The 288358-nt window shown below is 44.7% G+C and overlaps 1 protein-coding gene across 2 annotated transcripts; it reads right to left on the bottom strand.

Moving 5' to 3' along the window:
* Positions 1 to 76043: 76043 nt before the first annotated feature.
* Znf704 (zinc finger protein 704) lies at positions 76044 to 261781 on the bottom strand. 2 transcript variants are annotated; one of them, XM_040741390.1, is made up of 9 exons: positions 261296 to 261781; positions 210206 to 210444; positions 119623 to 119726; positions 115765 to 115991; positions 102835 to 102935; positions 98192 to 98459; positions 95314 to 95418; positions 88769 to 88866; positions 76044 to 87846 (listed from the first exon to the last, which is right to left on the bottom strand). In XM_040741390.1, exons 1-9 carry the CDS (start codon positions 261743 to 261745, stop codon positions 87735 to 87737), a joined length of 1704 nt encoding a protein of 567 aa, XP_040597324.1. In that variant the 5' UTR covers positions 261746 to 261781; the 3' UTR covers positions 76044 to 87734. The 2 variants fall into 2 exon arrangements, with proteins under 2 accessions (XP_040597324.1, XP_040597325.1); XM_040741391.1 differs by lacking the exon at positions 261296 to 261781 and adding an exon at positions 220273 to 220378.
* Positions 261782 to 288358: the final 26577 nt, after the last annotated feature.

Raw genomic sequence — 288358 nt, 5'->3', positions numbered from 1 at the left:
CTGAGCTGTAAAGTAAAGTTCTATCTCAAGCAACAACAACAACAATCTGGAAGGAAGGAAGGAAGGAAGGAAGGAAGGAAGGAAGGAAGAAAGGAAGGAAGGAAGGAAGGAAGGGGGGGGGATGGGGTGGCTCAGTCAGTAAAATGATTACCTTGCAAGCATGAGAGTCTAAATTTGATCACCTGGATGTAAAAATGCTAGGCATAGTGACATTATGTCATAATTCCAAAATCAGGGAGATGGAGACAGGACTCCTTGGACTCACCTACCAGACAGTTGACCCTAATTGGTGAGCTCCAGGCCAAGGTTAATGAGACACCCCATCTCAAAGGAGACGGGTGCTGTTCCTGAAGATGAACCTCAAAGTTGTCTTCCGGACTCCATATACACACATATAGGTACCTGTATGTGTACCGCACACACATGAACACACACATGTACATACAGACATGCACAGAGAATGCAAGGGAGCCTGAATGGAAGAAGACAAGTATCTCCAAGTACTTCAAGCCCTTGGGAAGCAAGGCAGGAGGATCAGAAGTTTGAGGCTGGCCTTGGTTATGTAGGGAGTTCAAGGCAGCCTGTGTGATAGGAGACCTCTCAAAAATAATGAGAGGGTAAGGGCAGGGAGGGACAATGGGAAAGAGAGAAGGTTTACTTTTAAACAGTCATTTGCTTGGAGTTATGTGGTGATTAATACTAATTAATTTTCCCATAGATGTTTAATGTTTTCATTCTAGAAGATGTTCATAGGGTTACCTTGGATTAGTAGAAGTCTAAGTCTATACCAATTAAACCAACCTTCATTGGGGCTAGGGAGGGGAATTCAGTTTTGTTCCTTTAAACTTCAGACCTAAAAAAAATCAGTCTGTGGGTATACAAAGAAAAAAAAAGACAAGGCATGCATAATATTACTGCAAAATGCTGTTTGTGAATTCAATTAAAAAGAACTTTTGTTGAGACAAAATCTGGAATCCTGTGAAAAATTCTTAGTCTTGCTCTCCTCCCCCTCCCCCACACCCCTTCATTCTTATTTTCTAATAAATCTTACTCAGACTGGAGATCTACTGGGAAATTTCACTTTTAGTTTTGGGAAAATGTCAGTTACCCGTGATGGGAATATCAGAATATTTAAGCAAAGAAAAAATAATCGCTCCTCTCTGGTACATGTTAAAAATAGCTGCAGGGTAATTTTTCCTTTAAATTCTGTAAAAGAGAAAAATTCACCTTTGGACCGAAGTTAATGGGGGTGTGTTTTCTTAATAGGAAAGCCTTTTTAGAAAATTAGAAGAAAGGAGATTGGAAACTGAGGCTGCCATCAGTCAGCAGAAGACTGTAGCCAGAAGGCCTCTGTCTGACCACCCCTCCCCCACCCCCAATACTGGGTCCCACTGGGCATGCTCGCAGGGCCATGGGGAAAAGCGGCTCTGACCGCGAACGAACATGCCTTTCTCCGTTCAGGTTGTTCAGGTTGTAGAGGCAGAGCGAGCAGAGAGGGTCCATAAGGCTTCCTGGCCTCTTGAGGCTGCTTACCCTGCCAGTCTCATGGGAGTCAACTGAAATTCAGACTCACCCAAAGCCCTCCCAGCCAGGTCTCAGGCTACAGGATGGGAGTTCTCAGCTTTGTCCCCATCTCTCGGCATCATGGGCTGAGTCTGTTAGCTCCGGAAACCTCTCTGGCAGTCAGGGAGAAGTTAGTCCTTTGTCTCTCTGCCCCGAGTGCTTCTTGTTTTGTTCCTTCCCCTTTCTTCTGCTGCTCCCTGCCACCTTGGTTCTTCCTGTAGTCGAGTCCAGGGGAGGAAGAACAGGTGTAGAGGGTGGATATTCTCATCATTTCCATAGCAAGTAGGGGGGAAATTCTGAACCCCCAAATGACTCTAATTGTGTACCTACAATCCAAACATCGCTGATGCCTAATCAAAGTTTAGAATCAGAACTTAAACCAAGGCTGCCTCGGTCTCCATGGTGAGATCCGGGTACCTTCAGAGGTCTGAAGAGGGTATTTGGAGCTCCTGGATCTGGAGTGGCCCGAGGGCTGTCCGATATGGGTGCAGAATGGAACCTGTGTCCATGCTCTTAGCTCTTTCCTCTCCCCTCCCCAAATTCAAAAGATTTCATTCATTTTTATGTGTGTGTTTTGCCGCCATGAATGTATGTGTATGGCATGTGTGCCTGGTGCCCTGGGAGCTTAGAAGAAGGCAATAGATCGCCTCGAACTGGAGTTACAGACAGCCAGGAGCTGCCATATGGGTGTTGAACCCAAATATTCTGAAAGAACAAGTGCTTTTAATCACCAAGCCGTCTCTGCATCCTCCTCTCCCCCAACTTTTAAAAGATGGTTTATGTCTCAATTCAGACTTTATATTTTCACACAGCATCTTAACCAAAAGGTCAAGAAGTGATCAGGACATGTATTTGTAAGTATTGCCTCAATTTCAAAGAGCAACGGGAGGCTACATGAACAATTGATATTTAGTCAGTTTAGGCAGGTGGGTCACTACTTCCTGTTTCTGAAGTCTGTGATGTTGTATAATCCACATCATTATTAATGTAGCAATACTGCTAGTGCAAGCAGGGTCTCAGGTCTTTACATAAAGACATTGTTACCACTTAAATTGTGTAAAACAAATGTAGTCTTGTCTTTGTTTGGCATTTGTGAGTGAGGAATGCCTTGTGCTCTCAAGATGGCCTTGGATTCATCAAGTAACCCAAGCTAGCCTCAGGTATCAGATTTCCTTCCACAGCCACCCAAGCGCTGGGATCCCAGGTGTGGACTGCCACCTCTCACTCTGTATCAGTCATTTTGCTACATCAAAGTCAATGCAATGATCATCTTTCAATGTCTTTCTATAATATCACCACTCCACCGTGGTTTACTGTATTGAAGGAAATTTAGATGGTAACCACCAAGGAATGCTTTTTTTTTAAAATAAGGGGAAAAAATAAAGAAAAGAAATTGCCAGCTTCCCAGCCTGGAGATAGGGAGAAAGTCTTAGGGTAGCAGGGATGATTGAAAACAAAGTGTATGACTCACATGTAAATATGAAGATGCCATGGTGAAACCCAATACTTTCTACTTAACCTACCTTTTACTTTTATTTCATTTGCATTGGTATTTTGCCTGCATGTATGTCTGTGTGAGGGTGTCAGATCTTAGAGTTACAGACTTTATGACATGCCATCTGGGTGCTGGGAATTGAACCCAGGTCCTCTGGAAGAACAGTCAGTGCTCTTAATCACTGGGCTGTCTCTCCAGCTCTTAACCTACTTTTAAAAAACTCGGTAAAAAGAAAGAGGAAAATAATTTTTCAATTTAGATATTTTAAAAACTATTATTTAGTTTGATGTGTGCATGATTGATGTGTCTGAGTAGGATTGTGAGTAGGGGATCAGAGACAACTTTGTAGAGTGTATTCTCTCCTGCAGCAAGTGCCTTTACCCACAGAGTCACCTCACCAGCCCACTGAATTTCAAAGTCTTTCTAATCCAGTCTAAAAACTGGACAACCATTGAGAAATCCAGTTAACTTTTAGGTATTTCCCCTGAGGTTCCATGTCGCCAGATGAGATGTATGTGATCTGCGCCTGTACAATGGGAGTCAAGGACTGTGCTGGCCAGTGACAGAAAGCTCGGGGTCTTTGTCCCACCTCTGCCGTTTGGTGATCTGAGAATCTGTGAATCTGGGTGGGCTTTCTCTATAAACTTCAATTTCATCATCTATAAAATGGGAGAATATTACTACCTGACTTCTCCATGTAAAGGATTGTGTATTGATGCCCACATTTTTTTTTCATCAGAAAAGGTCACATATCAACTGTTTGGGACTCAGTCTGCAGGTCCAACACTCTGCAGTACAAATGTACTCAATGTAGAGTTTTGTAAATACAAGTTTGCTTCTGTGTTCCCTCTTTTCTTTTTGGTCAAAGATGAAGTTGGAGCTAGATGAGCTATCTATCACGCACAAGCTTTCCTGGTGCTGCTACTGCGTGTGCACACTCGCCGGCGGCGGGGAGGGGGGAGTTGGGGGGCGACGAGTTTGGGATTACTGATCAGGAGAAACCAATGTCCTTCAGAGTAATACCTGAAAGCAAGGGTTATGCTTTTGGATTTTCAGAACAAACAATAATGCAAAAGTCTTGACCACATCCACAGAACGAGTTCTTTAAGGCTTCCAAGGAGTTTCTGACCTTTGCTTGATGAAACATGGATTTGATTGGTGGATTTTTATTTTTTTAAACAACCATGTTCCCTGCTTGAAAGCTAATCCTATTTATGGTGAGAGCTGTTTTTTCAATTAGGTTTATTTTCATTTTCCCATAGGCCATGTTAGCTGAGAACGTCCAAAAGTTTATTTTTCTTCCCTTTATGTATTAGGATGGTTTTAAAATAAAACGCAGCACTCATCTCTGAGGTTTCTTTTGAAATACTAGTGAATCCGAAATAAGTTTACTTGCCTTTTTTTTTCTTTTCACACTACAATACCGTATTGTAAGCGCTAAAATGCTTGTCAGAGTGCAATCATAGTCGTTTTCATAGCAAACTTAGAAATAGGATCACTTCTTCTTAGCTGGCTTTCTGAAACGTCGGTAACTTCGTGCTTAGCAGGTCGGACTTCAAAATGACTGGCTTTTCCTGAAAATTTTGCACTGAAAATTCGAAAACAGTTTTTCAGATCCCAAGCTTAAGATTAGTAGTATGCTCTCTACAGAAAGAGATCCCAGGTTTGGGAGGATGGGGTGGGAGATGAACTCATAAACAAAAGCCCACATCACCTTTCTAATAGTTCTGTAATGGGAAAATAGTCCCGGTGAAAGTCTCCCTTCTCCGCTCTGCCTGCTGCGGACAGGGACCGGGTGTCCTCACCCCAGGGAGATTGGGCTGCGCGGGCCTGGGGGATTCCTGGGGCTGGGAGGGCATGCACATCGCATAGGGGTTCTCTGGCTCCGGAGAAGGCAGAAGCGGGAGGAACCTGGGTTTGCTCCCTGGCGCTCTGAGAGTGCTAGGGTCCCTGGCGCCGAGCCGCGCATCTCGGAGCTATCGCCTGCTCATCCTCAGCCCGCAGTTGCGGCCAGGGTTCCAGTGGAGAACCGCACCCTGCTCCTCCCTCCAGTTACCCCCACTCCCCGCTCCTATTAGGTCTTAGCTCCCCTTCCACGCTTAGTCCCTTCTCCAGATCCGCCTCTCTCTTGCTAACCTCCCCCACTCCTCCCCTGCACCCCTTCCCATCTCTGGTTGCTCCTTCATCTTTTGCTCCTTTTCCCCTCTCCCGGTGCCCTCCCCTCATTTACTTCACCCCTATTCTTCTTTATTTGCTTCTTATCACCCACTGCCGGGCCCCTTCTCTCTCCTGCAGCCCTCCATCCTTTTTAGTCCCCTCTCCCTGCTATGCGCCCCTCTCCTGTTTCCCTCCAGCTTCCTCCCCTCCAGCTCTAGGTTTGTGGCTCTCCCACGCTGTTGCTATGGAGTCGCCCAAGGCTGTTGGCCGCCTGGCGCTGGCTGCCCTGAGGCCCCGGGAACAGAGCAGTGACTCTAGCCAAGACTGCGGCGCCGCACCCCTTCGGGGTCCAGGAACAAAGCGAGCCCCGCCCCGCCTCGCTGTGTGAGGCTTCCCAGGGACCTTCAGGCGCCCCAGGCCCCGAGGCTTAAAACCACCTATAATCTGAATGTCCCCAGCCTCTGTGGGCAGGACCCTGGAGCCAAGGTGACAGCTGCGTTCTCTCGTGCAACCTACCTTCCTGGTCCCCTGAAGATCACTTTCACACGCCTGGGCTCAGAGGTGTCACTGGGGCCGGCAGCCGGCCAGATGGCCCTATTTAATAGGACTGACCCCTTTTGTTGGGGGCCCTAGGAGCATCCAGGCCAATTTACATTGGAAAATGGGGTTTGCGTCCCCAATTCAGTGCAGTGCCCCGACAGCTGGTGGCCCAGTCTTTGTGTAAGGACCCCACAGCGTGTTGGTTAAAGTGCCTTTATGTGTGCAGATGTGTGAGTGTGAATAGAAATTCACCAGAAACCAGTAACTCCCAAGTCTTGCTCCCAGGTCCTATAGGAAATACATCAGTCTGGGTACTGATAAGATTCTAATACCTCCGATGCTCTTACAGACCCTATAGTTTATTGTTTAGGCTTGAGAAAGATTCCTGAAATCTTTGCTATTTGCAACCAGGTCCTTGCTTGGAAAAGTTGTAAGGCTGAACATAAGAAGACTTAAGGAAGACTACTTGGATTTTAAAACCGTTCTTGATGAGATATCTAATCTAATTGCTTGTCTTCGTGGACTCTGACTCAGCTCCTTTCTGTTCATGGATATATCCTGGAACAAGCTGAAAGCTATCATTTGTTTGGTTTGGAATCAGTAACTTAAACATGTGTACTTAAGTGGCAGAACAGGAGGTCAGAGAGAAACTTCTTATAAAACCAGCAAGGAACTTGAATCACAGAGGTAAAACAATTTCCCCAAGATCCCACAACTCTGCTTCCTACAAATCCGGTGTCCGAATCCATGAAAGGGGCTGAGCTGCTTGGGCATTCCTGTAGTCCCAGCCCCAGGAAGCTAAGGCTTGGTGACCACCGGTTCAAGACCAACCTGAACTACTGACTTTGTCTCAAAAACAAACGAATCCACAAACTCCAAACAAAGATGAAGGAAAGGGAAATTTATAAAGGCTCAGGACCCCGTGAAGCACCTCCATCAGTGGTCTCGAGTTTTCTACCAGTACACTGGAGCCACCAACAGGTAGCATTTTAGAAGGCTGGAATTCTAAGGACTTCCCCCTTCAGCCTTTGGACCTTCGTGGTGGCTTTCGCAATCTGGGTTGGAACCAGTTCAGCAACTACAATTTTCAAGAACCCTGTTCCAGGACCCGTTTCTGTCACACTGATCATTTGTGACAAAATAGCTGGGGGCTGTCTTTGTGCCCCTTTCTGGTGGAAAGATGAGCATAGTGATTCACTTGGAAAGATTCTAACAGCCCTACCTGCTTTGTAGGATTTAAAAGAATCTTGGAAAGATACTAGCCTTACACCAGGAACTGTGGTGAAAGAATTCTAATGGATAACCTTCCAGTAGGTTTCTATCAGCTAAACCCTCTGCCCGTAAGCCCTAAATGAGTAATTTAGGAAAGAATGCCTCCGGGAAGGAATTTAGTTCACTATAGTTCTAGTTCTGTACATTAAGAAGACAGGCTGAGGGGCTGGGGACACGGTAGTTAAAACTGGTCCTCTGCAGGACCAAGGAGACTGTTTTGCTTCCAGGGATGAGGAATTCATTATCTGCAGCTCCAGCTCTAATGGGTTTTACATCTTGGAGACTGTTCTGGAACTCTCTTTGAGAACCAGGCTGGCCTTGAACTCACAGAGATTTGCCTGGCCCTGCCTCTGTCTCCCAAGTGCTGGGATTAAAGGCGTGCTCACTGCCCAGCTACATAATCTTTCATTTAAAAAGGACTATGATATTTAAAATTAGGCATATATGTGTATGCCATGCACCTTTGGAGGTCAGAGAAGTCCTGGGTCCTAAGAGCTGGAGTCATATGTTAGCTGCATGATGTGGATGCTCGGAACTGAAGTCAGATCCTCTGTGAGAGCAGCATGAGCAATCAGAAAGTGAGCCCTCTCTTCAGCCCCACAGATAAAGCGAATATTGAAGAAAAGAACCCGTGTCCCCATACTACATTTTAAAGAGGAGAGCCAGCAAGGCCACATGGCTGGTTGGAGCTGGAGAAGCACATTAACTTCCGTTCCACTTTTCACAACAGAATAAGTTAGAATTTTTCTGTCTCCTATTTTTGGGGAGTCCATTTTAGTGCTGGGGAGAGTAGCAACTATGGGATAATGATGGCATACAGACTAGAGGAACCTCCCAATTCTTGGAAAGAAGGCTGCTTTAGGGGCATTAAGAATGCATTATACTCTTAAAAGGAACTATATCCAAGAAAGACATTTGAAATAGGATCCAGCAGGGCTAGGATCACACAGTGCTTCCATCCCATTGATCTATTTAGGCTACTATTCTGTTTGTATCCATTACCTACTAAAGTGTAACAGATTACTCCAAATACCCTGACCCCAAGAATGTGTCTGTGGGTCCACTGGAGGTCCAGAGACCCACAGAGTGTCTCTGATGATGCTGGTTGGGCTGTGGACACAGATGGGGTCTCCTAGACGCTCAGACTGGGTTTGGCTGAGGAAGCCTAGGTAAGGTAGTTCTATCCTACATCATTTATCCAGAATGTTCATCTCATGGTAATGCATGGTAGTGAGGAAGGCTTGTAATTATCAACTCTTCCCAGGTCTCTAGACTGTATCAGGGAGCTGCCACTTTGACCTCTATCTCAAAAGCTCTGCTCACAGCAGAGACTGTGACAAAGGGACTGGATAGAGGGAGGGGCCACTGCTCCAATAAAACCCGGAACTGATAGCACCAAGCACTTATATTTAGCTTCCGTTCCTTTCCCTCAGGTAGAATGTGTGCATCGGCAGGAATCTTTGTCTGCTTTGTCTATTGCTGTACATTCAGAACTGCTGCATGTGATAGTTGCTTTAAATGCTCAATCAACTAGGAAGTTCCATAGTTATTTCCACTTCGGAGTCAGATTAGAATTCCCAGAGATGAGAATGGAAGTCTGCTAGTCTGAAGTGGTGGGTCACTTTTTCCGATTGAGTCGGGTATGGTGCTCACACCAGCACTTAGGAGGCTAAGGCAAGAAGAGCTCCATGCATTCAAGGCCAACCTGGGCTACATAGAAAGTTCTAGGGCAGCCTGGGCTCCAGAGATGCTGTTTCAAAATTAAACAATCACAAAATCAACAAAAACCAAAGCTCTTTTGCTTAAAGAGCTCTTTCCACATTTTCAGAGTCTTGGGCTATTTCAAATCACACTCCTTATGCTTTCATTTTAAAAGCCTGAATTTCAAAAGGGTTGACATTTTTTTTCTAGAACACATGAACAGGTACTATGTAACAGCAGCTTTTGCTTGGGTGGCAATTAGAATCGGAGAAGAAAAAGATTTAGCTTGTCTTCTAGTGCATGCCTGACTTCACAAAGGCTTTCCTTTTCTTCTGTTTGTCTTGTTTTGAAGCAGGGTCTCACTGTGTAGGTCTGGCTGGCCTGGAACTCACAGAGATCCTCCTGCCTCTGCTTCCCCAGTACTGCACCACCACGACTGGCCACAAAAGGGATTTTCTTAAGATCCTGATTCTGAGGGGGAATTCCTATGCAATGTACTTTTTATTCCTTTGGAATTTGAATTTGTCCTGCCATTTTTGACTGTGACAAATGATGGGGTAGGAGATAAAGTGGGAGTTGGTGTTTAGTTATACAAAGGGGAGTTTTGCATAGATCTATACTTAGCTACGAGCTATTCTGGAACTCCTCTTACTTGTAACTCGAGTCTTGAACATGGGAGTGTGCGAAGTTGCATCTGCTGGTTGAGCAAGTCCTCAGATGGAGACCTGGAAACTGGGTTCCAGGTAGATGTTATTTTGGATAAGAAAGGAAACTAGAAATTTGGAGCCTAGAGATGACTTGGATCAGTCACAGTCTCTTTCTCTCATTATATATTTAGAATGTTCTGAATTTTCCTCAGACCTCATCTGCCAGTTTTTATGAACATTTTGGCTGATTATTAGTGACAATGTCCTACAAGGGGTACAATTAGTTTAGTTTTAACAGCAGTCTTTGGAGCTGAGTGTTTGGGAATTAGAGGACTGTCATTCTTAATTTTTAAAAATTTGTATACAGTGGTGTTTTACCTGCATGTATGTCTGGGTGAGAGTGTTGGGTCCCCTGGAACTGGAGTTCCAGACAGCTGTGAGCCGCCATGTGGGTGCTGGGAATTGAACCTGGATCTTCTGGAAGATCAGTCAGAGCTCTTAACCACTGAGCCATCTCTCCAGACCCCCTTTCTCTCCAGCCCGCTTTGTTCATTCTTTAGAGCCCTACTGGGCTTACTAAATGCACTCAGTCATAATCCTTGGCCCTAAGGTGCTCATAATCAGGGTGATGGGGAGAGGCAAGTCAAGGGACAAGGCAAGTCTGGGTAGGTGGGTGAGAGGTTCCCCCGGAAGAAGAGGAAGCAAAGGATGCTGATTAGCTTGTCTGTTGTGCAATGCCTTGCAATGTGTAGAAGTCCTGCATGCATCCTCTTACCCTGAGGCAGCCCTCCCTGCAGGCTAGGCCAGAGCCATTCCTGTCACCCCTATTATTCCTGTTAAAGGTCATGCTCTGTAGAGCACTGGGCCTGCTGACAGAGGGACTGGTTGGTCTTGGAGACAGTTGCCCCCAAGCTCCTGGAGGGGATGGGGGTGGAGGTGTGTGGGGTGTGGGGGCGGGGTGAAGAAAGTGCAGGCAGTTACCTGGTGTGATGGGGTGTGGTAGGGGAGCCAGAGGAGGTGCCTTAGGTCTGGAAAGAAAATTTCAGTCAGGAGACTTTTGGATTGGCTGGAAATTTTATTCTCTAGACAACAAAGAAACAAAAGAATTCTTTTAAGCAGTCAAAGAGACAAGAAAGCAAGACCAGGAGGCCAAAAGAGAAAGAAAACCAGTAGGGCTGCATGAAGGTCGTGTGCAGTAATAGTGAACCAAAGAACTAAAAAGACAAGTCTAATGAGGAAATCACTCACCTCCCGCACGCTTGATGGCAAAATGCAGCTCTCTTCCTTACTGAACAGGGATGAGGAGCTGAGGTTTTGTAATTAAAGACTGTGTGGTGGTGCTCAGTCATTGTGATCGCTCCTAACTGTAGGTCTGGCCGCTTCTGCACACCCAGTAAGAAAAAAAGAAAATAGCACCCTTCTTTCTCTGAAGTCAGTGCTAAGGGATCCCTCCTTCTTGGGGTTTGCAAATGAGGCTTTGAATATGGCAGCATTTCTCTCCCCGGTTACATGTGGGCTCTCTGGCTTTACAAAGCTATGCAGAGCCTGTACAATAGGCACCTACAAAATTAGAACAGCAGCTTGGATTTCCAAAGTAAGTAACTTCGCCGGTTCATGATTATAGCGAGGACTCTGGTGGAGTTTAACCAGAACCCATCTGGGTTCAGAGTCAGCCTTGTGTGCACAAGAGTGAACGATGGTTACGGTTTGGATCTGCAATGTCCCCCAAGGACTCGGGTTTTAAAGTGTGTTCCCTAGCTGGTGGTACTGTTCTGGAACCTTTAGGTCACTGGGGTGAGCCTTTGGAAGCTATCCTCTGCCCCACTTCAGCCTTGTTCTCTCCTGATCTGCAGTGTGCTCGTCAACCTCTGCCATGAACTAAGCTGTTCCGCCATCCTTTTCCAGCGATGGACTGGGACCCTTTGCAACTGTGAGCCCAGATCAATCTTCCCTCCTTTATGTTGTTTCCTTAGGGCATTGTGATCACAGCGACAGTCAAGTGATTGACACCCCTGATTTAAAAGGATTTATTTGATGGTCGTCAGACTGATGCGAGTGTTCTGATTCTCTTCCATGGGAATGGTAGCATTGCACCTTCCTAGAGGAGGCTGGGCCTGACATGGGGTTTTCTTTGGCTGATGAACGGTGTTTAGAAGTGCTTGTATCCGGGACTTAGGAGATTATGGCTCAGCCAGTGAAGTGCAAGCATGAGGACCTGAGGTTCAACTCCCTCCCCAGAGCCCACATAACAGGCCAGCTGTGGAGGCAAATGCTGTAATGCCAGCACTGAGAAGGCAGAGGCAGGAGGATCACTGAAGCCTGTTGGCTAAGCCAGTCTAGTATAACTGGTGAGCTCCAGGCCAATGGGAGACCCTGTCTCAAAGGAGATGGTAGCATTTCTGAGGTTGATACTCCTGCTCTTTACAGGTACACAAGTAACACACACACACACACACACACACACACACACACACACCATACACACACACACAGGCACACGTAAGTGTCCTGTTCACATCTAAGCTGGCTTTAGTAGTATGACAACAGTGACCATGGAAATATCTAGATCACCTTGGTTTCCCAGAAGCCCCAGACATCTTTCTTAACACATACCAGAAACACAAAAAATACACCTATTGTGCGTTGACACTGCTGGTCTTACATGCTGTTTCCATATAATATAGCTTACTCTAACTAATATATTTGATTTTCCAAAGGCAAATTCCTCCTCTGCCTCTTCCTCCTCCTCCTCTTCAATTAGAGAGAATTTTTATTTGTTTCTCTTGCTCTTTTGTTGAGGGAAAGGAGGATTCAAGGAAGGAGATGGCGCATACCTGTCCTTCATCTAGACCTCAGTCTAGTTTGAAACCTCACTAGGGAAAGAAGCAGAGCTTGGAATGGAAGGAACTCTCTCTCTGAATTTTAGGTGCTAAATGACAAGCACACACCCTGACCTTAGGAGTAGACGTACCCTCCATGTTTCTCTCTGACCCAGAACTGCAGTGGCATTTGGAGACGGAGGCTTTGGGGAGACCTGGGCTTGTCTGCCCTTTCACAGAGGCTGGTGTTTTCATCCAGGGGAGCAGAGGTGACATCCAGAAGTGACAGGAGGTCAGGTTTGTCACTAGGTATGGCTGAGATGTCACTTTGCAGTTCTCAGAAGGAACTGCGCGACTTTAAGGGATGGTAGTCCTCTGAGGTCCTGGTGTCTGCAGATGGTACTTGAGAGCCATGGCCGTTGTAAGATAATATTAGCATGACCTCCTGCTACACACAGGCTTATGAAGGGTGGCACTGGCGAGTCACACAAGTGCTCAGCTGCTTTGATTCCCTGTGGCCTGAAGAACGATTGCAAGGCTGTGCTGGTACCCATCATGCAAGGTTCTGATGGACACCAGCTTACCCTCTGTTCTTTTCCAGGCAGACACTGTCTAGTTTTCTAGAAGTCAAACTGACATATAAAGTACCAGTTTCTTGGAGAAAGTAAAAATGTGGTCATGTGTGGCGACCAGCACCTGTGATCACAGCATTTGGAAGGTAGAGGCAGGAGGATCAGGAATTCGAGGTTATCCTCTGCTAGTGAGTTCAGTGGCCAGCCAGGGATACATGAGACCCTGTCAAAGACAAACAACACAATTAAAAATGTTTAGTGTTCCCTCCCTACTAATTCTTTCTACCAGTTCTCTTCCTTCCTTCCTTCCCTCCCTCCCTTCCCCACTTCCTTCTTTCTCTCGGCCCTCTATCGCCTATATAGACCAGGCTGGCCTCAAATTTGCAGTAATCGTTCCTTTAATTCAGGAGCTCGTAGTAGAGCACAGGCCTTGCTTGTTGATGTTTCGTGTTATGGAATATCTTCATATTGAGAAGCCAGTCTGGAGAGTCTGGCTAGAGGTGCCAAACTACTCGGTTTACTTTGTATCTGAAGTAACTTTAAGAAGCTGCCTGACTCTCCCACCTGCAAATTCTACAACCAGCAGGAGAGTTTCAGAGGAAGGAATGTAGGAGCAGCTGCTACAAGGGCTGATATTATTTGGATGACACTAAGTGATGTGAGAACAACTAGAGACTATTTTTTTTTCGTTGTAATCAAAGTTGGGTTGGGATGAAGGTTTCCATTTTCACATCCAGTGACAAACACACAGATTCAGCCGTGTTGCCTCAGGCACATTATTTCCAGTTTCCACTTATCTTATGGTCTCCGGACTCCGCAGGGCCCTTGCAGCCTGTTCACCCACCCCACCCCCACCCTGGCTGCTATATCACCTTTGTTTCTCTTCGGGCAACAGCAGGGAGTTTCCTGGTCAGGTACAGTGTGACTCTGCGGTGAGAACCCTCAATTTGTCTCCATCTGCTTGGATCAATAGCTATAGCGTTGCTGGCCATCATGGCTTTGTGTACAAAATGCCCATCCATCTTTCTCATGAAATATGGTGTGGAAATATGGGGTGCATCGACAAGGGGGAGAAAAAGACAGTTCTTCTCACATTCAGGACCAAACTGTTTTTATTGATACCACACCTTTGCCAAATATTAGAAGTTAAAATTTACAAAAGCCTTTTTCAAACGAATGGGCCAATTTTCTCACTCCAACATCTTGAATGGATTCTAAATAAATTATTATCCTTGACTTACTGAAGAGGGAATTGAGCCTTGCTGTAAGGTCATGAGTTGCCATAGAAATGGGACTCCAATGCTGGAGAGATGGCTCGGGGCTTAAGAGCACTGGCTGCCCTTCCCAGCACCTGGGTTGCATTCACAGCACCCGCATGGCAGCTGAGGGCTGTCTCATGTCTCACACCATCTTCTGAACTCTCTGGGTACCAGGCACATATGTGTTATAGAGACACACAGGCAGGCAAAGCATCCGTGCAGATAAAATACAAGAAAAAGAAAAAATTTAAAGAAAGAAATAGGACTCGAACTCAGGATCTGGTGTTCCTTGGCCATTGACCACCTCCTTAATTCACAAGGCATTGTTAAACAATTAAAGGAAGCTATTTTATGCAATATTTAAAGCTGTAGTTTTGGAAATAATCAGAGAAAACAATGTCACTATGATGTAAAGAGGGTTAATTCCTGAATGGCCCATTTTCTCGAACTGACTGCAAAAGTCCCAGGCCTGGCTGCTAAGAACAACAAGGAAGCAGATATTCAAAACTGATCATTTGAAATAAGGTGGGGTTTTTGTTTTATTTTATTTTTTGTTTGATTGGTTTTTGAATCAAGGTCTCTCTATATAGCTGTCCTGGAACTCACCATGTAGACCAGGCTGAGCTCACACTCATAGAGATCCTCCTGTCTCGGCCTCCCGAGTGCTGGGATTAAAGGAGTGTGCCACCTAGCTTGGCCTAGGATAAAGAAGTTAATCAAAAGGAGAGCAGGGCTGAAGAGGTGAAGGCACTTGCGGCCACACCTATGGCAGTTTAATCCCCAGAACGACATGATGGAGGAGGAGCAGTGACCTACAACATAGTTGTTCTCCAATCATCACACATGTGGTCGTGTGTATGTCCACACACAGAAATAAATATTTGAAAACATTTTTCCTCTTTCCTTCCTTTTTCTTTTTTAAGGCAGGGTCTCTCTATATAGCCCTGCCTGCCCTGCCCTGGAGCTTGCTCTGTAGACCAGGTTGATCTTGAATTCAGCATGGTTTTTGTTTTGTTTTATTTTAAAGAAAGAAGAGTGACTATCTGGGTGTACTGTTACTCACGTGTAACCCCAGCATTGGGCAGGCTGAAGTGCGATAGTGAGTTCAGGACAGTCTGGGCTACATCATAAAAAACTGATTCAATAATGAGGCAGAACACAGACAAATGGTTGTTCATACGCTACTTAATCTAAATAATTCATTACAAATTTCCAAGAGTAGTAGTCAGGTATGCGATTTGCTAGGTGTCTAGTAAGGCATGATAGTCACCTGCCCTCACTTCATGCTCCCAATAGCCCCGTGATAGCAACCCTGTTTTGGCCCCATTTTACTGATGAGGAGTTGAGACTTACAGAGCTCCTGTGCCTCTTGCAGACTTTATAGCATCCAGGCAACAGAATATTATGGCAGTTGCGCCATTGAGATTATTCTCATACCCACAGAAATCTCATTTCATGAAACAATTCCCATGAATTAATGTTTTTTTTCCCCCAGCGCAGAAATGAATTGGAAAGGTACGAGGACCCATGCAGAAGCTTTAACCTCTGCTGGTTGGAATCTGTCTGCTGTGGAGACTGGCTAGTCCTGCCAATTTTTCTAGAACATTAATTTGCTTTTCGGCAGAGCCTTTGGATTGTGTGTCTTAAATGTTACAACTCAGCTAAACCCTGGAGCTAGGCACAGACTGTACCATTTAGGAGGGAAAAGCAGTAAATTAAGATAAACCAACATGAAACAGTTTTCATTTAAAGAAAAGCTACCCCTGTCATACATTATTTTTTTTCTAGCTACAAGGTCTTGACCCTTCAGGGATGTTGAAAGGAAAAGCAGATTGATTGAGGAAAGGGAAAACCAGCGACTTTAAAAAAGCTCGTGGCAGATTGGATGGCATTGGGATGCCTGGCCATGACTTCCTCCTGCAAAATGAGATTCATTAAAGAAAACTCTTAAGTTAATTAAGGCTCCTCATGGCAGCCTCCCCTCCAGATGCTAGAACCATGGGGGCCATTGGCCACGGGGCTGTGGGCAGCCAGTGGGAACAGTTCTGTGGAGCCGGGGACCAAAAGGCACAGGGAAACACGTCCCTGCTGATGGCCGGCTTCTGCCAGGAATGGCCATGCTCTGCTGATGGCCGGCTTCTACCAGGAATGGCCATGCTTTGCTGATGGCTGGCTTCTGCCAGGAATGGCCATGCTCTGCGAAGAGAGTTTAGGATTAGGTGGGCTGTCACTGTGACCATGAGGTATTATTTCCGGGCTTATATTTACAAAAACAGTTGTTGTAGAGGAAAGCACCCGGGAGGCCAGAGGTTGACAGGCCCATGGTTGGTATTGGTCTTTCCCGGGATCCAGAGCAGCCCCTCCCATGTGCAAGCTGGATTGTGAAAAAAATGGCAGAAACGAAATCATCCAGGTCAAATGAAAACAAACAGTTCACAGAATTAGAGACTGGGCCCTGGCCCTAAGAAGCTACCAGTGATCAAAAGTCCAGTTAAGCTGGGACACCTTTAATTCCAGCACTGGGGAGGCAGAGGCGGGTGGATCTTTGAGTTCCAGGACAGCCTGGTCTACAGAGCGTGTTCCAGGAGATCCAGGGCTACAGAGAAAGACCAGAACGAAACAAAACAACAGCAAACAAAATGAAACAACAACAAAAAAAAACCCCAAATAATACTGAAAACAGGAAAAGAAGGTAAGTTTGATGTGCTCGCACTGCGAAAAGAAACAGAGGCCCACCCGTCCCCAAACCCAAGTTAGTCTTCTGGGTTCAGGTTTAAATGGAGGACAACAGGGATTACTAACTGAGCAGCTGTAGTCAAGGTGTGGGCCCACCCGTTGTCTTGTCTCAGCTGCAGTCTCTCCTGCAAGGTGGTCTGACAGTTTGTCGTACCCATGTGACATCCCCTTCTCCCAGCCTGAGACCCCTGGGGAAATTCTAATTTCTTGAGGCGCATTGTCTGACAGCTGCCGGAGGGGCACAGGAACCTCTTTAACCTGTCAGTCTAGGCCTGCCAGACATCCATTCCTGCTGTTGGATTTTACCAGTGAGTTGTGGGCAGCCCTGGAATACACCATCTGCTTGTGGGGGCGCTCCAGTGACAAGAGTTGCCCTCCCGCCTCCCCCCCAACCCGCTGTGGAGGTGGGGCTTGTACCTGGAGGAGGGGCTTGTACCTGGAGGAAGTGGGCCTTAGGGGACATCTGTATTTTGCCTATTGAATGCCCCTCACTTGTATTCCAGGAAATAGAAACGTGGGTGTGGTCGATCAAAGGATATTTGTATGCTTGAATTTACTAGATCATTTAGCTCCTAAAAGGGCAGGGATTTGTTCTTACATTAAGAACAGCTAACTTAATGTTGAGTTCACCGATAGGGGTATTACTAATTAATATCTTAGAAGAATCAGGAGAAGGAATTTTAACTCAGTTTTAGAATGGAGGCCATCTCCCGATTTCCCACTGTCTGAGGAATCCGTAGACAGGTTGGGCAGGGGCTCCTGCTGGCAAGGCCCTCTCTTAAGAGATCAGGTGGTTTGCCAGGGTATCCACCAGGGAAGTGTTGTGCCCAAATTCTGAACCCCAAAATCACCAAGAGGCCCATTTTGATGCAAAAGCAGAGTCTTTTATTGTAGATGTTTAACGAGCTAGTGGCTGGAGAAAGACCCCAAGCAACCTCGAGGCAGGGATCTTAAAGGGCAGTGTAAGGGGAGTGTCTAGGGGTATAAAACAGTGTCAGGTTTGGGTGACCTGCCCTGTGTTGATTGGTCAACTGGTTGTTATGGCCCATAGGCCCTCCCAGGGCGGTTGCTATGCTCTGCAGGTACCGTTGTACACTGTCCATAAAGCACACCCAGAGCCGTAAAGCACAGCCCTGCCAGCTAACTTCTGATTGGCTCCTTGCCACGAGGAGGGCATCTGACCTTAGTGGCCAGGACAGGAGCGGCAAGGTCATGCAAGCACATGTTAGCCTGTCATGGCTGCTAAAACGGGGAGATTGGTCACTATAGAAGGAAGTGTATGGTGGGTTCCTTGGCTTTCGTTGCTCTAGGTCTTGGTGGGAGAAGTTCTGCTGGTTTTTAATTTGTCCTGAAGCTGATGAGAGAAAAGATCTGTCACATTACATCATCTACTCGTGTTTACTTCACCACAGGTCCTGAAACAGTGGAGCCGCATGTCCGTGGACTCAAACCTCTGAAGCTGAGAACCAAAAATAAACCTTCCCTCACCTCAGTTGTTCATGGAAGGTATCACTCAATACACAGCGGCAGAAAGTGTGCTAACATGGCCTGGCAGACTGAACGAGAACCTAAATGGTGCCGTTTCTGAAGGCATGAATGTAGAGGTTTTGAAACGTTTTCTTTATTTCTGTGTTTGACTGCATGTATGCACACTTACCACATGCATGCATGTTGTCCTCAGAAGCCAGAAAAGGGAACCAGATCCCATGAAACGGAGCTGCTGACTAATCATTGAGAGCCACCATGAGGGTCGTGGGAACTGACCCCTGGTCCTTTGCAAGAGCAGTGAGTGTTGTTGGCTGCTGAGTCACGTCTGTAGCCACATGGGTTGTGTTTTATTTTATTTTGAGACAAGGTGCCATGTAGCTCGGGCTACACATAATCATGGATGACCTTGGGAACGTCATACCCTCTATCCTTCACCTTCTGCTGAGTACAGGCGCTGGGGACTGAACCCAGGGCTTCAGGCATGCGAGGCAAGCCCGCTACCAACTGAGCTATAGTCTCAGCGGAAGAGCTGGGGGCTACAGCTCCAGTCGGTGGCTCTCAGGTCTTCCATGTGTCCGAATCGGTAGCGAAAACTAAAAATATAGCGAACATGATGTCATTTTCAGAGGTGGGGCTCAGGGGTCCTGGCTGGGTTCCTGTTTCTGTGTTGACTTCAGGACATGGACACTTTGCCCAGGAAAGGTTTCACCTTTCAGTGAACAATCTGGGCCTTGCTAAGTACATACTTCCTGGTCCTCCCTAAGTCTGCTGGGTGAGATTCTCTAAGAGAGAGGCTCAGGAAACCTATAGTTTAAAATACGCTTCCGGCCAGGTGTAGAGACACACACACATAGTTCCAGCTGTTCAAGAGCCTGAGGCAGAAAATTGAGCAATTGAGTCCAGGAGTTAGAGAAAAGCCTAGGAAATATTGCAAGACCTGGGACCCCCAAATGAAATCACTGCAGGTAACTGGGCATGGTCAGCAATAGCACTGTTCACCCTGAGGCCAGGAGTTTCTATGCCGCTTTGGAACTGGTTAGAAATATGCATGATCCCATTTCCTGAGTGTGGAGCCCAGAGATCTGTCACCTAACAAGCTTAGCGTCCAGCCTAGGAACACGGCTCTACCTCCCTGGTTTTCTTAAGTGTGTGTCTGGACCAACCTCATTGACCTAACCTGGGACCTTGCTAGAGATGCAGATTCACAGGGCAAGATGGGGCAAACCTGCAGTCCAAGCTACCCTAGAGACTGAGGCAGCAGGCTCACCCGTTAAGGCCATATAGTGCTACAACTCAAAACCCTGTCTCAAGGGCAGGGGAAATCTGATGCGAAACTTTAAGGCCTCACCCAGAACTGAGGAGTAAGAATTCTGTTGTTGTGGTCGTTATTGTTGTTTATTTGTTTGTTTGTTTGTCAAATGGTCTCACACTAAATAGCCAAGGCCGCCTTGGAATTTACTATGTGTTCCAGTCTGATCTCAAATTGTCTTAGCATTCCTTGTGCTGGCAGTGAGAAAGCACATGTTTAAATGATTCCTAAGCAATTTCAATGCACGTTAAACTTTGCAAAGCCCAACTTAGAAGCCAAATAAATATAGCTTTGCTGGGGAAATAGAAAAATGGAGGCCCCATTAATGAGAAGCCAAATACAAAATCAGTAATAAGTCTCCCTCCAAGAATAGAAGCAAATTTAATTATAGAAGAGCTACGAAGCAAGTCTCTTGGAAGCGTCCCACCCAAACCCCAGCTCTGTGCTATTAATTAAGTTGGAATGAAGAGTCAAGTAAAATTCAATGTAAAGTTCTAACCACACCCCCAGCACACTTTCTCTTTTCCCTAATTCAATATAGTGCCTGTCAAGTTCTTTTACTCCAGAATGTCTTTGAAATAGGAATTTGAACTACAGATGCCTTTGAGTTACACACACACACACACACACACACACACACACACACACACACACACAGTTTCACATGTTGCGTACTGGATTAGTCAGAGAACAGAAACAACAGTCTGTTTCAGCCCAGCAAGGGTCGAGACTGTAGTGTGAAGAACCACGCCCAGCTAGGAGCACTGCTCTCTAAACCTGGTGAAAGACCTCTGTCTGATATCCGAGGCCATTTTGTGTAGGAAAGACCTCGATGGTATTGTGGTTTTGCACAGCCCAAAGAGAGAGAAAAAAAGATTTATTTGTGAGAGATTGATTTACATGACTGTTGTGGTAACTTAGGGAATTGACTGGTGTGATCTTGGGGGCTGATGGGTTCAAAACACACATGGCAGGGCAGGAAGCAACAGCTGATGCCACAGTTTGGGTCTAAATACAGTTTCTTTTTCCTGCGAAACCTCTTCGTCTCCGCATTTAAGGCCTTAAACTGCTTAGATGAGGTCCAGCCACAGCAGGGAGGGTAGCTGTCTGATGCAAATCTACTGATTTAAAGGTCAGCCACTGGGCTGGTTCACTGGCAGAGTGCTCGTGCAGCATCTGTGAGGCTCGCGTACTAAAAGCAATGGTAGCAATTTCTTGTGTGCTCACGTGTGTAGATGCATGTGCTTCTGCATGTGCAGAGGGGTTAGAGGACAACCTTTGGAAGCTGTCTCTCACCTTCTCCCTTGTTTGAAGCAGAGCCTACCTTGTGTCTTGTCTCTGCTGCCGTTTGTGAGAGCTCTAGCTGGCCCGAGAGCTTCTGGATGATTCTCCTGTCTCTGTCTCCCATCTCTCCGTAGGAATGCTAGGATTACAGATGTGTTTTAATGTGGAACTCAGGTTATCAGAACCCACATAGCTAGCACCTTATCTGCCCAGCTACCCCCTGGGCCCTTGTGTTTGGTTTGCTGAGATAGGCACTCACTGTGCTGCTCAGGCTGCCTGAGACTTGTGGCAGCCTATCTGCCTCAGTTTACCAAGTGCTGAGAATGCGGAAATGAGCCACCCCACCTAGGTCGAAGCCACTCTTATTGACTGAGTTTAGAGACAGGGTCTCACCGTGTAACCCTGAAGATACTGTGCTATTGTATGGCCCCAAGTGAGGAACAGGAATACTAATTTACGGGTGTGTTGGTGTGTCCTCTGATAGTGCCCTGAGTTGTAACTTTGTCTGGTTGGTTGCTCTGTGCATGGGTCACCTTAGACAGCTACAATGGTGTACTGGCTACAGAAGTTTGTGAAACATTAGAAATGACAGTGATCTAGAGGAACACTGTCCTCTGCCTGTGTTTACACGAGTGATATATGGGGGACTTTCGGCTATGACTAAAATTCAGCTCAGCCTAGTTGGGGTAAGAGTGGAATAGGCCTGGTTGGGAGGTGTCACAGCTCTGAAGGCAAGCTCAAGGGTAGCTTCAGGCGCTTGGGGCTGGGCCCTGGATCCCAATGGGAGAGTGGGGTGCAGAGGTGACTACTAGCTGAGCTTAACTCAGGCTCAAAGAAGATGCAGACTGTCGGGGGGGGGGGCACATCAGAAGTCCCCTAAATGACCTTTGCTTGCTCTGAATTGAGTCACATGCTCATCTGCAGACAGGAAAGAGCCCTTGGTGGACAGGCCTGCCATGTTGCCTTCTTATGCAGGGCTGTGGAGGACTTTGTTGCCAGAAAAAGTAGGAATAGGGATGGGCTGGACAGATTTGAAAAACAAATGGCAAAACCTAATTTGATCAAAAAAATAGTTTCTTCATGGACTCTATTTCACCTTTAAATGTTTATCCATTGGCCTGTGTGTGCGAGGCAAGTGGACTGCAACATAAAGCCTTAGGTTTGATCCCCACCATCTCACTAAATCAAATGTAATGGTGCAAGCTGGTAACCCTACCACTTGGGAGGTAAAGAGTCAGGAGAATGACATCTGCCTGCCTGCCTGCCTGCCTGCCTGTCTATCTGTCTGTCTATCATCCTGGGGGTGAGGGGGAGAGAGACAGAATCTTACCCCAGGCTGCCCTCAAACTTGCCGTTGTAGCTTTTGATTATCCTGCCTCAGCCCTGTTGGCAGCCCCCCTTCTGTGAGTAAATTCTCTCTTTTCTGTAAGAGGTTTCAATTTCTTTCTTATCTTTTGCATGGGCCTGTACATATGGTGTGTACATATGTGTCTGTGTTGGTGCATGTCTATGTGTGTGTGGGAATGCCCGTGGAGAACCGCAGCTGACTTTGGGAATCTTTCTCTCATTCTCCACTTTAATCATTGGGTGGCAAAATCAGTGGTCACTAAAGTTTTGTATTCTCTCTACATTTTCAGCAACCCTTATAGAAAGATTCAAGTTATGCGACAAGTCTGCGAGAGTCTGTTGTTACTCCAGGGGCAGGACGATAAAGAGCCAGGATGCCGCCTGGTGGTGGCGGCTGAGGTGCGCACCTTTAATCCCCGCTCAGGGAGGTAGAGGCAGGAGGATCTCTGAGGTTGATTGAGGCCAGCCTGGGCTACAAAGCAAGCTCTAGGACAGCCATGGCGGTTACACAGAGAAATCACATTTTGAAAAAACAAACAAACAAGATCAGGATGCTGTGGGAATGGTGAGTGGTGGCCCACGCCCAGAATTTGAGCCCTTAAACAAGGCGATTAGCATGAACTCACCAGTAGCTAGAAATGCACAGCTGGGCTTTGGTGTGTGTGTGTGTGTGTGTGTGTGTGTGTGTGTGTGTGTGTGTGTGTGTGATAGGAGGACCCCTCCATCTCTCCCCTTCCCTGAGTCAGTGTGCTTCCTGTATCATTTCCCTGACTTCCTCAAGGCCAGGTGTTTGAGCTGGTGGGAGACAGCCAGCCAAGCTACACCAGACTGTGTGAGAAACAACGCTTTTCAGTTAAGGCACTGGTATTTTAGAGTTTGCCTTTTGGGGTAAAGCTGAATCATAGCCAAGACTATCCTGATAAATACAGATACACAACCAGAATTAGAAGCTTGCCCTTTGGCCATGGAATTGAACAAACTGAACAGACATAAACAGGAGATGGCCTCATTTTTTGTTTATTACTTATTTATTATTTATTTTTATGATACTGGCTAGTCCAGGGCCTCACACATACCAGACAAACACTTCTTTCCTGAGCTACATCTCCCAGTCCTGCTTGGTCTACTTGCTTCTCTTATTTTAAACTATCTATTAGCCAATTTGAAAGTGAACTAACTTCGCGTATGAGTTGATACATGCATGCTCTGTGGCACGTGTTTGGAGGATAAAGGTAGAAGTCAGTTTTCTCGTTCTGCCTGTGGGGCCCAGGGATTACATTTGAGTTGCCAGTCTTGGTGGTAAGAGCCTTACCCACCGAGCCAGCCGTCTTGGTGGTAAGAGCCTTACCCACCGAGCCAGCCGTCTTGGTGGTAAGAGCCTTACCCACCGAGCCAGCCGTCTTGGTGGTAAGAGCCTTACCCACCGAGCCGTCTTGCTGGCTCATGTTTTGTTTTTTGGCACAGTGTCTCATATAGCCCAGGCTGGCCTCAAACAATATATATATATATAATATATATGGATACCTTGACTCCTGGTCACTTGCTCCTGTCTTCTGAGTGCAAGGATTATAAATATATTCCACCACTTGTCCCCCCCCACCGGAGTCTGAGTCCCACTGTGTAACCCCAGCTGTCCTGGAACCCACTGTGTAGATCAGGCTGGACTTGAACTCATAGAGCTCCACCAGCCTCTGCCTCCAGAATGCTGGAGTTGAAGGGATTTGCCACCACACCTGGCTTTTTGTTTGTTTTTAAAGCAAAGATGGGGTTGACTGAAATAAAAGCATATAAAATTCAGAAAACGTTCTAAATACAAACCAGGTTTCTTTGTATGTAGTGTAGGTTTGAAATGGTCACTGTGGCATGCTACCTGTTTCCCTGGTGTGATTCCAGCCCACCATCAGCAGCTTAGTTTATCCTACCACCGTTCCCTCTTCTCCCCGTCCCTGCTTAGACCTCTGCACTCCTGCCATCCTGCATTCCACTGCCCCCTCCTTCCTTAAGGGACCCCCATATTAGCAGTGTCCTTCGAATTCTCTGGCTTCTGCAGGTACTCCAACTCAAACACACCAAACTGGGTCTGAAGCTAAGTTCCCGTAGAAAGGAAAACGCCTTTCTAGGCTTGGTTCTCCTTCCTCAGTATGATTTTTCTAGTTCTGTTCATTTACCATCAAATATCACTTTTTTATTTCCAGCTAAATAAAATTCCATTTTGTGTGTGTGTGTGTGTGTGTGTGTGTGTGTGTGTGTGTGTGTGTGTGTGTGTGTGGCTATACTAGAGTGGAATGTTTTGGGTATACGACCAGGAGGGGAATAGCTGTGTTCTATGGTAGTTTTCATTCTAGCTTCTGAATAATCCCACACCAATTTCTGTAGTGACTCCCCTTTTACAAATAAAGATTTGTTGTTTCCCATGGCCTCAACAGCATTTGTTGCTTTTTGATTTCTTGATGATGGACATTCTAAACAAACTGGGATGGACCCCAAGGTGGTTTGCGTTTCTTTGTTGGCTAATGGTAGTAAACAGTTCTAAAATTATTTATTAGTTATTTGTATTGCTTCTTTGGGAAACTGTTCAAATTCATGCCATTTTTAAAATTGAGTTGTTCATTTCTTGGTGCTTTTTTGAGTTCTTTGTGTATTCTAGATATTAATCCCCTGTCAGATGAATAGCTGGTGAAGATTTTCTTCCTTCTAATTTACTTGATTGACTATTTCCTTTGCTGTAAGAAGCTTCCTAATGTTATGACATTCTATTTGTCAGTTGTTAGCCTTCCTTTACTTCCTCCGTCCCTCCGTCCCTCCGTCCCTCCGTCCCTCCCTCCCTCCCTCCCTCCCTCCCTCCCTCCCTCCTCCTTCCTTCCTTTCTTCCTTCCTTCCAGATAAGGTCTCATTACATAGCCTGGGCTGTCCTGGAACTCACTCTGTAGATCTGCCTGTTTCTGCCTCCTGGGTGTTGGGATTAAAGGCATGCACCACCACCACCACATCTAGCTTTTAACCTGTGTTTTTATTTTATGTGTGGATATACTACAGTCGTGTTTATCTATACATTATGAGTATGCAGTACCCAATGGAGGCCACAAGAGGGCATTGCTCTCTTGGGTTGAGAGTTGCGCATGGCTGTGAGCTACCATGTGGGTGCTAGGTATAAACCAAGCCCCCAAAAAGAAAATCATAAAATTCACACAGAAGCACAAAAGCTTCCAGATAGCCAAAGCAACACTGAACAAAAAGAATAATGCTAGCAGGACCACCACACTTACCCTTATATGCTACACTACAGCGTCATAGGGACTAAAGCAGCATGGTGCTGGCAGGAAATCAGACACCTAGATCAATGAATAGGAGACCCAGACTTACGTCCAAACAACCACAGCCACCTGATTCTGACAAACGTGCCAAACAGACACAGGGGAAGAATGACAGCATATTCAACAAACAGTGCGGGGACAATTGCATGTCCATTATAAAAGAACGAAACTATACATCTTTCTCTCTCACCCTGCACACACACAAATCAATTCTAAATGTATCAAGGACAACAGTGTAAACCTAAAATTCTGAAACTGCTAGAAGAAAAGCTAGGACGCATGCTACAACATATAACATATAGGCACAGGTGAGGCCTTTCTATTCGTTCAGCAATTACAGTCAGGGACTGGAGAGATGGCTCAGTCGTTAAAAACACTGGCTGCTCTTCAAGATGTCCTGAGTTGAAGTCTCAACAACTACATGTTGACTCACAAAACTATCTGTAGTGGGATCTGATGACCTCCTCTGGCCTTCTGGCATGAAGGTGTACATGCAAATAGGGTCAATCAATCAATCAATCAATCAATCAACCAATCAATCAATCAATCAACCAATCTTATAAAGAAGAGTTTCTTCTCTGTTTTCTGTGAAGAATGTGGGATTGCCTTAGATCTGTAAATTGCCTTTGGTGGAATAGTCATGTTCACATTACCAATCCACGAGTATAGAAGTTATTTTATCTTGTGTCTTCAGAATTTTAAAGTTTTTTATTCACTTTTTTTTTTTGAGACAGGGTTTCTCTGTATTTTGGAGGCTGTCCTGGAACTTGCTCTGTAGACCAGACTGGCCTCGAACTCACAGAGATCCACCTGCCTCTGCCTCCCGAGTGCTGGAATTAGAGATGTTCGCCACCAACACCTGGCTTGTTTGTTTTTTGAGGCAGGGTTTCTCTGTGTAACAGCTCTGGCTGTTCTGGAACTCACTCTGTGGAACAGGCTAGCCTCGAATTCAGAGATCTGCCTGCCTCTGCCTCCTGAGTGCTGGGCACTGCTCAGATTAAAGTTTTAATTGTAGGAGTTTCCCACTTCCTTGGCTAGATTACCCTGAGGTGTTTAGGAAAAAGAATCTATTTATTTATTGTGTGTGTATGCATGTCTGCCATGCATCGAGTTTAGAGATTGAAGGACAGCTTGCATGAACCGGCTCTCTTTCTCCATCCTGTGGGTCCTGGAGATTGAATCTAGGCCGCCAGGCCTGGTAGCAAGGGCCCTGATCCATTGAGCACCTCCTGATCTAAGGGTTGGTGGTTGTTTTATTTTCAGGATTGCTATGCGACCCTGGTGTTTTCCTCACTGTGTTTTCTATTGGTGTGTAGAAAGGCTACTGATCTTTTCTAATTCTGTATCCCACCACTTTCCTGAAAACTTTGCTCAGTTGTAGGAGTTCTCTGGTAGTCTGGGGGTCTTATATACAATATCATATCATCTGCAAACAGGGGCAGTCTGACTTTTTCTTTTACTCATTGTACTCCTCTTATTTCCTTTTCTTGTTTTATCGTTCTAGCGATGACTTCAAGCGCTGTACTAAATAGGAGCTGAGACAGTGATGGCCCCGTCTTGCTTCTGATTTTAATGGGATTGCTTTGAGTCCTATTATATCTAGCACTGTTATCATGAAGGGATACTAGATTTTGTCAACGGCCCTTCCTGCTTCTATTCAGATGATCATGTGATTTTTATCTTTAAGTCCATTTCTGCAATTTATTGTATTTATTGATTTGTGTAGGCTGAACCATCCCTCTGTCACCGGAATAAAGCCAAATTGATTATGATGAATAATCTTTTTGATGTGCACCTGTATTCAGTTTGCAAGTGTTTTGTTGAGAATTTTTACATCTACGTCCCTCAGGGGTGTTGGTCTATAGCTGTCTTTTCCTTGTTGTGTCTTCACTAGGCTGGGATTAGCACACGCTGGCTTTTGTCACATGAGTGTGGAAGTATTCCTTCATTTCTATCTTGTGTAATAATTTGAGAAATATACATTTTAGCTCTTCTGTAAAGGTCTGTTAGATTTCTGCTGCAAATCCATCTGAACCTGAGCTTTTACAGTTGGGAGATTTGCATTTTATAGTTCAGTTTAACTCATTTCGCTTAACTCTGTGGTCAGATGTATCTAGAAATCCATCAGCTTTCTGTTTGCTTGTTTTTAGGCTTTACAACTTAGTGGTGTATAGGTTTTTAAAGGAGTCTCTTACAATTTTTTTGAATTTCTTTAGCATATTTTGTGATGTCTCCCCATTGGTCTCCGCTTTTATTAATCTGGATCTTATCACTTCTTCTTTTGGCTAATCCAGCTAAGTGTTTGTCAATCTTGTTCATCTTTTCAAGAAGCCAACTCTTCATTTCACCCATTCTTTGTGTTGGTTTTGCTTGTTTTCGTCTCATTAATTTCTTCCCTGGCTTTGGTTATTTATTTCTGAGCGCTTTTGGGTTTGGGCTGTTCTTGCTTTTCCAGATTCTCGAGAGTGCTCACTCAGTAAGCTCTTTGTGCCCTTGCTGTAAGCACACAGAGCTGTACATTTCCCTCCTGGACTGTGTGTCTCAGGGGTTGTAGTATATTGATTTTCATTTATTATTAATATTAAAGTGTTTTCATTTCTATCTTTATTTACCCAACGATACACTCATCTTTCAATAGTGTGTTATTTAATCTCAATGAGTTTGTATATTTTCTAATGATTCTTTTGCTATTGTTTTTGAACTTTATTCCATTTTGGTCACACAGGACATGAGGGGTTATTTCAATTTTTCTGTATTTGTTGAAATTTACTTTGTGTCCTGATATGTGGTCTATTTTAGAGGAACTTCCATGGGCTACCAAAAAATGTGTATTCTGTGTTGTTCAGGGTGAAATATCTCCTAGATATCTGTTAGGCCCATCTCGCTGATGATGTCATTCAATTCTGATGTTTCTGCTTACTTACTTATTTTTTGGTCAGGATGATGTCAGTTGGTGAAAGTGGGACATTGAAATAACTCACTACTGGTGAGTTGGTGGTCAGTCTGTGGCTTAATGCCCAATAGCTTTTGCTTTATGAAAATGTCTGCATGGAGGGTCGGGCATGGTGGTGCACACCTTTAAGCCCAGCACTCAGGAGGAAGAGGCAGGTGGATCTTTGAGTTTGTGGCCAGCCTGGTCTACAGAATGAGTGCCAGGACAGCCAGAGCTACACAGAGAAACCCCATCCCCCCAAAATAAATAATTTAACTAATTAATTTGATTAAATTAAAATTAGGAGTGTGTGCATGCCACTGAGTTTGGTGTGTATGTTTTTTTTTTAAGATTTATTTATTATGTATACAGTGTTCTGTCTACATGTATGCCTGCAGGCCAGAAGAGGGCGCCAGATCTCATTACAGATGGTTGTGAGCCACCATGTGGTTGCTGGGAATTGAACTCAGGACCTCTGGAAGAGCAGTCAGTGCTCTTAACCTCTGAGCCATCTCTTCAGCCCTGGTGTGTATGTTTAAGACGCGGTCCTCTTGATGGGTTGTTCCATTAAGCAGAACAAGGTGAGCCTCCTTGTTTCTTTTCGTTAGCTTTGTTTGAAGTTGACTTGGTTAGATATTAGGATATGGTGATACCTGGTCCCCTTTGCTTCCTGGTCCCATTTGCTTGGAATTTCCACTCCCCCCATCTCTTCACTCTAAGGTGCTTATTCAAACTGGTTAGCCTATATATACTCATCTGTTTTATTATGTGTGTGGGTATTTTGCCTGCATGTATGTCTGTGTTACACATGTTTGTCCCGGGCCCACGGAGATCACAAGGGGGCATCCGATGTCCTGGAACTGGAGTTTCAGATGACTGTGAGCCACCACGTGGGTGCTGGGAACCAAACCAGATCTCTGCAAGCGCAATAAGTACTCTTGACCACTCAGCTATCTCTGCAGCCCCTTGCCTGTGTCTTTTGTTGGATAGTTGAGGCCATAGTATTATTTACTATTATATCAAATATAATCCAAAAAGCTATTATTGGAAGACTACGCTGATAACTATCATTTTATTGCTTTTGTGTTGTTGGTTTCCTATTTCCACTTTGCATGCTAATTATCATAGCATCATGTGAGTAGCCTCTTGGCTTTGCTTCCTTCTTTTTAGTCAGAAGTACTCCAGTGTTCTCTGTATGGCTGGTTTGATGATGGACACCCATTTCTTTATCCTGTTTATACCTTTAAATGTTTCCTTTCTCCTTCAACTATGGCAGATAGTTTCGTCAGGTATGGTAGCTTGGGCCAGCATCTGTGATCTTTTAGGACATGAAATAGGTTACTCCATGCTCTTCTGGCTTTTAAAGTTTCCATCAAGAAACCAGCTATTATTCTGCCGGGTGTGTCTTTCTATGTGACTTTGGATTGTCTCATGCAGTTAAGAGCACTTGCTGTTCTTGCAGAGGACCCAGGTTCTAATTCTCAGCACTCACAGAGGCTCACAGAGGAATTGGGTCATTCAAACAAAGGGAAGGACGAGGTTTTGAAAACACATGAACAGAAAATGCAGAAACTTAGGGACATCATAAAAAGACCAAATGTATAAATGACAGGCCCGCAGGAGAATAAATCCAGGTCAGAGGCACAGAACGCATCAATAAAATCACAGAAGAAAGTCTCCCACAACAGAGGAAGGCGTAAGCCCCTGGCACAAGAGGCACAGACAGACAAGACCGAGAAAGAAACTCCCCGAGACCTGCTTCCTCTGTCTTGTTCTCAGGCCCTGAAAACCTCTCTTCTCTGTGACCCATTCTGTGTGTGAGACTCTTTACTGAGTTACTTCTTTTATTGTTTTGAGATTCATTTGCTTTTCATGTGTATGAGTGTTTGCCTGCATGTATGTCTGTGTGTGTCACATGCATTCAGTGCCCATAGAGGCCAGAAGGGGGGTCAGATCCCCTGGAACTGGAGTTACAGATGGGTGCCAGCCTTGCAGTGTTAAGAATGGATCTTCTGCAAAAAGCAACCCATGCTCTTAACTGCTAGTCATCTTTCCAACCCTCGATTGAGGCTTTTATTTGACTTACTGTATTCCCCCCCCCCCCGCTTCATGAGTATCCATCCTTATTTGTTTCTTTATTGAACTTACCTTTCGTGTCCTGAATTGTCTTATTTCAATCAGCCATTTGTATTTCCTGGATTTCAATCTGGAGTTTATTCCTGCCTTCTTTAAGTTCATTCTATTGTTTGTGTCAATCTTTGGATAATCATGTCTTGAGTTTTGTCTAAGTTTCTCTCTTTTTTCTCTTGATGTTATTTGTTTTTATTTTATGTGTGTCAATGTTTTGCCTGCATGTATGTCTGAGCACCACACCTGCAGTACCACTAGAGGCCAGAGGAGGGCACCATATCTCGTGGAATTGGAGTTACCAAGGCTTCAGAGTCATCACGTATGTGCTGGGAACCAAATCTGGGTCCTCTGCAAGAGAAACCAGTGCTCTTGACTCTTGAACCATCTCTCCAGCCCCATCTAGGTTATTCTTGTTGGTAGCTATTATGTTAGGATAGATAGTCTTTGTGGGGGATATACTGTTCGCTTTTTCATATTGCTTGTGCTTTTGTGATGGGATCTGGACATCTGGAGTTAGGTTTCTGACTATGCTTGTCTCTGATAAGTTTCTAGAACACTTATACTGAGTGAGAGTTTGGTTCTGCTTTTGCTGTTACCCAACCTGGCTAGCTTTGGATCAGGTACAGGCACTTACAGCTCGGTTTTTGGTCAGTCAGTCCTGCGATTCATGATTGGGAAGGTGAGGCCAATGGCTATGGGGGTGGGGTTACCAAGTTCTTACTGGATGCAAACGTGGCGGCCTGATAAGGCCCTGCAGCAGGTGCTGGTAGCACTTCGGGCTCCTACCACTGCTTGGCTGCTTGGGTGTGGTCTCAGACCATCTTGACGTTATTACCAATATTCATGTCTTAGTCACTGATTTTTCATGATGCTTTATGAGATTACGATAGAGTTTCAGAATTTAAAATTTGCAATTATCACTTGAGTTTCTTCTTGAAAGTCAGTAGAAGCCAAAGCTGACAGTGGTGTGTAGTTCGGGGAACTAGAAGGATACGACAGTCCATGCTGGCTTCTCGGCTTTCTGACCCTGGGGGACCGGGAAGAGAAGCTGAGACCCCACGAAAGCGAGCAGGATGAGGACAGCAGGTAGTCACTGGCAGAACGACGAAAGTCCCACAGTGAAGTGGGGGACATGACATGCGCAGATCGCCTGTGGGCAAATGAATCCGGCCAGGTCGGGCTTCCATGCCCACACTGTCTGAGGGCAGGGGTTCTTCACTCTCAGTGTGCTGGAGAATCACTGTTTGGCCTTGTAAACGCATCATCCAGCATGGAACAGCAAAACCAGATTTGAAGAGGAAGCCCTTGGCTTCAGATGTTTAAAATTTAACTGCTGAGCTTGTTATAAAACGGAGCTAGAGATGAAAGTCAATTTGAGGAGGAAGCTGACCTGAGAGGCCAGCAGAGCTGAGGGCGAGGGAGAGAGAAATTGAGCATGTCCTTGACTAACGGGCGTGGGGAGTGAGAGCCAGGCCTGGGTGCGGACCAGGTTTTTCATCACTTTCATGTAGGAGTGAACTCAACAAGGAAGACAGGGAACTGAGAGGGAGAGGAGGAGGGGGAGGGATAAAGTCCTTAAAATTGTTTTAGACGTGTTTATGTTATGAGTGTTTTGCCGGCATGTATGTATGTGTACCATGTATGTACCTGGTGCCCACAGGGGTCAAAAGAGGGAGTCAGATTCAGTAGAACTGGAGTTAACAATTAGTTGTGAGCCACTATGTGGGTGCTGGGAACTGGACCCAGGTCCTTTGCAAGAACAACAAATGTTCTTAATTGAAGAGCCATCTTTCTTAGGCTGGCCTTGAAATTGCTAAGTAGCCAAGAATGACTTGACCTTCTGATTGTTCTGCTTGTAGCTCTCAGCTTTGGGGTTATAGACATGCACTACTGTGTGTGTGTGTGTGTGTGTGTGTGCGCGTGTGCGTGTGCGTGTGTGTGTGTGTGTGTGTGTGTGTGTGTGTGTGTGTGTGTGTGTGAATCAAACCTAGAGTCTCATGCATTATAGTCAAGCATTCACTATACCACTGAGCTACATCCTCAGCCCTGGGAAGGCAAACATCTTTCTATAGTATTTCTTTTTATTTGTAATTGTATCTGCAGGGGGCAGTGTGCATGCATACAAAGAGTAGTTGCCCTTGGAGGACTAAAGAATGTTGGGTCCCCAGGAGCTGGAGTTACAGACAGTTGTGAGCTGCCAGACATCAGTGCCCAAACCGATCAGCCGAGCCATCTCCCCAGACCCCTAAACGGTGAACTCTTGATCATCTCATTTGAAATCTTCCAGAAGCTAACACTATTTCTGGAGAAGTCAGTTATCTTCCACATTTCTCTTCTTGCTTCAGCAAAGCTTGCATTTGACACTTTTGTGGAAAGACAGCTGAGGGCTAGCCTTCTCTCCCTTCTCTAACGCGCACGTCCTGAAAATGCATTTGCACTTTATGGTTTAGGTGAAGGACTTTCTGATTGCTTTGTCAGTCTGCTCATTCCAAATCTGTATCTCTTCTCTCTTTAATCCATGTGATATGGTGTGCGTGTGTGTGTGTTAGCTGAGTTCTATAGTGGAAAAAACGCTACATAAGATGGGTGTGGTGGCACATCCCTGCAATTTCAACAGATGGGAGGCTGAGGCAGGAGATGTCAGTGTGTAGTTGCTGTACAGAAACAGCTTGTCTCAAAAAGACTGCAATTCTCCACCTCCACTGAAGATGTATCATATGGCCAATAGGATACAGGCAGAAACATAATGAGACAGCGTCTGGCATCCTTAGGCAACAAGGGCAGGTGCTCTTTTCTGTCCTTCCTCCAGTGAGTATCTGAACGTAGGTGTGGCCATCTTTGGTCTTAGGAATGATGCAGTGGTGTTGGTGGAGCCCAGGAACAGGGCCATCACTTTGTCTCTGGCTTGGTCATAGTTCATTTATATGACTGGGAAATAAAATTCTGTCTTTCAAGCCAGTGCTATTTTGGGTTTTCTGTCACACAAAGCTGAATCTGATCTTCATTATTATGTCCCATTAAATCTCATCTTGATGAATTTGAACCGTCGCTTTGTGCCTCTGGGTCCTGATGTCGTCATTCAACATCTCTCCTCTCTCATCTAGCTTTGTCATCTGTTAATGAAATCAGTGTGCCGTCTGTGCTCCCATTCAAGCCGTTAATAGAAGCAGGGTCTGGAAGGCTACATACAGCAACCCCCAGCCTTCTCCAGGGAGCACTCACTCATTAGGAACTATCCACCTTGTTTTGGACCCAGCGGGGTGGCTGGAGAGAGCCCAAAGAGTGTTTTCTAGAGATCAACAATCAACAACAGACAGAGAAATATATCTCCACTAGAGACCAGCTACCCTACCATAGCAAGCTCTGAATATTCCAACAGAGTTGAAGCCCAAGAAAAAACTTAAAATCGACTATAGGACCATGAGAGTGGTCTTTAAAGAGGAAATGAATAAATCCCTTAAAGAAATCCAGGAGTGGAAAGAAATGAATATAACAGTTCAAGACCTGAAAATGAAAATAGAATAAAAAAGAAAACACAAACTGAGGGAATTCTGGAAATGAAAAATTTAGGAATTTGAACGGGAGCTGGAGAGGCAAGCTTCACCAGCAGAAAACAAGAGGCAGAAGACAGATCCTCAGGCATTAAAGATATGATAGAAGAAATAGATTCATTGGTCAAAGAAAATGTTAATTCTAAAGAACTCCTGACACAAAACATCTATGAAAAGATAACTCAGAATAGTAACAATGAAAATGGTCCCCGTAAGCCCACAGGGAGTAGCACTATTAGGAGGTGTGGCCTTGTTGGAGGAAGTGTGTCACTGGGGGTGGGCTTTGAGGTTTCAGAAGCTCAGGGTAGGCCCAAAGTCACTCTCTCTTCCAGATGTAGAACTCTCAGCCACCTCTCAAGTGCCACGTCTGCCTGTGCACTGACATGCTTCCCACCATGCTCCCTGCCATGATGACAATGGGCTAGACCTCTGCACTGTAAGCCTGCCCCAATTAAATGTTTCCCTTTATAAGAGCTGCTGTGGCCCTGGTGTCTCTTCACAGGAATAAAGCCCTAACTAAGACAGTATTGAATAATCAAAACACTAAATGTGCAGAACAAAGAAACAATATTAAAAGCTGCCAGGGAAAAAGAACAAGTAACATATAAGGGTAGACCTATTAGAATTACACATGACTTCTCAATGGAGACTTTAAAAGCTGCAAGATCCTGGACAGAGATATACTGCAGACTCTAACAGACCACAGATGCCAGGCCAGACTACTATATCCAAGTAAAGCATTCAATCACCAAAGATGGAGAAAATAAGATTATTCTATGATAAAACCAAATCTGAACAATATCTACCTACAACTTAGAGTATACTAGATGGAAAACTCCAACCCAAGATGGTTAACTATATCCATAATCTCAGACCAGAAAAGTCAAAAGAAGGGAAACACATATTCTTCCTTTCTCTCTCTCTCTCTCTCTCTCTCTCTCTCTCTCTCTCTCTCTCTCTCTCTCTCACACACACACACACACACCACCACCACTACCACCAATGACAACAATAACAACAACAACAAGAAAAGATTAGGAATCAACACCCATTGGTCACTGGTATCTCTCAATATCAGTGGTCTCAATTCTTCAATAAAAAGACACAGATTAACAGAATGGATGTGAAAACAGGATCCATCCTCATGATGTATCCAAGAAACATACTTCAATGTCAAAGACAGACATCACCTCAGAGTAAAGTGTTGGAAAAAAGTGATTCCAGACAAATGGACCCAAGAAGCAAGCTGGTGTAGCCATTTTAATACCTAACAAAAGAGACCTCAAACTAAAACCAATCAGAAGAGATGGAGAAAGACACTTCATACTCAGCAAAGGAAAAAAAATACAAGATGACATTACAGTTCTTAACATTGATACACCAGACATAAGGGCATCCACTTTTTTTTAAAAGACTTATTTGTTTATCACATATACAGTGTTCTGCCTACATGCCAGAAGAGGGCACCAGATTGAATTGTAGATGGTTGTGAGTCACCATGTGGTTGCTGGGAATTGAACTCAGGACCCCTGAAAGCACCCACCCACTTTTACAAAAGAAACATCTTCAGTCACATATTGACCCTCATGTGCAGATAGTGGGAGATTTCAATGCCCCAATCTCAGCAATGAACAGGTCATCCAGACAAAAACTAAGTAGAGAAATGTTGGAGCTAACAGACATTATAAACCAAATGGACCTAACAGATATTTACAGAACATTTTGCCCAACACCAAAGAATACACCTTATACTTTGCACCTCATGGAACTTTCTTCAAAACTGACCACATACTTGGACCAAAGCAAGTCTCAACAGATATAAAAAAAAATTGAAATAATCCCCATTGTCAGACCACGATGGATTAAATCTAGATATCAATATCAACAGAAATCATACAAACTTATGAAAACTGAACAGCTCTTTACTGAATGATAAATAGGTCAAGACAGAAAAAATAAAGAAATGAAATATTTTCTAGATTTCAGTTAAAATGAATACACAACAAAGTCAAACTTATGGGACACAATGAAAGGGGTTCTAAGAGGCAAGTTCATAGCACTAATTGCCTACATAAACATAACTGGAGAGATCACATGCTAGCAATGTAACAGCACACCTGAAAGCTCTAGAACAAAAGGAAGTAAACATACCCAAAAGGAGTAGATGGCAAGAAATAAACTGAGGCCTGAAATCAATAAAACAGAAGCAAAGAGAATATTATAAAGAATCAATAAAACACAAAGTTGGTTCTTTCAGGAAACCAATAAGATAGACAAAATCTTATCCAAAGTAAATAAAAGGCAGAGAGAAAATATCCAAATTAACGAAATCAGAAATGAAAAGGGGGATATAACAACAGACACCAAGGAAATCCAGAGAACCATAAGGACACACTTTTAAAAACCTGTACTCTACCAAATTGGAACATCTAAAAGAAATGGATAATCTTCTTGATAGCTACCATTTGCCAAAATTAAATCATCAGATTACAATTTAAACAGCCCCAATAACCCCTAGTGCTGTGGTTCTTGACCCCTTTGGGGGGTCAAGCAACCCTTTCACTTGGATTGCCTATGACCACTGGAAAACGCAGACATTTACATTACAATTTGTAACAATAGAAAATTTGCAGGTGTGAAAGAACAACAAAAAGAATTTTATGGTTGGGGGTCATCACAACATGAGGAACTGTATTAAAGGGTCTCAGCATGAGGAAGGTTGAGAGCCACTGCCCTAGAGATATAGTCATGAAAATTCTCCCAATCCTGCACCTTATGTGGCAGCACAATAAAGCCAACCCCATTGGTGGAGGTGTGGGTGAGCCAGCCCCAAAGTTGTGACCTTGGGATAGCTGTCCCTATTGCCCATCTGTCATGTGGCAGCCTGGGTGGGGGAGAGATGCCCCCCTCCCATCAACACCCGAGGCAGGTGGGAGACTTGGCCCTTCAGTCGTAAGAACAGGAGCGCTGTCCTGCCCCCATCAGCTACAGCACTCGGGAGAGCGGCCCCTATGCCACACCTGGGCAATACAGTAGAGCTGGCCCTGAATATGCAGGTTTGGAAGATCCAACCCTGGGGACACGAAAGCCGAGAACTGGCCTCGCCCCTGTCCATCTCTACAAGGGGTGAACCAGCCAGGACAATGTAGGAGAGTTCACTCTGGTGGTGAGGATAAGACAGAGCTGGCGGGCTGACTGACCAACCTTGCAACTACCCAGGCCCAGAACCAGGGTTATGGGTTGATCCACCCCAGCGTCCACCCCATCTGTGATCTGCTGGAGCATGTGAAGGACGGGTCTTGCAGACCCAAAGCCGCAGGATTTCCACAACACAGGACAACAGCAGGACAATCAAGAGGAATTCCAACGATGTCCCAGCATCGATAGTGTAGCAGAAACAAGGCTAGAGCCAGACCAACGACTCTTTGCAGTGAAAACTTGTAAGTAAAGGTAGATGGATAAAAAGGGTTACTGTGTGACTCACTGTATCATACTACAGCTTCCCTGGTGAGATTGATTTTTTTCCCTTTCTCTCTCTTTTCTCTTAAATTTTATTATGTTTTATTTTAGGGGGAAGGTTGCAAGGGCAGAGGGTGGATACAAAGGGACAGGGAAATGAATGGGATGAGATGCATGATGTGAAAGACACAAAGAATAAATAAAAAGAAAAAAAGTCTCCAAAAAATTTAGAAAAGCCCAGGGCTATATGGTTTTAGGGCAGAATTCTGCCAGACTCGCAAATAAAAGCTAATACTAATGTTCTCAAACTATTCCACAAAACAGAAACAGAAGGAACATTGCCCGATTCATTTACGAGGCCACAGTTACTCTGATACCCAAACCACATAAAAACCCAACAAAGAAAGAGAATTACAGATAAATTTCCTGATGGCCATAGATGCAAAAATAGTCAATAAAATACTTGCAAACCAAATCCAAGAACACATCAAGATATTATCTTCATCCCAGAGATGCATGATGACTCAACACACATAAATCAATAAAAGCAACCCACCATGTAAACAAACTGAAATTAACAAAACAAAACATGTGACCATCTCATTAGATGCAGAAAAGGTCTTTCACAAAATACAGCACCCCATCATTATAAAAGTCTAGAGAGATTAGAGATACAAGGGACATGCCTAAACCTAATAAAGGCAGTTTACATCAAGCCTATAGCCAACATCAAATTACATGAAGAGAAACTCAAAGAAATTCCACTAAAATCAGGAACAAGACAAGGCTGTCCACTTTCTTTATATCTATTCAATATAGTTCTTGAAGTCTTAGTTATAAGACAACTGAAGGAGACAGGGGGATTTAAATCGAAAAGGAAGAAGTTAAAAATACCTTTATTTGCAGATCATATGATAGTATACATAAATAACCCTAAAAATTCTACCAGGGAATGCCTACAGCTAAAAAAAAATCACTTTTACCAAAGTGGCTGGATATAAAATTAATTCACAAAAATCAGTAGCTCTCCTATATATAAATGACAAACAGATTGAAAAATAAGTCAAAGAAATAACAAATTTCAAAATAGCATCAAACAATATAAAATGTTTTGTGTCGGGGAAGGGGACGACTCTAACCAAGCGAGTGAAAGTTTGTGATAAAAATTTCAAGTCTTTGAAGAAAGAAATTGAAGAAGACATCAGAAGATGAAAAGATCTCCTACGTTCACGGATTCATAGGATCAACATAGAAAAAGTGGCCGTCTTACCAAAAGCAATCTACAGACTCACTGCAATCCCCATCACATTTCCAACACAATTCTTTACAGACCTTGAAAGGACAATTTTCATCTTCATATGGAGACACCAGAAAACTCAGGATAGTTAAAATAATACTGAATAATAAAAGAAATTTGGGAGATATCACTATCCTCAACCTCAAGCTGTACTATAGGGCTATAGCAATAAAAAGAAAAAGAACATGGTATTGGCATGAAAAAAGATACATTAGAATAGAACTGAAGACCCACATATACACCTATGGAAACCAGATTTTTTGTTGTTGTTGTTACAATGCTCTTGGCCAATGTCCAGGGCTTCTCATTGGCTAGTTCTGTTTTAAGTAGTAACACATGACTACTAATATATATATTTCTATAAGGATTTATCTTTCCGAGGATGGCATCCTGATGTGTCTCTTCCCCGGGGATCACATGGTGACTCCTCTCTTGACTACATTTCCCAGAATCCTCCTCAATTCCTAGTCCCACCTCTCTTGCTTCCCTATTGGCCAACAGTGTTTTATTATCAAACAATAAGAGAGACATATTGACAGAATGAAATCTCCCATCATCTCCTCTTTTCTGCCTAAATAAAAAGAAAGGTTTTAACTTTAACATAGTCAAATTATATATAACAGAACAATTAATCAAGTAAGAACAATAGTTAAAATACTTTTGGACACCTGATTTTTTTTTTTCGAGACAGGGTTTCTCTGTGGCTTTGGAGGTTGTCCTGGAACTCGCTCTGTAGACCAGGCTGGTCTCGAACTCACAAAGATCCACCTGCCTCTGCCTCCCGAGTGCTGGGATTAAAGGCGTGCGCCACCAAGGCCCGGCTTGGACACCTGATTTTTAATGGAAGGTCTCCTTCAGATCTGTCCCCTTAGAGCTCAGGGAACCCCACGGAAGAGGAGGCAGAAGGAGTGAAAGAGTCAGAGGGGATGGAGGACACCAGGAGAACACGACTCTGAATCAGCTGAGCAAGGCACATATGAGCTCACAGAGATGGAAGCAGCAAGCTTTAGTCTACACGAGTTTGCACCAGGTCTTCTGTGTATATATTATAACTATTAACTTGGTATTTTATGGAACTGCTGACCATGAGAACAAGGGGGTCCCTGACTCATTTGTCTGCTCTTGGGACTCTTCTCCTGTTGGGATGCTTTGCCTAACTTTGATATAAAAGTTTGCTTCATCTTACTATATTTTATTTTGTCATGTTTGGTTCTTGTCTCCTAGAAGCCTGTTCTTTTTAATGAGAGAGAAAAGGCGTGGATCTGGAGGGGAGGGGAAGTGGGGAGAAAACAAACAAAATAATTTGTGCAGCTTGGTGGCTGAGTACCTGACTGGCATATACAGTGCCTAAATTCCATCCCCAGCCCCCTTCCCACTGTTCCACAGGGAGACAGGATACAGTAGGCGGTTTTACTTTATTTTATAAATTCCATCCCTAGCCCCCTTCACACTGTTCCACAGGGAGACAGTATACAGTAGGTGGTTTTATTTTATTTGTTTTTGGTGCTGAAGGTTGAACCTAGGCCTTACCCAGGTTACACATATGCTCTACTAATGAGTGTGACTGAGTGTGTATATCACACACCTTTCGAGTATTAGTGTACCTAACAAAACACAAGACTGGAAGATGTGCTATTCAGAAAGTTGAGTCGCAATTTTCTTTCTCTTTGTTTCTTTTAGTTTTTTTGAGGCAGGGTCTCTCTGTGGAGCCCTGGCTGTCCTAGAACTTGCTCTGTGGACCAGGGTGGCCTTGAACTCACAGAGATCTGTCTCTACCTTTTAAGTGCTGGGGTTATAAGGGCACCTGCTATCACAGTCCAGCTTTTTATTATTGTTATTTGTTTTGTTTTTTCAAGACAGGGTTTCTCTGTGTAGCCCAGGTTGTGATGGGCCTTGCCCTGTAGACCAGACTGGACTCAAACTCAGAAATCCACTGCCTCTGTCTCCTGAGGGCTGGGATTAAAGGTGTGTGCCACCTCCTGACAGTTTTGTTTCTGAGTCAGGCTCCTTGAACTCCCAAACCTGCCTCAGCCTCAAATACAGATTGTGCCACCAGACCTGGCTTTGACTTGTCATTGCCATTCTGAGTGACAACATCAGGCAGAGCTCACTTTAGGGTGTTGGAGTATTGTCAAATAATCGCATGGCCCTGTACTTCGATGGAGGCCAGATCTGGCTGTTTGGCCTGAGTCATGACTTGAAACTGTAGTGATTTTTGGACAGAGGTACCCTCACATATGCACATTGTCAGAGAAGGAGGAACTGCACGGTGTAGGTGTCCACACACCATGTAGGGAGCTCTGGTTTTCTTTTGTGTGGCCTGACAAGAGACTGCTTTTAAAAAATCCTTTTTCTTCCTTTTCTCTCTTTCCCGCTCCTCTCTTTCACTGGCTTAAGCTAAACTTACGCAAGGCAATGCTTTATCTGTTTCAATTTTAAAAGGCCATACTCTATCACAAATGGTCTTAAAAAAATTTTTTTTTGGGAAAGAGATCTGTTCAAACACAGTCTTTTCAGCCGGGCGTTGGTGGCGCGCGCCTTTAATCCCAGCACTTGGGAGGCAGAGACAGGCGGATCTCTGTGAGTTCGAGGCCAGCCTGGTCTACAGAGCGAGTTCCAGGACAGCCTCCAAAGCCACAGAGAAACCCTGTCTCGAAAAACCAAACCAAACCAAACAAAACACAAAAAAAACCACAGTCTTTTCACCGTGGATTGTATTTCTTCTCTCACAAAGCATAAAAGAAGGGATAGAGTGTTGGCCACGCTCAAGGGAATGTGGCTGAGAAGGAGGCTTTCCAGCCAGCCGGGCAGCCGGGCAGCCAGGCAGCAGGGCAGCTGCAGCCCAGGTAATCAGCTCAGAACGACTCAGATCAAACCCTCAGAGAAGATGGAAGGTGCCCACTGTAGGTAAGTGAGATGTGACAATAACAGACACTGAGCAGAGTGACATCGCAGGATGGGTGGTGGCCTGGGCAGGGTCCACTGCAGTTTGATTTCTCTCTGAGCTACTCCTCCCTCCGTCCTGGAGTTAAAAGCGCGCTGTTGGAATGTCTTAATGAGAGCAGTTGGTGGCTCAGGCCTGTGATCCCAGCATTCCTGAGACTGAGAGGGGAGTCCCCCTATATGGAGTTCCAGGCTAGTCTGAACCACTAGATCCTGTGTCAAACAAAACCAACGGGAAGCCTTTCTGGGGTTGGTACTTAAGATTTGGTCATTTTAACTCTGGGAGGTGGGAGGTATAGAGCTGTGTTCTGAGCACAGGGAATACTCACTTTGAAGCATGAGACGGGATGCTGAGCTGGGCACAAGCTTGCCAAGGTCACCTTGGAAAGCTCTTAAGCTTAGTAGTGTCCTCACCCTGACTGTACCCTGCAAGGGGAAGACATATCCCCAGGGACCAGGAGGGCTTGCCTAGGGAGAGCGTGACCTGCTCTGGGAGACAAACTCCACTTCCTCACCCGCCAGGGACAGAAGTCTCCACCCAGGGAGCTTGTCACCAGCCACCTCAGCCAGTGTTCAGAGGCAGTCCCCTGTGGGGGCACTGTGTCCTAGGCAGGAAGGGTAGGGCCTGCTGAGAGTGGCCCCTCCCCCACCTTTGAAAGGTTATAATGTCAATACTGCGTATGTGGGACGAGGCAGTGGATGAGAGGTGAACTGAGGACAGATGGGTGCGGCGGGATTCCGGGTGCGGCGGGATTCCGGGTGGGGCGGGATTATGGGTGGGGCGGGATTACGGGTGGGGCGGGATTATGGGTGGGGCGGGATTACGGCTGCGGTGGGATTCCGGGTGCGGCGGGATTATGGGGCGGCGGGATTATGGGTGCGGCGGATTCTGGGTGCGGCGTTCCCTGTGTATTTACTTTCCCCATTCACAGGGCATAGGAAGACAGGGTTTGGAATTACCCTGTGAAGCTCAGAGTAGAACCTCCTGAGCTTCTTAGGTGGAGAGAACAAGTATACTGTAAATCCAAACGACCGCAGGGCTGGAAAGGATACTTTCATAGTTTAGAAAATTTAGCAGTATGTGCTCAGGGAGCACACCAGTTATGCTAAACCAAGTGATGAATGACTTTAAGGCAAAGAGGCACAAGCGACTTCCACCAGGGCTGCTAGGATGGCCAGAGAAGTTGTTCTCAACCTGTGGATCCCGACCCCGTTCGGGCTTGAACCACCCTTTCATAGGGGTTGCCTGCTTAAGACCATCAGGGAAACACAGATCTTTACATTATGATTCATAATTGTAGCAAAATTGCAGTTACAAAGTTGTCATGAAAACAGTTCTATGGTTGGGGGGTCACCATAACATCTGGAACTGTATTAAGGGGTCGCAGCATTAGGGGAGTTGAGAACCACTGGTCTAGAGTGAAGACCTGGAATCAGTCTTAACATTTCTTTGCTGCTAAAATGCCCGGATGTTGTAGGTTGCTGCATCCTGATTGGAGCTTCCTCTCCCTCCCTTCCTCCAATTCACCTCCACCCGCTCCCATCTCTCCATTTAAAATTTGGTGTTAATGTCATTAAAATCCAGGGCATGGTGAACTAGGAAATTATTTAGCTTTTAGAAAACATTTATTTCTCTATGTGTGAGTGGGAGGTGTCAGAGGACAACTTAGGTAGTGGGGTCTCTCATGCCACCACCTGGTCCTGGGGGTTAAAGTCAGGTCATCAGGCTTGGTGACAAGTTTCTCTCCCTGCTGATCCACCTCACCGGGACCTTTGAGACGATTTTAAATTGAATGTGCCTGTCAAGAGAGTTGTAGAAGAGACTTTTATGAAGTTTGAAAAAAATAATAGAGTGTTTATGAAGTCAACTCACTTGCTCTGCCAAGTGCTTTATACCTTTATATCGAGGCAACTTTTGTTTTCAAATATTGAAGGAAATGCTGACAATGTCACAATTTTATGTAAGAAGTGAACCAAAAGGCTTCTGCATGTTGAAATTTGATTTGAAAACTTATGTCTAGGTTTTTTTATTTTAAGACACAAGACTGAATTTTGTGATCTTGGCACGTTGACCAAACCCCAAGTCCCCCACCCCAGAGACAGGGTTTCTTTGCAGCCCCGGCTGTCCTGGAACTCACTCTGTAGACCAGGCTGGCTTCGAACTCAGAAATCCACCTGCCTCTGCCTCCTGACTACTGGCATCGAAGCCGTATTCCCCTACCACTTGGCTGGTATAACAACTCTTACGCTTTATTTTTGTCTTGTGTGTGTGCACATGCTTCATATGTGGGCCCTGGTGGAAGCCAGAAAAGCTGCAGAAGCCTCTGGAGCCTGGTGGGCTGTGAGCTGCCAAAGTGGGCACTGAGGTCCTCTGGGAGAGCAGTGCATGCCCTTGATCTCTGAGTCATCCCTCCAGCCTTTGACTCTTATGTTTAAAAAACATATTTTTGGGCCTGGGGATATGGCTCACTTGGTAGAGTGATTGCCTGGCATGCACGAAGCCTGGGGGTCAGTCCCCAGTGCCACATAAACATGGTGGCACACATCTGTAATATCAGCATTATGGAGGTGCAGGCAGGGCATCAGAAGCTCAAGGTCGCCTTTAGCTATGTACACAGAGACCAGCCTGAGGTAATTGAATCCTGCCTCAAAAACCATTTAAAAATTTTTTATCAGAAAATATAATTAAGTGGGCCACCAGAGGGCAGTATTTGATAAAAGTTTGATAACACATTATTCATAGAAATTATATACGCTTTATTTATTGCATTAACAATGATGTTAGTGGAGTGTTTCCCTCCACCCATATAGTTTCAGGGAGGTGACCTGGGCACGCTTTGTTCCTACAGGGCACAACCACTTCTTCAAGCAGCGCACCTTGAGCTGGAAAATGTGTTTGTTTTAGAGTTTTAAAGATGAAAGAGGCAAGCGAAGGAACTGCAAACTACTACCCCAGGCTATTACTCTACAGTCTGGATAGAGCCCATTGACTCACTGGAAAAGAGATGCCTTGTTCTAACTCAGCCTCCAAAGCATTGTTTGCCCTCCCTGGGAAACGTCCCAGTTTGGCTGCATTCCATATGCTAGAAAAAGACCAGAGGCAGAGCCAATTGTGGGATTGAGTGAGGCAGAGAACCAACCAGCAGCAAGAGGGGGCTCAGCTGTTCTCCAGGGGCCAGGGACATCACCGGCACACCCATGGGTAGTCCTGATTAGAGGTGGCAGGGCCGTTGGCTCAGATACTCAGTAAGTAAATGGCAGTTTCTTTTATCCGTGGGCCAAGGAACTACTTCCTGGTGGTGGGGCTTAATTTTTCTTTCTTGTATTTACAGTTAGAAAAAAAAGCAGCATGCAGGAAACAAACCATACAAGCTGACATGTAATTAACCTATCCTGGATTTGCCTCGAGGTGTAACAGCAGCCAAGATTTCTTTATGTTACTCAGAAATCCAGGCAGCAACCTGACCATATAGACACGTCTATCCTGTGTTGGTAGTCACATAAATGAACATCTGTGGACACTTGGGTGTGTGTGTATGTACACGTGCATACACGTGCAATAACACATCCTGGGAATCTTTCTGTCTCAGTGTTTACTTAGCTTTTTCTGTTTTATTATCTCAGAGAAACGTGTCTCCATTACAGGGCCCTGACTTTTCCCTGTTGGTTCCTAGTGTCAAGGGAGAGTGCTGTGAACACAAGTTTGATCAGCGCCCTGTGGGTATCTGTCTGCTCACACAAAGCAGGGAGGAAGGAGGACTATTGGTGTACTGGAGTTTTTTTCCTCCTGAAAAAAAAAATGAGAACGAAAACACATATGAGATCCCTGCTAGTATTTTTCTCAGCTTCAAATGCTTATGCTGACGGTTAATCTTTTTATTTGGTTTTATTTTGTTTTAATCTTGAGACAGGGTCTTTCCATGTACTCCTATGGGCATTGGAACTCATTATGTATACCAGGCTGGCCTTGAACTCAGAGAGATCTGCCTGCCTCTGCCTCCTGAGTGCTGAGATCAAAGGCCTGAGCTCCCATGCCTGGCTTGGTGGCTAATCTTGGTTGCCAGTCTGGTTGGACTGAAAGACACATTAGTAAAACTCACTTCCGTGTGTGTCTGTCACGGGGCCTGGCACTTGGGACACACCTTAAAATGGGGCGGTATCATCCTACAGGCTGTAGTCTGGGATGGAACAAAAGCCTAAGGGTCGGCTCCTTGGCTCCCCTGATAGGAACAGCTCTCCTCTACTGAGTCCTCCCGCCATGTTTTCAGCTTGTCACAGGCTGAGAAGCCGTGGGACCAGCTGGCCACAGGCTGATGAAGGATGTCACTTCTGCTGAGTAGATTTCCTCAGTCATCTGTCACAGCAATGGCTCTGTCTCTGTGCTCCTCTTACTGTCATTCTGTGGCAAACGGGTCAGTTCTTTATGATCTCATTACAAACAACTGGAGTCTCCGGGATGACAGGGCAGGAGGGACTCCTCGGAGAGCGGAGGGATTCGTATGGATCCAGCACCTTCTTATTGCATGGCTCTCTTCACTAAAACACCTGTGTAGTCTTTGGATCTGAGTTACCTGGCTGTGACATCTGTCACCTCCCTCATCAGGGGTTGATTTGACTGGCTAGCAGGAGTCCAACACTTCCCTCCATGTTCTCTTCTTCTGAAGCTGTGTGCTTGGCAGAAGAGGACAACTTCCCCCAACAGAGGTCTGTTCTTCAGTCAAGGGTGTATGAATAGAGATCGTCAAGGGGGCTTCAACCTCTGTGCTGCTTAGTTTTTGCTGACTTGACACAAATCTAGACACACCTGGGGAGAGGGAATCTCGGTTGAAACTCCATCGGATTAGGCTGTGGCCAAGTCTGTGAAGCATTTTCAGAATTTCTATTGATGTGGGAGGGCCCAGCCCACTGTGGTGGTGCCAGCCCTGGGCAGGTGGACCTGGACTGCAGGAGAAATGTGGCTGAGAGAGCCAGGGAGAGCAAGCCTGTAATCAGCATGCCTTTGGGGATTTGCTTCAGTTCCTGTCTACAGACTCTTCCTTGAGTCTTGACCTCACTTGGAGGACTGTAAGCTGTAACTGAAACACCCCCCTGCCACCCCCATGCTGGTTTTTGTCAGTGTTTCATCACAGAAACAGAAAACCAACTAGAACAATCTTCAAGCTAACGCTCAATTGTGGATTAATATTGTTGAAATTGCATATAAAAATCTTGTGATCTTGAAATTGTACAATAATAACATTTAAAAATTGGAAACATTATTGTAATTTTTACATGAAATTCTTTGGTTTAGCTTTTATAGTCTTGATTTGAGATTTTTTTTTTTGGTTCTTCCAAAATCCATGCATTCGTTACTTAGACAGTTCTGGCTGGAGCCTGGAAGGTGATTCAATCTGTCAAAGTCTTTTTGAGTCCGTTCACAGTTCCCACAGTGGGTTATTACCATTTCCCGCCGTGGGGAGGCAGTGCCTGAGGTTGGAACTAGATCACAGAGCATCTGCAATGTCCATTTCCTCCAAGTTCTAGTGCATCAGCAGATGCCGAGTTCCCCAGCACCCCTGCTTTTCTGCTCTGGAACTTTCTCTTTTGCTTCCCTCAGGGATTTATCAGTGTCTTGAGAGCTGTCCAGTGTGACCACTTGTGTTTCAGCTGGCCGACTTGGGGGTGTGCTGTCTAACTGTTGAGCTGGATGTCTCCGGCTCTGGAGAAACAGTTGGAATGTGGCAGCTCATGCTGTGGACACGGGGCAGCGTGTGCTTCAGCAGCACCCTTGACGGTGCCACAACACAAGATAGAGGCACCCACCAGTCAGTACTGGGTGTAATATGTAATTCTTCAGAAGGGACATCCGAGTTTTTTGTTTTGTTTTGAAGTTCTAGGCCTGTGGTTGGTTAGATACCACTATTGAAGGCTGTTCCGCCCTGAACAAACAATGATGAGTGATCGCGGGGCAGATGTGTTTAGAAGAGGTTGGAGGCGAACAGTGCTTCGTCTCTGACAATTGCCCAAGTGTCGTGCTCTACAGTTGGGGATAGAAAGCTGTGCAAAGATCCGTGACAATGACTGTGTTAACCAGGCAGGCGACACGTGGTGGTTGGGCAGGGAGTAAGCAGTCGGCTATGAAGGTCTCTTGGTACTGACTTTAGAATGTACCAGGGATATGCCAGGAAAAGGTGAACATAATGCTTCCTTCTCAAGGAAAATGAATGAAAAGATCTTGGGTTAATGTACTAGCCTGCTTGCCTGGAAACTGGATGGAAGCAGGTGTGTTACCAAGCAACACGGCTTCTGGTGAGAATGACCTACAATTGGTCAGCTTCATATGGACTGAAGGAGACCATGAAGGGACATAACTGATATGATACAGCTTTGAGCTTCCTCGGTGCAGTGACTTGTCAAAGGGCAAGTCCCTTGATGAGGCTTAGGAGTTCTGGCTGTGGGATCATTACTATAGAAACATTCCTGACATGAGGGGTCTGGGGGTCTTCTGCAGTGTCAGGATACTTTTAGTCCTCACTCTTGACCTTTGACATGGCTCTTAGAACTAGTTCCTAGTCTCTGGGACTTCTTCCTGCCATTTCCTCTACTTTTTCCAGTAGAGCCACAGCTGGGCAAGGTTGCTTGAATTCTGAAAGATCTTCCTAGCCGAGCCTAAGACTTCTAAGAGTAGACATTGCAGAAAAAAAATACTGGGATTGTTTATATATTATGGGCAAGAGACCAAACAAACAAACAAACAAAAAACCCACTGATTATTTCTTCATACTCCTTAAAGATAATGTTCTAGTATGGTATGACCAACTTTGTCCTTGGGTGACCCTTCCAGTAAGCCAGCATATGTCCTTAGCCTCTAGGACAGCCAGTGCTTGTCAGACTGCATATGATGCTTAGTCAAGAACTGCTGGACACTGATATCAACAAATACTCCATTACCTCATTTCAAGTACCATGAGTTATCTGTGTGAAAATAGATGTCAGTCCCTTCCCTCAAGCAATTCACATTTGATTGACAGAAAGCCCTTAGGATTTTGTCATTTTTGTATGGGAGGGAGGTGATCAATGGCAAAAGTGAACCTTCTGTCAGGACCACTTTATAACGTGTACATTTGTTACTCCCTAAGCTCATGTTCAATTGCTCCAATGTCCCATCTCCTGGCTAATCTCTATCACAATCATTATCACTTGAGTTATCATAGGACCGCTTTATAACGTGTACATTTGTTACTCCCTAAGCTCATGTTCAATTGCTCCAATTGCCCCATCTTCTGGCTAATCTCTATCACAATCACCATCACTTGAGTTATCATAGGACCGCTTTATAACGTGTACATTTGTTACTCCCTAAGCTCATGTTCAATTGCTCCAATGTCCCATCTCCTGGCTAATCTCTATCACAATCACCATCACTTGAGTTGTCATTGTGGTCAATGTCATCATAGTTCATACTATTTTCTGGGAACGGTCATAAACATTTCATTTAGATAATCTAACCAAATTACCAAAACAACCCCCTTTTACAGATGCAAACACCGAGTTTGTACACGTAGGATTCAAACCTTGGCGTCTGCTCTAGGGTACAGCTCCTTCACCATTCTGCTCCTTCCTGCCATCATATTGGTGACATTTAGGTTGATTAGGAGATGCTGTGTAGGTTTTTATATGCCTGGGCCATAAAATATATTCAACTGTATCTTGTATCTGCCTGGAAAGGAGGGTGGATTGTTCCTCAAATATTTCATACATGCCATGGACAGATGCTGTAAAAATGCCCGAGTCTCACTTACAGATGGTTTACATAGAAGTCACAAAGTGTTCCTCCCTGCACAGGGCTTTAAAAACACACTAAAAAACACGCTGCTAGCTCTCCATTTAAAAATTAATGTCTAATATGTTGCAGTTAAAATTCTGGTGATGGGTGCAAGTTCAATTTGACTCCATCATTTTGGAAGATCTTAGACAATTTTATTTTGAATTTTATGTTTTGAAGTAGAATGTTCTGCAGATTTTTAAAAACAGTGAATTTTATCAAGCACAGGGAAATGGAAAGCTATTTCATATGTCTAGTTTAGTTTGGAATTGTCTCAAGATTCCAGAAAAGCTCATTTCTGTTCTTGGATTTGTCCCTGGTTCTCTATAACTTACCCCGCCCCCTCCCCATACACTCCCTGCTTCAGTTTACTCGCTGCACTCAGCCTGCCTGCAGGTCACCTGCTTTGATGGTGACTTGTGGGAGCCGCTCTTCCATTCCCTCTGCAAAGAGGTGGTAGCGGGCAGCTGAGCTTCTCACCATGCTCCTGTCCCCAGCCTCACACACACCTTCAAAACAAGACAAGGTGCTTAAGCAGGCAGGCCATGAGCTGTTTTGTCCAGGAGACATTCTTGGGAGCAAAGCAGGGACTTGTAGTAATTATTTCAGGAGAGCTGGCAGAATGACAGCGTCAGCAAGCTGAGCTGATTCGGTCATGGAATGAGACATTTACTGGAAGTTAGAAGGGACCACAGACTTGACTGCAACTTAAAAGAATTTGTGTGTGTGTATGTGTGTTTGTGTGTGAGAGAGTGTAAGAGTGTGTGAGTATGTGTGTGTGAGTGTATGAGTGAGTGTTTGAGAATGTGTGTGTGTATGAGTGTGTGTGAGAGTATATGTGTGTGAGAATGTGTGAATGTGTGTGTGAGTGTGTGGGTGTGTATGCGTGTGAGTGCGAGAGTGTGTGAGTGTGTGAGTGAGTGTGTATGTGTGTGAGAGTTTGAGTGTGTCAGAATGTATGTGTAAGTGTGTGCATGTGCTCGAGTGCATACACATGTCCATGTATACTTTCACATGTATGTGTGGAGGACTTTGGGTATTGTCCATCTTTTGTTTTGCCTGGCAGGCTTTGCTGTGTAGCTCTGTTTGACCTGAAATGAAGCTCAATATGCAGACAAGTCTAGCTTTGACTCATAGAGATCTGCCTGCCTCTGCCTCCCAAGTCTGGGATTAAAGGCGTGCGCCATTATGCTTAGCTATTTAAAAATAAATATTTATTTTCATTTGTGGAAACATTTGCTTTGCAAATGTAACATTAGGATGTGTCCTATGGTGGTTAGTTCAGGCCATGAGGTGGAAACAGAAGCAGTCGATGTGCTGTTTTTCGGAGACAAGGTCTCACTGACTTGGAACTTGTCGAATAGGCTGAGCTGACTGGCTAGCATGCCCAGGAATCCTCCTGTCTCCACACTGGGATTACAAATGTGTACTTCCACATCTGGCTTTTGTTCACTTGAGTTCTAGTGATCAAATTCCGATCCTCACACTAGCAAGGCAAGCACTTCACCAACTGCGCCAGCTCCCCAGCCCTGCAATTGACCTCCATAGACTCTCAGTGTTCCTGCTTGGGAAGCTTTCCCTGTGGTGGTGATTCAGCTCTGGGAGTACGGGGTTGATGTCAAAGGTCTAATCTTTCTACACTGTCCAGTAGAGCAGCCACTAGCTACATGTGATTAAAGTAAAATGATTAAAATAAAAATTCAGTTTCTCAATCATCTCAGCCCCGTTTCAAGTACTCAGTAGCCACACATGGCTAGTGGTTGCTACACTAGTCAGTACGGGTGAAGAATGCTTCAGCTTTGTGGAAAGTTCTATGAGACGGCATTATAGCCTCTTCACATTTTCCTGCTTCCTCTCCTACTCCCTAGTCTCTTATACTGCTTCAAACACACACACACACACACACACACACACACACACACACACACACACACACACACACCAAATTCCATTAGTTTGTCATACAGAAAAACTCCAGGCAGCACCCAGCATCCCCATTCTTTCCATGAAAAGAGAACTGAAAACATCGTCTGATGTGTTTTCCTAAAAACCAAAAACCCATCTATCTTGAAGACTGTTCCCTTACTCCTTGAAGTCACAGTTTCTACCTTCTGTCCATGTTTCTCTAAAGTCACGACAGTAATTTCTGAATGTGGTCTGTGGACGCAGTTTTATGACCTCATCATCATGTCTTGGATAACAAAGTACAAGAAGTTCTGAGTCAAGTCTCTTGTTTATTTGGCTATAAAAAGCAAAGGGAAGAAAATTAAAGAGGAATTACAGTCCAGACTTAGGCTTAACATCAACTTTTAAATAGAAAACGTTTGACTTGTACTAAAGAACAGTCCATCTGCCCTGTGGCCACCCAAACAAGTGAACAGAGGCATACAGGACTGATTCATGGTTCCTTTACTGTAAAAAACAAATTACCCACATGGCTGGAGAGATGGTGCAGTGGTTAAGAGCACTGGCCACTCTTACAGAGAGGACCAGGGTTCTGTTCCCAGCATCCATATAGCCACTCACAACATCTGTGACTCTGTTGTCCTCTTCTGGCCTTCACAGGCACCAGGCATGTATGTATGTAAAATATCCACATACAAAGTAAAATAATAAAAACAAGACACTCCTTCATCTATCATTAAAAACAAATTACTATCATTAAAAACAAATTACTGCATGCTAAGTTTTGTGGCTTAACTCACACACATCTCTGTGTTATGAAGTATGCTAAAGCATAAGTGTATTCAGAAGGTGACAAATGTTTGCCTGCTAGATTATTTGTCATGTCCAAATAATGACAAGTTGATAATTCAGGGTTTCTGGTTGTTGGAAATCTGTGGCTGAAACCCTCACTCTCTGACATTTATTCCTGGGGTTGTCTCAATAACAAAAATGTTGAAAAAAAAAACAAAGAAGGGAAAACTTCTAGGAAGTTTCCAGAGGAAATGTCCTCTCTTTTGTACCCCCACTCCTGCCATGCCTCAGAGTTCATGTGACTGAAATGGTCTTTCACTTCCCAGTCTGTTCATTTGCTTTACAACTGTTGGTGAGGGGTGTCCTTCTGTATGCTGTGAATATGGTTGGTAAATAAATGCTGATTGGCCCAGTATCCAGGCAGAAAGTATCAGCAGGGCTACCAGACAAGGAATGCTGGGAAGAGGAAGACAGAGAGAGTCTCGAAGGAGAAGCCATGTAGCTGACGAAGGAGTAACATGTCAGAGCATTACAGGTAAGTCACAGCTTCATGGACATACATAATTTAATAGAAATGGGTTAATAACTAAGTGCGAGCTAGTCGATAAGAAGCCTGAGCCATTGGCCAAACAGTTTATAATTAACACAAGCCTCTGTGTGTTTATTTGGGACAAAATGGCTATGCGACTGAGCGGAACAGAAACTCTGTCAACAAACTGTCAAGCTCATGTTGACGGATGTGTTATTCTGGCTTTATGCTCTGAAAATTTGTTTGGAATGTATTACTTCTGTGCCTGTGATAAGCTAACTAGTGTATCGGTCACTTCCCTGCTGCTGTGACAAAATACCCAACTAGAGCAACTGAAGGGAGGAAGGTTATAGTTTGCTCACAGTTCAAGACCATCATTGTGGGGAAGTCATAGCGGCAGGAATTTGAGGCAAGGGGCACAGCAAGGTTTCTCAAAAGAAATGGGAACAGGAATCGTCCACTTGAGGGGTTTGGGTGGAAATGAGGAGGGGAAAGGACTAAGAATAGCAGAAGGTGCTTGCTTGAGTCAGGGCAGAAGTTTGATGGGAGACAAGATGCTGCTTGGACTGGAGGCAAGCAGACAGAGGTGGACCAGTTACATCATCCACAACCAGAGCAGTGTGGGCGGGACCTACAGAGGCAGGGTTTGGGATCTTATTCTAAACGCAGAGGGAATTTGCTGACACGCACAAAATAGAGAGCTACGGGATAAGATTTGTGTTCCAAATAGCGCTGAGGTTTCTCCATGAAAAGTGCATGGAAAAGGTTCAGAAGTAATTGTATACTATTTACACTGGCTCCTCTTGGGTGTTTTATTGGAGTTATAAATATAGCAAGCAGACGTTAAGCAGCAGGAAGCAGTCTCATGGCAAATAGGAGAGAAACCAGCATTGGTTGCTGGGGCCTCTGTGGGCCAGTTCTGACATTCTATCTCCCCCATCCCTTGGGGCCTCAGGACAGGGCTTTGCTGTTTCCCGCCCCCGGAGAGCAACTTTAGCCTCAGAAATCTGGGGAGTCCTACCAGTGCCACTGTACAAACACGATTTCCGCTTGCCAGGAGCACTGGGCAGAGAGTCTATTTCAGAGGTTTTTAGGGAGTAGAACCTGGTAGACATGCTATTGGATATGCTACTAGGCATGAAGGAGAGGTGTGGCGTCAAAGATGTCTCATCTTATACGGTTTGTGATCTTATAGTCAGGGTCTAGTTGGGAGATGGGGAGGAGGAAGAATTCTACAAATGTAGGAAGCAAAGCCAACCCACCCCTGTGGACTCACCAAGGTGTTAGCAGGCTTGGAAGTGGGAACCCCACACAAGCAAAGTAGCAGGGGCAAGCTTTTCAGCGTGCATACCAGAGTGGGGCCATCTTGGGTTCAGAGTGTCTCTGGCAGGCCCTGCGAATTCCCCTTAAGCTCTCATATGTGAGGTTTAAGGGAAAACGCTGGCACATCTGATCATATGAAGGTTTTGAAATTTGCAGGCAAATGTCTCAGGCTTAAAAGTGAAAATTAGGAAAGCAGTTACAGCAAACCAGACAGAAAGTCAAATCCTAACAGCATTATGGAACAAGTGTTAATTCACAGACAAGGAAAAGGCCCCAAAGGAGATCCAGGTAGAGGACGAGGACAGCCAGCGGCAAGTGTGGAGGGCTGACGGAGGGAAGTCACCACTAGAGTGTGTCAGAGATGAAACACTGAAAACTAGAAAGACACACTTCTGAACACTCACCACCTTACGGTGCATTGGGGAAATGATGTAGCCGTTTGCAGTTAAGTCTCCCTGCTACACAGGGAGCGGAAGTAGATGAGTCATAGCTTGTGACTAGCAGGTTAGCAATCTGTGATAGCAATATAAGGGGCATGGACTTGGGCCAACTGTGGTGCTCTGTGTGTGCCTTTAACCCCAGCACTTGGGAAGCAGAAGCAGAAGCAGAAGCAGGAGGATCTCAGTGAGTTTGAGGTCTGCTTGGTCTGTAAAGCGACTTCTAGGCCAGGCAGGATGGCATTGTGAAAACTATCTCAAAAGAAAAAAAAAGAGTGTAAACTTGGAAATCACATATTTATTCCACATAAAATATTTCCTTTTTTTGTTGTTGTTTTTGGAGACAGGGTTTCATTGTGTAGTCCTGGCTGTCCTGGAACTCACTCTGTAGACCGGGGTGCCTCTACTTCCTGAGTCCTGGGATTAAAGGCGTGTGCCACCACTGCCTGGCCCAAATGCAATATTTAAAGAAGCCAGTATATACATAGCATGTGTGTGTGCTGTACCATTACACAGCTGTTCACATGTTGGCATTGGGAAATAGTTAAAGATATAGGGAAATTCAAATGCTATCATTTGACTAAAAGCAATATGCTAAAATTATATATACAGTGTGATCACAGCTATGCAAATAAATATTCATGGGTATAGTTGAAAAATATGTCTATTATCACTGACTGTGTATGTTGTAATTATCAGTGACTTTGTTTCTGTTTCCTTTTTGGGGGGGGGTTCGAGACAGGGTTTCTCTGTGTAGCTTTGAAGCCTATCCTGGCACTTGTTCTGTAGACCAGCCTAGCCTCGAACTCACAGAGATCTGTCTGCCTCTGCCTCCCAAGTGCTGGGATTAAAGGCGTGCGCCACCAATGCACAGCCCATCTTTTTATTACTTCTCTAGTACAGAGTTGTGCCCATGCACAGAGACAGTCTCTATATGATGACCACACCTTGGTCATATGACGTACAACAGCTCTGAATGTTCGAGACAGAGTTGAAGAAGTTGGAAAGAGAGCTGAGTCGTTTACTAAAGTCATACAGGGCCCAAGAGATGCCACATGGGAGGATTTTAGTTAGTGTGTGATTCTAACAAGCTGCCTTGGCCCCGGGTGGTAGTGGGGCTGTGTGTGTTTGTCATTCTACCGACAGTCCCGTCTGCTTAGGACCTGGTTATCTGACTGGGTTTCCAGCACAGCTGAAGAGCTCATTTGCTGTCCTCTGCACGCTAGACCTCACAGTAGGTGTGATAGCATCTCAGTTAGATAACTTAAATGCAGTGCGTCTAATCGGATCTCGGAGTAGCAAGAGCCAGACAAGATGAGTGTTTCCTGCCATGGACAGGAGAGACAAAGCAGTAATCACAGAATCACAAGCCTTCCTTCAACCAACTTGAACCAGTTTACAAACCCAGAATCCCTCCAGTAAAGGGAAGGGCAGGTCTCCTTGAGGAAGAACCTCCCCAGCAGTTTTACTGGTAACCATTGTACCATCCTTCTCCAATGGAACCTGTGGTGGTTGGAATGAGAATGGTCCCCATAGGCTCATATATTTGAAAGTTTGGTTCACGGTTGATGGAATGTTTAGGAGAGATTAGTAGGTATGGCTTTGTTGAAGGAGGTGTCACTTGGGGTGAGCTTTTCAGAAGCATGCCAGCAGCACTCCTGTCCCCCCGCCCCCCAGCCTCTGGCTTGTGGTTAAGATGTAAGCTCTCAGCTACTGCACCAGTACCTGTTCATCTACTACAGTGCTCCCTGCCATGAAGGTCGTGGACGCACCCTCCGAAACTGTAAGCAAGCCCCCAATTAAATGTTTCATTTTATAAGGGGCCTTGGTCATGGAGTCTCTTGACAGCAATAGAAAAGAAACTAAGATATAACTTGTCACTTTTTTTTTAACCAGAGTAACCGTACATTGGAAAAAAAGGAAATAGTCAGATGTTTGGGGCCTAGTAGATACTAGCTCTGAATTCACATGAATTCCAGGAGACCATAAATTCATGTGCAGCCCTCTGGCAAACTAGAAACTTATGGCAGTCAGGTGATCAATGGAGTTGTAGCAAAAATCTGTGTCAGAGTGCATCCTGAAGTGTCCCTTGTCTGATTTCTCTAGTTCAGGAACTCATAATTGCAATAGGTGTGTGTAGAAGCTGGGAGACTTTCTATGTTGGCTCCCTGACCTATGGAGAGAAGCCTATTATGGTTGGATGGGACAAGTAGGAGCCACCAGAGTTGTCTCCCCCAGGGTTCCCTGGTGAGCCAAAAGAAACAAAGCTTGACTGGAGGGGCCTAGAGAGCTTACCTTTAAGGCCTTGAAAGATATAGGGGTTATGGTTCCTATTATATCTCCTTGTCACCTTCCTATTGGTCCTGTGCAGAAGACAGATGGATCTTAGAGAACAACAACTAATTTTGTAAAATGTGTGACAATTTAGTTCGTTTTCAGAACTGAAGAAATAATTAAAACACATAATTTCATCTCTCTCTCTCATCCCTCCACTTCTACCATGCCCCTCCCCCAAATTCACACCCTCTTTTAAAAAATTATTGTTGTTATATATTATATATGTATATATAAATCAATAAACATATAAATATTCCAGGAACTTTACCTGACAGGGGTGCCAAGGAAATGAAGAAAAGACTCACACACACACACACACACACACACACACACACACACACACACACACAGAAAAGTCTGGGATTCTGGTGGTCTGGGCTCTGATGGAGAAACTTCAGCACCCCGGAAGCTCAGTGTGTTCGTTCACTTGATACAGTTGACCAGAGCAGCAGGGCTATTGCATACAGCTACAAGGAGACAGGTTGTTACATAAGGATAATAAGATAAATAAGGAGGGAGGGTTTACGGCATACAGCTGGAGCAAGCAGACAGGATTAGCTAATTTGGGCAAGAGCAGTCTGTAGGGGAGCAGTCTTCACGCTGTAAATATCTGGGGGGACAAAGCTACGGTGGTCACTTTCTTCACACTCCGTCAACATCTCCACATGGATCTGAGGAAGGCTTTGCTCTCTCACCGTGGGGATGGAGTGAGGAACCTGGCATTTTCCCATAGGACTGAGGCTAGGATCCTTGACATGGCTGCATCCATCTTGACAGCACATGTTCACCCAGAGTCTCCTTTCTCCACTTCTCAAACCAGCACTATGTTCCGAGGACTGGCCACTCAGCGTTAAACAGCCAACTAGGGGACTCGGTCCTCGGAAAGACTAATTCTTTCTCTTCTCTTTCACTGGGTGCTATTTGCTTGTAGCTCTTCATCTAGAGGTGGGGCCCTGTGACCCCCTACTCCCTTTACATTGGGGTGTCAACTGTCGCAGGCCTTGTTTAACCAGTCTGCTGAGATTTCACAATCGTAGCTTCCCTGTCATAACTAGAAGGCACAATCTCCCAGCAGGCTCTCTGGCCCTCTGGTTGTTAAAACTGTTCTGCCCTATCTTCGTTGATGTTACCTGAGCCCTGGGTCTGCACCCAACGTCATGGATGAATATTTTGCACCCCGTGTTAGTTGTTCTTTGCATTTTGTGGATTTCTGTAATGGTCCAATTCTGCTGCTGCTGCTGCAAAAAAAAAAAAAAAAAAAAAAAGCTTCTGTTGAGGGGTGAGAGCTACACTTACCTGAGGGTATAAGGGTAAGTATTTATCGTGCAGTTAGGAATCATACTGGTTTAGGCAAGAGGCAGTAGTAGGCTCTCCTGTAAGATCCATGGCCTCACTAGCCACATAGGTTTACCAGGCATGGTTTTCCTTCTGCTACGTGGGCCTTGAGCCCAATCACAGTTGTTGGTCACCACCATGATATAAATGCCGCTATTGCACAAGTGAGGATATCTTGCCATGCTGGCCATTGTTGGGGTTCACAGGCATCGCTGCTGGGTAGGACTGGTGACTGCTGTCCTCTGTTAGCTCTTTGCATAATCCCTTCTGGTACTAGAAAAGCCAGTCCTCAGGGAGAAGGCTTTCAGGTCAGTTCCAGCTCAGATTCTCCAAGGCCAATGTCCAAAGCGTGTGGTATTTTCAACAATAAGGACTTACTTTCAATTTTTGGGAGGCAAGCAAGGGCAATAGCAATATGCTATATTGTTTTGGGAATCTCTTTGGACTTTCCTGACCAACAACTCAAAAGGATGTTTTTCGTGGTTGGTGCTGGGATTTTTGTTAGTCTATGGCTCTTGGGGGGGGTAGTAGTAACACCTCAAGTGATGCAATGTCATTTAAACCACACATGCACCCTCACAATTTAGATGTAATTTTAGGTAAATATAAAACAATGACTCCCCATGTCTTTTCCAAGCATCCTTAGCATTTTTGATACGTCCTTCTTCTCTTCCCTCCTGTATTGCCCTCTCTTCCTTTCTGGTTAAGGCCCCATCCATACTTCCCCCATATACTCCTCTTCTTGTCATCTGTATCCTGCTATTGCCCTCTGGTACTTCTATTTTTCTTTCTAGCCTTCTGCAGTTCCTATAGGTTATATTCTCATGTCTGAAGATTTGGAGCTAGGAACCACTGTTGAGAGAGAACACACGGTGTTTGCATTTCTGGGTCTGGGTTATCTCACTCAGATCAATCTTTTCTATTTCCATCAATTTACCTACAAATTTCATTATTATTTGCAACTGAATAAATAATATTCCTTTGTGTATATGTACCACATTTTCATTATTCATTCATGAGTTGAAGGATATTTAACTTGTTTCCATTTCCTAGTTACTATACATAGAACAGTGATGAACATCACTGAGCAAGTATTTGGAGAGGGATGCTGAGTTCTTTGGGAATATACCAATAAGGGGTATAACTCGGTCATATGGCAGACTTATTTTAAATTTTTGAGAATCATCCATACTGATTTCCAGGATATCTGAACCAACAATCCTACTAACAGTGAATGAAGGTTCTCCTTTTTCCACATCTGTGGTACTCATAGCGAGTGGCACTATTAGGTGGTGTGGTTTTGTTGGAGTAGGCATGGCCTTGTTGGAGGAAGTGTGTCATTGTTGGGATGGGCTTTGAGGTTTTCTATGCTTAAGATGATGCCTGGTGTCACAGACCATTTTCTGTTGCCTCCAAGATATAGGACTCTCAGCACTTCTCCAGCACCATGAAGATAATGGACTGAACCTCTGAAATTGTAAGTGAGTCACCCAATTAAAGGTTTTCCTTTGTAAAAGTTGCTGTGGTCATGGTGTCTCTCACAGTATAGAAACCCGGACTAAGACAACATCCTTTTCATCATTTACTGTCAGTTATATTCTTGACCTTAGCCATTCTGACTGGGGTGAAGTGACCTTAAAGTTGTTTTAATTTGCATTTCCCTAATTGCTTAGAAGGTGAACCATTCTTGAGATGTTTACCATTTTTATTTCTTCTTTTGAGAACTCTCTGTTTAGAACCACAGATCTTTTTCTTTATTCAATATTAGGTTGTTTGTTTTCTTGACTATTTGTTCTTTTGAGTTCTTTATATATTCTGGATATTAATCCTTTGTCTGATGTATAGTGGGCAAATATTCTCTCCATCTCTGTGCATTTTCTCTTGATCTGTTTCTTTGGCTATATGGAAAATTTTTTAGTTTTACAAGGTCCCACTTGTCAGTTGTTGGCTTTGATTCCTGGGTAAATGGAATTTTATTCTGAAAGTCCTATTTTACACCTATATCTTGTAGGCTACTAGTAGCCTATATTTCCCTAGCAGCTTCAGTGTTTCAGATTTCACACTAATGTCTTTGGTCCATTTGGAATTGAATTTTGTATAGAGTGATAGACACAAGTCTAGTTTATTTCTCCTACATGTAGAGATCCAGGTTTCCCAGCACCATTCACGGAAGATGCTGTCTTTTCTCTAGAGTGTTTTTGGCATCTTTGCCAAATATAAAGAGGCTGTAGTCATGCATACTCATGTTTGAGTACTCTATTTTGTTTTATAGGTGTATAAGTATGTTTCTGTGCCAGTGTCATACTGGTTTTATTACTATAGTTCTATAGTATATCTTGAAATCTGGCATAATTCCTATGGCTCAGGATTTTCCTCTTTGGCTATCTGGAGTTTTTTGGGGTTCCATATGAATTTTAGTAATTTTTCTATCTGTGTGAAGAGTGTTGTGAAGATTTTGATTACTACTTCATTGGATTTGTAAATTCCTTTAGGTAGATTAGGCATTTTCACAATATTAATTCTACCAACTCATGAGCATAGGAGGTCTTTCCAATATTCCAGTGTTTTCTCAATCTCTTTCTTCAGAGATTTGAATTTTCATTGTGGACATGTTTTACCTCCATGACTAGGTTTCTTCCAAGATATTTTATTTTCTTTGAGGCTATTGTAAATGAGATTTACATGTTGTAATGAGATGTATGTAAATGTGTAAATGAGATGTCCATGACCTCTTTCTCAGTGTGCTTGTTGGTGTAGAGAAAGGCTACTGGTTTTTGTAATTTGATTTTGTATCCTGCTAGTTTGCAGAAATTGTCAATCATTTCCAGAAGTTTTCTGGTGAAGTTTTTTGTATAAGAACATATCACCTATAAATAGGGATAATATGACTTCTTTTTCTATTTGTATTCCTTTAATTTCTTTTGTTTTATTTTTGTTCCACCTAGTGCTTCTAACCCTGTATTGAAAAGGAGTGGGGGTAATGGGTAACCCTTTCTCATCTCCGATCTAAAGGGGACTTTTTTGAGTTTTTCTCAGTTTAGAATAATGCCTTTTAGTCATATATAGCCTTTATTAGGTTGAGGTGGGTTCCTTCCAGTCCTACCTCCTCTAGGACTTTTATAATGAAGGCATGTTGGATTTTGTCAAAGGCTTTGTCTGCATTTATTGAGATGATAATATAATTTTTGTCTTTAACTGCATTTACATGGTTTGTTACATTTATTGACTTACATGTTCAGCAATCCTTGTGTTTCTGGGATAAAGTCAACTTGATCATGGTGGATGATATTGATGGTGCCCATATTTGGTTTACAAAGTTTTTATGGGGGGGACTTTGAAATAGGGTTTTTGCGTGTAGTCCTGGCTGTCCAGGAACTCTATGAGTTCAAGGACAGTCTTGAGTTCTGGGATTAATGGTATGAGGCACGCACATTTTTTTCATTGAAGATTTTTATATCTATGTCTATTGGGGATATTGATTTGTAGTTTATGTCTACCTGGTATTCGAGCAATAGTGGCTTTAGAGAAGGATCTGGGAGTCTTCCCTCTGGTTCTTTTTGTTACTGGTGTTATTTGTTAGGAGTTTAAAAAGGATTGGCTGGACATCTTTGAAAGGCTGATAAAATGTTGTTGTTAATCCATCTGGATCTGGATTTTGTTTTTGTTCTTAGTTGGAAGGCTTCTTATTACAGTTTTAATTATTTCCTTATTTGTTATGGGTCTGTTTAGGTTACTGATTTCTTGGTTTAACTTTGGTAGTTTATATGGATCTGGAAATGCATCAATTTCTTTTAGATTTCCAACTTAATGAAGTGCACATTTTAAAAATATCCCTTTATAATGTTCTGAATTTCTTTCGTGTCTGTTGTAGTATTTCCTTGCTCATTCACAATTCTGTAGTATGGTGTCATCTTTTTCTTTTGCTTATTTGGGCCAAGGATCCATCACTCTTGTTTATATTCTCAAAGAAACAGCTATAAGATTTGTTGGTTCTTTGTATTGCTTTTGATGGTCCTACCATTAATTTCTGCTCTGATTTTTACTAGTTCTTGCCATCTACTGGATTTGTTTGGTTTGTTCTTGTTTTTCCAAATTCCTTAGTTGCATTATTAAGTCATTTATTTGTTCTCTTTCTGATTTTGTTTTTAATGTAGGCACTTGGAACTATAAATTTCCCTCATTGGACTGCTTTTTAATGTGTTCCAGGGGTTTTATTATGTTGTATTATCATGTTCATTTAGTCTCAGCAATGTTTTTGACTTCTTTGACCATTCACCACTCATTACTGAGTTTAATTTCCGTGAGCGTGTATTTACTAGAGATTTGTTTGCTGTCAATTTTAAATTTGTTGCATCATATACATGGCCAAATGGGACACTTAGAATTCTTTTTTACTATTTTTTTTTTGAGACGGGGTTTCTCTGTGTAGCCTTGGATGACCTGGAATTCACTCTGTATAGCAGGCTGACCTCTAACTCACAGAGATCCACATGCCTCTGCCTACCAAGTAATGGTATTAAAAGCATGCATTACCACCACCTCGTACCTTATTATTATTATTAAAGGAAATTTTCTTTTTATTCTGTTTCCTTTTGTCGAAAATAGATTTTTTCCCTCACATATCCTGATTGTGGTTGCTCCTCATTTTCCTCCTCCCAGATTCTCCTCTCCTCCCCTCCTATACAGATTTATCACCATTCTATCTCTCATTAAAAAACAAACAGGATTCTAGGGAATAATAACAAAACAAAATGATAAGATAAACAAAAACTAGCACATCAAAATAGGACTAAAGAGACAAATAGAAGGAAGAGAGTTCAAGAATAGATACAGAGGCAGAGACCCACTTGGTACCTTCCGTAATTCCATAAAAACACTAAAGTGGTGTAGAGAACATTCCTATACCAAAGACAAGCACACGGGGGTGCTCTGTGTGAGCACCAGTTAGATTTCCCCATATTCAATGAGTTGTGTAGGTGCTGTTTCCAAGTAGATGTCTTGTGGAGAATATCCTGTTGTCTTAGCAACAGCCTAGGTTATTTGGCGGTTCTCCATGGGACCAATTTGTTAGATGTAACCCAGTCCTTGTATTGGAAGCTTCATTGGTGACAAGAGATGTCCAGCTGGGACTCTGTCTTATCCATTATTTGGCCATCACCCCTCTTTTTCCTTCTTTGTCCCTTCTTGAACCTGCCATTCTGCTTCTGCCCATAACTATCCATTCTGTTTCCTTTTCCTAGGGATATCTGTTCCCTAATCCCTTACTCTATACTAAATACAAAATCACATTTCTCTTTCTGGGTCTGGTTTACCTCACTGAGGATGATTTTTTTTCTAATTTCATCCCTCTACCTGTGAATTTTATTTTATTTTCAATAGCTGGGTACTACTCCGTTGGGTAAATGTATCACATTTCTTTATCTAGTCTTCTGTTGAGGAACATCTAGGTTGTTTCCAGGTTCTGGCTTTTATGAGTAAAGCTACAATGGGCATGGTAGAGCTGGTTTATCTGTCCTAAGATGAAGCGTCCTTTGGGTATATACCCATGAGTAGTATAGATGGAGCCTGAGGTAGATCAATTCCCATCTTCCTGAGGAGTTGCTACCCTGATTTCCATAGTATTTGTACAACTTTGCATTCCCACCAGCAATGGAGGAGTGCCCCCATCCTCACATCTTTCCAGCATGAACTGTCACTTGTGTTTTCGATCTTAGCCATTAGGCAGGTATAAGATACAAGCTCAGAGGCTTTTTGATTTGCATTTCCCTGGGTCCTAAGTGTGTTGAACGTTTCTTTAAGTGTTTCTCAGCCATTTGAGTTTCCTGTATTGAGAATCCTCTGTTTAGTTCTCTACCTCATTTTAAAATTGTTACTTGTTCTCCTGATAGCTAGGGTTTAAAAACTTTATTGTTTTAGGTCTTTATATATTTTGGATATTAGCCCTCTATTTGACATGGAGTTGGCAAAATTCTTTTTCTACTCTGCAGGCATTTGCTTTGTCCAAATGATGGTATTCTTTGCTGTGCAGAAGCTTTTTGATTTCATGAGGTCCCTTTTATTAATTATCGATCTTAATGCCTGTGCTAAAGGTGTTCTGTTTAGAGAGTCTTGTCCTGTGCCAATAAGTTTGAGGCTATTCTCACTCTGTTCTATCAGGTTCAGTGTATCTGGCTTCATGTTGAGGTCTCTGATCTGTTTTGAGTAGAGGTTTGTGCAGGGTGATAAGTATGGATCGGTTTACATTTTTCTATATGCAGACCAGCACCATTTGTTGAAGATGCTGTCTTTTTTCCACTGTGTATTTTTGACCTCTTTATAAAAATCAGGTGTCCATAGGTGTGTGGATTTATGTCTGGGTCCTCAAGTGTATTCCATTAATTAATGAATCTGTTTTCATGCCAATACCATGTTTTTTTTATTACTATAGTTCTATAGAATAACTTGATTTTGGGGATAGTGATATCACCCAAATTTCTTTTACTAATCAGGATTGTTTTAGCTATCCTGAGTTCTCTGTGTTTCCATATGAAGATGAAAATTGTCCTTTCAAGGTCCGTGAAGAATTGTGTTGAATTTTGATGGGGATTGCAGTGAATCTGTAGACTGCTTTTTGGTAAGATGACCATTTTTAATATGTTGATCCTACGACTTCATGAACATGGGGGATCTTTCCATTTTATGATATCTTCTTCCATTTCTTTCTTCAAAGACTTGACATTTTTATCACACAGGTCTTTCACTTGCTTGGTTAGAGTTACCTCCCCACCCCACACAATATTTTATATTATTTGAAGCCATTTTGAAAGATGTTGCCCTGATTTCTTTCTCAGTCTGCTTGTTATTTGTATATAGGAGAGCTACAGACTTCTGTGAGTCAATTTTCTATCCAGATTCTTTACTGAAAGTATTTACCAGTTGTAGGAATTTCCTGGTGGGATTTTTACTATCACTTATGAATACTATCATATCATCTGCAAGTAAAAATACTTTGACTTCTTCCTTTCCAACGTGAGTCCCATTGATCTCCTTCAGCTGTCTAATTGCACTAAGACTTCAAGCACTATATTGAACAGGTACAGAGAGAGTGGGACAACCTTGTCTTGTTCTTGATTTTGGTGAAATTCTTTGAATTCTCTCCATTTAATTTGATGTTGGCTATATAGACTTGATGCAAACTGCCTGACTTATGTTTAGGTATATCCTTGTATCTTTAATCTCCCCAGGATTTTATCATGAAGGCGTTTTAGATATTGTCAAAGGCTTTTTCTGTGTCTATTCAGATGATCATGTGGGTTTTTTGTCTTTCAGTTTGTTTATATGGTGAATTATATTTATGATTTTTGAATCTCTAAGATGAAACTTACTTCATCACAGCGGATGATATTTTTTATGTGTTCTTGGATTTGGTTTGCAAATATTTAATTGAGGATTTTTGCATTTCTATTCATAAGGGAAATCTGTAATTTTCTTTACTGGGTCTTTATGTGGTTAGTATCAGGGTAAATGTAGCCTTGTAAAATTAACTGAGCAATGTTCCTTCTTTCTATTATGCAGAATAATTTGAGGAATTAGCTCTTCTTTGAGAGTCCAGTAGGATTCTGCACTAAATCCTTTTGCCTCTGGTTTTTGTTGCTGTTGCTTCTATTTCTCTAGGGGTTAAGTTTAATTTGCTTAATTGATGTTGATTTAATTTTGGTAAGTGGTGTGTACTGAGAAAATTATCCATTTCTTTAGATTTTCCAATTTGGTGGAGCACAGGGTTTTTTAAAATCATGTCCTTATGATTCTCTGGATTTTCTGGGTGTCTGTTGTTATGTCCTCTTTATTCATTTCTAATTTTGTTAATTTGGATCATCTCTCTCTGATTAGTTTTGGTCTGAAGTCTATTTTGTCAGATATTAAAATGGCTATACCAGCTTTCTTCTTAGGTCCATTTTTTTTTTTTTTGGGGTTTTACGAGACAGGGTTTCTCTGTATTGTTTTGGAGGCTGTGGGTCCAGCCTGGCCTCGAACTCACAGAGATCCGCCTGCCTCTGCCTCCTGAGTGCTGGGATTAAAGGTGTGCGCCACCACCACCCGGCAGGTCCATTTGTTTAGGATATTTTTTCCACTTTTTTACCCTGAGGTGATGTATATCCTTGATGTGTTTGAATGGATCCTGTTTTTACATCCATTCTATTAGTCTATGTCTTTTTATTGGGTAATTGAGACCATTGCTTTGAGAGATAGTAATGAGTGGTGTTTGTTGACTCCTGTTATTTTGTTGTGTTATGTGTTTCTCCTCTTTTGATTTCCTGGTCTGCGATTACTTATTCCTCGGGTCTTCTTGGATGTGGATAATCTCTTTTGGCTGGAATTTTGCTTTTAGTGCCTTCAGGAGGCTAGATTTGTAAACAGTATTGCTTAAATTTGGTTTATCATGAATATCTTATTTTATCCATCTATTGTGGTTAGAAATTTTGCTGGATATAGTAGTCTGGGCTGGCATCTGTTTTAGAGTTTGTAGAGTATCTGTCCAGGTCCTTCTGGCTTTTGGAGTCTCCATTGAGAAGTTGGGTGCAATTCTAATAGGTCTGCCTGTATATGTTACTTGCTCTTTTTCCTTTGCAGATTTTAATATTCTTTATTCTGTACATTTAGTGTTTTGATTATTATGTGGTGAGGGAACTGGTCCAGTCCATTTGGTGTTCTGTATACTTCTTTTACCTGGATAGGCATCTCTTTCTTTATGTTTGGAAACTTTTCTTCTGTGATTTTGTTGAAAATATTTTCTGTGCCTTTTACCTGGTTCCTTTCCCTTCTTATTCCTATTATTCTTAGGATTTGTCTTTTCATAGTGTTGTGGAATTTTTTTAGATTTAATATTTTCTTTCCAGGGTAATCATTTCTCCTACTGTGTCTTCCATGTCTGAGACATCTCTTGTCTCTTGATAAGGCTTGCCTCTGAGGTTCCTGTTCAAGTTCTTAAAATATTTATTTCTGGATTTTCCCCAGTTTATATTTTCATTATTGAATGTCTTTCTACTTCCAGGTCTTGAACTATTTTATTCATTTTCTTCCACTGTTTGTGTTTTCATAGATTCCTTTAAGGGATTTATTCATTTTCTCTTTAAGGGCCCCTGCCATATTTGTAAATGCTGTTTTAAGGTCTTTGTTTTGTGCTTCAGCTATTTTGCAGCTCTCAGGTTTGACTATGGTAGGCTTGCTCAGTTCTGGTGGAGACATACTGTCTTGGCTGTTATTGATGGCATTTTTACACTGGTGTCTAGCCATCTGGGTTAGGAAGATGGTAATTCTAGGTGATGATGTCTGGTCTTGTCTTTTTTGGATAGGTGTTTTGTTTCTTGGTTTCTGTTGCCCTCTATACTTCTTAGGAGGGTGTGGTGTCTATGTGTTGCCTGGTAGGGAATTCTGGGAATCTGATAGGTGTAGCCACTGGGGAGTGTGGGTAAAATATGTTTCTAGGTATTGGGAGCTGACATTAGGAATGGGGATGGGCTGGGAGGTGGAGCTAATGAAGGGCTCAGAGGAGGGAGGGAAGCACATTTTCCCACCAAGATCTACTTAGTGCCTTGAGAGTGGGAAGAGGCCAGAACAGGTGGTCTGGTACTTAGAGCTGGGGATGAATGTGGAGATTGGATTTAGAGGGGAGGAGGAGGAAGTGAAAAGCCAAAGTTAGGCTACCTGCTTTCCTGGCTCAGGTAGCCCATGAGTTCCCAAGGATAGTGATGAGTGGGAGGAAGTAAGTTTGATGAGGAAGAGCTGTGTGATCAGGTGGAATTACTAAAGTTTTTCTGAATTTGCTAAGATTTGTTTTTTGTCTCAGGATGTCTTCTATTTTAGAGATTTTTCCACATGCTGTTGGTAGAATCTATATTTTTTTGGTGTTTGGGTAGAATATTCTGTAGATATCGGTTCGGTTCATACATTTTATGTATGATGTCATTCTGTTTATTTTTTGTCCAAACAATGTGTCTGTTGGAGAAAGTGGGCTACTGAAATCGTTTTCTATTATTGGATCAGTGGAAGTCTGTGTCTTTTATGCTTTTTATAAAATTGGGTGTGTGTATGTATGCATGTATTCTAGGATTGTAATGTCTTCTTGGTTAATCGTTCCCTTGATTAGAATGAAGTGTCCTTATCTCTTCTGATTAGTTTTAATTTGAGTGTGTTTTATCACAGTTAGTGTAACAATGCCTGCTTGCTTCCTGTTCCCATTGCTCGGAAGACTTTTTTTCATTTTTTTTATTTGAGAGGTTACCAATCTTTAAAGCTGAGTAGTTTCTTGTAGACAGCAGTAAGATAAACTTAACCCATTTATCTAGCCTGCGTCTTTGGGTTGGACATCTGAGGCCTTTACTGTTTAAAGTTATTACTCAGAAGTGTGAGCTGATTGTACACACTTGTCACTGTTGTTTGTGTTCAACAGCACCACTTATTTTCTTTCTGTAGCTTCTTGCTTCTGCTTCTAATATTCTCTGTAGGGCAGGCTTGGTGGACATGGATTCTTTTAGCCTGTTAGTATCACAAAAAGTTTTACTTTCCCCTTCAGCGATGCCTGATAGTTGGGCTGGGTAAAGTAGTCTAGGTTCGTATCCTTGGTCTTTTAGGATTTTGAGTGCTTTGTGCCAGGCTCTTCTGGTGTTCAAAGCTTTCATTGAGAAACTAGCTGCTATTCTGATGGGTTTAGCTGCTATTCTGATGGGTTTATGTGGGCCTTGCTTTTTCCTCTTGCAGGTGTCAGCCCTCTTTCTGCCGATTTAGTGTTTTAATTATGATATGCCACGGGGGAGACTCTTTGGTCTTTCCTATTTGGTGTTCTAGGTACTTCTTGTATCTATATACACATGCTTTTCCTTAGTTTGGGCGAGGTATCTTCTACGATCTTGTTGAAGATCTGGTCTGTGCCATTGGCCTAGAATTCTTCTCCCTTATCTATGCCCATAATTCAAAGGTTTGAAATTTTCACAGTGTCCTACGGCTCTGGCATGTTTCTGTTCTGCGTTAGTTTTTTTCATATTCTCTGTTTGCATGGTCTAATTGCTCTACTTTATCTTCGAGACCTGATATTTCTATCTTCTACTTGCTCCATTATATTTGAAAGGCTTCCCCTGAATTTTTAAATTAGGTTGCTGGGTTTTTCAATTTCTGTCTCCAGTTCTCTCCAGTGCTCCTATTTCTTTATTTAATTCATTCTCTTTTTAAATTGTGGATTGCCTCAAAGATTCCCTTCAGCTTATGTTTTCATATGCTTTTGTTTTCTTGGGCATCACTAATTCATTCAGGTTCATTCTCTTTAAGTTTGTTGAGCTGTTTGTAGCCTTATTTCCTTAAAGTCCTTTTTTTTTTTCTGAGACAGGGGTTCTCTGTGTAGCCCTGACTGTCCTGGAACTCACTCTGTAGACCAAGTTGGCCTTGAACTCATAGAGATCCATCTGCCTTTGCCTCTTGAGTGCTGGGATTAAAGGTGTACACCACCCCTGCCTAGCAAGTGTTTGAATTCTTCAATGAAGTTTACAATTGAGCTTTTAAGTTCTGTGCCCTGGGGTCTGTCTAGATGGTTCTTCAGGGCTCACAGAGGTCATTTCTATAGACTGGTGGTTTTGTGTGTAGGGAATACTATTTTGACCATTCACATTGTGTTTTTGAAGTGAGACCTGGGCATGTGGACTTTTTGTTGTTGGTGGTTGTGTATCTGATACAGACACGGCAGTCTGGGTTGAGGCACAGGACATGCATCCTGGCCCAAGCCTGGGGTTTGGGAAACTACAGGCAAGGAGCTTTAGACAGGTCCAGAGCAGTGGGTGTGGGAGCCAGGCTCCATCTGAGGATTTGAGTGAGAGCAGGAGGCTAACGGTTAAGAGGCAGGACCCACCAGGCTGGTCCGGAGCATAGAATGTGCTGGCCAGGCTGTGCCTGGAGGATGGATATGATGTGCAAACGAGTTAAGGTCCGGAGGACAAAGAATGCTAGGCAGGCACGGGACATCCATCCTGGCCCACGCCTGGAGCTAGGCATGTGTGGGGAGAGGCCCTCAGATGGTACTGGAGCACTTGGGAACTGGGCTCCATCTAGATAGTTGTTGTAAGTTTAATCAAAAGCTGACTCTAGCTGTAACTACTATGTCATTCGTGGTTTCCTTACTTGAATAGAATAAAATATCTTAATGGCTAGTCTACAGCTACTGATCTTACAAATGCTTTTTCTTTATACATGTCTATATGGCTCACCAGAATTTACTGTCCTCTGGAAAAGCCAGCAATATTACTTTACTGTCTCACCTAAGCTATGTATCATTTCGCTATGTATTAGTTCTCAGGGATCTTGAGCTTCTTCCACAAGTTTTAATACTGGTCTATTATATTGATGATGTTATGTTGATTGGATCAAATAAGCAGGAGGTAGAACCACTCTGGACCTCTTGGTAAAGCATTTGTATCTGAGAAAAGGAAATAAATTACTTCTACACACCAAGGCCGGCAAGGCTATGACTGTTGTTGAGTGCCAGATCTGCCATCAGCAGACACCAACACAGAGCTCCTAATACATTATCACCTTGAAGTCACCAGCCAGTGACCTCATAACAAGCCAAATACATTGAGAAGGGCAATGTTTTGTCCTTACTGGAACACTTATTCTGGTTATGGATTTGCCTTTCCGACACAATGCTTCAGCTAGAACTGCCATTGCTGGGCTCATAAAATGTCTTACCCGTTGCTATGTTAAACAACATGGCATTGCTTCTGACTGAGTAACTCACTTCATAGCCAAATAAATACAGCGGTGAGCTCATGCTCCTGGAATTCACTACTTGTATCATGTTCTCACCATCATGTGGCAGCTGGTCTGACAGGACAGTGGAATGACCTTTATATAATGTAGTTTCTAAGCCAACAAGGTGACAATAGCCTGGGGGCAGATTGGGCAGGGCTCTGTAGAAGGCTGTATAGGCTCTGAATCAATGTCCAAATAAATATGATTTTTCCTGAAGCCAGGATTCACAGGTTTTGAAACCACAAGGTGGAAATGAGAATGGTACCACTCATTATCAAAATAATTGTTGTTATTATTATTAGTAGTAATAGTAGTAGTAGTAGTAGCAGCAGCAGCATTGACTTTCAAGACAGGCTTTTCTTGTGTAGCTCTTAGAACTCTCAATGTAGATGAGGCTGACCTCAAACTCAAGAGATCCTCCTGTCTCTCCCTTCAATATTAAAGACACCACCAGCCTGGCTCATATTAGCACCCTTTTTGCTTCCTGTCCCCTGGCCTTTGTGCCCTGCTGGCTTAGAGGTTGACTCAGAGAGTGTTTATGGCAAGAGACACAGCAAACATCCCACTAAAGTGGAATCCAAGATTCATTCTTGCCACCTTGGGTTTTGGGAGGAGTTACAGTGCTTACAAGGGCAACTGGTCCTGATTACCTGGCGGGGGGTGGGGGGCGGGGGGTGGGGTTTAGATTGCTCCTCCAGAAAACATGAAGGAGGGCATTTGGAGTACAGGAGATTTTTAGGGTGTCCTGACCTGAAGCCCCACAAGGCTGACAGAAGACAGCACTGAAAACTTGTTTCCCAAGGCTTTCTCACCCCCGGCAACAGACATATGGCCTGGTAATACTGTCTAACTTTGGTTTCTCCAAAGACATTCTTCATCCTTCTGGTCACCTCCCTAGTTGAGTGCGCTCCATCGTATCTGTGTGGGATTATTCCTTTTTAGCAGTTACATAGGTGCAGGTGACTCCCCGTGTCTCTAGCTACAATATCTGACTTGGGATATTTTCCTGTGATACTCTTGGCATGACAGTGCAGTCAGCCAAAGAAAGGAACGGACCATACACCAAGAGGCTCTGTGGTGGCATTAAAAGGGACAGTGACAGACCTGCTGACTGTGGGCGGTGTGAAGGTTTTGACCTGGGGTTTGCGGCTAGTGTGCAGGTTTTACTTGGTGATGAGAACGGTTGGTTGTTTTTAGGTTTTCCAGGGTGTTTTCCTTTGGGGGAACAGATGCAGGGGTCGGCCATTAGGGCTGTGTCTTGACGCCCGCAGAGCTATCTGTGCTGCTTAGAGCAGCAGTGTCACTCCTCTCACAGAGGTCACTGTGATCAACTCTGCTTGTCCCCATGTGCTCCTGTCCTTGATACTGTTGGTTTCCCGGGTGCTACTTTCTGTTGGCTAGGCAATACTTATCCAGAATTAAAGGATAAAACCAGAAGAGCATCCACTGCCATACCAAGACCCCACTCTTGAAAGTGTTATACCTTAATGGTAGCCTAGCCTCTCTCCTGTGTTAATGGCCCAAATTCTCTCATGACCTCAATTCACTTACTGTGGGTTTTTAATAGCACAGACCTATGCTGCAATTTGTTTCACTTGGAAGCATTACGTTTTTCCATTTATTTATGTATTGAGTTCTTGCTATGTGTAAGGCATTTCTACATATAAATGGTGCATGTAATTCTACATTTTTGTCTCGTGTTGGGTAATTGTTATGTAATCGATACAGTCATTTGGGGTTGGCAAATCTGAGAATGCATTTATTCGGAAGAGCATTCAAAGTATACTAGCTGTCTGTGTCAGTCTTCAAAATGTCTGATTCTTTGATTGTGGCTTGGGCCAGGCAATGATAGGTTGAAAGCAGAGAGTGTTTCTCTCTGAACAGCTTGCTTATTCATTTAAAAATGTGTTGATCACTTAGTAATGGACCACATGATGGCCACCCCAAGCAGGAGTTAGCCTGCACCCCTGAGAAAGTTCTTGGGTGGGACCTTTTGAGGTTCTGGAGCTTTCCATTTTGTATCAGAGGGATTTGCTCCCTTCCCCAGATGTTTCCCAAAGTACCCTTGGGACAGCAAATGTCTGATATGAACTTGTTCAACAAGCACAATTGTTCCTCTGAATTGGTGGGAGGCTGGCTCTAGGACCCTCTTGGATACCCAGATCTTTATACCCTAGTCCCTTCTAAGAACAGTGTAGATTTGCGTATGACTTACACACATCTCCTGGAACACTTCTAAACATCTCAAGATTATTTAATATCTAACATAGATGTGATCTGAATAGTTGTTATTCTTGAGACTAATAATAAGAAAAAAAATCTGTACATTCTCAGAACCAAAAATATTCCCTGCTCCAGATATTTACAACCTGTGGTTAGCTGAATTCTTGTGCAGAACCCCTGGATAAGGGCTAGTTTTATATGATTTCATACTGTGCTGTAGGGTAATATTTGTGGCCTGAGACTCCCCTAGCTTTTCCTGCTTCCTCACACATTAAGGCTTCCCAGCCTCCTATAGCTGCTGTCTGTCCAGGAGAGTATCCTTGGAGCCCCAGGAGGTCCCTGAAGGATACACATAGGCAGTTTGAGCACTGTTCACTGATATTCTTGTCCACGCTCTGTGGCTAAAGAACAGGCACCAAGTCATACGTCCAGGAACCACTCTTTAGGAACATGGAGGCCAGAGGATGACAACATTGTCAAAGGAGAGCTGGGATCACATCTGGGCCTGGCAGATGTGTTATGGGTTAGAACAAAGAAGTCTCTAGTTGTCTGCTATGAATGCAGCACCAAGCTTTTCTGGCAGTGGTTCCGGGTGTGTGTGTGCGCGCGTGTGTGTGTGTGTGTGTGTGTGTGTGTGTGTGTGTGTGTGTAACGGGAGACGGGAAAGATGAGTATGAACAACTAGAAAGGTGGAAGGACATGGTGAAGATGGGAATTGAGAATGGGGTGCAGCAAGTGCTCTTAACCACGGAGCTACCGCTCCAGCCCCTCTCGGAGTATCTCCTGGTACCAGCCTCCTCCTCATGATGTGGGGTGACAAATTGCTTACACCAGATGGAAGTGAATGCCACAGGCCCTGCCACACAGTGTTAGGCTACTATCGACCTCACAATTATTTTAAGGACCATCATGAAGCCACGGCAATGCTAGTTGACCTCCATTAACTGAAATCATAGCAAAGCTCCAGATGAGAGGTCCCACAATGGTTCTATAGAGCTCTGTTTCCTGGCAACAGCAAGAAGGAAGCAACCTCAGTCGCATCTCCTGCACCTGGCAGGGAAAGATTATCATGTCTAAAGTCCCCTGTGCTGAAGACAAAGCATTCATGGGGGTTCTCTGAATAGGAGTTGACTTAGCTGGGGCAAGCAAGAGGTATCTAGTTTTGTGTGTCAACTTGACACAAGCTAGAGTCATTAGAGAGGAAGGAGCCTCAGTTGAGGAAATGTCTCCATGAGATCCAGCTGTAAGGCATTTTCCCAATTAGTGATCCATAGGAGAGGGACTAGACCATGGTGGGTGGTTCTATCCCTGGGCTGGTAATCCTGGGTTCTGTAAGAAAGCAGGCTGAGCAAGCCATAGGAAGTAAGCAGCCCCCCTCCATGGCCTCTGCATCAGCTCCTACCTCCAGGTTCCTGCTCTGCTTGAGTTCCTGTGCTGACCTTTTAGTGATGAATGGCAATATGGAAGTGTAAGCTGAAGAAACCCTTTCCTCCTCAACTTTCTTTGTTTTGTCAAAGCAATAGAAACCCTAAGACAGTATCCAATGGTGCCCACTAGTCCTGCCTTCAATAGGGTAGACATGAAACCTAGTCACATAGCCCATTCTATTAAGAGACATAAATTCTAACTGCCACACCCTAATGTGCACATGCTATCTAACTAGGCAGGACATCTTTAGTTTAGAAGGAACTACATGAAGTTGAAATGAGAAGATTCCGGGGCTTGAAGCAAGCCATCCTGAGTCTGAGAGGGCTCTGCATGGCTGAGCATTTTGGCTTCCATCTGAGGGTGCGTACCTGGACCTGCAGTTTTTCAGGACATCCTCTTTTTGCCCATTCCTCTAAGTCAGCTGTCCAGGAACAGTTGTGTAAGAACTGTCCTCAGCCCCAGAGTAGGTTAGGAGTCAAATTCCTCACTCACTTAGGCTGACTGAACTACAAAGAGATAATGCTTAGGCCAGGCCCACCAACTTTATGATCATCATAATACTTGAAAATTTAAGTATTAAATAGTCCAATAGTTCATCTAGCCATAGGCAAAACTCACATCTCTGGGCAGATTGGCCTGCAAAGCCCATTACATTGCTGAACACATGTGCATCTGGCTTTCAGAGGTGGACACAGTCAGCTCTAGTGGACAAGAAACCTGTCCAGTGGAAGGCTGTCTGACTTAGCACCAGTGTGGACACTGCACATAGTTTTCTTAGCACAGCGTCAGAAACATAGGCGAGCTGTTGTCAGTCTGGGCTGTGGTTCAAGGTGTAGGCAGCAGGGCCGAGCATGGGAACAGCCTTGATGGAAAACGGTACTTACAATGAAGGCATGCCTTTGCTTTTTAAACAGTTTTTACAACTCTAGGCTAAATCCCAAACCTTCTATTGAGTTTGGATGTGCTTCACAGGCTCACATGTTTATACACTGGGTCCTTAGCTGGTGACCGTTTTGAGAAGCTAGATTTGGGAAGGAGATTGGGTCTAGTTGGAGGCAGTGGGTCTCTGCTTTAGGAGACTGGCACTGCTTCTGACTGAAGGATCTGACTTCTGGTTTACCAAGATGTAACTAGCTGTGCTGTATGTTTTGTTTGCATGGGCACCAAACTGCAGCTTCCCTGTTCCCCTACCATGACGGATTACAGCCCCATAAACCACGAACCAAAAAACCCTTCCTCTCTCCTGTTGTTTCAAACCTTCTACCGCAGCATCAAACCAGTAACCAGTACACGGACAACTCTGGATATATAAGCCTTACATAAATAAAAATGGCTCCCAAATAGAGAAGCAGATACACAAAAGTTTTTATTAAGTGGAAGTTAGACTTACTTCATGGTAGTTAACCAGTTACAAGTGCATCTAAATTCATGTGTGTGGACACCAGAGAAATCAGAAGGGTCTCACTGAAAGACCCGTGTTCTGGCTTGGTGTGTACCAGTGCAAACCAAGGGTAGAACCATACAGAGAGTCAGTACAGGTTGACGATGACGTCAGACGAGATTGGCAACACCATATTCATTGTTACAGCTAAGCATTACAGAACACGAAAGTCCAAAGACCAGAGACTATTTCTAAAGGGTTCTCACTCTCTACCTTTCTGTCGATTGCATGCTTTGAGGACCACCCAGCAAACCCTCCTCTCTGGGGGGATGGGCTCCTCGCTGTGCGACACATAAGTGGGCCATCAATACTGTAAACATCTGCTGGTCCTCTTGAGGCCCATCCTAAGTGGACAGCAGCCATCCCCCTGGGAAAGTGCAGTTTAACTGGTGTGAATATTTTCTCTTGTAAATATTGAAACTGAAAATTTTTCTTATTTTCCAATTAGCACCAGTTGATTTTAAAATATTTTTTTCCTGGTGTTAAATCTTAGGAAACATTGTGTAAAACTAACACAAAGTCCAGAACAACAAAGGAAAAAAAAAACCAAAAAAAGTGTTAGAGAACAGCATTTAGAAAAACAACATCATTGAAACATTTGACAAGTCTATGTACAGTGTGCCAAAAGCTGGCAGGGAGCACGGCTGAGGAACAGTCTCAGAAAAGGTCACTCCGCCTGACTCTGCAGGCGGTATTTACAGTCAGAAAAGTATCAGAAATGGAGTACCAGAACATCTGGAGTTGGCTAAAAACCATATAAAAAGACACATTGCCCCCTCCCACGAATGTCTACTTAGGTAGCAAACGTGTCCAGTATGACCCTAAGTACCGGGGTTAGACGCGTGTTTTCCTGTATTTTACAAACAGCCTAGACTCCTCAACAGACACAGAAGAGAACCGGAAAGCAGAGAAGTTGAGCGCACTTCCCCATCGTCAGCTGGAGGAAGGATGCTGTGGGGTGGAGTAAGCACTGAAGGAGAGACCACTTTTCATGGGAAAGGTTTCATGAACACGCCTATCAGCAGGAGGCTGAGGAAATTCGGGTATATTCTACAACGATTTTTCAAAATATCATCTCCATGTAATTTTGGGAAAAAATCAACTATTTGTCATGTCAGATAGTATTTTTATGTTTTGTTCGTTGAAACTGTAACCTAAACTCTTTAAAGAGCACTCCTCATCCCTTGGGTGGATGGAGAATTAACCACGACAGACAAACCTGGGCCATCTTTTGCCGAGGCAATGTTAACTTTCCAAGTTTTGATTGTTTGCCTGCTTCTTGATATTATTATTTCCCAGTGCTGGGGACTGAACCCAGGCCCTTACATGTGCCAGGTGAGTGCTCTACCTCTGAGCCACATCACTGGTCCTTATTTACCTGATCTAGTGTTGACTAAAGCACCCTTCTCTAAAAACTGGGGACAGTTAGTGAGCGCTCCCCTCAGGCAGAAGCTGTACCCTCATCCACGGCACTGCTGGTTTTTTTCTTTCTTTCTTTCTTTCTTTCTTTCTTTCTTTCTTTCTTTCTTCCTTTCTAAGATGAAAGTCTGGATACATTGTCTTGAAACCATCGGACAGAAAAAACAAAGGCACCCCACACCCTTACGAGGATTTGTATTCTCATTTATTTTGAATCATCTGTAGTTGTGATAAGTCTTTATGAAAAAAGTACTTGGATTTGATATAAAATACATGTTTCTCTTTGAAAATGCATAGTATATAATTTTATACATTCAGTCATTATTAAAGACTTTGTAAGGAAGTACTTACCCCTGAAATGATGGCAAGATTGTACCTCAAAAGACCTCTCCATATGCTGGATAGCATTGCCGAAATGCCTTCAATCAGTGCCTGTCCACGCTTGAGGCTGCCATCCTAATGCCAGTGGCCGCCAGAGGACCACGCCCTGGGCTTCAGTGTGGCTTTTGTTGTTTTTATCAGACACTACGAGCAAAGCTTCCTACAGACAGCATCTCCACTAACTACCCCACTTTATTCGGTAACTTTCTTTTTCTCATATTTTAGATTTGGTGTATGAAAGAATGTAAAAGATGGCTTACCACCAGGTGGTGGTGGCGCACGCCTTTAATCCCAGCTCTCGGGAGGCAGAGGCAGGCAGATCTCTATGAGTTCGAGACCAGCCTGGTCTACAAGAGCTAGTTCCAGGACAGGCTCCAAAAACTACACAGAGAAACCCTGTCACGAAACACAAAAACAAAAACAAACAAAGATGGCTTACCTTTAAGAGCACAGTCTGTGTAAGCCCCACCACTAAGGACAACGGAGGACCTACAGCTAATATTCCCCTCTCCCAGTGCCCTCATTTGTAAGCAATGGCCGCAGGCCTCCTGGCATTTACTTTTGGTGATAGTCTTGAACCCTTTGGGACCTAGCAGTATTTTCTTACCCTGAGTTCTTCCATGCATACAGGACTTTGATATGGAATATTTTGGAAACTATACTAGGGTATATCAGTTAATCCATAGAGTGTTAAGTGGCTGACCACAGTCTAACCATTACAAAAATAGGAATTTTAAGGTGCACTGTAGGAAAATATGGAGTGTAGTATGAGCCATGGGCCTGACTCATTTTTACACCTGGGGTATTTTTAGTTCTGAAGTCAGGTAAGTGGGGTGCTTAGGGAGGTGCCATGTGCTTGTGGGGCCGTCTGAAGTTTCCTCCCCATGATCAGTTTCTCCAGCTGAAACCCTGGGGTTGATCATGCCATGTTCCAGCCACAGACTTCCACTAAGAATATCAAGAAAGGGCCTACAAACTAATCCCTCACATTGTAGTCTGCCAAGTTGGACATCTTTTCCCCATTTGGGGATGGATCCCCAAGGGGGTAACTCAAAACCAAGAACAGCAGCAAGCCCTTTTCTTTTCTGTCTTGATGCCTATGCCCAAAACAAGGGATGGGGCTATCCTGGGGTGAGGAATGAAGGTTTGACAAGGGGGACAGACCGAAGTAGGTTTTGCTTTCCAGAAATACAAAACAGGAACACGTATACACCGAAGGTACTCCTTCGTCACACAAGGAAGGCCAATGCTTGCACTCTGCAAGCGTCAGGCAGAAAAGCCAGAGTCTGGAAGGATTCAGAATGAAGCCCTCCTGGTTGGCTGTAGCACTCCATGGTAACACAGATGCCAGCACCCTCTGTCCTCCTTACTCTCAGCTCGGCGCAGGTAGCTGGAAGGAATGCTCCAAGGCACAGGGAAGGGAGTAGCAGCTACCTCTCTCAGGGAGGCAGAAATTGACCTTTGGGCTGGTGTGGCATGAAGGTGCTAAGGAAGACTCTCTCTACAACCAGGAGACTGCACATGCTCAGACAGGTGCCTGGCCCTTTCCCTGCAGGATGGGGGTAGCCACTCACTGAGCAAATGAACAAGACAGGATAAGCATCTATGCAGTGGGGGCAGACTTCAGAGAAACATCCAGTAAGCAACCAATGAACAAGAATGGCTCATCCCTGGCTTTGGAAAGGAACCAGGACAACTCCCTGTCCTCTGGGTTGGGGAGATGATGACCTTAAGAGAGCAAGTGTCCACCAGACAACCTGGGTACTGCTGTCAAGATGGTTGAAAATGATGGGGACTCTTCTCTCAGACTCAAAGAAAAAGGGAGGTGCTTTTGTTTCCCCCCTTTAATGACAGATTTCTTGTGATTTTCAGGGGTTGCCATGCTCCATTTTGGCTATTTTTTTAAAATTAAAATTTGGGGGGAATTGATCCCACTAAGGAAGTGTCATAGCCTCAAGGATCGATTTCCAGGGGTCTTGTAGCATAAAAGGGGAGCTCTCCTTGAAGGCTCACAATTTTATGGACAGTGCCCGTTGAGAAAGAACATTAAAGAAAGAACCGATATTTAATTCTGAACCTTACTTCAAAATCTAGTTATTTGCTTTGTTCTTGTTCACAAACACTGGGCTCTTTCTATGGACCGCCAGTCAAAACTACACAACGCTGCTTTTCCATCTCAGTAGGGTAGGGCTAAGCCATTCTGCCTCCAGGCACTGAATTACCTAAAATACAATAAGAGCACTAATAATAACAAAAACAACCCTGCTAATTAACTAGTAACAGGCCAGCAGAGGTTTTTTTTTTTGTTCCTTCTAGTCCTATGACAAAATTCCTTGTGACTTCACTCTGAACTCGAATGCTCAGCCTGGCCCACTGAGAGCCTTGGATGAAGCACGTTCATATACTGGACAGTCTTTTAGTCATTCCCAGTGGATGCCATGTCAAAATTTGCCAGCCTTGTTTAAATTGCATTCAAATTTAAACTTATAGAGCCTGAAAGCTAGACACCAGCAGAAAAATAATTTTTCCCAAGGAGTCAAAATATTTACCTAGAATATTGCTTTAGCTAAGAAGTTCCTACACTTTAGCATTTGCTGGATGAAACTTGGGGACCAGCATGGTAGCTATGGTATGGGGACACATTTGGGGATAGTTAAATTTGCACTTAGTAACATGAGTGTGTTCTTTATATTTCTGGATGGAAGACATGGTGGCGCTTGAGTCACTGTGGAAGACAGCCAAACCTTCCTCCCTCTTTGCAGGTAATGACGGTGCTGACTCATGGGTTCAAGACTACTCTGGGCTGGCCTTGGATGTGGGACAGTGACCTCAGTTTCGACACTAGGTTCTTAACGAAGGTCAAAGGAAATAATGTCTGAATGAGATACCTTTACCATACAGAACTGTCCCTGTAACATCAGGAGTTCAATATAAGATAGACTTTAAAACAACATAGCTGTTCAGAACTATGAAATAGTTTACTCTGCTTCTTACCCCCCCCCCACCCCAACATAACAGTTATTCTTGTTTGGATACTGCCCTCAGACAAAGAAGCCAATGTTTTCTACAAGGAAAAACTTCCTTTAAAGTGCACACCCCAAAACACCTAAGGGCCTATTAGTTCTGAAGCAAGGATTTAGCCAGATTGGAGAGGAAATATTTTACTTTATATTTCATTTTTACAGTGGAACAAGGAGAATGGCCTGGGGAGCATGGAGAGGGCAGAGGGCTTTGGCACAAAAGGCGCCATGTGTCACCTAACTTCAGGGGCACCTGGCTGCCTTCTATGAAGGCACAAGGCTGCTTCTTGTTTTGTTTTCCCAGCCCTGCATCACAGTGGTCTCGGTAGCAGACACAGTAAGAGTCAGGGTTACAGCTACTCAGTACTTCGGGGCGTGGTCTGGGTATGTCAGGAGGCAGCTCTTGCCAGAGCTGGGCAACAATTCAGTACGCTCTGATAAGGGACAAGGCTAATAAGGGTCTGACATTTCTATTTTGTCGTCCGTGAGAATAATCTCTAGGGAGAAGCAGCTTCTCTTCTCATTTGAAATGTCTACTGCTCAGCTAGTGCCCACACGGGCATCTATGGTGATCATGGGGGAATGTGGAACTGGCTTCCACAGCTGGGACTGCGGCCACAGGATGCCCCCACCCCACACAGCTTTTCTTTGGTCTGTGGTATTGGCCGAGAATGTGTGTCGGTGGTCAATACTTAGTTGTCAGGTGATGTCATGTCGCCGATGGGATCTAGCAACCTGGCCTGATGTCCGTGGGTTCTGATTGTCAAAAGCTGAGGGGGGCTCTGTGTGGGTCTCCATTCTCGGAAGATGTCCTCTGCCTAGTCCAACACCATTTCCACCGTTCCCTGGTGCCTGTCCTTGTCCTGGCATGTGCTGGTCAGCATGACACGTGTGGTCATTTTGAAGCACCCAAATTTGCAGCCTCTGTAAAGAAGCCTCCATTCACAGGTGGAATGAGACACACACAGTTCAAAACTGCAGTGCTGGGTACTCAAATGCTATCAGCGGTGCAATTCTGAGGGAGGGAGTGGTGCTCCCTCAAACCATGCATGCATAATTCTCACTGAACAGACTCTGAGCCTTCTGATGGCTTGTTGAGTTACCCAACAGGCGCTCAGCTGTCCTATTGCAGCTCCTCTTTGATACTGTCTGCGCTCTTAGGGAAACTGTACTAGCTTTCTGATCGCTAAACGCTTGGGAAGAAAGGATGCTTTCTTTAACAGTGAGTGGGCTTGAGGACGTGGAACAGCTGGGAATAGTTTTGGCAAAACTCACAACTGTTTGTGTAGCTCCCCTGTTTGTTTCTTATGTCCTGTGGGAATGCTGTCACTTTCTGCTCACAACCTTGCGTGCCTGTGAGTTTTTCACAGTGAAAAACAAACAAAAGTCAAACAACGCAGTTGTTCTGATGAGGAAATTATTCAGTTGGTGGAGAGAATAGAAACATCTCAAACACTGCTGACGGTTAAAAGGGTCTTTGGATGTACATACTATGATTTTTAGCCATCCCCACCAAATGATGTTTGCTCACTAAATGCAGAATGTAGCTCCAATAGGCCAACAGGAAAACTCATGACCGAATTCATTTCACACTAAAGGGATACTTTCTTCCACGGCCTAGAAGTCTATCTGCTAACATCTTATGTTTAAAGTATAAAAAGTGAATCTTCATATGATCCCCCGCCCCATGCTTTGAAAACATGCTGGTCATGATGAGGGAGAAGTTGCTGCTACATCGATTCTCTTGCACATAACCTTTCTACCTGTTCTGCACTGCTACCCTTGCTCAGAGGGTTAATTGAAAAGACACGCATCAAAACACTTGTTTAAAAGAGGTGTAGCCCTTGGATTGGTGAACAGGAACTGTGTGCCGTATCAACACCTCCTGTCAGTTAAAATACTGCATTTTAAAAAATAAGCTACAATGTATAAAACCAAGGTCATTTCCCACAAAGTGTTCATGTTCTCTGTGATTATAAAACACTGTATCTTGTAAAATATTTCCAGTTCTGTTAAACTCGAGAAGTACTAATGCTTATTATAAAAGTGTCATGTCTCTTATAGACGCCTAAGCAGTATATTTCTTTCATTTGGAAATTTAAGTTGTAATTATTATTGTATTTAAGATTATATTTACTGTAACACATTACAATTGTGATTCTCAGACCCACACAACAAAAGTTATAAAACATGAGATTGTCTTCAGAAAAAAAGGAGCTATTTACAAACCAGGACAGGATATAAGATTCCCATTATGATTCCTGGCCCTGTGATAGGTATACCCCTTAAAGCATGTATAGCATTGGAAATGGACCATTCCAAAGCCAGTCATCAGAAGCAAGTCAGTCTTGAGAACATTTCATCCTTCCTTGCTCTGTTGGTGTGCGTTACTCAGGACAACTGGTACCTAAAAGTGCTAACCTCATTTTGTTTACTAACTTCCCATTTGGCTAAATTTCTACAATGCAGAAAAGACAGGATGAAATGGTTGCAACATGGAGGAATCCCCCAGGTAGGAGGACGAGGGGAGCCTGTGTGCTGCTGGTAGGTTTCTTACAGAAATAAACTTTCTGGTTGACTCATATGCCTAGCATGCCCTGAAAAATGACCCCCCACCCCCAATCATGTGTTTTACAGTGACAGGTCCCACTGGGGCCACTCGTTTGTACGTATTCACACAGGTCAATGCTGCGGCCCATGTGGATGGTGGAAATCCTACAGGGTGTGAGACTAAGGCAGCACCTGTCCATAAGAGTCCACGGCCGTGCTCCTAAGCATGCCACTGAAGAAAAGCACATGCCTCCAACAGCTTTCTTTCACTTAGCGAATGCTGTGTGTAGCCAATCATCAGTTGCCCAAACCAGGAGACCACAGCAAGGAACAGCAAGGCTTCCAGCTCACAATTACATTCAGAGAAAGCTTCACTGCATCCACGAACACCCAGCAGGCTCTGCGCCTGTGGCTCAAATATCAGTCAGCTTTAGGCCACCTACAGAGAGACAGTTATGCAGCAGGTGCATCTGCCATGCCTCACGGAAGTTGACACTGTCCAGTTGACACGGATTTGTCTTGAAATGATACTAAGTTTACATGAAAAAAATAACAACAACAAAAAATAACAAACTTGTTGTGACAAGAAACGACTTGAGACAGTAAAATTCCTCCCGGTCGTGGGGTTCTCCAGATCTGTCTTCTTGCGTACTTCCTGTTTCCCTGAGGAAATGAGTGCTATTTACAGTATTCTGCTGTGATGCTCAGCACATTATCTTGTATGGGTAGTTCTTGCCTCTTTTCCGAGAACCTTCTCCAGTGAGGGCCACCCTCCTCATGCAGTGCAGCTGAAGTGAGACACAAAACGGAGTCTTGCAAGGCTCACTGGGAGCCCAGGGCCTCTGGTGGAAGTGTGATGTAAGGGTACCAGAGATGGCAGACTTCAACTCATGTCATCTTGAATTGCAATGGGGGAAGAATTCAGTTTCAGAAATGTTTTGCAATGCACGTGTGAGCATCTCTGAATAGATATTTGGAAAGCCCAAGGGCTATCTGTTGCCAGTGCTGTTTTCTACCGATGACGTTTATCCGTAGCTTGGTCACAGGAGGCAGGGGATCATCTATCTCATAAGGGAATCTCTTGGACGTGGAGCCATCAACTGCACTATAAAGCCCACTCTGGTTCGGAAACCTTTGCTTTCTTCCTGACACTGGCTTTTGCTGCTCCATAGAGAAAATTCCTAGACATAAGGTGGCAGAAGGGTTAGCCTGTATGACAGGCCCTGTCTTGTTTAAGACAGCTACAATAGACATGAGGATCCCTGGCTGACCAGCCCCAAGAGGAGGAAGAGGAGGAGGCAGTGTGCTCAGGTTTCCTGCATGGCCTCCTTAGCATACTTGCTACCTGGGGGTTTTCTCCTTGTCTCACTGACTTCCACAAACTAAGTGTCCATACTCGGGGAAGGCTAAGAATGGAAACTATTGCCTGTTGCACACATTGCTTTTGCTTTGTGGCTGGCTAGACAATGTCCTGCCAGTCACTGTGAAATGCCTTCTCTGGGAGAAAGGAGAAACCTTTTTTTGTTTTTGAGGAAGGGACATTAAGGAAGGAAGAAAAAGAATCAGACATTTCCAATGGGCAAGAATTCATTGCATCACCATTCCTTTTGTAGACAGGGCTGCTATCCCTGGGGATTTGTACAACTTCAGGCTAGCAGCCACCTGGCCTGAGGTTCTTCTTCTCATCCTTCTTTCCCTTGTTTCTCCACAAAATACAGACACAAAAAGAACTTAGTTTCATGGAGATGGCATCAAATGAAAAGTCGAGCTTCATTTGGTCCCCCAAATACCGAAATAACTGCTTCACAATGTAACTTATAACAAAATGTAACTCATATAATCGGCAACTGTATGTTGCAATTCAGAGCTTTCTGGTCCCCTGGAGACTGCATCCTTCCTCTCAGGGAATGGGCATATGTGTCCAAAACTGTACTCTGGATTTGTCTGCACCTGGAAGCCTAGGGCTGGCCTGTGGACTGGAGCTGGAGATGCAGAAGAGCTGGCATGATGAAGGCGTTAGAGAAGATGAGGGATGCAGGTCAGGTGCATTCGGCGTCATGACTTTGCCGACGATGTGCACAGTTACGCAGAACCTCCCTTGGGCTGTCACTTGGGGAGACGGCCATGGCACCTTGCTGAAGGGTGACTGTCATTCAGAGAGCAGTCCTTCATCCCAAAGTTCAAGAGAGGATGGATGTCACTTCACATCACTGCAGTATTTTGATTAAAGTCTTCATCTCAGATTAAAAAAAAAAAACTTCAGGGAACTCTGCTGAGGGGGAAACCTCTAGCATAGGGTTCACCTGATCAAACAGCTGACCAGGACCATCTTCCTGTGGCTCAGAGTCTCTTGTATCAGCTGGGACTTTGTTTCACAGCAGTGAGGCTACAGGAGACAGGAGAGAGAGAGAGAGAGAGGACATGCCCAGGAAGAAAAAACAACTTAGCTCTGCATTAAAAAAAAAAGCTGTATTCTGGTTGCAGGTCAAAAGATCAAGGAGAGCCGGTGTGGCTGATGTCAACTATCAACCTATGGGGAATCATAGAAAGATCATTTTCTTTTGAAATCAGTAGGGTTTTTTTCCCTTTTAAATATCTGAAGCAAAGATCAGGTATTCTCTTAAGAAATAATCTTTTAAAAAGTCACATGAATTTAAAAAATAAAATTGCCAAGATACATGAATACACAAATTAAGGGTGTTGGGCTGCAGAACCTCCATATATACCCCTGACATAACAAGGTGTCTGATTACTCTGACTTCTTTTGACTCTGTAAAAAAAGCACTATGTACAATCTTGAAACATATATTAAGCTTTCTTGTGTGCAATTTCACTTAACATTCGTATGGCTGACACCACGGCCCCCATCCCTACCCAGTGCCTCCTATAAGGTGCTCTTGCTTTGCATAGGTACAGGACATCCAGCTCTTAAAGCAGGGCGGACAGAGAACAAGTGTTCCGTTCCAACGAGGCTCGGCGGCTGCTCACCACGCTCCACCCCTCCAGCACGCAAGTCCACCAATTCAGACATTCCAACAGCTGGAAGCCAGTACAAGCCTTGGCCCTACTAAATCGAGAGTGTCCTATACCAAGATGCTTTTTCCTTTGGACATCTTGTAAGTTAGTTTCTTAGCAAATTCTTAATTCATCGCTCCAATATTTTTTATAAGAGATGAAAAGGTTTAGCTCTCCATTATCCATACATGTCACTATGTCCCCTACCTCATCTCCTAGACACGGAATCTGCAAAAGTGCACGCAGAATGGAAGTCGGCTTGTTGCCCTAGTGGGACTTCCTCACAGACGGGGGTACGTCAGCCGTGTTCTGCTGAAAGCAAAGCTGCCCAGTCTGGAGATGTCTACCTGGGCAGGGTTTGGACAACCCATGATCCTGGCCATCGTCTTGACAAGACAAAGCAGGACACACCACCCAAGCTGCGGTTCCTGTGACAGCTTACCAGATGGCTCCTGGTGCCAGCTCTCACCTGAGCTGTGGCAGGCAGAGAAGTAGCTGTGCCACCAGACAGGATCCAAGGAAGACTCCCAGATGCTTTCTGCGGCGTCCCGGGCGTCCTAGCCTCAGCTTGCGGTTGAAGTCCACAGACGGTTCCCACTGCTAGTCACTTTGGGCCTTATGCTACCTGGGGCTCCAAGCTAACATCTTTCCGATGCTTCTGCTTGGGGTCCCTCTTGGAAATAAAACATACATAGAAAAGGATAGCCAGAGTGCAGCTCCTTCTTGAAATACATCATGATCTGGACTGCTTCAAGGAGTTGAATGGGAAACAGAAATGCCTATTCACAAGGTAGGTTATCCTTTGTATAAATGCTAGCTAATGTGTACTGTGTAGCTTATGGGCGTACTGTTTAAGTGTCAAAAACCTTTGAAAATACCACAATTCAGAAAGCTTATCAAAATCTTTCTACGTAAAATGGGCCTGGTTGGTTGAGTTGCTACAGAAGTCCAACTTTGAGACCAGACGGAGAGCAAATCAAGTTGACTTTTCTTTTGAAGGAAAAAGTCATTCTCGCTGCTCTCGCCTGGGCTCTCAGAGCAGTGCAGGTGCTGATTTTTTTGCTTTAATTCCACTAAGGAATTACATTCCCAGAATTCCAGGAAAGGCTTTCCCTGGGCCTTGAATGGCTTCCTTTGGAAGGAGAGGCTTTTCCGTCACCTGCAGCGGAGGGCGGGGCGGGCGGGGCGGGAAGCCTGCTGCCGGGCTCAGTCGATGAAGCGCTGACACGCCTTCTTCCAGCGGCACGCGGTGCACCACATGTCCCGGTTCTCCATCCCGTAGACCTTGCGGCACTTTTTGCCTTCCCCTCTGGGCTTCCTGTAGGACAGACAGCACAGAACGTGTTCAGGGACTGGGGAGAGTTCAAGAGAAGAACAAAAACCTGCCCAGAATGGAGTAGGAGCTTTCTGTATTTTCCTGGCCACTGTACTTAAGCTGTTTCTAAGTGTCATTCACGGAAATGTTCGTCTGGCCATTTTTAGTAAACACAAGAGTTAGAGACTGGAGAGATGGGTCTGGGGAAAGCATTTGCTGTTTAAACACGAGAGTTAGTTTGGACTCCCAGAAGTGATACAGAGCTGGATACGACAGACACACACACACACACACACACACACACACACACACACACACACACACACACACACACACACACGTACACACACACACACACACACACACACACAAGTTTGTGCCACCCAAATGCTCTGCCTTCTGTAAAACAAACAAACAAACAACAAAAATAAAACACGGAACAGTAGAGAACAACACGGCTCTTCCAAATTTTCAGTTTGTCTTTTTTTTCCTTTCCGTGTTCCAAAACCTGGCTGGAGGCTTCCCAGGGGACTCTCTTGGCTCTAGATGAAAACTGTAGCTGGGTGTTGGTGGCACACGCCTTTAATCCCAGCACTTGGGAGGCAGAGGCAGGCGGATCTCTGTGAGTTCGAGGCCAGCCTGGTCTACAAGGGCTAGTTCCCAGACAGCTTCCAAAGCCACAGAGAAACCCTGTCTCGAAAAACCAAAAAAAAAAAAAAAAAGAAAACTGTAAATTGTCGTTCATGTCATACAGCGGTTAATGCAGGACAGTGACTACCATTACTTATCCTATAAACTGTAAATGCCCTTTCCAGTTACTCTACAGGAAACCACGGGGACGACAGCAAACATGCTTCATGATGGGGAGAAAGTTTACAGAAGGTCACAGAACCAAAAGGTCTTGGCTCCTTTTAAGCAATCATACCTTAGGCTGACCGTCCCTCTGGGCGGAGAGGACAGGACTGTGTGGGCGTGCTGTCTCTGCTCTCCTGAGCCCACTGGGTGGTGATGTGTTGGAGACACCTGGTGAACACAAGGAAAATCAGGTTGAACGAGCAGACTCTCCCTCCCACGCATTCATTAGGCCTTGGTGGTGGGTGTGAGCAATGAATGTTAAACAGGCAAGGCCAGGAACTCTGGAGCTCACAGTAGGAGGGCTTGCAGCTGGCATGAGGCGCTCAGCTAAGCAGGTGAGGAGGACCCTGCCCATTAATGACGGCTGTCATTCACCTTGTCCCCCACCCCACACAGTGGGCATGAGCGCGCTCCTGCAGGCAGCCTTTCTCTCATTATCATTATTATCTTCTGAACGCCCACAGAAAAGCCTGTCAAGTTCGGAGCACACTGTGGCCTTTCCAGCTCCCCCTTCCAAACACTTCTGTACTCTTTCCTCAGCACCAACGGTCAGGACGGGTACCGCAGCAGCCCACTCTCTGCTGCCACCTTCATGTGGGTCCAGGGATAGAACTCAAGTTTGTCAGGCTTATGAGGCATCACTTATGCGGCAAGCGGTTTGCCCACTGAGGCATCACTCCAGCCAGGCTCTCGACATTTTAATCTCTGTTTCATATCTCAAATGTTCTCAAAAGTCTACCTCAAAGTACGTATAAAATATACCTTGTACTACTATGGATAGTACTACATACCATTATTTATAAATAAACACAATTATAGGCTATGTGACCACAGCATGCTTGCTGCGTAGCTGTGACTTCCAGTGAGTTTAAAGAACTCTAAATGATAGTTTTTGAAATCATGGCTAATATCTCCCAGGTAGTGAGGCTACTAGAGCTATATGGAGCACTTTTACACAGAAGTCTGACTTCATTGTTTCCCAGTAATAACAGCAGCACCAGCAAACATCCCACGTTAGCCTCATGCCAGGTACTGTGTCGAGCAACACAAGATTGCTTTAGAAAGGTCATGTGCCTGGCTTGAGGTCAGAGTTCATGGATGCTGGAGCCAGGGATTTTAACTGTGCCTCACATGGGAGCAATAATACAGATTTGTCATGCCCTTCTGAATATGTTTTAGAGAAATTTCTTTGTGATCCTCTCTCTTATATCGACTGGGATAGTATCTCAGTGGCATTTTAAACCCTGTTTCTAGGCAATAAAAAAACAAAGCCCAGGCATTTTCACTAGCTATTTTTCGTACGGCTGGGACAGAATACACGACAGAAACTACTCACAGGAACTACCTATCCTGGCCTACAGTTGGGGATGCCATCCGCCATGCTGGGAGAGGGCCTGGCGGGAGCTTGGGCACAGCCTGCTCAATTCCGGAGTTTGCGAAGTCAGTCAGGCAGGAAGCAGATATGAATTTTAAGAGTCACCTGCAGCAACCTGCTTCCTCCAGCTAGGCTCTACCTCCTAAAGGTTTCACAACATTTTAAATATCACCAGGTGGGGACCAAGCGATCTAACACATGAGCTGTGGGGGCATGTCACTTCATATCTGAACCCCAAATGAACCATGGTCTTCCTACTCACTTTCCCCCACTTTTGGGAACATGTACCTCAGACTATCCTCAGATCTACTATGTGGTTGAGTGTGGCCTTGAACTCTTGATCTCTGTGTCTTTACCTCTCAAGTGCTTACAATTTTATGTTGGAAATTTAAATTCTCAGTCTGGATGTGTTGAAAGATAAACCATTCAAGGAATTAAGGTTATATCAGGTCATAAGGGTAGGGCCCTGATCCAAAAGGATTAGTGTTGCTATAAGAAGAGATACCAAAACACACAAGCACGCACGCATGCACATGCGTGCTCCTCAACAAGACTAGAGACCAGGGCCTGGCATGCATGTGTACCTTCTCTCTGACCCCCTACTTCCTTCTCTCTCACTGTTGACACTACACACTGAGGAAAAGACAGCTGTGAAGACACAGCTCCAGTGGTGGACATCTCCAAACCAGGAGACAGCCCTCATCAAAAGTAAACAGTCAGTGCCTTGATGTTGGACTTGCAGTTTCCAGGAACTAAACAGCTGCTGATTGTGTCGCCCAGTCTATGCAATTTTGTTGTAGTGGCTCAAGAGGAAGGGGGCCGAGGGCTTTTAGTTTTCAGTCACAACAACAGAGGAAGGCATTTTGTAGATGGAGAAGCCACCAGGACGTGACAAGCAAGGAAAGCTGTTGTTAAATATGGCCTCTCTCCTGCACACTCCCCAGCTCAGACTAGAAAAGCCTGCTCGGAAGGGCAGTGGTGTCTGCAGATATGAGTCTTCATGGCCATGCTGTGGGAAGGGCTCTGATGCTGGGACTCAAAAGACATTCAGCACAAAGGTAAGAAGCAAAAGCCTGTAGACCAGGGACTGCTCTGAGGGGCTTCTCTAGAAGTGTCCCCAGGACTCTCTTCAACACAAGATCTCAAAGATAAGGGAGGAAAGACACCTGTAACTCAAGATGACAAACTCTGGGCATCTGTTTGGTAGCACAAAGACAGATTTTTATAATGCAGAAACTACTCTGTTTGGAAACTTTAGGCAGACTCATCCTAATATTCTTTATAATTTAAAGAGAGTTGCTATCTGAAGCTATCATACCAATTCAGAGTGGGAACTTCATGTTCTTAGGTTCTGCCTGGCTCCCTATGTCCTAGGGCTTAGGACGAGCCACTGCGGACATGCCAATCCTGAAGCTGGGGGATGGGCTGTTCTTGGAAAGCCCACCTCCAGGGGCCATAGGACAGCAGGTGCCCGACTGTTTTCTTTGAAAGCATGGACAGGGAGCTCAGAGCATAAGGGGTATTCTGTGTGCTTCATTCTTGTCTTTCTAGAGTCAAGCAAAGCTTTTAAAAATACACCCAGAACCAGAACCTTAAAATAGGAATGGCAAGTTTGACTGTTGAAGTGTTTATCTAAGTCTTGGCCAAAGCACATTACAAACCAGAGACTGGAAATAATCTGGTCTAAGAATAAATTAGAAATGGGAGGCAGAGACTGGGAGAGGCTCAGTTGTTGTTAAAGTGCCGGTGGCATCATCATGAGGACCTAAGCGTGGAAGGCAGCACCCATGTACAATGGACACAGTGACATGAAGCACATCTGTAACCTGGCGCTAGAGATGGGGCCAGGCAGACCCCTGGAGCTCACCAACCAGCCAGTTTAACTTATATGTGAGCCCCAGGCTCAGAGACCCTGCCTGAGGCAGGCGTGGGACAACCGAGGATGACAACCGTTGTCAACTTCTGAGACCAGAAGTTATGTGCACGCACACACACACACACACACACACACACACACACACACACACACACACACACACACACGCACGCACAAACACACGCACCAAAGTGAAAATAATAGATAAGAAACAGCCATAGGAGATAGAATCGCATCTATGTGCAGCTTCACTGCTGGAATGTCCCTGGAAACAAACACAGAAATAAAACATTTTTGCAAAAAAAAAAAAAAAAAAAAGGTGGGGGGATTGAGATTGAGGGAGAGACAGCTATAGTATTCATGGAAGAGTTCTAAGATTTCTTGTTGGAAAACAAACAATATAAGGAATCCTGGCTGGCATCCTACAGAGACATTTAGGAAATGAGAGGAAAGACAGCTGGTTGAAACCCACAATGATGTCTTTATGATGGTTTAATTAAAAAAAAAAAGAAAAGAAAAGCACAGCAGAAGCTAGGCATGGCGGAGCTAGGCATGGTCGAGTTAGTCAGGCATGGTGTAACTAGGCATGGCGGAGCTAGCTAGACATGGTGGAGCCTGAGGCAGTATAGCGAGTTCAATTCTTGCCCGAGCTGTAGTGTGAACACTAAGTCAGACATGTGCCAGATAACAGTGGGAGAGGGATGTGGCTTCACAGTGGAGCATCTGCCTCGTACATGAGGCCTTACATTCACCAGACAGAGTGCAGTGGAAAACACAATACTTGGACTGGTCATGAGAACGATGAAGAAATCTGAAGTCTCTGTCTCACACTACCCTTACTGTTATACCAGATGATCAGAATGGCCTATGTGCTTGGAAAGTCTTCCTATGTTAAAGGCAGGGACTAAGAAACTATTAAAGTGTCAGCCTGAAGCTGGAATTCCAGCTTTCACTCTACGTGCGATGGTGGCTAATCTCGTTGTCAACCTGACAGGCTTTAGGATGACCTAGAATACACACCTCTGGGTATCTCTGGGATGGCTTTCCAGAAAGGTGTAAGGGAGGGGAAGACCTACCCTGAATGTGGGTGGTACCATCCTGTGACCTGGGCTCTGGATGAAAAATGATGGATGCAAGTAGAACACCAGCATCCATCTCCTTCTGCTTCGGACTGTGGACACAATGTGGCTGGTCACCCGCCACACCTACTACCACCACGGTGGACCGTGAGACCAAACAAACCGCTCCTTCCTTCCTTCCTTCCTTCCTTCCTTCCTTCCTTCCTTCCTTCCTTCCTTCCTTCCTTCCTTCCTTCCTTCCTGTTACTGTTGTCATGTATTTGGTCACAGCGATAGGGAAAGTAAACAGTAGGCTATCAAAGAAGGCATCTTTCCTGTTGCTGGGATGAAATTCTCCAGAAAGAGTTTATTATACTCTGGTCCACAGTTCAAGGGTACACCCCATCGTGTTGGGGAATTCAAGACAGTGGGAACTTGAAGCAGGGGACATACCGTGTCTACAATCAGGAAGCAGAGGGTGATGAATGCATGCTCTTCTCTCGTCTAGTTCCCTTTCTCCATTTAGACTGTCTAGATTCTCAGCCAGGAAATGGTACCAGCCATGATGTGGCCAGTCTCCCCATTTCTGCTAACACAAGATAATCTCCCGGTGGCACATCCAGAGACCTGTCTCCAAGGTAATTCTAGATGCTGTCAAACTGGCAACACTAGTCACCACAGATGGTTTAGTGGCAAATGGAAAGCAGCAAGCCACTCTGGGCGTTTTTATGTCTACCAAGGGAATACCCTCAGAGGAAATGGCTCATATCCAATGGTCACATGAGTGGATCAATGTTTGTGCCACCAACAAAGCTAACACAAGAATGTCCCAGGTCACTCCTTGAGTGTGGCTAGGGGCCACCAGTGTTCAGTGGTTCTAGTGATTATTCCATATTTATGGTAGTGTTTGAAATTCACAAGAGTGTTATCTGTGCGCCACGACCCCTGGTGCTGTCAGCAGGAGGCAATCCACCGTCAGCAACTTCTTTTTACCGGCTTTGGTAAACCTTCACAGGCAGAGTACAACACAGCTCGCCCAGTCACTCATCCGTATAAGCTGGGAACTCTGGAACTTGCCAAGGAGCTGCTTTTGTGGGGTGTCTGTGTAAGTGTGGGAGGGGTGGAATGGGGAAGAAAAATAAGGTTTTCACATCTGCTATTGGGAGCCCAGTTCTGAAGCTTATCAGGATTCATACCGCCGTGAGCACAGCTACTGTGCAGGGAGCTTTTTCTGTGGAAAACCATGTAAGACCCAGAATATTTTAAAATGAACTGCTAGGAGCCAAGCTAATCCACAGGAGCTTATCAGAATCATTTAATACTTAGCATTAATTTTTATTTACTACCTAAATATGGTTGCACTTTCAGCATTCATTAACTTTTTTTTTTTTTGGCTCAGGCTTTGAAAGAAAAAAGTGATTTCAATTTATCTAATTTTTGGATCTTCAAACAGCACAACTCCAGGACAATAACATCAAGCTAACAAAACTCATGAAGTAATTTGTGATGGTAAACATCAGCTTTACCGTACGAAGTGTGAACCACGCTGCTAATTCTACAGTCTTTTGGAAATATAACTATAGCATCAACACAAAATACATTTCCAACCTCAACAGCTAACACTCTCTTCTAGTTTTCTAAAATGTCAGTCAAAACATCTTTTCCCAGAGAAGCAGCACCTATCTGGATCACAAGACAACTTGCTGATGAGTCCTCAAATGTCACTTAGAACTATTACCTGGGGCTGGAGACATGGTTCATCCATCAAGAGCACCGGTTGCTCTTCCAGAGGGGACCTAGTTTGATTCCCAGCACCCAAATGGTGGCCCACATCCGTCACTCCAGTTCCAGGGGGTCTGATGCCCCCTTCTGGTCTCCACAGGCACTGCATGCATGTGGTACACAGAAATACAAGCAAGCAAAACACTCATACAGATAAAATAAAAAAAGAAAATCTTACAGAAAGAGAGAAAGAAGCACATGCCTTTGGAAACTAGATGTGATGGTGTCCTCCTGGAATACCAACATCTGAGAAGTAGAGGATCAAAGGCTATCCTTGACTATGCAGAGTTCATGGCTAACCTGGGCTACTTGGGATGGAGGATCAGCGGTTCAAAGGCCATCCTTGACTCTACAGAGTTCAAGGCTAACCTGGGCTACTTGAGACATACCACCTCAAAAAAGGAAAGAGAAGAAACAGGTAGTACTTTTCGGCACTGACTCCATCCTTTTCGTGTCTGATCCTATGACTTGTTCTTTTAAATGTGCATTTGGCTTGGTTCACCTTACCATGTTTTGGTACTTACAGGAATGCCGGTGAAAGTGACTGGAGGTGACTGCCAGGAAATGCTGAAACTGCTGCCATTGGGGGTGAACTTAGCGGATCCCGGAATAGTCACTGGGGGCGTGGCCTATGAGACAGGAAGCAGAGAAGGCTGTATGAAAGAGTAACTGTCCACAGTGTCTTACCAAAGCTGGGCTGCAGGGACAGGCAGGGCTGCTCTGGCAACGTACGCTAAAAGGCGGAGACTAAACAAGGTCAAAGAGAGTAGCCAGAAATAAGCCTTTCGTATACATATAAGCAGCCTACCTGAGATATAGGAAAAGGCCTTTGGCTGTCAGTTGCTGAAATTTAATCACATCTACCTATATTTGGACATATGCACGTAAATCTTGAGTATCAAATTAGGAAATAAATATCTGAACAATAAATTTGGAAATGGGTACATGTAAGCTATAAATGTTTTAGTGTAATTTAGTGATAATCACTAAAATTCTCATTGTTTTGCCCATCATACAGCTCACATCTAAGGGTTGGTTCTAAGAAAATGTATACAGTAATGTGCACCGCACAACCATGTACTATAACATGCTTAGAGACGTGGCCAGCGATATGGTTTAGCAGGTAAAGGTGCCTCCTGATAGGCCTGAAGACCTGAGTTCAATCCTCAGGGCCACAGAGTGGAAGGTCCTTTGATCTCTACATGTGCAATGTGTCAAATGTGTGTGCATATACATGTACATACATGCAAAATAAAAATTTAATAGAAAAATTAAAATTGAGCAAATAAATGTAACTGAGATGACAAAAATCAACTCTGTAAATTCAGGGACTGCAGTTTTCTTCTCCAGGCTTAGTTTTTTGTTTTTTTCCGTATTACAACTACTTCAGCTAGTTACAGTGGTTTTGAACCTGGCCCCACTGGGACATACTTTGGCAATACACAGAAATGCCCATAAACTCTTCATTCATGTTCCAGGTGATGTAATAATGACACTTCTGAGGATTAAAATGAAAGTTAAAAAAGACAGAGAATGTTCATATTAGTCTTCCTTTCTTGCTTTTCAACTTTTTTTTTAAAGACAGGGTCTCATGTGACCTAGACTAATCTCAAACTTGTTACATTGCCGAGGATGTCTCCATGCCCAGCTCCATTTGGTTACAAGCAGAAAACCACCGTAGACAGTCACATAAATGATCAGAATGATTAAAGTAACTATTTCAATTGAATTTAACTGGATAATATACAGTTATTTGGATTTTTTATGAAATAGGTAGGGGAATGTAACTTGAGAAACGCAAGGAAGATTTTTATGAAGTTGCCTGAGGTAGCTGCAATTGCTGGTGTAGCCTCAGTCTGCATTTCGAAGCCCTCAGCTTTTGGGGTCCCAGCTACAACCAGTAGGTTTGTGTGGGTAGTGCTCAAATAATTTCCATCTGGAACAACTTCTGGGAGTGCTGACATTGTTGAGTTAGGGAACATTGGCAGTCACCTGTACTCTGAGAGGGTTAGCTACCTACTTAGAAGCGGAAGATGCTGAGATCCCAGCTACGCAGTACATTGCTCCAAAGCTTGCCAAGCAAGGCTCGACTTTTCACTCAGTTTAATGTTTACCAAAATTTTTAAATTAGCTGGGCACAGTGGCATACACTGTTAGTCCCAGGACTTGGGAGGCACAGGTAGGCAGATCTCTGTGAGTTCAAGGCCTGCCTAGTCTAGTGAGTCGCAGGACAGCCAGGGATATTGAGGGACACTGTATCAAAAGACAAACAAACAAACATGTGTGGCATGTGGATGGCCAGAAGACAGTTTTCATAAGTTGGTTCTTTCCTTATACCATGTAGGTCCTAGGGATTGAATTCTTCCTTAGGTTTGGTGGTAAACCCTTATACACTGGCATCTTGCTAGCCCCTTGACTTCATCATTTTGAAACAGGATCTCGTTAAGTAGCCCTAGATGACCTAGAACTTAATATCAGGCTGGCATTGAACTCAAAGAGATCACTGCTTCTGCCTCCCAGATGCTGGAACTAAAGGTGCGTGCTGCCACTCTTGGCTTAATTTTCACGTATTGGACACTTGTCAGCTATGCCAGTAACTAATCTGAGGGCTTTACACTGCTAAGGATTTTTAATCCTTTTTTTTTTTTAAGATTTATTTTTTATGTATACAGTGTTCTGCCTGCATGTATCCCTTCAGGTCAGAAGAGGGCACCAGATCTCATTACAGATGGTTGTGAGCCACCATGTGGTTGCTGGGAATTAAACTCAGGACCTTTGAAAGAGCAGGCAATGCACTTAAGCGCTGAGCCATCTCTCCAGACCCTGATTCTTATCCTTTTAACAACTCCTAAGGGAATGGATCTTCAGCTGGCTCTGGGAACCCAAGAATAATCTGTAGGGTCCATTTGAATGAGATCATGACTTTTGCCCCTAGTGGTGCTGAAGACTAAACAAATGAGGCAAGCACTTTATGTCACTAAGCTGCATTCCAACCCCTTTGCTTTTCCTTTTATGGCAGGGTATCACCAAGTTGCCCAGGATGGCCACAGATGTGCTCTGTTGCCTCAGCAGGCTTCAAACTTGTGGTCCTCCTGCTAAGCCTCCTGAGTAACCAAGAGTACAGCCCTGGAACACCAGACCCTTTTTGTTGTTGTTTGGCTTTAGAGATCAGGTCTCAACTACGTAGGTTAGTTTGCCCTTAATCTCGGTAGGCCAGCTATAGCCTCAAATTCATGATCCTCCTGCCTCACCCACTTACGGCTTGAGATCATGAGTAAGAGGAAAAATAGAAAAAAAAAAACCCAGTTACTGGCTGCCATGCACGGTGCTATTCTTACTGAGTTATCTTGCAGTCCCAGGCCTGACGGCTACTGCTTCTGACCAAGGGCCCTGCCGAGTTACCTGGTAGGCATGGTCAGTGTGCACGAGGTAGAGGGTGGTGGGTGCTGAGCGGCTCAGCGGTGTCATCAGCTTGGTGTCTGTTTTGGCACAAGGAGTTTCTGTTCGGCTGGAGTCTGGGACAGGAAACGTAGGCGGTGAAGCCAGGGACTGGGAAGGCGAAAGTGGGGCCATGCTGCTCAGGCCCTCAGCCACCGAGTCCGTGTTGAGCTTGATCTCAGTGTAGTAGAAGTCCTCTTCTCCATCGCTGTAGTCAGACTCCCCAACTCGCCTAGGGAGGGGGAGAGCAAAGCTAAGTGATCTGTCCGCTTGCCTCCATCTCAAAGGAATACTTCCCCTCAACCTGGAATACGCTCCTCTCTGTCGGCCTTGCGGCTTATGTTTATCCTGTAACACTCAGCTATCTGGAGGTCCTCATTGGCTTCTGCTAGGATTTAACCATGGCCACCCCCCATAGGCTCCGTGCTTTCCTCCAAAGCCCCAGCATGCAAAGTCTGCTTGCCATCCTGTGTAAAGATCAGTACCCCCAACACCACTGACCTCAATTAAGGACTCTCAAATATTGCTTAATCTTTCTTACTGGGACTTAGCAAAGTCTCATATACTAAATGGCTGTTTGTTAGGGATTTCTTGTCTGCCTCTAAACTATAAAGGTTCCATCAAGTCTGGTGGTGGAGGCCAATTCCTTTAATTGCAGCACTCACTGGGGCGGCAGAGGCAGGCAGGTTTCTGAATTCGAGGCCAGTCTGGTATACAGAGTGAGTTCCAAGACAGCCAGGGCTATACAGAGACCCTGTCTCAAGAAAAATACAAAAACCAAACCAAAAACCAAACCAAACCAAACCAAACCCAAAACAAAAATTTCCATCAAGGCAGAGTCTATGTTAGGAGGTAGAATGTTTTATATGTAATACAGTCTCGATAATGATTCTCAGACTAGTAAATGGATGGATTGGTAGGTAGGTGGATGGATAGGTAGGTGGTAGGTGGATGGATGGGTAGATGGGTAGGTAGGTAGGTTGATGGATGGGTAGATGGATGGATAGGTAGGTGGTAGGTGGATGGATGGGTAGATGGATTGGTAGGTAGTAGGTAGATGGATGGGTAGGTAGGTAGTTTGGTAGGTTGATGGATGGGAGTGTGGTAGAAAGATTGCTCTAAGAAGTCTTACTCTATTTTCTGAGGTGTAATACCTGACGCCAAGTAAATGAAAGGAATGAAAGTTTATTTGGCTCATGGTCTGGATGCTGAATCTATGTCCATATGTAGACATCTGTTCAACATCTGGTGAGGGTTCCCTCACTATGTCTGAACCTGATACGGTCAGACAAACCACATCTATTAACTTGCTTTTCTCTTTCAGAGCCGCTCATGCCCCCACATCCTCTTGCCTCTCCTAATTCTGATTGCTTCCCAAAGACCCCCTTTCTAAACACCATTAACACAAGAGTTTGGAAATCACATTGCCCTCAGACAGTATTGGTGGTGGGCACGTTTAAATCACAGCAGAAGCCAATGAGGACCTCCAAATAGCTGACTGTTGCAGGATAAATACGATAAACACAAGACTGCAAGGCTCGCCTTGACCCATGTAAAGGAGGTGAATGGAATATATATTCCTTTAAAGACCTTCCTTCCTTCCTTCCTTCCTTCCTTCCTTCCTTCCTTCCTTCCTTCCTTCCTTCCTTCCTTCCTTCCTTCCTTCCTTCCTTCCTTCCTTCCTTCCTTCCTTCCTTCCTTCCTGGATACAGGGTCTCTTTATATAGTCCAGCTGTCTTGGAATTCACTATGTAGAGTGGGGCTGACCTCAAATGCTTAGAGATCTGCCTGCCTCTGCCTCCTGAGGGCTGGAATTAAAAGCTTGTTCCACCACATCTAGCCCTATAATGGAATAGTGTACTTTTCCTTCCCAGAATTCCTACATGAGTTCAGTCCATACAAGTCACCACGAGGGTCTGCAGGGTCTGCCCAACTTTCTGAATCCTGACGTTTCCTTATTTTTTTCCCCTCTCTCATTAGATGCAGAAACTAAGTGTGCCTTTCCGGTATATTGGGCTCCCTCACTCTTCCTCTAGAGCTCCCTCTTTTACTATGTGGCTGCCTGCACCCAGATGGCTGCCATCTATGCTGACTTACATGGCATGGCTTCTGTTTGTTTTCTAATCCCCCATTCACTTTCTCTAGGCAGCTGCTCAAGTTTACAACTTGCCTGTCCTGGGTCATTTTAAATTCTAATGAAATGGCCCTCAAGCTTCCCGTTTAGTCTGTTTTTGAATTATTTTAATAATGAAACTTAGAACCCAGAAGGGTACCTCCATTTCCTGGGTATCAGTGCATATTCAGAATACTCTTCACTGAGCCATCTCTCCAGCCCTGTTTTGGGCTCTGGAAACCTCTGTCTTCTCCCTATGACTCCAGCTCTCCAGGGCTGGCTTTTGTTGGTCTCTGTACCGCTCCATATACGATCAGCATATTTGGCACTGAGTAGGCACCTACCAAATGCAGCGTGAATGAGTGGTAAAGGCTGCTGTGGCGTGGTGGATGACACCATACTTTCTGGAATTGGATTTTTCAGGCTGACACACTGAATGTGATTCTGGTTCTGCACCTTGCCTTGGTATCTTAAGTTATAACTTGGGATCACAAGAACCCTTATTTATTGTATGATAGAGTAAGCATATGAATATGCATGGATACTTCTTTATTTATGATGGAGTAACTATAGAGAGGAACTAAGTTCCAGAGCGTCCCTCACCACTCCTACTAGAAGACTATTATCCCAGAGACTTTAAACTTCTTTAAGGGGAAGAAAATTGTGCTTGCTCACAGAAAGTTTTTAGCTAAGTAACTGCCGTGACTCAACATTTACCAGTCTTGCTAATTTCCAAAGAACTATGTACCCAGAACCCAACACTCTGGAATGGCTGAGAGCCAGAGGCATCCCTCAGTTGATGGGCACATGTGGCACTAGCCAGAGGTTGCTGACTGAAAACTTGTTTCCCCTTTAAGAATCCCTATATAGACCTACAATAAAGTGTTCTCCCTCAGCCTTTCGGCTTGGCCAGATGAGTGGCTTCTCACAGCCTCGCTCCATTTCCTCTAAGTTCCACAGTGCTGGCATCTGCAGAGCTGCCTCTGCACCATAGCAGGCCACATGGGGCTTGGCTTTCTGACAGGCATGCCATTGAGGACCCCAGGGAGCGGGATAAGCAATGAGTGCCTGTTCTATTCCTGTCCCTGCTTCCTTTCCAGTCACAGGCAGGCTGGCTGCTGCTGGTTGCCAAGTGCTACTAATAGTACCCAGACCTGAGGGAAATCATGAACTCTCCAGGGAGACAGATGAGGGTCAGTCCCTGAAGGCTAGGGCTGAGGAGAAAAACCGTGCATTTTTTAAGACTACGTGTGGTATGTCTGAAATTTCATCGGATGCGGGGCATGCTGTTTTGGGTGGGGTTGACATGCCTCCCCACCACTGCTTACTAACGAGGCCAGTGTCCAACAGTGTCATAACTGGGCTCATGGGATAATGTGAAGGCCCTACCTCCTCCCAGTCCCTGAGAAAGCACAGGCTCAGGGCTTGAGGTCCTATAGACTTTCAGGAGGTCCTTTCCCATGCAATGGCTGGCAGGATGGTGAACTGCGATTCACCAAGGTGACTGTAAGAGCTTGGTGACCTTATGGGCACCCTGCTTTACAGAGCTTTAGTGTATCCCAGACATCTGCCTGAAGACTTGGGGAGCCTCTTCTGTGCTCCTCTTCAGAGCCACTGACAGGGCACTGACTGCAGTCACCTTTGTTAGGATCTGCCTACCCCACCTTTAGAGTACACACTTCCTGAGTGTGCTCCCTTCTGCTAAGGTGACTTATTCCTCCACATTCATTTTGCTAAAGGAACCCTTCTGTGTTGAGCACACAGACCTACTGAGGTGTTGCCTTTGCACACTGGTGACAGCCTCCCTTCTAAACCTCAGATACCTGGACAAGACAGACTCAGGACCAAAGCATGGACAGTTGTCCCGCCACGCCCTGGCTGTGAGCTGGGCTGCATGCTCCTAACCTCGACCTTGTCTGTCTGCAGGAAGGTTCTTACAGCCTAAGAAGGAAACAGCTTATTTGAGCAACAGACTGAGCCTGTCCACCACATCTGGCTTTATCATCAAAGGTGTGATGATTTTTTTCCCCATCTGTCCTTGGGGGTGGGGACTTTCCTAGAGTGACAGTAGCTTTGGAGGTTCTAAGTCATGAACATCAGCCATTGCAAAAAGAATGCACCTCATTTTACAGACACTAGGGGCTCAAGGACCCTCTGATGCACGCTCCCAGGGGAGGAGCCCATGTGATGTGCTTTACACTTTGTGTCTTTTCTACACGTTTATATTCGACCCTCAGAGGCAATACTGACTTGACTGATGATTTTTAGGAGGACCTAGGGATCAGAGTGAGGACTTGCCTAAGGTGACTCAGAAAGCAGTTTAGGGAGGCTCTGCAGCCGGGTGACTTGGTGGCTGCCCCTCAGCAGAGTTCGCCTCTACCAGGGATCAGTAAGAGCCTGGGACACAGTGTAGTGTGCAGTATCTGGCAGCTGAGGTGCTGGGGCCAGGCTGGGGGGCTACCCCTGGCTCCAGGCGGAAGGTGGGCTACCTTACCCGAGGTGGATGGCCCGGATGTGCTTCTGAATGCCTGCTGCAGTGTTCAGCACCTTGCCACAGTTTTTCCAAAGGCATTTGAACATCACCTTCATGGAGTTCTACAGAGAGGGGAGGACAGCACATCACAATGCAAACAAACCCATCCGCGGTTACTTCCTTGTCACCCCTGCCCATTCGTGCCTTCATTAGAAAAGCCCCTCGTGCTCTTGACAACCGAATCCTCTATCCTGGGACTTTCCCGGCTGGTGAAGGGCTCTGCAAGGTCAGACCCTTTCCATTTCTTCATGAGAACTAAGCTTTGTTGCTTATTTTAATCACATTCACGGAGGTCCCCATGGGCACTGGGGTCACCCTGGCAGTGGTTAATATTAACTAAGTGCTTGGTAGGGTAAGGCACTATCCTAGGCAGGTATCTAATCCCCTAAGATGGATGTTGCTCATACTCTCCAAGTTACAGGAAGTTCCAGTGAATCGAGCTGGAAGCTGCTCCAGAAGCCAGCCTTCACCCCAGCACACGCGCAACCACACAGCACTCTCCAGTGAGGGCTTAGCATTTTCAAGAGCCTCCCAGCACAGTGACTGAGACCACCATGTGGACTTGCCCTGTCAACCACCGTGCTCTTGATCACGGAATACGAATAGTAATGGAACCCCTTACAGATGACCATGATGCCTTAGTGACGTCATGGGCAGGAGCCAGCAGACCCGAATCAGAGACAATCACTCATTACAGCAGGTGTCACAGAATTACTGGCATCACATGCCCCGAACTGCATCTTTAAATGTTTGCAGGGCTTGGGATGGGACTCAGGTGTGCTTGCACGTGCTAGGCAAGCGCTCCACCACTGCACTACCGTGGTAGATTCAAAGAACACAGCCCCATAGGTGCAAAGGGCCTGGCACGATGGGAGGTGTGGCCTTGTGGGAGTAGGCGTGGCTTTTTTGGAGGAGGTGCAGCTTTTTTGAAGGAAGTGTGTCACTGTGGGTGGGCTTTGATGCTGAAGAGGTTCAAGCCAAGACAGAGTCTCAGTCTCCATCTTGCAGAACTCCCAGCTCCTTCTCCAGGGCCGTTATCTTCCTGCATGCCACCATGCTTCCCACCATGATGGTAATGGACTGAACTTCTGAACTGTAAGCCAGCACCAAAAAACGTTTTCCTTTATAGGAGTTGTTGTGGTCACAGTAATAGAAACCCTAAGACAACTACATTCCCCAGTTCTCCTGGAATGAAGTTTTATTCAGTTCATATTTAAGAAGAATTAGGAGGTGGCCTTGTTAGAAGTGTGTCACTGAGAGCAGGATTTGAGTTTCAAAAGTACCCAGTCTCTCTGCCTCTCTCTGTCTATGGATCAAGTGTAGAACTTCAGCTCCTCTCCAACACCATGTCTGCCATGCTCCTGCCACGATGACACTGACTAGTCTCTGAAACTGTAAGCCAGCCCCAAATAAACGCTTTCTTTTATAAGAGTTTCATGGCCACAGTACCTCTTCACAGCAACAAAGCACTGACTAAGACAGAGGGTATGCCATGATGTACATGCGGAGGTCAGGGGTCTGCTTTTACCATGTGGGTCCCGGGAGTCAAACTCAGGTCCTTAGGTTCAGGTGGGCAACTGTCCTTACCTGCAGACCTAGCCCACTGCCTGGGGACAAAGTCTTAGTATAATCGATGCCCACTGGTTAACATGTAGCTCTTTGCTGCAGTCACGCAACATGCAGGGAAAGTTAATTTGGGATAAGTTAGCAATAGCAAAGAGTTTCTTTTTGGTGCGTGTGTTACTGTGTGGGGACATGCGTGTGTGCACATGAAGGCACATGTGTATAGAGGTCAGAAGACAACTCAGGTGCTGTTTCTCAGGCATCACCCACTTATCTTTTGATGCAAGGTCTCTAACTTAGAACTTAGACTAGGCAGGCTGGCCAGCAAGCTCGAGGAGCTCCCTCGGCACTGGGGTTACAAGTGAGCCACTGAGCCTAGCTTTTATACCTTCAGTTCCCTCTGGGGGTTCGAGCTAAAGTTCTTTCAAGCGCTTCGCCAACCGAGCTACCTTATCAGCCCAGTACACCGTTGCTGTATACACAATGACCAAAATTAATTCACTATCAAATGCACAATAATTCTGGGGTGTTTCTGGGGGCCCCAGCCCACGCTGCATGCCTAACTTTCCTGTAGACTTTGTGTAAACACACTCTGTGCATGCTGTCATTCCACCTAATGCTGCGCCCAGACTTGAGACCATTATGCTATGATGTTTACTGTATGTAGTTTGCTGCTGCTACAGAAACAGATGGCTCAATTATGTAAAATAAAGTGTTCCTATTCTCATCCTCATCATGTAAATATCAGATTACTTTATCTTTGGATTGTCTGCATTGAAGCATTTGATTATAGAAACTGATGCTTGCCCTCCAAGCTCCTATTCCTATATACACAGAGCAGTGCTGTTCTCAGGCCTCATCAGAGGAGCTTATTTGTGCAGCTGACGGCAGTCAGTATAGAAACTGATAACAGGTCAAAGTACAGAGAGTAAATGTCTGAGGTGTGCTCCGCCAAACGTGGGGCATCTATATCACACCCCTCCCCATGCCGCTCAGGACCATCTCTGAAGCAGGAGGGGAGAGACTGTTAAGAGCCAGAGGCTGGGGTGGAGGACCACAGCCACAGTGAAACAATGTCTTCCGGACACGACAAGACCGCTGCATTCATGGTGTCACAGCTGTTGTGTGCTGTGTAAGACTTGCACAAGTCAAGCCAGTCAACACTCCAACAGGGGTGGGCCCCCACCTCTTGCAGAGAAGCTACTGACAGCTGATGGCTGCCGGAGGAGGGAAGAGCCCGTCTTCTTTAAGTGTGTGGCTCTGACGTGGTCTAACCACACTATAGTGGATGGCCCCACACCCATGCAAAGTGGGGCAGCACTAATTAAACCCAATGGGTCATAAGACAGAAGAAAAAGAGGGAAAAGGCAAAGTCTTCCGAGTGACTGGATGTACCGACTGCAGACCAAGCCTTCAAGATAGGCGTGTGAGGAAGGGTGTGTGCAGAGAGGCTTCCTATTGCAACTATAGCATACACACAAAAGTATGTTATATGTCATACCAGCCTTTAGATTCATCTTGAGGTTGATAATGGGGATTAGTTAAATGAACCCCTGTGGTGGTAAGACTGCAAATGTCCCCCATAGGTCCAGATGTTTGAATGCAGGTCCCCCAACCTCCATTGATAGAGTTCTTAGATAGCTTGGGAGGCGTGGCCTTGCTGGAGGAAGTATGTCTCTGGGGGAGGGTCTTGAGTCTCGGAAGCCTGGTTCCATTCCAAGTGTGTTCTCTCTGTTTTATGCTTGTGGTTCAAGATGTGAGCCCTCAGCCTCTTTCTCCTGCCTTCACTTCAGTATCATGCACCCTAGCTCTCTGCAACCACAAGCCCAAATGTTGCCTTAGTCACAGTGTTTTAACACAGCCAACAGACAAGTAGTGGCTACCATTCCATGTGTACCAAGTATACCAAAAATGAAGCTATGCTTTTCATTCTCTAATTTCCTATTGAAAAGAACTTGTTTTTATTTATGCACGTGGGCTTGCTTGCCTGTGTGTACACTGGGGGTGTGCAGGTGTCCGACAACGCCAGAAAAATGCACTGGATCTTCTACAGCTGCACTCGAAGCAGCTGTGCACTGCCTGATGCAGGTGCGGCTTGGAACAGAACCCAGGGCTCAAGAGCAGCGAGTGCTCTAACCGCAGTCACCTCTCCAGCCCTGTACACTGTTTGCAAATCACATCTTATTTATTGTGTGGGACTGAGCAGGTGGACAGGGTGGACAGCCAGTGCCTTCAGACACTGAGCCAGCTCATCATGTCCATAGGCTCCCACCTCCTCAGGGAATTCCTGATCTGCCCTGTTTGACCCCACAGGCCATTTTGTTCTGTCCTCCACCCTGCTCAGTGCCCCAGAAGGCTGGCTCCATGCATAGAATCAACGGGCTTCTGCCCGTGGGTTTCTGGTTGGATGTGGCCAATGGGAGGTAATGGGAGGAGGCAGCAGGCAGGAGAAAATCCTGATTCCCCTGGCTCCCATTCTGGCAGGCCACAGCTGTGTGTGGTTACATTTCTCTTCCGAAGTGGCCATTCCTGCCAGGTGATCACTCTGCCAACTGAGATTCTAGAGTTCTGGTTATTCCTAGGTTCAGGTAGGCCCTCTAATCAGCTGCTTCTTCATGCTGCCATGGTAGTGGGGGTGGGATTGTCCCACAATCACTGTTCACTGCCCCAGCCCCATCTGTACTTTTGTTAGGGCATTTGAGTGTGCCGTGGGCTCTCTGCCAGAACTTGAACTATTAAAAGGAAATACAAGTTATATATATATATATATATATATATATATATATATATACACGAATAATGATTTGAGGGAAGAGAGGAAGTGATTATGTAATGATTTTAGTTACTTGTAAGATTTTTTTAAAACAATAAGAGTTTATAAATTAAAAACAAATACTGGGCCTTTAATCCCAGCATTTGGGAGGCCAGCCTAGTCTACACAGGGGGTTCAAAAACCAACCAACCACACATACAAACAAAAAATGGGAAGATTATATTTTTTATGTTAATTTCTAAATTTAAAAAATTATTTTATTTTTAAGTTTTTGTTGTTATGTTGGTTTTCCCTGGTGCTGAGTCCCAGGGCTCTGAGTGTGTTTGTAAGCAATCTGCAGTGAGATCCACAGCTACCTATTTTTAACTTTATTTATTTAAATTATTAAATTTTAACTTTTAATTATTTATTGTCTGGGCATCCTGACGCACATCTTTTAATTCTAGTCCTCAGAAGGCAGAGGTATATGGCTTTCTGTGAATTTGAAGCCAGGATGGTCTACACAGTGAGTTCCAGGCCAGCCAGGATTACACAGTGAGATCCTGCCTCAGAAAAACAAAACAAAACCAAACAAACAAAACCCTGACTTGACTAATGCTGCTTACCCAAATCTGGAGAAAAACAAACATGATGGAAGTGTTACCTCAGCTTCAATGGACTTGAGCAGCTAGCTTTGCTCTGCACCAGCCAAGGGTGTGCTCCCCTCAAGGCCAAAGCCACTTAATGGCAGTTTAATTCCTTTCAAGGTCCCCTCACTATATCCAGCTGAAATCAACCCTCTGTCCACAAACAGACTACTTGCTGTTATGCTGGAGCAGAAGCAAGCACAGGAGGAGGAGAATAGGAAAAAATAGCTAAATAAACAACGCCCAAATTGCTGCACGGTCCAAGCTGTCTGGAGGAAGCCAAACCAAGCAAAGCTGCTGGCCAAGCCAAGGCGGCCAAGTGTGCATGGCCCATCTGTGCTCAACCTTGGCCTCTCCCGGGGCTCCAACAGATGTGCTGCCCACAAATGCAGGGGCAACAGCTGAAAATTCACCCCCAGTGGCAAGCACTTTTGCTGAACATCAAAGTCAATGTCAGCTGAGCTGAGGTCTCACTAAAGGCCCTCTTCACAAAGGGCGCTGAAGGAGGGAGGAGGGAGGAGGGCAGGGGGAAGCCCATTAGCTGAGCTGACACCTCCCTGCCTCATCTAATATTACAATGCCCCCTGGAGGCCTGGCACTCCAGACCCCTGCAAACTCAGAACTTTAAAAATGCCCTATGTGGCAAGCTCTCTGGGTTACCTGCTTGGTGCTGCGTGTTGTAGAGAAATTCTAGATTCTTTGCCTGCACAGCCGGCTTGAAGACTAAGTGCCCTGGACAACTGGTTATAATCTTTGACCTCAGCTCTCAGTTTTTTTCCCCTTCTATTTATTTTTCTTTTTGAGTTGGTATTTTGCTGTGTAGTCCAGACTGGCCTTGAACTTAAGATCCTCCTGCCTCAGGCTCCTGAGTGTTGGGACTACAGAGATCTGGGCCACAAACTCCTGACCCACAATCCTACTTTTGTTCCCCAAGACAAAATTTCACTATGTAGCTCTGCCTGTTCTGATAGACCAGGCTAGCCTCAAACTCAGAGATCCATCTGCCTCTGCCTCCCCCCACCCCATGCCGCCATTAAAGGCCATTACATCTGGCCACAATCTTATTACACCTGGGTTAAATGGAGTGCCTTCCATATTTTCCTGGTAAAAATCTAGATTGGTACCCAGGACTGACAGGATGGTTGCCAGTGGTAGCCCTCCTTCCCTGGGATAGGAACAAGGCTTGATTTTGAAGTATGGTTGGACATGCTTAGGAATGCATTGGATTAAAGCAACAGTCTAGAAGTTTCATGAATACCACCAAACCACTGTAGCCTACGCAGTGTCATATTGGCTTTTCTGATGCACAGGAGACTCCCAGGGATGTATAATTATTTAATGTGGGGATGTGGGGCATATACAAGTATGTGGGCATGTGTGTGTATACGTCTGTGGAGGAAGGACACTTTATGTATGAATTTCTGAGTTGTGAATCAGGTCTCTGAGCAAAGGAGGTCAGGTAAGTGTGAAGACCGCATATCCTTCTCAGCTTGGCTCCTTCAGGGTCAAGAGGTCCACTGAGAGCTTATCAAGGGCCAAGAGCTAAAGAAATAGCTACTCTTAAAGGGTTCCAGCTATTTTTCTGAGACAGCAACCTTATACATGTGAGCTTATGTTTATGGGCTCCCTTCCTTTATTCATAAGATGAGTAGATTAAATGAAATTAGTAGGTATAGATGTTAATTCAAAGTAATGATGAATTCAAATATGCCAAGCACGGATGCATGGTTTGTTGCAGAGGCTGTGAGGAGTGTGTCAAAAGGGCGTGGCTCAGTTGGTGGTGCTTGCCTAGCATGTGCAAAGCCTTGGGCTCATCCCCAGCATAATGCGCACATCAGCACACATCTGTAATCCTACCACTTACGTCAGTCAGGTCATCCTTGGCTACATAATGAGTTCAAGGCTAACTTGGCCTTGAAGTGAGACTGTCTTAAAGACAACAACCAATCAAGGTCTCTGCAAGTGTACCAGAATGTATTCATTTGTGGCTTCTTTCCCCACGGCATGCCGACTTTGACACTAACCCACTATCCTGTATATTGGCGGCTTTTCCTCTTCCTTTGGTAGTGTGGTGTTGTGCTATATGAACATGCCAGAATTTCCTTTTCCATGTGCCTGCTGGCGGACATTTGTGTTGTTTCCGGTTTGGGGTGATAATGAATAAAGCTGCAATGAACATTTGTCTATAAGTCTTTTTGTGGACATGTGTTTTCTAATCTCTTAGGTAAATACATATGCAACAGTAGAGTAGCTGGGTCATATGGCTAGCATATATTTAACGTTGTAAGAAACTGCCAAACTGTTTTTCAAAGTAGTTGCACCGTTTTGCATTTCCACTGGCAGTGAGTGCGCGTTCCTGTTGCCAGGGCTTGGTACTTTGTATGCACACTACACGTCTTCACTTTCCCTCGCTTCTACCGTGGCCAGCACTGTATCAGCAGAAACGCACTGACGGTGGCCTGTCCGGGGAGAGGTAAACGTGCTGCCCGACACTCACAGTGGCCTTGGCCAGCTAGGTAGTGGTAACACGGGGAAAGACATCAATCAAAGTCACAGAACTGTGCATCAAAAGTGAGCTCACGCTATTTTTGTGAAATCTATACTTAAAGATGGATTTAAGATGCTTTCCCTAAGAAGCAGGTTCCTGAGCTAATAGAGATACCTGTCAAGTATCTTCTTAATCCATGGATTTTGGAAGTAAGTATCATCCTTGGGGTCGCCTGTTCACTCCTAGGTGAGATAGAAAGCTTCTCACATGTGGAAAGGTCGGGACGATAGCAGATGATGTCTGAGGTCCTCACTGGAGACCACTCGGCTGGCCAGTCCAGCATCCTGTTAGCCCAGATCTTCTGTTTGTACTTGATCCTCTCCTGGGCTAACCCTGGCGATCTGTGCCATTCCAGTGAAATGCATACAGACTGACCCCACCCAGGCTGGCCCCACCCACCCTCCCTTAGGGTCCTCATGCGGACTTTTGAGCAGCGCTCACTTCAGAGACCTCTTGCTCCTGGTAAGTAGGTGGGGAATGAATTCTGCACAGAGATGGGCACCACACTCATGTGTGAGGGCTTTATGGATTTGTTTGCTTTGGTCAGGGGCATCACTCCCAATAAAGGTGTCTGTTGGTTTTTTTTGTTCTGAGAGGTAAGAAATGCAGAGTGTGTCAGTGCTTAACTTGTAGCGTAAGACGACACGGCTGTCAGAATGCCTGTGCTAGTGCAGAGCTTCTCCCTGCACCCAGGGAAAACTGTCCGTGGTCATGACACCCATGAAGCAAAGAAAGGGATGGAAGCCAGAATCTTTAAGTGTCCCCGAGGTGCTGCTGCTGGTCCGGAATATGGAGTCCTGTATCAGGGTTCCTGGTGTGCTCCCAATTTCTGCCAGAGCTACTCTCCCTCCCTGCACTGCTGGGTTCCTCAACCTCAAAGGGGCAGGGCCGCACAGTTACCCTGAGCCACTTGGCACTGGCTCTATCGATACAGCATCAGGATGGAGGCAAGTGCTCTCTTCTCTCCATACCCAGGGCTCTCAGGCTCCCCATCCACTCAATATCCAAGGGTGAAACCACAGCCTGGTACTAGTGGCTGCATTTGTTGCTCTCCTCCTCTTTTTACATGCTCTGCACAATAGCCCATTAACAGGGTCCCTCCAGAGGCGACACCCCAACTTCAGAACGCACAGACTCTAGATCTGACGGGACGAGGAATCTGGCATTTTCCTTACTCATCAGCACTTTAGGTTTTGCAGGAGGTCTTGTGGAACTGACAGCTAATTCTTAGCCTTCTGCAGAATTGGATTTCTCCTAAGAACACCAGAGTGCCCATACTTTGGGTCATTGCATCACCTTGTGGTCATGACAGGAACTGCACCTTCTCAAAGTCACAATCACATTCTGTAGAAGTTGGAGGTTCCCTGAAGCCAGAGGGGAAAGTCCAATAGAATGCGCCCTCACAAAGCCGGCCACCTGACATGGAGCCAGGACAGCCTGGTGCCTCTCTCCCATTTTCATTGCCGTGGCTGAGGAATGGATGTTCCACGCAGGGAAAGGCCGTGTAGTGTTGGTCTAGTGGCGTCTGGCCATGCTGCCCACACACCATTCTCCTCTGTGGGCTGTGAGCGAGGGATCGTTGGATTCTCCAGCTCATTTGGTCTCAAGCACATCCTCTTTATTATCCCTGCTAAGCTCAGTGTACTTCTGCCCCAGCATGAGCAGCGCAACCTTGGGCAGTACACACAACTCAATGAGCTGCCTCTGAAAAATGGGAGTAAGGTTGTTCGGAGACTTGGGTCATGATTACAGGAAATGCTGCATTTAACTGTGACTACACATGTAAATATAGTGATTACCAGAAATACTTCTCATTAAGAGATAACGCTTGTCTATGCAATGCAACTCACACTTCAAACTTCTTTACATAAATGGATCCACAAGGGTTAGCAGTGAGTGCTGCTTCTGCTGTTTGTAGCTCATGCAAGGCATGTTAAAACAGTTCCATGTCCCATTACATGGGATCACATTTAACAACTTCACAACTGTCCTTCAAGAGGTGTGGTATCCACTCTGGCAGGCTTACAACAAGGCAAGGTGATGGCTGGAGACACAAAGTGGCTTTCCTAGGTTCTCAGCAGTAGTGCTGAGGCTGGATGTGGCTCTTTTGACTTGGGCACAGCACCTGGATTTACCATGCATCACATTACTGATTGTTAATATGGACCAGGTGCTTCCAAACTTTGTGATTAGCCATAAGAAGAAATGCACTCTCCAGCAAACACTCACATGTAAGTACACAGCTGAAAACCCAGCGCCGGCTGTACATCCAGCACACGCTCTCCTGTCTTGCTAAAGAGTGCTGCTCATCTTCACTAGACTGACTCACAGTCTACTCGTCATTCAAAACTCCCATGTTGTTAGAATCTTTCTAGAAATTTCTCAAACGACTTCCATTGGATATGTGACCACTGTAAACACTCGGGGTTCAAATGGATACTAAGACTCTAAGAGAATAGGTAGGGAAATAAGAAGAACTTAGGAAGCTCCATGAACAAGAACGGATGTGCTCAGGCAAAGTAAGTATTTCTTCCGGACTGGGGATAAGGACTCGGTAGTCAGTCCTTATCCCCAGTAGTTATATATTTGGACTTGGCAGGGGGACAGGCTGCTGAAGCACAGAGCATGACTCTTCATCCTCATTATGTTTTCTGGTTGTACACAGATATGCTATGGAATATTCCCTTTCCATTGTCCCAGATGACATTGCTGCGTTTGGCTATCAATGCACACACCTGGAGTTCCCGTTCTATGGCAAATTCTGAGATTTCTTTGATGTCCAAGTGGTATATTTTTGGAGCTCGCTCCCTGGATACATGTACATGTCACCATTTTGTTGATGACAGGACAGTTTTTTTTTTTTAAAGACAGTGTTTCTTTGTGTATCCCTGGCTGTCCTAGAACTAGCTCTGTAGACCAACCTGGCCTTGAACTCATAGAGATTTGTCTGCCTCTGCCCCCCAAGTGCTGGGATTAAAGGTATGCACCACCACCGCTGCCCACTAGAACAGCCCCCCCCTTTTTTTTTTGGTAGAAGCTATTCTGGCTAGCCATTCAGAAAGGATATGAGAGACTATGACAGAAAAAGTGGCATTGCAAGACGTTAAATTAATTCTGTAGAGACCTTTTGAAACATGGTTTGAAATATAAAAGAACTGAATGACAGTGCTTGCATCCTGCAACAACATTTGAAGGCAGCTTTTGTCTCTCAAAACCAGTCTGGACCTTTTACACATCAGTCTCTGCCCACCCGGCTCACAACCTCTGAGTGAAGCAGCTGTCCCTACATCCAGGAGGTTCAGAATTTCGCCTGATGGTGCTCAATAAATACCAGCTCATCAAGTGATGAAGAAGATGGATTGTAGCTGCCCCGTTTTCTTGCTACTTTTTACTACTTAAAAGTCACTTCAAGTACAAGAGGCCAAGGCAGTAAGACATCAGTGAGTATCAGTTTCCCTCAGCTCTGGGGAAGGCTGAGCCTGGAGGAAGCAAACACCAAGAAAGAAAAATATGCACAGCGCTAAATGACCCGTCCACGTCTAGCACCTAGCGCTCTGTGAAGGAAGCCTGTGCCCTTTAAACAAGTGTTACTCACTTGCGTGTGAGCACGCCATGGTGGAGGTCCGAGGACAACCTGGGTGCCAGCCTTTGCCCACCCAACCATCGTGCTTGAGACATCACGGCTCTTGTTTACTGCTGTCTACACCAGAGTAGCTAGCTGGTGAGGCTTTGGAGGTTCTCCTGTTTCCATCTCCCCTCTTGCTGTCAGAGCACTGGGATTATGGATGTACACGGCTGTGCCCATCTTCACGTCAGTCCTGAAGATCTGAGCTCTGGTCCACACGCTTGGACAGCAAGCACTTTACCCACTTTGTAATGAGGCTTTTCCCCCTTTCCCATCGGTGACTCAACTGTTTGCTAATTTTGCTGAAGCGTGTAACTGTCTACCTGAGCCAGACGGACACTGCCTACCCATGAGGTAAGACATTATAATGATATCTGTGATAGGTCTTCATTAGTGTACTTTGAAAGCACTGGAGAGCCTCTGTTCTCTGAGATCTTGTCACAATACTGTCCACGCTGATGAATCAGGGCTGCTTGCTCAGATACCCCGGGAACGGTAGGCTAAACAAGAGTTCAGTTCCAGACAGCCGTCAATCTTGTCTGCAGCTATCTATGGATCCAAGTACTAGCTCTCCTTGACGCATCAAGTGAGTCCCAGGGTCTCGTGGAGTGACCTTGCATCCTGAGGACACTTGCTCCAGGAAAGACAGGATGCAGCAGAAAGGCCTCTTCTCTGAGGAAAGATGGCCCTATTCCTTGGGGGAACACCCAGCGAGAACTATTGTACCATTCAACACTGCATGCTCTGAGTGATGCTGAGGGAGGCAGGGAGGGTGCTGGACCATTGCTTCCTCTTTGCTTTCCTCTCTGAACACATCCAGGGGAGGACGAGGTTGAGATTCGCTCTCAAGGCCTCCGTGTGTTTTGTGACGACACCCGTATAAAAATTTAAAACCAGCATAGAACGTCATGGTTCCGCATAATTTTCAAACATTGCTAAAGTGCTCTCTAGGTTTAATAGCAGTGTTGCTGTAGCCTATGAAATAAAAAATACTTGCATAAAGTGGAGGGTGAAGGGTCACCGAGGAGGGTTCAGCGGGTAAAGGCACTCAAATCTGAGTCCTATCCCCAGAACCCACACAGCAGAAGGGGAAGACTAATTCCCTCAAGTTGTGGTCTCACCGCTACATGCACACTCAAACACACACTTCATAAGCAAATATATGTGGAAAAAACCAAACCCTGAAAATGATGATGATAAAGATTCCTAAGGAGAATTTAAAGACTATGAGCTTGTATGGTGGCTGTGGTGGACTCTGGGCCCAATTAGTAAAAATCTCCCAGAACCTGACTTTCTATACAGCACCGCTGTGTGGACTAAAGAGCTGTAGAGTCAGTTACATTTTTGTTCAGTAAATATAATGTTCGGAATGGAAGCTGACACATGTATGTGTCAACTTTTACGTATCTAGTTGTGTAAAAATGAACAAACCCTTTTGGGCTGGCTGAAGCAGGAACGAGAAAAAAATACTGACCATAGTTTAAGGGCTTAACCACAGGCAGTCTCAGCCCAACACTTTATGAAGCTTCCAACAAGGTAAGGCTGTTTGACAGCGAATACACAGCATGGAACATGAATACTTATGGGGCACGGCCGTGGATTTGAGTCATTTTTGTCTTTAGTCAGGGAAACGGCAATGTCAGAGACCATGAAGGCAGAACATGGAACGCGGGTGGGGTGGGGTGGGGGGCGCTGCTCATTCTCACGAGTGACTAAGCACCGGTACCCGTGGGTGCAGACACGGCGCACAACCCACCTTTCTCTTCCTGGGAATGGGCTCGTCGAAGAGCAGGTTGCTGGCCTCCGCCTCGTCGATGCCATCATCAGGTGGTGCGGGGCTACGGAAGGGCTTGAAGCTGTCAGCGGACAATGGTGGTGAAGGTGTGGATGGGTTGGACTGGTCGCTGGGAGCACTCCAGCTCCAGTAGCCGCTGCTGCTGCTGCTGGATGGTGCACCCTCCTTCCAGGACCCGCTGAGGCCCTCTGCAAGCACAGGGGAGAGCAAGTGAGGGCCTCCGGGGAACGGGTCTGGGTTCTGTTCTCACCCCCATGTTGCACGCAGATAGCCGTACACCCCCCCCCCCCCCCCCCCACCCCGGTAGTTTCTAAGCAGTTTTAGCTTCAATGCAACAGGGCTGTCTGGGCTTTCTGATGTGTGTGTTTTATTACGCCGCACTCCTGCCTCAGGGAGTCCGATTAGACAGAAACAAGAAAATAACGGTTATTTCTTGTTCACCAGCCGTGGGGCCTCTGGGTTTGCCAGCTGCAGTGCTTCTGTGTGTGAAACTGCCTGTGGTATCCTCCTGGCCACCAAGCTGCCTGCCCCGGTTCCAATTCTCCCTATGGTTCTTGGGGTGTATGTCTAAGAAATCAGATTAAGATTTAAGACTCCCTCAGACATGGTAATCACTAGCTAGGCATCTAAAGCAACTTCCTACTGCTGATTAAAACAAATAACAACGTCTTACATTCTGACTGTTCTTACATCCTTAAACTTAATTTTCAAAGTTAGTGTATAAAATAAAGATGTATGGCATTTCCATACATCTGTGTCACTCGTTATACCTCGTTCTAATTCTTCCCCTTCCCTCTGGCCCCTCTTTCTAGTCTCCTCCTTCTGCGTTCACCCTCTGCACTCCAAGTCCGCCTACTTAATGGCGCTCATCTGCAGTTTCAAACACGGTTACGCCTGTCACTCAGAGTAAAGAGTACTCCCATTTGACAGAGGCACAGGAAGTTCATCTGCCTGCTAGTGGCCCTCCTCTATCTCTGTGGTTGACAGGATCACATCAGAACTTACTGGCCATACCTACTGATGGATTGGCGCTCAATTCAACTGTAGGGAGTCTGATGCAGAGATTTCTTCCTACAGTGTCGGAGGAGGGGGCTTTTAGTCACTGTAGAATTTACTCTTATCTTTCAAGAATCCCAACTCAATTAGCATTATATACATTCTGCTTTCCTTTTAGATAATCCTCTTCCATATTTATGTGCAGTGTGAATATATTAAAACTCTAATTACGAGGGGGAAGAAATCCCAAAATACTTCATTAAAAAATACCATTAATGTCTTTGTAATTACTAATGGAGCAAAGACGAATAGTAGACAAGTATTCATAGAGAAATCACTACCCTTACCTAGTTATAGATTTACAGCAAATTCCTCAACTACATCAAGCAAAAAGTTTAGTAAAAGTCATCAAGTTTTAAATGGACGTAGAAGTTGCCCATTTCATGAAGTGGTCTGTTTTGCATGCTTGCACCTTGCTTAGCATCTCAGAGCCGGGTTAGCATTTCTTCCCCTGCAGACTGATGCACACAGCGGACTGCAGTGACCTCCTATGACAAGAGAGCTTAGGCAGCACAGCGGTCCTTCAGCGTTGCTTCCTCACATACTCTATAGACTTGCATGGCTAGTGGCCCCCCTAAAATCAAGTTCAAAGTCAAGTTCACGGAGCTGCATGTGATGTCACGGTACGTCTCAGGAACTGAACTGCTTTTGAGAACTAGCTACTGTCACGGTGTGTTTGCTTACCAGTTTGTGAATACTCCTCCACTCTTTAGCCAGGGAGACTAGCTAATACAGACACAGCCTTTCAGGAACATGAGGATGGAGTCATCAAGTTTCCTGGGCTGCAGCATTTCCTTATCTTAAGCCAGTACCAGCCAAATGGAGCAGCCGGGTGCAGCTGGGCTCTTGCAAAGCTGCCTCCCAACAGAGAAATCCTTCTCAGTCACAGAAAAGGATCCTAACAGATTCCCAAAACTCATTGATACAGCGTAAAATTAATGGCTTCATCATTATAAATTGCTTCCCTTACTTAAAAATTTGCTTCATTTTGCAAAACAAATGAGACATCAAATTCAGTAGTTTTTAATTTTATTTATCTATTTATTTATTTTGAGGCAAGGTCTCTCTGTCTATGAGGCCAGGCTGGCCTCATTAATTCAGAGACCCATCTGCTTTTGCCTGTTGGCATTTGCCACAATCCACAATAACTAGCTAAGTAGGTATTTTTTTTAAACCACAAATGAACACTGACATAATCTATTGCTAACAGAAGTGCGTATTGAAGTATGAAAAGGTTTATCTTAATTTTAACCTTTAAATACAAAGGAACAATAGAAATGTTCTCAATTAAAAAAAGAATCATATAGTAAAAATAATGATTAATATAAAAATATCCTTTTCCCTCTAAGGATTCAAGTTCATTCCTAGAATATTTTTAGGGTACCCAGTTTTGCCAATAGCAATGCTTCCTAGCTGAGAAAGATAATCTGAGTATCCAGTTGCCAAGAGGCTCCCAAAGCCAGGTCACCAAACAAGAACAGTCACTTCATCTCAATGCATGTGCACATGTGGATATGTAAGCTCATCTATGTATACGTCTATATTTAAAAACACATACATACACACATACACACATGTATGCAGTCTGGTATCCTAATCCTAACTTTGCACTGTCTGGGTGGATTATTCCAGTGGTTCTCTCGGTCTCAGAAGAAGGATTTGTAGCAGGCACACATGACCAGGCACACATGACCAGGCACACATGACCAGGCATACATGACCAGGCATACATGACCAGGCATACATGACCTATCAGAACAAAGCTTCTACCCTCTGTCCAACTTCATCTCCCACTGTCTGCTTTCCTGATTTATCATAAAGATTAAATGGAGCAATATCATGCCATGTTAGGGAGGCAGATCTGGAATCAGGAAGACAAGAACTAGAAATGTAGTTCTACCATTTGTAAGTCAATTAATGCACACATGCCTTGGTTTACTTACCTGTAAAGTGGGGATAATAGCATCTCATACACTTGTTGGTAGAAATACAACGAGGTAAAGTAAGCAGAACAGTTAAGTCTGTGCTCAATGAACATGCTAGCTATTAATGAGGCCATGACTGGCAGGCCTTTTTTCCGAAAGAGACTGTGAAAGAGACTGTGTACTCTCTATGAGTACGGATACTATTTATATTCTTTTTCCGAAAGAGACTGTGTACTCTCTATGAGTATGGATACTATTTATATTCTTTTTCCGAAAGAGACTGTGTACTCTCTATGAGTACGGATACTATTTATACTCTTCCCCCCCCCCAAAGAGACTGTGTACTCTCTATGAGTACGGATACTATTTATATTCTTTTTTTCCGAAAGAGACTGTGTACTCTCTATGAGTACGGATACTATTTATATTCTGGAGATACATTCAAATCATCTAGGTGGTATCTGATATGCACTGAATTCATGAATGGAGTAAATAACTCTCTTTGGTTATGAAGTGTGGGATAATGCTTTTGCAAACTACTGGTGAGTTCACCGATCTAGCTACTTCTCAATAAAAAAGAAATTACGCTGGGGAAACAAGTTCATGAGACTACTCTCTATTTGCCTGGGAAAAAGGAACATTAAGTGCTGAACAGATGTATTCTGGATGACAGAACTCAGTATATGTGAGCTGCCTAGGTGAGTTCATGAGAATGCTGGGGTCTGAGGAGGAGGGAGGGGGGAGGCTGATGGCCCAGGGTCTCTAGTCCCCCTGATTCTAAACTACTTTCCCCTTGGTGCCAATGGGCACTTTCCCGAAGACCATACCCTAGGCTTACCATTGGGTCGCACAGGCGGGCTTCGGACCAAAGGGCTAGTTGACAAGCTGGTGAGTACCATTGCTGCAGTCACCTTGTCCATGTCCAGCTCCTCCGAAGACTTCCTGTAAGACAGGAAGAAGAGCTGTCTGTGTGTGCTCACTCTATCCACGGCCAAGCATAGCATCGCAGGCTGCCGCACTGACTTTCTTGTGTGTCCTCAGGAAAACCCAATGTTCTGCTAGCTGGTTTCTACACAAGAGGCCAAGTGACCCAACCAAAGCCGTATATACCAGGAAGAAAGGGGTACCTTCTTCATTGTTCGTCCAACAACCGTTACTGCGTGTGCTGGTGAGTCAGGCAGACACTGCTGCAGGCACCAGTGATGCATAAAGAGTAACACATCAACAGGCACGAAAGACTCTCTGACAGTGCCAAGTGCTATGAGGCGCATTAGCAGTGGACATAACTGCCTAACTGTCTGCGAGGACTGACTTCTGAGGTGACGTCTAGCTGAGGAGGACTCGGTGCTGGGAGTAGAGAAGTAGATCTCTTCCGCAGTGGCAGCCTGAGGAACATTAGATGAGGTCCCCAAAGAGAGAGAGGTGCAGAGCTGTTTCCACGGGGCCCTGTGCCAGCGGAACGCTTCGCCTTTATTCTACGTGGAGCTGAGAGTCACTGACACTCTCGACAGGCCCATGGACAGAATACCGTTGGCGCTCGCAGAAACAACAGCCGAGCTGGCATCGAAAGGCAGAACAGACAAGGGAGGGCTGTGAGGTAACTGACAGGAGCGCAGATGAAAGAAATTGGTGCCTGGAGCAGTGGCTGGTGACTCCGTGGGGTTGGTAGGTAGAACGGTGGCATCTGGATGGCTCCAGTCACAGCCTGCATATCCCCAAGAGCCTCCTCTGAGGTGAGAGCGACTAGATGAGAAAAGCTTTCAGGGTCCCCCCCCGTGTGTGTGTATGTGTGCCTGCGTGCGTGCGTGCGTGTGTGTGTGTGTGTGTGTGTGTGTGTGTGTGTGTGTGTGTGAGCGTGTCTATGTGGGTGGCAGGGAGGTGGAGGGGCTGTGTATGCCTGTGGAGCCTCCAGGTTGAGGTTGGCGACTTCCTGTACTGCTCTTCTACCTTGTTCATTGAGGCGCTAGTGTAGACAGCGGTACTGCTAGCCAGCCTGCTCGGGCGATCTCCCATCTACACCTTCTGAGGCTGGAATCACGGGTGAGCACCTGGCATGTAGCTGGGTTTCTGGGGATCTGAACTCTCATGCTTTCAACCACTGAGCAATCTCCTCAGCCCTCAACCTTTGGTTTTCATTTCATTCCCCACATCCTACTCAAGGAAGAATGGGGCGTGGGGACAGCTATGGTAATCACCGAGTGAGACAAAAAGGTTACTCCGGCTTAATTCTGGCCAGTCAAGCACGGATCTGTAAGGCAGCCACTATGGTGACTGGAGTCAGCTTGTGTGAGCTCATTTCCACAGAGAAGTCACAAGCGAGAGGCAAAAATTCATGTAGTACACTGACACAGAGTAAATGACACTACCTCCCGGGAGATGAACATTTTCCAACTAGGGCACAGTTGAGGAAGCACAACAGAGGATTAATAAGCCATATCTGGAGATGGATTGTCACCTTGACAAATGTGGCTTTCCTTCACAGGTGTGCTGTAGGATTTGTAAAAGCAGCGAACTCTAGACCTTGAAGCCTCACAGCACTGCTTCACAACTGAGTGAAAAAGAAATTCTTCCACTGGAGAAAAGCCAAACAGTTCTTTACTTGTGGGGGTTAGGCACTGCCTGAGATGGTGATCTCATCATCTTGATGGCATTTAGAATCACCACGGCAACAAACCTCCCGGCTTGTCTGTGGGGAACTTACTAGATTAGGTGACCTGAGGTAGAGGACCTATCTTAAATGTGGGCTGCAGCATTCTATGGCTTGGGGGCTGGACTTAATCAAAAGGAGAGCGCTAGCGGAGCATAACCATTTATCACTGTCGGCTTCTGACTTCAGATACAAGGAGACCGGTTGCTTCAAGCCCCTGCCTTCGGCTGGCTTCCCGGCAGTGGTGGGCTGTGCTCTCAAACTGTGAGCCAATACGAGCCCTCGCTTAGGTTGCTTCTGTCAGGTCTTTTGACATAGCAACAAGACAGGCAGCTAGTACACTGCTCAACCAATTTCACTATGATGTTACCGAAAATCAGTTTGACTTTCTGATACCCAACATAGTACTAAGTTATTCCAAGTTTATTGTTTCAATCCAAGGTTCCAGAGGATAGAAACCTTTGGCATTTTCCCATATAATTCTTCTCCAAATCCCCAAACTGTTCCATCGAAAGGTTAATTATTTGTTTCAGTGACTGGCAAATAAAAATACTTGTATAAGCAAGCAGGAGCAGGGACAAAGACATTGCTTCCATGGAAGCTTATGGGACAATGGCATGCACTTGGAAGCAGAAATCTCTTTGTACACACTCAACTGCCATGCAGGTTTTACATTCATCACAGTGTACAGGATCCCCACACCCAGGTAAAGGCGATGCTGTCTTCCTACAGAAATGGAGTCCCTTGACGTAGCCCCAGGGAAAGGGCGCAAAGCATCTTCATGCTCCCCTGGGTGCAGTGCTGGCTCAGTTTCCCCATGCAGCCATTATCACAGAGTGAAGCAATTAGGGAAAAGGAGCCACCGAAGCTTCAAGTAACACTGGTGGGGGCACATCTGGATAAACATTTGCACTTTCTTTTCCAAGACTGAATTACAGCCTCTCTTTGTGATGATTAACCTTCACTGTCGATTTGACTGGATTCCACATTCCCTGTGACACACGTATATGGGCATGTCTGTGAGGCTGTTTCCACAAGATTAACTGAGGGAACGTGCATCCTGAGTGCAGGTGACATCATCCCAGAGTATGGTCCTAGACTATGAGAAGGAGAAAGAGCTGAGTGGTCACATTCATCTTGCTCCCGATGGTGAACACCACGTGACCAAAGGTAACTTTCCTGCAATGATAGATGGCACCCTCAAAAGGACAGTCTGGAGGTCTTGCCTGGGTTAGTTTTCCCTGCCAGCTGAAGAATTAAAAGGCAGGAAAACCCCGAAGCACAAAAGGTAGCAACAGAAACTCACAACTGCAGACAGAACTAGCAGTTAAGAACAGGGTGAGAAAACGGGTTTGCAGCATACGCACAGAGAAAAAGGCCCACTATGAGGGAGGGAGGACTCAGGATGCCAAAACAAGCCGGTCTTTTCTCCAGGCCTGGGTTTTAAAGCCTCCGAAGTCACTTCCTCCCTACCTCAGGGCTGGTCAGTGTGTAGACAGGTAGGATGGCTGACTGGTACTCTACTGTTGTGTGTTGTGTCTTGAACAGGCCTTGAACTTGTTGAGTCAGTCCATCAGCAGGGGACTGCTGGGAGGAGACAAAGGCTGCCAGGATTCTGTCTTGGGTTAGGAGGCTGAGGAAGAAGCTGGCCATCTTGGAAATCTGCCACCTTTATACCTAGTCATGGCCCCTCTATCTGTCTGCCTACCAGGGAGTCTAGTTCTGAGTCACTCAAAACTGTGAGACAAAGGGAACTCTTGAGTGGCTTCTGTCAGGTAGCTGATGACAGCAATGATACACTGTCATTAACAAAAGTTCCAAAACCAGGCTAAGAAGAGCAGGCGCCCAATACACGGGAATGAGAAAGTGCCATGACTTTCCCCCAATTTCTAACAGGACTTAGACATCCTTCTACATTTCTACATCCATCTGGGTTTCAAAGGCCCTTTCTCCAGCAATTCTCCTTATATGATTTCTAAAGTTTTATTTAACACATAAGGCGAACCTTTTGTTTTGGAGATCTAACTAATAATCCAAAAACTGGTTTAATGGCTCTGATCGAAAGCCATGGAAATATCAAGCTATCCGCAAGTTGGAAGCTTCTCCCATTCTGTCTAGCCTCCAGAGTGCTGGGAGGTTCTAGAGAAGCTGCTGGGAGAATTGTCAACGTCTCATTCATGCTACATTACTGCTGGCCAGGCAGGATGTTCCTATAAGTCAGTACTGTTAAGTCTTATGAGGGCAATCAGTAACTTTCTGTCGGAACTGGGATCTTCTCTGCAGGAAGGAACTGACAGCTAATACTGAACCCCCAGCTAAAAGCCTGTGTCTGGGGAGGTCAGAGGCACTATGGGCAAGTGGCAGCTGCTGCTTCTGAGTGACTGTGCTGATGTCCCCAGACGAGTGCTCCTGCCAGCTTTGCTCAGAACAGCCTCTTTCTGGGGTGGACAGAGGAACTGCAGAGATCTAACCAGTGCAAGGGCTGGAGACAAGGGGTCACTGAATGTTCCGTCACGAATGGGACATCTCCATCCCTCTATGGCTCAGAGAATGCTGTGGAAAGAGGACAAGAAGAATGTGGGAGCTGCAGGATGGGTGAGGTGTTGCGGGGTGCTGTAATTAAAAGCAGCTGTGAGAACCCGCATCAGACCTGCTAGAAGAATGCAAGGGGCATGGATAATGATGTCCACCCCTCCCGAAGGATCTGCTGGCAGCTGGAAGAAGCCGACTTTCTTCCTAGTACGAAGCCACTGGTCAGGCTCTCACCCATGCCCCAGACATGGGTGACTGGCTCGTCTGAATAAACACACAGGCCAACTTTAAATAAGACACTAAAGTAGAAGTGGAGCGTGCTGGGAAGAAAGGACCAAGGAACGGGGATAGAGAAGGTAATGTAGTATAAACATGATCAAAATACACTACACACATGTATCAAGTATCACAATGAAACCGTTGTTCCATATAACTAGTAATTAATTATTAGCTATATAAAACATTGATATATTAAAACAGTAATAAACAAAAACCAAAGAGCTGGTTTATGTGGATTTTAAAATCAGAAACAACAGCGAATACACTATAAACTATGTATTTATTTTACGTAGCCCAAACTACCAGTACTTTTCAAAGAAATTACTGATTGTCATAAAACAGATTTCCAATGAAGAATAAAACGCATACAAATTAGTATAAGTGAACATTTTAATCTCACTATGTTTTCCTAGCCAGCTTGAAACTTACTGTACAGACCAGCTGGCCTTGAACATTGCAGCAATCCTCCTGCCTCTGCCTCCAGGGTGCAGGGATCAGGGAAGTGTGCTGCCACCCACAGCTAACCACAATGATTACTGGATTACCTTTAGGTTTTCCATTAGCACTGGAGGACATCGCCATTAACAAAATCAAAGAAATATATAGCTCACGATCACTTCACCCAGACCTCGTAGGAAGAAAATTTGGATCAAGTTATCAGATGCTATAGCCTTGTGCTGAGTGGTGTTTTTGTTTTTATCTTTGTTAATTTCTTTTGGTACAGTACTATCTAATTACTGATTAATTAGTGCTGCAGATTCAAATCCTTATAATTAACACTAAGAGATGATACACGAAGTAGAATCTGTGCACTTGGAGAAACTGCTGTAAAGCCTTCTGGTAGATTTGGAGCAGCTGGGAGGGGATGCTGGGGGCCAGGATGGATGTCCTCAATCCTACATTTACTAAAGACAGAGACCTCACTAAAATTAATCTCTCTCCCACACTTGAGTTTTATGGAACTTAGTAATACTTAGGATTATGGTTAAAGGGATAGGAATGTCCATTGCCATTGTATATGCCAGCTGGTGTCGAGCTGGCTTCCACTGGTGAACAGGACTTCAAGAAGGTGAGTCACAGCTAAGAAAGGACAGCAGGGACATCCTGGCTTGCCTAGGAGGCTCATGGTGAGAAGATGCTGGTAAATGGGAGGGCCTGGGTCAGTCCATGGGGCTGCGTGATCTCTTCATTCTTACAAGCCAAGAGAAGCCATCAACATACAAGAATATGGAGGAGGGAGAGAGGGGAAGGAGATCAATATTTTAGAAACAGAAAAAAAGGAAAGACATGGAAAGGAAAGATTCTAAAGACAGGATGCTCAGTCTCTGTGGATTTTCCTGGATTCCAGCAGAGCCAGACTCTGGACCTCTACGGAAGAGGCAGCAAAGTAACAGGGAAGCAAAGAGCAGAGCTGGGCTCTGTAACAAGTTAGCAGATGGCCGAGTCAGCCTGTCTCACTACCTGCCTGGCCCTGGGCAAGCTCTAAACTGTTTCTTCTTCTAGACAAGGGGTATGAATCAGCCTTCCGAGAGGGTTAAACGAGAGAATGTACATGAGCCCCCGAGGTCCTGCCCAAGTCCAAGCTCACCAGCTGGCACTGACATTCCAATCCATGAATACACACACCCCTGACGTGTCCCTAGGAAAGGGGACGGCAGCAGACACCTCTTGCTCCTTACTCAAACCCAGAAAATAGCAGCTGTCCTCTGTCTTTCCCTTTCTCTGATGCCCTCGTGTGTGTGTGTGTGTGTGTGTGTGTGTGTGTGTGTGTGTGTGTGATATGAATGACAAACTGCTCTAAGCTCCTCTGTGAGAGGCTTGTGGAGGCACAGCTGTGGGCTCCTTACTAGGACCACAGGTGGTGTTGTGACAAAGATACAACTTAACACACCAGGAGTCTCCACATAAAGCCAATGTGTAGCAAGCCCGAGCAGATTTTGTGAGTAAAGAGTCCATGCTATCCATACTCTAGGGGTGCTGTGTGCTGGAGGCTGCACCAGATTAGAGATTACTGTCTCCAGGGAAAACACCAATCCGCCCTCTGAGCTCTTGCCTAGTGGAGAAGCAGACCTCAATCTCTGCCTCTCCCCCTTTGCTTTCCCTCTCCCCACTCCTCCTGCTCTGAGGTTGAAGTCAGCCTGGGTGCCAGCAGCCTCAGGAAGGACAGGTTTCAGGGTGGTGAGTGAGGGAAGACAGACAGCCTAGTGTGCTGTGCGGCCTGGAATGGCTTCCAGCTTCTGTGAGGGTTTTCCTCCTCCTCATCATCAAGGTTCTAAGAGACACCAGTGGGGACAGGTTGAGACAGGTTCATGAGTGATCAGATTTATCCAACAGAAAGCTCCCTGGGGCAGCCTGTGGAAAAGGACTTCCTGGAGCTTAACAACAGGTCTGTGACAACAGGCTGATGGATGATGGCATCTGTGACTTGCAAAGATCTGGGAAGTGTGGGAAATCTCAGTGAACATAGGCCTCAGGTCCCGGGTTCTCAGCACAGCTGTGCACAGCAGGTGTGGCCCTGAGCAGTCAGCTGTGCAGGGCTTACATGCTTAGTCTACCTTTTCTTCTTTCGAGCTGCGTCCTGTCTTGGATCTCTCTGTTTGGAGGATGTCAACCAACACTGTCACCCCTGGTCACCTCCATCAGCCACGGGGAGGCATTTCACCCCAGGGCGTCATGGACACTGTTTAACTGCAATTAAGTTGTAAGAACTGGAAATAAAGATGAATAATACCTTTCTTAAATTAGTGCAAATCTAGTTCCCATGCATGACCAAAACCAGTCTAGACCAAAATCAGTCACTTCTTTTGCTTTCAGGGTTGGGCTCAAACCCAGGGCCCTGCATACATGAGGGGAGAGTTCAGCGGCTTCAGACTCTCATGACTGTCTGGAAACAAGATCTAGAAATGAGATCTCTTTTGGAGATGTGCAACACCCACTCTCAGCTTTGAAATCCAAGAAGGTTTTACTAAGAGTTTAACAAAAGATATTTGGTAACTATTCATGTGATTAGGCACACAAATCTTCTTTTTCTACAGGAATCTTGTAAGAAAAGTAATTGATGTTGTAGTAGTTTGAGTAAGAAGGGCCCCCAGAGACTCATATATTTGAATGCTTAGTCTTCAGGGAGAAGTACTTCTTGAGAAGGATTAGGAGATGTGGCTTTGTTGGAGAAAGTGTGTCATCACTGGGGTTTCAAAAGCCCAAGCCAAGTCCAGTGTTGCTTTCTCTTCCTGCTGTCTGTGGATCCACATGTAGAACTCTCAGTTACTTCTCCAGCACCGTGTCTGCCTGCATGCTGTATCCTGTCACCATGCCGATGACGGACTAAACCTCTGGAACTGTAAGCCACAATGAAATGCTTTCCTTTATAAGGTTATGGTGTTATAGACTAGACTGGATAGCCAGGAGCCCCAGAGATCTGCCTTTCTCTGCCTCCCCAGCACTGGGATTATAAGTGCTTGCCAACATGCTCGGCTTTTTACATGGATGCCAGGAATCATATTCCACGATTGCATGGGAAGCACTTAACTATCTTCCCATTCATACATTCGGCTGTTCAATCTTTTAAAATTACAAGGGAAACTTAAAAGAGCATTTTGTGGTTTTAATCAAACCACAGAAAAATTAAACACATCCCAACAAGGCAATATCAACTAAGACTTCTGAAAGTGCATTTAAAAATATTTCTCATGTATGATGAACTGATACTTTTATTAAATACAGAAAAAGAATGGCCCTTGGAAATCCCTGCAAATTTCTAAACCATTGGAAGATGGCAGGGGCAGAGATTAGGTGGTTGGAGCTGAATATAGAGGAGCAAAGATGAAGGATGCTGGAACACCAATGGCAGGGTGTGTATCCAGCAGCCACTGGATTCATCCAAGTGGTAACAGGCTGAGGACAGGACACTGTGGTCTTTGACAAAGGGAGTAAGACCAGAATGTCAGCAAGGAAGGAGATGGGAGGAGTTTCAAAGTAGCAGGCGTATCCAAGAGCACAGGAGCAGTAGCAACACTTGCATGTGCGTGCGCACGTGTGTGTGTGTGTGTGTGTGTGTGTGTGTGTGTGCGCGCGCGCGCGTGACACACACACAGAGGTTACTACTCTCTGGTTATCCACTCTTACATTGTCCTGTTGGACTTGGCTATTTCTTCACATCCTCTTGTGGAAAGCAAAAGAGGTTTTTAGCTTTTAAACAGATAACCGCTGTAAGTATATTTCTGCAGGCCCTAACAATAAATAAATAAACAGATCAAACAAGTATAAGAAATGCTAGCCTATCTAGGCAAAATTGTCTTTTCTCCAATGTCTGTGATAATTCCTCTCTATTCACAAAGTCTCATGGACCCATCGCTGAACTACAGAATGTCAGCAAGAACAACATTAAATCCTGTCTCAAACCCCCTGAAAACAATTCTGTGTGCTTAGCTGGACTTGATGTGAGCAAGCAGGCTCTCAGAGAAGGGCCTCCACCATTCCCCTCAGGGGCTCTTTCCCTTTGTAGGGCTGAAGCTTTGGATTGCAGCTCACATGGCTTTCCAGGAGTCACAGGCAGTCTTAAACTGTGTTCTCAGGGAACATGTGATCACAACCTGGGGCTGCTGTTGTGGGACATTTGATGGTACTGCGAAAACGGAGACTGCTAATAAAATCAACCTCGGATTGGGGGAGGAGCCAGCAATTAGTTGACAGGAAATTAGCCATTGAGAATATGGAGAAGCCAGGAAGATGGACAGAGAAACACACAGGAAGGAGTAGAGAGGGACTTAAGAGATTTGCTGTCTTTTTGGCTTGGGACAGCTGGAGAGACACTCTTTTGTTGTGTCTCCAGCCAAAAAGGGAAGGTCAGCTGGTTGCTTCTTGACCTCTTTGAGCTATCAAGTTTTTATTCAAACATTTGACTCCCTGGTTTACCCCAACATCTCTCTCTCTGGTAGAGATTTAGTTAAAAACTACATTTGGTGGCAGCAGCAGAGTCAGTGCTGGTGGGACCTGAAATCCCGCCCTGTGGTGGGGTGCTGACTCTGGGGTTACGGGGCAGTAGAAGGTAGTTAAAATATCGGTAGATTCAGGTGCAGTCACTAAGTCGATGGAGAACAATAGACTGACACTTACACCTCGTGAGATGAAAAAGATGACCAGAGAGAATGTGACCAATTGCTGAATTTCTTTTGGTAGCATGTACTTTGTTGGCTTCTGTGTACATGTTTCTGTGTCTACATGGGTTAGTGTAATGTGTTTTGCAGGGCTTGCATCTGAGTCATATCCATGTGTGTCTGGGCCCTATGTGTACGTGTGCGTGTGCGTGTGTGTGTGTGTGAGAGAGAGAGAGAGAGAGAGAGAGAGAGAGAGAGAGAGAGAGAGAGAGAGAGAGAGAGAGAGAGAGAGAGAGAGAGTTAGTGTCCTGTGTGGTTCTGTGTTGAGTATCTATGGATGTATATGTGTTTGAATCCTGTATGTATGTGGGTCTGTGCTTCGATCTCTGTTATACTGGAATGTGACTGTCCCTGTTTATGCCTCCTAGGAGCAGCCAGCATTCCTTCCTAGCTCTTTGGGATGAAGTACTTGTAGTATCGCTTCATGCCACTGAGGATGTACCTGCTATCTACCTCTGAAGCCCATGCAAGGCAACCACGCTCTCCAGGAACCTCTTGGCTGGGCTGCCTCTGGTCAAGCTGCTGTCTGTCTGGGCTGTCAGCCAGCTGTCCCACTGTACTGTCTCATCAGCAGGGCCTGCATGCATACAGGGACAGCATGGCCCACTCCAATGGGAGAGCAGAGCCCTGTGTCATTCAGGAAACCTGAACGGAGCAGTCTACTGAACAATGCCCCAGTTTTCCTTGAGGAGAAAGCTGTCATCAAAACTGCGGCTCTCACTCATGTTCATGGTGGGTCATCCTTGATGTAGTCTGGGGCTCATTATGTTATTGCCTGCAGGCCTCAAATCCATATATGCCCTGCTAATTAAAGAGCTGCTAGCCAGTTTATGGTGATAAGTATGTTATGCAGGAAGCTGGAGAAAACAAGTCCAGTGAAAGGTTTGCCAACGTGAAAACTGTGGATAAAGTCGCTGTCCCCAAGACAAAAAACAAGCAGCAACAACAAAATCCAACCAGATTTAGAAAGACAGTATTTCATATTTCTGCTGCCTTTCCTACTTGCAACAATATCTACTCTGCAGGCAATAACTGACCATGGCTCCCTGCCATTTATCTTTCTATCTACTGAAAGAGAGGAGTCCAATCATTTTTGCTAACCAAGCCACTCCCATAAACCTTCCATAGAAGAGGCAATTCTGCAGCCTTGGTTGCCCAGCTGTCAAGAAGGGACTGGGGATGCACTCCAAGGCTGAGGCCCCGCCCTTCAGAGTGACCACTTGACTTGGACAGAAATTGGCAGGCTCCACTCCTTCACATGCCCTGGGATGGGGTTGATGCTTACAAGTCCATGGTGTCCATACCTGATGCTGTCAAGAGGGTTGGTAAGTGATGTGCTGGAACCAATCCCTCCTAAGGCATATAACTTTCATGTCTGGCTCCACAAAGGAAATAATACCATCTTTAAAAATGTCTGTGTCTTCTTTGCAATCATAGACAGTATTAATTGTAAATCAAGGATTACAATTTCAATTGTCAATGTGCTGATGCCACTGCCACATTCTATTTAGAACCTTTTTTTTTTTTCCTTAGAGGAAACTCAGCCAGTTCAAGCAGTGACCCAATGGGATCTTCAGACACCACACTGGTGCTCCTTCCCTGGCTTTCTTTCTGTCTTTTTTTTTCTTTCTTATCTTGAGACAGGATCTCAACTATGTCCAAGGCTGGCTTGAACACTATGTAGACTAGGTGTTGGTTATGAACTCTGGTCTTCCTGTTTCTGCCTCCTGAGTACTAGAATTAAAGGCATGTATCATCATACTTTGCCCGTGACTTTGTTTTAAATTGGAAGCATACACAAAATTTTCTGTGAAATAGTCATGTGAACTAAAATGCAATTCATTTCCGATATCTTTAACTTTTTATTCAATTAAAATTATGTTATAATGAAAAGAATTTTTTATTTACATATAGATGGCTTTGTCTACACTAGTGACAATATAGTATATAAAGGCCGAAGTCAATAAATAGCTTAGACTACAGGCCAATTACCCATTATGAAGGTTTTCTTTTTGTCTTTCTTTTGAGACAAGCCCTTACTATGTAGCGTTGGTTGGCCTAGAACACTCTATGTAGATCAGACAGGCCTCAAACTCACAGATATCTCCCTGCCTCTACCTCCCAAGTGCTGGGATTAAAGATGGTAGCTACTTGGCATTCACTTTCTAAATGCCATTCAGTAGTCCCATGCTTAGCATGTTTTCATTCTTGGAAGGCACACTTCGTTTTAGGTACACCAACGCACTCTGCATTAAACAACACTGTGACAGAATGGCTTGATACGGCTTTAAACAGAGGGGGACAAAGGGGGGGAAGTTTCAAACTATAAAACCCTCCCACAAAACAAATTCCAACAATCCTCTTTTCCAAATGGGTCAGTGTAACAAATACATTCAGTGCCTGGTCCTGTCTGGTTCTTACTGCACTAATTGTCAGTGGAATGGAAAGAAAATCCAATTTTCACAATCTGCCTCAGAGGGATAACATGTGTGAACTGTCTGAGAATGCCAAGATGGTTCTTGCCACTTAAGTACCCAGAAAGAGGAATTCTCATACCCACCACAGTGGGGGTGGGGGCGGGGGGGGGGCAGGGACAACTTATGAAAGAGTGAAGCTAGAAAAGGTTAGCTTTATAACCGCGTTCATGATTCACGTCAGACTGCATGCTCTCCCTCATATTCCGATCCTGGTCTATTAGGTATACAGGCACACATGGAAAAGATAAGTACGGGAAAGTTTTAAAATTTAGGAGACCAAACGAAGGTCAAATTAGAGGAAGAATGGTGGTGTGTAAGCCAAAGGACACATAGACGGCATAACGCATGTTTTGAGCGATTAAACTTCAGCTCGCCTCCTGTATACTCACACTCCCGACCACTCCTACCTGATCTATGCTATGTGGTTGGACCATATGAAATTGCAAATATTTATTAATCTCCATCTATATAGATCTATGCCAATTTCATAAGGTTGAGCCTGATTATTTTCACGTGTTTTGCATGTGCAGGTACATGTCTGTGAGTGCACACATGAGTACTATATGTGCATTTGGAGGCTAGAGGACAACCTGGAGGGGTCATCCCTCAGGAGTCATACACCTTTTCCAAGGCAGAGCTCTGCTCTGGGGCTTCCTAGGCAGCTGCTAAGCTGAGGAACCACAGCATATGAAAGTTCAAGTGTCCCGCTGGGAACTTCAGGGCTTTATGCTATCTCCATGTGCCCAGCACTGGGCTTCCACGTGAACACTACTACACCTGGCATTTTTACTTGGGTTCTGGGAATCCAACCCAGGTCCTCAAGCTTACAGGGCAAGCTCTTTTCTGATGGAGCCTGAGTAGCTGTGTTCATTGACATGTTTATCTTTAGTCTGAGACCAGCGATAGTTTTAGGTCAACATGACAAGCTAGAGTCATTTGAAAGGAGGGAATCTCAATTGAGAAAAAAAGTGCCTTTACCAGACTGGTCTGTGGGCAAGCGTGTGTGGTATTTTCTTGATTGATGGCTGAGGTAGGAGGACGCAGCCCCAACCCTGGGCTGGTTGTCCTGGGTGCTACAAGAAAGCAGGCTGAGCAAGTCAGTAAACAGCACACACCATGACCCCTGCATCTTTTCCCGTCTCCTGGCTCCTGCCTTGAGTTCCTGGGCTGACTTCCCTCAATAATGCCCTGTGGCCTGTGAGCTGTAAGCTGAAATAAGCCCCTCCCCTCCAAGATGGCATTTTACCATAGCAATAGAAACCCTGGCTGAGGTAGAGCCATACACGGCTTCTCTTTTCTAAGGCTTGAATTATGAGCTTCTTTTGAAGGTCACCTCCTCTTAGTAAAACTCAAGGTCTCGGTCCTCCTGTACTGCTCATGTGCAAAGTGCTGCTTTGGTAGAGTCCTTGCCCCACAGTTGTCAACGTTCCTCATATGGCACTTGAATGTCCCCATCCAGGGAAGCGCCTGTTTGGCTCTGTGGGATCCTCATGCACTCTTATTACTGGATCTACTTTCTGTGTTTCTTGTTTAAATTTTAACCATGCTACAAACACATATTTACACTAATTCGTATAGCCATTTTTGACAGCCAATCAATTTGAACAGTAAACATATGTACCTTGTTACTACAAAATGGCATTTCTATCGCTCTTTACAGTTGATCAGAATAGCAACAATTGAGTATTACAAAATCACCCCTACCAAAGGCAGAACAATTACACATTTAGCTGTGCCTACCAAGTGTGACTTCCGCAGAGCAAACGGCAGAAGAATCTGATACCATCACAAACACAATGCAAAGGTTATGGCTGGACACAACAGTAGACCAGTAGCATGGTCGAGCGGCCCTCAGCCAGGAGGCCACAGGCCAGGCCATATCCAGTTCCCTGTAACAACAGGTGGCTGAATACAGGTAGTAATGCTAAAACGGCTTAGGCTAAAGCCAGGTTAAGACCACAGCCTAGGGAGAGCAACGCATCACATCACAGCTACTGTTTCCTGTTTCCTCTGAAAACAATGTATGTGGCTTGTAAGCTTAGGATGCCAGAGGTAATATTTAGTATAAAAGGCATTGCTATGAATAGCTGGATGGCTATCAGCTCCCACATTATTTCCACCTATGCTGACAGTTTCTCACTCATTTAAGTTGTTATGATATCGCAGTGGCGATATGTCACGATATCGCAATAGCAGTGGAGAACTCGCTACCATGGCACGTTGATTAAACTACACTGAGCTTGACTGCTCCGTGTATGTTTCAATTCTATGCTATTATAAAGTTCCAGGTATCTGAAATGCAAACAGGTCTCTACGACTATGAAGCTCAGTGTCTGCCTGTCTTCTTTTCCATTCTTGTCCTTATCAAGGCTTTCCACATACTTCCAGTATGCCTATGAGCTTATGATACAGCATTAAAGAGGGCAGAATCTGGCTATATTTAAAGTTTGATGGGAAAATGAGCTACCTCAAATGATCATTAATACATAGAGGAAAAACGCTTTTCAATGTGACCAATCGTGAACCCCATTAGCCTGCCCTTCTCTACTTGCTGTGCTATTTCTACGGAGGTTCATCTGCTCAGACAAGAGGTAGCCGCTTTTCTTTTGCAGATGGACAACATGGCTTAGAGTTCAGAGGGAGAATGTCAGTTTGATTTCTCTAAGAAGCAAACACCAAGATGGAGTCAGTTCTGTGAGAGACATACAGTGAGAAAAATGCACATGAAGGATGGAGGGGTGGGAGCAAAGGAAGCCATGGAAAGCCTGCAGCTCCCTTCCCAACAGGGAGAAGGGGAGCATCCTCTGAGGAGTTCCATGTGTCTCTGATTACACTGAGGGGGTGTCTGTGAACACACTGAGGGGGTATCTTTGAGTACACTGATGGGGTATCTTTGAGTACACTGAGGGGGTATCTGTGAACACACTGAGGGGGTATTTCTGAACACACTGATGGGGTATCTGTGAACACACTGAGGGGGTATCTGTGAACACACTGATGGGGTGTCTCTGAGCACACTGATGGGGTATTCAAGATGTACAAGTTAGCCCTATTTGGAGATGGTGTTTAGAAGTTCAGCAATTCGAGGTAAGGTCATGAGATTAAAGCCGTCTACATGGCCAGAAAAGGAAGAAAATGGGGGTCGGCTGTGATGGCCATTGGTAAGCCAGAAGAGGAACCAGCCAAGAACCTAGTTTGCCAGCACTTAGAGCTTGGACTGTGGCCTTCAGAACTATAGTGTGACATTCTACTGTTTAAGCTACCAACATGTTGCATTTTGTTACAATAGCACAAGGCTAACACAATGCTTCACCAATTTGCTAGGGAAGGAAGTCTGGCAAGTATTAGGTAGCATGTGCCTCCAGACATGGATGTGAGTGGCCCTTTAGCAGACAGCGACAGTACTTAACAGAGACTGGAACACACAAGATGGATGCTGGTGACACAGCCTAAGCAAGCTGGATCAAGGCGAGAAGCAAGAACGCATGCCTCCCACCCCTATGAGTTCAGAGAGCAGTATGGCAGTAAGACAGGTGTCCAGAGTCTTCAGCAGAGGCTGCCACACTCTGGCGTCACCCAGCCATGGTTCCTAGCACATTTTAGGCCTTCATTCACATTCATGAGCTGGTCCTGTACTAGTCTGCTAGTGTCAGATGACAGAGACCAAAGCTAAGAAGAGACAGGGAGGCTGGATGCTGATGACAATCCCGATGGATGGTTCTGATGATAGTGGCCAGCCACATCAGCAACAGTAGATCCGTTTGTTTGTGTTGTTGGAGAAGGGTGAGGCCTAGAGCATGGCATAAACTACATGACTTCTGCTAAAGCAAATGGGCTTGCTTCATGCCACCAAGCCGCCCCCCATCATGAAGATGGACGGAACCCCTGAAACTGTAATGCAAGCCCCCAACAGTCTCAGCACCACCTGTTGAAGGGCAGTGCCTCGTTGAAATGAACTGTGACCAGGGACCCATTTCTAGTAATGATAGCAGACATATGGTTCCTGAGCTGCTGACTCTGCTGAGTTTGGTGTCACCAAAGTCCCTTAAGGTTCTCACAGGTGTGGCTGTTAAACAGACTTCCATCCATTCTGCCCTTGTACAGATGGAAACTGGGGCGCAGTTAATAGATTTCATTCTCATTGCTATTAAATATCACCTTTTTGGTTCAGCTGGTCATTTCGGAAAGCTCCAGGTTCAGCAGTACCCCAAACTCCATCATCTGCATCCTCAGTTATTGTTCTCTGTCAAAATGTATTTCAACTTTGTATCAGATGAGCAAGATAGGAACTGGTGAATGAATAAGACTAGGTGCCTGCCATTGCTGGACGGACATGGAGATGACTGATAACACAGAAGTTAAGCAATAAGCAAGATGATTTCAAATTGTCAGGCATCACTTCGAAGAGTCCCATTTAAAAAATAAGTGTGATTCCCACAATAGCATTTATGTCTTCATGTCACCTTGGATGGTGGTCATGTCTACATATCATTGTTTACGACTTACTTCAGAGAGGGCTGCACTCCAGGTGCCTCCTTACTTAAATCCAGTACTGACATCAAGGAGGTCACTCCTTTCGTACTGCTGAAAGGGACATACTGTGCGATGACTGTGGGCCTCCCCCAATGGTTGTCTTGCTTTGGGTTTTAGAAGAAGAAATGATGTGGTAGTTTGAATAAGGATGCCACCCCCACAGGCTCATAGATTTGAATGCTTGGTCATCAGGGAGAGGCACTCTTGAGAAGGACTGGAGGAGGTGGGATCTTGTTGGAGGAAGTGTGTCACTGGGGGAGTACTTTGAGATTATGGCAGCCCAAGTCAGGCATTGGGGCTCTCCCTCTCTCTTCCTGCTGCCTGTGGATCCAGATGTAGAACTCTCAGCTACCTCTCCAGCACCATGTCTGCCTGCATGCCACCATGCTTCCCGCCATGACGACAATGGACTGAACCTGTAACTAGCCCCAATTAAATGCTTTCCTTTATAAGCATTAACCTGGTTATGGTGTCTCTTCATAGCAATAGAACATGGACTAAGACACATGACAAACTGCCAACTGACTATTTGTTACATTAATCAGATCTACCCCACGTGTTCATAGGCAGAATAAATTGGGTTCAATGAGTTTTTTGGTTTTTTTTTTTTGGCACCAAGGACAGGAAATAGGTTCTGGAAGGTGGGGGTTGATCTGGGAGAAGAAATGGATATGAATGTGATCATAATAGACTGCATGAAGTTCTCAAAGAATTAATAAAAATATAGATTAAAGGAAGGCTCTACTAACACTGCTGTGACTTTTCCTCCATGTAAATGCCAGCTTTTAAGAGTGTGGGTCCACTCTTTGAGAGCAGTGCCAGCTGTTGGGGTGTGGGACCACACTCTTTGAGTGCAGTCACCATTATAATCATCTTGTACTCCTTTTTAAAAACCGGTGTCTGAAGAAAGTTTGTTCAGCCAAGTGAGAATAATATTGGACTTAGGACAAAGTCCTATTTGAATTGTGGCAGAAGGAAATCCTTTTCTTGAACCTGTATCACCCGAGAAGAAAGTCCATCGATGTGGACAACAACAGTCAAGCTTCTAGAGCCAAAAACAGTGGCTGACAAGGAGGACCCGACAAGTATTTGTGGAATGAATGGGTGAATCAATGCAAAACCTGTCCTCTCCAAAGCTTTATTTCTCTTGAGGAGTATAGACTGAGTTTTTATTGCTGTTGTTTGATCTTACTTTAATTCTTTCATGATCGATGAACCACCGACTAAGCCTCTCAGGTGACATTAACACCTGCTAGGAAGCTGGGCAAACTTGACTCACGGCCACTCTAACGAACCCCTCTGGCTGCCCTACTGTGTGCCCATTTTGGGCTTTGCTTTTCTCCTCAGCTTCCTATATTCACATCTGCACTACTCTTCAAAAAATGATTCCTCCAAAATCTTAATTTTTCCTATTGACCATAATTTCCACTTGGTTGACAAACCTTACCTTGTGAGTGCAAGGGAAGCCACTGGGTCCATTGTAGGTCATATGGGGAAGTGGCAGAAGAAGGGGATAGTCCTGGACTGTGGTATTTAATACAAATATTTTGCTCACCAACAATAAAAATCTATTATAACTTCCTAGCCTGTCATTTTGTCTCAGATTTAATATTCATCAGTCAAACTGATTCCATGGAAATAATAGTGATTTCTAAGATGAAAAAGAATAATGGATGAAATTGGTTATATTTCTTGGCTTTAAAAAAAACCAAAATTCTGAGTCATCAAATTAAATTACTCATTAAGATCTAAGCTAAGTAACTTCTTGCTGTATTCAGGTACAGAAGGATAATTTACCCCCACTTCCCCACCCCCTGGGCAGAAAGAGCAGCTATATCTAGGACCACTAAATTTTTAAATTTTTCTTTTAAGTTTCTATATCTATTTATAGTGTGTGTGTGTGCGCGTGCGTGCGTGCGTGCGTGTGTGTGTGTGTGTGTGTGTGTGTGTGTGTCTATGGTTATATGTGTGCCAAGCCATACGTATGGAGGTCATGGTGTGTGTGTGTGTGTGTGTGTGTGTGTGTGTGTGTGTGTGTCTATGGGTATATGTGTGCCAAGCCATACGTATGGAGGTCATCACATATTGTGCAGGAGTCTATTTTCTCCTTCTACCATGTGGGTTCTGGGAATCACACTCAGATCATCAGTAAGTACCAAGTACCTTTATCTGCTGAATTACCTCACCCACCTTAGGATCACTATTAATGCCTTAAGGCTACACAAGGTGAGTATTGTTCTCTCCTTTGTTCTCAGTTATAGTATCTGGTGTGGATGTGTTTACCGTTCCCGAAAGTGAACATCTTATTCTTTTGATGGCACAAGCGCTGACTTCAGACAGGAGTGCTCTGCAGACCTCAGATAAGGCTATGGGCAGCTCTAAGATGTTTTGAAGCAGCATTTTTGGCAATGACTCTTTCCCAGGGTAACTTGCTATTTGCATCACAGTGCATGCTCCGAAACCCTCAGGACTACTTTTTCATCCCTGTTTTGATGATGAGGGGCCAATGGAGGGCGGTGAGGTCCACAAAGGTGTGCGGACAGATGGCCCCCGGGTCTACCTTCAGGGTCTGGCCTGTAGAATTTGTTGGTCCTACACTCTTCAAAGCTTTCTGCATGGCAAGACTCCCATCAGCAAAGCTCCACTGGAGACTTCTTAAGTTTGAGTCTTTGGGGGTAGGGCTAGGGCACTGATGTTTCAAAAGCTCCCCCAGGAGTCCTCTGACAAAAACCACACAGCTGGTTAAGTGAACCCAACATGATTAGAGACTGGAGCTTCTAGGAAGGGACTCTCCATCAAGTCCACTTTAGTGCTTCGTGACTGCCACTAGGGTGAGGAGCATTAAACCAAGTCATGTGACATGTAGGTACTGTAGGGTTAACTTTAAAGGTCCTGGTACTTTCCTGGCAAGGTTCTTTCAGGATTCTCTCCAACACCAACCGGAAAGAACAGTCTCTCCCCAAGCCTGCTCTCAAATGCATCTTTCTTGTTATGAGATTTCGAGGCATCAGGTCATTTGCAAAGAAATGAATAGTTCATGAAAGGAACCTTAGTCCCCTTAACTCTGGGTCATCCAAAGACACCCTCCCTGAGGTGCATACACTGCAGCCAACATCCAGGAAAGACTTCTCCTTTCCTAAAACTGACCCATGGGCGTCATGCTCAGGAAGCTACGGTGTCAGGTATAGACCACAGGCAGAGTGTTTGCATACACCTTAAACACATGCCCCAAAGATGTCTATTAAAGTGTTCCGAGTCATTAACTTATTTTATTCATAAGTTAGCAATTTCAAGCAAAACAACCAGATTTGAGGCACTTACTCTATTTTGTATCCTTAGGATTGCATACTTGTTCCCCAAATGTGAAGACAACAATGCAAGAATATGTTCATACTGGGATTATAGTGTTTATTAGCCTTAATGTACCAGAGTCACTTTTGATTAGATTCTACACAGAAGATGTGTGACAGCAGAAACTGTCCCCAAGTGCCGGCCAGTGAGATTTGTTACTCACTCTTCTCCATCAGCTGCTTCTGCTCATCTGGCTTGTCTGCCTCAGGGAAAACTAAGAAAGGCCAATTAGAATACGGCGTAAACTATACCACACTTGCAGTTCTGAATTGCAAGGGCACTCTGTGCTCTTAAAATAGCTCCAGTATTTAAAGACTTTCTGACATGTTCGCTAATGGAGACCCTTCTTGCTAGGGAAATGTATGTGTGGAATGTCTAGAGTTCAGTGGCATTCTACCCGTCATTCTGTAGTTGTTACTGTGACAGCAGGTCTAAGACTTACGGTCAGAACTGACTCAGTTCTGCAATCTCATAATACCACTAATGCACACAGCAGTGCTAGTCACCTAAATACTTCTCTAACTACGCGTCCATTCCTACTATGGACATGTTTCTACTAGGCACCGAGGACACAGTGGAAAACTGGGTCACACTTCTAAGGGTGCTCCTAAGGAGGGTGAGGACAACAGAGCATGTGTGGACAAAGATTTATGCTTTGCTACTTATTCTATAACTCAGTTTTATCAACTAGAACTGAAAATAGGCACACACACTTCCTTAGGGCACTATGACCTGACAAAGCACTCCAATCCCCTGTGCTCACCCCTTCCCCTTTGCCAACCAGGCCTGTCCTTCCCATCTTTTCCTGTCTTCTGTGGTCCCTTTGTGGTGTGGCTTCTTGCTGCAATGGGTGACACTGTCCCTCAATTTTTTTTTTTTACCTCTTAATCAACTCTTCTAGCTGTCTCCTATGAGATAGTGTTAAGATTTCATTTTCACCATTTCTCCATTTCTATATGAGAAATCATATATGGCTCCATATTACTCAAGAAATGAAGTCTCCTTGGTGTGACATTCAAGGCCATTCACATGCTGTTAGGTTGTTTCCTCTCATTTAGCAAACTTAATGTTTTTAGTTAGTTTGTTTGTTTATTTCTAAGACAGGGTTTCTTTGTGTAGCCCTGGCTGTCCTGGAACTAGCTCTGTAGACTCACAGAGATCCACCTGTCTCTGTCCCGGGTGCTGGGATTAAAGGTGTGCAACCCCCCCACGCCCACCAACGTTTACCGATGGAGTTTTGTCTACATATAAATGTTCAAGTGTGTACCTGTGCATTTTCCTAGGACAGTCTCAAAGCATCCAACAAACCCTCAAAGAAACTGCTTGCATGTACCTTCCTGGCCTTTGTTGCCATCTTCCAAAGATCCCTAGCTCAAGGCCTCAGTCACTCAAACCCTAAAAGGGGATCTTCTATTACCTCACGGAAGTATTGTTTGGGATTTTCTTTGTAGCATTTGCTCTATTGGAAAAAGCCCAGCTTGTCTTACTGAGGTCATTCAAGGTTATCTCAAATACCATGCTCTCCAGAGTCTAACAAATCCCCCCATAAGAATGAGTTAGTCTCTATATTACACCTCCCAACATTTTGAGCTTTGGTGACATCACTGCCCGAGTCTCCCTAGTGTCCTATTCTGTGTGCACGACCTCTGTGTGCACAGCTGGGATTGGAACAGTGTCTCGCTCTAGAAGTCGAGGATCATGCCCTCCATGCTGTGAATGCCTTTGACAGTGAAGATTCAACTAATCAGTGAAACTAGGCAGATGCAACAGGGTGGCTGCTGTCCTGGGTTCAGGCCGTGGAGAACAGCAGGTGTGTCTGTCTGTTGTGCATTTCAGTCCCATTATGAGGAGAACACGGACTGACTAGCTTGCTGATCTGAGCTCACATGCCGGGCACGTGACAGAAACCTGAACCCAGCTATAACACATGTGGGCTCAACCCTGCCAGGTCCAGTCGAGATCAGCTGACTTACAGCTAGCCTGAAAGAGAATGGGGCGGGGGTCACATAAATCTTGTTTTAATCCGCTAAGTTTGGGGTGGTCTGACACCTGGCACTACTGTGCCAATGGCTAACCAACAGAACCTCCATGAAGTTTCCCTTGTACATGACTGCTTTGCTTACACAAATGTAAACTTCTGGTGGGAAGAGACATGCTATCTTTATCTTTGTTCTGTAGTGACTTAGTCCATTTCTTGCATAGCATGAGCACACTATATATTTTTGCTGGTTGCAACTGGTAATAATTTACTGCAGTTTAAAATCCCCAGTAGAAATCATTAGTCAGTGATGGCATGATTATCCAAATCTACCTCCTGTGCTTCTTATGTGGGCATCAAAACAATCTGACAAGCTTCCTGATATGCTTCCAGGAAAAAATCAAAGTCACAATAGCCACCGAGTAGTGCCCAAGTAACTATTAGTGACTAGGCTGTGATAATGGCAGGTTACTCTTTTCAAATGTGACACAGGTCAATTAGCCAAAAGAGCTAGGACAAAAGCCCTAACATTCTCTTCTGGTAAACAGCAGATTTGGAGCTTGTCATGTACGCTCGGAAGGGATTTGTGTTCCTACCAATATTTCTGAGGAGGATTTTCTTCCTTGCCACCAAGGATTTCAGCTAATTCACGGATGTTTAACAGTGTTTATCACTGGGTTCTTAGGAAATGTGTTGGAAGGACACAGGTCTCAGCTGCAGCCACAGGAGGAAGTTACTAAGCAATGAGAAATGAATGTACTTCAGACAGCCATGAATTTGCTCTCCATCCTTGGCCTCGTTTCACGTAACCAACTGTGTAACCTCAGGACATCATTTAACTTGTCTGAAATGGAAAGAACTGAGATTGATGGAATGAAGTCTGATTCTCTACACATGTCTCATTCAGTTTTCATAGGGACATCACGAGAAAAGCCAAGAGCTGCAAAGATGTTAATTTGGCCAAGGTCACAGAGCTATTAAAGGGCAAAGCCAGGATTTAAATTCAGTGTCAGATCCATACATTTCTCTGGACACCACTGCCTCCTACTGGCGAGTCCTGCTGTGCCTTGAATACCAACTTTGGACCATGTGCCTTGTTCTGTGCTTTGCATTTCTGTGCCACACTCCATTGGAGGCCAGTTCTCATCTTTCCCCTTTCTACTGCTCTCCAAGGTCCACAGCCAAGGTCATGACTAATGTGCGAACTTCTGAACTTGGACTTCACGGGGCTTATAGAAGGGCAGTGTTAAAAAGACACGAGGAGACTGTTCATGCTAAGTGGTGCAGTAGTTTCTACCAAGTCCTTTCTGTAAGAACTGCTTGATGTATTAATCCAGAATGTTCTGAGTTGGTAACTCAGCACTGAGGAAGCAGAGTGCCCAGTAAGGAGGTCACTTCCCTTTCCTTTCCAAGCTGTAGCTGCAGCAGCAGCAGTTAGAACTGCCAAATGTCCCGGGAACAGAAAACCAACAGAAAGCTACTCTCATTCCCCATGAAGACAGAAGTAGGAAACACCAGGAAGAACTCTAGATTTCCCAGTCTCCACTTCTTCTTCTAGAGAGAAAAGATAGAATGCTGCCTGCAAGAAATGCTATGGCAACGGAGACACAGGCTTATGAGAATAACCGACCAGTTGGTTAAGGCCTAATTGCACAAGATGGACCCCATACCAAACACTGCTTGTGTAACTAAGTACCTGACACTAGATAGCCCAGGGACCGAGGCTAAGACAAAATACTACTGGCTTAAATAATAATAATTTTCACTATATATAAAACAACTAACTATGCTTTTATAACCAAAGCAAGCAAAGTTTGGAGATTAAAAGATACCCTACACATCATTTCTGCCTTACAGTCTCCAAAACTACCATTATTAAAATTCCACAGTCCAGTTACACATTTGCTTGGCTGGTTTAATTAGCTCAATAGCAGAGACTTTTAAAGGGGGAAATCATCAGAATGTCAGAATGCCAAGTAGGCTTTCTCTATTTTTTGTGTGTATGGAGGGATATGGGTCCACAGGTGCCAGTATATATATACATGTGTATATACATGTGTGCATTCGTGCATCCATCTGCTTTTTTTTTTTTTCCTGAGATGGTCCTTACACTGGGATCCAGGGCCGACTGATTCTGCCAGTCTAACTGCTAAGGAAGCACCAGAGATCTGCTGGTCTCCACACCCCCAGTGCTGACAAGTGCCTAGCTTTTTATGTGGATGCTAGGGAATCAAACCCAGGTCCTCGTGATTGTGCATCAAGCACTCTATCGAGTATCTTCCATACCGGCTTCATCTACCTTAAAGTTAAAATACGAATGCAACTGAAGGAAAGAACTACCTTTGAACATCAGGCTGCCATCAGTAGTTATCTGGTTATACTGGGATTTTTCTCAGTGTTCTTTCCCTACAACTCAAAAGCATTTTCTCTAGTACGTTCAACTAGTCTTTACTAAGTCCCCATGAAGTGAAAGGAGATGGTCAGACGGGGGCCGTGAGATAGTCACAGATGGTGTCCAGAAAGCCAACAAGCAGTCCTGCTTATGAAAACGTCCTGAGTAACAAGGTCGCTTTAGTGAGTCACTATTCTTTTTCTAAGTTGGTGCTTGGTTTTTAAAGACATTCAACTGCTTGTCTTTATCCCTTCTCCTCATGTATAAGATGACAGCATCCAGGGCCCTCTATACTTTTTATTCTCTACTCTTGGGTAGTTCCATCATTTGTTGTGGCTTTCACTCTGAATACTCTCTGATGACTGGTCCACCAACTCGCTCTGTTGCGCAGACCTTTTAAAAGCGCCATTAGTGGAAACCTTCATTCAACAGTTTCATAGAAGCCAGAGAAGCAGCCAAGGCTCCCTCCTCATCTTTACTCTGTACACACAGCCAATCCAAATCCCTATTGATTTTGTTTGAGAAATGAGCTAGTCTTTGTTGCACTGAGTTTTTTCGGCTCTGAAGGATACTTCCTCCTGCGGCCATAACCTCTTTGTTGGAGAAGTCCCCTTCCCCCCTACAGTCGTCTGCTGCACATACTACACCGCCCTGTGTGCATCCACCTCAGAAGCTAAAGGAAATCAAGGTCTCAGCAGTTTCCCTCTGTCCTGCTCGGTGTACCACTGATACATTTCTAAGCTCGGTTGGTAGAATACTCCCTTTCTGGCAGCTTTAAGAACACACCTTTACTCATGTGCAAACGGTAGCTCCCAGAGCTCTGGGATAAGATATGGTGTCTGTGTTACAAGATAACAGTGTAACATAATGGTCCATGCCGAATCTGGAACATATTTATAATCATGGTTTGTGTGAAATTCATATTTAACCCAGGGTGTGTGTGTGTGTGTGTGTGTGTGTGTGTGTGTGTGTGTGTGTGTGTGCGCGCGTTTTGAATTCCTGAACCTGCTCCCTCTACCTCCCAAGTACTGGGATTATATAAGCGTGCCACCGTGCCTGGCTACCTTCTGCATTTTTATTTACCAATTCATCAAAATCATTTTACATGTACAGAACAGCTTGAAAAGGAGCACAGAGACAACGAAGCGCGTAGGGCAGTGTGGCTGAAGTTGCAGTTGCACGGGTGGGGGGCGGTTACAGGAGACACTATGAGGAAAGTAGGGAGGGGGGTTAGCGGAGACATTGACAGGAAAGGGACCAGAAAGCTCCAGAGAGGCTGGGTTTGAGTGACCCTGATTTGTCACAGAAGAATATGACGTCATCCAAAAACTTACATTCGAGAATTAAAGAGGCAGTGTCATTTCTAGGATGCATGTATAAGTTTCCTATCCCTCACATCTGTCTCTCTGGGGACTTGCTGTTAATTCTGACTATAGGATTTGTGACTACATTTGGAGCCTTACAGAGGTGGCCCCTTGAGAAGAAAGAAATGTATTTTCTAAAAATCGAATGTTTACATTTAAAGATAATTATTGGCAATACTTAAACACTAAACATTTTTCTAGAAAAAGTTTCAATATAGTGATTTGCAAGAATTAAATCTGAGACAAAATATGCTAATAAATATAGCAAGGAACAAATAAATGGATTATCATCTTGTTCATATAAAATGTGTTGATTTAAGGGAGATTTTTAACTCATGTTCGGACAAAAGGAACATTAGAATACCAGCCATCTAAACTATACATATAAAACTACTAGTTAAAAAAATGGCCGGGCAGTGGTGGCGCACGCCTTTAATCCCAGCACTTGGGAGGCAGAGGCAGGCGGATCTCTGTGAGTTCGAGGCCAGGCTGGACTGACAGCCTCCAAAACAATACAGAGAAACCCTGTCTCGTAAAAAAACAAAACAAAACAAAAAATGAACATCCTTGTTAATTATTTATTATCTTAATGAAGCTTTTTGCTTTAAAACAATCAGGTAAACAATTACAAAAGAAAATTAGCAATTTTTAATAAACCTATTTTTAATCGGTTTGACATTCAGCTCTGAAAAAAGGAATTCAAATTATATATGTGCTTACAAATCACTTTTATAAAAGTTTAAGCATTGAGGAATGAAAAGTTATTAAAAGATACTTTTGGGCAACTGAGGAAGTCTGAAGATGGAATGGACAGTAGATGTAACTTGGACCCATTTCAGTGTGGCGAATCATCAGAAAATTCAGAGGACCCATTTCAATGCTGAGGGAAACATCGTAACAGTGGCTACGCTTAGATAAGCTTGTTTTCCTTTGGCAGAATATACTCAAGTATTATGGGAACAATGATATAATGTCTGGGATCTGCTCTTAAAATACTGCACTTAAAAAAGGGAAGTAGACGAAAAAAGCTGCCAGAAGTTGATAACTGTTACAATGGGTGATGGGTGTGGGGATTTAGTCTGTGAGCCTACTTCAGTGTATGTGTAAAATTTCCATGACATCTAAAACGAAACGGTCTTCTCAAGTGTAAATAATTTCCTTAGATGTATGCCACACGATACCTTTACTTTCTGCTTTCAGTTCCTACCCAACAGCTGAAAAAACAGGTATTTGATTAATGGTCCCACACTGCTTTCAGACAGTCTGTGAACTGTTGACTATGCTCAGTGACTGTTTAAGAACAGACTTTGGACTACACACTACACTCAGTGACTGTTTAGTGACAGTCTGTGGACTACACACTACACTTAGTGACTGTTTAAGGACAGTCTGTGGACTACACACTACACTCAGTGACTGTTTAGTGACAGTCTGTGGACTACACACTACACTTAGTGACTGTTTAAGGACAGTGTGTGAACCAGGCACTATGCTTAATGACTGCCATGCAATATTAATATTAATGCTTACAATCACTTCTTGATCTAGGCTTGGTTGCACTACCCCAGCTTATAAATAGAGAAGGTAAGGTCTGCACAGGTGACATAGTTTTCATGGTCACAGATAGCATGCTGGCTCCTGTAGTGACCTACACTACCAAGTACAATATAAACCAAGATCATCATAATATGTAACATAAAAAGTGTGGGAAACTGCGTGGCTAGGGTCTCTGCCACAGCCAGTGACTCTGGGTCAGATCTGTGTTGACTCAGTAGGAGAGGGCAGACCTGCTCCTAGACAGAGCAGAAGCAATGACAACCATCAGAAGTGTCCTCTCCCTGGCATCAGCCCTTCTACAGCTGTTTATTATTTTCCTTTAAACAATCTAAGACCAGGCAGTTCGCAGAGAGAGAGAGAGGGGGGGAGGGAGGGAGGGAGAGAGAGAGAGAGGGGGGGTAGGGAGGGAGGGAGGGAGGGAGGGAGGGAGGGAGGGAGGGAGAGAGAGAGAGAGAGAGAGAGAGAGAGAGAGAGAGAGAGAGAGAGAGAGAGAGAGAGAGAGAGAGAGAGAGAGAGAGAGTCTTCTGGAGACTGGTTATCTTTTGCAGGAGTAAACCTGGGGTCTTAAATAATTCATCCTGCAGGGCCTCTTGTTTGGCAGGCAGGGGGTAGGTACAGGGGAGGGAGGGAGGGAGGGAGGGAGGGAGGGAGGGAGGGGGGAGGGAGGGAGGGAGAGCAATCCTGTACGATGAACATCACACAAGCGAGGAGCTGGCACAGCTGCAGCCCCGAGAGACCCCGCCCGGATGAGCTCATCCCTTGGCAGTGCAGATTAGGATGACATCATGTTTCTGGAGAGCTCTCACCAGCCCACTGCAGCAGCAGCGCTCTGGCTTTTCCTGGGTGCAGGAAAAATTAGCATCAGTATTTCTAGCTGTTTCTAAGGAAATAACATTTTATTTCAGTGTGTTGTGGGATGCATAATACATTGCTTGCCTTACTATCAGCTCCCGGCTTATCAGTAAGCAAGTCACGACTGCTGTACTTACCAGGCTAAAAAGGTAAGACCCTCTTCAAAGCTACAGTCCAACTACAGTGCTTCTCTGTGTTCCTTCAAAGACTCCTGGTCCAAGAGTATAAAACTGACCACACCAATAGTATTACTGGCAATACAATGAATACTAGTCATTTATTTACATCTCCTTGTTTGGGTCTTGTGAACCCCAGGCTGACTTCATACTTTCTATGTGGCAGCAATGCCCTTGAAATCCTTTTCCTCCTGCCGCCCCCTGTGTAGGGTTGGGGATAGAAGCCAACCAAGCTACACCTTCAGCACTTATGTAGCTTTTGCTTTAACCTAGGAACTATGCTAATTTGATCCCATTCTAAGGCTAAGAAGCAGTACTGTCATCTCCACACACGACATACTTTTTCGACAGGACAGTAAGCCAGTGTCACCGGCTGGCAGCTCGTATCTTTGGATCATTATGCCACAGTGTTCTGTGAGCCACACAGCTCTAAGGGTGCATGGCATCGTTTAACCAACAATTCAAAGAAGCTAGACATAGTGGTACGTGTCGGTAATTCCACGGGGCATGCCTGTAATTCTAACACTGGGGGAGCTTGAGGCAGGAGCACTGCTTCTAGTTTGAGGCCATCCTGGCTACAGAATAAGTCCCCTTCTCAAAGGAAAGAAAATTAAAATTAAATTCAGAAACAAAGACTGCCTCAATCCTGAGAGCTGGACCAGCTTTGTGCCTGTTAATTCTCGCCTCGCCAGACCCTCAGGTGAGAATGGGTGAGGGCAACAGTTCCTAGGAGCTGACTATGAGCCAGATATTTCACATGGTGTGACCACTTAACACAATAAACGTCTCATGCTGTAGTTACCAATTATTCTAGTTTATAGACAAAAACAGCCAACTGCGCATGGTGGTGTGCACTTCTAATTCAAGTACCTGGGAGTCAGATTCAGTTCCTTTTGTTTTTCAGCAATGGGGATATAGTCCAGAGATCTCCATGTTAGGCAAGTGCTTTGTGACTGAGCTATATTCCCGCTCTTATTTTGTTTTCTTTTTAAAAATACTTTTGAGAATTTTTTAAGTTATGTGTTTTGTGTGTTTGAGAAGTTTGGGTCCCCAAGACACTGAAGCCCTATATCTGGAGTTGCAGGTGGTTTTGAGCCACCTTATATGGGTGCTGGGAAGTCAACTGAGGTCCTCTGCAAGGGCAGTTTGGGTTCTTCATGCTGTTTCTCTAGCCCTTCCTAACAGAGCCCAGTCATGAAGCTCAGGCTGCCCTTGAACTAGAGCGCTGGAATTGTAACATGCTACTACGTCCTGTTAAACAAACTGACAGGCAGCTTGATGTTAACTACACAAACACTAGGTATAAATTATACCAGTGGGCACATTATGGTGCTACCAAGGAAGGAATGCCAAAGTCCAGTCACATGGCAAGGAACTAGATTAAAAATTTTTGTGAAATGATTTCTTCTCTTATTGTTAAAGGCAGAAGCAAGCTAAGTATCCAGAGAATATTATTTGTATACCCCATGACTCTGCCTCATCTCATGCTGTTTTGGCTAGCAAATGACTATGGATTTAGCTAATTGTGATCTGAGGGGAGAACAGAGAAAACACCACCGACAATAACACATTTCTCCATTTTAAGAGGCTGAATCTTTGCAAGCAGCATTGACTGTGAGTCTTGTCTCAGCCCAGTAAATCACGGAGAGATATCTAAGGAAAGGAAATCACTCCAACAAATGAGTCATATTTGTTACAAATTGGGAAACAATGGACATGGCACGGACATCTCACATGCTCAAGTTTTGATTAAACTTTGAAGAAGCAGAAAGAATCACAATTGCATGACCAGAGGTGACTTTTGAGGAGGAACTTACTTAAAATATTTTCACGAGCGAGTCCAGTTAAAATGGCGAAGACCATCAGCTTACAAAGAGAAAACATGAATCCTGTCTCGGTATGGAAAGTTGCAGTTTACACCTGCTCAAACCTCATTACTCTGGGCCTGTGCTAAGGCAGCACCGGAATGCAAGTGTGTGACAGAGCAAACTGTTCTCTCATGAGCATGTCCCCAGTGACACAGGGACCTCCCTGTAGATCCTACCTCCAACTGAGAAATTCTACTACCTCCCAGTGGCACTGGAGATCAAGCCTTTAAGACATGGGCCAGACTCTATGGGGATGCTCAACATCCAAACTACAGGCCTGGCCTAAGAGATAATGGGTTTAGTCTGATTATGTACTTGCTTCCAAACTGACATGTGAACTACAACGGCCATTTCTTTCTCCCTGTTGAAGAGAAAAGACCACACTTACCTCTAAACAGACATACCCACTGTTTCACAATCCACACTAGTTTCTAGGGAGTTGTTCACCAGAACTCCTACTGGTAATTGCTATTATTTAAGATGTTTTCCATTTAAGGCCAGTAAGATGCCTCATCAGGTAAAGATGCTTGCCACCAAGTGTGACAGCCTGAGTTCAATCGCGAGGAGTCATATGACGGAAAGAGCTGACTCCTTTGTCTTCTGACCTTCTGATGGGCACCAAGGCACTCATGCCCACACACAAGCCAACAGAGAAACAAGCAAGCCAATAATAAAAGTATTTTCATTTAAAAAAACAGTAATGGCAAAGGTCTATGCTTTTAGAAACAAAAAGCCATTAGGTTCAGCTCCTGCTGACACAGCAAGTCCAAGCAGTAGAGTATGCAGCTATTCAAATACCAATGCTACTCACACAGTGTTTAAAGGTGTGGGCTACATAAGAGTTTATTTAACCCGAGGAGGTCATAAAGGTTCCGTGAACAGTAAAAGGGACTTGGGTGACTTCAACACCTCTGGACTGTTCTGGGCATTTCAGCCATCACTACTTTCCATACGCAGAGGAGTGCTCTGCAGTGACAGCAATAATTTGATACCGAATAGCTGGGTTAACATCATGTGAATTGGGATTTTAGTCTGCTGTAGTGTACATTTCTCATTCTACAGTGCTTCGAGCAGATCTGAATTATTAGCTGACAACGCCTAAAACAAGAATAAAGCACAATTACACCAAGGTGGGACTTTTCCAAATTTGCAAAAGTCAACAGCCCTGTGGAAATCAACATCTTCAAACAGAAGCTAAATACATCAAAGACTAATTACATGTGCGTTTAGAACAGGAGAAACTATGGTTGTATGCTGCTGTTTACTTGCTTGGGATCCATGGGGGGCGGGGGGATGTTCCTGAATCTGTGCCTTGCTGTCTTTCATCACCAAGACAACTAGAAGGTCCACTTTCTATCTCTTCAAATACTGACTCTGCATTAATTTCTCTTCTCTTTTCTGAAAACAAACTACATAGAGTGTATCTCCTCTTCTGAATTTTCCTCTCAGCTCTTTGTGTTGTTTCATTTACCAGTTCCCTTTCTTTCAATTCTGTCTTTTCTATGTCTGGTCTGTGGCTATACCCAGCACAGCAGAGCGCTACCGGGTGGCTGCAGTGACCCTTACCGTCCAGTGTCCACTCAGTAACTCAGCTCACTTGCAGCACCCGGGGACTATGGTGGAAGCTTTGTCAATTTTAACATTACCAAAACCCCTGGAGCTTCTGCTTTGTTTGAATGGACTTCTAGCTCCAAGGGAGGACTGTTACCATGCCACGAGGCCACTCGAGAAGCAGCCTGAGAAGCTGGCTTTGCCAGGAACCAGCTTGACATTCATGTGCGTGGGCCTCCTTTCGGTGACTCAAGATGTAGTAAAATCTTTAGGTGACTGTCCTCTGCTGAGCTATGACTGAAACCTCAGGAGAGACTGTCGCCAGCCAGAAGTAAACAAATCAAAGATCTGAATTCCTGACCTGCCAGATCATGGGGCACACGAGACAATTATGGCTTTTGAAGTCACTGTGATGTGTGGTCATTTGTTACAAGGGATAATGCAGTAATCTACCCACCTGGTAAGTTTTCACTTTTGTTCCTGAACTTCTCAGGTAGCTCATTTTGATAGCTGCCAATTCAACTGCAAAATTTCTAGTCTTTCGAAATATCTCATAGTACACACTAATTTTTAAAATGTCTGTCTGACAAATTATACGAAACTATTTTCTATTATAGAAACTCAGATTTCTATTATCTGTAATCCCCCCCCCAACACTTTTGTGCTGTCTCCTTGTGATCTTGATGATGATTAGCTAAGGTAGTAAGTAGATGGTGAGTGTGGAAATTTTTTAAATAATTAGGTTCACAGGCTTCACCCCTACACAAAGAATTTCAGGCAACTAAGGAATGCTGAGAGCGGAGAAATAGTCTTCCCCAGGGAAGAGCACACCAACTGGTCAACCCTGAAAAGAAACATACAAGTAACACATAGACCGTGTAGGTTTTATTTAGGAATATATGTATTCATACACATATATGCAAATAACAACAATTAATGAAAAAAAGAGGCCATGAATTTGAAAGAGAGCAAGGAGGACTATATGGGAGGATTTAGAAGTGGAAAGGGGATGGGAGAAATGAAGGAGTTATATTTTAATCTCAAAAAGAAAAGAAAAATTGGAACTCTTGATGACATGCTCCTTCTTGGGCAGGAGCTTGCTTTAAGGTTTAAGCTTCAAAACCCAGCACGCAGGGTCTCCTGATGCAATTTCAAGAGTTTGAAATGACTTGAAGCTGAGCTCCAGGCTGTCGCGGCCAGGCTACAGGGAGCTCATCTCATGCCAGTGGAAGAAGCCTTGCAGCATCTCATCCCACAATGCAGTGTTTCCTATCTTGTCCCTGACTTCATGTGTTTGCAGCTGGAAGTCGGTTTCTCCTAAGTCCCCAGGGCTGTCAAAAGCCCTGCCATGCTGCTTGGCCTGGGTTCTACAGGACCAGCACACACTGTGTCCAGACACACATGCTTGTATCCAGCCCCACACAATGTATTCATTCACACACACTGTGTCCAGTCACACACCCTGTGTCCAGCTACACACGCTTGTATCCAGCCACACACACTGTATCCAGTCACATACGCTTGTGTAGATTCACACACACACACACTGTGTCCAGAGAGTGCTTTTTACGCGCTTCAAAGTTATGTCTAAGGTGGAATAAAAGGCTTGCTGCACTGGCAGTGCTGGGTATGTTCAGCAAATTGGGGCTTCCATAAGGGCTCTGCCACTTGCTACCCATGTGACCTCAAGCTCAGTCTGCCTGCCCATTACACTCAAGTGCGACACAGAGAGGAAGAGGGCTGGCTTCATCCGGTCACTGTGTGAATTCAATGAGATCTCAGCAAATGCCACACACTTAGCACAGTGGATGGTCAGGAAGTGTGGCTTTTATAATCAAACTTCCCTGGCTGACCATCTAAAGCCTTTTTAAAGATCTTTAAAAAGATGCTTATGGAAAAGCCCAGTGCTTGACTTCCAGCCTGCCTCATGCAGAGATCTCTGTAGATTTGAACATGCGTCGTATAACTGAGATGTTCTGAAGGTGTCAAACACCAGACTCCAAAGACTTATTTTGAAAGGGAATATAAAGTAGATGACTAATATTTTAAAATATTGATCATTCTGAAGTGATATTTTTTAGAGATTAGTTAAATAAATTATATTTTTAAAATTAATATTCAGGGGCTGGGGATGTAGTTCAATGGTAGAGCATTTTCCTAGCATGCATGAGGCCCTGGGTTTAACTTCCAAGTACCACACACATACACACACACACACACACACACACACGCACACACACACAGAGACACACGGGAACTTAGCATTACCTATTTGTTTTCACTTTTTCAATTACAGCTACTTCAAAACATAGTTACACATGAGTCTCATAATACTTTAGACTTTACTATTGTAGACTGTTAGAATGGAAGACAATTCTGTCACTGAATTTCATCCATGGGCTCTAAAAGAGCTAATGTGTCTCCCCAAGGTGCTACTGAGTCCTCAATCACATGAGAACCTAGAGCAAAACATGTCATAGACTGCTAATCACATCGTTAAGGACAGTCTCCCTGGGCGCAGAGTGTAATCATTTATGAGAGTCAATTGCTCAGGGACTTCCGGTAAATTTCAAACACCCGTTCAAGGAATCTTCTCATCCCTGCCAAGTTTGCCATGATCTAATCCGGGTGCAATCTAAAATGCATGGTGTTTCTATCAAGAAAGCACTCAACCGGCACAAATACATGTATTTATTCACCGAGCTGGGGGAAAGGGTGGTCTCTGCTCACTAATGTGCTTAACTAATGGACTATTTCATTGGCCGGTGGTAAGGCCAGAGGTAATGAGAAAACACACTGGTCAATATTAAATATTCAAGCAGCTAATTACATGGTTTGTTTAAACTTGGACACACACAGGTGTTGCTGTAGTTTCTTCTAGTTTGCTGAGCTGAGTAGACTCTGAATTTTCATTTATCCCATGACAACAGTAAATTGCTATAGAAAAATCTAAATATTACATATATTTAGATGGCATGGCAGCACACACCTTTTATCCCAGCACTCAGGTGGATCTCTGTGAGTTTGAGGCCATCCTGGTCTACAAGGTAAGTTTTCCAGGACAGCTAAGGCTGTTTTATGGAGAAACCCTGCTTAGAAAAAAGACTAAAAAACAAACAAACAAACAAGTAAACAAAGACAGTTGAATGCACTAATAAACTTTATAACAGGGCACTTTTCTATTCCTGTCACATTCCTTTTTTCTCCTTTGTAATAAGTACAGCAAAATTCAATATGTATATATATACACACACACATATATATATATTCACAAGTTAGGAACTAAATTATTTTTATGCTTTTGGAACTTCTATGTAGTTCTGCTTTTTTAAATGTAATTTTAAACTTTATTACATACTTCTGGCTTTTTTCAGATGGGGGTCTTGCTATGTAACCCAGGCTGGATTTGAACTAATGATCTTACTGCCTTCTCCTGAGTGCTGTGTCCCATGGTGTTTTAATGCCATGACAAATTATGTTTTGATGACAATTCCTGTTACAGTATCTTCTACTTATAAAGATAGTCAATATGAGAGATAGAAAGACAGAGAGAGGACAGGAGAGAGTTTGAGTTTAATCTTAGAATTGCCAAGCATATGGAGAAATTTCTTAGTTTGTGTTGCTGGTGCTGGGCCCATCACATAGCCGGATCTAACTCTAGGAAGAACTCTGCTAGAAAGAGATTTAGTCATGTATGGGTGTGGCATCTTGCAGAAGTAATTTTAGAGGCTGATAACACCAGAATCAATAGACTGGCCACCTACTTCGGATAATGTTTTAAATAAAGCATGTACCTTAACACTATAAAAAATAAAACACATAAAATTCACAATCAATTTTGCCAGCAAGCATGCATATTACATCAGAACTGAATGAGAGTATGTCTACCAAAAATCCACTTTTCAACCTTTTTCTGTATCTTTGTATTTTTGTATCTGGATACAGGTAAATAGAATATACAAGAGCATGACCAAGCTCTAGTATCAAGACTGGAAACACACTGTACTTCAGAAGAGGTAGAGTAGCACTTCAGAGCCAAGCAGACTCTAAACACAGGGTATCCAGGACAGAACCAAGCCAGCCCTTCAGAAAAAAGCAGAAACATCAAAATCCCCTGGAGTACCCTTAGCTGATTAAGTATATTTCTGTCTAGGGGAAGCAGATTTAATTTCCCAGTGCAAACGTGGCTCTTTCATAACTTGGACTTGCTCAGGCCTTGGTGAGGATTGTAAACCAGTGCTGGAATACAGTTTGGCAACCTCTTATAAAATTATCCTCATATCTACCCTATGCTAGGTCTTTGCTCAGGAGAAATGTAACCTCACATAAGCATGTTCCCAGGATGGTTATGAGGGTTCAATAGGGTTGTGAAGATTCAATAGGATCATGAACACGAGAGTGGCTTGGAGGAGCTGTGCACGTGGGGAGATTTGGGGGTGGTACACGCGATCTCCGTTCGCGGTTAAGTAAAGCATGACAGAGCATGGGATTTCAAAAGTGCAGGCCTGGTTGGGGGGGGTGTAAACACAAATGCACAACTGTGCACGTCGAGCAGGCAGATGCTTGGCATTTTCCTCAACCACTCTCCGCCTCAGTTTTTGAGATAGAGTCTCTCACTGAACTGCTGCAGGATAATCTTTTTGTACACTTTCCCAAGGCACCTTCTGATTGGTTTAATAAAGAGCTAAATGGCCAATAGCTAGACAGGAGAGAATAGGTGGGACTTTGGGACAGAGAGGAACTTAGGGTTAGAATCTAGGCATGCCAAAGATCCCAGCAAGACACTGAGGAAGTAGGACTACACAATGGAGGGGAGGTAAAAAACCACATGGTAGGAGTAGGTTAATAGAAATGGTTAATTTAAGTTATCAGAGCGAGTTGGGAATCAGTCTAAGCTAACAGTCAAGCTTTCATAATAATAAGTCTCCATGTCATTATTTGGGGACTGGAGGTCAGAAGAGAGTCTGACAAGAAAGACCTGCTACACTGAGCCTAAGATTTACCACTTCTGCTAGACTGGCTGGCCAGCAAGCTCAGGGATCCTCCTCCGGTTTACTCCACAAGACACTGATCTGCCATGCCCAGCTTCTCTTACATGGGTTCTGCCATCCCGACTCAGCACAGCTGAGAGCACAGCCTGCAGACCTCGAAGGCCTTTGCGACACAAAGCAGTGCTTGCTTCCATTTTAAGGGCAAGTGTTTGAAGTTGGGAAACTGTTGTGAAATCCTGGATCTAGTTTACACTATTTGACAATATGTTGTCTTCCTAACACATATGCTTAATTTGGGCTTTCCACATCTGTTTCCTCGATGCTAGTGCTTCTAATGTTCTGCCTGAAGAAACTGGGTAATTGAATGAATTGTTTTTAATCACATGGGGCCAATGTTGGTTTCTAGTCAAGTTTTTGGGACTTGCTAAATCTAGTTTATGGCCTAATTCTGTGGTAGGCCACACTGGCCCCAGAGCATGAACCAGGCCTCCCAAAGCAACCAGATGCTTGCTATTCTGGAACATGCCAAAGCTTTCATAATATTTTCTTTTCAGTTTAATTGAAAAGTTCTGTGTGTGAGACTTAAATAGCGATTCTACCACAAATAGCAGGAGTATCAAGCAACTCGGTCTGCACTAGTTCTGAATTTGTTAAAAGATGTGTGTGTGTGTGTGTGTGGTATGTGTGTGTGTTTGCATGCACCACAACACAGATACCACAGCATGCGTGTGGAAATCAGGAGATAATTGTGGCTTGATTTTTTCTTTCTACCCTTACATAGACTCTAAGGCTCAAACTCAGGTTGTCAAGCAGGCATCCTGTTGGGGCCAAGCACCTTTTCTTGCTGAGCTGTACGGCTGGGCCTGCCATTTTATTTTACATGCCATAAAACTTCTGAAACAGTCCAAGTGAGGGGTAGAACTAGGGGCAAGAGGCTAAAAAAATGATTCTTCCCATATATGGCATTGAAATAGATGGAGCTAGGGGTGGCATCAACTGAGGCTGATGGAAAAACTTCCTGGTGACCTCCAGCAGTTAGTATAAGTGCTACTCCCACTATAGTGGATATTGTCCCATTTAAGAAGATTGGGGAGGGGGTTTAAAAACTTTCACTTCTTCTTAGGGGCTTGCTCAATAGATACCCCTGCACATTACAAAAGCTCAGGTGAGTGTCACTTTTATTTTTAGAAACATTCGCATTATATTAAGATGTCAGTGATGTTTCCTGGATTGCCAGAAAACAGCTATGATAGAGAGATGCCCCTCCCCCCCACCAAAAAAAAAAAACCACAGTGAGAGTGTACTCCAAACAAAGTCATTGCTATATAAAAGTGGGACCCCTTGCAAGGCAGAGGGGAAGCCCACCCCCAATTCAGCTGCAGTCCGGAGCTCTCTATGAACAGGAAAGTATGTGGTGCAAAGAGAATGACGAGTTTCTGTGTTGCTTGAACACCCAAATCAACAACAGGTGGCAGGTGCCCAAGGAACCAGTTATTTAACCCTGGCATCAATGCCTCAACCTTGTAGACAGTCAGCTACTTAACCTTGGGGTTTGACCTTTCTAGATGGCTTTCCCAAGGTTCCATGAATGCACACTAATTCACCAGCAACATCTGGAGCTGCTGTGTAAAGTCTACATCTTTAGAGGACTAGAAATGGCTGGAGAGTGGAGAGTGACCACAGGAAGCAGCAAGAGAGAAAGCAGCTTTGCTCGGCTGGGAAAAAGTTCCAAAGACTGGTTTTGAGGGTAACGTGTGTTAATTAGGAAAGCTCTGAAACTCTGGAAGGAGGAAAAGAGGGGGGAAAGAAGGGAGAGACTAGTTTGTAGACATCGTTTCCAGCTTCTAAGAATCCTCTGGAAGACACAATGAGGAACAGAAAGGAGCATAAGTACTGAGGCTATGCTGAGAGGCATGGAACGAACACTTCTTAGCACCCAACTCTCCGGCTACTCACAAACAGAAACTAAAGCACCAGCAATTTAGTATTTAGCCAACGCTGTGTACCTGAGGGTTCTGCATCAATGGAATTAACCAACCATGAGCGCGAAAGACTTGAAGAAACAACTGCATCCGTGCCTACCATGGGCAGACCTTTTCCTTGTCATTAGTCCCTAAGCAATTCAGCATAACAACTATTTACACAGCATTTATGCTGTCCTAGGTCTGTAAGTGCTCTAAGGATATTCAAGCACACAGAGGACATTCATAGGTACAATGCATATACTATTCCAGAAGGCTGAGTGTGTATGACTCTAACTCCCATCTTCTGACAAATGGCTTTCACCCCTCTGGTAGGTCAGGAACTATATTTATTTATTTTTTTAAATGCAAAGGAAGAACCTAGTGTCTGACCCATAGTTAGTATTTCATAAATACATACTTAGCATCTAGTAAACATGAGAAAAAATTGTCAATAAGTAGGCACCAGTGACCCATCCCTGAGGAATCAGTAACAGAACCAGGGGCAGACGTCCCCTGACCAAGAATGACTTCTGAGTCTGAACTCCATCAGGCTGGATCTAACGATCCATCTCTGTGAAGATCTTCCCTTGCCTAGTGTACGGACGGCTTTGGGAAGTGACTTTCCTGCTAGCAGAATCACTAACTTCTGGCTAGAATTCAGCACTATGCCCTGAAGCTTCTGCTCAACTGTGCTCCCAGGTGGACATGTGCACTCAGGCTAAGGTGCTGGACACCCTTTCCTAATGAGCTAAGGCCCCCAATAGAATCTTTCCTGGCACATCTCCCAGGCAGCTGGGACACAGAATGCAACTGGCCCAGAGAGTCTACACAAGGTCTGCTCAGAAGAGGGAGGGACTATCAGTAGTGCTGGCCCTACGTTGTTTCTCAGTCACTGACCCAGAAGGGTGGGATCCCAAGATCCTACCACAGTCCTGCCCAAGACAAACCACTCAAGCCATGCCACACTAAACCTTGCAAGCTCTAGCAGACACACTGAAGAAGAAAAGGGAAAGATTAGTAACTATAAGCCATCCATTTCACCGAGCAGAAGACAGGGAAGATACCACTTCAATGTGGAATCAATATAAAATTACTAACAATGTATTTTAGTTCACTCTCCCTACATTGTCACAAGCTATTTCATACCCTAAACTTATATCACACCCCTATTCAAAGAGCAAGTCTACACAGCTATGTATATGGGCTGGCTGTGTGCATGTATGCTACTGTAGGCCGCAGCATATCTCGGAGCATCTCACTGCAACCTCTAAGGACATTTCGAGTGCCTATGCTAAAATAAATCTGAAAATAATTCAAGAAATAAAAAAAGAATAACACTGGCAAATTCTCAACTAACAAATCCTACATAAAGAAATGTTTATGTTAGTATTCAGGCATCTGTACTGGCCTGTCTTTGGGGTTCTAACAGGATACGCCCTCATCAGCAGCCACTAAGAGCACCACCTGTGCACATTCAATATGTTCCCTTTTAAAAGGGCTCTGCCACCTCCCATCCTTCTCTCTCTCCTTCTGTCTGTTCCTCTCTCCTCCCCATCCCGTTCTCTCTCCCCTTATCACTCTCCTCTCTCCTGCTGCTCCTGTCTCTGGAAGCTGGTCTCCCCACTTACCTTTCCCCTTTTCGTGATCCCTTTCCCTGATTTAAAAAAGAAACCCTCTGCTTGAACCCTGTCACATGGCATCTTTCTCTCGGGGCTGCTTTTCTTAAATCACAACAGTTTACCTTTACAATGTATAACTCTATGAAAGGAAGTTCCACTTCTTTTAGTCCATAAGATCTTACTATCAGTGTACAGTCGAGGAAGGTGGGGCAGCAGGTGCTTTAAAACCTTTCCTTTGGTCTGCACAGTCGAAGCAGGTGGCTGGAGCACTGTGCCCTCTGCAGAGCGGCAGGCCCTGGGTCAGCCTGCCCCTGCTCGCTTGGCTTTTACCCACAGTGGCAGCACAAGAGCCCTTTGAAGAGTCGCAGAAGCAGCGTGTTGACTTCCAACATGTGAACCTGTCTGCCTGCCTACTTGGACACAAAAGTAAACTTCATCAGCTGAGAAGTTTACTTTTCCATAGGAACTCATTTACTGGCTCCTAATTATAAGGTGTTTTCAGGGACTGTAGTGAAATATTAAAACAAATACCAACAAAATCCAGAAGATCATTAGGAGATGTTTTTGAAAACAATACTAGAAAAATAATGCCAATAAATTTCTAGCATATGTGGCCTACCATAGTTGAGCCAAGAGGATATAAAACAACCTGAACTGAGAATTAAAATTGGAAAAGAAAACCCTAGATCCAGATAGATTCACTACTAGTCACTTGAAGGTATAGGAAGAGCTAACAACAATGGGCCTTGCTATCCTTTGCTTATCTGTTGCTGCGATGAACATCAAGACTGAAAGCAACTTGGGGGAGGAGACCGTTTACTTGGCTTGCATTTCCAGGCCACAAGCCATCACTGAGTGAGTCAGGGCAGGAACTAAAGCAGAGAACATGGAGGGACACTACTCACCTGCTCTCCTTCTGGCTTATGCTCAGCTGGCTTTTACCCAGGTCCACCTGCCTAGAACTGATGCTACCCACCATGAGTTACACTCTCCCACACTACACACTCCCACACCACTCACCAGTCAAGACAATCTCTCACAGACACTGCCACAGGACAATCTGAGTAATTCCTCAACTGAGGTTCACTCTACCCAGAAGACACTCTAGATTAATAACTATTAGATGCAGTTTTTAAAATGCTCTATTAAATAGGCAGGCTTCAAAGGGATTCTGCCAAACTCACTTTCCAAAGCCAGTATTACCCTAACACAAAGACTAGGAAAGGAAATTATAGTCCAGTTTCCTTGATGAACACAAATGCAAAAATTCTCAATAAAATATGGGCAAACTGAGGAACTGAGAGACTGACAAGACAGCTCAAGTTAAGGCGTTTACTATCAAGTATGATGGCTTGAGTTTGAGTCCCAAGAAACCCCTCTCTCTGTCTCTGTCTGTCTGTCTGTCTGTCTGTCTCTCACAACATACCAAACAAATCAATAAAAATACTTGCAAACTGATTTAAAGCATTAAAATATTATATGTCATAATCAAGTTGGATTCCTTCCAGGAATACAGGAGAACTTAGCACCTGCAAGTCAATATAAGTATATACATAGAGCCAAGAAACAAATAAAATAAGTCACACAATCATTTAGGATGGGGAAACAGCCTTTGGTGTATTTCTTTTGTTTTCCAAATATGGCTTGAAGATGATCTGGTAGAACAGGGTAAGATCCTGACATCAGAGCTCAAGTACACTGCTTGGTGCAGCACATAAAGGTTGGTTCTTGAAAGGAAGCTGCGCCTTCTACAGAACCTTCTGCAGTGCTGGCTAACTGACTACAAGTCCAGAGTCTAATTATCCTGGGCCATCTTTAACCCCTTAACCACTTACTGTTCTCCTCTATTTGTGAGCTAACACTGTCTTTACGACTGAGGATAAATCCTTAGGCTTCCTAACTGTGGTGGTTTGAATGAAAAATGGCCCCTATAAGCTCAAAAGGAGTGGTACTATTAGAGGGTGTGTCCTTGTTGAAGTAGGTGTGGCCTTGTTGGGATGGGCTTTGAAGTTTCAAAAGCCCAAGCCAGGCCCAGAGTCACTCTCTCTTCCTACTGCCTGTGAATCTGGATGTAGAACTGTCAGCTACCTCTCCATCACCATGGCTGCTGTGTGCCACCATGCTTCCTGCCGTGGGACGATAATAGACTAAACCTCTATGTCAGTTCCAATGAAATGTCTTCCTTTGTAAGAGATGTTGTGGTCATGTTGACTCTTAGAAGCAATGGAAACCCTAAGACCAACCAAAGTGCTAACAATGTCATCATCCAACATCTGATGCCTCCAGAAGATATTTCCATTTTGCTTTAACCTGCCCACCTAAAGTTTCTGCTAATGTCTATAAGAGGTGTCTTGATTTATGGTTGTCTTTGTTCCGTTGTTATGAAGGCTTCATAAAACTGCTTTCACATTAGGTCATTGCGGTAACCTAAATCCGTGTCCTCAGGTCATGGTCACTCATATTTGGCTCCAGAATAAACTCTTATGCCTTTGAGGTCAACAATCACATGTCACTGTTTCTGGAGCTAGCTGCCACATAATGCACTTTTACTGTCCTTGGAATGGCAGGGCTTGCTGTCAACAGGACCCTCCCAGATGATGCCACCCCAGTTTGTTATTGAGTTAATAGTCTCTTGTTATGAAGCCTGGAGCTTTAGGACCAACTACATGCTGAGTTTAATTGCGGAATGGTAATACATTCAGCACAGATGATTTCATTATAGAATGTGGACTGGCTACTTTGCAGTATTTCCCGAGGCATAATAAGCTTTTAACATAAAAACCAAACCAACATTAATCTGCAAAAGCTGTCACTTTGTATCCACTGCCAAGGAAAAAAAGATAGAAAGGAAAAAACAGAGGGAGATAAAGTAAACCTCTATCAAGAAACTAGACCAAAACAGTGATCAAGCCAGCTCTCTCCATCCCTTTGCAGCGATCTGACTTAGGAGCTGAGGTTTCAAAGTCTATTTTACTTAATTGCTGAAGGCAAGAGAACAGGAAGGGTTTTTGAACCTCAGTTCTTTGTGGTGTTCCCTCACTCTGTGTCTGGAGAAAGCAAGCTTTTAAAGTCAGCGATTTCAAACGGGTCTCATAATCCCCCAGTTCTCAACTGCAAGGAGGAGCAAACAGGTAAAGGAGCAAAAGTACTGCCTGCGAGAGCAGGTGAGAAGGTTCCAAGCTGGCTGGGAGACAAGCACTGCAGTCCTGTTCTTCACACCTGTATGAGCAATCTGTGTTTAAACCACGCTTCTCGCCCAGTCTCTAAAGCTGGCCATTGTTGTGTGTTTAATTACACTCCTAAACCTGAAAGAATCAAAACAGCCAGCAAGGTTGATCTGCATATTTTGGTGTGCAGAGCAAACCAGGCCGGGCTCATGTTTCCACACTCCTCAGTGCAGCCTGCAGCTCAGCCAAACTTCCTGCGGGGGGGGGAGAGCATGGAACACACACCAGTTGCCTGCATAAGGAAACAATCTTCCTCCCCACCCCACACTATATTTAGAGCCATCCCTCGGCAATGCAAACATGTTTCTGGGCTTAGTGCCACTCAGACAAAAAAAAAAAAAAAAAAAAAAAAAAGAACAAGAAAAACTGGTTTGGTTTGGTTCCAGTGCTGAATCCAAACAACAAAAGTTAAATGTGACTTTCCTCATTGATGCCTTTCCGTGTCAAACATCACTCTTTCTTCAAAAGCAGTGGGGACTGGATGTGGCTCTGAAGAATGCTTTTCTCTTCTCCCAACCCTAACGAGGAAACCGTGTCTCACTCTCTAAGGGGGCATTTACTAAACAACCAAGCAAACGAAGCAGAGGCCACAATGTTTTGGAATTTTAAGAAAATAGTACCGCTCATGCTAGGGCTGTCAACTTTCCCAGACACAGTAACCACCAAGAAAAGTTAAGCTGCAAACTAACTGCAGAGTTGATGGGAAAGGCAGGTCCTTGCTCTCTAGCATGATGTAGGTCCCCCACAATCTGCATTAGGGAGCATCAGGTCCCCCTAGCGGGAGGAGAAATGGCGCACAGAGGCGCAGAGTCTAAAGCAAACAGCTACAGGTGTCCCCTGCAGGTCCAAACACTGCAATGCCACACTGCATTGTCAGAAACATGCAAATTCTCCAGTCCATTCCTGACTTTTTACTTCCAGTGTTTGTGCTTATAATCCTATTTCCTCTTGTTTGCTAGCCTGCCATGGGCTAAGCTAACATGGCCAACACTGCCCATGAAGGTTGAGTCAAGCAGGGTGGGTATTTTGTGGTTTGGGGACTTCCTTCACATCAGCACACAGAGTCACCTGTAGCTAGTGAAAGAAATATATAAAAGGAAAGAACAAATGTGTCTACATCCCTGCTGTCATATATTCCATGTTAAAAACTGGTAACAAAAAAACCTGAGTAATTACTTCTTACAAAAATTCTTCACAAAACTTGAAAATACATGGTATGGATAAATGTGAAATAACTTCATCTGACATGAAATATGAACTCTGCAAGTTCCAGGATGGTTTTGTGTAATACTACTTCTGGCATTAGATTCCGTAAAATATAGAACCTGACAAAAATATCCTTAGTGCTTTAGTCTTGAAACAGCTCACAGGTCTCCTCCTTCACGGCCACTCTGATGTGAATGACTGTCCCTGGAAGATCCGTGCACAGAGGCCCACAGCCCTCAGGGTGATACAGGGAGGTGCTGTGGACACAGGGAGGGTCGTATGGGTGATCACAAGACCACTTCAGAGATGTGCCCTTGACAGGAATTATGACAAATTGGCCCCACCTTTCTGGGCTTTTCTCTTTTTGCTTCCTGGCTTTTCCGCTCTGCCCTACCCACCACCAAGTGATACCCCAAGTTCAAAGCAATGGAGCCAACTGACCCTACAGTGAGCCTTCCAAAACCATAAACCAAGAGAGACCCTTTTCCTTGGTAAATAAACCTGGGTTATTATGCTGGAGCAACAGAGACTGGAAGACGGGTCTAAGGTGGGACTGCCAACTGGGCTCTGCTAGAGATATTAATGACCAGATGGTGTGCATAGTACTCAGTATCTCTCACATTGTGATCTCAACGGACACAAAGCAAACGGCAGAAACACCTCTGCTGTTCAAGCACTGCAATGTGGGGGATGCTTTTCCCCTTAGCACACACAGTATAATCTGCACACAGTGAATGTTGGTTTTAAAAAGTCAGTAGATAATAGTTACCAAAACATCATTATGTCCACCAGTTCTGATAGCAAGAACAGCGGGCTGTTTCCCGGTGGCTCCACCCACTGCCGTCTAAGTTTGCACCCACTTGACTTCCACAGTTCCTCTCAGCACCACCTTGAAACTGAGCTCAAACAGAACAGTTCAGAAAATAAAAAGAAAGAAAGGAAGGAAGAAAGGAAGACCAAAACCAAACCAAAAAACAAACAAACAAACAAAAAACCAGAATAGGCTCAGCTAAGGAGGACAGACAAGACTGCGGAGAGCCCCAGTGGCTGCTAACTTCTCTAAGCCTGTTGTCCTCAACACTGAGCGTTCACACAGCCCAACCTTGAAGGTAGACTCCAGACCTCCACCTTCTTCCATGCCTCCCTCAGTGATGCAGGTGGGCAGGTCTGAGAAGCAGGTCTTCACATGATACCTTTCAAATCGCAGTCCCAGAACATAAAATCGTTTAGGCAAGAAAGAAATGCACACATAAGAGTGCCCTTAATCAGCAAAGCCATACAGCAAAACGTAGCAGAATAGCTATGGTACCCTGGAGGCTCCTTCAAGAACACACCCTGCTGGATCAGAAACTCATGTCTTTTAGGTACCAAGAGGGAAACGGTCATGGCCAACACACATCTCACTCCTAAGAGCAGCAAAGTCTTTGAGCACCTTGGTAGATGAGCACGTGAGCTTCTGCCCGATGGTGCTATGACCTCATCAGGCACAAGGGCAGCATGAGGCACTGCAAACACAGCTGCCTCTTGCCCTCACTCCAGTCCCACAAGCAAGCATCCCTGTCATTTCTACTGTACAGGCGAGGTAATTCAGACCTCGAGTGAAATGACTTGAGAAGTAAAGAAGTCCCACATTGTCTCCAAACGTGAAGCAGAATGGAGGGACGCCTGGCTTAGAACAACTTCCCTGTGTCTCTCCTAGAGTCACAACACCCACTCTGGAAATCAGTTTAGCCTCTTAGAAGAGCCCGCCTTAATTCATAGTTGACCACGGGGCTTTTTATGACAAGTGCAAAAAAGGTAATTGTTGTTTAAATGCTTCTAGAGTTTGGCAGCATTCTACACTTCCGAAGTTTAAACAGTATTCACCTAACTACTCGGTGAGGAGTTGGGATCTTCCCAAGCACTAGTTTCTGCGTACGCGAGGGGAGGAGGGCAGCTCAAGTCACAAGGTAGACAGACAACAACGCAGCAGTGAGGGTGAGCAATCACGGCATGGTGTTTTCAAGTCTCTCAGGTCTCCAAGGAGACTCGAGTGGCCAGCTGGCCTTCCTTACAGCTGAGGCACATTGGGTTTTGCAGCTATCCTTCCTGTCCAGATTTGGGCTTTCTACGGTGCTCTATTATAGCTGAGCTTTACAGCGACTGCATTAGTATCATGAAGCTTCAAATACATCTTCACTGCCCTTTGAAGTATTGCCAGCCTCATGAATAAAGGCCTTGCTTCAGTTTGCTGAAGAGCAATTGCTCAGCCAGTCACCAAATTACCGGTTATCACAGGCGCAGGCACGCTGAAGAGAGCGGCACTAAAAGTGCCTCTCAACCTGCCCCACTACTAAGCCTAATTCAGGCCTTTATTCTACCTTCGCTTAAGAGACGAAGAGCGGGAAGCCCACTTTCCACCAGAAGGCCTTTGTCAAGTGTCACACTCATTAAGCATTCCAGATAGAACTGCAGGTCATTTTGTATCATCTAGTTTCATACAGTCATTTTGCTTTATAAGAAAAAACAAAACAAAACAAAAAACAACAATAGCCTTGTAGATCCATTCAGTCAATTCAGCTTCAAATGTCATTTAAAAAAAGAAAACGTAATAGCTCATTTTAGGAACTTGCAAAATGACAACCACAATGGTCAATAATGGCTTGCTAGGTTCTTACCGAGGGAAAGGTGCTGTGTGCAGAGTCGTCTGTGAAGGCCATCTCACTTAGACTTTGTATAAAATCCATCTCAGGCAGGCCATCACAGATTCCATCCATTCCAAATCACACTGTGTGCATCCTTTGGCCTGTTTAACATCAGTGGCCATCTCATAACCAATCACTTTCTGCATGTTCCCTGGGTAGTTTTTCCTCTGTGAGTCACACAGAAAACAATGCTGTCTTAAATTTGATACTGCTCTAGCCTCGTCTTACAGATGACACAGTCTGGAGACTATGACTCAGTCCCAGCCTCCCAGTGAGTATGCGGTGTCAGGCGCGAAGATGGTCTGCCATACTGTTCCGCAGCACAGCCAGCCCTCATTCATTCACTACTTGACATCCATTATCAGTGAGTCACCATGCCAGGAATGCTGGGGCTATCAAAGTGGCAGAGAAAGCTTTTAAACCAGCTCATCAGGGACCTTGGGTACCTGATTAAGTAGAATGTTCAGCATTTTTTTTTACTTCCTTCAGTTTTTATTCATATATATTAATAGTACAAAGTAACTGTCGTTATCTTTTCTTACATGGAAGACATGTACTTTGATTGTATCTCCTCCTCCCCCACCCAAGCTGCCATTACTTTCTTGTCTCCTTCCTTCCCACGCGTTTCCTTCTTTTATCCCAAATACTTCCTTTTCCACTCAAGTGTCTTTTTCCCTTTAGACCTACACTTTGCTTTTTTTTTCCCCAAGACAGGGTCTCTCTGTGTAGCTTTGGAGCCTATGCTGGCACTCGCTCTGTAAACCAGCTGTCCTTGAACTCACAGGGATCCTCCTGCCTCTACCTCCCGAGTGCTGCAACTAAAGACATGCGCCACCACTGCCTTGCTTATGCCTAGATTTTTACATGAGAGGAAATATGGCATTTGTCTTTCCGAATTGGCTTATTTTGCTCAACATCATCTTCACTCCAGACCATTTTCCGGCAAATGTCCTGACTTTGTTCTCTTTTCTGGCCCAACAGTACTTGAATATAGACCTATACTAACTGGCATTACTGACTCCTCCACGGATAGATCCAAGGCTGACTCCACATAAGACACAGAAGGAAGGAGGGTGGTTCTTTCCCAGCAAGGCTGCTGCTTGGGAAGTCTCAGTGCATTCCTGAGGCACACCACTACAGGGCCACAGAAATCTTGCTGTGTCTTACTTTGGAATTGAACAAAGCAATATCTCCCCAGGTATCTCCAATCAAACAGATTCAATAACTCTTGACTGACATCGCTAATACCTTTAACTAATATGGGCCTCTAATTGTTGCCTAAAAAATATTTTAAAACAACTATACACAACTTATTGCTGAAATCCAGACCATAGAAGTGAGAAGGGCATTCAGGCCACTTGTGAGGTAGTTGTACCACAGAGAAAGACAGCCCATTCCGAGTGAGGTCTACCCAGAATTCCCTGAAACCTCTCCTTTCCATTATCCCAGTGGGCACTGTCACACACCAGTACTCTAAGAGGCCAGAAAGTCCCAGAGGCTTTGAGAATTTTACCTGTGTTTTAAGAATTTCTCACAAACCTGTTATTTCCCAAATACCTGAAATTGAACTTAGTTGACTCATTATAATTAAGCCCACTTAATTTAATTTCACCCATAGAAATGTCTGTCCATTGTCCATTCCCAAATAACCACATTAGAACACATGGTCACCATTGTTAGAATAATTTCAAATAAAGGGACTGTGTTTGTAGACACTCTTGCTCTGTGGTTTATTTAAGTTCTAGACTATATAGTATTTGCTACACACACACACACACACACACACACACACACACAAAAGATTAAATTATAAAACCAACAAAACGGTTTCATTGTCTTACTCATGTGTAACTTTTAATCTTAAGTGATAATACATATTGAAGAAGATATGGGGATACAGAGGAGCAGAAAGAACGATGGCTCATCTTTCAGTCTGACTTGGGAATAAGCAATGATTTTGAATTTGTAATCATTAGCCCACTTTTAGTATTACTGAGCAGCTAAAATTTAGTGTCCCAATGAAAACAACCCTTAGGAGGCTAACTAGTAGTATCCCATATATGCTCCTACTTTCATCCACTTGGCTCTCTGCCTATTTTCAATATTATTGTCTCAGACACTCTGGAGCCAGGCTCATCAAACCACTGTTGTCAGGGTCGCTTAATTTACAATGCAAATTTGCAGATGCCTGGGTCTCCTCATCACTTTGAGCTTTAGAAGAAACTAGACTGGATCTCCCGAGGTCTTCTTGCACAGGTTAGCTCACCTCAAATCTCTATAGCAAAAGAACTGCACAGAAATCCTTGGAATAAACACATCATGCCAAAGCAAGATGAGACTGTGGCCTAAGGGTACAAGTTGCAACACTGGCTCTGAGGATGATTTTGTAGCAGCTGCAGGGAGAGTAAAGGGAAAATGCTGTCTGTGTCCTCAGAATAGAAGTGACATGTCCACATTGAGAAACAAGCCTACAGTGCAAAACCACCTGGAAACTTTTCCTCCTGTCCCTTAAAAATGTAAGACTTCATTTAGACATTGTGGCCTTTAGAGTACATCTCTCAAAAGCAATTACCCTCAAGAGAAAACATAAGGACTGATCAAGAAAATTAACCTGCTTTTACTCAGAGTCAGATAGCAGCGAACTACTGTCATCTATGCTTTTCTTAGAGCACCTCTTGAACACAAAAGGTTTATATTCACTAGCAATAAAATAAACCATATTCTTTGCTGTTTCCCTTTCTAGGAAAGCCATGAGCTTATTTTAAGTCAACTCTGATCCTCACCAGATCTCTGGACCAATATAAATGGAAAGGGACTGGGCAGTAACCCAAGGCCCATGTGTTCTTTATAGTTGGAAGGGGGGTTACACAAGTCTGACATCCTAAAATAAAGACGCTTAGCTAAAGATGCTATTTAAATCAGTTCCACCCTCAGTTGTATGGGGTCAGCTCATGCTGGCTCCTCAAAGGCAATTCTTAACACCTTGTCCCAATCAGATATTATGCCAAGAGGTTGAGACTGGCAAATGTACAAAGAAAGGCTTCAGTTTTCCAATAGGGAGTTGTTAAACATCTATCAGCAATCAGGATCCTATCCATTCGTCCTACCTTCTAAACAGTCTTTATTGAAATTTAATGTCTGTTAGTTAGACTATATGATAAGCCCACAACTGTGTAAACAGTATACAGTCTGTTATAAACATTTAGTTCTCTGAAACATGTGAGCTGATCAACCACCACTGATGGGGGATGTCCTTCTGTGTATATGCTGTCCTATTGACTGATAAATAACGCACTGTTGGCCAATAGGGAAGCAAGATAAGTGGGACTAGGAGTTGAGGAGGATTCTGGGAAATGTAGTCAAGAGTAGAGAGTCACCATGCAATCCCAGGATGAGAGAACACATAAGGCTGCGTCCTCGGCAAGATAAGACCTTATAAAAATAAATATTAGTAATTATGGATTAACAATTAAGTCAGAGCTGGCCATTAAGAAACCATAGCAAATGGCCAGCAACTTCATAATATAGTGTCTCATGTGTTATTTGGCGGCAGAGACAGCAGCAGGACACAAGCAGCTGGTGGGAAAGAATACATGTTACACACTACCACCTTGAATATATTTCTTTTCCAGTAGAATGAGATGGTCTGTGATGATACTCAAGTCTTAAAGACTATTAAAGACGGGATGGTTGTGGCGGATGTCTTTAGTCCCAGTACTCAGGAGGCAGAGGCAGGTGGATCACTGTGAGATTGAGTCCAGCCTGATCTATAGAGAGAGTTCCAGAACAGGCTTCAAACTACACAGAGAAACCCTGTATCAAAACTAAAAAGAAAAATAAAATAAAGAGATTCTTTATTCTATCAAGTTCCGTGAAGTGGAACTTTTTCTGGCTTTGATTTTGCTGGGGCTTGAAACACAGGGCTTGCTTGTGTGCTACAGCCCAGACCACAATGAAATAGGACTGGGATGTGGTTGAGATGTGTGGTTGGTGACCATGCAGAGGCCCACTCACTCAACAGTTCGCTGTGAAGGTTATCTTTAACTTGTAGGCATCACAAGCCTGCACTACCAGGACTGGGGTTTTCTCTTATGTGGGTTCTAGGGATTGGATTCAGGTCCTCACACCTGCATGGCAAGCATTTTACTAAGTTTTCTCATGAGCCCCTCTGTACTGGGTTCTTGGGGGTGAGGTGGGGACTGATTACTTGTCAGAGATTTTCCCTCTTTTCTAGTGCATGCTCTTAACACAGCAAGTTCCCCTGCCAATGCTACTTTACCTGTGCCCTACAAATCTTCATCTGTCCTATTTTCATTCTGACTATAACATATTCGAAACTTTCCTTCAAGAATTCCTCTTGGATTCACAGATTATAAAGAAAAAATAGAGTCATTTATCTCTTCCAAGCATTAGGTCAGTTATGGTCACAAAATATTACTGCATATGATTTCAGTTTTTTCAAATCTTTTGTTTTGAGGTTGATGGTCTTGAATACAGTGTACTTTTTTATCGTGTGTTCTTCATCCTGTATTCATATGTATTACTGGTTTAAGAATATCTGATTTGGTTTGGGTTTTGAGACAGATTTCTCAGTGTAGCCCTGGCTGTCCTGGAACTCACAGCCTGGCCTTGAACTCACAGGCATCTGCCTGCCTCTGCCTCCCAAGTGCTCAGATTAAAGGCATGTGCCACCAGTGCCCAAGGATTTTATTTCTAATTATCCACAGTTTGTACAGAGTTTTTCTGATCTAGATATTACATTAACTGTATGTTACTTTATCATAGTCTACTGGTCCATGCCTAGTTCAAATGAAATACAGAAATCCTGACTCACATGTCTGTCTTTCCTTCTCTTCAAATATTTGAGATGTTTCTCTATGCACACTAATATCAGATACCATACTTTTTGTTTCAACCATCAAACATAATGATGTCTTCTTTTCTGGCATTCTATGGTAACTTCTTTTATTATCAGGGTAACTATTGTCAGGCATTATCTTTAGATGGGTCTACTGGGACACATTCTTCCCACTTGCCACCATCTGAGATGTCTTGACTAGGGACTCATTACTGAAGTGTATGTTCTCTGGCTGTCTATGGAAGCTGGATTGATAGGTCTTTGAGTAGATGACTTTTCTGCCTCTATGGTTTCTCAGTGGAGATTATTTTCTGGATGAGCCTATTTCTTCCTTTGTTTCAGCCATGTTCATAATTATTATCTGAAATACTTTTAGCACCTTTAAAATCTGTCAGGTAATTCTCGCATCTCTGCCACTTTAGTGCTGGCTTGTTCTGGTTAAAATTTTTCATTCAGTTTTTTATATTGAGTGATTCTGATCTGAAACTATTTTTGTATCATAAGACTGAATGTCACTGAAAAGTCTTTATTTGGGCTTTTCATTAGTGAACCTTAATCGTACAAAGTAGTAGCTTTCATTATAAGACTTTCAGGCACGTGTGTCCTTCGTACATATTCCCTCATCTTGTCTCCCTTTTCCCTCCCACTGGCCCACTTTTTCTTCCCAAATGATTCCCCATTCTCTCACTATTTTCCTCTTAGTCTAGATTCTACATATGAGAGAAAACATGTATTTGTCTTTCTAGTCCTGGTTTGTTTTGCTTAACCCATTTCTGCAAATGATGTGATTTTATTCTTTTTGGATAATTACACTGTGCATATATATACCACAGCTGACCTTTTGACTGGCATTGTGGTTTGAATGAGATTGGCCCCCCATAGACTCACATATTTGAGTACCTGGTCCCTTGTTGGTGGAACTGTTTGGAAAGAACTGGGAGGTGTGGCCTTGTTGGAGGTGGGGTGGAGTGGAGCTTTGAGGTTTCAAAAGTCCATGCCATTCCCAGGTAACTCTCCCTGCCTGTGTGTTGGATCAAGATGTGAGCTCTCAGCCCCAACACTGTGCATGAAAACCCACTGCCACGCTTCTTGGCCTGATGGTCATGTATTCTAATCCTCTGAAACTGTAAGCCCCAAATAAACTCTTCCTTTTACAAGTTGCCTTGCCATGAAACTAGAAAAGTGCTCTGATAAAGTGCTCTGACAGCCCTAAGCCTGCCAGGTGGGGGTAGAAATCCAGGTCCTCCTTAGGTCTTACAACAGTAGGCAAGGAGGATTACTTGAGTTTGATTTGGGGTGCATGGATACCACACTAGCCAATAGGGAGGTAACTCAAAGTTTCATTTCTGAAAGCCTTCCAGGAGTGCTGGAAAGCCTCCTAATGGCTTCAGAGCAGACATGCAGTCTCCCCGCAAATCTTCTTCTGGCACAGGCTGGATGGACCCACATGCTTTCAGTGGTGTTCAGCTAAAGCACCATGGATGCTGTATAAGAGCTTGCCTTGCTAGAATTCACCTTCTGGCAAAGTGGCCTTTCCTGGAGCTTGGACGTTTCAGTGGGCCTGCTTCTTCAGCTTGGACTACATATAACAAACATGAAAACCCAGAACCTTACCATTAGGAAAGGAAATTTGTGACCTGAGCTTTCTGGCTAGGTTTTGTCTTCTCTGCACCTTTCATCGGTGTGATTATGCATAATCTCTAGAGGTTCTAGCTTTAGCATATCAAAACTATGGGACAACCATTCTACTAGATCTCTCAGAAATGGAAGCCTCCCACTCAACTATTCTTGATGAGAGAGAGAGAGAACTAGATACCTATAAAGCAGTTGATATTCTTGCATAAAATATCTTCTTTTTTAAAAGCTTACATTGTGACATTTGTGATTTTGTTTCATTTTCTATACAGGATGATATGCAGTAGTGTTAAAAGTGGAATATTTCCACTTGCAATGGGTAACAGCATAGATGCTAATGACCAGTTTTCTTACTGGCCTGTTTCTGCTTTATTTATAATGATGACCACTGGGAAGCCTGGAGAGGGCTTGAAGGCCGAGTACATGGTAAGGAATGGCCAAGCAAGCTCCTTCCCAATGCACACTGTAGACCTGTGCACACTGTACTTGGAAGGGCCAGGCTAAGACAGGTGAAAACTTCAGAGCAGCCACTAAGCATCCTAAGCGAACCATTGCTGAAAATTCTTCCTGTGGTTGCCTTTCTGATGTGCTTAGAGTGCGGTAACTATGACAGAGTGGAATACCAGAAAACAATACTGCATACACAACAATAATAAAGAGCTCTTCCAATACTTTGTGGGCAACTCTAGAGTGAAATACGTAATTCATAAATATTGCCTTAGATGGGAAACTGCACTTACCTATTTTTTCTCTTTGGGTTGGGGGACATAATACAGAAAGTAGACCTTGGCAAGCTGAAAGAATACTTGTGTTTTCTTTCCTTTTATTTTTTTTAAGATACTGAATTTATTTATTCATTAGTTTATTTGTCCATTCATTTGAAACAGTGTCTTGCTAAGTATAAGTAGCCCAGACTGGCCTTAAAGCCATAGTAATTTCCTGCCTCAGCTTTTCAAGTGTTGGGACATCGGGCATGCGCCACCAAGCCCAGAGAGTAATTCATAAAGTTGGCTTTAAAACCTCTATTGTTTGTATCATATGCAATCATTTTAAAATACTTTTTCTATGCAATGACTGTGATCATCTCTTTTGATGGCTACAGTCTCCATAATCATCATTATTAATGGCTGCATAAGAGTCCTTTGGAAGGAGACATCCTATTTTAATTCTCTGAGTGGTACATTCATGCTAGATATTTAGTTCACTTTCAATGAGTCTCATTAGTAACATAAATGATAGTCTTTTGTATAAAGTTTTCACCTACCCCCATTATTTTCTTAAGGTTCAACTGCAAGTCAGAGTTACAGAATCTATGGTTATTATGCTTCAACCTTATGAGTGCTAAATTCTTATATTTTTGGTTGTGAGACTAACCTTTAACAGCTAAGCCATCTCTCCAGCCCGAATGCTAAATTCTTTAAGATCTGTGCAACTCTGAGCACCACTGACAATGTCTGAGAACAGGAGCCAATCTGTACCTCCCAGGCACTGCATGATGGGCAGTGGCTGCGCCTCCTCATCACTGTGTGGGGTGCAGTAGCTGTGCCTCCTCGCACTGTGTGATCTGCAGTGGATGCGTCTCCTCGGCACTGTGTGATCTGCAGTGGATGCGCCTCCTCGTCACTGTGTACCATGCAGTGGATGCGTCTCCTCGTCACTGTGTGATCTGCAGTGGATGCGCCTCCTCGTCACTGTGTGATCTGCAGTGGATGCGCCTCCTCGTCACTGTGTACCATGCAGTGGATACATCTCCTCACACTGTGTACCATGCAGTGGATACATCTCCTCACACTGTGTACCATGCAGTGGATGCGTCTCCTCGTCACTGTGTGATCTGCAGTGGATGCGTCTCCTCGTCACTGTGTGATCTGCAGTGGATGCGCCTCCTCGGCACTGTGTACCATGCAGTGGATGAGTCTCCTCGGCACTGTGTGATCTGCAGTGGATGCGTCTCCTCGGCACTGTGTGATCTGCAGTGGATGCGCCTCCTCGGCACTGTGTACCATGCAGTGGATGAGTCTCCTCGGCACTGTGTGATCTGCAGTGGATGCGGCTCCTCGTCACTGTGTGATCTGCAGTGGATGCGTCTCCTCGGCACTGTGTACCATGCAGTGGATGCGGCTCCTCGTCACTGTGTGATCTGCAGTGGATGCGCCTCCTCGGCACTGTGTACCATGCAGTGGATGCGTCTCCTCGGCACTGTGTGATCTGCAGTGGATGCGCCTCCTCGGCACTGTGTACCATGCAGTGGATACGTCTCCTCGCACTGTGTGATCTGCAGTGGCTGAGCCTCCTCGGCACTGTGTGGGGTGCAGTGGATGCGCCTCCTCGCACTCTGTACTGTGGCTTTATGCACATTTCTCTATTTCTCTGGCGATTTGCCTGATCTTGACTTTTGGCCACTACTTCTCTGGAACTTAGGGATTTTTCAGAAACTTGGTTTCAATTAATTCCTTAATAAAATGAATATCTAGGAAATGAGATTCCAAATCAGCCTGTTAATATCAGCTAATATAATGCTATAGTTTTATATGGCTAAATAATTTGATTCTTTTGCGATTTGTTCAACTTACTATAAGCTTATGATAATTCTTGAGTCTTTTTCCGATGACATTTTACTTTCCAGCTGTGATGGCTAAGTCTCATTGCCAACTTGGCTGAAATTATAATCATCTGGGAGACACAGCTCTGGGCCTGTCGATAGGGCATTTTCCAAAACCAAGGAAGTCAACTCACTTCCTTGGGGCTGAATGTTTGTGGCGCCATCTCACGGCTGGGGCTTCGATTGATTAAAGGGTGGAAAAGAGGACTCTAAGCACTGGCTTTCCCTCTTGCTTCCGGATCTGCCCAGATGTGGCAAGTGGCTTGCTGTTCCTGCTGGTCCAGCTGTGAGCCTCTCTCACTGTGAAGGCTTTCCAATCAGGATGGCCTGTAACCTCCAACTGAGCCACAATAAACCTTCCTCAAGCTGACTCCTACCCGGGACTTGGTCACAGTGACAATAAAAGTAGATTTCAGGTCTGTGTGTCGAGAAGTGCAAAATTGATTTTTTTTCCTTTGACAATTGCTCAGAACTCATTCCAACATGTCACTTGATAAATAAAAGAAATGGCCACACCAGGTTTTCGACTATCTGATTCAGGCCACTGATTCCTACGTGGCTTTGTGCTGTGGCCATTTCATAACTGAACTAGCAGTACTGATGAGGTAGTCTTGCTCAATGAATGCCGATATAGCAGGCCTAGTGACCTTCACCATTATCTTTTCAAAGTTTCCCTTAACATTTTCTCTGCTATTGGTGTACTTGTTTTCAATCACCAATGTTTTATTTTTGTAAAAATTCAAGCCCATCAAAGCTGAAAGACTACTATAAACTATATACTTTACCTAGATTCAGAAATAACCAATCTTTCCACACTTTTATCTCCCTCCTCCATTTGGGCATACACACAATGCATACATATACATTTCCCATACACAACTTGAAAATAAACTTCAGGCATCATGGCAGCTTAATACACTGTTCATAAGAACAAGTCCATCACCTCCTATGGCCACAACATTATCATATTCTATACTATCATCCAAGTCACTATCAACAGTTAAGATTCTCACCATTCACTTCGTAGCTTAAGAAAAGAACTAATCAAGAATCACTAATTAAATATATCATCTGTAGATGAAACAACCAAAGCAGTAGAGAGACTAAGGCAGGTACTCAGCAAGCAGGAGCCAGGACTCCAAAACAGACTCTGCAGCCTCCATCTAGGGCAGTACTACCCAATAAGCAACACTGCTCTGGCTACTCCTGTACTCCATACTTTTGTCTTCGGGAAGCAAAGCGCTTTCTATATCTATATCTGTATCTATATCTATATCTGTATCTGTATCTGTATCTGTATCTGTATCTATATCTATATCTATATATCCCTTCCTCAGAGACTGTGTACCATCTGCCATTACATTGCTTGGTGCTACCATTGGCTTTTGTGTGGCCCTGGCTACCATTTAGTGAAAAAAAAAGTTACTAGTTTATAACAGGTTAAGAAAGAGAGAGAGAGAAACAGAGGGAGGGAGGAAGCTCATTTGGACATGTGGTAACATATTTAAGTCTTACTTCTAGAGTTACTATTATTATTCTTTCAGCACCAGTGGTCTCATGTCAGCTGAATACGAAATGCCACATACTGGACACCTGGACACAAGGTTGGCCTTTTCCAAAAGAAGCCTCTATCACACAGTCCCTAAATCCAGGCAGCTTCAGCTCCAGCCAACAAGGTCTTTGAAGCCTACACACGGGGAGAAGAAGTTAGGGAGACATAACACAATCCACTTGGCAACCCTCGGGTTTTATGAGACAAGACGGCTGTTGGTATCACAATGACCCTTGTAGACAGCTGGGATGAGGCAAGACTGACAACAAATGAATCTTTACGATCATTTTTCTTGCTAATGCATTGTATTTGGGCTACATTGCAGGCTAAGCTGGTTTTTTAGAACTACCTCTTGGAGGCTAACTTTATGGGACAGTGTACATGGGAGCCAAGGTTAGTAACTGAAGAACAAACAGAAGTCAGATGCTAGCTGAGGTTTTGTGTATATCAAAGTCGAACAATATTTAACAAACAAACAGCCTGTACTTGGGAGAGAAAGCCCAGAATAAGATTATCAAGTGTCTAGAGAAGTGTGACTCCTGAGCTGGAACATAGCCAACCCTTGCTGAGTGACACAAGAACAGCAGATCCTACAAGTGGGTTCTCATCTTGAGATCTGCTTGCCAACTTTCGGCCATGATGTCTAGACCTGATGACTTGAAAACTCACATTCCATGTGACATTCTGCAACAAAACCTAGGATCACATGCTTTGAAACATGCATTCCAAACCATCTTTAGAAACATAGGCTTAACAGCCCAAGGCTACCAACCTCCTCAGTCTCTCCATGAGTCTTCCAGGACTGGGCACATCCTGCAGCCAAATTAGCTGCATCCCATAACCATTGCCAGCAGTCCGTGTGCTCTGGAAATCCCCATCCTTCCATCCTCCCAGGAGACTGTGTCAGGTCACAAGTCACAGGGGAAATGATTCCCTGGGAGGTTATTCTCCGCAGAATTTATCACAGGGGCACGCTTCTGTGTAATTATTACTACTGTCTGGCACAGTTCCTGGCTTGTTTCCCTTCTCAGGTACTTGCTCCCCTCAATGGGCTTCAGAAGAGTCTCCACTCAGTGGTAACTTCAGGCTAGTGAGTATTGGGCTATCAGCTAGTTCGTATGATAGTAATCACTAAATATAAAGTCATTACTTAACCACCAATCATTGAAGAATGAAACACAACAGAATAAAGAAAGGACAAAAGTGAATTCCTAACAATACTGATATCCAACGAAAGAGAAAAGTCCGTTGATTTAGATCCATTCTTACTGGAGCTTATAAACACAGAACAGAAAAATGCTGTGTAGCTGCTTCTGGTCTCCACCCGAATGTGACATTTTCAATTGAACTAGTATTTATTTAGTGACACCTACAAAAGTCTTTGAATTAGCCATCAGGAAATAGAGGTAAGTCAATAGTAACATACAATTACATAATATTCCAGGGTTTTGTTTTTTTTTTTTTTTGGTTTTTTTGGTTTTTTTGTTTTTTTTTTTTTTTTGGTTTTTACGAGACAGGGTTTCTCTGTATTGTTTCGGAGGCGATCGGTCCAGCCCGGCCTCGAACTCACAGAGATCCGCCTGCCTCTGCCTCCCGAGTGCTGGGATTAAAGGCGTGCACCACCACCGCCCGGCAATGTGTAGCCCAGGCTGGCCTCGAACTCGTGATCCTCCTGCCTCTGCCTCCTTCAGCAAACCACAACCGGCCCAGGGTTCTTTATATACATTTCTTCCTGTGATCCTTACAATACCATTTATGATGTCAGGAGGGGCTGAGTGATCTAGTCAAGGATGCAAGGTTTGATTCAGAGGCTCTGTTCTTCACCACTGAGTCCCTGACTTACAGATGATGGATACTTGGAACCAGGACAATGCTTCAGAGATATAAAAATATAGGGAAGGCCCAGAGACTCACACCCAGCCCACAGAGCATCAGGGTTCTCAGGGGAGTTCCGATGGAAGAGCAGGCCATGAGGATGCAGGCAGGGGCAGTCCCCTAGAAGAGGGGCGCAGGTTCAGGGACAGGGCAGGAGCTGGAAGAGCAGTGTGGCTGGAGGGAAGGAACATTAGGAAGAAGAGGGGGATAGAAATGGAAATGTGTTGGAGCATCATTGCAGAGAGTCCCAAATTCCTGGCTCAGAAACACATTCTAAAGCTCTCCAAGTGGAAACCATCAGAAATGTGTAAGGAAGGGATTTCCATGGCAAAATGAAACCAACACTGTACAAGCGGCACTAGAAATGGAGAGACCTAATCCTTAGGATTTGGAATTGGACTGGCTATAAGAATAAAAATAATGGCATTAGTTTTGAGCTGAATGGTAGCCCCAAAAGATATATGGTCATATCCAAATCCCAAGTCTGTACACAACCTTATTTGGAAATGGGTATTTGCTGCTACAACTCTTCAGCATCTTGTGGTAGTCATCTTGGATTATCAATCCACTGGGAAGCATCATTATAGAGGAAAGGTAAGGGCACCATGAGAAGCAAGAGACAGCAGTGTGATCCCGGGCAGGTCAGTGCTTTAGGGCACATAAAGGAGAAGAGCCCTGCAGGACACTGAACTCCCGGATTTCAGAACTGTGGGAGAACAAATTCCTGCTCACTCTGCCAATACTTCACAGACCAAAGAAACTGATGTGGCCTTCTCCCCAGAATCTGGAGAGCGCTGCTTAGAATGTGCTCCCATCACACAGCGTGCAGACCGGTTACTACAAGCACGATTAGATGGCAAGGAGTTGGGGGAAAGTGAAGTGGAAGCTGTGCTTGCCTCACTGGCATGGGACTTAGTGCTTCGTCTAGGCGTGAGTTTCAGGAGTTTGCTTCACACCCATATTCCTGAACTTCAGCTCCAAAAAGTTGTATGGGGAAGGGCTCAGGAACCCAGATGACCTGGCGCACGCTTCTGTAGGTGATGCGCTAACTTTCTCTCCAAAGGGCTGGGAAGGAAGTGTTTCTGGATGCTACTGGAGGAAAATGGCCCCTGACAACACATAAATGAATGAGCATGGCTTGGTTTCAATGACATTCTATTGACACATGCTGAAATTTGAATTTCATATATTTTTCATATGCAAGAAGTATTATTCTTCTGCTGATTTTTCCCCTAGCCATTTAACAATTAAAAGAGCTAGGTATGGTGGTGCATGCCTTTAATTTCAGCACTCAGGAGGCAGAGGCAGGAGGATCTCTGAAAGTTCAAGGCCAGCCTGGTCTATATAGAGTTCCAGGCCACCCACCAGGGGTACATCTACATAGTAAAACTGTGTCTCAAAAACCAAACAAAAGCAGTTTAGAGAAATAGGTAGTAAAGTCAGATTTGGGCCACAGGGCGCAGTATGCCAACCTGAGCTTTCGTATGCCTCTGTTTGCAAATCACAGCTTTAAGTGGAGAACCGGGCTTCTTCAAGCCAGAACCATGTAAGAAAAAGGAAGAGAGAACAGCGGAGGCCCAGCATAGCCTCCAGGATGCCTGCAATTCTACCCAAAACAGTCCAGCACATGGAAAGCCGGAACAGCAACAGGCAAGCATATTACAAGACTCTGGTCCAAAAGAGAAAACATGGATTCCCATCAGTCACAACCCACTACCTTTTCTAGATGCAAAAGAGGGAATGACAGAAGCAGTCTCCAATTCAGTCGACAAGTCCTGAATTTTTTCTTGCTTGTGAGACATAATTAACAATAAATGACTTTTATGCTAGACTGTGAGCTGTGACCACAGAATATTGGGTACTGAGAATGGACAGTGGTCTTCTCCATTCCTGGGGAATGACCCCTGTCTCCTTTCTGTATCTCTAGCCATGAGCTAACAGCTGGAACACACCTGTTGGCAAGTTTCCCCTACCAACGTGGAGACACTTTCATGAAGGCATCATGGAAACCCATGTCAGAATGAAGATCAGGAAGATTTCAGCCACCTGGAACTCAGGGCTCAAAATACTGAGATGGAGTTTAACTAGGAAAAATATAATGGTCTAAATCTACGTACAAAGGGGGCCAATAAAAGCACAAGCTGGAGGAGGAACAGCTGCATGAGAAAGCGGTTCACAGGCCTCAGGCACGCTTCGGCTGAGTCTCCACCGTATGGCGAGATGGAGCTGATGGAGGACTGCAGTGCCATGGCAATGTTCAGACAAATGCAAGTCCAGCATATTCTCTGATGGTAAGATTATATGCACAGTCCCTTTCAATCGGGCATTACATTGTTAAAGTAAAATATACAAATGCTATTTTTTGTAATAAGCAGGAGAGGAGGGGCAGAGTGAAAAGAATCCTGTAAAATAGTTGTCCGGTTTGTTGTTTGTTCATAGGAGATGTGAGTAGAGACAGTCCAGAGTAAGAAAGATGTCTTTCTTTCTGAGGGATCTGAGGAAGTACAGGAATTGAACTCAGTGCCTTGGTACACTAGGAAAGTAATCTGCTACTGAGCTACATCCACGTACTCTGTGTGTGTGTGTGTGTGTGTGTGTTGTGTGTGTGTGTGTGTGTGTGTGTGTGTGTGTGTGTGTGTGTGTGTGTGTACTCTTGCTCATATGTACATATGGAAGGGGTGCATATGTGCACACACGTGGAGGCTGGAGGTCAGTGTTAAGTGTCTTCTCCATCAAGCCCTACCTTAGTTTTTGAGAGAAGGTTTCTCACTGAGCCGGAAGTTCACAGATTCTAGACAATTAGTTTACAGACAAGACAAGCCACAGGAATCCTCCTGTCTCTGTCGTCCCAGAGTCGTGATCTCCCGGGTGTGCCACCACACCCATTCTGTTTACTTTCGAGACAGCGTCTGACTAAGTGGCCCAGGCAGGATGTGAACTTGGGATCCTCCTGTCTCAGTTTTCTGAGGAGCCTGTTTATGAGGCTCCACTGGGAAAGTGGTTTCTACCAAGATTATCTAAAGGAGCTGGGGCTGTGAGCACTGAAGATTAAATTACAAAAAAAGTAAGACACCATGGGCCAAGCCATGCTGCACAGACAGGTAAACACCAGTCATTTATATTATATGCAAGACAATTTGAAGAAAACTGTCTAAAAATCAGAATCTTACTAGAAAGAATGGGAGGGTCCCCAGAAGTCATAAGCTCTGTCTGATCAGCAGGTGCACAGGGATGGGACCGCTACCTGCCTGGCCTGACGTTTTTGTGGAAATTACCACACTGAACTCTCTGATCTCAAACTGCCAAAGACGTGGCATTGGCCTGTAAGAGGCAGCACTTTTAAATATGGTCTAATATGTCACACAGCCCTAAGGGTTAGGATTTTGTTATCAAGAAATGAGTAAGAGCCCTGATTATTATCATATAAAAAGAGTGCATCTTCACGAAAGCCACCACAAGTAATCACACGCATAAGAAAATACACTCGGGAACAGAAGGCTTGTTTGTATTGAAAATGTGTTGACTAGAGGAGAGGTGAATAGTGTACACCTTAACAGCTAAATGCAGCAAATATCTGAACCACTGCAATGCAGAGAAAGCCTTCCCAAGCCACTGTGCTGGCGCATGTGATGGGGAGCTTTTGGGATGGCATTCAAGGGAGCTATGTAGAACATGCCTGCAGAAATGTTGCCAGGCTCTGTCTTCATTTTTCCTCCAAACTTCTGCATGGAGGTAGCACATTTGTACACAAGGAAAACTGTACCCATTTGTGTCAACAGGTGGCCCGATCATGTCACCAGTATGTCCTTAGTTGGCTCACTCAGAAAACAGTAACACAAAACTGCACAGGAAGTAGTCAGGAAGTAGCCAGGCTGCCTATACTAATCTACAATATATAAGTGCAGCTGGTAGCTGACCAATGAGGCCGTTCATCAGGTAAAGACATTTGCTCCACAATCCTTATTAAACCCCCAGGTCAGTCCCTGGGACCCTCATAAAGACAGAGAGAATAAACGGTAAAATTTCCCCTGATCTCCATACAAACACTGTGGTATCTACCCCATCATACACATGTACACACAAGCAAGAATAATAAATAGCTTTCTAAAAATATGCACAGTTATGCATTATGTGGATGGAACTGAGTCCTTATCCTGCACCTGCAGTTTACAAATATGAAGAATGAAATCACTAGGAATTTAACAACATGTGTTTATGCTTGTATGCGTGCATATCATATATGTTAACTGAGCCACTAAGTTCAGCTGATTTGATTTTCAAATTTTCTTTTTGTGACTCTTAATTTTTTTTTTGTTCTGTTTTTAGGGTAAGGGTTTCTCTATGTAGCTGTGGCTGTCCTGGAACCCACTCTGTAGACCAGGCCTTGAACTCATGGAGATCTGCCTGCCTCTGCCTCTCGAGTGCTGGGATTAAAGGTGTGTGCTACCACTGTCTAACGAGACTCTTAACTTTTTAAGGTTTCTATTTATTTTCCAATTGTCTCTTGATAGGTATTTACCCCTTGCTGGTGTGTTTTCTATTGACTGTCACAGCTTACTCTCCGCTCACTGCTGGGGTTCGAGGCACAAAACAAACTTGGGCTTGCCAGTTCACATTGGAGGGCTGTGAAAGCCAGTTCACATTGGAGGGCTGTGAAAGCCAGTTGTTCACATTGGAGGGCTGTGAAAGCCAGTTGTTCACATTGGAGGGCTGTGAAAGCCAGTTCACATTGGAGGGCTGTGAAAGCCAGTTGTTCACATTGGAGGGCTGTGAAAGCCAGTTGTTCACATTGGAAGGCTGTGAAAGCCAGTTGTTCACATTGGAGGGCTGTGAAAGCCAGTTCACATTGGAGGGCTGTGAAAGCCAGTTGTTCACATTGGAGGGCTGTGAAAGCCAGTTGTTCACATTGGAGGGCTGTGAAAGCCAGTTGTTCACATTGGAGGGCTGTGAAAGCCAGTTCACATTGGAGGGCTGTGAAAGCCAGTTGTTCACATTGGAGGGCTGTGAAAGCCAGTTGTTCACATTGGAGGGCTGTGAAAGCCAGTTGTTCACATTGGAGGGCTGTGAAAGCCAGTTCACATTGGAGGGCTGTGAAATCCTGCCGAGCACAGCCAGTACTCTGAGCAAACACAAACCACCTTATATAAAATCCGAATCACAATAAACTCTCCATCATGCAGCGTCGGCTCTGACAGGAGGAGGGAGCAGCTTCCCTGCCACATGGACGCCAGGGTGACCTGGCAGCCTCTTCTTGTGGATCTGCAGACTTCAAATTCACAACCCCAGGCATCTTGAATTTATGACACATTTTATTTTTATTAATAAAACTCCATGTACAAGAACCAGAATTTTGTGCAATGACATGATAAAAATTGTGTTGGGATAATTAAAGTAATTGAATACTTTCATAAACAACCACTCACTTGTACTTTATAAAACCTAGTAAATGGGGTTGGCTAAGACATATCTCCTCTCAGGATATAAAATCTATAACTTTTTGTTCTGCTTTTGTCTTTTTAATTATTTTATGTATGTGCGTGTATTTGTCCATGGAGAGAGGGTACACATGTACCTCCCAGTGTGTGGAGGTCAGAGGTTTGTTTTAGGTTTTTTCCTCTGTCACTCTCCGCTTTAATGTTTTGTTGTTGCTGCTCTGGCTTGGCCTTTCCTCTTGTTTTGCTTTTGTGGCAAACTCTCATATGTAGGCCTGGTTGGCGTGTATACTGGTTGATTTTTGTGACAACTAAACATAAGCTCAAGTCATTGAGGCAGAAGCTCAACTGAGAAATTGCCTATAAAACCAGGTGTAGGCAAGCCTATGGGGCAGCATTTTCCTAATTAGTAATGGGGAAGGACCTGGTCCATTGTGGGTGGTAAGACCCCTGGGCTGGTCATCCTGGGTACTATAAGAAACCATGCTGAGCAAGCCATGTGGAGCAAGCCAGTGACCAGCACTCCTCCATGGCCTCTGCATCAGCTCCTGCCTCCAGGTTCCTGCTCTGACGCCTTAAGGATGAAAAGTGAAGTGATGTATAAGCCCAATAAACCGTTGTCCCCACATGTCACTTTAGTCATGGTGTTTCATCACAGCAAAAGAAACCCTAGGAATGACAGCTTCGAACTTACTACACAGACCAGGCTAACCTCAATCTCAGAGCCCCCTGCTTCTTCTGCCTCCCAAGGGGTGAGATTAAAGAAATAAATCAACACTCCTGACTACACCTTCACTTTTGAGACCAAGTTCTCTCATTGAAGCTGTAGCTCACTGGTTAGCTAACCTGGCTGGCCAGAGTCTCAGTGACCTTCCTGTTTCCAGTCTCCAATCAGGGATTTTGGTACACCATGATACTGTTGTTTTTTAATTGACTTCTTGAGGCAGGGTCTCACTCTGCAGATCCAGCTGTCCTGAAACTCAACTCAGCCTACCATGTACTGCCATGGAAGTGGCCAGGGGACAGTCTTGTCTAATGAGATGTCATCAGAAGGAACAGAAGAGAAATGCAGAGAAAACTTTTAATGGGCAAACAACACTTGCCTTTTGTTCTTTAGTCTCTCATAGGCTCAGCCGGGGAAACATGTGATGTTGGAAGCTTCAGGGAAGATCCTAGGGTCTACAGAAATAGTAGTCACATAGAAAGCAAGTCACAAGTAGCCTGGGCTTGTGATATCCTGGAGCTGCCATAAAAACTATGAAGTGGCTGAGGACTTTGTTGTATGGGAAAACCAACAAAAAAAGCAACTGTGGCTAGTATGAGCCTTGTTGGTCAGCACACACAGCAACCTTCCATCTCCACTCTACAACATCCTTGCAAACCAGCTCTAACTGATCCTCTGTATGAGTCCAAAAGGTCCAACACAAGTGAGGGCTGTATCACACAGCCATTCCTCTCAGCAGATCTTCATAAGGACTTACACTCTAGAACACTGTTGAGAACGTTTGGAGAGATGTGTACTGCTAAAAGTTGGCCAGGCTGCCTGGCCAAGGAGTTGCTGGAATCTGATCCCGATCTCCACCCCTGCCTCCCACTCCTGCCCAGCACTTGGATTGCAAGTATGCAGCACTACATCCAGTTTTTCTTTTTACTATTTGAGTTTTTAGGATCAAACTTACTTCCTTGTACATGCTAAGTACTGACTAAGCTTTCTCCCTAGCCCTGTTTTTATTTTGGAGATAGTGTCTCGCTATTTAGTTCAGGCTGGTCTCAAATTCATGATCCTTCTGAGTTATGAGGTAATAGATGTGTGCATTACCACATTCGGTTTAGGACACCATCAATGGGGGATACTGGCATGGCAAAAGCCCTTGGGAAGAGTCCAGAGAGCTAAAAGCAGGATGTTATCTCAAAGGTAAATGGTAGCTGCCCTGATGGAAATAAAGGACATGGTTTGAGGGCAGCTACACTAGGCAGAGCAGACAATGGGTGGAAACAGTGGTTGAAGACAGGAGGATGCTCTGAAACATGTACACACATGCACAAGTGTATATACACACATGTGCATGCATATATAGGCACATGTATATATGTACAAACACACAACACAAAATGGAAACCATAAACTGGAGAGGTTCTAAGACATCTCCACGGATACATATGGGTGGCTGGACTGTGGAGAGCCTAGGGAGAGCCCAGTCAGGTAAATCTGCACAATCAGCTCACACACACTTCTGAGTGGCTGATCCTTAAGAGCCAGCAAGCTCACAGACAGAAAACAGAAGGCAGAAATCTGGGCTATGTCTTGTGTGGGAACAAAGACACGGAAAAGAAAATGGCATCAGCAACATAAAACACAGTAGACTCGGGATGGCCTCACTTCACCTATTAGATTAAGGACTCCAAACAGAGAAAGGAAAACTCATCCACCTCTCTGAACTGATGAAGTGTAAGTATTGGGAATGCAAAGTTAACAAATTCTGGAATATAGCTGGACTGAATCACTTGAAGATAGAGAAGGATGTTCATGAGTTTCAGCTATAAGATGGTTCACGGGACAGTACACTGTAAATTACTCCAAGTGTCTCCTGTTTCCTGGAAATCGCAATGTCACATACTCCCTTCCCCTTGAATGTAGACCTGTCAAATAATACACATCTAACAAACAGCACAGCCAGGGTGATGGGATAGGATGTTAATATGTTAGTTAGGTACAAAGAAATACAACTTTTTATCCTGCTAGCAGACTTTCTCCTTGGCAGTACAAGCACACCAAAAGTAGAGACTCCTCTTTTTGGCTTTGCTAAAACAAAATGGCATGCTCCAAGACCACAGGAAAGCAACAGAGAGCTAGCTACCTGCTGCCTCAGGATGGAGGCCCTACATTCAGCAGCATCTTAGGTGGAGCATTCTGTAGCAAGCACAAGTTTAGAAGCAGATCCATTTCCTGCTGGACTCTCTGATAAGAATTCATTAACCTGCTGGCACTGCACCTGCACACTTGAGAGACAGACATACTGAGCCAGAGCACTCAATGAGGCCCTGCCCAGATCCCTGGTCTCCTGGACATACAACAGGCATGTACTGGTTTGTTATCCTTAGCAGTATCTGATTTATTAGCCAGATTGCTATCTGTGATAGCAATAGGAACAGAGATAGAAAACATCTGCCAGGATATTTGTTAACTACACTGTGATATACACATATGATATAAATCTTGATCCATTAAAATTACACCCTAGAGTGTGGGTAGATATTCACAACATAAGTCCATGATGCATTGGTTATGCTTTTATAATCTCAAAGCATATGTCATGCAAAGTGTGTCCTTCTGTACATGCAAATATAAATGAAGAACTGAGATCGACCCATTGTGGTAGTTATTGTTAAATGGTTTGGTTCCTTTTGTTCCCTCCCTTCTGCGTATGTGTTCCCCAATTGTTTAAAATGAGTGTACTTAGGCAGCCTTTGGTGTCGCACGACTTTTATCCTAGCACTTGGGAGGATCAAAAGCAGAGGCAGGTAGATTTCTGGGTTCAAGGCCAACCTGATCTACAGAGTGAGTTCCAGGATAGCCAAGGCTACACAGAAAAAAAATCCTGTCTTGAAAAACAAACAAACAAGAAACAAAAAAGAGTATACTACATTACGATGAAAAACTAAACGCACAAAGGAAACAAAAGAGGGGAGGTGACCTAAAACACAGAGTGTCATCATACATTAAGCAAGTTTTATACCCGAAATTTATGGCTTGCTTCCTGTGTGCTGGAAGGAAAACAGAGCAGAGATATTTGAAGTGATCTCCCACAGTGAGGAAGTCACTAGTTACCTAACATAGCAATGTCACCTCTTCATTAGTGGAAGGAGGGCAAGTGATTTGTTCCTACCTGCAAAAATGCATCCGATCACATCTGATATAAGTAAACAGATCACTTTAAACACTGTGGCAAATACATCTGTAGGACCACATGGGCTGGAGACAACATCTAAAATTTACAATGGCTCAGGTGTCCCACTAGGGCAGTAAGTAGCACATCAGTCTCATAAAATGCATACCTGCTACAAAGAATGAGAAAATTCACATTAATTAGCCAGAGTGCTATCTGTGGTAGCAATAGGAACAGAGATAGAAAACGTCTGGCAAATCTATTTCTTGGGAATACAGAGGACTTGGTTGGGGAGATGGCACAGTGGATAGAGCGTTTGAGGATTAGAGTTTGGATCCTCAGGGCCTACATAAGTCTGGCAGGCATGGCAGCCTGACTATGGTCCCAGCACCGGGGAGGCAGAGACAAGGGATCAATGGGATAAACTGCCTAGCTAAAACCAGACAACCTGGTGAGCTCTGGTTTCAACTGAGAGATCCTGACTCAGTTCAACAAAGTGGAGAGCAACTGGGAGACACTGGAAGTCATGTTTGGGTTGCTGCACGCATGTGCACACACATGCGTGCATGTACACAACCCAGTGCCTACCCGCATGCAAATGTGTGTGTGTGTGTGGTGTGCGCGCATATATATATATATATATATATATATGTGTGTGTGTGTGTGTGTGTGTGTGTGTGTGCACAAAAAGAAAAAGAAGAATCTAGACTTCTCCTGGCTTTTTTTTATGGAGAAACCAAGCATTACGAGCCTTACAGTGATCATTCGCAGCTTAGCTTGACTTTTGTGACAATTAGGAAGAACAGCTAGATCAAGATGCTCATCAGAGAGACCTCATTTGTCTTGTAGCTCAACATACCAAACACCTCTCCAAGAAACAAAGACAGCCCCTCCCCCACATAAAAACACTCTTTAGAAGACCTAGCAAGCCTCTTTGGAGCAGCAAGCTAGAAAGTGACTTTAGCCGCTGACATCTAACTTATTTCCAGGGAGGACGCAGTATACCAAGAAACTGCAGTTCCTACAAGCAGAGGCTCCAGCAATAATATGCCTTTGCAGACAAATGCAGTTCAGAGTTGGTTCTGTTTGTATGGACACACCCAAACTGTTCCAGGGAAGAAAGCGGGCCACGGATGGTAAGTGTGTACCAAGATGAATATGCAACTGAACTTAAGGCACCTGTTGGAGAGAAAACCTACGCTTATATTCCTCATCTTTTTATGGTCCCATGAATAGGGTCCTGGGAAACTTTTCCACATCAGCCCTATGAAAACAAAAGTGAAAAGGCCATGGTAGGCATCCAGTGTATGCCAAGCATCAAACCCCACCAGCTATAGACTAACACAAGGGCCGATGGGGCATTGCATATTCGAATCCCAACACCTGATGGGGTCAGAAGGCAAACAATAATAGGAGTCCACGTCGCAGACAGGAGATGAGCGACAGACTATTTCCTGATACAGAGATGTGGGGGACTCTTCCTGCCATACCCTACTCCACTCCAGAGAGAGCTTACATGAGAGCCTCCGTAGGACAGACACAGTGCCCTGGCACCTGACCGTGAGGAGACCATGTGAGTGAACACCCCTTGGGTTTCTGAATAGAGCTTGTTTTGTCTAAATTCTGTTTGTACTGTTTTAATACCAGTGAGTAAAAAAAATGACACTATAACTTGTAAATTTTAGATATAGAATGAGAAACATAAAACAAGGGGTTATAAATCAGTTTGAGACCAATTAAAATACTTAGACTGCCATTCAAAAACACTGCACAGAATGTAATAAGATGAGTGGGCGCTTGGTTCTATTTTAATAACTGAAGCCTGCAAGAAGGTTTTATTTCTCCAAAGCACTAGCTAAATACATCTAGCACTGACTGGAACACTGAAAATACAATTTTATATTATGTTAACCTAACGAATGAAAAAAATGCCACAAGCCGGGCGTTGGTGGCTCATGCCTTTAGTCCCAGCACTCGGGAGGCAGAGGCAGGCAGATCTCTGTGAGTTCGAGGACAGCCTGGTCTATAGAGTGAGTTCCAGGACAGCCTAGTCTGCAGAGTGCGTTCCAGGACAGCCTCCAAAACAATACAGAGAAACCCTGTCTTGAAAAACAAAACAAAATCAAAACTGCCACAAGAGATTGTCCGATTCAGAGTCAAAACATGCTCTGTGTGCAGAATCTGTGTATAGAGAAATGTTTGCAGTTCATGTAATAACGGAATTATGTACAACCGATACCCTACTATGTAAGGACAAATAGGAAATTAGCCAGTTGTTCTCAGCGAGGGCATTCTGGACTTCGACAGAAGTAGGCATCCTGCAGGACTATTTATATAACCCAAAGTGGCCCCCAAACACCTCTAAATGCCTCTTGTGGACAGAATATGGTGTGGTGACAGTGGTGACACTCACCACACACTGAAAACAATTCATTTGGCTGCTATACAATGTGTGTTCTTTAAATGGAAAGTGCATTATGTTCCTTGGAAAAACTGACCCCCAGCTAGTGTTATCATTTCTATTTGAAATTCCCCCCTGTAGACTCACATGTTGAGTGTTTGGCCTATTAAGTAGTGGTGCTACTTTGAGACCTCCTGAAACATCTGGAGATGGAGCCCAGCTTGTGTAAGTGGGTAACTATAAAGAGGGAGCTTCAGGAACCTGCTTTGTCCTAGGCTCCTCTCTTGGCCCTTTCCTTCTGCTTCAAAGCCACAGGAAGAAGCTCCTGTAGCACACACTCCTGCCCATGAGTCCTCACCACACACTCCTGCCACCGTAAGTTCCGCCCACACGCACGAGTCACAAGGCTGAGCCCTCTCAAAGTATGAATTAAAAATAATTCTTGCCTCATCCAAGTTGTTCACTCAAGTATTTTGTCACAACCAATGAGACAGCCAACTAGTACATATGCTGGGAACTAGCCATTAACCTTCCTGATTGTTGGGTGCTATCTAGTGACAACATATCAAAAAGTTGGAAGGAGTAATTTCAATACTGTGCTATGCTGAAGTTTTAAATACTGAATCATTTCAGAGCTGAATTTAATTTATAAATCTAAACCTTCAAATGAATGCTACGCTACTTTCTCTCAAAACTGCCCCATACCTAGGGGTAAATTTTGGTGTCTCACACATGCAACACTTTTGTAAATTTACCTGTTATAGATGGCAAAAATAAATGACAGGAATGGAGGTTTGTCTTTACCAATTTGCCTCTAATGTCTAAACATTAGGATTTCAAGACCCTCAATATATCAAAAAATTAGGAATCCATATGAAGCTGCTAACATTTTATGTTGCCCATAATTTAAATATTAGAGACAACCTGTCACCATGTTTTCAGAGGACAAGAGCATGCTTACCTCAAAGCTGCCTAACTGGCCTTTGAGCAGAAAAGGAAACTGGATGGGCGTATCAGCCGTGTTTCTCGTTGCTGTGACTAAACTCTCAACAAGAGGCACATATTGAAGTGGGACTTGTTTTACCTGACAGGTCGGAGGTGCAATCCATTGCAGAGAGGGAAACATTGCAGTGAGCAAGGTAAAGGCTCCCAGAGGTCACAGCAGAAATGTGACATTAAGTGCTGACAGCTGGGAAGGTCAAAAACAAAGATGGGGCAGGAAGCAGGACCCAGCTAGACCCCGTGAAGCCTGCCCCCAGCAATCCACTCCCAGCAGTGGCCCTGGGTCGGAGGCTCTGTAGTCTCCTAAAACAGCGTCACCAGCTAGAGACCAAGGGTTCAAACACAGGAGCCTGTGAGGGCATTTCGCATCCAAACTGTAACAATGGGCAGCTACACTACACCTAGATTTCCCATTCACTCATCTTTCCCTTCTAAGTAGTAACTCAGAGACCAGACAAGACAGGATGCAATCAGTGTTACACTATGGGCTAATTCCTTCTTTCTCTTGTTGTTGTTGGTTTGTTTTGTTTTTCAAGACAGGGCTTCTCTGTGTAACAGCTCTGGTTGTCCTGAAACTCATTCTGTAGATCAGACTGGCCTCGCACTCACAGAGATACACCTGCCTCTGCCTCCGGAGTGCTGGGATTAAAAGTGTGTGCCGCCACCACCCGGCTCTAATTCCTTATTTCTAATCATCATTTCAGTTACTGAGGTGACAAAGATCTACAATTCTTACTTTTAAAATGATACAGCAGTGGCCGGGCGTTGGTGGCGCACGCCTTTAATCCCAGCACTCGGGAGGCAGAGGCAGGCGGATCTGAGTTCGAGGCCAGGCTGGACCGACAGCCTTCAAAACAGAGAAACCCTGTCTCGTAAAAAAAAAAAAAAAAAAAAAAAGATACAGCAGAGTTCATAGTGCAAGTTCATACTTCCAGCACTTGGGAAGACTGCCATGAGTTCAAAGCCAGCCTGGGCTATTTAGTAAATTCCACCCAAGCTAGCCTGGGCTACATAATGAGATCCTATCCCCACCCACAGCCCCAAAACACTAGTGTGATGGAACTCTAAATAACTTATCAAACTATAAAAGTTAAATATCCTATCACTCAAGTAGGCAAAAATGAAATAAAGCTCAATAACCTGTCAACACATAAGCCAGTTACCTCTGGAGGAGTTTCCAGCATAGAACCCACTTTGACCCTTAGGCTTTTTTATCTGGCACATCAGGCTTTGATAGGCTGCAGCTCTGGAGAGCATGGAGAGCAGACTGGGGGGATGACATGCCTGCTCTTGCTGACACGCTGCAGTGCAGCCTGGGGAGTCCACCCACCCCAACTCAGCTGCAGGTACCAAGTCACCGGGCACATCAACCACCTCATGATTTCTGGAATCATGGAGAGCCCAGGCCTGACCTGATGGCTTAGCATAAGTCATAGGAAATGCTATTTGTGAGTGATTTCACTTTACAGAGAAAACTAAGTCCTGGAGAGTTGAGACTTGAACATGAAACTAGATGCCATCTTCCTCACTGTGGGATTGTTACTGCTTGCTTTCTCTCGGCCTCGTCTTTCACGGTTGGTACACATCAATGTGTGCATGTTCCCATACGGAAGTGCAACCTGCTCGCTCTACATGATGTCACATGCACATATGCTTTCTGTACTGACCATTCGGTCCTGGATAACCAACTGGAGTGCTCTTCCCTGAGAAGGTTCTCTCTCCCGCCCTCAGCAACCCGTAGTTCCTGGAGTTGTCTCTGGCTGAGACCTCCTGAGCTTCCCTCACTCCACATTGGCATGTCTACTGATGCTGCCTCTGTCCAGGTCATGTCTAGGCAGCCACGCTGGTGAGACTTCATGGGTACAGTCGTGTCTCTGACATTTCTAGGAGACACAACGAACTTCTTACTTCTCTGGCTCTTTTCATCTTTCTGGCCCCTTTCATGAAATTTTAGCTTGTTCAGTTGTTTCAAGTGTCCATAAGACCGAAGTGTAAGAAACAAAGGAGGGTTGGGGGAAACAGCTCAGTGGATAGAAGTGTGTGCTATGTAAGCATGAGGACCTGAGTTCAAATCCCAGCACCCACATAAAAAGCTGGCTGTGGCCATATACACTGATAACCCCAGTATGTGAAGGAGAAACGGAAGATAACCGGGAATTGCTATCCACCAGCCCAGATGTGGGTTCAGAGGGAGACCCTGCCTGTGGTTCTCTGAATGTGGAATGCCTCCCAGAGACTTGTGTTTGAGCGCTCTGGCCCCATCTGGTGGCATGACTTGGAAAGGTTATGGAACCTTTACAGGATGGAGCCTGGTGGTGGTGGTGGCGGCAGTGGTGGTAGCAGATCGGGTAAGGTTTTATATCCTGGCCCCAGTTGCCAGTCTCTCTGTGGCATGAGTGCCTCCGAATGGTACATGGCACACGGCAGGCAGGCCTCCTGCTCCTGCCGTCACGTTTTCCCCAAGTGATAGACTATAACAGAACTGTAAGCTCAAATAAACTTTCTCCACTTAAGGTGCTTTAGTCGGAGTATTTTATTCCAGCAGTGGAAGAAGAAAGTAGGATACTGCCTCAAAGCAATGAGGTGTAATATGGTAGAGTAGAACACCTGCTCGCACGCGCGCACACACACACACATTCATGCACACACACACACATTCTCTCTCTCTCTCTCTCTCTCTCTCTCTCTCTCTCTCTCTCTCTCTCTCTCTCTCATTCTCATGGGGTGGGGGAGGGGTTGTTACTATTTCATTCTTCAGACTAAGCATCACACATTCCAAAAGGCAAACCTTACTATTTTTCCACTGGCCACGGTGGGCTATTCCTTCACGTCCAGGAGGACACGGAAACAGGCATGGTTTCATTGGTAACTGTCCCACCTTGCCCAAAGGTTCTCACTGGGCTCTCAGGCACCCACAGAGAGAAATGCGCCACACAAGGCTCCGTCTGCAACCGCCTTCCACCTTTGAGCCCCTGCCTTCATCGCTGTCACCTTCACACAGCGCTGCTGGGTTCTGACTGCAGACAAGTGTCCTTCTCGGTGGAAAAATACCGCGACACAGGTTTCCTGGGCTGAAGCTCGGAGCAGCAGCTTTTCCCTTCTACGAGGAGACTCTGAGCACATCAGGACAGAAAGTCACCCACAATGAAAGCCAAGTGCTGCCTTGTGAATGACAATGTGGTAACATTTGAAAAAGCAGCTTCCAGAAAATGTTTGAGACTATTACTTAAACCCAAACTTTTTTTTTGTTTTGAGTCAGGATTTCTCTGTATTGCTTTGGAGGTTGTCCTGGAACTCGCTCTGTAGACCAGGATGGCCTTGAACTCACAGAGATCAGCCTGCCTCTGCCTCCCAAGTGCTGGGATTAAAGACATGCGCCACCAACGCCTAGCTTCAAACCCAAACATTAAGCTTTCTTTCACACCACATTTCTCATCTTTTAAAAGCAGATGACTTTCAAGAAAGAAACACAAAAACAAAAAACTCCGAGATCTAAGCTCGACTTTGGCACAGTGTTGCAGGCACCACAGGCACACAGTATCTCCGAAACACACCTCCCCGGTACCAGAGAACTGAGAGTCCATTGCCCTTGCAGTCCAGGGCAGTGCAGGCTGGGAACATTTGTACTGCCTTTTTATGTAGCTAATTAGAAACAATATAACTAAATCACTCAGGGCGCAGGAATAAAAAACAACAAACATTTGAGCATCAAAGTTTCTGTTAACCATTTCTGTTCTTGGAAGAATGTCCCCTTCCCCCTCTCACGAAGGCTGGCTCCTCTGAAGCTAAGACTAAGGAGTTCTAATATTGCGAAGGCAAACCCTCATATCCAACTGCCAGTACAGGAAAATGAAGTAATTCTGCCTGGTGCCAACTGGGGCAGACACAGAATGAGGCCGACACACAACAGAGCACTATTTTTCATGGTAAAGTCATTGTCACTGGGTCACTCTAGGTGTGGCATTAGTTGGACACTATGTATACACCAAGCCATAGTTTCTCATTTTTACACAGTTCCCCACACACCAAGAGCTAAGAAAGGATGCACCTGCTATAGTTTTGCTATGCAATCAAGAGATTTTCAAACTGGGGCACTTTCACTTATGAGACCAAAGGCACCAATATCTGCTCAGTTTAGCTGGGAATGTCTCCCAGCAAGTGCAAGCACCCAAACACCAATATAATACATCTTTCCACTCTCAAAGATGGCAACACAAGGGTGAGCCCCAAGACACCACGCACGTCGGTGACGAGCTATGTAAACCCGTTCCTTACCAGATGTATTGGCCTGGCCTCTTGCCTGTCCAGAGGGTAGAGGACAACCCTGGGTGCCTCACTCTAGTCATCTATTAATCACTGCTTGTCGCTGTTGTGTGAAGTCTGTCATATAAAAGACCAATGAGACAGGAAACCCTCAAAGTCACTTGTGCTAGCTGGGAGCTTAGTTCATCAGATGTGCAAACTCTTCTCCAGTGCTTTGTTTTGTTTTTTAAATAATGAGGGGGAAACACGGATTTTAAATATAGAAGGCTTGAACGGCATATCACAACTGTTAGTTCTACCTGGGTATACAACAAATAGCTCAAATTAACCACGCAATAAGAAGATCTGGCCCGTTGACAAGCCAGTATTTAGAGCAAACAATATGTGAGCTAGTTTAGCTACAGTGCCAGTCCTTCTTCGTGTCTCTTTATTCTCAGAGCAGCTGATGAGGAAAAATAACCTCTATATCCAATATGTAGATACACTAACCACATATGCTAATTTAGCAATGTAAGGAGCAAATCCCAAGGGAACAGCTGGGTGGGAAGACGGAGGAGGCTTTTGCTTTGTGTGTGTATCTGGATATATGCGTGTGAGAGCGTGGTGGACCCGCAGTGTGCACACGCCTTATGTATGCATGTAGAGGACAAGAAGCTGCAAGACGTCCTTGACCACTCTCTCCCTTACTCCCTTAAGATGGGACCTCTCACTGACCCTGAAGCTGGGCTGGCAAGTAGCAAGGTGCAGTGATCTCTCTGTCCCCCTCCCGCACACGGTGGGATCATATGTGCATTTGGTGTTTAGGCCAGCACCGAGGTTCAAGCTCAGGTGCTCATATATGCAGAGCACGTGTTCTTACTCCCTGAGCCATCTTCTCCTCCATGAGTCCCGGTCACCTCCCCTTTGCTTCTCTTTAATCCTTTTCAAAGAATCAAGCCCAAGCCATTTTTGCTACCCAGTCTGAAAAGGACTGAACCAGGTGCGTTACTGGCTTTAGACTAACACACTGTGAGAAAGGAAGAGTGGCCGTTACCTAGCGCACAGACAGGCACAGCGAGGCCTGGGAACTGCCTTGCCCTAAGGACACGGGTGTGTAGGCGAGGACACAAAGTGAGATTCCTTAAGACCAAAAAGCAGCAGGCCCTGCAGTAAACCTTTCTCCCCAGTGGCCGCTAGTTCTATTTCCTGAGCTGTTTCCTGTCAGATGCAGAAACACTCTTCACATGATCTCATTCTTTGAATTGCGGCCCTCTGCAACTGCAAGTGGATTTCTTTTACATTGAGTTTTATTTTTGTTTATGGTGTACACAAAGGAAGGCAGGAGTTATTAACTGAGTATGAGCCAATTGGAGGTTTGACATTTTGGTGAGGAATAGCAAGTGCATTTTTCAGACGTGTGACAGTGTGTCCCTTCAGCTCTGTATCAGCTTTTTGTCAACCTGACACAAGCTGGAGTCATCTGGGAAGAGGGCCCTCAATTAAGAGAATGCCTCCATCAAAATGGTCAGCAGGCAAGTCAGCAAAGCAGCTTGGTGAATGACTGAAGTGGGAGGGCCCAGCCCTCTGGGTAGCAAATCCTTGGGCGGTAGGTTCTGGGCTGTAGAAGAAGGCAGGCTGGACAAGCACAGGAGAGCGAGTGAGTAGCACTCTTCTATGACCTGCTTCTGCTCCTACCTCCAGGTTCCTACCCTGCTTTAGTTCCTACCTTGGCTTCCCTCGGTGACAGATGTGTAAGCCACAGAAACCCCTTCTTCCCTTTGGGTCATGGCATTTTACCACGGCAATGGAGAGCAAAGTAGGACACATTTCCAAGTGTGAATTTTCAGGTTGTCACATCTGCAGGCTGCGGAAAACACAGCTGCACTGCTGAGGAGGAGTAAACTTAAAAAAACAAAAACAAACCTTGTAAGGCCAAAAGATAAACACGTGGTAGAACAGGTTCTTAAGTAGAGTTTTCAAAGGGTGGTGATGCCATCTATTACGGTCGTACCAGCTCCGCCAAGGCCTGCCTGTCCTGACAGATTCGGGGAGCTGTCTAGCGCTCTCAGCCTTAAGAGCTTGTGAAAATCATTAGCACTAACCTGCCCTGTGAAACTACACCACGTGTTCAGGGAGCTGAGGTGACATCTTGAGAGCCGTGGAGTTAATGTGCTTACCACCTGGGGCCTGAAAGAACACCCATTCAGACACAGGGCACAATGTACAATCCAGTCTGTGTTTCATTCAGTAGCCTCAGAATAACTCAGTTAAATGTGACAGCACTCATGCCATTAGAGATTACTTATCCTGGTGCAGCAAGTCCCAGATAAGAAAGACACAAGTCTCTACCTGGACTCCCACACTCCGCAGACAAAGCCACACTTCCTGTGTCTTAAATACAATAGCTAATGGATGTAGGACAGAGCACGTGACCTTAAAAGCTGTGCTTTCTTAGACAGGGGCAGCAGAATCAACCAAGTGTATTATGGGATGGATTTTATCTGAGGAGGGGTAACTTGAGAAAGCTAAGATCCATGCAAGATGCAAATATTTGCCAGACACAGTTAAGACAAATCCGTGTGGGAAGGAACAAGCAGGATCTTCTTGTGTAGAGATGAAGGTACGCATTTAAAGATCACATCATCATGGGCCAACATACAAACATGGAGTTGTGGACAGAACACAAGAGCAAGCATTTAAGCGCAGGCATTTACGCTACCACTCATCTATTTAAAGGAGTCTGCACACTTCTCTGTAACTCACTGCCCATTTGATTTTCGCTGAAGAAACAACACTAAACTGTGTTTTCACTACAGGCCTCTGAAACTCCACACAGCTCTAACTCTTGTTCCCACCACCCACATCTACTTTCTTCTGGATTGTTCCTAGATTAACTACTGTTTTGAATAGCATCGCCAACCATGTCCCCAACTAGTCTGGGCTAGAGTTTCTGGACATTCTGAGCACCAGTGTCATCAGCTCCATTCCTGCTGGATTCCATGCAGTCTGCACCTTACCCTCTTGAGTTTCTGTTCTGATTAAGGTTTCATAATTATTTCTCCCAGATTTATAAAAAAATCATTTTTATTTTATGTGCCATTGTTGTTTTCCCTGCAATTTTGTATGTGTGAAAGTGTCGGATCCCCTGGAACTGGAGTTATAGACGGCTGTGAGCTGCCATGTGGGTGCTGGGAATTGAACCCAGGACCTCTAAAAAAGCAGCCAGTGCTCTTGCCGATAAGCCATCTCTCTAGCATCTCCCAGATTTCTATAGGTCTCTCTCTCTCTCTCTCTCTCTCTCTCTCTCTCTCTCTCTCTCTCTCTCTCTCTCTCTCTCTCATTTTTTATTTATTTATTTATTTTTAGTTTTTCGAGACAGGGTTTCTCTATATTGTTTTGGAGGCTGTCCTGGAACTCACTCTGTAGACCAGGCCGGCCTCGAACTCACAGAGATCCGCCTTCCTCTGCCTCTTGAATGCTGGGATTAAAGGCGTACCCCACCAATGCCTGACTTCCTACATGGTTCTTAACTGTTCTTTTGCTCTTTGTGTCAATCCATGCCTATTCTTCCTTCCCACCTTCTCATCCCTACAGGATATCAGAGCACTTTTCTTTGATACCAATCAAAGGATATCACGTAAATAGATATCACTACATAAAGATAAAAATCACTTTCTCTACGTATCACAAGTTAGTCTTAATTCTCAAGCCTTATCCCTTAATTCCCCAATCAGAATGCTTGAGGAAAGGGAGGGAGGAGCAAATATTTAAAGGATGCTGTAACTAACAACGGAAGCCAAATACAGTCCTTTATCTTTGTTGTATTTCCCAGTTTTAAAGTCATATGCATTAACTAACTTTTCTCACTGCTATATATAAGGAAAAAGCATAAACAGACTCATTGTGTGGTGCCTTGATTTTAGCCTGAGGCAAATATACTTTTGTAAGGATCACTACTACTGTGGGGACAACACGATCCAGTAGTAACTAAAGAAGTTCTCTCAAACACTACAAACGGAGTTGGTTTCGTGTTTCTTAAGAACCAGGATTGGGAAGATGCCTGCTTAACTTCTGATCCAGATAGAATTTAAACTGCTTCGCAACAATTATACAAAATGTCACCTGTTAGGGGCCATACCAGAATCTGCTGAAGACTTCGAACTAAGGCTATTTAATTCCAACCACTCTAAATGAATTGGATTTTCCTTCACCCCAGATACCCTTCCCCTCTCTACCAGCCCTCGTGCACTGATACCAAGAGAGAGAACATATGTTTGGCATAGGTCAAACATTTTCTTCATGTGTGTTGGAGCAGAAGAAAGGAGAGAAACTGGTGTCTCCAGGGTAAGCAGTAAGTCAGGATGACATGGCAAATTAGCCCATACCTCCCTTTCAGGCTTTATGGCGACCACAGTCATCACTGGCCACACATGGCCCCAATCACTGGAAAGGTCTCTGGGCCCAGCTGACACATGCTGTAGGATACAGGCCAAATTCTGAAGATACAACATACCAAGAAGAATGTAAAATCCTTTAATAACTTCAATACACAATGAAAAACTACCTGAGATATACTGGGTTAAATTTACTACTTATATTTATTTCAGCTCATCTTTTTCCTGATCCTCTGTGGTGAATACACATTGTGAAAGTACGTGTGTAGCTCACACTCAATTTCTTTTGGACAGTGCTACTGGAGAAATGCAGGAACTGAACCCAGGGCAAACACTCTGTAGCCCTACTTCAAATGTAATTCTTAAAGCAAAGCAGAAAAACAATACTACATTGTTCATAATACATTGTCTATGATATATAAGTGATCATATATTACAAGATATAACATATTGTTGATTACCTGCCAGTTAGCAATAAAAAGTGTACAAAATCTCTGCTGCCAGGCCGTGTAAGGGAGGAGTAGAGGTAAAAGAACCCAACTATTAGCATCACATCATTACACAAGTTTTGGGCCTGTATAAGGAGACAACAAACGTTGCATAGAATTTCCATGTGAGTCAGTTCTGCAGATGAAGACCATGACAAGGTACCAGGGAAGAGGTGGTGACCTCCTGAGAGCTATAGGATCTTCCCATTTGCCATCTGCACAGCAAGGCCAGGGGTCTACTTGTCCTGGTGCCACTGGTTCACCAGAAGTTTGGATAAAGTTTCCACATTTACCAACAGAGACATTTTCACAGAAAGATTTACTACTTACCCAGGGCATTTGGGAAGTGATGCCTGCAAATCTCTTGAGTTCCACCCCCCTCAGAATTTTGCTTCTTAACTACCCAGTTTGACACAGAGAAGAGCCTAATGTTCTAATTTCAAAATGCAGTTCTCAACAGGTGGCATAGTCTGTACTCATGAATAATGGCTATAGTACACATGTACTGGAAAATGATGGATTAACAAGTTATATTTAAAAATGAGCACAAGAACAGTGTAAAGTTCTTCTTAAAACACAGCCACCGATATCTACCCACTCTTCCTCCCTCCCCATACACAAAATTCATAAGGTAATTTGTGTCACCAAACACAGGCTTTCTTAAATTACAGAATGAAAAAATGAAGCCCACATCAAGGCCATCAATGACGGTGTTGTTGGTAAGAGAGAGAGGCACTTCCTTTACATTGGGCAGCAGGTGAGCACTGGCATAGGGAGAGCAGCAGGCCTGCATTTAGACCTCAGAAATCATCTGTGAGCAACTGGCAGGAAAAGATGGTTATATTGTAAAGTAACAATCAGACACCACATCGATGTACTCAATGAAACTGCTCCCAAGTGAGAAGCGAGGCGCCAATGACTTCCCTTTCCAGAGTGGTTTCAGATCTCAAGTCTTTCCTGGAAGGGTCTGACTCCATGGGTGACAGAAGCCACTAGAAAGCAGTTGTCCTACATGCCAGCATCCAGTTATGCTGCCCTATTTGTTGAAGATGCTTTCTTTTTTCCATTGTATAGTTTTAGCTTCTTTGTAAAAGATCAGTTGTTCATAGGTGTGTGGGTTAATATCAGGGTCTTCAATTCAATTCCATTGGTCTACCTGCCTATTTTTGTGCCAATACCAAGATGTTTTCAGGACTATAGCTCTATAGTAGAGCTTGAAGTCAGGGATGTTGATGCCTCCTGAAGTTCCTTTATTGTACAGGGCTGTTTTGGCTCTTTTATTTTTCCATATAAAGTTGAGACCCATATCTATCACAAAACTTAAGTCCAAATGGATCAAAGACCTCAACATAAATCCAGCCACACTGAACCTCTAAGAAGAGAAAGTGGGAGATACCCTTGAACGAATTGATACAGGAGATTACTTCCTGAAGATAATTCCAGTAGCACAGACACTGAGATCGACAATTAATAAACGGGACCTCCTGAAACTGAGAAGCTTCTGTAAGGCAAAGGACACAGTCAACAAGACAAAAAAGCAGCCCACAGAATGGAAAGAAGATACTCACCAACCCCACATTTGACAGAGGGCTAATCTCCAAAACATAAAAAGAACTGAAGAAACAAGTCTCCAAAACACCAAATAATTCAATTAAAAAGTGGGGTATAGACCTAAATAGAGAATTCTCAACAGAGGAATCTAAAATGGCTGAGAGGCACTTAAGAAAGTGCTCAACATCCTTAGCCAATAGGGAAATGCAAATCAAAACGATTCTCAGATACCATCTTACCCCTGTCAGAATGGCAAAAGTCAAAAACACCAATGGCAGTTTATGCTGGAAAGGATGTGGAGAGAGGGGAACACTCCTCCACTGCTGGTGGGAATGCCAACTTATACAGCCACTTTGGAAATCAGTATGGAGAATCCTCAGGAAAATGGGAATCAGTCTACCACAAGATCCAGAAATTCCATTCTTAGGCATATACCCAAATGATGCACATTCATATAAGGATGTCTGTTCAACTATGTTCACAGCAGCATTATTTGTAATATCCAGAACCTGGAAGCAACCTAGATGCCCCTCAACTGAAGAGTGGATAGAAAAAATGTGGTGGGAGTACTACTCAGTGGAAAAAAAAGAAAACAAAACAATGGAATCTTGAAATTCGAAGGCAAATGGATGGAACAAGAAGAAACCATCCTGAGTGAGGTAACCCAGTCACAAAAACACAAATATGGTATGTACTCACTCATATATGGATTTTAAACATGGATCAGGGGATTGCCAGTCTACAATCCCACTGCAAGAAAATCTGGGAAACAGGAAGGACCCTAAGAGAGATATGCATAGTACCCTGGAGAAGGAGAATGGGACTGGATCTCCTGAGCTGATTGGGAGCATGGGGGAAGGAGAGAGGGAGTGGGGAGAAGGAAAGAGGGAGAAGAGGAAGGGAGAGGAGGCCATGGGGGAGCAGGAAGGTTTAGCCGGGGGGGGGGGGGGGGTGATAGAGGAGAGCAAGATGAGAGATACCATAATAGAGAGAGGTTTATAGGTTTGAGGAGAGATCTGGCACTAGTGAGATTTCCAGAGATCTACAAGGATGACACTAAGCAATAGTGGAGAAGCTACCTTAAATGCCCTTCCCTGGTAATGAGTTTGATGACTACCTTATATGCCACCCTGGAGCCTTCATCCAGTGACTGATGGAAGCAGAGGCAGACACCCACAGCTAAACACTGAACTGAACCCCTGGAACCCAGTTGCAGAGAGGGAGGAGTGATGAGCAAAGGGGTGAAGACCAGGCTGGCAAAGCCCACAGAGACAGCTGACCTGAACGGGGGGGGGGGAGCTCATGGACCCCAGACTGATGGCTAAGAGGCCAGCATGGGACTGATCCAGACCCCCTGAACATGGGTGTCAGTGAGGAGTCCTCGGCAATCTATGGGGCCTCAGGTAGTAAATCAGTATTCATCTCAAATATACAAATGGACTTTGGACTCCCATCCAACAATGTGAGATGCACTCTCACCCTGGACTCTTGGGGGAGGGTCTAGGCCCTGCCCTGGATGAAATGACAGACTATGGACACCCCCATGGAGGGCCTCACCCTCCCTGGGGAAATGAGGGGATATTGGGGAGGTTAGGGGGAGGGCATGGGAGGAGGGGAGGGAAACGGAGAGGGACCTGGAACTGACTTGTGAAGCAACCTTGTTTCTAATTTAAATTTAAAAATAATTAAAAATGATTAATATTCTCCCATAAACACTGGTGACAGTGATTTAAAAAAAAAACAAAAATCCCCATGGTGCCAGAAACTTCCATGTATTTTTGCAAGTTCTCCTATGTCTCACCTGATATTCCTGTGCCTTTCCACTCATTTATCAAGTGGGAATTACAATGCCTAACCGTAGCATCTGTCATTATTACTCCTTGCCTGGTGGCTGGATTTGTTCCTATGTCTATGGAATATCTTACATACATGTCTCACTTTAGAAGCCCCAAACCCATTTATGCATGTCTGCCCGCTCACCCAGCTGTCTAGTTTCTGACCTGCTTCTCCAGCCATACCCAGGACCCTGGGAATGAATGGGCAGCTTCAAAACAGAAATAAGATAATAGGCATCCTTGTGAAGTCAGCCAGACTTGTTTTCTACGCTCACAACCTAGAAGCCTCCCATCTACTTCACTTCCCACTATAGCTCAGCTGTCCATATCTTCCCTCTGAACTCTTTCTACTTCAGCTCTAACTCCCACGACACCTTCTTGTATTAATGCAATGCTATCCTGAATTGTCTCCCTGTGTGTGTCCATGCCTGTCCTGCTTAACCCCTTCTACACAACCAAAGTGACCTTTCCTAATGAATGCCTAACACTGTCCTCTACAAAATCTTTTTGATCACTTAAAAATGTCACACAACCATTATAACTCAATATGATTACGTTCCTGACTCTCCAGTCTCAAGAGCCCATCAACTGATGAGGGACAAAGAAAATGTGTCACATCCACAGAATGGCCGTTATTTCACATTCAAAATATAAAGTGCTGCTGTAAATGAAACCTCAGAACATGACTACCAAATTCCTGTCTACACTCTAACTTTCCAAAAAGATCAATGAAGCTTGCATTTTCTCTGAAAGCTTGAACGTATTTAAGGGTTCACACTTAAATTAGCTAATTCCTTGTTCTCAATTCACAACTGCTTTTGTAAGAGGCCTCGTCTTGGTTTTCGTTACGAGGCACGTGAACCTACTAAGTGAGTACGGCTTTGGAGTCATCGGTCCTTCCGGGACTGGCATCTGCACAGGTAGCATCGACTCATGCTTTCCCACCTGCTCTCACTCTCTCGGGTTTAGTTTTATTCACTGAAAAACGTGGGATAATGACAATCACTCAGAGTACTATAGTTCTCAATCAAATCGAACAGTTCTTATTGCCCCCCCCCACAAGAAATACAGCTTTTTCCTGAAACCGGTCAGGCCACACTGGTCAGGTCCCACAGCAAGGGGCTCTCCTATCACATCTTTGTCCACTCGAGGTGGCTCAGAATGGAGATGATTTTCCTCTAGTGACCCAAACATGACTCTGGGGATGCTTGGACCAGCAGCCGTTGCTGCTTTTGTTCATACGAAGCTTGGTTCTCTAGAATAAGAAAGGCTGTGAACGGCCTGCATTGACAGTCCAGGCTGCCAGAAACCAGCCCCCACTCCAGCCTGCACCGCAGAGCACACTAGGCCAGTGTTCCAGGCAGGAGAGGCAGCCATGAGAACAGCAATGACTGACCCAGGAGCACAGCTGGGCTCCAAAAGCATCTACTGTACCCGCCTAGGTCCCAAGCATCACAAGCTGCTCGGAGGGGAGATCAGGACACAGCAGAGACACAAGGCAGTCCTCCTAATGGGCAGTGAGGCCGCTAGCACACGCCCAGCCACCCGCCACCCTTCCTGCTCCCCTTCCCTGCTGGCTCAGCCTGGCCCTGTCCTGCTCCCCACCTTTCCACAGGCATTTCCCCTAGTAAACTGCCCCTGTGCTTAATTCTGCCTGGCTCCTGCCAAGCTTAGCACAGCTGGGGTAATAAACTTTCTGATACCAGAAACCTTCAAACATGTCTCAGGAAACTGGCATTTTGCAAAAGTTTGTAAAACAGACCACAGGTTTGAAGTTTTTCCTTCTCCGTTCCATTCGTCTTTATCGTCAAGGGGTTACTAATAATAGAAAAGCAGACTTTAAATAGGTATACCAAATTAATCACTCTCCTAATGTTAAAGCCTTTCCTTTAGTTATAAATTCACCCAGTTCTGATGAGAAGGCAGACAATACCAAACAGTTTCTTGGACTTAGCTATTTATGTGTCCATCTGTCTGACTGCCTTATGAGCTTTGGAAGGGGAGCAGCTCTCCCATTCATGCTTTAATTGTAAGCTCTGGGTTACTAGTAGCAGGGACTCAGTAGACACCTGCTGATGGAGGCGAGACACAAAATCAGAAAATTCAACAGTGGTCACAGAGATCAAGGTTGGACAGGAATCACAGGCCTCCCTAGAGATACGGAAAAACAGTTCACCTACTGCTTTCATGGTATGAACTACGGGGAATAAACTTCAAGTTCCCTTTTTATAAACTATAGAAAGTTGAAGAACACAGAAAATATTAAATAGAAACACTACCGGTAATCTTACTTGCCCAGGAGCTCTGCACCAGGGATACTAAAAGCCTGAACCAATCGCTACCTCTAAGGAGTATCCAAACCACAAAGTCTCGAATTAGGAGAAAGACTTGTAGTAAACTGTGTAGTCAGGCATTCGTATAGATTACACACACACAGACACATTAATTAAAGGTCACATTTAATGACAGATATAGACTTCTTTATTCTAATACATTTCAATATACTCCAGGTTTACTCAAGCATCAACAGATATTTCTGACAGCTGTAATTATATTTCCTTCTAGTAAGCAGAAAGAAAAACCTTGTTCCTTTATACGATGTGATTGAAAGTTTCCTTACAATATCAATCTCCTTAGTCAAAAGTTAGCATTTACTAAATAACCTAATGACTGTAAACAAACAGAAGAAACTGTTTGAGAATTACATTATCCTGCATAACTTGATTCCTTCGTGACTATTTAATTAAAAAAGCAATTTGTTTCACCAAGTGTTAGCATGTTTATGATGATTGCCGCAACAATGAAAACAAGTGTATTAGCGGAGACCCCAAACTATGACACTTTAAATAGCACTTCTCATAGCAGATTAATTCATCTAAATTATACCTTGTCAGTGGGGAGGGTTTTTTCACATATTGATGATTTAAAACCCAATTACTTCTCTCCCTATTGTTTAAAAGCTAACAGTAATACTGGCTGAGCTTCTGTGTACATGTAGTCACTACAAAGAGTGAAACATTCTGTAGACCAGCATTGGCAAAAAGAACAGCAAAAAGAATCTCCTTACCTACTTTTCAAAGGTACTAGAGGTGAAATCAGGTTAAGGAGCAAACACACAGCGCTGGGGATGTGTGTGGTTCGGTCGGCAGTATGTCTGCCTGGCACACACTGGGTTCCTTGCCAGCACGGCGTGAACTGGGCATGGCGGCACATACTACAGTCTGGGCTTAGGAGGGGAAGGCACGGCGGCCAGAAGCTCACGATCATACTTGGCCATACAGTGAGTTTTAGGCCAGCCTGGGCTACATGAGACCTTGTGTAAGGATACACCTTACAACAATCTATGAGAATATGAGGTAAATAATTCCAGATCTTTTATTACATACGAAAGACCCCATGGGCAATGGTGTGTAAGGTGGCTCCTATACAACTCCAAGTCACCCCTGAACTCCAGACACTGTACTTCTGACGGGCCTGGGAAGAACATGAAAGCGCAATTCTTCTCATTTCAAGTCACTGGCACGTAATTTATCAAATGAGTCAGCCAAAACGCATACGAATTAATGTGTCTACCTGCTTGCTCCAGGGCCTATAAAACATTGCACAATGAAGCCACAGTAAAAGCTAATCCTTAATAGCTTAATTAAATACTTTATACAAAAATCATAGAAGAGCAAATACTAACAAATATCTGAACAGAAGTAAGAGATATACAAAATTGGCAATTAGAGGTTGAAGAAAACAAAAAGGCCTATAATCTTAGAAAGTCTGATGGTGTGGCAGCCGGATAGAGTAACATGTAATTTCCTAGAGGAGATATGCCCTCTATTTAATACAGAAAACAATGGAAATGCTAATTACAAAACGTGAGCAGGTGGGGAAGGGCCATTCATTCCTGGCCCACAGGTACTGTTTTCCTCATGAGCTGTCAGAAATCATGTGAATAAATGCAAGGCTTCTCAAGTGATTGCTTATAAAGTTTCAAGATAATCACTTCTGGCATCAAAACGGAGTGCACGTGTTAAAAAATAAGCAACCTGTCAGGCAGATAGAGCCCTCCCACTCTTTCCTCAGCTGACACGTGCTCACAGACCCTCTAGAAGGACACTCGGCATTGTTACAGTCTGGGGACAGAGGATGAACAAAGAGGACTTCAAGCCCTGTGACTGGGGTGGGGGTGGGGAGGTGCGGGGTATGGAGGAGATGGGGGGGACAGGGGCAGGGCTTTGCACATAAGGCTGCATACACAATCAGAAGGAGGGATGACAGGCTGGGCAGATATGTTCTACGCTGCTTCCGTTCTGCCATAGGAATATCCCTCAGTACCACTCGGTTAAGACCTGAAAGAAAGAAGCGAGGGGGTACTGGGAGGAATGGAGGGAGGAGAAACCGTGGTCAGGATATAGGGTGAGAGAGAAGAATTTTTAAAAAGTTGAAAGAAAATTATAACATGACAAACCGTCTCCACCATGTTTTAATATAAATAGATCATGCAAGTGTATGTGTGTGTACGTGTGGCCCGCTGAGTGCATATGAACATCAGAATACAACCTGAGTGTTGGGCCTCACCTTCTACCTCATCTAAAACAAGGTTTCTCAGATGTTCGGCGATACACATACCGTGCTAGCTGCCCGTGAACTTCTGGCAACTCTCAACCACCCTGCAGAAGAACTGGGATTGCAGACGTGCACAATACTGCATCCAACTTTGCATGGGCTCTCAGGGGGTGGAACTGAGGTCCTTAAGCTTTCAGGGTGTGCTCCACCCCCTGAGCCATTTCCCTTGCAGAGATGAATCTTAGAAGACATACATTACACCAACTAGATATCACTGAACACTGTTTATACACTGAAGACTTTGCAGGTCACCAATGGCCTGTGTCATGAAGTCACCCCTTTCTGTTTAATTGTTACACTTCTCTCATCTCACGGTCCACACAAAAAGAGGCTAAATTTAGCGTACAAACATAATTTGGCAACTCCTTACCTAGGGTCTGAGCATACTTGCCATCAAGTGCCACAAAGCTCACACAGTATGTTTCATTCCATTAATGTTTTTGCATTAATTAAACGCAGTCACGTTTTTCTACGGCTACAACAGTTTCAACTAGGGCAGCTTCAATGTCAGTTCTGTATCACAGAAGAAAAAGAGAACCTAACAGACAACTTGCTAAGTCTATTCCCTGTGAACAGACAAGATGGGTGGGCCTGCCCTCCACCCATTTCCTGCAGCAGTAGTGAACCACATGAGACGCCCCCTTACCTCGCTGGAGGGACATCGATATTAGAGGAAACCACTTTTCGCTTTTGCTCAAGGAGACAAATGGATCGAGTGTTTTCTTTTTCTTGGTCAAGGATCCGGTTGGCTTTTTTGGTGTCCACTGCTTTCATGTCTTCCTCCATGGCCAGTGGGAACATGTGATGAGATGGCTTCTTACTGGAGTCATGCTTTAAGTCCTCCGACTGAAATGTGAAGGTCATTTCTCGCTTGAAACTCCCCACCTGCAAAATACAACACAGAAAGAAACTCTTACAAAGAACATCAGCTCTGCCAGGCTGTCGTGAGCTAAGACGGCACTCTCCTCCCTGTTTGCGTTAGTTCCCTGTATAACTGGGGGAGATGCAACACAGAAATAAACAACTAGTCAGGGTCCAGCCCGGTCTACACGGAGTGCTCCCAAACAGCCAGGGTTACACAGAAAGATCCTGTCTCAAAACAGCAGCAACAAAAGTATCACCAACTCAAAAAATGCCTTTCAAGACATGAAAGCACTGGATCTCTATGCTTTTATGTTTTAAAGCTATTATCATGCTTAATAAAAGACAGCTAATATACAAAGGCAAATTATTTTACCGACCTGACTTTTTATGAATGAGGTGTAAGACAAATATGAAACCAAAGCTCAGTGAATTAAATCCCATTAGCTCCGATTTTAGAACTATTGGGAAAAAGTAAACTAAGGTTAAAGTTTTTATAAGGCAATTGTCATTTACAAATCAATTCAGCAGCAAATTAATTTCAAGTCTTCAATATAGCAAGAAGGATCAGACTCTCCAGCCATCTGGGACCTCACCATTCAATAAGCCCACCAGAGCCGGGTGGTGGTGGCGCACGCCTTTAATCCCAGCACTCGGGAGGCAGAGGCAGACGGATCTCTGTGAGTTAGAGGCCAGCCTGGTCTACAGAGTGAGTTCCAGGACAACCTCCAAAACAATACAGAGAAACCCTGTCTCAAAAAGACAAAAAAAAGCCCACCAGGAGGACATTTCACAGACAGACAAAACAAGCCATCCTCTCTGAGAGTTCAGTGAGTCTTTATCCAGTCCTGAAATACAAACTATGCTTGCTTGTTTCTATTAAGTTTAGATAAAAACTTAAAAAGACCTTAGTCTAACATTTCTATTTGCAGAAGAGAAAGCCATAAGCAAACCACACAGTAAAATGAAAATGTGTTTGATAATAGCAAGAGTCTCTTGTATTAGTCACAACAAATTCCAGACCAAACAAAAACTCAGGTATATGCATGTACACAGGACTTATCCAGATAAGGTCTTCTCCAGAACTCATGCCAACACCCGGAGTTCCAAGGGGCTCTGCCCCCCCCCCCTTAGCCTTCCAGTGATGCAGAGTGAAGATCAGCTTCCAGTAGACCACATGGCAAATCCACACCCACACAAGAAAGGTCAGCCATTTTTGGTCCACTTGCAGTTCATGAAACCATCACCACAGATCTTAGATTGACTCAGTGAAGTAAAGCAAGGGTCCTAGAAAATTGGGTGTCTGATTTAAAGTGGTAACTGTCCTGATGATATTCCCACACAGCAAAGGAGCAAGAGAGTAAACACATTTCCAAAGGTCATGAACACTCTAAGAAGTTATAGCTGAGATTGGGGAGCCTGCAGTGCTCTAACCTAGGTTCTCTGCGTTTATGCTAAGGCTGAGTAGCTTGGTGTTCCTGTGGCACTCCTAACAATGGGATCAGGGGAGGGAGTCTCTGACTCTTTTGCCTAAATATGGAGCCCTTTTCCTACTACTGGGTTGCCTCGTCCAGCCTTGATGTGACAGTTTGGTCTTACATTATGCGGAATTTGATTGATGTCCCTGGGAAGCCTTGTTCTCTTCTTAGGGGAGGTGGAGGGAGGTAGGTCTGGGGGAGAGGGAAGGTTGGGGGGGAGTGAGAGACTGAAGGAAGGAGAACTGCAGTTGGGATACAACATATGAGAAAAATTTTTAATTACAGTTGAGAAAATCAACAAACCACAAAGATTCTAAATATCACTAATCAATAATCTACATAACTCTTTTTGCCTTGGCATTGGTGGGTGACAGGAAGATGGTATTTTGCTTCTGTAGTGACCTGTTCCAAGCTTGTGTTGCAACAGGAGACTTTAGACCCCAGGCAACAAAAAGAAGCAGAGGTTTCAGTGTGTATGGTTATCGATAGCGTCTGCTAACCGCCAATAACACATGAACTAAATATTAATGATGATCGAAGTCAACAGCATTGAGACGAAACAGTGACAAGCCATGCCTCTTCTTGGGCCAGGTGGACTGACTAAATGGCTCCCATGGAAATTCTAAAGCGCAAGGCAGAAGATATCCAGCTTTTGGCCTCACAAGTTTAAAGGAAATTTCAAGGCAAATAAATACAAGCAGAAAAAGTTTCCAAAAGTAATGATGTAATAACCATATGCTATGCTCTTGGCCAAGAATATATAGTAAAACTGAGTAATAATATTCTACAATGCAAGCTATAAATCTAAAATGCTTCCTGAACAAAATCTCAATACTCTAGCATGCAGGAATTTCAGAAACAATGGATTTCAGGGGCAACTGAACCCACAATCCTTGTTTAAAAATGATTAGAAACAACTACAGAAGTAGGAAATGTAAGCATTTCAGGATGGGTCGGGACAGGATGGAACAGGAGTGGGTCAGGTATCCTGGCACTCGGGAGTCACAGAATACTCAGTGTTACACAGCTCAGGTGGAAAGGTATCCTGGAGCTCGGGAGCCAATGACCACCACAGGTTGCAGTAAGCTTAGCAGCTTACAGCCTTGCCTCAGAGAAAGGCTTCTCTGGTGTATCAGCTCGGCTCCAGCAGGACAGGGTCTTCCAGCTGGGGATGTTCGCCTAGTGTAGCAGTTTTGCTAGGCAGGAGGTTTCTCGGGCAAAGTTGCTACAGTTCAGCTCTGATCCTGGAGAGCGGAGAGCGGGGAGCCGGGAGCAGAGTGTAACAACTGGGCTCTGCCAAGGAAGGTTTCCCAGGCAAGTGTTACAGCTCCCTCTGCTCTGCCCAGGGTCACCTCTGCTCTGTCGCCGCCGCAAAAGAAGATCTTCACCCAAAGCTCATCCAAAGGGGTTTATTGGAAGGCAGCTGGACCAGACAAGCTGAACATACACAGGGTTTATATAGGGATTCTTGGGGTTGGGGAAGTTTTTCCAGAGTAGGGATTGGTCCTATTTCAGTGCTGAGCTCAGATTGGCTAGAGCTCTGCTCCGGGATTGGTTACTTTTTTACACAGGATTAGGGTCAGATTTGGCTCTGGTTTCAGGGCCAACATGTTTCTTTCTCTGGTCCTTTTTAGCCTTTTGGCTCCAATTTTAGGGCCAGGGTACATTTCTTTCACTGACTCTGATTCCAGGGACAAAGTGTGTTCCTTTGGCACTGGTTTTAGGGTCAGGGTATATTTCTTTGGTTCTGGTTGCAGGGCCAAAGTGTGTTTCTTTGGCTTTGCTCAGGGTGTGTTTCTTTGACTGGTCCCTTTTCCCTACAGGAAATATTAAGTCACTAGTAGGGAGAGACACTGTTACACTAGCTACTGCAAGTGAACATTAACTGGTACTTCTGGTTACAGAAGAACGAAGCAGAGACAGATGCCATCCATGGGATGTTCCGAGAGGTAACCCTGTGATGACAGAACCACTGATAGCTGTTTGGGCTGGGAGTGGACACACTCGTGGGTTTCAAGTGGGAGTGAAGGAACTTATGAGGGGTGGGAATGCTCTACACACAGACCATAGTGATATCTGTTCCGTGGTATGTTCATCAAAATCCACTGGCCTGTATTCTTACAATGGGATCAATGCCATGATCAAACTGATTCAAGGACAACCAAACTAGCAGTGAGTGACTTTGGTGTGGAGGGAATGTTCCAAAGAACCCCTGGACCAGAAACTTGGAAACTGAGGCAAAGTGCTGCCCTGCATAAAGTACAGGAGTCTGTTGTTCTGTGTATTTTTAAACACTGCTCCAAGCAGCGGCACAATTATACCCCCATAATGGTAAAATATGTCTAGGATCCAGTCTCCACTCAAACCAGTCTCTAAGCTTCCTCATCTGTGCAAGAAGGCCAATGTTCTTATTCATTCATCTGGAAAGGAACTTTTTGTACTTCATCTGCTCAAACACCCCCCACCCCCTGCAATGTTTTCACCGCTCTGTGTTCCTGGTGATTTGCAAGGTCTAGGCTGTTTCCTTCTTTGAAGTTGATGTTAATTAATTAAATGACTCAAAGCCACAAGTCACTATTCTCTCAATGGAAATGGACACTATCTGAGAAGTCACTATATGCCATGGCTCTAAGCAGGCAAACAGTTTGACAGATGACAACTAGGAACAAAGGTAACCAAAAAATCTGAGTGGAAAGAAGCCAACAGCAGCATCAGTGTTGCTAAGGGCAAAGAGAAGAAACAGCAGGCAGAGCTCAACAGCTAAAAGCAGCTCTCCTGGGGATGAGGGAGGGGGACCCCGGGCAGGTGTCAGCCAATGATGGCTGGGTGAGATTTTCTGAAGTATCTTGTGACTACAACTGAGTAGAGACAACAGTTTCTTCCAGAGGGGTCCTAGGTAGCAGGATCCAGGTGATGTGGTCCCCCAAAACATATGCCTGCTTATCTTGTTGGAGCTTGAGGTATTTCCCAAGGCTCCTGGTTCACCACCATCACTGTATGTGAATAGATAACTACAGGAAATGCCCAAGTAGCCTTAAACACTCATCCAGGAAAACCTAAAGCTGTCAGAATTTTTAGTTCTTTTTTTCTTCTTCCCCTTTCAACATGTGAAAAACTAGAAGGCAAAGGAGGGTGTCACATGCTAGGACTGGCAACACGGGCAATAATCTGATCCCCTACCAGCTCACGCACTCCTGGCCGCGGAAACCTGAAAGATGGCAAGCATTTCCTCGGCAAGAGGCTGACTGAGCTGCAAACAGTGTGCAAGCCTCTGAGGAGGAATGGCCAAGCATACAGGTGAAGCTCCCAAGCTGGCAACCCCGAGACAAGGTAAATGTGGAGAACAGCAAGATGGAAGGTGAGTCGTTTTAGGGAGAAATACAGAGCAGAGATTTTGGAACAACTGTCACGAAGACATTTGAGGACAGTGTCTTCTGTGCAAGAAAGGTCTATTGTGGCTGTTGCAAGTGAATGTGGTGCAAGCAGAGGGTAAACAGTCTGGGCATCCCTCGCCCAGAAATCCAAGGTCCCAAATGTTTCAGTTCTCCCGAGTTTGTCAGCACTGACACAATGCCACCGACAGAGACTGTGCACCAGCAAATGTGTTTCAAGTACAAGTTACTAGAGGTGTTATATAAAATGCTTTCAGCCATGTCCATAAAACGGACATAAACTGTAAATGAGCTCTATGTTTGGACTTGAGACCTGCCTGCGATATCTCATTACATATATGAGAATATTCTAAACTCCTGAAAAGCTAAATCTACAGCTCTTCTAGCCCCAAGCCTTTCAGATGAGGGATAACCAATCTGAAGTATCCGATTCAGGATGCCACATCTTAAAATGCCACTAATGAACTGGAAGACCGTAACAAGATGGTCTGGCAAAGGACCGGCTCGGGAGGAGCTGGTAATGCTTAGTGGTGGGAACAAGTGGCTCGCGGACTGCAAAGCTGTTCCCAGGGCCTGGGAGGGCTTCTCTGAAAGCAGTATCCTGGTTCCTCCAGGGCTAACCAGATCTGTGGTGCCCACCTGGCCTCCCCTCTCTTCTGTTCCTGCTTCCTTCCTCTCAATTTCTCTTCCCACTGTATTATCACAGAGTGAATAAAACGCTTAGTATCTACAATAAATCTTCGCATCCAACTGTGTTTTCAGGAAGGCCTGAGCTTATTAGGCAGAGGGAATGCCAGGAGCCACATGTCACAGTAAAAAGTGTTTAAAGTTCCTATAGCATTGAAATGTACTTTTCATTGCTTGTTTCTCATACAATACATGCCTATGAAGACTTCAGTTAAAATTCACATAAGGGAATGCTGCTCATCCTCCCTCAATCCTCTTCACCTTTCCCGGCTGGCCCCAGGCCTCCACAGAACAGCTTTTAACAACTTACCACAAAACCCCAATTGCTTACAGTGCGGTCATTACCTGTGTGTCCACAGAAACTACACAGAGAGCTCAAGTGTGGAGGCAATTATGCAGGCTGACTGGCAGACAATTTTTAAGTAGCAAGATCTTAAGATTTTTACTTTATAAACAGAAAACTTAATCAGGTAGGCTTTTTTACATCCCCCCAAATTAAAAGAGAATAATTCTTTGTGCTTTGGACTGCTCCACTCTGGTTTGGTTTTTTGTTGTTGTTGTTGTTGTTGTTTTGTTTGGTATTTGAGGGAAGACGCCATCCCAGGTTAGCCTCCAACTTGTAATGTAGCTAAGGATGACCTTGAGCTTCTCATTCCCCTCCTCCACCTCCCACATGCTAGGACTTCAGGTCTGCAATGCCACATCCAGTTTATGTGGTGCTGGGAATCAAAGCCAGAGCCTTGAGCATGGCAGATGAGCACAGTGCCAACTGAGCTACACCCCTACCTCTTCTTTATGCTTTCTAACGTGAGAGGGAAGCAGAACCTTAAATACTACTGACAGGAACACACAAAGTTTAGAAGGCTGACATGGAATAATTAAGCAAAATCTGTGGATAAATACAGCAATTCTACATTTCAGTAGAGGGAAAAAAACACAAAGATGTTTATCACAAAAATGTTTGCAGTATTTAAAAAAGTTCTGTAAATATTCATCAATACATTATCAGTCAAATACGCACAAATAAATGCATGAAGAGCAATTAACATGCTGGCCATAAAAAGGATATTACAAATGATTTTATGTACTATGATCTCAGAGAAGAGGCATGTGTATAGGTGAAAGAAGAAATCATTCAGAAAGGGCATTCTAAATGCTAACAAATGTGTTCATTGGTAACAGATGTATGTATAGGCCAAGCTTCCTATCATGCTTATTGTTTTTTAGTATCCACATGCACTTCGGTATTTTAAAACTTGTATTACCCTAAAATGAAAAGACATTTTCATAATTATTTATTAAGAATCTAGCATTTACACAATATCTTTCTTATACTAGTTTTCTATGATTAGTGTATATTTATTTCTTTTCTTTTTTTTGTTTTTTCCCAGACACCGTTTCTCTGTGTAACAGTCCTGGCTATCCTGGAACTTGCTCTATAGACTAGGCTGGCTTCGAACTCACAGAGATTCACCTTCTTCACCTCCGAGTGCTGGGATTGGAGGCATGCACCAGCACCACCCAGCGTACATGTGTTTCTTAAAGGAACAATAAATTACTTCAAATAGTTCACCCACTGGCACTATTAGGTCCAATGCCCATCAGCATCCCTCAGTTATCTTCTACTACAGTAAGACCCTCCTCCCTCCTCCATCCAACACGGAATCCCTCCGTACATACACACCGCACACACATTACCAGGGTAATTCACTGCAAGAGAACAAAACTTCAATGCTCAATTATATGAAAATACTACCAATTACCAATGACAAACAAAACTCAGAATCTTTACTCCAGTGAGCAGTGTTTGTTGTTCTAAATAAGATAGTTAGCGTATGTATAAATATGACGTACTTGGGGAAATTGCAAGTTTTTAACAAGAAGTTCACAGCATCAGTTTAAGTCTTGGATGGCTGTAAAGGCTGTCCTTAGCTGGGCACTGGAGTGAATCAGTCTTTCTCAATTAAAAAAACAAAGTCATCTGGCTTCCAAAGAAATGTTAACAACCCATGTCACAAAGGAGGGCAGTGCCGATGTGCTTGACCCAAGAGCACGGCAGCTGTTCCTAGACACGCTCCCTCCGCATTTATTATAGTACTGAGATGCCAAAAAGTATGTGTCAACACTGACTTGAAAGTACTGTTACTCATCTCCACCGAGGCAGATTGGAGGAGCCGGCTCTGCAGAGCAGCTGTATTTCCAGGAATAATCTGTACAAAGCTAACCCAGTTGCCTTCTGAGACTTTCCTGAATAATAATAAAGTATTTCAGAAATTCTGAAAAATACCATGATGTTCAAGCCACAAGGAAAGCACAGTCGAGGAACAGGCAATGAAGGCATGTGAGTGACCCCCTATCAACTCTTTAGGACCCCACCTTTCTCTAGAAAGTCTCAAGGTCACTCGTGGCAAACTTCCTAAGAGAGTTCTCCCTATTTCCAATTACAGGTTACACAAGTTTACATGTTTAGTGTTTGATGATGACACATTGCACACCAAGTGGAACCTGCAATCAGCCCGAGGATTTAAAAACGTGTCAAAAAGAGACAAAAAGCTTCTACTAACAACAGAACAATGAAGTCTGTTGCCTTTAAAATATTACTACTGAGCTAGAGAGACAGCTCAGTGGCTAAGAGAATTCAGCTGCTCTTTCAGAGGACCTGGGTTTAGCGTCTCATGCCAACGTGGCAGTCAACACTGTCTTTAACTTCAGTTCCTCCTTCTGTCCTCTGCAGGCACCAGACATTCATGCGGTGCACATACAACATTCAGGCAAAACACTCATACACATAAAATAGGTCTTTGAAAACAAAATAAACATGCTAGCGAGACTCAAAGATTTATCAGAGTCTTGACAGAATTGATAAATGCTACCTCTGAAAATAATCAACACACCTCTATTCTCTTACTTCAAATTAAATTCTTCAGATTTCCTGCTGGGTGCACAGCAAAAACAAGTTGGATGGCAAATCTACCCAGTTATAATGAATTACCTCTAGTAAAACCACTTTAAAAAACAATTGTTTCCAATTACTAGCCCATCCGTGCTGCTTGCTCTACACAGACACAGAATAACTGACCTACGACAACCAGGCTGGATTGGTGGCAGTGTCCACAGTGTCAGAAGTCAAACGGAAGGACGAGGCCGGAACCCTCTGTGAGGCTGGGAATCACACACCCCCTCTCTCTCGGCAATTAATGCTGCTAGTGCCTGGTTTACTACCATGTGTGTTCACTTTAATTCCCTGATAGTTTAATATCCAGTGAAGCATGACTTGGCTAGCTTAATCAGAGATTAGTCAGCAACACATTTAGGATGGAAAGTTATGACACAACTCTCTAGTGGAAGACTTGGCTACGTTCCAGATTTCTTTCTATCAACATTATGTAAGAGAGAACGCACAACTTGGGCTTTTTGGTTTTTGTTGCTGTTGTTGTTTTGTTTTTTAAAAAAAAACACTTTTATAAAACCCTTGAACAGGAAAAAAAAATAGAAAAGAAAGGAAAAAAGGAAATAAAACCATGTCTGTGAAGTCCAACGTTAAGTTCAAGCTCAGCTAACTTCATCTGTTTATCTTTTCCAACCAAACATAAGGACAAAGGGGAAATCAGTATTATATGCATCTACCTTGTTTAACCTTGTAATGCAGAAATCTGAACTTGCCACATTGGTCTACCTGCCTTATTTAACTCACAGTGTAAATGGACCAACCACAGGCACTCCACGGCCATCCTATGGACTTGACTTTCAGAACATGTCTAGAATACAGTTACTTCCCATCATCGCCACGGTCACCACTCAGTCAAGCAGCCACTATGTCCTGCCCGGATATGCACAACTGTCCCCTACATCCATCTTTTTCCTATGCTCCCAGTTTTCTTCTCATTATCACTAGTCAGTCTTATTGCTCAAACATTCTAGTCAGGGAAAGCTCAAGTACAGTGCCTTCACTGCCCAGTAATGAACAAATACTTCTGATACACACAAATAAAAGGTAGAATCAATTCCCACTCCACCCTTTGGTACTAGGCCTTGAACCAAGGGCCCCGAGCATGCTAAGAGCATTGTACAATTTCTCTGCTCACAAACAGGGCAAAGCGGAAGAGACTCAGACACTCCAATTTTAATTAGCTACAAACAGGAGAGAAGGGCAGCCCTGACCTGCACAGGAAACACTATAGGGGTTAAGAAGAGGAGGCAGCAGCAAGGGGGAAGTGTAGGAAGGTGTTCCAGCCTGCTCTCTGCTGGTGTGATAAATACAATGCAGGGTAGGGTGTTACTTGGCTTACACTTACAGGAAGCAATCCGTCACAGAGGGAAGCCAGGCCAGGAGATCCAGGCAGGACTGAAAGACACCCACCAAGGAGGAATGCTTTCTACTGGCTGGCTACCTTGAACCTGCCCCGCTACCTATCTTACACAGCCCACCCTACCTGTTTAGAGATGGCACCGCCCACAAAGACTTACACCCTCCTGCATCAATTAGCAATTAAGAAAATGCCTCACAGACATGGCCACCTGCCAATATGATCTGGGCAATTCTTCCAACTGAGGCTCCTTCCCAGGTGACTCTGGGTTTGTGTCAACTTGACAGATGAAGTTATTTGGGGAAGGGTGGTGCACAGGGACTAGAAAGGTGGAGGGTGGAGGGGAAAACAGGGACATGAAGGACAGACAGACAGAGGCAGGACTCCCGACACTCTAAATCCCTGACTGTCTACTCTCCTTGGTCGAAATGTCCAACCTACTCAGACAGTCTCCCTTCAAGGGGGAATGGTGGGACATGAGCTGGTTTCAACCTCTACTAACCAAAAAGCTGGACTAATCTAGTTTAATTATTTGGCAATAAGCTGGGCCCGGTGGCACGGCCCTATGAATCCCAGCTATTCCAGAGACTTAGGAAGGAAAAGTATAGTTCAATACCTGCCCAGGCTATAGCCTGAGTAACTTCAAAAGACTATTTCTCAAAATGGCTTCTTTGTTTGTTTGCTTTATCTTTAAAGAGGCTTGAGAACCTAGATGAGGTTATGTATGCCTTTAACCTCAGCACTCAAGAGGCCCAGACTGGTCTACACAGAGAATTCCAGGCCTGTCAGAGCTACACAGTCAGACTATCACAATCAATCAATCAATCAGTCAAATCAGAATCAATACTAAGAGAGTGGGGAATCTAGTTCAGTAGTGTTTGCAGCATGCCCTAGCTTAAGTTACCACCCCCACAAAGAACTAGAAATAGACTCTTTCAAATTCACCCATGATTCTTAGAGTCTCACACACCATTTTAAAACTTGCACACCATATTAGAAGCAAAATTAAGTAAAAGAGAATGTGGGTTTCTAAAGTGTCCTCTTTCGGTACACATTCCATTTTAAATACAACTCCCCATCTCCTTGGGCGGTAAAGAGCAAACAAAACTGAAAACTAACAAACTCACGTTTCAGCTGGGATTGTGCTCTTCATTCACAGTTAGCTTAGTGTTTTACTAGCTGAACAGATGACTAAATAAAATCTGTTAATCAATGCAGCTAGTGTAGTCAAGAAACTGAACAATACACACTAGAATAAATGTGTGTATCTGTTCATCATGAATGCAATGCTCTGCAATACAGGTCTGAGTTTGTGGAACAGAGCAGATGGGAAACTGAGCAGGAAATGTCCTTGACTTTAACAGACTTCATGAAGAGAAAGAGAGAGACTTAAAAGCGGAGCCACCTGCTCTGAGCTAAATGAGTGGACCAAGACCTCAGGACTAAAAAAAGAGGGCTCCAGGTTAGGGGTATGGCTTGGTGGGGGAGCACAGGCTTATGTGAGCACCTGGGTGGGATTCCCTAACCCAGTCAAAGGAAAAAGATTCTGATGGGGAATGCCCTTCTGCATGCTGTGAATATGTTTCTCTGATTGGTTGATGAATAAAGCTGTTTTGGCCAATGGACAGGCAGGATGTAGCTAGGAGGAAGCATAGGCAGAGCTACCAGACTTGGAGAATTCTGCAAAGATGAACGAGGAGAGTGAGTCACCAGAGAGCTGCCATGTAGCTGCTGAGGGAGCAAGAGGTCTAGGCATCACTGGTAAGCCAAGACCATGTGGAGAAACACAGATTACTAGAAATGGGTTAATAATTAAGAGGGAGTTAGCCAATAAGAAGCTTAAGCCATTGGTCAAACAATTTATAATTAATAAGAGCCTCTGCATGTTTTCTGGGGACTAAAAGGCTGTGGAACCGGGAACGGGAAAGAAACTTCCATCTACAAGATTCTGCCTTCCGCAAATGGATGGCACTAGAAGAAACCATTCTGAGTGAGGTAACCCAGTCACAAAAAGAGAAACATTGTATGCACTCACTCATATATGGATTTTAGGTATGAATAAGAGGAGTACCAGCATATAATCCCACTGCCACAAAGTCTGGGAAACAAAACCTTCATCCAGTGACTGATGGAAGCAGAGGCAGACACCCACAGCTAAACACTGAACTGAACTCCTGGAATCCAGTCACAGAAAGGGAGAACTGATGAGCAAAGGGGTTAAGACTGGGCCGGTTTAACCCACAGAAATAGCTGACCTGAACAAGGGGGAACTCTTGGACCCTAGATTGATGGCTGTGTGGAAAGCATGGGACTGACCCAGACCCCCTGAATGTGGGTGTCAGGGAGGAGGCCTAGGTTATCTATGGGGCCTTGGGTAGTATTTATCCCTGGCATACAAACAGACTTTGAGTGCCCATCCCACAATGAGGGATACTCTCTCAGCCTGGACTCTTGTGGGAGGGCCTAGGCCCTGCCCTGGATGCAATGACAGACTCTGGAGATCCACCATGGAGGGCCTCATCCTCCCTGGGGATCAGAGTGGAGATTAGGTGGGGGGCTGAGGGGACCCTGTTGGGAGGGGAGGGGAGGAGGGGAGGGAGAGAGAGAGAGCTGGGATTGACATGTGAAACAAGCTTGTTTCTAACTTAAATTTAAAAAAAAAGATTCTGCCTTCCTCCCTGTGGACTTCGACATGCCAAATCAGGCAGAAAAAATATGCAAATTTGTGTTCATTAGTGTGTGCACAGAGGTATAAACGAACAAATACAGACCCACACAAATCTCTCTATAGATCTGCTCCATTGTTAGTAACCTAATACCATTTATAAAGTTGGGATAAAAAATGTTTATTTGCCTTTCTCTTAATGTTCTAGAAATGACAGGAAATAAGTTTTCCTCAGTGTTACATCCCAGGCGCATCATCTACTTTTCTTTGTTGGTCTGTCTGCTGTTTTGTTTTTCAAGACAGGGTTTCTCTGTGTAACAGTCCTAGAACTCACTCTGTAGACAAGGCTGACCTCGAACTCATAGAGATCCATCAGGCTCTGCCTCTTGAGTGCTGGGATTAAAGGTGCATGTTACCACCACTCGGCTTTATCATCTACTACTTTTACCTAGAACACATAGTTCATAAATGTTGGTTTAATGTCATTAAATGAAGGTAATAAAACAATGGGGCTAAAAAGGAAGATCTTTAAAACAGGTAAAACAAAAATGATGGCTAGTCTATCTATATCCATAGTGCTCTGAAGAACTCAGAGGGCACTAAGACAGGAATAGTGACAGGCAGTTGTATGGCTCAAGTCAAAGACACTGCATTAAAGTTTGCCTAACATGTATCAGCAGCAATCTCAGAATTCTCAAGAGGAGCATTCTACCCTAATGCCATACTTGAGGAGACCAAGGCACAAGGAAGGGTGGTGGCTGACTGTTTCAGATTTGTCTCATCTTGCGCTCTCTTTAGGGTCTCCCTTCTAGACTCTTCTCACCGGCAATCAAACATGTGCCTACATCTTACACAGGCTTCTTCTTACTTGATTCTACTCGCTTACTGTGCCTGGGCTCTAGTCCCTGTCGAGATCATGTCATCCACAGAGTCATCTCCTCAAGCTGGTTTTTTTCCTTCACTGCTTTCTATTTCCTCTTAATTTAGTCCAATTACTACTTCTTCCAAAGCAACATCATCATCAAGTGTATTTTTGCAAGAGCCACAAGTCAATTATTTACCACTAAGTTTAATAACAAACAATTTTCAGTCTCTGTTCTCATCAGTATCACACACAACTGGCTTCTATGAAGCTTCATTTCCTTGGCTCTGTAACCGCAATGACCAGTCCCACTTCTGTTTGCAGACAACACAATCACATAGCTACTTTAAATCTAAAAGATTACTGGCAGCTCCTGCTACAAACTGAAGGAATGTGATATGATGTTCAGTAGAACAACTGCACAGATCCGGGAGCAAAGCTGAGACCCGCCATAAGTCTGAAACCCCACCATCCAATTCCCGTGACAACAGGGACCAAGAGCTGACACTTGGCCACAGATGATCCTGAAACAGATGTACTCTGCGCGTCACTCACTGTGCCTTCACTGCTTTACTTCTACATCTTGTCACAGGCTTCATGTGCACATCACCTTGGCAGAACCTAAGTCACACATGCAAGTCTAGCTGCAAGGCACCCTGGGAAATTCCAGCCACAGCAATAGAGGGAGGTATTACTGAGGAACAACAGAAGGGTTGAATGAAACAACCTGCTGGATTGTTTTTGCTTTGCAATTTTTCTGTCCACTCTCTCTCTCCAACACAGTGTGTGTGTGTGTGTGTGTGTGTGTGTGTGTGTGTGTGTGTATATATATATATATATATATATATATATATATATATATATATATAATCTGTCCATTACAGTTTTCCATTCCAAAGACTGCAAGAACCTCTGGAGAGTCTACCTATGCTTATTCTTCACTTCCAACAAGCAGAATGCTACTGAGAATCAAATAAAAATGACTTTTTAACTTCAATACTGAATCTAATATTGTTGCTAAAAACCAGTCTTCTCTTGGTTATAAATATTAAACTCTTAAACACACAATTTAAGTAGTATCATGAAATCCTTCATATAAATTTAAGGTGTTGTAAAGGACCCTAAGAAAACTACATATCCCAAGGTCTAGAAATGGCTCCAGAAATTTCACTGCTAGGGTTATATCACATTTGTGTCATTAGCCCATTGGCTTGGTTAAACTATAAATATCTCAGGGAAGGAGTCTTTTTGCTACATAATCGCAAGGGCTGGAATTAAATCCTGGACCTGTAGATTGACCCAGGAAGGAGAAGATACTAAATCTCTGTAGTTCAAGGTCTGGTTCTTTCTCTCTTAACTCACCAGGGATGATAAGTACATCATGAAGAAGTCCCGTGCAATAAACAACCAGGAATTAGCTTTGTAACAGTGATGACTAATGAAGAAGGGAGTATAATCGCAATCTCACTCATGCTCAGAGGTAACGAGAATCGTAATCACAGAACTGGAGGATCAGCTTAGAGGGAATAAACAGTACGGACCACCAAAAAGGTAGGTAAGACCTCTGAGAGCCTGCAGCTGGAAATGAGCCCTTAGAAGAAATAGTAATAAAAGCCAAAGATACATAGTGAGACCCTGTCCCAGAAAAAGAAAGAAAGGGAGGGAGGGATGGAGGCAGAGAGGGGAGAGGGAGGGAACGAAAAAAGAAATAGTAATGAAAGCAACTGAGAAAATAAAACTCACTTCACTGTCTTAAAAGCTTCTGCCAGGAGGAAATCCAATGAAGGCCACCAGGGAAGGTTCTCTGGACACCATCCACCATCCCACTGCTTGAGTTCACCCACACTTAGGAAACAAGCACTACAGTGTGGAGGTGGATTTGAGCAGAAACAGGAGGGGAAGCCCGCCTTACTCTGTCCCTGTATGTTCCTCACCACCATCAAATCAGTGAGACCTTTTGGTTTCCTTCGGAGAGAAGCCCCACAGCTAGGAAACACAGTATTTACATTCTCTCTGCAATGTCCTGCTATTGTCACAGCTCAAGAATCTTGCCAAAAGACAGTTCAATTTTGTCACTAAACTGTACCTTCACCTGTGCATCACCATAAACAGAGATGATTTTCCACCGATATTTCTCATATTTTTTTACCTATTCTCTGACTTGCTACACAGTTTTTAGAAATAGGAACACTAGGCCATGATTTGAATGCTCCTCCAAAACCCACATTGAATTTGTCACTGATGGTATTGAGTAGTAACTGGACTGTGGGTGAGTCAAGCTACTTTCTAGGGCTGGGTGGTCTTCTTGTCCAGGCAGAATTTAACACTGGCCACCCAATTTGTGACACAGCAAATAGGTTCTCATCAGATGTGTCCCCTCAGCCCTGCACCCCTCAACTCTCAGATTTCATTTCATCATAAATTATCCATCTGGTATTCTCTTTTAGCATATGAGTTAAGAGGTTCCAGAAGGACTGTTTCATTTAGTACTTCCAATGGACGTTGTTGGGAGAGGGACGTCTTAGGTAGCTTTACAGATTTCCTACACCAGCAGTCCCCTGAAAAGTACAAACATAAGAGTCTTGATAGCCCGAGGATGCAATGACAGTTGGCTGCCTGCCAAATACTTATCATACAACCCTCCACAGACAAATGATTAATGTGTTTATGAATGTCAAAGGCCACGCATTAACTTTTAAACAAGTTGATGCCTTTAACAAATGTGTTAGCTGTCTGAAGGATATTCTACCAGAAGAAATAAAATATGCACAAGTTATACTTTCCTCTCTGGCTTCAAAAGGCAAACAAGTTATCTGCAGACGGAAACATGTACGTTCTTCCAGGAGATCAACAGACGAGTGACAGACTCTATATAAACACCTTCTGTATCTTTGTGTAACACAATTTCACAGTATATGTTAATGCATTAATTCTCAGCTAAAATACCTCCCAATTTTCTTATTTAAAGATCCTTTTCAATGGATTCTTCAAAGACATTGCATAAAAGACCTCAAAGAAAGGAAAAATTCTAAACCTTGAATATTTATTCCAACCCACACATACACCAGTCTCCTGTTCCTGGAGATGATAAGAAATAAAAAAAAATTTTGGTAGACCTTTGGAAAAAAATGTTTGCTTGAAAAGTTGTCATTCACAACAATATTTTCAGTAGGTATTGTAGGCAAAATAGGGTAATAGTAGTGTACGCATATGTATGTGTGTATTGTTGTGAGACAACTTTTCCTAAGGAAACACACATAGGTCTACTCACTCCAGATAGGCAGCCTGAGACAGACCAAGTACGAATGCCATCAAAGCCCAATGTGGTGAACCAATGCATTTTACTAGGGTTATTTTACAGCTATGGGTGGGAGATCAAATACAGGAACACAAATGACTCAAAGACAGCTGCTTCACCAAAGTCCACTCCAGCACAGGTGACAGCTCGCAAAAGCTGCAAACCGGAGCTTGCTGCACAGCCTGTAGGCAGCTCAACAGGTTAGGGAGTGTCCTTTCCAGGTGCCTCTGGTCTGAACCTGTTCCAAGTACCTCAGCAGTTTCTGCAAGTCTTCTGGGCAGCTTGTCTTGTCTGAGGGGAACCCTCAGCTTTCATTGCTTATCTGGCAGAGGTGGACCTAGTGAAAATGGTCAGTTTCAGGGACTTTCTGAAACTCTTTTGTTTTTAATTGCTTACCTTCCTGCTTAAGGAACATCCCTGCAGGACGGAACCTCAACAGTTTCCTCAATCTCAGAGGAAGCTGTTAAACATCATGTCTGTGACTGTGTTACTTCCTTCCTCTCCCTCTACCCTCTGTGTGTGTCCTTGAGCCCTCGAGCGCATGTGCGCATGTGCGCATGTGTGTGTGTGTGTATGGGTTGGTTAAAAGTCCCACCCCATAACCATCACCACGGAGACTAGGTTCCAATCTCCATTAAAACGTGTCTGTGTTATAAACATTTACCCAGAGCACTTCCCAGCACAGAGACACCAGTGACTTTATCAGTTCACTGAGATGTCAGGATCCAAGCACTGTTGAAAAATCTAAAGCAAAAACCAACAAGTTTTTAAAAGAATCATTGTTTTATCTCATTTTGAAAAGTTTGCTATGAGGGCTGACGAGAAGGTTTAATCTTGCCACGCTGCATGAGGACTGTGTTTCATCTCAAGTGCTCCTGTAAGAAGCCAGGCTCTGGGGAGAGGAAGAAAGGTGGACTCCTGGATTTTCTGGACGGCCAGCAGTCTAGCCTAATGGGTAAGTCCTGTAACACAAAAAATAAAAAAACCCAGAGACAGATATGGGGTTCAAGCTTCAGGTAGAAGATCAGAGAAGTGAAGCAGTGGCCACCAGCTCTTACTCTACCTCAGGCAGAAGGGTGATCCTGTCTCCACTGAGCCTCAGACTGCTGCCTCTCCTCAATGTGTCTGGGGACAGAATCTCAGAATGCAGCCTGAGACACTGGGCTCCTGTCTTTTTTATATCTCTCTGGGGCTGGGATTAAAGGTGTGAGTTCTTATTTTCTTTTAGACTGATCTGAGTGGCCTTGAACTCACAGAGAGATCCACCTACCTCTGACTCCCGAGTCCTGAGATCAAAGGTGTGTGCCAGAACGGCCAAGCTTCTATGGCTAACTAGTGTGGCTGCTTTGGATTTTGATCTTCAGTAGCTTTATTAGATCATAAACAATCTATCTCCACAAAGTCCCAGTTCCCATTTAAAAAAAAAAGGTAAACAAACCAGCTAGAGAAAGCTCGGCAGTTAAGAGAGCGTCTATCATGGCTTGGTTCACAGCACTAACGTGGCAATTCAAATCCATCTCTAATCCATTTCTAGAGGATCCAGGGACTCCGTCTGACCTCTGTGGACACTGCATTCAAGATACACACATGTACATGCGTGAAAAACACCCAAGCACAGAAAAAGTAAAGTTAAAAAAAAGAATAAACAAAAGGCAGATAGGGGTGTCATCTGAGGTGACCTTTGGCCTCCATACTTGTGAACACAAGTGCATGTGCACACACACAATCTGCTATCCAACGTGTATGTGGGGACGGTCAACAGTCATAGTTTAAAAGCTGTTCCTAAGTGAATACAATGGGGATAGTCCTTGCCTCTGGCTTTAAGAATGTGCAAGCATTTGGGTGCTGAGAAGTCAGCTCCAAGAGTAAACGGTGCTTGATAAACAGGCATGAAGACAGGGTTCAGGTCTCTAGCAAACACGCAGAAAGCCAGACAGGGCTGGGCTTGCACCTGTGCACTGGATGGTTTCATGTCAACTTGAAGATGAAGTCACCTGAGAAGAGGGAGCCCCAACTAAGAAAATGCCTCCAAAAAAGCTGGGCTGTAGAAAAGTCTATAGGGCATTTTCTTAGTGATTAATTAGGGCCCAATCCATTGTGCCATCCACTGGGCTGGTGGTCCTGAGTTCTGTAAGAGAACAGTCTGAGCAAACCAGAGGGAGTAAGACAGTAAGCAGCACCCCTCCATGGCTTCCTGCCTCCAGGCTCCTGCCCGCACTGTTTTTGATAACGAACTGTTACATGGAACCATACTGAAATAAGCCCTTTCCTCTCCAAAGCTGCTTTTGGTTACGGTGTTTCATTACAGCAACAGTTATGTCAGCAAAGACAACCTGTAACCCTGGTGATGGGAGAGGTAGAGCCGAAGGACTATGTAAGGCTTACCAGCCACCAGCCTTCTTCCAGATTGAGAGAGATCCTGTCTCGAGGTAATTTAGCAGGACACTTGACAGCCTGCTGTAGCCTCCATGAGTACATACAAAGACATGTAACACACGCTTGCTTCTTCAGTGTTTGGAGTGTTCACTATGAAGAGCTCTGAGCGCACACTATAGAGGACCTACCCTATTCTGCTTCTATTCTTTCTGGTCCCTTCCACGGTTTTTAGCCTCTTATACAGAACCAGCAATAGATGAGATGCACAGACTAACAGGCATAATGAGTAATGTGACGGCTCTGAACCTAGGCCACATTCTTCTCACTCTGGCACTGATTCTGACGCTGTAGCGATCCCTGAAAACACTGAGCGATTGGCGGAGATCTGCTACTGCCAGCCCTACTGCAGATCATTTCCTGTGCTAGCGCTTGCCTTTCCTCACACAGGAAGCTGACCTTGCTGATAAGAAGTCTTGGCAAGCCGCTGCCGCCACTGCCGAAGCCCTGCTGATCAGAGTGGCCTGTGCTGCCACCTGTGGCCATGGTGACAGCCCGGCCCAAACTGCTGCTGAGAGCCATGCCTGGGTCCGTGATTCTGCTGCAGCAGGGATCTGTGTCGATGTCTGTGACTCTTCTTACCACTGAGGGTGGTGTGGATACCAGGGCCCCGGTCAACCATCTGAGACCGTATTGGTGTCTGAGGGCCATGCTGCTGCCAGGGTCACATACTGATCTCGGTGGCCTGCATTGCCACCCGGGTCATGGTGACATCCAGCCAGAGTTGCTGCCTAGGGCCAAGTCTAGGTCCATGATCTTTCTGCAGCTGAGGCCTGTGTTAATCTCTGGGGTCCACGTCACCACAGGGAGCTGTAGGAACCATGTATCATTAGCAACTTCAGCAGACGCCTACCCATGGGTGTAGAAGAGCTGGCTCCACTCCTCACCTGAGGGGGGTCAGTCCCGGAGCCCCAGATTGACCAAATCAGCTACCCCACACCCATACCCAGGGCTTGGAGTTGGCTCATCCCAACATCTCCCCCATCTATGACCTGCCAAAGGGTTTGAAGGCACTGGTCCTGTGAAACCATAGCCACAGGATCTCCGTTTTGGTGAGGGTCCAGTACCAGAAGCCAGAGGCCTTGAGCCAGACCAACTCATTACAATGAGCATTTGCAAGTAAAGCTGAGTGGACAAAGGTGTATACTGTGCGACACACTGCAGCTCACGGTGTCACCAAGATAAATGGAGACATGGGAGAAGTGGAAAGATGGAGGAGAGAAGTGGGGTTCATGCTTGCTTGTTTGTTGGCTGGTTTTGTTTTTAATGAAAGTTTTTCAGTTTTCTTTTGGGGGATACTGCAGGGGTGAGGGGCTGACATGGAGGGACTGAGAAGTGATTGGGGGACATGATGTGAAATTCCCAAACAAGCAATAAAAGAAAAAAGTCGTGTCACGTTTAGGAAGCTCCAGTCTCTGGCTGAAGGGCAGCTCTGACCTGCTTTTCTCACCTTTCTCCCTCTATCTGCCTGGCTTGGAGCAAAGAGGAGGAGGCACGCCTGTAGCCCCAGCACTCGGGAGGCAGAGGCAGGCGGATCTCTGAGTTCAAGGCCAGCCTGGTCTACAGAGCAAGTCCTGGACGGCCAGGACTACACAGAGAAACCCTGTCACAAAATAATAATAATAGTAATAGTAATAATAATATAAAATTGTTAATAATATTATAATATTATTGATAATAATAATAATAAGAGTCTCAATGAGAACTGTGTTACTGGGTTGGTGCCTATCTGGGCATGACTTTAGGACACGTCTTAACTAGCTAATTGATGTGGGAAAACTGAGCTCACTATAGACAGCACCATTCCCTAGCAGGTTCTTGAACTACAGAAGCATGCAAAAGTCAAACAGGTGAACAGCCAAGTCACATGTGTGCATTAGCTTCTCTCTGCTCTTGAACAGTGTGATGTGACTATACACTTAAGGTTCCTGCTTTTACAGTGGTGGCGCACGCCTTCAATCCCAGCACTCTGGAGACGAAGGCAGGTGGATCTCTGTGAGTTTGAGGCTAGCCTGGTCTACAGTGAGTTCCAAGACAACCAGGACTATTACACAGAGAAACCCTGTCTCAAAAAAACAAAAAAAGTTCCCGCCTTAAATTCTTCACAATAACAGATTATAACCTGGATTATAAAATGAAATAAACCTTTTCTCCCCCCACCAAAAAAAAAGAGGAGGAGGCAATCTCCAACACAATGCATCCCTTGTTAAGGGTAGGGAGACCCCACACAGAGACACCCCACCACCAAGGTTCTGGAAGTGCTTGCAGTACTCATGAAGAACAGTCTAAGTAAAATGGCAAGCAGCTAAAGATCCACAGAACCATGAATACAGACTTGCTAGTAGAGTTAATATTTCAAAAAGAAAATCACAGGAACCATGAAAGCAGAGGGAAAACAGAATCACAGCTCTGTGGAGTAATTTATTCAGGTGTGAATGGCTCAGAATTCCATTAAAGCATCCGAGGTGAAGCCTGCTGAAAAAACAGATGCACTAAGCAACTGTGTTCATTAACCTCCAGGAGCCGGGGGGAACATGTGGAACGCTCTAACCCAAACTGTTAAAGGAAGTGCTTGTGCCCCAAACCTCTGCTACATAAAACTTATTTGACATTATAAATTTCTAACAAGACTTAGCAAGTAACTATCTTTCTACTTATGATACTGCTGAGTCCCGTGTTATTGTTCAAGTTTTCAAACAATAGATCACGTGTTTACAGATGCTGGGTGTCAGAGCCAGGGTTTCCTTCATGCCAAGCCACACACCTCTGCAGGGACTGTTGCTCACGAGTCATGCCTGACCACATGGGCCTTTTGGTTTTGCAGGCAGCTGAATCTCTGCCCCGTTAATCCAGGCCTAATGCTCACTCCTATACTAATGACTCCCATACTCTCCCAATGGTTGTGTGTTGTGTTGTGTCTTGTTTCTGAGACAGGATTTCTACACAGGCTGGTCACTGCTTTCCAACTATCTTACACAGCCAAGGAAAACCATTTGTGAACTTCCTGCCTCCACCAGAAGTGCTGGGATTGCAGGTGTGGCCACCAGGACCGGCTGGTGTATGGAGTGTCAGAACTCAAACCCTGGCCTGTGCATGCATGGCAAGACTCCATCAACTAAGCTACATCATGGTCTTTCTACCGTCTTCAGCTGCAGTCAACTTTGCAGGTAGTTTCCAGGGGCAGTTATTCAGCTTTTGAGCAGGTATCCAAAATGCAGTTGATATTTTATCTTAGGAAATAAGAACTAACAGCACTCTCGACTATCTAAGTTTTTGAAATTCAAGAGACTGAGCAAGTATTCAAAACATAGTTGATATTCTATCAGGAAGTAAGAACTAACTAACGGCATTCCAGACTAAGTTTTTGAAATTCAAGAGATTTTACATGAATAAAGTCTTAATTAATTTCCAGCAATTTGAAAATTCATCAGGAAATCTGACTACTGACTTACTGGGAAACTATATGGCATCTGAAATCAAGCAAGGCTAAATAAAGTCTACAATAGGTAACAAGTTTTAACCTTGTCAAGTCTACCAAAGGAGATTTTTTTTCTAGGTAGGCTTCACAGTGGTCCACCGTTGCCTAATTAGCTATTCTTTGGGTTATACCAAATTTCTCCAGGAAGCCTATGCTAACCCATTTTCATCCATTTCAACTTCATTGGAGATTAAAGAATAACTCACTGATCAATATTATTTTTTTTAGTTTCAGATTCCTAAAGGATTCCTAAAGATAACAAACCAAGCAAGATTGCAGGGTAAAACAGTGACATAGCAGAGAAAAGTCACAATTCTATACAACAAACCCAAAACACTAAAATTTAAAATACCATTTACAATTATACCAAAGAAAATAAATAAATCTAACAACACATACAGAGTGTGTATCTTTAAAATTAAACAACAAAATACCTGTGAAAGAAATAAAGATCTAAGTGAAAGGACGGACACTGCAGTAAGAGCTCCAAAGACATAACAGTCAAGAATTGTATTCTCCCCAAGCTGATCTGTAAGTTCAACTCAATTTCTATCAAAAGCCCAACAAAGGCCAGTCATGGTGGTGCACTCTTTTAATCCTAGAAATGGGAGGCAGAGGCAGGTGGATCTCTGTGAGTTTGAGGCCAGTCTGGTCTTTGTAGAGAGTTCCAAAACAACCAGAACTCTAGAGAGACCCTATTGTAGTGGCATCTTGTCTTGCCAGTGAACTTGTGGTGCTGGCCACACCCTTTGGGCATGGTTTCAGGTGCAGACATGGCCCATTATAAGGTAGAGGAGGGGCTGCCTCCAGCTCTCTTGGGCTTCGGAGAGCATCTGAAGGGTGTGGCCACCACCACAAGTTCACTGACAAGGCAAGATGCCACTACACCCTGTCTCAGAGAACAGAACAGCAATAAGAAGATTTCTGTAATCATATTTTATTCTAAAATGTATATGGAGATGTACAGGACCAAAACTAATGGAAACAATAAAGCTAGTGAAGTCACTCTACCCTACATATGCCTTACTTATACAGCTAGCTTACTCAAGACAATGCAGAATCAGTCAATGGAAAAGAACTCAGAAACAGACCACCACACACACACACACACACACACACACACACACACACACACACACAGGCCAACTGAGATCTGTCAAAGGTGGGAAGGCAATCCAATGAAGGGAAGATGGCTGCTTACCAAATGGCACTGGTATAGTGGGCAAGCATAGACAGGAACATAAACCTCAATGCACATCTCACATATTCTATAAAAATTAACCCAAGACACACTGCTGTCAAGATAAAATGCACAGCAACTGTGCTACTGACTATGGCAACCTCTTACAAAAGCTAAACCTGTCCTTACCTTAAAACTCAATGACCACACTCATGGGCATTTGCTTGAGAGAAATGGAAACTTAAACTCATACAAGAATGTATGCATGAATGTGCAGAGCAGCTTTCTTCATAAAACCCCAACAGGAAACCTACCAGATGTCCTGCAGTGCACGGTTACAGAGACTGGGGCATACACCGTTCATAGTAATAGACGAATGAAGCCTAGAAGTCTTCCGAGAAATTACTCAGCACGTGGGAAGTTATGTACATCGCCAGGCATGGTGGTACACACCTATAACCTCAAGATTCAGGAGGCTGTGGTGGAAGGAAGACAAGCTCAAGGCCCATCTGGGAAACTCGGTGAGATCCTGTTTCAAAACACAGAGTTAAACGGGGGCTGAGGGTCTAATCTAACAGTAGAGCATTTGCACAACATGCACAAATTTTATAAGAACTCACAGAGACAGGAACTGGGACTCATGCTTGTAATCCCAGCACTGGAGGCAAGGCAGGGAGATTATCATGATGATGAGCTCCAGAACAGCTAATGCTACAGAGTAAGGCCCTGTCTCACAAAACAACCGCCAACAAGAACAATGCCAAAAAGAACCCAGCAGGAACAAGGCATGAACCAACTGAGCCATCTGAAGAAACTGAAGATAAATCACTCCACCTGTGTGGAATGAGCCCTAAGAGTCACTCGCTTGGCTGCACAGACTGCCCCCTGGATCTGGTCTCTGCTGACCACCCAAAGGTGGAAATGGTGTGACAGGTGGATCTGGACTGTCCTCCCCTGCCCTGTGTTAAAGGGTTGGTTGTCAGCTTCTCTCTACTAGGAGGTGTGGAACCCTGGGGAGGTGAGCCTGATGGGAGTCCTCTGGTCACTAAGTGCTTGCTCTCAAAGGCATAGGGTCTCAGTCCCTTCCCTTCCACTTTCTTTTAGTCCTCTGGTGTCACTGTCCTTCTTCCACGAAGGGCCACCTCACCCCAGGCTCAAAGGCAAATGCCCTGAAACCTTCTGGTATTCGTTATGGTGACACAAAGATCACACAGCTAATAGTGCCCAGATTTGATCAAACTACTTTCCCCTCATGACCACCTTGTGCACAAGAAATCTCACCTCTCTGAGCCAGCCGGTATTTCCTTCAGCTCTAGATTTGAACTCGCTAGATTCATAACCTGTGCCTCAAAGGTAGCAGAAGCCCTGATATAATACTCAGGGCCAGCCTCAAACACACAAACTTTGCAACTGAACCCTGTAAGAAAAGCAGAAAAAGCCATGTTCTAGCTCGTTCTGTCCAGGGGACCATTGACATGTGCTGCAATGAGTTCCTGCAGGAAAAACAAAACCACCACCACCACCAACAACAACAACAACAAAACTTGGTTTGGATCCCGACAAGAACTCGGGGTTTTAAGGCTCTGGAGATGATAATTTTCAAGGTCTAAGGATAAACATTAAAAGCTTTAAGATAGTCTTTTTTTCTATTTTCGGACAGATTTTTATAACTTGAATAGTCACCGAACTATATTTCTGTTAGAATACAGTTTTTCTGTTGCTCCCAAGAAAATATGATTTCACTGTACTGACTGGGATTCAATTTGTTTTATTACATTTCACGTCTGTTTTCTTAAATATTTTATTGTGCTCATAGGCAACAAACGGTGCCTCCTTTAGGATTTTGCACAAACTGATTGTTGCTAGCTTGTGCATTTATTTATATGTGCTGTTCCTCCAGTCCTGAATGGAAATACATTCCTGCTCAGTTTATTTACTGACTTGCACTCCAATCCCATCATTTGCTTTGTGTCTCATGCACGGTATGGGACTAAACTCACCAGAAATTTACGAGTTAGTTTGCTGTCTCTATCGTTCCATAACTTCTTGTTTACTTCTATGCATCTCACTTTAATGTCTATTAGTTGCTTTGGACACAGCATTTAATGCCTCCTCAAGTAATATCTCCTGGTAGCACGGAAATATACTTTCTATGGTGTACAAACAAGCAGTATGCAGACATGAAGACACGAATGTAGGACTGGCACAAACACCTGCCTCCAAACGTCACTCCATCCCGCCGTGTTCCTTCCCATGAGCTCCTTCCTGCCCCCTGGTCCCTGTACTACCTACATGTTTTCTGTTGTTTCGCTGGGTGTCTAGCCAAGAGTGTCAGTCACTTTATATTTTACAATTCGTTTTTCAGCCTTTAACATAGTTCTAGCGTCATTTGCTGCACAGTCTTCCTGTGATTCCTGTTGCACGGGGCTATTTCAGAAAAAAAAAAGCTCAATCTATTCCTATGGTCTAGAGAAGAGTCATAAGCCAGCACAGAGACCAGAACACCACCACTGACTTTACCCCTAAACAGACAGATCTTCACTTTTGAAAGAAAGGGCTAACCAAGGACGGCTGTGTTCATTCAGGCTCTTGTGTGTCAGTAGCCACACAGCAGTGCGACTCAATTTTCCAGAGTGACTCAAGAGAATAATCTTAGAGAGACAGCAACATTAAGAAAGGAGATCAGACAACAAGACACAATGGCTCCAAAGATCTTCGCCAATCCCGCATCTGACAGAGGGCTGATCTCCAAAACATACAAAGAACTCAAGAAATTAGACATCAAACTACCAAATAATCCAATTAAAAAATGGGGTGCAGATCTAAACAGAGAATTCTCAACAGAACAATCTCAAATGGCAAAAAGACACTTAACGAAATGCTCAACATCCTTAGTCATCAGGGAAATGCAAATCAAAACCACTCTGAGATTCCATCTTATACCAATCAGAATGGCTAAGATCAAAAACACCAATGACAGCTTATGCTAGAGAGGATGTGGAGAAAAGGGAACACTCCTCTGTAGGGAGAGTTCTAGGTACCTGCGGCGCTGGCCTGCTCATGTGGCCATGGCCGCAGGTGCGTATGGGGCAGAACAAAGGGCTGAGGAAAGAGGAAAAGGGGCATTATTTTCTCTTTTCAGGGTTCCAGGCAGGTCTCGAACCAGCCTGCAGAGACCAACCTGAGTATTCAGTTTCTCGTGTAAGTAATTTCTCCCAATAAATAAGCAACAATATCCTCATCCTGTGTACTGTTACATTTTCCTCAACACTCCTCCATTGCTGGTGGGAGTGCAAACTTGTACAGCCACTGTAGAAATCAGTATGGCAATTTCTCAGAAAATTAGGGATCAACCTACCTCAAGACCCTGCAATATCACTGTTGGGTTTATACCAAAGGAGGCGCATTCACACCACAAGGACATTTGCTCAACTATGTTCACAGCAACATTATTCATAAAAGCCAGATCTTGGAAACAGTCTAGATGCCCCTCAACTGAAGAATGGATAAAGAAAATGTGGTATATTTACACAAATGGAGTACTACTCAGCAGTAAGAAACAATTATATCCTAAAATTCACAGGAAAATGGACAGAACTAGAAAAAAAATCCTGAGTGAGGTAACACAAAACCAGAAAGACAAATATAGCATGTCAATACCAGACATAAAGCAAAAGATACCCAGCCTACAATTCACAACCTCAGAGAAACTAAAACTCGCTTCCAGAAACAGACAGAAGGAGATGCAGAAATCCACAACTAACCAATGGGCCAAACTCCTGGAGTACAATCAAAGTGAGGGAGGAGTGATAATATGAACAATGGAGTCAAGACCATGATGGGGAAACCCACAGAATTAGCTGACCCCAGCTAGCGAGAGATCACTGAGTCAGGTCTGACAAATGGGGAACCTGCAAAAGACCGAACTAGACTCCCTTAATATAGGTGACAATGGTGTGACTGGGACAATATATGAGAGCACTGGAAGTGGGTCCCAGATCTAACACTAATGACAAACTGACTTAGTGGAGCCCATTCTATATGGAAAGATACCTTGCTCAGCCTAGACACAGAGGTGGTAGGGGAGAGGAGCCTTGGTCCTGCCTCAACAAGATGATGGGACAGACTTAGACTTCCTAGGTAAGGCCTTACCCTCTCCACGGTGCAGATGGGAGGTGGGAGTGGGATGGGGGAAGCAGGAGGAGGAGGTAGGGAAACTGGGATGGAATGTAAAAAATAATAAAGAATTAAAAAAAAAAAGAGAGACCAGAGCCCATCACCAGCAGTGTCCTCAACAAAGTAGATTATATGCCCAGTATGTTTAACACTGCTGTGAGAAGGCTTTCTCAAGGATGCTCACATTCGAGTAAATAAAAATAGAAGTAACTCTTTAAATAACACTCTTGCCATAGCCAGACATGGTAGCATATGTTTTTTATCCCAGTACTTGAGAGACTGACACAGAGGATAAGCCATTCATGTCAGCATGGCTACACAAAACCCCATCTTACTCTCAAAGCCCAAAGTTGCTAGCTATATAAAATGAACTTGAATGCTATAATTTCTTATGTTATATAACTATCTGCACAGTTTCCATCAACGCCAATCCCATGCTTATTATCTAAGGGTGATGAGGCTAACTAGAGAGATCTACTTTCTGAAAATGTCCAACTATGCATTTGTTGTGGGCCAAGAAAATATACATATGCTAGGACTGAGTCCCTAGTAAGAGATGAGGACAATGTTTCTCACAGGCTGAGAACTATGTTGTAGTTTAACTATGCAATGTTGTAGGCTCATGTATTTGAATACCTGACCCCCAGGGGGTGGTGCTGTTTGGGAACATCATGGAATTTCTAGGAGGTAGCACCTTGTTGGAGTATAGCACCTGGACCAGGCCTGACCACTATTCTCTATTCTTCCAGAGTACAGAGGCAATATGATTAACTCCTGCCGCCATGCTCTCCCTGCCTGCTGGGATGCCTTCCCCACCATAATGGACTCCATCCCTCTAGAACTATGAACCAAAATAAGCCCGTTCTCCCTTTTGTTGTTTGTCAGGCCGTTTAATGACAGCAACAGAAAAGAAATTAATACAAATTCCCATAAGCTCAGAAACATTCATTTATAGAATGGGACCACAAGTGTGTAGTATTTTTGCATAATGTAGCAACAAACAAAAGCATCCTGGCTTGAATGAAGCAAGCACATGCACTGGATGTACATCCGTTTTGGTTGTTTGAGCACTGATGCTCGCTTTCTTTGCTTTAAGGTGGATCACAGAGCGGCGCATGGCAGAGAAGTGATCTCCCTGTGACTCTGCCCTGATAGCCCAGAAAGACAGACCCAGCGAGAACCTGCTGAAGACAAGCGAAATCCCACATTATTATTAGCTCCTTTAGTCTTACCAGGACCTTAATGTGCTCTACAAATACAGCTTCTAAAATAAGAAAAAGTTACATAAAACCCAAGACTATTTTAGAAGTTCTGGAGAAAAGTCTTAAATAAGGAGGGAATTGTGGGGGAGGGAGGCAATGAGGAAAGTGCTGGAATCAAAAGTGAATGCCAAGGAAGAAAAGCATCATCGTAGGACTTGGTAATGGATGAAACAGAGGGAGGCGGAGGGGGGGGGGGCGGGGCAGAGTGTGGAACGTAATACTCTTTCCAATCTTATTCTTTAAACCCCGTAAAGAGCACTCCTTCTACATAGCTACGTCTGCTGGGCATGGACTCACATCCCTAGCATGATGAGGGAAGATGAGGAAGACAATACTGATGGCCTGGGAGCTGCTAGGAAAGGTGTCACCAGGTGTGTGACATGTGTACACAGAAGGCTACGGAAGTGGTCCTGAAAGACTTCAATAGGAAAATCTAACCGCACAGCAGACCAGACAAAGGACACACAAATTACAGAGGGTCCATTTGCATGGCCATTTATTAAGTCATCTTAATTAAATCACCTCAGCAGGACAGCCACGCAGCTCATGATTAACGTAAGCAGCAGTGATGGTGAGGTTTGAAAGACTGCATGGAGAAAGGATGCTAATGTGCACAGCACTAGGAAACATGAGGGAGGGAAAAAAAATCAATGTTTTGCTTCGGGAATCCCTAGGTAAAACAAGTACAAATATTCATTTCCCCTTATGCAATTGACTTCAAGGGGGAAGCTTCCCTCCCTTGTGAAATGCGCCAAGTCTTGAGTTGGTCTCTGCTTCTGATCCTGTCAACATCACCAACTTCTTTAGACACACACACACACACACAAAGACTCGACAAAGCAAAACCCAGGAAGCCCTGGGCTGGGCTTCCATTTTGCTGGCCTCCGCTTTATAAGAGATTATCTTTTGAAACTCTTAACTTTCAAACAAGACTTGTACAATGGCAACGGCAGAGCGGAATTTCCTGAGATAGCTCCTGTCCCATCTCCCTTTACTGGGAGCTAAACTGTTGCTACCTGATCCTAGCCATGAGGCATAAGTTTAAAATCCCAGTACCTCTGCTTTTAACAGCAGATAGGAGAGGAAGACAGGAGGTCAAAAACTCCAAGCTGAGTACAGCTATACGAGTCAAAAAATTACTAGTCACTGCCGGGTCTCCATGAAGGCCGCGCTAAATGCCCCATGCTTTCCTGTCCTGCACTTGCAATTTCACAGCACAGGTGCTTGCTTGCTTAACAATCCCCAGGAGCCTCTCTTTCAAAAGAGTAACGCCGTGGCAAAGCACAGAGTACTAGATGAATGCCTTGTTTTGATTACCTCAATAAAAGTGACAGGAGAAATTTGTTTAATCTCTTCACTTACTTACTGTTAATGTTTTCTTAACTGAATTTCTTGAACACCAGTTTTTAATTCTAGTAACATTTAACAACTGCTTTATAATTAGTGTTGTCTGGGTCTTCTCTAAAGTGTCATCTTTGCCTACTCAGAGGTCGCAGAGATGGTCTCCCTGGCTTCCTTACTGAAGTGTCACACGCCTAATCCAGGTACGGGTCCCTCAGGCCCCATCCCACCCTTTCGGACGTCTTTCCGAGTATGCTAACTGAACAGACTTCCCTGGTTTTCTCTGTTGTCTTTGTCTAGGAACAAAGAACTCAAATTTTGTTTTTCATACTCATTTCGAGTGCTATTTATACTTTAACTAGTTTGTCCATCTCTATAAAAAAAATTCTGCTGGACCAGGTGTGCCGCACACCTTTGATCCCAGATCTGAGGGGCAGAAGCAGGTAGATCTCTGAGTTCGAGGTTAGCCTGGTTTTCACAGAGAGTTCCAGGTCAGTCAGAGGTATACAGTGAGACCCTGTCAAAACAATGTTTCAGAGAATTCACACAACTTTTTTAAAGTTTTCATTAATTTTATCCCCAACTATTTAGTTCTTGATGCCATTGTTAAAGCATTTTAAAGGACTTTGTTTATTAAATTCACAAGTGTATCTTTTCCAAATATTTTATTAGTTTTGTAGATAATTGTTTTGTCTGAGTATATGAAAGTGCATAATACTCTTTGCTTGTAATAATACTGTATAATTTTAATGGAAGATGTGCTATGTTTTTAGGAAGGAAATCATCTCTTTTTTGATAAAGATTTTTGTAAGCTTGGTATTATTTCTTCCATGTATTCTTACATGTGGTTGAACATATGTTCTGAGAAATACTTTTTTCTAGGAGTTTTATGGCTATACAAACATCCTGTGTACAAACAAAGACAGCCAGACAACATAATCTTATGGGTCTAGGCTCCCCGCTGGACATGTAGTCTGTGTTGCCTGAAATATCCTGATGTGGTGTGTAACTACTTGATAGATTGTACTGTGGAGGCATTAAGCCAACGTGAAAAGGATCTCAATTATAAATTCCATTTATCTGGGCTATGGTTAATTACTTAAATATCTTGCTACTCCATATGGTGTATTCTGTTAATTTATATTTCTCAAAGAACTGGCCCACGGTCCAGATTTTCAAATTTCAAACTTATCAGAGCCCTCATGATCCAACTTCCCCTCTCAGCTGGCAACTAACCTATAACACATGGCCTTCTGGGATATTCTAAATTCAAGCAAAAAAGGTCAATTTGTGAATATTGATGATATAATAGGTTTGTTTTTAAGATATTCAGTTTTGTCTTCTATGACAAAGCATTATGTGAACATTAATTAATTACTTTTGTTAATAGTGCTTTTCAAATATTCTCTACTTAGTTTTTTGGCTACCAATTCTATCAATAATTAAAATACTCAACTATGACTGTTCATTTGTCTATTTCTCTTTGGATTTGTTTTATATATTTTTAAACTCTGTGAGGTAATATTTAGGATGCTTATGTTTCCTTAGTAAAATGATTTGCTTTTTACATTTTGTCAGAGGACAATGTGAGGGAGTATCTCTCCTTCACCAGTGTGGGTCCCAGGGATAAAACTCTGGTAACTAGCAGGTACCATTACCACTCAACCAGCTCACTGGCCTCTGAACTGACTGTTTCTCTTGCTTTCCTTCTTTCCTTTTTGGTGATTTTTGAAACGGGGTCTCTGTATGTAGCCCTGGATGTCTGGGAAATCACTGTCTGGTCATGAACTCACAGAGATCTACTTGCCTCTGTCTCCAAGACTGCACCACTACCACGCCTGGCTAAACAGACCCTCTTAGCATTATCGTCCCCCCAACACACACACACATACACACTCTTGTTTTTTTAAATTCAATCTCTGCTTAAGACTCTTGGAAAAGAAAGTAGCCTTTATGCGAAAGCTGTTTGTGTTTTGTTTTTAAAGCAATGGATCATGTTACCTGTCTAAATTCCTGTACTCAAGCAACCTGTGTGCTACGGGCCTCCTTAGCACCCTGGGTTTTTTCTCTCTTAGAAATAGCCTTGTTCCCTATGGTAACAGAAAAAGATAAATCTTGAAAGCAAATTGATAGACTCCAAACACTGTGCAAAAAGGAATCTATCATTAGCAGATCAGGGATGTTCCCTGTATTGTCTCTATACTGACCCACTGTTGGTATAAGGTACTAGAATTCTCCTAGAAGCAAGAAGATAGGTGTGGGGGTTACAGGAGCAGATCTGCTGCCTGGAGCATTCATTCCCATGCCATCCTGGCCCATTATAACCTAGACTGTACTTCCTACATTATACCAACAGCAACAAGTATGTACAAATGCTGTTTGTTGTATATTTTTTCTTTTCTTCTTCTTAACATTTTTTATACTTTCAGTACATTAATCTGAAATGATTCTCATATTGTGCTGTCAGCTACATAAGCAAGCTAAGCAATGAGTCATCCGCCAGGCCAGGTCTGTACAACAAGAGCACTTTTACAACAATGACTTTGACTTCACCTCTTTCGGCTAAAAGACTGGAAATCAGCTTGAAGAAAGTGACAAATAGGTAAAGAGTACTGACAAGGAGCCAGTAGGATGCTTGCAACTAATCATAACCTAAGTGTGATCCCCAGAACACAAATGGTGGAAGAGAGTTGGCTCCTGCAAGGTGTCCTCTGACCTTCACTTGAAAGCCTTGGTATCTTATTCCCCGCCACCACCAAAAAAGACAGTAAAAAAGTAAATGCTCTTAAATGATGTCTTTTTTTAAAGAGAGGTGCCCAGCCCCTTTTTACACACACACACACACACACCACACGCCCACACACACACACACCATGCACACACACACCCATACCACACGCGCACACGCGCACACGCGCGCGCGCACACACACACACACACACACAAGATTACTTACTAAAAGTTTTAATTGTAGGATACTGGCTCACTTTCCTCTAATAGCTATCCTCCATTGGGTCACACCAAGTCTAGCACACACACACACACACACACACACACACACACACACACACACGCATACATACATACATACATACATACATACATACATACATACATACCTGTTTATGTAAAACTCTCAAGTAACTGTGGGTAAAGCAAGAGTTTAAGAATGAAACTTCTTTATGCCCGTACTGCTTGGAATTTTTCTTTTTAAGCAAAATCTCACTCTAAACTTCTGTTTGACTTACAGGTGTAGTGTAAATGAGTGCTCCCTTTGGGTGTCAGCACCCCTTCCCAGGTGGCCAGTAGGGAAAAGAAGGTTTTATCGCCAGTATATTTGCTCAGTACACACATGCCTTGTTGACCATGTCCAAATGCTGAAATGAGACAAATACAACAAAATGCACTGGCTGTGTCTGATTCCGCCCAGTCTTCTCCAAATCTTGCCTCTTGTACTATAGTTTTCTGATTTACCTGAAACTTTTAAACATCACAAATGGATGTGGTAACCACTATATGTTCTAGTTTGTGCCAATGCAATATTCTTTTTGTTTTAAGACATTTATTTTTATTTTGTTTTTACTTGCTTTTGTTCTGAAAGAAAATAAAAGCTTTTTTGTTTTTTTGTTTGTTTAGTTTTTTAAGACGGTTTCTCCCAGGCAGTGGTGGTGCACGCCTTTAATCCTAGTACTTAGGAGGCAGAGGCAGGAGGATCTTTGTGAGTTTGAGACCAGCCTGGTCGACAAAAGCTAGTTCCAGGACAGCCTCCAAAATCACAGAGAAACCCTGTCTCAAAAAACAAAAAACAAACAAACAAACAAAAAAGACAGGTCTTCTCTGTGTAACAGTGCTGGCTATCCTGGAACTCAAATAAAAGCATTTTTAAACATTTATTCATTTTTATTTTATGTGTAGGAGTGTTTTGCCTGCATGCATGAATACCACGCTGTATGCAGATTCCAGAAAAGGGCACTGGATCCCCTTGAACCGGAGTTGCAGACAGTTGTGAACCACTGCACAGATGCTGAGTGTCCTCTGCAAGCGCAGCGGGTGCTCTTAACCACAAAGCCACCTCTCCAGCCCCAATGGAGGCATTTTAGTCAGGAAATCCTGTGTGTAGCAAAGCATCTGAAAGACGCACTGGGTGCTCTCCACAGACAGAGAACTTTACTTGTCCCTCACAAAACCTGTCTTGCCCTCAGCCAAAAAAGCAAGACATGTGTATATATCTAACTCCTGGGGTGACTCTACAGCCTAAGTCTTCTGGAAAACCTGAACAAATATAGAATGCTCTACTCTTGTTCCCAGTCCATAGGCCTCTAGGGAAAGATGATTCTTTGCTGTCTCCATGCCAAACATTTGTACTTCGAGATCTACATGGATCAAATCTGAGTATTACCTCAAGTCCTCCAGGATGGAGAATGCGGAGTGAAGGGAGAAGGGCCCCATGTAGAAATCTCAGGAGGGAGGGTAAAAACAAAAAAAGTGGAGACCAGGGTCTACCTGACCTACCCCTACCCAGCAAGAAACTCATGCCCCCACCCCCAACCCAAGGCCACAAGACTACCCAACAAGCCAGGCATCATGGCATATGCCTGCCATCCAGCACTCTGTTGACTAAGGCAGGACAAGGAAAGTCTGAGGCCAGCCTAAAGCTATACAGTAAGACTTTGCATCAAAGAAAGAAGCCATGTAGGACATAGCTTGGATCTAAGCCAACTCTATAGTTCCTGCTCAATGCCAAAACTTTACCAGAACTCACAAGGAGGAGTCAAGAAGAAAGATGGGGACCCACTGGCATCCCTCCTCGATTCCTTTCCCTTTGCTCCTAAGACTCCAGGGCACGAACCAACCCCTCTTGAGCCACGCCGAACCCAACGTTTTATTTTACTATTCTGGTTTCTTTTCCCTCACAGTCCCTCAAGCTTTCTAACATATTAACTCGTCCTTCCTAAAGAAATCACAACGAACAAATAAAGACACAGTGGCACTAAAACAAAAAGAAATCATTTGTGTGGCAGCTACAAGTGGTGACTGCAGATGGGTGTCTGATATCTGTTCAGAGTGATGTGTTTCAGGGTAGACTGTGACAACAGTTGCAGCTCTGGATGTAATTCAGCATCCTGGACCATATCCTTATGAGAGCTGGGCGCTGAGGGGCTGGCTCCGCTTCTGCAGGACTTGCTGATCCCATGGAGACAGTGAGGTAACTCAGCATGCACGCATGCAGTCCCAAGGCTGGGAAGGCAGAGACAGGAGGACCCAGGGACACACTGCCTGGAAGCCTAACCGAATCAGCAGGTCCCAGGTCCCAGCGAGAGACTTCATCTCAAAAACTGTGAGGACTGGAGAGATGGCTCAGCAGTTAAGAGTGCTTACTGCAGGTCAGGCATGGTGGTACATGCTTCTAATCCCAGCACTCAGGGCGCAGAGGCAGGTGAATCTCTGAGTTCGAGGCCAGCCTGCTCTACAAAGTGAGTTCCAGGACAGATGAGCTATATAGTGAGACCTGTCTCAAAACAGTAAATATTTACAGTTGGACAGGACTTAAGTTTCCAGTACCTACATTAGGTGAGTATAACTGCTTGTGCATTGAGCTCCAGGGAATCCACCATTCCATCCTGGCTTCATAGGCACCAGCACAAAAGTGAACATACCCATGCATATGCACACGTAATTGAAAACAGAGTTCGTCTTTGGGCTGGAGAGACGCCTCAGAGTTTAAGAGCACTTGCTTCGGCTGCAGAGGACTCAAACTCTGTTGCCAACAACCACACTGGACAGATCACAACCACCTGTAACTCCAACTCCAGAGCTATCTGAAGCCCTCTTCAGGCCTCCTTAAGAACCCGAATACACGCAGAGTTTTAAAATAATAATAATAAAAATGAGTCTTTAAAAGAAGAGTGAAAGGCTCCCAAAATGAACTTGGATCCTCTGGAAGTACAGCAAGTGGTTTTACTGAGCTAACTCATCATCTCCAGTCCCTTATTTTGGGCAAAGAGAGTCTCTTACTAGGACCTGGTCCTTACCAATCAGGCAGAGCTGGCTGACCTGCAAGCCTCGGGGATCCGTATGCCTCTGCATCCCAGCAGAGGGGATTATAAGCACACATCAGGATGCCCAGCTTCTTCACCTGGGTCTGGCGGAACACAGGTCACCACACTTGCATAGTTAGCTCTTTACCAAAAGGCTATCCCTCCGTCCCTGGGAATTTTTACTACAAGCAACATATGATGAAGCAAGACTATTTTCCTTCCAAATAGACACATTTCACATTTATTTTCTGTAAGTTCTGAGACTGTCATTCAATTTTTTTATTAGTTTTCTAATATTTTGTTAGATTCACTTTGAGTTGGAAGAACATAAAACTACTAATTGAAAACACTGTCCAAAACATGCATTTGAAGAACATGTTCGTAATTAAACTTTGGATCTCGACCCAGATTAATAGAAAACATGCAGCTCAGTGTTGGGTGAATAGCTCACAGCTGACTTGCACAGCACACGCTACCCGAAACTTGACAACTCATGAAAATGGCAATTCACATTGTTTTAATTTGTAAGTTGATCCAAAAAAGTCTCCTTTCTCCTTGAATTTCCATTGTTGCTTAGGTACCGAATCCAATTATTTTTTAAATCTGTTGGTCCCAACTGTTTTCTGAAATGTTTGACAAATATCTGTGTCATTTGATATGAAATTACCTCATATGTATTTCTTTCCACAGAAGCTGCCATTCCTCTCTGAGGCTTGTTTTCTACATCCATAAAACAAGGAAAATGTTATGAACCTCCACGTTTACCAAGCGGGTAAAGGAGGCTAGCTTCGAGGAGCATCCATAGGCTGTAATGGATTGAATGGTGGAACGCGTAAACAGCGTTCAGCAACATCCAAGAGTTTGTCCCGTGGCTCTGGGCATTCTGCGCTGACAGAACTGTGTCAATCCCAATCTCAGGGAACTGAGAACTCCTTTCATTTATCCTGCCCTGGTATTTCCTGGTATTCATTTTTCTTTGGGGGGCGTGAAGACAGATTACCAATTATCCCTCCCTGGTGTAAATGCCTTGTGGTGTTTTGCTCCCTCAGTAGATTTAATTCTATTACAACCACACTTCTCAAAACCTCCCTGTCTTGCCTCCTAGACACATCTTTGAGCCCAGCTGGCCAAGAAAGTTAGTGTGCTCTACGTATCACACAAGAATGGGGCTTATAGCTGTAAAGGTAAAAATGCACCAGATGAAAAATAATCCCTTAAAAACTCAATATTGAATCAGCGACCTGCCAGGCCTACTAAGAACACTTTATTTCTTCTCTGGGCCTGTGAAATCTGCATGCTAATGTGTGTTGTTTATTAGTATAGGGGTTCTTACTGTTGGCCAAGGCTGGTCTCTAATCCCTGGACTCAAGCAACTCTCCCACTCAGCCTTCCAGAGTAGACAGGTCTACAAGTGTGTGCCACCATGCCCGCTAACTTACTTTCTTAATGTCATTTTAGCAGGGTTGGGAGGTACATACCTTTAATCCCAGCATTCATAAGGCATAGGCAGGTGGATCTCTATGGATTTCTAGCTAGGTAGGGCTATATGTGAGACCCTGCCTCCAAACAATAATAATAATAGTACTAGGAATAGTTTGTTTTTTAATGGGGAAAGAGTTCACTAGTTAGGCACACTCACTGCTCTTACAGGACTTGAGTGCAGTTTCCAGCAATCATATCAGGCTGCTTATAACTGCCTGCAACACAGTTCCAGGGGATCTGACACCCTATTCTAACCCTGCACGTATACTTATGTTACATACACACACACACTAAAAATAAACTTGCAGGTGTGATGGTACACGACTTTAATCCCAGCACTTGGGAGACAGGGGCAAACAGAGCTCTGTGAGTTCAAGGCTAGCCTGGTATACATGGTGAGCTACAGTGAAATCAAACTTATAGTGAAACCCTGTCTTAAAAGAAAAATCTCGCCGGGCAGTGGTGGCACACGCCTTTAATCCCAGCACTCGGGAGGCAGAGGCAGGCGGATCTCTGTGAGTTCAAGGCTAGGCTGGACCGACAGCCTCCAAAACAATACAGAGAAACTCTGTCTCGTAAAAACCAAAAGAAAAAATGAAAGAAAAAGAATAATCTCTAAAATAAATTTAGTGTGTATAACGAAGTATGAATGCTGGGGGGTGGGGTGCGCATGCCATAGCACATGTGTGGAAGTCAGAGGACAACTTTTTGGCAGTCATTTTCCCATGCTGTTTTGAGGCAAGTCTCTCCTGCTTCTGTCGCTGTATACTCCAGGCTAACTGTCCCACAAGCTTCTAAGTGATGTTTCTGGGTCTACCTCCTATCTTGACATGGGGTGCTAGAATTATAGGTGTGCACCAACACATTCAGCTTTGCCCACCTTGCCCCTACTCTGGGTAGCTCTGGCTGTCCTGGAACTCACAAAAATCCTCCTGCCTCCCGAATATGAGAATAAAGGTGTGCACCACCACAGCCTGACCAGCTGTGTGTGTGTGTGTGTGTGTTTTACTGTGCATTCTTGGGGTTGAACTCAGGTCATCAGATTTGCACAGGCATATATTTTTACTAGCTGAACCATCTCCCTGGCCCAAGTTTTTAGCTCTTTATCTCAAGCCAGTAGGCACACACTTCGGGTTTTCTCACTGAAAAAAAGAATTATAAACTGATACTTCATAAAGCTATCAAAAGGAAAAGTATTATAGAAACGGAGGAGCATGCAATCTAAAATGTTTGTAAAATATAAAAACGACCCACCGGTATTCATCTTCTTAGAAAGTGAAAATGGCCCTTGGTCCACACTCAGTAAATCCTTAATAGTTGTATCAGGGTTCCATTAACTTCCCAATTCATCGCTGTTTTGAAATCTTTAATTACTGGAGGAAAACCTGTTATCTGTTTGATTGTTTGTTTGTTTATTTATTTATTTATTTATTTTGGTTTTTATGAGACAGGGTTTCTCTGTATTGTTTTGGAGGCTATCGGTCCAGCCCAGCCTCGAACTCACAGAGATCCGCCTGCTACCTTCCCAATTCATCACTGTTTTGAAATCTTTAATTACTGGAGGAAAACCTGTTATCTGTTTGATTGTTTATTTATTTATTTATTTATTTATTTATTTATTTATTTTGGTTTTTATGAGACAGGGTTTCTCTGTATTGTTTTGGAGGCTATCGGTCCAGCCCGGCCTCGAACTCACAGAGATCCGCCTGCCTCGACCTCCCGAGTGCTGGGATTAAAGGCGTGCGCCACGACCACCCAGCTGTTACCTGTTTTTAACTGGATTTTCCAGAGCTGGTTCACTCAGAGTCCTTTCTCCCCTGTTGGGCAGCTTCCTCACAGGAGAAAGAGGAGGTACAACAGGTAAACTTCAGGCTAATGACCTGTCTTCCCCATGAAGAATGACTCCTTTACCAAGTCCATCACACAGAGATCTGGGAAGGGCAAGCCCACCCCCAAGGCTTCTCCGCCATGCAAATGAGACTTCCACTGCGTCTGCAATGTCACACACTGTGATGGAGGGAATTCCCCACCCTGCTGGATCACTGGGCTGCTACAACACAAGAGCTATGGGTCCAAACAGACTGATAAACAGGAGAGAAGTGGTCTCTGTCCTCTTTGAATAGATAAATGACTGGCAGCTTCCCGGGCTGGGAGGGAAGATTAAAGCTCACTACCATACCAGGCGCTTACCAGAAGTCACTTGCGGAGGCAGCTCACTGAAATGCCTTAGGAGCACCATACAGAGGGGCAGGACGTGGGTTTCTAAAAATTCACAAATTGATCCTTTCCAAAACCATAAAAGAAATGCATTTCTATTCACACCCGCTTTGGGGAGGTCTCTGGGCCACATTCCAGAACAACTGCCAATGATGAGCTAGTGCTGCCCCAAATGTTCAGCCATAACATTGAAGCACAAAGCAGTAAGCAATGGCAGTGAGAAAAGCCACACAACAAGCATATTGCAAAGCCAGACTCGAAGCCAGGGTCTGCATCAGGTCCCGATTTACAGAGAATCAGCCATGCGGTGGGGGCCCTGCGGGGTCATTGGTTTGAACTCAAGCCTGCTCCCGTGGCATCTTTAAAGAGACTACAATGACATCCTATCAACAGGTAATTATCCTGACTGGAAAGTCTGACAAATAAAATTTAAGATATACAGTCTCTTAAAAGAAAGAAAGGGAAGCAGGGAGAGGAAGGTGGGCAGGCAGGCAGACTGGATTAAATTTAAGATGCTGTCACACTTGACATTCACTCATTTTGATTGGCTATTCAGTGTGCCCTAAAATAGAGATAGTACTGTCCTTACACCTTCCACTATGAAAGGGACATAGGGGAAGCAAGGATGTCCCCAAGGATCTCCTGGGAAAGCACATGAAGCCAAGCCCTCACAGGGCAAGCCCAGAAAGCACCTTCTACTTCTTCACACACGTGGACCTATGGTGCCCTACAACTCAAACTAACTCCAATCCAAATGTACATTTCTGTGATGTTTAGACTGTCCCAACTCTACAGTAGAGGCTGTGGACAGGGCTCAGTCATTAAGGAGCTTGCCACACACATGGCCACTCACAATCTGTCACTCCAGTCATGAGGACCTAAATCTCTTATGTGTGGCACATAGACATACATGCACCCCAAAAAACCCACAATAAATAAGTTTTTAATTAATTAATTTAATGGTGAATGATAACCTAACACTGACCACTGGCCTCCATATGCTGATGCATACATATGCAAGTGCACATACATGAACACACACACATATATACACACACATTCTCTCTCTCTCTCTCCCTCCCTCCCTCCCTCCCTCCCTCCCTCCCTCCCTCTCTCTCTCTCTCCCTCTCTCTCTCTCTCTCTCTCTCTCTCCAACCAAGTCTATCTTTCCCACAAAGTCTAACACAAGATTTTCCAAAACAGTATCATCAGTGATTTTTCGAGACAGGGTTTCTCTGTGGCTTTGGAGGATGTCCTGGAACTAGCTCTTATAGACCAGGCTGGTCTCCAAATCACAGAGATCTACCTGCCTCTGCCTCCCGAGTGCTGGGATTAAAGGAGTGTGCGCCACCAACGCCCAGCCTCTTCAGTGAATTTAATCATTCTAATTCTACTACTCCATATTTCAGAGTTATATTCTGTCCCTTCTTATCCACTAAAGAGCAATGTTACTTGCCAAATTCAGTCCAGGAATCACCTCCTGGCCAGACCATATTATTTTCTTTAAATTGTTTGGTTGCCATTGTTTTAAGATATATATCAAAATTGCATGCCAAGTTATGACTCAGTAAGCTGGCTTAGGAGAACTAGTCATGATCTTATTAGTTACAAAGAGGACAGAGGATGTCACACCTCCCTACAGATCATCTGGCAGGAGTGTTGGACTGCCTGGAAGCACAGGCAGCCTATCATTGCTATTTGCATGTATACCGAGCATCTCACAGAAGAATGAGCACAGCCATGAACAGCAATCATCCTGGTTTAGAAACGGAGTTCTGGCCGAGCCACGAGGTTGGTTGTGAGAGTTTGCAAGTATTGTGAAATGCTTCTGAAAGCCAGACAGAAGCCATGCATTCATCTTAAGAAGAGACTGTACGGAGCAGCTGAGGATCTCCTGACTTATGAAAACATCACAATGGTGTTGAGACAAGACTGCTTCATACAGATATAAAGTTCTGACATTGCAAGTGTAGCAGGGCAGGAAAGGCAGGCATTTTTCCCCCCTCGTGACCGCCAGAGCCCAGAGTGCATGCACATGTAACTGAGAGGGGGGCTGAGTGAATCCAGTTCCAGGTTTTTAAAAGTTCAGGCGTATGCTAGGGCTGTGGCTCACTAAGAGGTAAAGGGGTTCGGGTCCCCTTTTTTGTTAATCTTGTGGTTAACACTCACACCATAGTTGAGTGTTAACAAAAGAGACACGAGTTCGTGGCCACTAAGTACTTTTGTTGGGCAAGTTTACCAGGTACGTGCTACACAAGGGATCATGGCCATTGGCTTGAGGTAATTTTCTCTTTGTCACCATTCTCTTAAGTGTAGTATCCTTTGAAAACCTCACAGGGAAGGGGACAGGGACAGGCCCAGGCAGGATTCAGAGAGAGGGCTCCACCTTTCATACTAGTGACAGATCAGGCAGGACCCCTCCCACCCCCTTCCTCTCCCAACTCTCCCCTAGTAACATGGGAGAATGAGCTTTGCAAAGTTAGAATCCAACAAGCAACGCTGACAGAATCCTTTGGAAAACTGTGATGTTTCTACCCACGACTCCAACAGGGGGTATAAGGGTCATTCCTGGGCACAAGGAACAATCCCAGGAAGAAGGTGGTGACTAGGGGTGGACAGAATGAGGCACTGTGTCAGAAGCCACAGTTGGACAGGCATTTCTTCTTGTCCTCCACAAACAAGGCAGAGTATTAGGTTACTAGTTAATGCCTATGTCCCTTCCAACTCCAGCAGTCTACAGGTCTGCAAATGACAACTTTGTGTAGTATCTTTAGCACATACCTTCGGCATGAGCAAACACAGACAATTTGTAAAACCATGTACTTGTTAGCAAACTGGAAGGCAGTGTGGGACACCAGTCCCTGCCAAAGGTTCCTTGAGTCATCTGATGGTCAAGAGATAAGCTGAAAAATGTGTTAACCATCCCTGGAGAGCTGGCATACAGCCATGGACTATGTCTAATTAACACTAGGGCACTAAGAAGAGCACTGCTAATATTTAAATGCATTCTCTCCTCAGTTTTCAACACAGAAAATCTTGGTGAACTTTCTGCAATCTTTCGTGTCCAGGTTCCTCTTAAATGTATTATGCCAGGGAATTATCAATCTCCCTAGATTGCTGAGTTCTGCTTGGTTACACTTCTACACAGCACTGAAAAGCACTGTCCCGGGCCTTGTTATCCAAGCTCCCCACTGTTCTCTGTGCCAAATATGGAGGTATCATTAAAGCCTTCCGCTGTTTGACACTGCCCTTTCACTGCTTGTTAAGTAAAACTCCAGTTGAAGGCTTGTTCACCATGTCACTTGGTATTTGTATAGACCCTCTCAGGAGGACGGGTAGGGTTACTTGGGGAGGAGGGTGGGTATGGAAAGGCATCCTACCGATGGCAAATTAAAAACACTTAATACAAAGTTTCTTTTGTTCTTTCAATGAATGACTCAATGGGGGGAGGGGCTATAATAATAAAGTAGTACATCCCAGATACTTGGTAGCAACAATTTCTCTACTTTCTCAACCACCAGCAAAAAATGGGCATGTAGTTCCCAGGTGCACATCAGAAGGTTTCAGACTGGAACAGCCAAGAAAATGGAAAGCTTAGCAACCTGGAACTCCCCCAGGCTGAATTATATCCATATACTTTCCTAGCAATGCAACCTGGGACACTTACCTGTACTGAGCTACTCTACAACTCTGATTTCTGCTTCCAAAATCACAATAGGTCTCTCTTCCTCAGTAACTCCTTGGTAATTCTCCTTTTGTCTTTAGTTCCAGTTTAAACATGTCCTAGTTTGTATCTGGGATCTCAGGCTAAGGTCCAGTCTAACCCAAACCAGTTTGAAATTGCAAGACAAGCTAATTAATATTTAGGAGGAAAACTCCCTATTATCCCACTTTATACTCAGGTGTGACTATGATTAAAAGCACATGCTTACATACCTCAAGCCTGTCAATCAAAACAGAAAATCACTCTCACGACTCCCCCTAGCAACCAGCTCCTCCTGGACCCCATAAAAGGAAGCCCCAAACAGTAACTGTTCCGTTTGGCCGTTCTAACTGAAGTAGTCCACTGATTCCTTTAGTTCATTCTGTATGGTGTCTTTCAGTAAAACCTACTGGGATGGTGAGAATGTTCAGTGGATCAGGGCATTAGGGCAGAAGCCTGAGGGCGTGAGTTTCATACCTACGAGCCAGGTTTTGAAAAAGGTGGATGATGTGGTAAGCATCTGTAGCTGTCACATGTTTACTGCAAGATGAAAGAGAGAGGCAGAGACCAGAGAATCTCCTCCAAGCCAATAGGCCAGCTAGCCCAGAGTCCACAGAGTAACACAGACAACAAGAAGCCTCACCTGCACAAAGTGGAAAGAGAGAACCAACTCCCCAAAGTTATCCTCTGACTTCTCCATGTGCATGCAGTAGCATGTATATGCATGCACATGCGCACACACACACATGCGCATACACACACACACACACCACAGTAATTTCTAAATCAAAGAAATAAAACTCCTTGCCAATTTACTGTGTGTGCGCATTTTAACTATTTGAATATGGAGGTGAGAACCCAGGCAGACCACAGAGAACATGGTCTGATTAAAAGCTCAGGCTATGGATGCAAACTCATGCCTCTATTTGCAGCCATTTATCTTGAAGTGGGATTTTGCCCAAGCTGGTATCCTCAGCTGGAGAATGAAGGCCCCACTAATTTTCAAGGTTTACATCCTCAGGAAGTCCTCCTTCAGATGAAATATTTAGGCTAATTCCTGTCTCAAAAGGATGCAGTGAACACTCTTTTGAAACCCAATTGTCACGGTCTTATTGATTTAACCTCTGTTTCCTCCACAACCTTTTTACTACTCCTCCCCCATCCTCTCCTGCCCTTATTATTCTGGTTCCTCAGAGCTCAAGCAGCACCAGCTAGAACCAGTCCCTCTCCTTTCCTGAAACCCCACCCTGCTTAATCCAGCTCTGCCCTTCCCAGAGGGACAGCTCAGCAGGAAGACTGCCCAGGACTTGAGTCTGTGGTCTGTGCATCTCAGTTGTTCACCCGTCTGTAAAACTGGCAGGGCCTGACACTCTTGCTGGCTAGCTATGGGTGCCTGGGGAAGCTTAAAGCAATTGCACTGGCCACTCGAGGAATCACTCGAGATATTAGCTGGGATCGCTTTTATGATTATCCTTCTGTACAGGAGGCAAGAGCATGGAGTTGGGGAAGCTGCACGTCCAGGCAGGTTTCTTGTTCTATAAACACAGAACCACAAACCCCAGATGAGCACTCTATATGGTCGGGCAACTCCACTTCATCTCCCTACTGTGCTGGCTTTCCTGCTCTCCCATACATCATTTCATGCCTCCAGCTCTTACCGCACCCTCAAACCACTCTCCCCTGCTCTTCTGCTGCATGGGGAGAACAGAGGCTATCCAGCATGCACCAGTCACCTGACCATCATCTATATAAAAAATGGGCCTCAGCTGGAGTCCTCCATCTTCTTTCGCTACCTTTTCCAATTCACTGGAAGAAGAGTTCATAGGGCAGTCCTCTTCCACCTGGGTCCCAGGTCCCCGCTCTACAGCTTTCCAGGGACCTGTCCTACAGTGACACCCTCCCCCAGCCCTGCACCCCGTTCCCTTCATACTTCCCAGACAAGATCCCCAAAGACCCTCACATGTCCCTTGTATACTTTGGCCCTTGTATAATCTCTGCCTTTCAGACTGGGCAGAACCTGTAAACTGTTTCCAACCAGGACACCGTGGCAAAGACAATGAGTTCACGTCTGCCTATGGGAGATAACCCTACTGGTGGCCCTAGGATTCTCCTTGCTTGTTTGATAAAACAAGAGGCCATGCCAAGGAAGCCTATATGACACACAGCTGTAGGAAGGGAGGAGGCTGGAAAAAATGAGCTCCAGGAGTGATGGAGCACTGAGGTGCAGTCAGCAAGAAGCTGGGGTCCTCAATCTTTCAGATTCAGGGAAATTGATTCTGCCCCTTCATTCCGAACCTAGATGTGAATTCTTCATTGGCCAAACTCCGGATGAGAAGTGAGCCCATGTAACCCTTAGCTTTGTGGGACTCAGCAACTGACAAAGTTCAGGCTGAAACTAGACTCCTAACTCATGGAAGACTTGGCTATATCCAAGGAGGCCGAAAGTATGGTAATTTGTTACAAAGTTACAAAGTAATTGAAAACTAGCAGGTGTGACCTCTTCAGAAACAGCAGGTCCAGAGCTCACTTCATCTCATCCATAAAAAACAAAATGGACCTTTCTTACTCCTGAACAAAACCTGTCAAAGAGTTCTCCACACAGACCCTAACAGCCTCACCTTGTCAAAGAGTTCTCCACACAGACCCTAACAGCCTCATCATGCCTTCAAGGCTCAGTCCACTTGACACAAGCTTCTGTCAAGAAAAACCGTGTGTGGGGGGAGGTTTGCTGGAGAGATGGCCTGGTGGTTAAGAGCACTGTTTGCTCTTTCAGAAATCCTGGGTTCAATCCCCAGCACCCACATGATGGCTCACAACCATCTAACTCCAGTTCTGGGAGATGACATCCTCTTCTGGCCTCCATGACACTGCACACACACGGTGCACACATATACATGCAAGCAAAGCATCCATACACATAAAAAGAATGAACCTTATAAAAATAGCGCTGTTTCCTATTATCCAGCACAAGTGAGTATCTCTTTGCACTTATTCAGCATCCTAATATTTTTTTCATCCCTGTTCACGGTCCCTCGGGTTTTAGAGCTATTTCTTCACTTGGTTTCTAAACTTCACATTGTCTACACATCTGATGCTGCTTCAACTATCTTCACCAGCTTCTCCCAGAACCCAGGGAAGCGGTGCTTCGGCCGGAGCCTGGTCCACACTGCTGCTCTGCCAGACTACTGTATGACCTGACATTAGCATGCTGCTGATTTTCAAATTCTCCCTGTCTAGCCCAGACCTCCCACCCAGATCCACATCCTAATCCCACCAGCCTGCCAGCAACCTCCTCTTATAAGTCTCCCATCACCTGAGTCCTAATATGTTCTAACAGAGCGCTCAGCCCTGCGGTTTCCCCAATCTCAGGAAATGCCTCATCTAGCCATCCTTTATGCCAGGAGCTCATTCGGAATTCTCTCCCTTCACTTCCTTCGTCCAGGCCATCAAACATTCTGGCAGGTTGAGCTTCGAAATGTACCCTGAATTGGTCCACTGTCTTACTCCAATTCTTGTCAGCTGCTAACGCCAAGCAGTGCTCACATCTCCCAAGGATTGTATGGGCTACAGTACCTCTCTGCTCTCCCACATCCACTATGGGTCTCTATTCTTCCCCAGTGTGAGCTTTGGAAAAATACCAACCACCCGGCAGGGATGAAAACCTTCCAAAGACTTCACACTCTAACTGCAAAGGACCTGTCTTTTCCTTTGCTAGTCCAGGCCTGCGCCTGAGACATATCTCCTCCCTACCAAGTTCCAGCCAAAGCTGTGAGTTACAGTGGCTACTCCTCTAGCCAGTCTACTTCCTGCACAAAGCGTTTCTGCTTGAAGATCGAATGTCCCCTCACAAGAAGGGTGTCCCACTAGAAGCCTTCCCTTTTCTTCCTAGAATCTAAACACCACTTGCCTCCCAGCGATACCGCAGGCCTGCCAGGCAATCCCTGATGTTTTATTTTCCCACCCCCCCACTCCCTTGCCTCTGTTCCCGAGGTCAGCATGATCAGTTCATGCACTACGTGCTCCTGGTTTACATCTGTAAGGAAGCCGCGGTGGGCAGAAGATCAAACTGGCTTGGCTGCCATCTCCACCACCAGCCGCCCGCCCGCCACACTCTGCTACTCTCCTTGCAAGACAGCTCCGTAGTAAATTTCCCACCCACTGGCTCCATGACAATTTCTGTGACAGCTTCTAAATCAGACAAACATGGTTCTTTTTGTTTGTTTTTTTGTTTTGTTTCCTTTTCTCGAGACAGGGTTTCTCTGCATTGTCCTGGAACTTGTTCTGTAGACCAGTCTGGCCTTGAACTCACAGAGATCCACTGCCTCTGCCTCCGGGAGTACTGGGATTAAAGGCGTGCACCACCAACACCTGGCCCAAACGTGGTTTTTTTTTTAACTTTATTTCTTACTTCCCAGCTCCCTCTTCCACCCCTCCTCCCTTACCTCTCTACCAATGCTCCCCACCCCCCCCCACTCAATCCCCACACCATCCCCAGGGAGGGTGAGGCCCTCCGTGGGGGATCTCCAGAGTCTGTCACTTCATCTGGGGCAGGGCCTAGGCCCTTCCCCATGTCCAAATATGGTTTTTAAGCAGGAAAGAAGAAACAGGATTCTTGGAGGCACTTTCCTGCAGGTCATAGATAGGACCAGTGCAGGACCAGTGGGGATATTAGCCACGCAATGTTTGAGTTTGAGCTCTGGAAAGCAGAAGCATGGATGGAAAGGAAGGACTCCATACAAAATTGTCCTCTGACTTCCCTAACGTGTGTGACTGTGTGTGACGGGTGCACACTCTACACACACAACAATAATTTTAATATTTTTAAAAGCAGAGGTCATAAATCTGTTCCCTGGTAATCTGCTGGACTCTCCCCATCCTAAGAAAGAAGGTAGGATGGGGAGAGTCATGGCTAGAAGGGGAAGAAGGAGGAACCGGTTGCCTCCCATTCCTGCCCTTTGCTGAATGAAGTCCCCTCTCTTTGCTGGCTCCACTCAGGAAGGCCGAAGCTCGGTACAGTGAAAGCTGAGTAGCTACAGCACAAATCACAGTCCTGGGTGTCACAATTACACGTTAGTTAGCTGCTATGATGGGAGCTGTATGTGCAAGCATTATAAAGTCATACTCTGCTATGCTATGCGCTAGATTAGTACCTGGCACAAAGTAGGTGCTCAGTAAATATTTGTCAAACAAATGAACCCGTGGATATACAGAAATGTAAATGTATTTGTTATTTTCCATTTAAAAAAAATCTCTTTCAGATGAAGTAACAGGGCAGTGCTGAAGCGATGAAAAAAAGAAGATAAATTATACCACAGCGCATTCAACTTGTAACTTCTCAGAAGTTGTGAGCAATGTGCTATAAAAGTTGTGAGCAAAGCAATGTGTTAGAAATTTGAAAGAATTTGAATTTATTTGGAGATGTGAAAAATCTTTTCTGCTAATGTTAACTATCACACCCTAGATATTCTGAGTTTTAAAAAGACTTCTTTCCTACAAGGGGCCTGCTTGGATCACAGAGCATAACTTATTATTAATTTTTCTATCTCAATTTGTGTAATCACTGTTCAAACCCCCAGACACATTTTGAGTGTGTCTGCACAAAACCGCTAAGGGGTCTGTCTTACTCAGTGTCACTGATGCTATGGAACTCAACTCAAACCAGTTGCCACACAAAGCAGGCTTTTCGGCAGGCCCAGTAATGAGTGTGGCCACTCCGGGTTCCAACAAGCAGCTGTCAAAAACAATCACCCAAATGGCCATTTGCTCAAATCTTCTTACACCGGGAGCCAGGCAGTCAGACTTTGGGGTGGTCTAGGCAAGAAACACATTCCTAAATCCATTGCGGGGCTACCTAATTGCTATTTACTTTGTAAATATAATTTTAAGTTTCCAGCCACTTTTGAGAGCGGACACAGGAAGATTTTAAAAAACAAAACTCTTATCAAGTTCGTTTGCTTATTATGTATTTTCTTCTGAAAACTCCCAAGAAGGTTGGGCTATTCTGCTGGCTTAAGAACCACTGGAGAGAAACAACTCTCCCTCGCTTGCCACTTGCTGCCCTCAAAACTTCTTAGCAACATACACGGTGCATGAACCTCAACGCAGTCTGCTTTGTCCAATAGCGTGCTTGGAAGCTCAGCCAGTCAGTTGTGTAATAATAAACCCTTTATCTCCTGAAGATACAAAAACGGAAAGATCGCTCCGAGCTTTAGCGCGGATGGGGGACTTGGCGAGAATTGGCGAAACTCAGTCATTTTAAACGTCACCCCACCACCACTTTTCTCGCTTTCCTCTTTCCTCATTTGTAATCTGGGGTGTGGGGGAGTGCACGAAATGCTTAGGGTGTCCAGCGTAAGAATGGTAAGGAAAAGCGCGGGGAGTATGGGGGGGGTGGGGACACCAGCAAAAGGCACGCGGAAACCAAGGTCTTGGTTATTGCAGCACAAACTTACGGTTCCTTCACAAGTACCTGTGATGGAAACCGATCAACAACTGTTCTCAGGTGGAATGGAGGTGTTGCAGGTTGCTCTCTAGTTTCCAGAAGCTTGAACAAGGGAACACTCCAGCGTCCCCAAGGCAGAATAAAAATGTCAATGCCGGGCCGATCAGGCGCGTCCCGCTCCTACCTCATCCCACTCGCAAGTTCCCCACCCTGCCAGGGAGAAGCGTTCTTCTCCCACAGGCACGCGGGACCACGAACCCACCCGGCCTCTGAGCAACGACAGGCCGCCAGGGCGCCGCTGCGCCGCAGTTCCGCGCGCTGCCCACGGCCGCCTGACACACCCCTCCCGGCCGGCGCGGCTCCGCTCGGCCTCCCTCCCGCCCTCCCTGACGCCCAGCCGCCCCGCAGAGCCCGCTGCGCCCCCCGGTACGCACCTTCACCGCTCCCCGGGCCGGGCCCCTGGGAAGCGCACGGCCGGGTCCGAGAGGCACGAAGCGCTCCTCGGCGTCCTCGTCGTCCTCGTCGCCGTCCACCACCTCGACGACCACCTCTTCGTCCTCTTCCTCGTCGTCGTCGTCCTCCTCCGCGCCCCCTCGGGGCTTCTCCGCCAGCCTCCCGCGCACCCTGCGCCTCCGGCCCGCGCCCTCCTCGTCCTCGTCCTCCTCGCCCAGCAGCAGCAGGACCGGTGACGAGGCGGCGGCTGCGCGCGGGGGACCGGTCCCGCGCGGCGGCGGGAGAGGCGGCCTCCAGCTTCCCGGTGCAGCGCCAGGGCTGGGGCCGGGGGGCGGGAGCCCCAGCGCGGCGGCCTCGGGGGCGGGAGCGGGCGCAGCGCCCCCGCGGCGGCTGCCCAGGCTGGGGCGCTTGGCCAGGCGCCTTGCCTGCATGCCTGCGCCGGGCTACGGCCCGGGGCGCCGGGCTCCTCGCGGAGGCTGCTGCTTGGGCCCGGGCAACGCGCGGCTGCGGGGCTGCGGGGCCGCCTCCGGGGCTGGCAGCGGCCGCTGGCTGGAGGACGCGCGGGCGCCGCCTTCGCTGGCCCGGCCCGCGGGGACGCCGGCGGCTACGGCGGGGCGGCGCGCCGGCCGCGGGCGGGGGTGGGTGTGAGCGAGCGCGCCGCTGCTGCCTCCGCCTGCGCCGCCCGGGAACCGCGGGCCGCGCTGCGCTCCATGCGGCCGGCGGCCGGGTCGGCGCGCGCCTCTCCGGGCCCTGAGCCCGCGCGCTCGGGGCCTACCGCGGTGTGCTGGGCGCGAGCTGTTTGTGTGGTGTCTTCACCGCCGCCCCCCCCCTCCTCTTCCCCAGTCCTCGCAGCCTTCCCAGTCCCCCGTTCAGACAAAACCCGGACTGGATTTATTTCCCCGACCCATGCTCTCTGAAAATCTGCCGGCTTCCTAGCTGTTGGCCCGGGCACTGAGGCCACCGTTGCCCCTGGGACCCACGACTCCCTCTGGTGGGGAGAGCGTAGGCTCGGCCAGGAAGAAGGTGTTCGGTTAAGAGATTCGCGGAGTGTGGTTGATTCTCTGATCTCGACTCTGGAGCTTAAGTGGAGTCCTGTAAAGTGTGCCAATCCGAGGTTTGGGGTCAGTTCCCAACGTGAGTCCTCAGTCATTGAGATTCCTGCAGCATTTCCATGACCCTCTCTACCAGGCTTTTTTGAGCACCCGGGCTGTCTGCCTGGCTGCGTATTCTCTGCTCTGTGCTAGTTTGGCCCTTCAATGTTTTTTGGTTGGGGTTTTTTGGTTTTTGTTTTTCCAGTTTCCACCTGAGGACCTTACCTGGTGACATTGGCCGAATTCCAAGTTTGGCTCTCTTGGTTTGGTCTTCTGGCATTGTCTGAGTGTTTTGAAGGAGCTACAAGCCAAGGGGTCATCGTTCCAAAATTTTTATATGATGTGAGATCTAACATAAGGCCAGTTTGCCATGTAATAACTACCACTTTCTGAGGACTTTCGGGTGTTGTTTGGTCTTAGGCTGTAGTAAACCAGGCATTTTGCATCCAAATCATACCCCTAAATTCTGTTTTGGCCAGGGCTGGGAGGACCTTATTCATCAGCTGTTGGATAAAAGGTGTCCACATCATGTGAAGCAACCTTGTTTCTAATTTAAATTTAAAAATTAAAATTAAAAAAATCCACCCCTGACAAATTAAAAAAAAAAAAGGTATCCACATGATCCGCCCATTTTTGCTGGAGACTGAACATCACCTGGCTTGATTGACACCTGGTGCTTACTTAGGGTGCCTCCCGCCGCTGAATAGAGATGAGGACAAGGATTCTAAAATGAACTCTGTCTGTCCTCCTGGAAACGGATTAACCTTTAGAAAATGCCTGTTTTTAGTAATCACACCCCAACAGTGGTGTGGTTTAAACTCTTCTTTCTCACATCCTTTAAGGCCCACAAGTCCTGACCATTGTTCTTTCTTCGACCAACCCTTTCTTTCACTTCTGATAGCTCCATAATGTGTCACCACATTACAAGTGAGAGGCCAACAGGGGACTGATCCAGACCCCCTGAATGCAGTGTCAGTGAGGAGGCCTCTCAATCTCTGGGGCCTTGGGTAGTAGACTAGTGTTCACCATGGCATACAAATGAACTTTGGGAGCCCATTCCACGTGGAGGGATGCTCTCTCAGCCTGGACACATGGGGGAGGGCCTAGGTCCTGCCCTGGATGAAGTGACAGACTCTGGAGATCCCCCAAGGAGGGCCTCGCCCTCCCTGGGGAATGGTATGGGGATAGGGGGGTGGAGTGGTAAGGGAGGAGGGGTGGGAGGGGGAGCTGGGATTGACATATGAAGCATGCATGCTTCTAATTTAAATAAAAAAAAATAATGGGTCGGGCGGTGGTGGCACACGCCTTTAATCCCAGCACTCGGGAGGCAGAGGCAGGCGGATCTCTGTGAGTTCAAGGCCGGGTTGGTCCGACAGCCTCCAAAACAATACAGAGAAGCCCTGTCTCGTAAAACCAGAAAAAAAGAAAAAGAAAAGAAAAAAATACTGGAAAAAAGTGGAGTCCCTATGTTCCCCCGTCCCAGCATTTATCTCCCTCAAGCCACAGTCAGATGACACAGATTCTAAAGAACTTTTCATTTCTAAATGTCCTGCTCAGGAATTTAGAAAGAGCCAACAGTTGGGGCATTGTAATTTATGGGTGTGTCTTGAATCAAGTCTAAGAGTAGCTAGCCCCTCCCAGAAGGGAGTAAATTGTTTTTCCCTGAGAGCTGCAAAGACTAGTCAAGGGCAGCGAAAGTGCTGTCCTTCAACTTCGAGAAGCTAGGTTGGTTGGTTTGAGAGATGGTTTGGAGAGGGGCAGTCAGGTGTATCGGGCTCTGACAAGGGATGGGCCAGTGGCTCAAGGACAGTGACCAGTACAGAGGAGAGCATGTTGTAGGATGTTAGAAGTATGGGAACAGCTGTCAGGGGCAGCAGAGTAGCTATGATACTTGTGTGAGATCAGGCTTGTTGACTGTCCTTAGGAGGAGGGGACAGAAAGGATCATTGGCTCTCACTCTGCATCTCCCACCACTTGTAGGGAATTTTGCCCTGATTGCACTTGGCTCTGTCTCAGTAGAGATGCTGGATGACAGAGTATGTAAGATGAGCTGAAGGGGACCACATCTGTGCAGCTTTGGGTAAATCATCATTCGTGTTGGCATAAGAACTTTCCGATGATCAGCTGCTTTGGGATCACCCATGCTCATGCTTAGTAAGTAAGTCCAATAAAGTCACTGGTCCCCAAGGTGGGCTTTGGTGGGATTGTTCATCACTGGAGCTCTAGGTCGTATGACAAAATGTTTCCTGGGGAGATAAAACACACTCATCTACTTATCCCAGATGGGGAACCCAGGACAAACCAAAATATGGGTACCACCAAGGTCCAACTTGGTGAACCAAGGAGTTTTATTGGGATCACTTGGAATATGGGTGAGGGGTTACTTACAGAAGAGAGAATGACTGAAAGACAGCTGCGTCATGAGTGGCTACGCCTGTGGGTCTTCTAAGAAAGGAGGAGCCAATTTTCTTTAGTGGTGTGGCTCCTGGTGGCCAACTATACTCCAGTGGGTAGCCCCACACCCAGGAGCATATGGACAGGGAAAATTGGAGTTGATGGGTTATTAAATTTAAAAAGGTAAAAGGTCACAAAATTGGGGGCATTAGGAAGTGGGTAAATCTGAGAGGCGTTCAGGGGAGGAATTGGGGTGAATATGATCAAAATACCATGTGTGAACTTCTCAAGGAACTCTACATTATTTTCTAGGCTAGTGAGTTAATAGATACAATCAATTTTAAAGTGCAATGTATGCAATCAGTTTAGAAGAGTGCTGTCTTCAGCTATGACTTCAACCGTATACCCTTCCCCACCCCTGACTCTAGACACCACCATGGAGTTCACTGTTTCTAACCCCCATTCAGATTAGGGCATTTTCTTACTGAATTTTTCATTTGTAAGTAATCCATTTAGGAATTCAGAAGTCTTTGTAAAGGCTCACTTATACTAAATATGATCTTAGAAAATAGCAGGATAACATAAAACAAAGGACAACTTTCAGAAGTCAGCTCTCATGTTCTGCCTTGTTGAGAGGCAGGGTCTCTCTCTTCTGCTCTATATTCTAGCCTAGCTAGCCACAAAGAGCAGAGGTGACACTTCTGTCTCTGTCCTTATCATGCCTACCAGATGAGTACTGGGATTACAGGGACACAGTACCTCATCCTGCATTTTTGTGGGTTCCTGAGATGGAACCTAAGGGCTCCCTCAGGCTTGCTCAGCCAGCACCTAAAGTACTGTCTTCCTTGTCCACACCTAGCTTCCCCCTCAGGGTTAAAGGGATCAAACTCAGATACTCCTGCTTATAAGACAAGCCCTTTGCCGGGCGTTGGTGGCACACGCCTTTAATCCCAGCACTCGTGAGGCAGAGGCAGGTGGATCTCTGTGAGTTTGAGGGAGGCCAGCCTGGGCTACAGAGCAAGTTCTAGGACAGCCTCCAAAACAATACTGAGAAACCCTGTCTCGAAAAACCAAAAAAAAAAAAAAAAAAAAAAAAGAGAGACAAGCCCTTTGCCTCCTAGCCCCAGGCCCGGTTCTTAGCATTGGTATGCACAGTCAGCTACTTGTTGCAGAGAGAAGTAAACAGCAGTCGAGAAAAAGTGAACATGACTTTAGAGGTGTAGTAAGAACTAGAGAAAAGACAGAAATGAGGGTAGAGTGGTGATGGTTTAACATAAAGAGATGTGGGTCCCAGCATGATAGTGCATGCCTGGAGTCCCAGTGCACTAAAGCTAACGTAGAGCAGAGGATCAGAAGTTCCAGGACTACAAGGGGAGATCCTGTCTACATGTGTTCAAGCGTGAAGAAAATAAGAGGTGTGTGTATGTTAGCATCAAAACAAACTTAAGAAAGGCATAGAACACTGTGAAATTACAATCAGAACATGCGGTGGACCAGGTCTCCCTCCAGTGAAAGTGCTCCCTCCTGCTGTCAGTTCTTGTGCAGCTTGGTAGAACTGATCCATAGAGACAAGGTAGGCTTTAGAGCAAGTGTCACTCATTACTCCGCAATCACAGACAGCTTGCTATCTCTTGTCTGATTTCTTGTGATCCACAGTGATTCTTAAACCTTTGACATTTGGGTTCCTAAGATGTGTTTAAAAAATGATTGAAGAAAACAAGGCTCAGTTTGACATTTTGTTCAATTTTTTTTTTTTTTTTTTTGGTTTTTCGAGACAGGGTTTCTCTGTGGCTTTGGAGGCTGTCCTGGAACTCGCTTGGTAGCCCAGGCTGGTCTCGAACTCAGAGATCCGCCTGCCTCTGCCTCCCAAGTGCTGGGATTAAAGGCGTGTGCCACCAACACCCGGCTTCGTTCAATATTTTTAAGATCAAGAAAAATAGAAACCATGGTCCCCAAACCTTAACAATATTTTTAAGATCAAGAAAAATAGAAACCATGGTCCCCAAACCTTAACCATAACCCATGCAGAAACACAACAGGGTCACCCACCACCAACTGCTTTGATGTCCTTATCAACCTTCTAAAAACTATTTTTAATGGAAAGGTAACATTTTGCCCTGTACAAAGGTTATGAAAGTAAGATTAGATTTGTCTTTCCACACTTCTGGGAACCTCAGAAATGACTGTCACCACTCTGTATGAAGAATAAATGAAGGGTAAGAGCATGGCTCTTCTCTTACAACCTTTCCTGAAAGCCTGGCTGACTCAGATTCACAGTTTCACATGACAATTTCTGCCATGAGCAGTTAGCTCAAACCCTTTAACAATACTGTGCTTTCCCTATAGCTCTGAACAGTGCCTCCCAAAGGCCTGATACGGGAGGGGGTGCTATTTTCTATCCCTATACACGTGTGTGTGTGTGTGTGTGTGTGTGTGTGTGCGTGCGTGCGTGCGTGCGTGCGTGCGTGTGTGTGTGTGTGTGTGTGTGTGTGTGTGTGTGATTTGCATCTCTGTTGTTACCTCATCTGTTGAGTCCTCCCATATTGACAATTGAATGGCGATAGAAAGAACACCTGACTGGGATTTTAACCTCATAGCTTGAATTCTGCATGTGACTCTAATTAAGGCCCTCTTCTCTGAGTTCACAACTTAGGGTGACTGAGATGTGCTCCCCACTTTCATAGTGGAACATAATGACCTGAAGCATAGGTTCAGATGGAGCAGTTGCCCACTGTTCTCCCTCACGAATAGGACCCACTGTGCACCCACAGATCATCGATAAGCTTGCCTGAGATTGTGTGTCCTCAAAGACAAATCCAACTGATGGCCTCTGTTTCTGGGAACGTGACTTTCCCTTTCATAGCCTCCCTCTTTGGTTGAGAACACAGAATTCAGGAAATCTATGATTTTGTTGTTCTGATCTTATTTCACTGGTTGTTCACTGCTGAGATGTCTATTGGCTTTGCACAGAGTCATTGGTACATTGTAACATCTGTATTAGCTTCCTTTTTATTCAAAGTGCAGCCTGCTTAGTCCAAGACAGGCAAGTCATTTCCATAGTCCTGAAGCTTCTCTGTTGCTCTTCATCTTCCTATCAGTGTTTTCACACAGGACCTTTCTGGTGCAGTGACTGGAATCCTACTCATGGCAAAGACAAGCCAGAGAGTGGGAGGTAGACCATTTCAGCGAACTCGGGCACAAATGGGTCTAGGTTTAGCTGGTGTGTGGCCTTCTGTATTTCTGTACCACTCTGCTTTCTATTGCGTGTTAAACACCATGACCACAAGCAACTTGGAAAGTAGAGGGTTTATTTCTCACCAATACACATAAAGTAAAAGTATTCAGTCATGTATGTCTATAGCCCCAGCTCTTCGGGAAGCTGAGGCAGTAGGATTGCTTCAGAGCATGAGTTCAAGGAAAGCTAGGTCACACATGGTTTGCTCGCCTACTCCCCTTCCTGTACTGCACGTGGGTCTCATGTAATCCAGGTTCTCAAACTCAATAAGATAACTTTAAATTCCTGATCTTCCTGCCTCTATCTCTCTGGAGCGCTGGAATTATAAGGAAGTACCAGAATACCCAATTTTCTAAGACCTCATTACTTAAAAAAAAAAATAGTAACAGGGCTAGCTCAATCAGCAGAGCATTTGGCTTGCAAGTATGAGGGCCTTGGTTTAGTCCCCAGAACACATGTAAAAGTGCCAGCCAAGCTTTGTGTCTATAATCCTAGTGCTGAGGAAGCAGAGACAGGAGGATCCCTGGTGGACCCTGGCTAGCTTGTCTGGCATAATTGGTGAATTCTTGGCCAATGAGATCCTGTCTCAAACGTACACATTGTTGGTGAAGATGATGCTTGAGGTTGTCCTCTCCCTTCCCTACACACATCTAAACAACAAGAAAAAAAGTTTAAGTGAAAGATAGACAATATTTTCAACATTAAGTCTAGCATTAATAGGTCATTTAAACAGATATAATATTGGTCTACCACACTGATAGTGTAAGGTTTTGATAATATTCAGGGTTACTGAGGACATGGAGAAACAGATACATGTACAGGTTCGCTGCTGAACCTATTCATAATACATATTTGTTCATTTTGACATCATAATTCCAGAATGCACTTGTCATTAGAAGTCAAAAATTCCAATTCTAGCTATATGTCCTAGAGAGGTTGTACGAGCCCAAAGAATGGTGATGCAGCATAGCCTTTTACAGCAATATAACTAAAAAAGACTAAGTATTTATCAAAGGGGGAGTGATTCATAAATCTTTGGCAGTGTGTAAACGACTATGCAGTTACTAAAAAGGAAAGTGTGGTCACTGTGCTGAAAGGATATGGACCCACGTTCAAGTGACAGGGACATAATGAGTACTCCTTACAATGTAGTTTCACTGGACTTCAAAACCCACCCCTCTGATGGGCTACACACCTCTGGGGTGTAAATTGGCTTCGGGGGGAGGAGGTGAAGGAGCCTCTTGCTCTCCCTATGATTATTATTAGCTTCCTGAAAGCTAATGTATCCAAATATTGCAGGCACTTTAAAAAATAAAGAGTAGAAGCCGAAGAGATAGCTCAGCACTTAAGAGCATAGATTGCTCTTCCAGAGGACCTCGGCTCTATTTCCAGCACCCGTGTGGTAGCTCACAAACTGTAACTCTAGCCTTCCATCAGCACTATATATATGCAGGCAAAATGCCCATACATGTTAAATAAATTTTTAAAAAAAGAACAAAAGTCCCCACAGCAGAGCTTTTACTACAGGGAATGGCCTGCATGTGATCCCAACCCGTCCTGTCATTTTAACACAGCAAGCTTCATATAGAAAGCACCATACGTCTTAAGGATCCTCCTCTTCTGGTCAGTGCCAGGATGGGATGTGTGGTAGGAGAGTGTGCACATTTAGTTGATGCATTTTCCTACATGACTTTCTGACAGCTGCCTGGACTCAGAGCCTGACACTGGGAGTGGGCAGTTCGGAGGACCATTGCTATCTCACACACTTCCTTCCCTTTGAAGACACTTTTCCCTCCAGTCTACTGTGGTCAGGTGTTCCATTGTTTTAGTTAGGGTTTTATTGCTGTGAAGAGACACCATGACCATGGCAACTCTTGTTTTTTTGTTTTTTTGTTTTTTTTTGGTTTTTCGAGACAGGGTTTCTCTGTGGCTTTGGAGGCTGTCCTGGAACTCACTTGGTAGTCCAGGCTGGTCTCGAACTCACAGAGATCCGCCTGCCTCTGCCTCCCGAGTGCTGGGATTAAAGGTGTGTGCCACCACCGCCCAGCTATGAGGGGCATTTTTATTCAAACCACCTTATCCATCAAATTTCATTTTGTTTCAGTTGATTTCTTGGATCACTGAAGAATTTTCCTTAGCATTCAGTCCATATGCCCAGAAGAGTGAAGGTTTTTCTTCTACACTACACTACACACACACACACACACACACACACACACACACTCTGCACACAGACACACACATGCCTGCTCATTCCACACTAAAAGCCCAATGGTCACATTTTTTTACCATGTGCTTCCTCAGCTTTGGTGTATTTAAAAGTTTTCATGGTTTGCCATGAAATCTTCAGGTTCCCTTATGGACCTTCCTTTCCCTTCCTTTGCTGACTGTCTCTACTGTTAACATGTAGTCTTCCTGCCAGCCGCCTGGACCCTGCCAAGCTGTCTGAACCCCCAAATGACACACAGGACGCTATACTAATTATGAAGCTGTTGGCCATTTGCTATTTCTTATCAGCTAACTCTGACTTAATTGTTAACCCATAATCTAAGTATTTCTAGTATTTCTCTTACCTCTGGCGACCTACATCATGACTCTCTTTCCCAGAATCTTCCTGGACTCCTAGTCCCACCTATCCTGCTTTCCTATTAGCCAACAGTGCTTTATTCAACAACCAATAAGAGAGGCAGATTTACAAAGTGACGTCTCCCGTCCCTTCACAAAATCTTGTTTTTTCTTTCTTTCTTTTTGGTTTTTCAAGGCAGGGTTTCTCTGTGGCTTTGGAGGATGTCCTGGAACTAGCACTTGTAGACCAGGCTGGTCTTGAACTCACAGAGATCTGCCTGCTTCTGCCTCCTGATTATAGACATGTACCACCACTGACCGGCCCCACAAATCCTTACCATGATTTCCCCCGGTGTTTGTAGTACTGCCTCATACAGGCTTATCTTTTGTTCTCTCCTCGGAAGACCAACATACATTATACTTTTTCTTTTTCTTGTAGTCAGGTTTGTGTCTCAATCATGCTGATCTAATGTAAGATTCCAGTGTGATGGGCGGCTTTTGTCAGCTTGATAGGTTTGGAATCACTATGGAAACACCATGGGTGTGTTTGTGAGAACTCCCAAGGGCTGGAGTCTTGAACTGCATAAAAAGAATGTGAACTGAGCAGCAGTCTTTGTCTTTCTCTGCCACTGACTATGGGTACCATGTGACCAGCTGCCTCATGCCCCTACTCCACCATGAAGGATTGTACCCTCAAAGTGCTCCAAGTGTGAGCTAATCTGGGCTGGCAATATTCCATCAAAGAGTTAAAGAATACCCAGCAAAAACCTCAACGAGGGCAGATTTGAGAAGCCCTCTTTGAGTCATTGGTCAAGGTTGTACAGACTCCCACAGTATATTAACTATTGTTATTGCCCTCAGTTGCCCCACCCCCACTCCCCATAGGTGGAAGGTAATTTACTATTGTTGAAGACACCATGCTCTTCAGGGCCCAGAGGCTCCTGAGCAGGAACTGACCTGAAAGCCCCATCCTGTGGACTAGCTTTCTCGGTACAAGAAGGGGCTATGCCAGCTTCCAAAGGAGGAAGGCAACAGTGGGAGAAATAGTCTGTCCCAGGGAAAAACACACCAGTTGGTCAGTTTTGCATACATATATCCAAGTAACGTTATGCAAACTGGCTAGGTTATAGTTAGGATATGCATGTCACAGCTAATGATATAAAAATTGATGAAACAGGCCACGGATTTGAAAGAGAACAAGGAGGAGTATATGGGAGGTTCTCAAGGGAAGAAAGGATGTAATTATATTTTCAAAACTAAAATGAAAAGTACAGTACAAATAATTCAAACAAAGAGAGGAAAAATGTGAACCCAAACAAAGCCTTTATCCTCAAGTTGCACTTGTCAGGCATTTTGTCACAATGATGAGAAAAATAACTGATACGTCCTAGGAAGAACTTACTTGAGGGAGGCGGTATCTTGCCACGTGGTCCTGGCTGGCCTTGTGCCCTCCATTCTTCAACCTCAGCTTCCTGATGCTGTGATGACAGATGTGTCCCAGTGTCCCTGGAACTCAGGAAGCATTCTTAAACTTTTCAGATTTGATTCTCATTTACATAGCTATTGGTTACATGCCTACTTGTCTATATTTTAGCAAATAACCCTTCATCATAATGTAAGTATTTCTACACTCATATAACAATAAGCATAGGGTTGGAGAGACAGCTCAGTGGTTAAGAGCACTGACTGCTCTTCCAGAGGATCCAGGTTTGATTTCCAGCATCCATGTGAGCTGTCTGTAACTCCAGTTCAAAAAGTTCCAGTGTCTTCATCCAGCATGTATGGGGTACACAGATATACACATCAGCAAAACACCCATACACATAAAATAAATAAATCTCAAAAAAACCCTAATAATCATCATCATAATAAATGTCAAAAACCCTGATAATCATCATCATAATATCTCCAGCAAGCAATGCTTCCCAACATAACTCCTTTGATTTATTTAAACACATAGCAGACATGGTTCACCTGCTTGATGGGGCTAGCCACTATCACAGTGGCCGGCCATCAGCCACATGGCATTATAGAGCACTTGAAATGTGCCCAGGGTGAATAATCAACTGAATTTGCATTTTATTTGATTTTATTTGACTTTCATTAAGCCGGAGAGCTACATGGGGCTAGGGGCCTCTATGCAGGCACAGACTTTCCAAGGGTCTTTTTCCGCTTTCTAGCTCCATTTGTAGATGAATCTGACTGGGCTAATTAAGGAGAGAGAAACGACCCCTGGGATATTTTGCTGCAACTTTAAATCTGAACAACCACAACTGTTTTTTTCTCCACTACCCAACTTTAAAAAGCCATTGCTTGTTTTCTTTAATGCTTGGTCTATGTTTAGCAATTCTCATCTATTCTTTTTGCCCTTGATGGTCCTTTTGTCTACACCATTTTAGTTCCTCCGTTTGTTATTTTACTCTGAAGCCATGCTGGAGTGGGGCTGGGGCAGTGTCCTAAACGAACCCAGTAACCTATTAAGAGCGCCTTAAAAGCCGAGAAACAGAATGAGATATCAGCACTCACAGATATGAATGCCCCAGAGATTTCTTTTTGTTTGTAAATGTCTTTTCGTTGCTATACCTGTAGATATGAAGAAGGAAAAAAGCGAGAGGGACTTTTGGGAAGAGTGTGAGAATTCCTCGTTGCTCTCCATACTTACCACAGTACAGAATTTTCCTTAAGTCAACTTGCATGTTTTCCTGGCCCCCAACATGAAGGGGTGGGAGAGTGAAGGGGTGAGCAAAGTGGCCTCAGTGATCTCCAGGTTTCACTGTGTACAAAGGTTACTTACAAATAATTCTCTTCCTGTAAAATCCACAGTGCAGATGCTTGCCCCTCCCCCCCACCTCCGGCTTCTGCACTACTACTCCCTAGTCAGGGTTGTTATTACCTGTTGCTCTGCTTCCTGTCACACGGCAGACATGGGGATTCAGAACCCATTTGTCCTGGGAGGATTTGGGATCAGATTGAAGTTTGAGCAGGTAGGGTCCATGGTTCAACATGGTTGTCAGATGGGTCCTCCTGACAGCAGCGTGGACGTCAGACCAGGAAGGAACAGCCACAGAATTGGGAGGCAGCCTTGCCCAAGGTGAGAATGAGGAGAGCCTGAGCTGAAGCTACCCTACCTAGTGTCCAGAAAAGTTAAGTTTACATTCCTGAACAATAAATCTGGTCACCAACCCAGGAAACAAAATGGAAGGACAGTTGTCTGGTTTGAACTCTCAGACTTGATCTATCATTGAAGTGGGAGCAGCAGGCTTGGTGAGGGACACGGCACCATTCGGGAAAAGTTTCTAGGTGCCTGTGAGTATCCATGTTGAGGCCTGTAGTAGTTCCCAATGTTTAAGAGGGAAATCCGGGGCAGCCAAGTGGCAGGGCACTTGCCTCGCATACAGGAGACCCTGGGTTCCATCCCCAGGAGAGAGAAATGGTAGAGTCCAGTACGATCCCTGGTTCACTGCCATGGGACTCTGCCAAGAAGGTTGCTGTCTCCGTGGGTCCTCCTTGGTATTCCTGCAAGGATGCAGATAGCAGGGGATGTTTCTTCCTCTTCGTGCTTTAATGTACCTTCCCGCATCCTTATCTCCTTCCAGACTTCAGCCCCACGTGAAGCAGTGGCTCATTCCCACAGGTCCTGAGAGTCATGGGCTGTGGCAGCCCCACTTCTCAGGAGGCAAGCAGCTTCCTGGCCTGGCTAACTTCTGAGCTGATCTTTTCTCTGCCCTTCCATTACCTGTGGAGATTAAATTCCTTACATCTTTAAACGTGGTTTTGTTCTCCTGTTTAGATATTGCCTGACACGGGAGTCATGATCATACGGTGAGGATTGGTGCAGTTTAGACTGTATGGGCTGAGATGGTTGCAGGCCAAGGCACCCACCGCCAAGCCTGACAACCTGGGTATAATCCCTGGGACTCACATGGTGGAAGGAGAGAACCAACTCCCACAAGTTGTCCTCTGACCTCCATCCTCATGCCGTGGTATTGGGCATATGTACACCCATGCACACACAAAATAAATAAGATGTAAAAAAATGTTTAAAGGAAATTATAATTGAAAGCTGAAAATTGCCGGTGAACTTGGTGATGGTTGGAGAGCCTGAGAGCCAGGCGACAGAACTGCAGCAGTGAACACACATTTCAGGCTTTCGTCTTTTATTCTCCGGAAGTGTGGTGATTAGAGGAAAGAATAAAGGAGCAGGACAAAGAGAAGGGAGTTTTGAAGATGGGAAGATGGATATCATTAAATTAAAGGATAGAGGAAATAGGAATTAATAGTAAGTGGAGAAAGGGCCCCAGAGAGGAATAGGCGATGGATAATGACCCGGAGCCCAAATAGGACGCGTTATTTGCCTCCTACAGGGAAAGAACCCCAGCATGCATGCCGATGCTGATGTGTGCCGAGGGTCAAGCCATGAGTGAAGACATTCTAATAGACACTTGTGCCCCTCCCTTTGGCTACCAGACTATTGAGACAGTGGACTCTCGGGGGGATTAGAATTTCCCCAGGACTCTCACGTTTGGAAGAAGGAAAGGGCTAGGACCCCAGTGTCAGCCCAAGCGGGGGACCCCTCTCAGGAGATTCCATGCAGTCATAGATGTGGGTCAGAATCTGAAGGGCACCCACTGAGATTTCCAGGTTATTGTGTCCCGGAACAAAGAATTGGCTCAGGGGTGTGTGGACAGTAATAGGAATGGAGGCAGTTTGTTGAAGAAGAGACAGGCACTACAAAGAATGAGGGTGGGCTGGAGAGCTAGAGACCCAGGCTTCAGGCAGAGCAGCGTGGCTCAGGCAGAGCAGCGTGGCTCCTTACAGGACGCATACATAGCACCCACCTTCTGATGCTTCTTCGTGCCTCTGTCCCCCTGCTACAACAAGGCCTGACAGCTTCTCAGCCAACCCTACAGGACAGATCGGAGTCCAGGCAGCCATGGGTTAATAATGGGTGGGACCACACATTCACTGGGACTGCTAAATTATGCATACCTCTTAGCCTTTATTTAAACCTCACATTAGGACCTAAATATTGACTGCATATAAATGTAAAAATATAAGTTAAAAAATACTGCACAAAATGCAGACCTGAGTGTGTACTTCAGCAAAGCCTGAGTGTTCATTATCTGTCCTAAGGTCTTTAGAGGACTCTGATGTACATTGCACACTCTCCCGCAGACTTGGTTCCAAACATGCTACATGCACACATTGCACTGTCCATGTGGTCTTGACACATGATGCCAACTGACACTGCCTGAAGCAGTCTAATAGAAGACACAGGTAGAAAGACTACATAAGACTCCAGCCGACATGACCGCAATGTACAAGGGAGTCTGAGGGCCGGGAAGAAACAAGGAGATAGATAGCAAATATTATGGTTTAGATATAAAATGTTTCCCCATAAACCTCATGTTGTCAGTATGATCTCTGTTTTAGATAATTTGCTCTTATTGCCATCACTGAAACACCTGACCAAAAACGACTCAAGGAAGGGTTTTATCACGGCTTGATGGTTTGGTAGTGCAGTACATCATGACAGGGAAGGCATGACCCCTGGAACATAAGGCAGCTGGGTCATTAGTGTCCACAGTTGGGGAGAGGGAGAAAGAGAGGAGAGGCAGAACAGAGACATAGAAAGAGACAGACACACACACAGAGACAGAGATAGATAGAGAAGAGTGCTGGGACTTAGCTCTCTCTCCTCTTTATTAAGTCCAGGCCCCAACTCATGAGATGGTACCAACCACACTTAGAGAGGCCTTCTGACAGTTAGCTCAGTCTATGAACCTCCTCAGAGACATGCCTAGAGGTTTGTCTCTTAAGTGATTCCAGATCCAGCAAAGTTCATAATCCACATCACCATAACAGTGCCCAATAAACTATTCATGAGAAAGACTTTGGGGAGTTGATAAGATCAGGAGGGTGCTGCTAATCAATGGATTGATCCATGAATGGATCCATAGATTGAACAAATTATGGGGCAGTCATAGAATGGTAGGAGATGGAGCCTGACTGGAGGAAGTAGCTTGCATGGGCACAACTTGAAAGAGGACATGTTCTTCCCGGTCCGTTTCCCTGTTTTTCTCCCTCTTTCTCTCACCTCCTCCCTTTCTAGTGCCCTCTCTTCCTTCATGGCTGCCCTGAGGCGAGCAACTCCCACATGATGTTCTACCTCACTACAGCTCATTGCAGTACAGCCAGCCCACCATAGGCTCAACGCGCCAAAACCGACAGTTAAGATTTGTTTCTCTTCCTTTGGGCAGGCATGTGTATATATGTGTATGTGGCTTATGTACATGTTTGTTTGGGCTTGTGTACATGTCTTTGGGGTGCACATTTGTGCTCATGCATGTTGATGATAGAGGTGGGCGTCATTGGGTATCTTCTTGATCACTCTCCACCTTTGTTTTTTAGGATAAAGTCTTTCACTGAACCTGGCGCTCAAAGATGTTGGCTCTGATTGAGCTTCGGGGATCTACCTGTCCCCTCTGGCACTGGGTTATAGATGAATGCGACCATCCCAGCTTCTACGTGGGTGCTACAGACACAGACACAAGTCCCTGTGCCTGCTCGGAGTGCATTGTGCCAAAAGAAGCATCTCTTCAGTCCCTTTCCTTTGTTCTCAGATACTTGTCACAGCAATGGAATACCAACAACCAAAGTGGGTCAAGGAACGCTGATGGGGGATGTTCTTCTGTATGTATGTTTCTCTTACTGGTTGATGAATAGAACACTGATTGGCCACTAGAGGCAGGAATATAGGCAGGGCTAGGAGATGAGGAGAGTGCTGGAGAGAGAGGCAGAAGGCGCCTCAAGGAGACACCATGTAGCCAAAGAAGGAGTAACAGGTCCAGACCCTTCTCTGGTAAGATAAGACCATATGGAAATACTTAGATGAATAGGAATGGGTTAATAATTAAGACAGAGCTAACCAGTAAGAAGCCCTAGCCATTGGCCAATAGTTTTATAATTAATATAGTGTCCGTGTGTTTATTTGGGGCAAAAGGGCTATGGCACCAGGTGGAACAGAAACCTCCAGCTACAGAGCGCTTGTCTGATGAGGTCCTGCTGGAGCTGAACAAGTGGAGCTCTAGCAGAAAACACTAAAAGGGCATGGCAGGGGGCAGGTAGCCTTGGGAGCAGAGGTGTGGGATGCCAGGGAGAGTTTGTAACTCCACCCTGGTGGTGTGATCCAGGAAATAGCTAGATAAAGTACCAATTCTTTCTGGTGTTTCCAGTTTGAAGACTGGTCTTACCTTTCAATGTGGTGGCTTGAATGAGGATGACCCCATAGGCTCTTATAGTTGAATGTTTGGCTCCCAGTCAGCAGACTGTTTAGGAAGGATTGGGGGTGGGGTGGCCTTATTGGAGAAGGTGTGTCACTGAGGATGGGCTTTGGGGTTTCAAAAGCCCACGCAGGCCTAGTCTCCCTACTCCTGCCTATGGACCAGGATGTAAACTCTCAGCTACTGCTCCAGTGCCATGCCTGTCTGCTGCCATTCTTCTTGCCATGAGGATCATGGACTCACCCTTCAAAACTGGAACTACGCAAGCCCCCGATTCAATGCTTTCTTTTATAAGTTGCCCTGGTTGTGGTGTCTCTTCACAGTCATGGAACAGTAACGAAGGCATTCAGTGTCGGTGTGGTAATCACTGTGTTGTGTGGGACCGAAGCTCAACTGCTGTCACAGAGGAATCGCATAGTGTGGCAACAACTGTGGTATCACTGCACATCATCAGTCCTGAGAGGACATCAAGCACAGACAAGTGCTCCTAAGGGCACTGTCCCATTGTTACCCTCTCCTCTTAATCCGGAAACCAGGGGTGGACGTTACTAGAAATAAGACTTCATAATTTATTTGTTTGTTTTTTGAGACAGGGTTTCTCTGTGTAACTTTGGAGGCTGTCCTGGAACTCTCTGTAGACCAGGCTGGCCTCAAACTCACAGAGATCTGCCTGCTCTGCCTCCAGAGCTGGAATTAAAGACATGTGCCACCACTGCCCAGCAAGACATCTTTATGTAACCTTTCAAAACAACATGTAGTACTGGAGAGATAGGGCTCCTGTGCCAGGTGGTGGTGGCACACAGCTTTAAGCCCAGCACTCAGGAGACAAAGGCAGGTGGATTTCTGTGAGTTCGTGGCCAGCCTGGTCTACAGAGTGAGTTCCAGGACATCCAGAGGGTTGCACAGTGAAACCCTGTCTTGAAAAACCAAATAGAAGAAGGAAGGAAGGAAGGAAGGAAGGAAGGAAGGAAGGAGTGAGGGAGGGAGGAAGGAAGGAGAGAGACAGAGACAGAGAAAGAGAGGGAAAAAACAAAGAAAAAGAAAATATGCTGCTCTCCCAGAGGATCTGGCCTCAAATAGCCACATCAAACAATTGATTAGCAGTCTGTAACTCTAGCTCTAGGGGATCTGATGTCTTCTTCTGTCTTCCAAAGGCACCATTTCTCCTGTGTACACACCCACTCACTGACACACAAACACATAATTTAGAAGATAAAACCCATCACAAAGACAAAAAGGGCAAGGAATTTAGGTGCAGACTTCACAGGAATAAATGGATTTCTTGCGGTTGAGATACAGGTAACACACACTACAAGCACAGAAGGCTGGAGAAGGGACTTTAGTGACTGCAGCGACCTGATAGAAGAGGGCCACATGCAAAAGTGAGTGCAACAGACTCCGGCTGCATGACAAAGGAGAAGAGACCCGCACTTAAATGACTTGATAAATGACTGCTCATAAGTACTTGTCTACAGTTTCTTTGTCAATAGTTCATTATGTAGTTACACATTGTGTAAGGTGATAGTGTTCTATTCAGTGGGCTGGTGGACTCATGAATAAGCCACCGGCACCTGCATAGTTAACGGGCACCTCTAACTTAATATGATCGAAGTAACCATTGTTTTGTTCCTTCTTCAAATTTCTTCCCAGTTTTAGTGATTTTTAAATGCATGACAACATACCTCAGTAGCTAAGGATAGCAACTTAGAGATTACTTCTACCTTCTCCATTTCTCTCCTACCTTGGAATTATTTTTATTTTTTTTAAGATTGTATGTATGTATGTATGTATGTATGTATGTATGTATGTATGTATGTATCACAGCTGGCCTGGAACTCACTGTGTAGCAAAATGGCCTTCAACTTCTGGTTCTCCTGCCTCCACTTCTCGAGTGCTAGGATTCCAGATGTACACCATCATGCCTGTGGTTTATGTGGGCTGGGGATGAACCCAGGGCTTCATGCTTTCTTGGTAAGCACTCTACAAACAGAGCTACATCTCCAGCCTGTTCAAAGGTCGTCTAAATCTAATTAAGCACCCACATCCTCTGCAGTATGTGACACCGGGTGTCAGGCAGGCAAACTTCTACATAGCAGTCACACTGTGTGACCTGGATGGGACAAAGCAGACCTTCCAATCCAGGAGCCTCCAGTAGTTTCCCATCACATTCATGGGGAAATAGAAACTTCTTCCCAGCCTACAGGGCGCTGGAATTGCTCCTCATCCCACTCTGGCTGCCCTGCTCTCCCTCCTGTATGTGCACACCACAGGCTCCCAGGGGCACACTAACCTGTGTCTATGTCAAACTGCTCTGTCCCCTTCCCGCTCCTGAATTTCACCTGAGCGCCTGATCAAATACGGCATCCTAAAAGAGGTCTATCCTCGGCACCCTTGTAAAAGGGCATTCCAAATCTGACACCCCCACCCCCAAATTTAGAGCACTTTTACTAGCAGCCTCCAGCTGTTGAGATACTGTGTCCTTTGTCCCTCCGTTCTTAGAATAGTGTCTCACATCTATTGGCGCTCAGGAATTCCTTTCTTGATGTTCCACCTGTGTCAACAAGAATGATTCTCTCCGCACAACAGTCTTGATTTTACATCTTTTGGTTGGAAGATCAGTGGTCCTCAGACTTCACCATGCATCAGCACCACGTGAGGAGTTGGTGAAAACACAGTTAATGGTATAAATAGTAAGTCTTCGATTCTGAGATGCGGAGTGGATTTGGAAAATTTGCACCCTAACAAGTTGCATGATGCTGCTTGGCATTGCTCGGGCAGAAACCCCACCTTTAGAGTTAAAGAACTGTTGAGGACCAGGTGACCCTAAAACTCTATTTCTTGCCCCAAGGCACTTCCCAAAACTCAGGTGCCTTCCCACAGATGGCTCCTTAACAATGCTTCCCTAACACCTACACTCCCAGGTGAGAACTCTTGCTCTTTCCCATATCAAAGGTTCCCGCTCCTAACAGCCCCCTTTCCCCACCCCTCACCCCTCGCTTCTCAGCATCTCCGGTCTAACAACCTCTGCCCCATAGCCAATGCCATATTCCTCTGCGTAAGCTTCTACAAGACCCGCAATAAACGCAGCTTGATTGGAAAATCTGTCTTGCTGCCTGTTCTTTGTATCTCTTGTTCCACCGGTATTCCCGTGGGCCGGGCCCCGTTGTACCCTGCTGGTCAGGGCACAGAGCATGTGAGTCAAGTGTGCCTTCTACTCTGTGTGCTTGTCTCTTCGCCATTACCTACATTACTCATTACAAGTGGCCTCGGAGGAAACCAGTGTTCTGAGCTCAGTTCTGGTGCTCACCATAAGGAGAAAATGATCTTGTGTCACAAGGCCACCTGGGGCCAAGGTTTCTTGTACCCGATAGCCACCAGCGTTCTGCGGTACTCCATAGTTGCTGCCCCCACCCCCAATGTGTTAACAGGGAAATGTTTGCAATATCTCACGTTTTAATAAAGTCTTCGTTTGTAAAGGGAATGTGTCTCAGCTCCATGTTCTGCAAGGCGTCTAACCTGTGCTTTCTGCAGCTTAGAGAGTATGTCCAGGGAGGGCATCCACACAGGGAGGCTGTGGTTCACCGCAGATAGTACAGCAGAGCTCTCCCTGGCAACTGCAAGCCTGGGCACTGACTGAAGTTGAACTTCTGCCCTGGGCTATTTAGAGGGAGAAGAAATAAGATCCCAGGCTCCAGCAGCGGGAAGGAGCCTTCTTATTTACTACATGGCTCACGGTTTGGCGATGGGAGGAGGGTTCTGAAAAGTTTCACGTTTCCAACGCGCACGTGCGTGTGTGTGCGTGTGTGTGCGTGCGTGCGTGTGTGTGTGTGTGTGTGTGTGTGTGTGTGTGTGTTAAATTTCATTTAGATGATTCAGCTTACTTTGGGGATTTCTATCTTTTCTACACTTTTTTTGCATACTATTTTATTTAGATTAGAAACAATCTAATTTTACATATCAATCCCAGTTCCCTCATCCTCCCATGCCAGCCACTGAACCTTCATCCCATCCTCTTTCTGCTCCCCAGGGAGGGTGAGGCCTTCCCCATGGGGAATCATCAAAGTCTATCACATCATTTGGGGCAGGACCTAGGCCCTCCCCTGTGTGTCTAGACTGAAAGAATATCCCTCTATGGGGAACGGACTCCCAAAGTCCATTTGAACACTAGGGATAAATACTGATCCACTATCAGAGGCCCCATAGACTGTTCAGGCCTCCTAACTGACACCTAAGTTCAGGGGGCCTGGTTCTGTCCTATGCCGGTTTTACAGCTGTCAGTCTGGGGACCATGAGCTCCCTCTTGTTCAGGCCAGCTGTTTCTATGGGTTTCTCCAGCCTCGTCTTGACCCCTTTGCTCATCACTCCTTCCTCTCTGCAACTGGATTCCAGGAATTCGGCTCACTGCTTAGCAGTGGGTGTCTGCTTCTGCTTCCATCAGTTACTGAATGAAAGCTCTAGGATGACATATAAGGTAGTCATCAATCTCTCATCATAGGGGAAGGGCATTTAAGGTAGCCTCTCCACTATTACTTAGATTCTTAGTTGGGGTCATCCTTGTAGATCTCTAGACATTTCCCTAGTCCCAGATTTCTCTTTGAACCTATAATGGCTCCGTCTATTCTGGTATTGCTTTTCTTGCTCTCCTCTATTCTTCCCCGGACTCAATCTTCCTGCTCCCTCATGTCCTCCTGCCCCTCCTCTTCTCCCCTTCTCTTTCTCCTCCCTATCCCCCTGCTCCCAGTTTGCTCAGGATCTTGTCCTTTCCCCTTCTCCGGTGGACCATGTATGTCTCTCTATGTGTCTCTTAGGGTCCTCCTTATTTCCTAACTTCTTGGCAGTATGGATTGTAGGCTGGTAATCCTTTGTTCTATGTCTAATATCCATATATGAGTGAGTACATACCATGTTTGCCTTTTTGTGACTGGGTTACCTCACTCAAGATGGTTTCTTCTAGTTCCATCCATTTGCCTGCAAATTTCAAGAATCCATTTTTTTTTTTTACTAAGTAGTACTCCATTGTGTAAATGTATCATGTTTTCTTCATCCATTCTTCAGTTGAGGGGCATTTAGGTTGCTTCCAGGTTCTGGCTATTACAAATAATGCTGCTATGAACATAGTTGAACAGATGTACTTATTGTATGAATGTACATCCTTTGAGTATATGCCTAAGAGTGGAATTGCTGGATCTTGAGGTAGACTGATTCCCATTTTCCTGAGGAACTGCCATACTGATTTCCAAAGTGGCTGTATGAGTTTGCATGCCCACCAGCAGTGGGAGAGTGTTTCCCTTTCTCCACATCCTCTCCAGCCCAGACTGTCATTGGTGTTTTTGTTTTTAGCCATTCTGACAGGAGTAAAATTGTATCTCAGTGTTGTTTTGATTTGCAATTCCCTGATGGCTAAAGATGTTGAGCACTTTCTTAAGTGTCTTTCAACCATTTTAGATTCCTCTATTGAGAATTCTCTATTTAGTTCTGTACCTCACTTTTTAACTGAATTATTTGGTGTTTTGGTGACTAGCTTCTTGAGTTCTTTGTATATTTTAGAAATCATCCCTCTGTCAGATGTGGGGTTAGTGAATATCTTTTCCCATTCTGTGGGCTGCCATTTTGTCTTCTTGACTGTGTCCTTTGCCTTACAGAAGCTTCTCAGTTTCAGAAGGTCCCAATTTATTAATTGTCGATCTCAGTGTCTGTACTACTAGTGTTATAGTCAGGAAGTGGTCTCCTGTACCAACTCATTCAAGGGTACTTCACACTGTCTCTTCCAAGAGGTTCAGTGTGGCTGGATTTATGTTGAGGTCTTTGATCCATTTGGACTCAAGTTTTGTGCATGGCGACAGACATGGATCTTCAGACTTCTGCACACCAGCATCCAGTTATGTCAGCACCATTTGTTGAAGATGCTCTCTTTATTTCTATTGTATAATTTGAGCTTCTTTGTCAAAAATCAGGTGTTCTTAGGTGTGTGGGTTAATATCAGGGTTTTCAATTCAATTCCTTTGGTCTACCTGTCTATTTTTGTGCCAATGCGAAGCTGTTTTCAGAACAATAGCTCAATACACTAACTTTTTAATGCACATTTAAAGCAAATTTTCTTCATCGTTTCTGTTACTCTCCCCTAATAAAAACACAAATGCTATCTCCAAGAATGCAGTTATTTGCTCTATCCTATAGTTACTCTCACTAGAATTTATTTATGATGGAGTCAGCAACTTCTTAGCAAGTTTTTAACCCAAGGGAAAAGTGATTTACAGGAAATGGGGTATAAGTCAATAAAAACTATGGGCTCAAAGGAATGCCAGGCCAAAAAAAAAAAAAAAAAAAAAAAAAAGCTTTGGTCTGTATTTTAACCATAGTGATGATTACACAGATTAACGTATGCAGGAGAACCATGTGGAATTATCCCATCCCCCCACCCCATTCTGCAGGTTAAATGAAGAAGTCTTAATAAAATAAACTGTATGAATGCCAAAGTCCTTTTGCAATACTGTCCAAAGTTATGAAGGGTGGCACATTAGTAAAGGAATATGGGATTGTGCTCTTACAGACATCTAGGGGTCTGCAGTGAGCTTAGAGGTTGAAAAGGAAGTGCCATAGAGAGGCAAGGCCCAGTTGCTGTAAGAATGCAGAGCTTTGGTGGCTATGGAAGGACATCAAGTGTTTAGCGGGTCCGCCTTTCTCTCAAGGGAACGGAAGAGAAGACATGGAAATGCCGAAGGAAAATGTCATTCTCTTCCTGGCCTGAAATGATGCTGTGAGAAGAACTCTTTCACCAAGTCATAAATGCTTGGAGGACCACCCACCAGATCCTGAATGCAGTAACAACAACGACGACAGACAGTCGTTGACATTTATTAAGACTGCCAAGTGATGGTCTCTTTGCATGAACTGTCACAGCTGCTGCTCTCATGGCCTTTGGGCAGGTGCTGTGAGAGCATTCATTTTGCAGATGAAGCAAACAAGGCACAGAGAGGTTGTAGAAACCACCAGTAACCGACAGAGACTGTATGTACTTGATATGCTCAGCAACACTGTCAGTGCCAAGTCTGAATGCTTACTGTGTGCAAGTGTGTGTATGTGTGTGTGTGTGTGTGTGTGTGTGTGCGCGCCAGGGAGAGAGAGAGAGAGAGAGAGAGAGAGAGAGAGAGAGAGAGAGAGAGAGAGAGAGAGAGAGAGAGAGAGAATAACCTCAGGAGTCATTCCTTAGGCACTGTAACCCTGCCCCCCCACCCCCACCCCAAGGGTTTCTTTCTGGCCTGGAGGAACTCACCTAGTACTTAGCTTGACCAGTGGCTTCCAGGGATCCAACTGTTTCTTCCTCTGAGCCCTAGGATTACAGAATGTGTTCTAGGAACCAACGTCATGTAGACAAGCTATCTACCCAGCCAGAGCTTCTCCTTACCACACTACTGTTTCTAGAAGACTCTCTACCGTATCTTGGCATACCATATTTGTTTTTTGTGTGCTTACTGAATGTCAGGTACCTTACATGGGTTTTCCCATTAAACTTTCACAGTGAATCTGGATTTGTCTGCAGAAACTTTCCTAAGGAAACGATGACTGCCCAGTACACACATGTGCGGGAACAGTGAAGGCAGACTCCACAGCTGCCCTGCAAGCTCTGAGCTCTTTGATTCCATGCTCAAAAACAGCAGCCTCGAAGTCACTGAAGTGTTCTCTCTATTCTAGGTGCTCCTGTGGCCCACCAGGCCTGCTTCTGGTAGTCTGGTGTGTCAGAGGACATCCTGAGGGGTGCCCTTGCTATGTTGATGTATTGGAGACTCAAGGGCAACAATTCAGTTTAGAGGGCTCACTAAACACATTGGGTTTTGAGACTCTGACACAGAAGCCAGCCGCAAAGCATGCCATCAGCCCATTCCTTTCTCCTTTTTGTGACTTCTGAGCACCTGACAGGGGATTGAGGACTTCAGTGGTCACCTCTGGTCCCATAGGAGACAAGGGGACACAGTCTCTGCAATCAAAGTCAGGAGGCACTTGCCAGGGCAACTTCTGGCCGGCTGATGGCTGGATGGCACTGCCGATTTCCTTCTGCTTTCTCTTTCCTGTTGGAGCTCTTGAGGGCTGCTCCCAGCCGCTCCGTGTCCGGGTTTTGGGGGTGTCTCGTGCCTGCCATCTGGGAGGCCAGTAAACAAGCAGGGTGCAGCCAGCTAGCCTGGCTTCCCAACCTAGCCCAGAGCTGCCAGATACTCTGCAGGGCCAGCTAGAATTTGGCGCCACAGCTGGGAGTGCGGCTTTTGTTCCATAGCAAAAACAGGGCTTGACTGGCTCTGCCTCTGTGCCCGCCCGCCAGCCCAGGCAGGCAGAAAGGAAGGAGCAAGTGTCTCTGTGCGCTGTCATTAGTCCCATAGCGAAGATGCAGCCTAGGACTCACCCCAACCACACCTGGGTCCAGCCGGAAGGATTCCCGAGTGCTGCAGCCACTCAGGGCCACAGTAGCACAGGTGGAAGGCACGTTGCTGCTGGTAACTGTGACAATTTCAATACTTGTCTGATCTGTCGGAGAAGTTGTTCCCTTGGGTAACTGAAAGGCTGCCTTCCACCGGGACTGGGTTAAAGCACGGATTCTTTTTTTTTTTTCCAGGTGTAGCATACCAGTTCACCTAGCTTTGCAGACCCTACTTATGAACACAGAGTCAAATTCTAGTGTTGTTAGCTTAATTTAGAGGGGGAGGGAGGGAGAGAGGGAGAGAGCTAGAGAGCTAGAGAGAGCAAGAGAGAGAGAGAGCACTTGTAGGGTTGGAGAGATGGCTCAGTGATACGTGGTTTTCCAGAGGCTCTGAGGTTCAATTCCCAGCAATTACATCTACATGGTGTCTCACAGTCATCTATTATGGGATTTGATGCCATCTTCTGTCATGCAGGCATATATACACATAGAGTATTTGTGTACATAAAATACACAAATAAATAAATATTTTTAAAAGAACACTTATTTATGTAGTGTGCATGTGCAGAACCACCTGCCCGAGGTGGTGCTCTGATTTTACTGTGTTACTCGAGTCGCCTGTCTTTGGGATTAAGAGCCTTCACCTGCTAAGTAACCTCACAGGCCCTAATTTAATTTTTCAGTGCTAGGATGCTTGGAACACATCTACATCTGCCTAAAACTGGAATCACAGACAGTTGGTATGTACTACATAGGTTCTGGGAACCAAACCTAGGTCCTCTATAAGAGTATCAACTGCTCTTAACTACTAAGCTGTCTCTCTAGCCCTAAAATCGACTTTTTAAGTTTATGTAATTTTAATGGCCACCATCTGGGTCATTGTCGCTTTAAAGTATTTTAAAGGGTGAATTTTTCCATCATTCTGGAATAAGAAGTCATGCCCCTATGTGTAATCACTTCTCTTTAAGCAAAGCTTGACCATAGGACATGGCCACAGTGATGGGTGGCCACTTCTGACCCTGGCATAGCCTTGAGCATCAACGTTGGCTGCCCATCATTGGTGCTAGGGAAGCCAGGTGCTACATAAAATGCTGTCAGCCATTCTGAGGTGAGAACCCACTGGCAAATGACCTCAGCCACAAGCACACAGGAAAAGACCCAAGACCTGCAACCCGGTGATTGTCAAAGAGTTAATGACTACCCACAGCTACCAGAGTGTGAAAGGGTAGTAGACTCTCTGCCAGCTGTGGCTTGGCTGGCACTTGATTGGGCCATGCCTGAGTTCTACACCCACAGCTCATCTGAGATGACAGGTGTCTCCTATCTGAAACCAGTGGGGTTAAGGGTAGTTTCTTACACAGCAGTTCATTTTAGCATGGTCAAGTTCATCTGAAGTTCCTGTGTTCCAGTCAGAGCAAAGGATGGGTTGAAAACACCCTCAAGTGTTCTGTGATGAGCTTTATTTAGCCCTTAGGATTTGAGAGGTGATGAGACCTTTAAGAAGGGTGGCTAAGGAGAGATCCTTAGATGGGGTTCTCCCTCAGGAGGGAGTGCCAGGGCCAAGGCTCTCAGCTTCCTGGGTTTCAAGGCATGATATGTTTCCCAAAACACACTTCTGTTATTTTTCATAGGCTGTAGCTATAGCTGGACATGCTCTTTCAGCCTTGCTTAGCTATTTTGTGATACCAGTGAAAAACCTTCTGGTATAGGCCTCTATAGACAGAGAGCCCTGTGAGCACTGAGATCTAATGCAACACAGCACTCACACTGATTGAGTACACCGACATGGACATTCTTCCGAGTAATGCAGTCTCCACCATCTAGTTTGTGGCTGTTTTACTTACATTTCCCTTGGAGTTCCTTTTGTTAGCTGGAAAGAAGAAAGAACGGAGTGGGTCCAGGGTGCACCAGGAGATGATGCTTTTCATTTCTGTCCCTTTTCTCTTACCACAGTGCAATAATTGCTCCTATCAGTAAATCATGCTGGGAAACAGACTGCAGGCCTGGAGGAAGGGGAAGCAGCCTCAGGCAGAAGGAGGTTTGGTCCCAACACAAATCCTTTTGGG

This window comes from Mesocricetus auratus, unplaced genomic scaffold, assembly GCF_017639785.1.
Source record: "Mesocricetus auratus isolate SY011 unplaced genomic scaffold, BCM_Maur_2.0 Super-Scaffold_6730, whole genome shotgun sequence".
Taxonomy (NCBI): Eukaryota; Metazoa; Chordata; class Mammalia; order Rodentia; family Cricetidae; genus Mesocricetus; species Mesocricetus auratus.
This window is presented reverse-complemented; position numbering and strand designations above follow the sequence as displayed.

What these genes read in the sequence shown, in the direction of transcription:
- Znf704 (XM_040741390.1), bottom strand. Translation starts at nt 261,745, where the DNA reads ATGCAGGCAAGGCGCCTGGCCAAGCGCCCCAGCCTGGGCAGCCGCCGC. An exon ending in CCATTCCCAGGAAGAGAAAG is followed by an intron (nt 102,936 to 115,764) that starts GTGGGTTGTGCG and finishes CCCTCTCTGTAG; the next exon opens with AACTCCATGAAGGTGATGTT. An exon ending in ACACTGACCATGCCTACCAG is followed by an intron (nt 95,419 to 98,191) that starts GTAACTCGGCAG and finishes CCTGTCTCATAG; the next exon opens with GCCACGCCCCCAGTGACTAT.